Source organism: Amphiprion ocellaris, chromosome 23, assembly GCF_022539595.1.
Source record: "Amphiprion ocellaris isolate individual 3 ecotype Okinawa chromosome 23, ASM2253959v1, whole genome shotgun sequence".
NCBI classification, from domain to species: Eukaryota; Metazoa; Chordata; class Actinopteri; family Pomacentridae; genus Amphiprion; species Amphiprion ocellaris.
Genome location: NC_072788.1, coordinates 17,261,339 through 17,499,587, shown reverse-complemented (window position 1 = coordinate 17,499,587; position 238,249 = coordinate 17,261,339). Strand labels below are relative to the sequence as shown.

The 238,249-nt window shown below is 39.4% G+C and overlaps 14 protein-coding genes across 22 annotated transcripts; 9 read left to right on the top strand and 5 right to left on the bottom strand.

The window, feature by feature from the left end:
• Window positions 1-664: 664 nt before the first annotated feature.
• bcl6b (BCL6B transcription repressor) lies at window positions 665-6,420 on the bottom strand. 2 transcript variants are annotated; one of them, XM_023274987.3, is made up of 12 exons: window positions 6,268-6,420; window positions 5,841-5,918; window positions 5,127-5,341; window positions 4,658-4,906; window positions 4,403-4,537; window positions 4,022-4,208; window positions 3,714-3,925; window positions 3,515-3,621; window positions 3,312-3,410; window positions 3,086-3,216; window positions 1,862-1,999; window positions 665-1,752 (listed from the first exon to the last, which is right to left on the bottom strand). In XM_023274987.3, the coding sequence occupies exons 3-12, from the start codon at window positions 5,333-5,335 to the stop codon at window positions 1,612-1,614; spliced, it is 1,608 nt and encodes a 535-aa protein (XP_023130755.2). In that variant the 5' UTR covers window positions 5,336-5,341; window positions 5,841-5,918; window positions 6,268-6,420; the 3' UTR covers window positions 665-1,611. The 2 variants fall into 2 exon arrangements, with proteins under 2 accessions (XP_023130755.2, XP_023130756.2); XM_023274988.3 differs by having other exon boundaries at window positions 3,312-3,407.
• Window positions 6,421-11,119: 4,699 nt separating this feature from the next.
• Window positions 11,120-20,789, top strand: trip6 (thyroid hormone receptor interactor 6). Its single transcript, XM_023275000.3, has 11 exons — window positions 11,120-11,232; window positions 11,704-11,750; window positions 14,230-14,440; window positions 15,594-15,697; window positions 15,841-15,954; window positions 16,066-16,656; window positions 16,799-16,895; window positions 16,996-17,165; window positions 18,019-18,197; window positions 18,310-18,430; window positions 18,919-20,789. Exons 3-11 carry the CDS (start codon window positions 14,239-14,241, stop codon window positions 19,048-19,050), a joined length of 1,710 nt encoding a protein of 569 aa, XP_023130768.1. The 5' UTR covers window positions 11,120-11,232; window positions 11,704-11,750; window positions 14,230-14,238; the 3' UTR covers window positions 19,051-20,789.
• An 850-nt stretch (window positions 20,790-21,639) lies between these two features.
• Window positions 21,640-23,412, bottom strand: sst5 (somatostatin 5). The gene is made up of 2 exons (XM_023274999.3): window positions 23,171-23,412; window positions 21,640-22,023 (listed from the first exon to the last, which is right to left on the bottom strand). The coding sequence occupies exons 1-2, from the start codon at window positions 23,297-23,299 to the stop codon at window positions 21,832-21,834; spliced, it is 321 nt and encodes a 106-aa protein (XP_023130767.3). The 5' UTR covers window positions 23,300-23,412; the 3' UTR covers window positions 21,640-21,831.
• Window positions 23,413-27,596: 4,184 nt separating this feature from the next.
• On the top strand, window positions 27,597-39,421 carry LOC111571701 (uncharacterized). Of its 2 annotated transcripts, XM_023274994.3 has the most exons (19): window positions 27,599-27,846; window positions 27,935-27,987; window positions 29,877-29,966; window positions 30,079-30,200; window positions 30,291-30,434; window positions 31,510-31,557; window positions 31,666-31,839; window positions 32,822-32,912; window positions 33,021-33,238; window positions 33,663-33,816; window positions 34,995-35,221; window positions 35,299-35,416; window positions 37,042-37,256; window positions 37,570-37,687; window positions 38,120-38,289; window positions 38,370-38,467; window positions 38,537-38,652; window positions 38,749-38,799; window positions 38,981-39,421. In XM_023274994.3, the coding sequence occupies exons 1-18, from the start codon at window positions 27,797-27,799 to the stop codon at window positions 38,781-38,783; spliced, it is 2,241 nt and encodes a 746-aa protein (XP_023130762.2). In that variant the 5' UTR covers window positions 27,599-27,796; the 3' UTR covers window positions 38,784-38,799; window positions 38,981-39,421. The 2 variants fall into 2 exon arrangements, with proteins under 2 accessions (XP_023130764.2, XP_023130762.2); XM_023274996.3 differs by lacking the exons at window positions 35,299-35,416; window positions 37,042-37,256 and having other exon boundaries at window positions 27,597-27,846.
• Window positions 39,422-39,555: 134 nt separating this feature from the next.
• On the top strand, window positions 39,556-43,662 carry LOC111571698 (uncharacterized). 2 transcript variants are annotated; one of them, XM_023274989.3, is made up of 19 exons: window positions 39,556-39,718; window positions 39,799-39,854; window positions 39,934-40,020; window positions 40,119-40,246; window positions 40,325-40,465; window positions 40,539-40,610; window positions 40,707-40,877; window positions 41,027-41,123; window positions 41,225-41,430; window positions 41,561-41,711; window positions 41,779-41,972; window positions 42,058-42,175; window positions 42,248-42,453; window positions 42,555-42,672; window positions 42,752-42,924; window positions 42,996-43,093; window positions 43,180-43,298; window positions 43,372-43,512; window positions 43,593-43,662. In XM_023274989.3, exons 1-19 carry the CDS (start codon window positions 39,696-39,698, stop codon window positions 43,607-43,609), a joined length of 2,316 nt encoding a protein of 771 aa, XP_023130757.1. In that variant the 5' UTR covers window positions 39,556-39,695; the 3' UTR covers window positions 43,610-43,662. The 2 variants fall into 2 exon arrangements, with proteins under 2 accessions (XP_023130757.1, XP_023130760.1); XM_023274992.2 differs by lacking the exons at window positions 39,556-39,718; window positions 40,119-40,246 and having other exon boundaries at window positions 39,802-39,854.
• A 2,552-nt stretch (window positions 43,663-46,214) lies between these two features.
• On the top strand, window positions 46,215-52,982 carry LOC111571696 (uncharacterized). 2 transcript variants are annotated; one of them, XM_023274986.2, is made up of 18 exons: window positions 46,215-46,395; window positions 46,477-46,532; window positions 46,607-46,696; window positions 47,639-47,766; window positions 47,871-48,011; window positions 48,089-48,163; window positions 48,242-48,412; window positions 48,487-48,583; window positions 48,671-48,879; window positions 50,783-51,142; window positions 51,232-51,352; window positions 51,432-51,637; window positions 51,739-51,853; window positions 51,935-52,107; window positions 52,222-52,295; window positions 52,395-52,513; window positions 52,598-52,759; window positions 52,840-52,982. In XM_023274986.2, exons 1-18 carry the CDS (start codon window positions 46,379-46,381, stop codon window positions 52,890-52,892), a joined length of 2,367 nt encoding a protein of 788 aa, XP_023130754.1. In that variant the 5' UTR covers window positions 46,215-46,378; the 3' UTR covers window positions 52,893-52,982. The 2 variants fall into 2 exon arrangements, with proteins under 2 accessions (XP_023130754.1, XP_054863876.1); XM_055007901.1 differs by lacking the exon at window positions 46,215-46,395 and having other exon boundaries at window positions 46,481-46,532; window positions 47,861-48,011.
• A 2,670-nt stretch (window positions 52,983-55,652) lies between these two features.
• On the top strand, window positions 55,653-60,262 carry LOC118470637 (transmembrane protein 272-like). 2 transcript variants are annotated; one of them, XM_055007480.1, is made up of 6 exons: window positions 55,653-55,792; window positions 55,878-55,979; window positions 57,570-57,650; window positions 57,757-57,807; window positions 57,968-58,174; window positions 59,271-60,262. In XM_055007480.1, the coding sequence occupies exons 3-6, from the start codon at window positions 57,587-57,589 to the stop codon at window positions 59,474-59,476; spliced, it is 528 nt and encodes a 175-aa protein (XP_054863455.1). In that variant the 5' UTR covers window positions 55,653-55,792; window positions 55,878-55,979; window positions 57,570-57,586; the 3' UTR covers window positions 59,477-60,262. The 2 variants fall into 2 exon arrangements, with proteins under 2 accessions (XP_054863455.1, XP_035806250.2); XM_035950357.2 differs by lacking the exon at window positions 55,878-55,979 and having other exon boundaries at window positions 55,668-55,792; window positions 57,565-57,650.
• A 5,567-nt stretch (window positions 60,263-65,829) lies between these two features.
• On the top strand, window positions 65,830-72,040 carry LOC118470562 (transmembrane protein 272-like). Its single transcript, XM_055007431.1, has 5 exons — window positions 65,830-65,947; window positions 68,103-68,189; window positions 68,306-68,356; window positions 68,515-68,721; window positions 71,425-72,040. Exons 2-5 carry the CDS (start codon window positions 68,126-68,128, stop codon window positions 71,631-71,633), a joined length of 531 nt encoding a protein of 176 aa, XP_054863406.1. The 5' UTR covers window positions 65,830-65,947; window positions 68,103-68,125; the 3' UTR covers window positions 71,634-72,040.
• Window positions 72,041-74,232: 2,192 nt separating this feature from the next.
• On the top strand, window positions 74,233-79,374 carry LOC118470561 (transmembrane protein 272-like). Its single transcript, XM_035949939.2, has 5 exons — window positions 74,233-74,519; window positions 77,064-77,142; window positions 77,247-77,297; window positions 77,466-77,672; window positions 78,962-79,374. The coding sequence occupies exons 2-5, from the start codon at window positions 77,079-77,081 to the stop codon at window positions 79,174-79,176; spliced, it is 537 nt and encodes a 178-aa protein (XP_035805832.2). The 5' UTR covers window positions 74,233-74,519; window positions 77,064-77,078; the 3' UTR covers window positions 79,177-79,374.
• Window positions 79,375-82,545: 3,171 nt separating this feature from the next.
• LOC118470563 (transmembrane protein 272-like) lies at window positions 82,546-87,904 on the top strand. 2 transcript variants are annotated; one of them, XM_055007523.1, is made up of 6 exons: window positions 82,548-83,103; window positions 83,706-83,916; window positions 84,782-84,867; window positions 84,969-85,019; window positions 85,124-85,306; window positions 86,657-87,904. In XM_055007523.1, the coding sequence occupies exons 3-6, from the start codon at window positions 84,804-84,806 to the stop codon at window positions 86,875-86,877; spliced, it is 519 nt and encodes a 172-aa protein (XP_054863498.1). In that variant the 5' UTR covers window positions 82,548-83,103; window positions 83,706-83,916; window positions 84,782-84,803; the 3' UTR covers window positions 86,878-87,904. The 2 variants fall into 2 exon arrangements, with proteins under 2 accessions (XP_035805839.2, XP_054863498.1); XM_035949946.2 differs by lacking the exon at window positions 83,706-83,916 and having other exon boundaries at window positions 82,546-83,103.
• Window positions 87,905-94,090: 6,186 nt separating this feature from the next.
• pcolceb (procollagen C-endopeptidase enhancer b) lies at window positions 94,091-106,790 on the bottom strand. The gene is made up of 9 exons (XM_023274165.3): window positions 106,632-106,790; window positions 104,989-105,097; window positions 101,757-102,015; window positions 101,420-101,544; window positions 97,795-97,931; window positions 96,963-97,633; window positions 96,770-96,850; window positions 96,426-96,596; window positions 94,091-94,466 (listed from the first exon to the last, which is right to left on the bottom strand). The coding sequence occupies exons 1-9, from the start codon at window positions 106,715-106,717 to the stop codon at window positions 94,336-94,338; spliced, it is 1,770 nt and encodes a 589-aa protein (XP_023129933.2). The 5' UTR covers window positions 106,718-106,790; the 3' UTR covers window positions 94,091-94,335.
• A 2,743-nt stretch (window positions 106,791-109,533) lies between these two features.
• per1b (period circadian clock 1b) lies at window positions 109,534-133,089 on the bottom strand. Of its 2 annotated transcripts, none has more exons than XM_023274159.3 (20): window positions 132,929-133,089; window positions 123,434-124,326; window positions 121,901-122,154; window positions 121,549-121,670; window positions 120,564-120,765; window positions 120,264-120,458; window positions 119,518-119,596; window positions 119,068-119,174; window positions 118,750-118,903; window positions 117,988-118,252; window positions 117,168-117,276; window positions 116,695-116,854; window positions 116,501-116,619; window positions 116,059-116,205; window positions 114,619-115,020; window positions 112,695-113,497; window positions 112,414-112,600; window positions 111,861-112,074; window positions 111,288-111,438; window positions 109,534-111,200 (listed from the first exon to the last, which is right to left on the bottom strand). In XM_023274159.3, exons 2-20 carry the CDS (start codon window positions 123,826-123,828, stop codon window positions 110,913-110,915), a joined length of 4,353 nt encoding a protein of 1,450 aa, XP_023129927.1. In that variant the 5' UTR covers window positions 123,829-124,326; window positions 132,929-133,089; the 3' UTR covers window positions 109,534-110,912. The 2 variants fall into 2 exon arrangements, with proteins under 2 accessions (XP_023129927.1, XP_023129928.1); XM_023274160.3 differs by lacking the exon at window positions 132,929-133,089 and adding an exon at window positions 128,368-128,517.
• Window positions 133,090-145,060: 11,971 nt separating this feature from the next.
• Window positions 145,061-189,882, top strand: rell1 (RELT like 1). 2 transcript variants are annotated; one of them, XM_023274162.3, is made up of 8 exons: window positions 145,064-145,253; window positions 155,044-155,262; window positions 160,332-160,403; window positions 166,768-166,822; window positions 174,109-174,357; window positions 180,880-181,012; window positions 185,603-185,640; window positions 185,726-189,882. In XM_023274162.3, the coding sequence occupies exons 1-7, from the start codon at window positions 145,229-145,231 to the stop codon at window positions 185,618-185,620; spliced, it is 771 nt and encodes a 256-aa protein (XP_023129930.1). In that variant the 5' UTR covers window positions 145,064-145,228; the 3' UTR covers window positions 185,621-185,640; window positions 185,726-189,882. The 2 variants fall into 2 exon arrangements, 1 of the variants encoding a protein (XP_023129930.1); XR_008600648.1 differs by lacking the exon at window positions 185,726-189,882 and having other exon boundaries at window positions 145,061-145,253; window positions 174,109-174,365; window positions 185,603-185,619.
• A 16,391-nt stretch (window positions 189,883-206,273) lies between these two features.
• zgc:194930 (uncharacterized protein LOC557813 homolog) lies at window positions 206,274-231,718 on the bottom strand. The gene is made up of 3 exons (XM_023274163.3): window positions 231,455-231,718; window positions 216,355-216,407; window positions 206,274-208,949 (listed from the first exon to the last, which is right to left on the bottom strand). Exons 2-3 carry the CDS (start codon window positions 216,384-216,386, stop codon window positions 208,172-208,174), a joined length of 810 nt encoding a protein of 269 aa, XP_023129931.1. The 5' UTR covers window positions 216,387-216,407; window positions 231,455-231,718; the 3' UTR covers window positions 206,274-208,171.
• Between the last annotated feature and the right edge of the window lie 6,531 nt (window positions 231,719-238,249).

Below are 238,249 nucleotides of genomic sequence, written 5' to 3'. Positions count from 1 at the left end.
GAAACAGGTGCCAACGGCTTTATTGTTTTCACACCCGTACCAAGAAAAAAAAACACAGAATCCAGAGAAGGACAGCACAGATGTGACTTAACAGAAGATGTGATTCATGGGCAGAAAGAGTTTGCTAATGAGAGAAAGGAAGTCCTGAGAGGAGAAAGGCTAAAAGGGGTATTGACAACTTTTCAACTTTTCCAGCTTGTTTTTTTTTTGTTTTATATTCACTTGTTTTCCATCTTATATAGCAATACATACATTGCCGTTCAAAGGTTTGGGGTCACACAGACAATTTCATGTTTTCCATGAAAACTCACACTTTTATTCATGTGCTAACATAATGCCACAAGGGTTTTCTAATCATCAGTTAGCCTTTCAACACCATTAGCTAACACAATGTAGCATTAGAACACAGGAGTGATGGTTGCTGGAAATGTTCCTCTGTAGCCCTATGGAGATATTCCATTAAAAATCAGCCGTTTCCAGCTAGAATAGTCATTTATTAGCAATGCCTAGACTGTATTTCTGATTCATTTAATGGCATCTTCATTGAAAAAACTGCTTTTATTTCGAAAACAAGGACATTTCTAAGCGACCCCAAACTTTTGAACAGTAGTATGTGTTATATTATTACATAAAGTAATAAGTAAACAAAACACCAAAGACGAAATTGATTTAAAAATGATTTAATTTAAATTGTACAAAACCATCTTTGTCCAGCAAATTAACTCATACACATACAAATTTAATATCACCCTTTCAATTGATTTCAGTTGTCTTCTTTAAATGTCTTTGTTATAAACACTATTCGACTTCTACACTTTATATTTAGTACAAGACATCTAAGTCCTTTTCCTGCTTGGACTGTTAAAGCAGATATTACTGCATACTTGTTTCTTTAAAACAACACACAGGCACCGGGCCATAAAGTTAAGAAAATACTGAGTTAAATACACATTTAAGAAGAAAATTCCCAAAACTTAACACTAATGAAGTGCTTTGCCAGAGTTAAAATCCATTTTCATTTTATTCACCTCAAACTTTACCACCTCTCCTTCATAAAACTTGCCTTTTCTTTCTTTCCGACTGTTCACACGCTCACATTACCTCAACATTTAGTGTACACAAAGATATTTAACCTTATTTTTCCATGTCCTGTCGCTTTCTTTATGTCCCTTCACAAACCTTCAAAAATACGTTCTTTAATCAACTTTTATCTCCATCTCTGAAAATCCACAGAAGATTTCTAATTGACCTATAAAATTCATTCGAATAATGCAGTCTTTTGGTATCTTAGCACCAAGCTCCAAATCTCATCCAACAATACACGAAGAATTACATGAAAACGTCTTTCTTTCTCCAAATGTAATCCTTTTTAACTTTTGGTGTAATATAAAATTCTGTCCCTCTAATCAGTGTGTTCAAAAGTCATAAATTACCACCCTCATTTACAAACCAAGTGCTAATAATTTAAAACTGCTTCACCTCACACAAGCAGAACTGTATTGCAAATTAATTAATTCACAAAAATTCACATTTTCTGACAGATTTAGGTAATATTCAGACAACACACTGAGCAGTGGGCCAGGTGTGATTACTGTTCAAAGCTCTTGTTCTTCAGCAGGCCTGCAGGATAGGCTGGTAGGGCTCAGTCAGCACCTTGTAGCAGATTTTGGTGTTGGTGACAGCTCCGTGTTTCTGGCGCAGGTGCAGACGCAGCTGGCTCTTGTGTCGGAAATGCAGGTCGCACTTCTCACACTGCAAAACAAGCAGTCGGATTAGACGTCATGTCAGGCAACACGACAACGAAAAGGGTGGTCTGTGGTGTTCTTTGCGGCTGTGCTCAAACACACAGCGTCTGACTTACAGTGTAAGGCTTCTCTCCGGTGTGGATGCGCAAATGGCTCTTCAGGGTCTGCAGGTGGCGGAACCGGGTTCCACAGGTGTGGCAGGGGTAAGGCTTTTCCCCTGTATGGATCAAAACGTGGGCCCTCAGGTGGGCAACCTAACACCGGGACAAAGCACACGAACAGGTTGAAGGGTGTAACAGAAAGCACCTAAAACTAGATAAGGCAAGAAGCAAGCAGATACAGGAGTTTTAGCTGTTGACACGTTCACTCCACAGTTTCAAAACTGTTATCATCCGCCAGAACTAATGCTAATGAAACATTGAACAAGTTATGAGCAAAATATGAGAAGAAGCAGATCACTTGTATTTTACACTGCTGTTCAAAAGTTTTGGGTCAGAAATGTTCTTTTTTTTAAGATAAAATCTTTATTTTTTCAATGAAGATACCATTAAATGAATCAGAAATACAGTCTAGACATTGTTAATGTGGTAAATGACTATTCTAACTGTAAACAGCTGATTTTTAATGTAATATCTACATAGGAGTACAGAGGAACATTTCCAGCAACCATCACTCCTGTGTTCTAATGCTACATTGTGTTAGCTAATGGTGTTGAAAGGCTAACTGATGAATTGAAAACCCTTGTGCAGTTATGTTAGCACATGAATAAAAGAGTGAGTTTTCATGGAAAACATGAAATTGTCTGCGTGACCCCAAACTTTGGAACATTAGTGTATGTGTGTTGATTCAGACAAAAAATGTTAAATGATAAAAAGTTAAAGGAAAATAGAAATGTGAAAGCAACACAGAATTCCTGGGAGCCTTACTGGTACCAGAATTTTGTGTTACCAATACAGACATTTCTGCCAGAAACTGACACAGAAAAAAAACGCAAACTGGTAAATAATTGACCCTCAAAATTTCCTGGAGTGTCCTATTTTAACTCTAGTGGACTAATTCCAAATTCAAGCTTCCTTTGAAACATCCACACATGCTTGCAAACATATTTTTTGGCATGAAATTTCACTTTTCCATATGATACAGACAGAATCACTTTTTAATTTTAAGGTAATTATTGGCTATGAGACGCACCAAAATGAACAGCAACATTTTGGATTAGTTACATCCAGTGTCAGTCAGCACTAATCACTTAGTTTGCTGTGTGTTACCAATTACATAAAACTATGTAGCTTAGCACTAACATCCACTTTTGTAGTCATGCACACCCTTACAGCCCTCACCTGAACAAATCGCGCGCCACAGGTGTCACAGCGGTAAGGTTTCTCTCCAGAGTGAATGCGGGAGTGAGTCTTCAGGTTGGCCGGTCGGTTGAACTGAGCTCCACACACGTTACAGCGGTACGGTTTGTCACCTGCTGGGGTAAAAAGGCCACTGGTTGTACATATTTGTTCTGAACATCTGAAACAAAGAAAGTGAATTGAACAGAGGTTTTTTTTATGGCTTCACCTGAGCAGACAGACTTGGTTCCTTGCAGGTTTCCAGAATAACAGTAGGGCACATAGTAGTTCTCACGCTTGATTGGATGTTGGTTGTGGTTAGCAGCTTCTGGACCAAAAGGGTGCAATTTTAGTTATACACACCAATGCACTGTTTTTGATAGATTTGTGCGCTGTTTTTGCTATGTAATAGGGGTTTTGGCTTTTGCCTACCTGGCCCTTCCTTGTAGGAGGGAGGCACTGTTTGGTGGTCCACAGAGGGAGGTGGCCCGAGGGGAGGGGCTCGGCCAGAACCCTCGTAGCAGGAGGCCTGCCCCTGTCTGAAGAAAAGAGGTTCAAAAACTTTCACACACATCTATAAATTTTGGGTTTTAGTCTCTGTGATCTCATTATTCTCATTGTTCCAGTTTACCTATCAATCTGACCAGGCACTTCTCCAGACCACGCCTCTGTTGGTGCTTTTGGTACTGAGCTCATGCTGTCTGCAGTGGGTGATGCTTGACTTTGGGGTTCCTCCCCTTCCTCTACTTTCACCGTAGTGGCAGCACAGAGAGGATTGAGAACAATGTACTTGTATTTCTTCCAGTTGCAGGCCTTTGGGTCTGGTGTGGTTTTGGTATCATTCTGGACAAATGAAGAAAACACAACTTTACCTTTAATTTAACTGCAAATTCAAACCGTCATAAAAATCAAGCATATTTTCATTTTCTTGAGCCGTACCACAAGGTTTTTGTTGCAAGTGTTGGACTCAGCGGGAGAGTTCGGTTGGCAGCTCGAGCGGGCGGGGCTGTTTGGAGATGAAGTGCCCATGGTGGGTGACTCAGGCTCTCCTTTTAGCTCTTTTGACCTGGGCTGGCAGGTCAGGAAAGCCCCTGGCTTGAAAGAGTCCCCAGCCATCGCAGGGATCCTGCAGGAAAAACAAAGGAAGTGCTGTAATGAGCTAAACCTGTCAACAGACAAAGACGCATAAACTACAGCAGCAGCACTTCTTACAATGTATAAACAAAAAGTCAAAGCAATAAACATGTTACAAATCAGAGTCGCACAAATAGAGCAGTTTTGGCAACTTAATAATTTTAGTGACAAATTTAATTCTCTTACCTGGTCGTCCCAGCTGTTGGGAGTGATCTTTGGGGTCCTGGATTATATAGGTCCCCTTCTTTGGGGGCTACAGAAGCTACAGACACCCTGGAGTCCAGCTCCAATTGAGGGTGTCTAGCACTCACATTATTCGTGCTGAAAACGAAAGAAAAATGGATTTTGAGTTCATGTACAAGCTTTGTGCATCACATCATTTCCTACATTTTTCATCCACAAGACGTGATCAGACAACAGATGTTCCTTCCAGGCCCTCACCTGTGCAGCCACATGAAATCCCGGCAGGTATCGGCCACGTGGTCCATCTGCAAGTAGGTGGCAACAGCCAGCACTCCGGAGACAATGCTCGGTGTCAGAGGGAGGCGGGAGGTGTACATGAAGTCAAGCAGCAGGGAGACACTGGATGGATCCAAGGTACTGGGGAGAGACACGGTCATGAGCTGCTCCCTGCAGCCACCACGCCCCTGAAGCATCACACGGTGGGAGTAGAGCGAGTAGAAGAACCCACTGAGGGAAGAGAGGAGGACAGAAATATGTAAGATAATAATATGTAGGTGAGCAGTATCAGGCAGCTTAGGTAACTGGGGACAGATAAAACTAGAAGGAAAAAAACAACTATATGTACACTTCACTTCATTCAAGTTCTCCCTTAAAAAACAGTCTCGCTCCCGCTTGCCGTAGAAGACAGAGAAACTGTATTGTGTGTTGCTTTGATCCCTGCACCAACCTGCAGGCCACGAGCACGGCACAGTGCGCCTGCAGATGCACGTTGCCGATAACCAGGGTGGTGTCGGTCAGGATGCTTCGATGCCGGAGTTCATTCAGGTTCAGCAGCACATCGTTGGAGTGGCGTGTGAACTCCTTCACGTATCCATCAGCTGGGGCCCTCATCGCCTGCCCTCTGTCCACTCTGTGCCCTTCCAACACTTCCATCATTTGGATCTGTAGAAAAGATATTATAAATAAGGAAAATGACATATGAAGCAGTGGACATACACTGCCGTTCAAAAGTTTGGGGTCATCCAGACAATTTCATGTTTTCCATGAAAACTCACTCTTTTATTCATGTGCTAACATAACTGTACAAGGGTTTTCTAATCATCAATTAGCCTTTCAACACCATTAACTAACACAATGTAGCATTAGAACACAGGAGTGATGGTTGCTGGAAATGTTCCTCTGTACCTCTATGGAGATATTCCATTAAAAATCAGCTGTTTCCAGCTAGAATAGTCATTTACCACATTAACAATGTCTAGACTGTATTTCTAATTCATTTAATGTTATCTTCATTGAAAGAAAAGTTTTCATTTTTTTTTTTCAAAGGGACATTTCTAAGTGATCCCAAACTTTTGTACGGTACTGTATTTTATATTCACAACATGTGAGCTGAAATTTTGATTATTTGCATGATTTAGAATGATTCATAACAGTAACTTACCTGTATGTAACTGATAGAATAAATATATTGGAGTGTCCCAGACACATCTGTTAGGTGAGACCAGCTCCCTACTCGTACCTGCGTGTAGAAAATAAGAAATAACCACATGATCCTGTATATATTTTTCAGTTGTATAGTGCTAGACAGTTTTCAAAAGTGAATGCACTTGAAACAAAATTTTAAAGAAGAGTATAATAAATCTCACATTTACCACATATTGACACTGACCTTGCATTTTTATCAAACAAAATCAAACAATTTATCATTACTCTCTTCAGAAATATACCGTCAACGTTACATTAGAAGATTAACAAAAGAAGGATAGGATTTTGAACATCTCCACATAAAAACAAAAAGTCAATCCTAGCTAACAAGGATTAGACACATTAGACAAAATATTTAAATGTAGTGAAAAGTTAAAACTCACCCCGACCAGCAGGGACGAGAACTAACGTGTGCTGCACTGACGTCAACCCACTGGGCTCAGCGTTCGGTCTACGGTCAGAGACGTGGAGTAGGGATCACCCACAGCCTCCACTGGCTCTGGGCAGCACTGTGAGGGAGGCTGCAGGGAGGGAGCGCTTTATAATGTTGCGCAGGAAGCCCCCTTACAACCAGAGCTGCTCGTTTCCTCTTTCCTCAATGGCCCACGCGTACACTGGAAGCAACGCAGGAAAAGCCCTGGCCTAGGCTCCGGGCTCTAAGTATTTTTAGTGGGCTATTAGTTTTTCTAAACCCCCATAGCTCCAAGCAAACTAATGGCAGGAAAGCAAAGTGTGTTTTTGTGCCACGTTAAAAAAATATATATGTGGACCCTTGGGGAGATGCGGTACGTGTCTAGCTGTCCAGGGCTAAGCCACAGAACATCCCCCACCAACGCTTTCCTTCACCAGGACAGAGGAAACGGTTTGAAAGGAAGTTGGAACACTAACTTGTATTTGGATAAACAAGCCATGCCCTCATCAATTACATTTAATTATGTGAGTTTTCATACAAATTTCACCTGTATTTCGCTGTACAATTTCTCAGAATCTCCCCTGATATTACTTGCATACAATAAGCCATGGCATTCAAAGGGAAACTGTCATTGCTAAATTGACTAATTCAGTCTGAGGGGCATTATTGACAAGTGCTCCACAGCATTGTCCGGAACCTTCTGAGCAGAAGCGACGTGTTATGAGGACCAAGAGGAAGGAAGCAAGAAAAAATTGATCATTCTAGATAGAAGACACCTATCCCTGGTGCTGAAAAACAACCTTTACCCCGCCCTGACTGAGAGAAATGCAGTCGACAGATGTGCAGGAACTTCCATCCACACACACGAATGCATCCTGCTAAGCTGCTCAGAGACATGAATGAAAACGCCTGCGCAGGACATCCGTCAATAATAAAGCAAGCAGGAGACAAGGGAGGAGAGACGGCCAATTGGGGGGTAACGGAGTGAGGGGACGAGGGCTCAGAGGTCATGAAGAACTGAAAAATAAGCGGAAAGTGACCTCATCCTCAGTGCAGCCTTGGCTTTGCAGACAATTAGACACAGGACAGTTAATTGAGGCACTGCAAAAAGTGAACTGTGAACTGTGTTTCCTCCACATGAAAGTATTTCACAGAAGGAGACCTTGAAGAAAGAAGAGAAATCTTCAAGGTTTACTCGGGGAAGATGAGTGATGCTTGCACAAAAAGCTGGGTTTGCAAGACGCAAGATGCTAGGGGTAGTTTGATTGATAAAGAGAAGACGATTTTTATTTTCAGTGACATGATTGGATGGAATTCATTACACTGCCAAGGAATGCGGCAAAGTTATGTGACGATCGGTGTTGGTTTATCTGTCTGTCTGTCCATCTGTTAGCAACATTACTCAAAAATGGACTAACAGATTTGGATGAAATTTTCAGGGAAGGTCAGAAATGACACAAGGACCAAGTGATTAGATTTTGGCAGTGATGCGGCTTATAGTCTGGATCCACAGATTTGTTAAAGATTTCTGTATCATTGTGGGATAGCGGCACGTCACTGTAACTATGACAACAAGTGAACACTACGTCAACTGCCTACTGATAATTACATGATTGCGATTCTACTACAAGTCCACTGCTGCAGACTTATCCATCAGAAATGATACAAGGAACAACTGATTAAATTGTGGGGGTGTTTCCAAGTCCCATTAATTCCTGCTGCCTGCTACATATTTAGGTCACGCGATTCGGTATTCGTACATAATCTACACATGCATAACACACGCCTGTGCTCAGCGCCATTTTGTTTGTGGGTACACAACAAGTGAACACTACATCAGCTGCCTGCTGACGATCACATGATTGTGATCCTACTACACATCGACCGCTGCAGACCACAAATTTTTAAAAAAGATTTCATCCGTCGGAAATGATGTAACAACTGAGCAGCCTTGGCGGAGTACTGCACTCTCTCAGTGCTTTTCTTGTCTAAAATGCAAAAGAAAAATTGTGGAATTGCTTAATTTTTTACCTACAATTTCAACATTTTTCTCTAATATATAACAGTGTGTGCACTAAATTGTTTTGCTTTATATGCATTAAGGGATTGCTGGAAACAGTAGGCACAGACAGACACATCAATACTCATGAGTCGGTTGCACAACAACTTATTTTAGCAGGTATAATTGCTTCCAGGTAATTTTGAGCTGCATCTTGAGTAGTAAGTCTTTTTGAAAAGGCAAACTCCATTTTGAATCAAACACGTTTTAAAAATCTAACACCCATGTTTGGATATAAATCCTTTGAAAATGCGAATCGGAAGTCAAAATGTTTGCCTGGGATGTGGAGTGCTTGTGCGTGTCCTTGTGCTTCTATTTGTTTGGATAGAGGTCGGATCAATTGTGTGCTTTATGAAAGAAAAAGCAAGGAAAAACCATAAAGGAAAACAACGATTAAGAAAACAGAGAGGGAGATGTGGGTCTCGGCGACTTCCAGGCATTGTGAGAAGAACGGATGAGGGGGGCGGTTGAGGAAAAGTGAGAACATTACTAAACAGGTTTACCAATGGCCGGAAGCCATTGAGTCTGCCCCGTTGGTGAGGCTGGGCAACGCTCACTGTGACTTCCTGCATCTTAACCCATCTGTCAATGCCCATCAGCGACACACTGGCCCTGTTTGTGAAAAAATGCAGAGCTGTTACTATTTATCATCAGATGAACCCCTCTGCATTCTCAGATGAAGGGCTCCACCTTGTTTTGTGGTTTCTTTATCGCCTGAATAAAATTATATTGCTTATCTGATTTTGCATGGATTGAAGCCATGCTTTGACTTCAAACCCTCGAGTTGGTGCCAATGTGTTGATGGCCCCTGCAACAATCACACAGATCTGCTTAAACTACCTCTTCCTGCGATTGCAGAGCTCTCTGGACATATAAGGGCAAACAGCACAGAGCTACTGGGAGGAGGAGTGTAAGGAGGAAGTGGGGAGATCCCAGAAAGCAGCTCTGGTTGTTTGTCCACTTATTGGCTGAGATAGACCGGGAAATAAAAAAATAAATGACAAGCTTATGAAACTCTTCCTTTGAAGAAGTGCCTTGGGGAATGAAGTGGGCCTCCAACATTGTACTGGGAGAAGTGGGAGGAAGGGGAAGAAAAAACAGGGTGGGAGGGAAATGGGAGAGGGACAGTTGACCCACATCTAATGAACTGTAAAATAATGAAGCAAGCATTTGACCTCCATATTAACCGCTGCATGTGGAATGGAAAACAACTGGGTTTTTTATGGAAAACACATAAATTAACAAGCGATGTAAGCTCAATTGAAAGCTATGACAATTTACAATTCAAACCCAGAATAAAAGAACCCTAATGGTAATATAATAAAGATTAATCAAATCTTGATCACAGTTAGCAGATATTAACAAACAATTATAATTTCAGTAATCTTCATGCTCTGAGATAAACATCAGTTGTCTTTCAATGATTTCTTTAAATATTTTTATCTTATTTTAGGGTATAGGATAATTAAAGTTCTACTTATCATTTGTCTAAATAGCTATTCACTATCACACAGGTGCCCTCTGAACAATACAGATTTAAACAAACGTCAAGACTCCTTGTTAACATTATTTTAAAGTTAAAATAAAAATTAACTGGCTTTTTTTAATGAGTGTCGTGTTTTTAAAAAAATATTTATTTATCATAGTTTTTCTCTTTATTTTAAACTGGAGTTAATTATTGCTCTGGAGTTGGATACCTATTGTAGCATTTTACTGTAGGATGAACCAGCATAAGATGCCAACATTGTTCTTTTAAAATACATATACTTTGAATATCATGATAATATGTACATAATAGGGATGGTTAACTGAACAAATTCAGAGAGAAATGAAGTAACCTATAAATACATTAATATAAAACTGAATGTAAAATCTTACAAAGGTGTATCTTCGCCCATGCAGGGAAGATACACTCCTTTCTGAGGAACCTCACCACATGAGTCATTTGGATCAATACAAACTTGATACCTATGCATACGATTAACTGTCATTTTAATTTTTGATGTTGCTCTTACTTTGATTCATTGAATATTATTTGCATTGAAAAAAATGCTTTTCTTTCAAAAATAAGGACATTTCTAAGTGACCCCAAACTTTTGAACGATAGCATATGTTTTTAAACGGTCAAGTAATTGTGAAATCAATTTAGAATTGATGATTTTTGACAAAACTTTACTCTAACTTTGTGCTCAATGATATTCAAATTAGTGACATGAATATATTAAGCTTTCCTCGAAAGTCCTACAGTTACACCTTCACATATTACAAAAAAAAACTTGGTATTTTCTGTTTAAAGTCATGGATGATCTTTTATGTGAATCTGTAAACAATAAAGGTTAAGTTTATCTCTATAATAAGACCCTACAGAAGTCTAATTTGTGCTGTTAAAATGGTATGTCATCATACTTCAGAACTGAAGAAGCCTCTTGGATGAGAGGTGAAACGTTTTCGACTCACACGAGGTTAGTCCAGTTGCCATAATTTATGCTTGCTTGAGACATACTTCAGAACGTTATCATCCAAGAAAAAACCTGAAATTAAAACTGGCTACGTCTATAATGGTCAAAAGGGTAATTATGGGACAGGGAGGTTCTAACCCCCTTTACTCTGTATATGGAATGACGATTTTTTTTTCGCTCCGAAGTATTAGATTTCCATAGTTATGTGCATATAGAATTTTCCTATGATGTGTAATAAAGTAACATTTAAGATATTTACTGGACGAGTTTTCTATTTTTATTTGGTTTAATTTACAAGAAGAGATGTTTTTCCTCCGTGTGCACGCGGACGCGCACGCGCCCCGCAACTACGTCACACATGGGGAATGCAGTGCGGAGCTGCTGCTGTTGCTAAAGGCCTCTCGGTATCCGTGACAAAGTAGGTTAACGACGCCGAAGCGAAAAGAAAGTTTTTTCGGGATAACTTTCACTGACCTTTGAACGGTTAGACTGAGGTGCAGGTCGTGTTTGTGTGGCTCCGTTCAGGCGGTAGCTGTTGGCTCTTTCATTGTTTCCGTCTCGGTTGTGCTGAAGTTAGCCTGAAGGCAAGGCACGAGCTTTGCTCGAGTTCAAAACAGGCTAGCAAACAAGTCAACAAGCCTGTTATTAAAGTTAATTCTTGCTAATTATCCCTCATTTTGGGCGATTGTATCACTTAAGTGGTATGTTTTTCTGTTATGTGACGCACAGAGGACAGATTCGGACGAACAGCTGGACAGTTTGTCATTCATATGAGATAATGTTGCTGTCCGGGACGTTGCTGTTAAAGCGAGAAAATGTTGCTGATGTGGCTTTGATGTGTTTTTTTTCTTTTCCCTTTCACTGATTTCATGTTGTTCTGGATTCGTAGATGAGACCGAAGGAAAGAAGAGAATCACTGTAACGGTGCTGTAAAAGGTAGGAAACGCCAATATGTTGCTAATGTCACTTAATTGTACACTCGCATTTACGGATGTAGTTTTAAACCCGTTTCCTGACATGTTTTCACTCGAATCGCGCTGTTTATCTCTTATTTTAGTTAAATTTTCTACCAGAAATCGCTACATTAAGCTGCAGTGTGTCAAACATGTTAAGCTAACCATAGCCCCATGGCTTCAAAATAACAGCTGAAAATGCTCCAGAATAGCAAGAGCAGTGTGATAAAGTGAAGATAGGAATAAATGGTGATAACCTCGATGCAGTTTATATTCGGTGCCCTTAAATTGTGTGGGTTTTTTGTTCATTTGCATCAAATTTGTGTGTTGCAGAAACGCTTACAGTGGAGTTATTTAGATTTTCGAATATACCGGATCTAGTCTTTGTGTTTTCCCGGCAGCATGACTCTTGTCACTGTCATCAATTGACATTTGAGGAGTCGATACGCCTCTTTGACCCTCAGTTAGAAGCCCAGCCGCGATAATACACAAATCCGCGAGCTTTGTTTTAAATCACAGAAAAACACAACAATTGGCTTTAAAACTCAGAGTGATAAAGCTGTTGAGATTAATTTCCTGGCCCAGCCATCCTCGGATTTGAGTGTGTCCTCATCCGTATTCAGACAGGGGATTAAATCAGGTCGACAGTGGAGGAGGTGGTGGTGGTCACTCTTTCCTCCACGTGGTCAGTGTGTAATGTCACTTAAGTCCATGCTGACACTGCTTGGTCTAATGGTAACTACAACAACCCCCTGAATAGCAAAACTTAAAATAGCTGAAGTGAAAAAAATAAACGAGGTGTTTTCTGTATGTCTGCATCATCCTCTCATACATCATTATAATCCTCTTACCATCACAGACTTATGAAGGCCACATGACCCACATACAATCAGCCTGAGTGGGCTATTCATTTCTCCATCCTGACAATACTTGAATTTAATTTGCTGTGGTTTATGTGAGTGCTTTCAATCTATTTGGGCTTTGTGTCTGTGTCACAGTGGCTTTCCTAGAAAGTTAAAGCAATAGTGCATGCACTTGTTTACTTTGTGCATTTAATATTAATCACAATAAATCAACTATCATGTGTAATTCGTCATTTATATATTCTAAAGTGATGTATGAACTGACAGAGCTAGACCACGGAGCCATTGTTTAAAAAGGATTAGTTTAAAAAATGTGGTCTGGCTAAATTCAAAGTACATGGTAATGTTATGCAGCTCCTAGCATTTATAGAGCTGTCAAGAACAATGTTTGTTAGGTTCTCCTCAAGGAAAATGTTTAAAATGGCAAATTCAGTATCAAAAATAGGTTAGTTCTCTGACATTGCAGCATTAAAAGACTCTTTGAGTAGTTTCTGACACTTCTATAAGTTGCGATTAACTTGATATTTTATTTATATTTATATATATATATATATATATATATATATATATATATATATATATATATATATATATATATAAAAATCTTGCTTGAGCTTAATATTCGCTTTGTAATAGAGTTAAAACATTTAATGGAGTGTTGCCACATGTGGACTGTCACACAAGGAGGACACCCTTAATTTACAAACAGCCGAAACACTGGGTCAGATGTGTTACATAATGTTTATCCGAAATTACAGCCTTTGCGTTTTTACTAATTGCATTGTTTTAAATTGTTCAGCCCTGCTTTGAAATATTATGATGTTTTTAAATTGAAGTTCTAATACAAGACCTGAAGACCCTCAGGTGCAAGTCAGCACTTTGACAGCTCAGCTGTGAGTGCCTGTGTTGTTATTTATCCCACTGAGAATACATAATATATTGTTATGAGCCAGGTGTTCATGTGTATACAGATACATATCGTTACACAACATTTCCTGCCCTGTTTTTGTTTCAACTTCATTTGGAAATAAATGATACTGGTGTGTAAACATCCAAGGACAATAACTATTGTGGTCGATAACGGGCTAGGGGTAGCCACAGATTTGCACCTGTTTGTGTGTCTGTATGGGATCGTGTGTATATGTGCGTTGGAGATGTTTTTGCATGACTGTTTGTGTCTCGAAGTACACAGAAACACACTCAAACAAGTTTCAGGGCATGTGCTAGCCAGATGGAAATCCCCGAGCCTTTTAGAATAGCTTCTCTCTTCCTGCTCTTCAACTGCGAGTCTATTGTTCAGTGTGTGTGTCCCGTTGCCATAGGAAACTAAATCTGAAGCATCCTTTAGTTTCCATTGGTTACCTGCAATATAAACACACACAACAGTCACAGTAGTATTTAATAGGCAAATTATGGCTAGATGCAGAAAACATGCACATTCACTAAACCATTATCAGGCGAAGCAGATCACTGTGATTTGCCTTAAAAGATTCTTTCGTATTATTACCAATTATAACGTACACTTCAGTTATATTACAACATAAAATTTAACAACAAAACAACATGACACAAATGCTTTCCTTTGTCATTTGATCTCAGAAGCCTGCCATGTCTGGTCCCACTTGGCTGCCACCGAGGACTCTGGATAGCCCAGAGCGAGCCGTCCCCCAGATGTCCCACTCTGCTGGGGCAGCAATCTATCGAGCCCCCAACAAGAAGGGCACGTCTGACTTTAGACCAAAATATGGTCCCTATGACCAGAACGGCGGAGAAGGAATGACCAACAGGTACATGGCGACTGAACACACAGGTAAGAAAACCACTAGTCACAAACTGTAGCAAATGATTTGGGGTCATTTCTATGAAACATTTATGTGCAGGAATGTCCCCCTGGCACCAACATCAATAACTAACTCTGCCCATTGATCTTTTGATAGCGACAGTAAAGAGGAACCATGCACAAAGGCATACAGTTAGACTTAAACAGGAAGACATTGTTACTCTAAGGGAACAGTAAAATAATGATGTTCTGTAAATATTTTTGATAAATAATAATTCCTCCTAGTCATGACAAGATTCTTTTCTGAATCAGTTTCGTTGTGGACAATGGAGGACACGAGACTTCAGCAGTTTGAGCTGGACAAATCATGTTTGCGTCTTACAAAGTCTTTTATTTGCATGAATTCACCACTTTGCATTTTCACAGACAGAGATTTCTTGTTTAGCTATAATGAAAGGACAATGTTACAAAGACGACATTATTAATGTCAAAAAACACCCATGGGATCTGACTGTCTTGCATTGTTGAATTTTCACACTACCTCAGGCTGATCAGCAGCCTCCTTTTTTTTTTTTTTTGCTAAGAATCAGAACCATGGATTTTGTCCTCATTACTTACACTACTGTTCAAAAATTTGGGGTCACCCAGACATTTTCATGTTTTCCATGAAAACTCACAATTTTCATTCATTCTAACATAATTGCACAATGTAGCTAAGACAATATAGCATTAGAACACAGAAGTGATGGTTTCTGAAAATCTTCCTCTGTTCCCCTATGTAGATATTCCATTAAAAATCAGCCGTTTCCAGCTAGAATAGTCATTTACCCCATTAACAATGTCTAGACTGTATTTCTGATTCATTTAATGTTATATTCATTGAAAAAACTGCTTTTCTTTCAAAAATAAGGACATTTCTAAGTGATCCTAAACTTTTGAGCAGTAGTGGGCGTTAGAAGCACGCCATGCATACATCTCTTAACAAATAGTATTAATAGGAGGAATGACCAGTAATACAATATAGTCATGATGCCAGATTGTGAACCTCTCATTTAACAGAGGATATGCCCTCTGCTTTCTGTTGTTTTGTACTTTTCAAAAAATAATAATGTGTTTGTCTAAGGATAACTTTCTTGAAGAGCCTTGGACAAATGTTTCCAATGTCTCTTCTCCAAAACAATAGGTGGCCCTATTCATCACTCCTCTGGCGATCACTATTACTCTCCCCCCCATGGTCCCAAAGAAGACCGCAACTGGAGCCCTCACATGGACAGCTATGAACTGATGGTGGGTGAATTTTCTGTTTTGAGTTTTGCGCTGTTCTAAATACTTAAATATGGAATTCCAAGCAATTGGGAGAAATTGGGGAAGTGCCGAAAAAGAGTTCACGATGTTCTGATGTGTTTCCAATGCTTGTTCTTTTACGTTAGCATCGTGGCCCTGAAAAGCCAGCAAGCTATCACTCCAAAATTGATGCCGATATTGACTCCCTCACCAGTATGCTTGCTGATCTGGACAGCCACCCACAGGACTCCAGCACGCAAGTATGAAAATACACTTCAGAATAACTGAAAAATAAATGATGAGTGAAGTTTGGCTCCATCATCATTGGGCTAATTGTGTGTTTAATTAGCTAATATTCTGCCTCCTCACAGCTCTACGACAATGTGCCTTACAACAAATACCTCTCAGGGGATCACTATAAGCCTGCACACCAGAGCGCAGCCCCTCCCCAGAGTCGGCCATCCATGGGCTACAACCTTCATCCCCAGAGCCAGTACCACCCAGCGCCTCTTTACCCCAGCGAGCACCAGACACCTCAGTACTCCACTTCCCACCAGCAGGACTACTACTCCTCTTCAAGCCCTAAACCCTACCCTCAGCCCGTTCCAGCGTCCTACACCACTGCCTCAACTCCCACTGGGCCCAGGTTCAGCGTCCAGGTCAAGACAGCACAGCCAGTCACCTACTCTCAGACAGGGAGGCAGGCTGAACAGGCCTACACCCCGCCCCCTCCTCGCCAACATGTGTCACGACCTCCACCCCAGACTCAGACGGGTCCGCAAGGGTGGTACCCACCACATCCCAGCTCGCAAGTTCAGGAGATGCACTCTGATGGGGGGTACAAGGGGAGCGGCTCAGGATCTGGAGGAAGAGTTAACCAGGTTCCAGTGTCCAAGAGAGGGATGGAAAATAATCGGACAGGGTCTGGATCTGCACAGAGTCCTGCTTATCAGTCCAGCAAGGTAGGGACACAATTTCTGATATCTGCTGTGGGTGCATTTCAGTCTTGGCATGTTATGAAAGTGACAATAACCGTACAATTAATAGCTTTGACTTTTTACGTTTTTGGTTACATACGCGATTCATGTATCTACTTTTCTCTAGCAGGGGATGACCGCTTCAAGGCCTGAGGAAGAGCTGGATCGACTCACCAAGAAGCTGGTGTATGATATGAACCACCCCCCTGCAGAGGACTATTTTGGTACTTTTAATGGCACCTCTAAACAAGCACTGTGACATTGCAGAAGACAAAAGAAGTGCAGCTGTGTAACACTTTTCCTGTGAATTTCTGTGCCGACCAGGCCGCTGTGCCCGCTGTGGCGACAACGTGGTCGGTGATGGCAGCGGCTGTATTGCCATGGAGCAAGTGTTCCACGTGGAGTGTTTCACATGCATCACCTGCCACGCACGTCTCCGAGGGCAACCCTTCTACGCTCTTGACAAAAAGAGTTACTGTGAGAGCTGTTACATTGTAAGTATATGAACCATGGTACAAGAAAATAGTCAGGTTTATCTTATTATCACTTTTTGTGGTTATGTTTTGGGTGGTATGGTGGCACAGTGTGATCTCTAATTGTGTTGAAAATGCATAATTTTTGCGGCAGAGTTATGTGACAATCTGTGTTGGTTTGTCTGTCTGTCTGTCTGCAACATTACTCAAAATTAGACCAACAGATTCGTATGAAAATTTTAGGGAAGTTCAGAAATGTCTCAAGGACCACCTAATTAGATTTTGGCACCGATGCAGCTTATAGTTAGGATCCACGGATTTGTTAATGATTTCTGTTTCATTGTGAGACGGCGTCACTGTAACTATGACAAGTGAACACTACGTCAGCTGCCTGCTGACGATCACATGATTGCAATCCTACTACAGATCGACCCCTGCATATCTGTCAGAAATGATACAAGGAACAATTGATTAAATTGTGAGGGTGTTTCAGAGTCCCATCAATTCCCGCAGCCCGCTACATATTTAGGTCACATGATTCAGTATCCGTACATAACGTACACATGCATAACACACCCCTGTGCTCAGCGCAAGGTCATTTTGTTTGTGGGTACATCTATATTAAATGACCACATTCTATGTTGCCGTGATTTCTGATCGTCGATAACTAATAAACAAATGCTGCATTTCTGACAATGCCATATGGGAAAATGAACAACCATGGTGGAGTACCTTTATAGTTTATATTGTAATAATTGTTATCTATTGTATATTCCTTATAAACAGGGACATATGTTGCATTTTGTCTTACAGTAGTACTCTGTCATTTCTACTCTGAGATGCAGTCTGTTGTTTCCATCTTTGTTTTTTGTAGAGCACACTAGAGCGTTGTTCAAAGTGCTCTAAACCCATTCTGGATCGCATCTTGCGGGCCATGGGAAAAGCCTACCATCCTCGCTGTTTCACCTGCATAGTGTGTAACTGCTGCTTGGACGGGGTGCCCTTTACAGTGGACGCCACGTCTCAGATACATTGCATAGAGGACTTTCACAGGTGTGCACCGATTCACACACCATACCAACATTTTGACACGAGTAACTCAAGCTTACACAGAATAGTCGGTAATTTCCTATAATTTAGTTTTGATGCTTGTTGTCCGTGACAGGAAGTATGCGCCTCGCTGCTCAGTGTGTGGTGAGCCCATCATGCCTGAACCAGGGCAGGAGGAGACTGTCAGGATTGTAGCTCTGGACCGCAGCTTTCATGTCAACTGTTACGTTTGTGAGGTGAGTTAACTTTTTTTTTCAAACCCTTGGTACAGTTATATATGTTTTTAAATAGAATTGAATGAACAGAATCTTCAACATGTGTTGATTTCAGCATTTTAGAGAAGAAACATGTAGTTTCTTATTGCTGTAGTTTTAGGTAGAACAAGACCATCAGTCGGCATTAATCAATCACGGTGACCTCAGAAGTCTAATTTTCTGACTCCCCTTATTGATATGTGGGCAATTATAGTTTCAGTTGTGGCCCAGGTAAATACATAATAATCCCTTGCACTTCACTAGTTCTTCACTTTATCACTACTAACAACCTTTCAGCTTTATTTTACACCTGCTGACCTCACCAGATTCAGTTTTAGATTTACGGATTAACATAATGGAAAAAGATTTCTCACAAAAAAATGCAAGATTTCCTTGTAAATTTAGGAATAAATGACCAGTTTGAGTCCATGTGAGACTGTTAAGTTGAAGTGACTGTGTGTGTTCATCAGGAATGCGGCCTCCTGCTGTCGTCTGAAGGCGAGGGTCGAGGCTGCTACCCGCTGGATGGCCACATCTTGTGTAAGAGCTGCAGCGCTCGCCGCATCCAGGACCTCTCAGCCAAAATTTCCACTGACTGCTAACAAGGTGTCCTGAATTTGCTCTCCCGTTACAGCCTTTTCACCGTCACAAATCCACGCTCAGTCGACACATTAGGACAGGAAATGCCCCTGCTTTGTTCAGACTCGTGAGCTACTTTTTCCCCCCCATTGCTGCTCTGATCACAAATCAACTGACGTTACTGTAGTTCCCTCTGTTGGTCTGCAGCTGCAATTTTCTTTATTAATGTTACTGATTCAGATATTAGAGTTGTATTGGTGTAACTGCATCACTAGTGTATTTTCATTAGAATATCCTACTTAACTTTTTTGGTACATTATTTCTCATGTTTAGCTCAGTTTTAGTATAACAGTGGCCTGACCTGCAGGCAGCTTGGGCTCCACTTAACATGAATCCACAGCGGTACTGCTCACATATTAGCTTGCATATTATTAACACTTGGACTATCACTGTCACAGACAATGAAAGTATTGAAGGATACAACAGATTAAAGACTGAAGATGAGACTTTTTGCAGATGATAAATAGGATGATAGAAAATCCCATCTAAAGATTGGGACATCAACGTGCTAAACTGCTTCACAAAAGCATATTTAAAGCACACAATACAGCTACAACTGTGACTGTAGATAACAGGATGGTTTGGCGGGAAATTTTGGAACGCATGTAGCCTTTAGTGCAGTGAAACTTGCAGTGAAGTAGCCTAATAGAACAAGAAATGTAGACGAAAGGAATGTGTAGTTAACTCGACAACCAAGATGTTTTTTTTCTTTAGCTTTTATTAAATGCTAGAACCATACTTGCTAGCTTAGATCATCTCAACACTATGGCATCACATTTAGTTTTTTTTTTTTTTTTTTTTTTTTAAAGTAATAACAGGATTTTTGCCATTTTTGAATGTCTACAAAACACAGTCTTGCTTTTGGTTTTGTTTAATATCCGTTGTTTTGGTCGATACTTGACTGTTACATTGAAGAAGATGGTGCAATGAAGTCAAACGTTATCTCCTGCCTAATGGAAAACAGGGTGTCAGTCATTTATGGAGCATCCTATTGTGTAAAGCTTGAGCCTCGTGAAGAGTTTGTATGTTTGCCATTTGGGGAAATAGTAATACTTGCTTCTATAAATCCATTTCTAGTTTAAAAGGGTAAATAAATGACTCATGACTTTATGTTTGGGATAATGAATGTTGAATTTAACCTGAGAGCATAATTTCCCCCTAAAATGGATCTTTGCTATATCTTACAACTCTTCACTTGTGAAGTTAATTTTGTTCATCTTTGCACTCATGTGTGACACTCTGAGACATTTGGAGCTACAGTATTTGTTGCGATTGTGTTTAACCTCTGTCTTTCCGTCCGCATTTTGTACATGTTTAACTTAAAGGGCTAGAAATTTGAAAGCCTTACCTCAAGGATGTCATTCAGTTTCATAACGATCCTTTTGAAACTGTGTTTTTTGTCTGTGAATTCTGCTTATTTTGTGACCGACATTGATCATGCTAAAACATCTCTTGTTAATTTATCTCGTGATGTATATACTATGTCAGCGTTATCCTGCTTTTTTTTTTTATCACCGAGCATTTCATTATTACTCAGATGTCAATTTAATATCCTGAGTCATGCCAACACTTGTGTCATACTCCTTGAATCACGTAGCTTTGTTTCTGTTGCAGTCATTCATTACCATCCTTATTGTGTGTCTTTTTAAAATGCTGTGAATTGGAGCTTCAGGATTAAAGTCGTCCACAATACTGCAGCAAACTTCACTTCTGAAGCCATTTTGTACTGAAAAAATTGTGTTCAGTAGCGCCCAGATAGCTCTACTGGTTGAGCAGGTGACCCATGAACAGGGGTTATAGTGCCTGATGCAGCAGCCTGGGTTTGATTCCAGCTCACGGCCCTTTACTGCATGTCTTTCCTCCATTCTCCTCCCTAGTTTCCTGTCTGCCTCTCAAATATACCTTTCTAATAAGGCCGAAAAAATAACTAAAAAAAAAATAATCATCCGTTTCCAGCTAGAATAGTCATTTACTACATTATCAGTGTCTAGACTGTATTTCTGATTAATTGAATGTTTTCTTCATTGAAAAAAAAACAACTTTTCTTTCAAAAATAAGGACATTTCTGTGTATAACTTTTGAACAGTAGTGTGTACTTACTGCTTTATGGCGACAAGACACCCAGTTCCCACATCCAGATCCTACAAAACACATCTAATTTAGCCACATACATGAGGTTCTGCTACTCTTTGTCAAACTTTTGCTTGAATTCTTCAAAGTGCAGCAAAGTCCTAAAACCTGAATATAAGCTTGTAATTTTCAGCTCCACAGAACCTACACTGCACCTGACTGCAGATGACAATCCTTATCACGTCCATTGATTCCAGTCTGAAGACTCATTTTGCCTGAGCAGGAATCGTCTTCAAACCCATATTGTTTAGTGTACGGTATTGTAGGTAATAAAGAATCTAGATCTTGGATGCTTTTTCCAAACAAAAAGAGGATCTCTACTGCTTTTGCATTTCTTCTTCATATGTATAAATTCTAAAAAGCTGGGATTCAGCTTCACAGAAGAGAAAGTATGATACAGTCTGACAACCATAACATTTGACATCAGAACATTTTATTTTTGACACCATGTACATCCCAACTCGTCTTCAAACCTTGCTACTTGTTGCAAATTTCAAGAGATCTGCATATTTTATCTTGCAGTAAATGACGCAGTTACTACAAAGTGAGCAAACGTGGGCAAATGTATCGTTTAAAAACCGACACACTCTGACTTGAGCAGCCCTCTTCTTGTGCTAACACGAGGTGAAAGTCTTCCAGAAGAAGTTGCGGCAGCCCGCCTTGCGCTCTCTTTGGGAGAGGGGAATGTGTCGCCTCATCACCTCATCTCTGCCTCCCACCTCTGCCTCCAGCTCACGCAGCATCTCGTCTCCTCTGGCTGCCACCAGTTCAGACATGAGCTTCAGCAGGAGCATGCGAGTCAGATCCTAGAGGAGGACCCAAAAGGAAAAACAAGAGGATAAAGTTGTCCATGAAAGGAAAAAGAAGAATGTCAACAACACTAAACCAGCTGTTGCAAGAATACATCAGTTTTATTTCTTTTTATTAAATGTGTGTGTATATATATATATATATGTATGTATGTATGTATGTATGTATGTATGTATGTATGTATGTATGTATGTATGTATGTATGTATGTATGTATGTATGTATGTATGTATGTATGTATGTATGTATATATGTGTATATATATGTATATATATATATATATATATATATATATATATATATATATATATATATATATATATATATATACACACATATATATGTATATATACACATATATATGTATATATGTATATATATATATATATATATATATATATATATGCAGATTTTTTTCTATATTTGGGTTTTATAGCGTTATGTCGATTATATGTAAATAAATTGTTTTTACTCATATTTTGACATAATTTAAAAAGAACTGTGCAAATGTGACGTATTAAGGACTTCATTTTTCAGCGCTTTTGGACCTGAGATACGTCAGATTTGCACATTTCTTTTTAAATTACGCAGAAATATTCGCAGAAACAATCTTTTATGTATAATCAACTGAAAACCTTTTTTTTGTTTTTATTTTCGTTTAAGGATTTAATTTTTCAATGTTTTTGGGCCTGAGATACATCACATTTGCCCATTTTTTAAAAAATTATGGAGTAATATTAGTAGAAACAACCTATTTTTTAACATATGTTCAGCTTAAAAAGTTGTTTTTGTTTTTATTTTTCAGTGTTCTTTGTCTCAAATCGTTCAGATCCAGTGTTCAGGCATGAGATACGTCACATTTGCAAATTTCTTGTTAAAGTACGTAGAAATATTAGTAGAAACAACCTATTTATTTATGTATAATCGACATAACCCTATAAACTCAAAAATAGAAAAAACTGCATATATATATATATATATATATATATATATATATATATATATATATATATATATATATATATATATATATAAAATACAAAATAATAATTGAAAAAATAAAAACTGATGTATTTTTGCAGCAGTGGGTTTTACAGGGTTCATCTAAGCTATTTAAACCTTATTTAGTATATCAGTGACTCACCTTGTCATTTGTGACTTCTGCTCTTAGTGTTTCTGTCAGCATGTCCCAGTGTGGAGCACCGTTGACCCGCACCAGCACCACAGATGAACATAAAGCCACCAGAAGAACCTGCACCTGAGGGCGAAGCATCTCCACCTTAAACCACAACCTGACAGATCCCACTCTTTCCCGATTGTTGTTTTTAGCACTGGCGGTTTGGCTGCAAATATCCAAAAACGTCCAAGGATGTAGGTGGTGGAAGCGCTGAATGATATCACTGTCAAGGTAAGATGTACTGAGCTGATAAATAGGCCTCTTCATCTTCCAATCCTCCTCATCCTCAGGCTAACAAAAGGATGTGATTGGTGGAGGAGGCTGGCTGCGAGGAAATGAGGAGGTGTGTGGTGGATGTCGTGAACAGAAGTGTCACTGGACAGGATAAGGTCCTAATTAGCCGTGACAGCATGGACAGACCAAATCCCAAAACACCCCCAACAAAACGACAAAGAACTCACTTTTTGATTGTTAATGTTTCAATGAAGACAATGACTATGCATTTATATTTAACGGTAAACATGACTTACTGTCTGTCAGTCATAATTAACCACACCAGCCTTGTAGGGGTCCAAAGCACAACATGAGGTCTGCTAGTTGTACAGCGCTGTTAATGACACTAATGTGACTCAAATGTTAATGAGGCTGCCTGGACACTGCTAACTAGTCCAACACCCACCCACCCTTTGTGCCATCACTTTGAGTCAGTGAAAAATCAACGAGAAATAACATCCAAATGTCACACTGAAAACAAAACACTTGTGGTAAGTGTTTTGCTCTTTGCATAAATGACAACAAAACGGCTTTGTTCAAAAGGAGAAAATCGTGTTCCGCTTGTAACTATTGTCACTTCTAGTTTTGAACATGAATTTATGCTGTAAGCCTCAAAACACGATTCAAAAAGAGTGGAAAGTGATAGCGGGGGCGATTAAGACACATACACTACCGTTCAAAAGTTTGGGGTCACCCAGACATTTTCATGTTTTCATGAAAACTCACACTTTTATTCATGTGCTAACATAATTGAACAAGGGTTTTCTAATCATCAATTAGCCTTTCAACACCATTAGCTAACACGATGTAGCATTAGAACACAGGAGTGATGGTTGCTGGAAATGTTCCTCTGTACCCCTATGGAGATATTCCATTAAAAATCAGCTGTTTCCAGCTACAATAGTTATTTACCACATTAACAATGTCTCGACCAGGGGGGTCAAACATGCGGCCCGTGGGCCAAAACTGGCCCTCCAGAGGGTCCAATCCGGCCCACAGGATGACTTTGTAAGGTGTAAAAATTACACAGAAGACATTCACTGCAATTTGTAAATTTGTAAAACTATAAATTTCAAATAATTTCTAGACTATGACAAGTTGTTTGATCATAAAGTAAAATACTGCATTGCTCTTTTGTCATTTTGTGTCTCATTTTTGTAATATTTTGTCTTGTTTTTGTTGTGTTTTTCTGTCTGACTTTTATAGTTTGTCTCACGTTTTTTTCGTTTTGTGTTCCTTTTTGTCCAGCTTGTGTTTCTTGTCTTGTTTTGTCATTTTGTGTTTTGCTTTATTCATTGCTTTGTGTATCATTTTTGTTGTTTTGTTTCTCGCTTCTGTCATTTTTTGTCTCGTTTTGTACCTTTTTTGTCTAATTTTTGGTCTCTTTTTTTTATTGTTTCGTGTCCTTTGTCTCATTTTTTTGGCATTTTGTTTCTCGCTTTTGACATTATGTGTCTCATTTTTGTAATATTTTGTCTTGTATTTTGTCTTTTTTTAAGTAAAATACTATATTGTTCAGTTCCAGATACCTGTGACTAAATGTTTTGTTCCTTTGTAGGTACTCTGTGATCTGGAAGTTGTAATGTGTAAATGATAAACTGAGGCATAATACTGTTGAAATTGAATTATGTTTCTTAACATATTTTAGTTTGTTCAAAATGTTTTGTAAAAAAGATAATTCCTTAAATGTGAAAATTTTCAGAATGTACTTTTTTGCACTAAAACAAAGGGAAAAATTTGGAGTTGTCATTATTTATTGGTTATTATGCTGTGATTTTACTGGTCGGACCCACGTGAGATGAAATGGGGCTGAATGTGGCCCCTGAACTAAAAAGAGTTTGACACCCCTGCTCTAGACTGTATTTCTGATTATTTTAATGTTATCTTCATTGAAAAAAAAAACTGTTTTTATTTCAAAAAATAAGCACATTTCTGAGTGACCCCAAACTTTTGAAAATCAGCCGGAGAAACCGCTGGCTGATTAACTGTAGATGAAAAAGCTCATTAATCGTGACTAACGGCTGACACATGACACCATTTTCATAAAGTAGCAGCAGCTGTGGAGGCAGCGGAGCTGTGTTTTTGTTGTCGTCGCAGCGCTGGGTCCCTCTCCTTTGCCAGAGCAGCACAGCTGGAATCCTGTGTGTCACCACATCTTCAACTACTTGGAAAATGTTACTTTGAGTCAAGTCGTGTTGTGATATAAGGCTGAGTAATAGAACTTATTAGTGAGAGTCCTGTGGAGTGGATAGAGGAGAACACAGTCATAGCAAAGGTCACTTTCTATTTAAAGCATGCAATGTGAAACTGATGATTTGTTCACTGTTTGACGCAGGGTTTCATCACTGTTAATGACATTGTTGCTTGGTTACTTCAGGGTGAGAATCAAGAAATTAAAAGCGTAATGCTTTTTTTCATGTGTAACATTTCAAATAGCTAGATTTGCATTTTCATATTTAGATAAATAAAACAAGTTCAGGGGGTTTCTTGTTCATTTTATTGATTTCTGGATTCTTAACACAAAGATGGATTTATTTCTTTAAGGCCTCACTGATTGCTGTGGAGCTGGTTTCGGCCAACATAATTCACATACAGCTCAATTTGATCTCAAGTGGGCCGGACCATTAAAATCATAACAAAATACCCTTTAAATAATGACAACTCCAAATTTTCCCCTTTGTTTTACTGCAAAAAAGTGCATTCTGAGAATATTCTTATTAATGAACTACCGTTTTCTCAAAACATTATGAACAAATTGAAATTTCTTAAGAAAAATAAGTGAAATTTCAACACATTATGCCTCAGTTTATCATTTACACATTACAACTTACAGATCACAGTGTATCTACAAAGGCACTAAACATTTAGTCCCAGGTATCTGGAATTGAATGATATAGTATTTTACAACTTGTCGAGATATAGAAATCATTTTAAATTTGCATTCATTTCATTAGTGTAGGTGCCGATAGAATCACCACTGATGCTGTAGGTGTTGGCATTTTCCTTGTTCATTGCGACTTCAAAGGAGACAAAAAACCCTGAAGTAATCTATCATTTCATGGCAAATGTTCTTTTTGTTTCTTCTTTTTAATTTAAATACTGTATTATAATAATAATAATGATATTTTCTTGATCATTCATTCTCACAGCTTCCCATTTGCAGCCTTTTGGAGTTTACGCCTTATTTTGTTGTTGGTGCATTGTCTGCAGAGTTTGTCTAGATCTACTAACAGATGTTTAGTGTTCAGCTGTGAAGGCCAAAAGCTTTAGCTTGTGCTTATATAAAATCCATTTTTTTTCTTCCAGAAGTAAGATTAATAATAAAACACCTCTTTGTGCATTAAAGTCCTCGAAAATAACACGACATAGTTGAGCAAAAACAATAGGACATTCATTTTCTGTTTATTAAACTATGATCTAATTACTAAAGTCCAAATATTTGTCTGTCATGTTGAGTGTTTTGTTACAGAGAGCTATAAATCATAATAAACTAGAAAAGCATTCAGAGGGGCTGCTCAGTAGTTGTATCATTTACGACGGATGAAATCTTTAAAAAAAAAAATCGTGGATCCAGACTATAAACCGCATCAAAATCTAATGAATTGGTCCTTGTGTCATTTCTGACCTTCCCTGAAAATTTCATCCAAATCCGTTTATCTCTTTTTGAGTACCGATAATGTTGCTAACAGACAGACAAACAGACAAACTTACATAGATCATCACATAACTCCGCCATACTCCTTGGTGGAGTAATAAAGCCAAGGCACTCACTGTGATATCAATGCAGAATCTGGGTAAAGCATTAAAAGCAAAGCATGAAGGTATTAATTTGTCTAAAGCCCACTCAGGTTTTTAATTTCTTTTACTATAAAATGATTCGAAAATTATGCAGTAATCAGGTTAGTATCTAATGACTGCTGAAGTGAGTTAAGCCAACAATGTGTCGGATCCTAACAACACATCTGCTCTGTTTAGTCAGGGGCAAGTCACACTCTGACCACTAGGTGTCACTGTAGGATCAAGTTGTCATTCTGCGCCTCAGTTATTTAAGTTTTCATGTCAAACAGCGATTTACACAAATGCCCAAAGACAAACGTTTGTGTTGTTTTAAAAAAATACTTCGAGGGTAATTGTGATATCTGTCACCCTTGTTTATGAAGAAGACAGTCAAGAAAACGGAGCTACAGGATGCAAGCTGCCGTAAAAGCCCAGAAGAAGAAGAAGCGGCGCAGAGCTAGCGTGCTAATTAGCTTTTCAATTAGCCGGTGACCAAATGTCGTCACCCAGCGGGAAATAATACTGACAGCCAACTACTTCTAAATGTGCTGTAAGAATGACAGTAATATGTCTATTTTCAGTGCTTTTTGCGGGTAAGTGTCAGAGTGGACAGCCGGAGATAGCGTCGGTTCAGCGTCGGTTCATTGTCGCACTTTTACTGAAGACGTGTATTTGTTTCAGTGTGGTGTTGCTCCTGGTTTTACCTCCCTGTGTTCCCAGTCCAGTGGCAGAAGGTAAGAAACATGTAACTGGGTGCTAGAGAGCCAAAATGTCTGTTTCATGAAATTACACAATAATAGTACCAGTGAACTCCAGGGTTCCTTCAGGAGGCTGAGCTGTGGATGTTACTGAAGCCATGTCAACAAATTATCCTCTAATCCAGGGGTGTCAAACATGCAGCCCGTGGGCCAAAAGCGGCCCACCTTAGGGTCCAGTCCGGCCCAGGATGACTTTGTAAATTGTAAAAATTACAGAGAAGACATTCACTGCAATTTGTAAATTTGTAAAACTATAAATTTAAAATAATTCGTAGACCATGAGTTGTTTTGATCATAAAGTAAAATACTATATTGCTCTTTTGCCATTTTGTGTCTTATTTTTGTAATATTTTGTCATGGTTTGTTGTTTTTTGTCGTTTTCTGTTTGACTTTTATCGTTTGTCTCATGTTTTTGTGTTTCTTTTTGTCTGCTTGTGTTATTTATCTCATTTTTTCATTTTGCGTTTTGCTTTATTCATCATTTTGGGTGTCGCTTTTGTCTTTTGTTTCATGCTTTTGTCATTTTTTGTCTAGTTTTTGCCCATTTTTTGTCGCTTTGTAACTTTTTTTGTCTATTTTTTTTTCTTTTTTTTATTGTTGCATGTTGTTTGTCAATTTTTTTTTGTCATTTTGTTTCTTGCTTTTGTTGTTAGGTGTTTTTGTAATTTTTGTCTTTCTTTTGTTGATTTTTGTCTTTTTTACAGTAAAATACTGTATAGTTCAGTTCCAGATAGCTGTGACTAAATGTTTTGTTCCTTTGTAGACACTCAGTGATCTGGAAGTTGTAATGTGTAAATGATAAACTGAGGCATAATGTTGTTGATATTGAAGTTATTTTTCTTAACAAATTTCAGTTTCTTTCCTTATTTCCTTAAATGTGAAAATTTTCAGAATGTACTTTATTGCACTAAAACAAAGGAAAAATTTGGAGTTGTCGTTATTTATAGGTAATTATGCAGTGATTTTACTGGTCCAGCCCACTTAAGATCAGATTGGGCTGAATGTGGCCCCTGAACTAAAATGAGTTTGACACCCCTATCATAATCCTTTCTCATTTAGTCCGGAAGTCCTTCTCCTTTGTCACATATACAGGACAAGATGCTCAGTAATACAATGACATGTTCAGTGTAGACAGGATAATATGATTTAAACTAGTATAACTTTGATTATTACCAGCTTGAAAGCAACGTCTCTACTGATGTGTTTACACACTAATATGTCTATATGACAATTAGAGACAATCATAAGTAAAATAATCACGTTCATGGTTTGCATTTTATATGTTATTGTGAAAAAATGTCCTTTCGTAGTTAACATATTGCCAAAATCTGAACTTTGATTTTTTTTTTAGATTGAATTTGGAGTTGTAAATTTGAAGAACTGTGTAAATGTACAGAATAGAATAAAAGTAATGATATATTTAGTCTTTGGTGCTGTTGTAGAAACAGACTTAGATTTTCAAAAAGAAGTATATAGTGGCAATTTGTATCGAGATAAAAGAACGCTTTTTTGTAATTTTAGCAGTAATGTTTGATCCAATAGAAAATATACATACATATATATATATATAAAACTTACACTTCTATTCATGTGCTAACATACGGCAGTTGCACAAGTATTTTCTCTGGGTGACCCCAAACATTTGAATGGTAGTGTTTAGATAGATAGATAGATAGATAGATAGATAGATAGATAGATAGATAGATAGATAGATAGATAGATAGATAGATAGATAGATAGATGGATGCTAAAGGCTGAAACGTGTGAATTATATATAATTTCAATTTGATGCATTTTCAGTTTCAGTGACATTATCTTATATGTCACATACATTTGAGTATTTATGCCACTCTTCGTATTTTCAGGAGTATTTCAAACCAAATGTCTCGAGCGTCACTTCTGGCTTTCTGTCAAATCTAGCTTCCTTACCCCGATGATTCGATTTTACTTTGAAGGTACAGTATGTGTCTCAACCCTCATGTAAAGTTACTAGGAAAAACAATTTTTGCTGGTAAACAAGATATAAATGTTGATAATCATTTGACTATAAATGTCTGACGTCACCAGACCAGTCTGGATCGCACTTCCTGTCTTATCAGGAGGTCAGACTGTGTGGCTACTCCATCCTAATCAATGATGTTGGAGACCTTGTGTTTCGTGCCTCATTCCTGGCTTGTCATGTCAGGCAGGTAAATGCAGCTCAGTTTGATGCATTGATGTGGTGCAGGATTATTAATGACCTTCATTTGAAGCTCCTATTTTGTGTCTCTCCTCTGCAGGCAGGAACAGACTATCATCTACGTCTCTGGTTTGTAAATTTGCAGGCGGACGGCAAAATGACAGCGTTCCCCTTTCAGCTTCACTGCTCACTGCAGGGCCAGTGGAGCACTAGAGAGATAGTCTGTGAGGAAAACTACATGGAGGTGAATTACTAGCCTGTATTATTATCCTGTCACATTTATACTTGCGCATCCTCTGACTCTTGGTTCAGGTTATATTTTTATTTTTGTTTCTATGCGCAAGGTCAGAACAGTGAGAACTTTAATGCAAGTTTATTCAAAATTTAAACCAGATATAGGTGAATCGGGAACTTGACTTCCTTTGGTAATTGTGAAAACAGTACGACATTTATTCAAAAGATGTAGTATACTATTTAACTCTTAGATGCACTAATTGGGTCAAAAATTACCCGGTGAGGTCATTTTCTTGCAATATCTTTTTAATGAAAAGTTTTTTTTATCATTTCATATTCCAGCTGTTCCTCAAAAAATATGTTTATGGTATCATTCCATTTCAATTTTTAAATTACCTTTTATAATTTTAAAGAAACTGTAATATTTGTATTACTCCCCCAAGCTCTTTATCACTGATAATATCATACAAGAGGTGATGCACAAACTTGGAGGGACGGAGAGCAGCAGCAGTTAGAGGAAAAGAGTGGAAAAATGTCAACAAAGTGGATGTTGATATTCTTCTATTGCTGGTTTATGTAATATTCTTCTTTTTCAATTATCAAAACATTCAAAAGCTGTAACAAAGTGAAAAATAAACACATTTCAATCATAAAATCATTCTTGGGTGGTCCAAAATAGAATGCAAATGATTATTTTTAACCAAAATGACAAAAATGCTAGAAAAACACATGAATTCGCATCGTTTTTTTTACCCATTTATGGAAGAGTGTAAGGTCTAATCACTCGTACATCTAAGGGTTAAGCAATCTCCCTGTGTGCATGGTGTTTTTTGTAAGATTTAATACTTATTTTTGTTTTCTAAGAGTCCAAACCTTTTAAAAATTTCCATCTGTGAGCAGCTTCTCCATTTCCTATGTGACACTTTGCTTAAAATTGGTGTGTAATACTGATCTGGCAATGGCTTAGCTTTCTGGAGAAGAGCTGTTACAGCATGTATTTTAATTTGAAAGTGCATGTCTCATATGGTGCTGTCCTTGTTGTGGAATGTGTGAGGGTGTATCAGGCCTTGTGGTTCTCCTTCTAGGTCTCCATCCAGCAACCTATACTACCTGTTACATCCAAACATAAGGATGTAAGTAGATCACACTTGGCCAGACATTTATTTGTCTCCCGTACGAAGGGCGAGTGGCTTCTTAAATTGCATCTATTCACTGATTAGACATCTCTTTTTACTAAACAGGGACATGATGAGGCAGATGTGGCTGTTACGTTCCGCACAGGTGAAGCTGGGTCAGAGGAAGCCATGTTGTTGTCTCTAAGAGAGGCTTCTGCTCTCGGCTACTACATCTCCCTGCACAGTTCACGTCTAATCCTCCGCTGTCCCTATTCCTCCCCGCTGTCATACTTTGTCAAGGTACCGTATGATTTACTGGGGATTAGGCCGCATGGTTTACTTACTCTAAACCAGGGGTGTCAAACGTACGGCCCACGGGCCAAAACCGGCCCTCCGGAGGGTGAAATCCGGCCCGCAGGATGACTTTGTAAAGTGTAAAAATCCCAGAGAAGACATTAACTGCAGTTTGTAAATTTGTCGAACTATAAATATTAAATAATTTCTAGATGATGACAAGTTGTTTTGATCATAAAGAAAAATACAATATTGCTCTTTTGTCATTTTGTGTCTCATTTTTGGAATATTTTGTCTTGTTTTGTTGTTTTTTGTCTTTTTCTGTCTGACTATTATCATTTGTCTCACGTTTTTGTCATTTTGTGTTTCCTTTTCCTTTTTTTGTTTTTTGTCTCAGTCATTTTTTTTGTTTCACGCTTTTGTCATTTTTTTGTCTCATTTGTGTTGTTTGCCCATCTTTTTGTCTTTTTTTATTGTTTCATGTCATTTGTCTCACTTATTTGTCATTTTGTTTCTCGCTTTTGTCATGTGTCTCATTTTTGTCTTGTTTTTGTTCATTTTTTTGTCTTTTTTAAAGTAAAATACTGTATCGTTCAGTTCCAGATACCTGTGACTAAATGTTTTGTGTCTTTGTAGACACACTGTGATCTCTAAATGATAAACTGAGGCATAATGTTGTTGAAACTGAATTTCTCTTTCTCAACAAATTTCAGTTTCTTCATAATATTTTGTAAAAATACTTCCTTAAATGTGAGCATTTTCAGAATGTGCTTTTTTGCACTAAAACAAAAGATAATTTTGGAGTTGTCGTTATGTATTGGATGTTATGCTGTGATTTTACTGGTCTGGCATACTTGAGATTAATTGGGCTGAATGTGGCCCCTGCACTAAAATGAGTTTGACACCCCTGCTCTAAACCTTTGCTTCTAGTGTCAGTTTCTGAATCTTCTGGATGCTTGTGTGTTTTGTTTTGGATTATGTTCCCCAGGAAAAAGGGGTGGATTTAGAGGTCGTCAGTTCATTCATCTTGTACAGAGCTGCCTTCCTGGCTGTTGACATCTCTATTGCCTGTGCTCTGAGTTTGTACAGTTCACTAATATCACATTATTCATGCAATGCAATTCAGCAGACTGAAAAATGCAGTCTCTGACATATAACCCCCTCTCCTCTCTCTTGTTTACCATCAGGTGAGGCCACGGCAGATGGCTCTGACCTGCTGTGGACCGTCCCCTATGTTATTTCTCCTCTTGTTCATGGGCAGTTCAGGGACAGAGGCATAAGGATTGGTGTGAACGGCCATTCTCTGAGTGAATCTGACATCGTAGAGAGGGGCTACAAGGTCGTCTTGCAGGAGGAGCGAATCGAGGTCAGGATTCCAGCAGGAGCCCAGGGTGTACATATTCAGGTATGTAAATAGGAAAGTGGTGGCTAACCTGGTGTCCTAAGATAAATCTTTTGTCTAATTTAGATTTTTTTGGGGCTAATCTTTCATATGGGAATATAAAAATATACACTGAATGGATTTTAAAAACAGCTAGTGCATTTATGTTGGGTATGCACAGATGCAGTTGCTCTTGAAGATGCTCAGTGTACAGTTTGTTGTATATTTCTGCCCCTTCGACGTAGAGAGAGAAACAGTATTTCTTTCTGCATACTTGCACTGGGATGCGCTACTTAGTGAGTAAAATACGTTGGTTGATACCAGCCTACTTGTTGATAATACAACTAAAATATATAAAGAAAGAAATGGAAATCATTCATAGTTTGCAAAATAATTATGAGACTGAAATGGGTTTGATCTTTCATTATGTGTGCTGCAATATTTCCAGAGTGGTGCTGTGAGGGGACAGTACAGTCAGTCCATGTCAGTGGATCTGCTGTTCATGAGTCAGTGGGAGGACCAGCGCTTTCCTCTCACTCAACATCGCTCTTTTAGGCTCCTTAAGACTCCTCTCATCCCACAAACCCTGGTCTTGACCAAAGGTAAGGTTTTCTTGGTCCATTTTATGTATATTTAATTGATGTAAACATTCAGTGGTGGTGTATCACAATTATAGAATCACATTAGGTCAGGGGCATCAAACATGCGGCCCGCGGGCCAAAACAGACCCACCAGAGGGTCCAATCCGGCCCGCAGGATGACTTTGTAAGGTGTAAAAATTACAGAAAAGACATTAACTGCAATTTGTACATCTTTAAAACTATAATTTTAAAATAATTTCTAGACCATGACGAATTGTTTTGATCGTAAAATAAAATACTAGATCGCTCTTTTGTCATTTTCTGTGTCATGTTTGTAACATTTTGTCTTGTTTTTGTTGTTTTTTTGTCATTTTCTGTCTGACTTTTATCGTTTGTCTTGTGTTTTTGTCATTTTGTGTTTCCTTTTTGTCCAGCTGGTGTTTTTTTGTCTCATTTTTGTCATATTGTGTTTTGCTGTATTCATTGTTTTGGGTATCGTTTCTGCCGTTTTGTTTCTCGCTTTTGTCGTTTTTGTCTCATTTGTGTTCATTTTTTTGTCGCTTTGTCACTTTTTTGTCAGATTTTTTGTCATTTTGTTTCTCGCTTTTGTCATGATGTGTCTCATTTTTGTAATATTTTGTCTTGTTTTTGTTGTTTTTGTCTTTTTAAAAATAAAATACTGTTGTTCAGTTCCAGATATCTTTGACTAAATGTTTTGTTCTTTTGTAGACACTGTGATCTGGAAGTTGTAATGTGTAAATGATAAACTGAGGCATAATGTTGTTGAAATCATTTTTTTTTTTTTTTTGCTTAACAAAATTCTGTTTGTTCATAATGTTTTGTAAAAAGATAATTCATTAATATGAATATTTTTAGAATGTACATTTTTGCACTAAAACAAAGGGAAAAATTTGGAGCTCTGTGATTTTCCTGGTGCGGCCCACTTGAGATCAGATTGGTCTATATGTGGCCCCTGAACTCAAATGAGTTTGACACCCCTGCATTAGGTAATTGTGATTTGAGCTGGTAAAGGTTTTATTTTGGACAGTTGAAAAGTTGTATGTGGAGATCTTAAAAGGGGAGCATATCTGAATAGAACTAGAATTTTGTTTAAATACACACAAAAATCATTCAGTAGGAGGAATGTCTACAGGGCTTGGAGAGTGTGCCACATTATGAAACTATTTTTTCTTTTACAGATAAAGTCTCACCCAGGGGATTGCTTTCAGTCACTTTAGGCCACTTCCCACCTCACGTGCACCTCAAGAGAGTGACTGTAGACGGTGGCGGTAACCTTTTAACCTGGTCCAAAAACCCTCAACGACAGAGTGACAAAGACTTCGTGGTGTCCAGGCTCACCCACTCCAACAGGAGCTACTCATACCAGCTTCGCCTCCCGTTGTCACATCCAAAAATTATCCCAAAGGTGAGATGGACTCACTAACTGGTTGAAACATTTACATAATATCAATGTGTCTGAAACCAGCTGCTGTCTGATCCCAGCATATAGGTGGTGGGTATAAGGTGTTCAGCCTCACTTTCATCTTTACTCTTTCCATCTCACCCACTGAAGAGGTCTTTTACCACCAAGCCACTGTAGAGCATAGTGTTGAATATGAAGGTGAGTGCAGTTTGCTGCCAGCCATTTTGAAATGCCGTATATGTTTTTGGGTTCATTTCTCATCTTCCAGGCAGCCTCGGATTACTAGCCAGGGTGTGCTAAGTTCCTATATTGTAGATTTAGACCCAACAGTTTATTAGTTATTTAACCAGTATTTAAGAAAGATTCTGTGCTTTTTGAACTGTATTCCTAGTTTTTAATTTCCACATAAAATATGTTCACAGTTTGTGTTAAAGTTTTGTGACTGTGTTGTGATTTTTGCTGATTTCTCAAAAATGGAGGGCTTTTGTCTAGAGCAGGGGTGTCAAACTCATTTTAGTTCAGGGGCCACATTCAGCCCAATTTCATTTCAAGTGGACCGGACCAGTAAAATAACAGCATAACAACCAATAAATAATGACAACTCTAAATTTTTCCCTTTGTTTTAGTGCAAAAAAAGTGCATTCTGAAAATTTTCACATTTAAGGAATTATCTTTTACAAAACATCATGAACAAAGTAAAATTTGTTAAGAACAATAAATTAAATTTTAACAACATTATGCCTCAGTTTATCATTCATCACATTACAACTTCCAGATCACAGCGTGTCTACAAAGGAACAAAACATTTAGTCATAAGTATCTGGAACTGAACAATATAGTATTTCATTTTTTAAAAAAGACAAAAAAACAAAAACAAGACAAAATATCGCAAAAATGAGACGTAACGACAAAAATGAGAAACAAAATAACAAAAAATGAGACAAATGACATGAAACAATAAAAAAAGAGAAAAAAAATTAGACAAAAAAATGACAAAAAAATGAACACAAACGAGACAAAAAATGACAAAAGCGAGAAAAAAAACGACAAAAACGATACCCAAAACAATGAATAAAGCAAAACACAAAATGACAAAAATAAGACAAAAAAACACAAGCGACACAAAAGTCAGTCAGCTTTATTGTCAATTCTTCAATATGTACATGACATACCAAGAATTGAAATTTCGTTACTCTCTCTTCGTGCAACAGTAGACATTAAATAAAGACTTAAAAAATAAGATATTAAAAGGCAAAAAGAACAAAGGAAGCAAAGGAATGCAAAATGATAAAAATGTGAGAGACGATAAAAGTCAGACAGAAAACGACAAAAAACAACAAAAACAAGACAAAATATTACAAAACTGAGACACAAAATGACAAAAGAGCAATATAGTATTTTACTATATGATCAAGACAACTTGTCATGATCTAGAAATTATTTTAAATGTATAGTTTTACAAGTTGACAATCTGCCATTAAAGTCTTTTCTGTAATTATTACACTTTACAAGGTCATCCTCTGGGCTGGATTGGACCCTCAGGTGGGCCACTTTTGGCCTGCGGGCCACATGTTTGACACCCCTGATCTAGAGGTTTCTTTATAAGAAGCGCAATGGTTAGAGCAGCCAACCTGTTTCAGTGGACTGTTGACTTTGCCTCCTTGTAGGTCATGACATATTTGTGACAAAGATGTACGTATTTCAATCTTTCCATTGTAGAAAATGAAGAGTTGTAGGAGTTACTGGAAAACGAAGACTGCCATGATATACATGGTCTTTACAAGCGTATGTAAACTTTTGTTCACAACTGTATCTTGGTGTAGATCCAGGTTCACCCTGGCTGGAGGGGAAGTGCACAGAGAGCAGCCTGCTGGTGCTACTGCACTATGGAGCTCTGGACGAGCTGCAGTGGGAGCTCTTTGTCGGAACCCACAGGCTGGATTGGGACCTGGTGGAGATGGGTGGATTTATAGTGGAGGCAGAAAAGGACTACTTGACTGTGAAGATCCCCTTCTACAGCCCTGTGATGAACTATGAAGTAATCAGAACTAGTTTTTTTTAACTTGATCTCTACTATTTCTGCTTGCTTTATTTAGTTTTGCTTTATTATTCCTTTACGTTGTTGGCATTTTGGGGTCAAGGACTAGGAACACTTGTGAGGCTTGTTTTCTCATACCCATCCCAGTGTAGAGAGAGTTTTTTTTAACACCTAATGGATCCTTGAAATCAAGTCTATGGAAGACCTCATGTTTGCGCCTATTTACACTCTGATTCAACCACATTTACATTGCCGCTATATCCCATTTTTTGCAGTGATAATGAACATGTCTTCTCTCTCTTCTTGCATCTAGAAGCTGACATTGCAGGGTCTTGTTGCTGGAGTCAAAGTATCTGTTGTGGAAGCAGAAACTCTGAAAGAACACGATAGCCTTGTCCATAAATGTAGCTTTCCTGTTCGAGAACTTCTAGGTAGAGTAACATTTCTCAACTTATCACTGTTTATATACACTACAGTTTGGGGTCACTTAGAAATGTCCTTATTTTTGAAGGAGAAGCATTTTTTTTCAATGAAAATAACATTATATGAATCAGAAGTACAGTGTAGACATTCTTAATGTGGTAAATGACTATTCTAGCTAGAAATGGTTGATTTTTAATGGAATATCTCCATAGGGGTACAGAGGAACATTTCCAGCAACCATCACTCCTGTGTTCTAATGCTACATTGTGTTAGCTTATGGTGTTGAAAGGCTGATTGATCATTAGAAAACCCTTGTGCAGTTATGTTAGGACATGAATAAAAGTGTGAGTTTTTGTGGAAGACATGAAATAGCCTGGGTGACCCCAAACTTTTAAACGGTAGTGTATTTCACCTTGACACTCACACTGTGTCTCTGACAGTGTGTTTGCCTGAAGGGAGGATGGTGGCTATAGTTGACACCACCCACACCATCCCACCCACCCAGCCCAACCAGACCACACTATTAGATCCCAGCTGTGTTCCACTGGAGACGGACAGTGCTAGAGCTCTGTTTAGCTTCAGCCTCAACTCCTGCGGGACAACTGTGACTGTGAGAGCCTTTACTTATATAAAATTCACAGAGAAAATGTGCCTTTCGCCCCCTGATCTTGCTTCTTCGTATCTCTTTAGACTGAGGGAAACTATCTGGTTTATGAAAACCAGATCAGTTACTCTAAAGGTGTTCTGTCTTTTGTTGATCCGGTCATACGCAGAGATTCTCCATACAGGTGAGAAATGTACACTGAACTAATTCTGCTTTTAGAAAATCAAACTGGTATTAAAGAAGTCTGTTTTAGGCTGACGATCCAGTGCCGCTACCCAGCGAACGATACGACTACTTTTGCTATCCATCCTCATTTGAATTCATCTCTGGAGCAGTCATTCGTCACACATAGGGAAACTGCCAACACAGGTGTGTGTGTGTTAAAAGTGTGACTTACAGTGTTCCAATAATTCTGATCTGCTCTTTCATTTGTAATATTTATGTATTAAAATTTACTGCATTCAGGTCAAGGACAATGGAGGGTGAATTTAGGACATTAACGTTTACTTCATTAAGGTAGTGCTACTCTGAAACTTTATTTAAACTGTATTCAAATCAACAACTCTGTGCTAAATGTGCAGTTAATTGTACCGAAACATTTTTTAACATTTGTAGTATCAAATATGTGAAAGGCAATTATTATATCTGTGTTTATGAAGATATTTAATGCCCTCCTCTTTTCTATTATTTCCTGTAGATGATATGGATTCTTATTTTCATGCTGCTACTGGACCTGTAAATAACTCAACGTTCTTTTATCATTTGATGTATTTGTGTGAAATTCTTTATGTATCTTTTTTGTTTGTCCAAGAATGTATGTGATAATCAGCGAAAGGTTCATACAGTTTTTTGTAAAGAGGCATTTCAGGTATTAATTAAAGACTGCTGGTAAACCTTGTCTACTTATGCTTTACATGTGCACTCATGGTTTATGAGCAGTGTTAATGTTATTACTACTACTGATATAGAAAGTAAAAAAGAAAGTGGAATTGATTTCTGACATACCGAGGCATCAAGGCACAAGAATATAAGTGGATTTAATAACCTTATGAATGTTTACTTTGCATTTTTGTGTCTAAATTTTAAGCTTTTATATTGAACATGCTGATTCAGTGGGGCGCCATTAATAATGTTTTTATCAACACTTGTGCTGTCACAAGTCAGAATGTGCTCTAAAGAAGATCCACTGATTGAAAGATGCTTGATTCCTAACAGGCTACACATGTGGGTGTAGCAGCTGGTTGATTGGTGAGGACCTAGACGAATTAAAGCTGCTGCAGGAGGTATTTCCACATGATGCCAGTGTGGTCAGGATATACAAAGCAAGTGATTCAGCTTGGCTTGTGTTGGTTAGCAGATGTAGTTTGCTAGCAGCCAGGCTAGCTTTAGACACTGCTAACGCGTCAGTGGCTATGGGTTTTGGTTTTTACCTTGGGTAAGGTATTTGCACAGCAATTTAGGAAATGTTTGTTTGCATTGATGCATTTGATACATTCATATCCCTTTATCTTTCAGTGTGACCTTACTCCTGTCTGTGTGGGCAACTTCAAAATGTGATCGTGTTCCCAGTGGTAAGCTTTAAATGTTTGCTTTTATTCAGAACAATTGACAAAGTAGTTCACAATTTCAAATTTTTATGTGTTCATGCAGGAGTTCATATGGAATGTCGTGATCGTCACTTCATGATAGCTATTGATCTCTCCTTTGCTGGAAGTGAACCTCACTTTGAGGCTGTTGGTGAGTGCTGCATAGCTTTATTCACAAACTGAACTCCATGTTAGATGCCATGTTGCAGAGGCAGGTTAAAATACATAAATACTATGATTGTTCTTCAGACAGAACAGGTGCGTACACCATTACTGAACAGTATGCAGCAGAGTGTGGCTACAGTCTCATGGTTCTGCCTCTGCTGGGTCATGTGGAGCTCAGAGCCTCTTACTTCAGCTGTCACACTGACAACAAAGTATGTAGAAACTCAGAAAGCAGCAGCTCCAGCTTTCTGCAGCCCTGACACCATTCAACATATTCTTCTGGCTTTCAGGCTGATGAGCTGTTCACATTCAACTTCAACTTGTTGGTAAACCATGAAGGAAAGCCTGTCACCCATGCTTTAAACAAGACCTGTTCTCCCTCTCTTCGCTGGTCTCCCAGAGAGGTTACCTGTGAGGTGAACTACATGGAAGTAAGCTTGGCTCTTGTATTAGTTTATTCAGGGAACATATTTTAGGTGTTTGCTAATCCTGGATTCTTTGTAGGTGTCTGTGCGGAGGGAAGTTGCTTGTGTATCTGAAACAAACAAGGATGTCTGGAATGCTGCTTTTAAACCTGTATGTTTCAACTTAAGTACTGTTATGGAGTTGGATTCTTGCCACATACTATATATATATATATACTTGAAGTAAACAAAGCTCTACTACTTCCAGGCGTATTCCTCATTCCCCTCACCGTGGCAGGTGATGTTCCAGAAAGATGGGGAATTGTTAACACCCATGAACCTCTCAGACGCTCGGAAGCAAGGCTATGTTATTAACCTTACAGATGGAAGGCTTGTGTTGCGTACAGCATATGGACAACCTGAGTCATTTAGTGTTGAGGTAAATATCTAAATTTGCAAGTACAGTAAAAATGAATTGCCTTACCAATGGTATTTATAGAATAGACTAGATAGCTATATTACTCAACACTCAGTTATGGTAACTGCATTTATTAGATTGTCCATTTTTGATCATGGGTCTCTCTCCAGGTGAATGGTGTTCCTGTAGAGCTTGTCCATGCAACTCTGCTCTCCCGACAAAGCTGGTTGGTCTTCATGGTTGACCTGGTGGTGGCTTGCTCCATGCGTCAGTGTTATGGCTTTGTTTGCTGTAGTTTTGCCTTTAAAAAAAAAAAAAAAAAAAAAATTTGACTATTCATATTGAAGCAAAAACTAATGTGCCCACAGATGAAGGACTGTTTGACCGTGGTTACATAATGTGGGAAACTCCAGAGGCGCTGTATCCGAGTCTCGACAGCACGCAGATCAGTGTTGGACTCAATGGGGAACTGATGATGCAATCAGTTGCTGAGGAGAGAGGCTACATTGTGGACAACCGCAACACCACAGTCCACATCAGCATCCCTTATAATGCTGACGGAGGATACAGGAAGGTGAAAAAGCATGACATGAAACTAGGATGGAGGGCAGGCAGTCAAACTGTCTGATTATTTGCACGTTAAAGGAATTTGCGGTTTTTACTTGAAAAAGTATTCTCACATCTAACATGCTTATCTCTGACAGAGCCTTGTGTCTGGAGAACTCTATGAATACTACATCTTGCATCTCTATGTGGAGCAAACCTCACAGAAAAAGGACAATATTGACACTAGACTTCGTTTTCATGGGACACTTGTCACGCCCCTCCTGCTGCACCCAGTTTTTACTGAAAATAGTAAGTCTACTGAAGACCTATTTTATTAAGTTAATTCATCCATAAACTTACTTTCTTTTTGTTTCAGGAACAGTTCTTGAGGATCATACATTCACGGTGTACCTCGGAGATGTCCCTGAAGACGTCAAGTTGGCTGCTGTTCATGTGAATGGACACCTGACAAACGCGAGTGTCCACACCATTGTGAAAGTTGTTCAACCCAACAACACCCATGGCTACACTCTGAAGGTGCCTTTTGATGATCCTGTTGTGATACAGCAGGTAAAAGACTTTTTTCACCATCAGCAAATCCAGATATCTGACTGGTTATACATCTTGTATATTAAATTTGTTTTCTATCTCCTAGTTCAGCAAAGAAAATGCAACATTGCTGTACAGGCTGGATATCGACTATACATTGACTGTTGAGCCTGAAAATAACACTTTTTACCATGTAGCATCAGTTACGGCATTAACGGATATCTGTAAGTCTTAAACCTATGTTTGGTCAGTTCTCACATTTTGAGCAGAGTTATTCACAGTGCTTAATTTTACAGCTCCTCCAGCCTTTTATGGCCTGTGTTATGAGTCCGGGATCGGCTTCAAACTGGACCACCGGCCTTTTGACTACCTGTGGGAGATTAGTGTTGGAACAGACCTGCTGACATCGGAGCTGGCAGCCCAACATGGCTACATCTTGAGCAATGATAGCCAGAGTTTGCTGCTCAATGTGCCACTCTTCACTCATGGATATCAATACAGTGTAAGATGTGGAAATTAATTACTGAACATTGACTCTTGTTATTCAAGGTTTAATGTGTCAAGTCATCTTGAATATACCATGATTAGGGTGTGTGTTTGTAGAATGTTACTTTGAAGGGTTTCTTTGCCACTTTTGAGATCCTTGTGAGGGATCGTGAAACATCAGCAGTCCAGAGCTCCACTGTCAAGACGTGTCCGTTCCCTACTACTGAACTCATTAGTAAGAACTTCCTGTTTAACTTGTGGAGGTAGAGTTGTGCATGTAGTTGAGACATATTCTCAAATACATTTCTCTGTAGTGTGTTCGACTGATGGTAGGATGACGGCGGTGGTTGACTTGTCTCTGGCCATCCTAAGTGGAGGTAGCCCAGGAAGAACCAGCCTTATAGACAATAAGTGTGGGCCCAAAGAGGCTGATGGCACCAGAGCTCTCTTCTCTTTTCCTGTCAGTAGCTGTGGATCTATCATCAAGGTAGTGCAAATGAGTGGTTATGTTCTCCATTCTGTGCGAGCACCTAACTTTTAAATGTTTCGTTTCTGTAGCTGGCCAAGGAGTATGTGACATATGAAAATGAAATTTTCTTCAGCCAGAAGCTGCCCTTTAAGAAAAATCCAGTAGACTCAAACCATGATGAGGATGGGTATAAATCTTCAACTTGAAATATTTAGGTTTTTTTACCCCTTCTGTAACTACCATGACAGCAAACGTGGTCCTCTTGTCCTTCAGGATTAAATTGCAGTGTACATATCCCCTGGCTGGGCTTCACCGTCTCTTCTCGGTGTATAAATTTGAGTCTGACACAATTGGCATTGGCCGTATTGTGCATCCTGAGCACTTCACTGAAGGTAGGTGTGTAATTCAACAGCTTAAACCACATCCCTTCATATCGCTTACTGAAGATCTCATCCTATACTCCAGGTTCACAGAGTACCACAACTGAACTCACGACGATGCCCACTACTAGACGCATCACAAGACCTGTCTCATTACGACTTGCTTACCACCCTCCTGCTCAGTATTTTAAAGTATCCCGTTTTCTGAAGAAACTGTCAAAGAAAGGTTGGTTGCTTTATTTTCATGTTTGGGGAAAAAACAACCTTACAATATCATATTTGACAACTTTGTTGAACTCTTCACAGGACCAGTGCCATCATAATACGGACTGTGACTGCATATATTTTAAATTCAATAAATTTGTCTTAAAAGCTCTTGACTTGTCATTGGCAACTGAAACCAACTTTGAATATCGGTTCATTTTTTTTTAGGTGATTTTCTTTCTTCATTCACTGCAGTGCAAGTTCATATTTGTTCTACAGTACTTAAACTGTTTTTTAAAATTCATTTTTACATCTAAATATGGAAGGATTATTGTTGAACTGCCAGGTTTAACCAAGTTCTACGCCTAATGTCCTTGAATACTGCATATTTAGCAACAGCCTCCATTTCGACAGGGTCTACACAGTAACTGAGATCAATTTGATTACTGGATAAGGGACTCAGAAGGTCCCTTTAAACTGAAGTATGTGAAATAATTGCATAATAGCAACCAGTACAACTAAACAAATAAGCTTTCCGAGACAAATTGCAATTTATACAAAATCAAATCAACATTCCACCATTTGCTCCAACTTTGAGGCCATCTAGGATGGTAAGGAATGGATCTTACATGGTCAGAAAAATCTCAAAATTTGACCAAAATGAGTTTCTTCTATAGGAATGATGTTGTTGCTCCTTAATGTTGAAATAAACCAGTTGTGGTGGCTCGGGTATCCAAGAAAGAGTTCTCCTTGACCCCTTTGTCTTGAGGTTTTCTGTCACATCTGACTAGAAGAACCAGGAGGGACTTAGAACTCGCCGTAGGGATTACATATCTCTCTTGGCCTCTTTTGAATGCTCTGCTGAGCCTGCTGCTACTGCCACATCCCTCCAGATAAGACAAAACAATGGATGGACAGATGAACCTCCAGTTATGTAATTACAATTGTTTTAGTTGTATCCTAAACAATATGGGTTTGAAGATGATTCCTGCTCAGGCAAAATTAGTCTTTAATCAATGGAAGTAATAGGGATTGTTGTCTGCAATGTACGTTCTGTGGAGCTGAAAATTATACCAGCTTAGATTCAGGCTTCAGGACTTTGCTGCACTTTGAAAAATTCAGGCAAAAGTTTGACAAAGTAGCAGAACTTCATGTGTGTGACTAAATTAGATGCCTCTTGTGGGAACTGGGTGTTTTATCGCCATGAAGCAGTAAGTGTGTATATATAAGTTAGATGTAATGCCCTTTTAGTGTCAGTGTAGTTACTTTGCGAAATGTGGCTATATCCGTGAAAGCTAAACTTGAGTCATTGATTTCCACTATAGTGTATGGACTATATGTAAAATCATTCTGCAATTTAAGTTTCACCAAGACATGCACAGTTCATAAAACCATGACAACTGACAATCATATTTACTCTATTTAACTTGACTAAGTGCAAAAAAAATGCTGTTTTATGTTCTTAAATGGCTGATGGATGAGTTCCAAATCCTATGGCATTAGTATGTAGATATCCTTGTTTGTTTGTTTTTTTACCCCTTTAACCAGTACAATACAAAAACATACAAATTTAGGTTGACTAAGAAACTTACAGACCCTCTAAATGTTCTCTTCCACCATTATTCTTCAAGAGTAACTATATTCCAGTGGAATGGGTACAAATCAAGTGTAGGAATTGTTATACAGGGTGGGCCATAAGTTTCCATACATAGGGAATTGTATAATGTATATTTGTGTTTCAGATACCCTAGAAGATGTGTTTGATGCTATTTTTGAGGGCACTTGAAGGCCATGGTGTATCAGGTGAAGATACGAGACATGAATCATCTCAAGGAACGTATCACCAACGCCATTACAAGCATAACTTCAACTGTGCTAATGCAAGTTCATCAACAGTGGAAAACACATATGTTTTCGAAACAATGATAATCATATAGAGCACATTATATAAATAAAAACGGTTGTCCAACATAAAATGTTTCTTTTTCCTATGTATGGAAATTTATGGCCCACCCTGTAGATTTTGTGAAGATGCTGTCAACTTTGGGATTGCTTGATGCAGTGCTCCCTACTTAATCTTCAAACAGGCCTAAAATGGGCATATATCCCCCATAAAAGCTATTCTGCAATAACTATTGAAGCAACCAGCAGGGAAACACATTTTCAGATTTACCGCCTCCTTTGAAAGTCATACTGCTTGTGTGGTGGTGCAGGTCAGCTGATTACCCAAATATCTACCCCATTGCAGATGGTAAAATACTGGCATTCAGCCATGACCACTTGTGCATCTGTCTTTTACAAATTTTGAAGGATTGTAGTCTATCTTTGCCACTTATAAATGTATATCCAGTGAACTTTTCACTCATCAACTATTGACTTTTAAACAGGAAAGTTGTTCCAGTTGGTATACTAGCTTATATCCACCCAACAAAGATGTGGCATCATGTTGATATGTTTACTGACTTGGCAGCTCAGTGCTCAAATGTTTCATAAAGCCTACAATGATGAATCTGGCTAAATAAGAAAATATTTATAAAGAATTATTTAATCACATGTAGTCAGAGTCCTTTGATAAATTTGCCTCGATCTGTTGGGGTGAAGAGAGAAAAGAAGAGAAACAACCAACTAGATGCGCACAGGAATTGCATTCACAGGTGTTACCTATTAGCAATCAGGTCATTGAACCACTTGCAGCTGAGTTGTTCTGATTCAACAACTCATCACTCAAAAAAAAATGGACTAATAACAGCTGGTGTTGGAGGCCATGTATTACTGCCAGTTCAGCCAAGATACAACAAACAAGTGCTTCTCTTTAGCTTGTGTTGGTCAGCAGGGGTAGTTTGCTAGCAGCCCTGCTGGCTTTAGACACTGCCGACACATCGCTGGCTATGGCTTTTGAGTTTTGGTAAGTGTTTTCAGTGGCAACTTGCAACATGTAAAGACTAATTTTTACTCAAATCCTTTGTCACATGCCTTTACGTTCCAGTATGGCCTTGTTCTTGTCTGTGTGGTCAATGGCAAGAAGTGATCAAGTTCCAGAAGGTAAACAAATGTCAGTTTATACACCTATGATAATTTACAAGTGATTTGTGTTTAGAACTTGTTTGTTTAAGCAGGGGTTCTTCATATGGAGTGTCGTGATCGTTACCTCATGATAGCTGTTGATCTGTCCTTCGCTGGAATGGAGCCTAGCTTTGATGCTATTGGTGAGTCCTTCAGAAAAACTTAATCCTGAACTGTGTACAGGCATTTTTTCCCCTCTTGTCACATTTTTGCTCACAGTGGGCATCTTTTTCAATGCAATATAAAGTTCTGCACCTCTATAGAAACACTACAACCATGACTGGAAGTACAGACAACTCAAATATCCTCTGTGCAGTATAATCCCATAAACATATATTTATATCCCTACCCCAGCAACTGCACCAATGAACTGTATATATGTAGAAGAAAAAACACAAGTAAAATTTCTCTGATTATATTTTTCACAAATTTATTGAATCTGTATTCAATATTTTTTTTCTAGCATCCATATCTTCCCAACAGTGAGGGGGAAAAAGACTTTCATACTGTAGCTCTTTTGTTAACATTTTGAAATTGTTTTCATACTTGTTTCCTCTCTGATCTCTGTAAACATAGCCTGTAGTTCTGCCAAAATCACTGTCATGGCTTCTCAATTGTGCTGGGGAGCACAGACTTCGTTTCATATAGAAAGCTGCTTACTGGAAACGGTTTACTTTTGAAGTAATTCTGGTGAAAGATCACAATTTTAAGTTTAGATTGAGTACATTTTTAGGACTGAAAGCTGTAAATCCGGATTTCTTCCTCTGCTCTTCTGGCTCTGATAAATGGTGCCCTTTTTCAAAACAGCACATGCCGGTGTATTTAGTTTTCAGAGGGTTAATTACCACCATCTGCCACAATGGACTTGGTTATTGGCATTGCTCAGTAAAGCATTCTTCACATTATAACACTGACTCTAATATAGTGAATGATATAGTCAGCTGAATCACTTAAAATGGTAAAAATGAGGTGCTACACTTGAAATAGTGAGCTTTACTACAAGGTTGACACTAGTTTTTTTTTTTTGTGGAAATAGATTGAGAGTAATATTACGCTTCCTACTGATTGTATGTATTCTTTTTCAGACCAGACAGGCGTGTATCCCATCACTGAGCAGTATGCAGCAAAGTGTGGCTACAGTGTTACTGTTCACCCTCTCCTGGGTCTTGTGGAGCTCAGAGCATCTTACTTCAGCTGCCACACTGACAACAAAGTACGTACAAATACGAAGCAGCAGCTTTCTGCAACCAAATGAGAATAAAGTTTTGACAGTCCTTCTCATTTTTATCCAATGCCATTTTCTTGAGGGTCTTTCAGGATGATGACGTGTTTACGTTCCATTTCAATCTGAGTGCATACCATGAAGGCAAAAAGGTCACCTACGCGTTGACCAAGACCTGTTCTCCCTCTCTCCCCTGGTCTCCCAGAGAGGTTACCTGTGAGATTAACTACATGGAAGTAAGCTTGGTTTTGTTGTTGAATTTTACTCGCATAATGGCGTCATGTGTTACCATCATTGTGATTTTTCTCTGTAGGTGTCCGTGAGGAGTAAAATTACCTGTCACTCTGGAACAAAGAAAGATGACTGGAATGCTCTCAAACCTGTGCTAGTATGTGGCAAATCCCAAAAAAATACTTTCACTTCATTGAAGTAAAAATGTTTCTAAGATTTAACATTTTTAAACCAGGCACACAGCTCCACCACCTCAGACTGGCAGGTGATGTTTCAAAGAGCAGGGGAGCAAATGGCGCCTATGAAACTGTCTCAAGCTCGGACGCAGGGCTATGGTTTCGACCTGACAAATGGAAGGCTTGTGTTTCGTGCACCATATGGGCAACCGGAGTCATTTAGCACTGAGGTAAACCACTGATGTAGGATGTGTGCTTGTAAAGAATGAGTCTAAGTCAGAGTTTAAGCAGAGTCTCTCTCCAGGTGAATGGGGTTCCAGTAGAGATGGTGCATGCTACCGTGTTCTCCAGACAACGCTGGACGGTCGTCATGGTTGACCTGGTGGCTGCTTGTTCCATGCGTGAGCATTAGTTACTTTTGCTGGAACTAATTTTTCACTTATGAAGACCATAAAGCCAATGTATAATCTTGGTTTTCTTCTGTGCAGATGAAGGATCACATGACAACAGAGGCTTTGTAATGTGGAAGACTCCAGAGTTGCTTTACCCCAGCGTCAACAGCACACAGATTATTGTTGGACTCAATGGCGAACGTAATGAGTGGCCAGTTGCAGAGGAGAAAGGCTACATTGTGGAAAGAGAAAACGACACAGTCCACATCAGCATCCCTTATAATGCTGAAGGAGGATACAGGAAGGTGGGAACACACACAAGATGTCCATATCTTCAATGTACAGTGGTGGGGGAAAAAATGTTTTTGGACACCCTTAAGAAAAAAAAAAAATCTCAAATATTGTCATGAAGTATTTGTGGAATAATCTTTTTTGGGTTTCAAAAGGTGTGGCTGCATTAGACACACAAACAAATACAATTTTTTTTTTTTGTTTATTGTTTACAAGGAAAATGAACAAAACTAAATTCTTGACTGTTTCAATATAGAAGTTCTCAACATTGTTGGTGTCAAAGTCAACAAATAACAGAATGTGTTCAAAACTGAACAAAAAATAAATAAATCATCACATCATCAAATTAATATTTAGTAGTCCTGCCATTAGCTGCAGTAGAGCTCTAATCCTGGCTGGCATGTTCCCCACGAGCCTTTCACACTGATGAGGGGTATTCTGGTCCCATTCTTCTCGAATTACTGCTTTTAATTGTTCGATTTGTGCTTTGAAACAGACCTTTTGATAATCCACCACAGATTTTCAATGGGGCTCAGGTCACTCTAAGACCTGGATACTGAGCTCCTGCAGTCATGTTCTACTGGCCCTGAATGTGTTTAAGGGGCAATATCTGGTTGAAACATCCAGTTTGGACCTTGACGGAACAGGGCGCATACAGAAGGGAGCATGTGGGTTTGGAGAATGGCACAGTACTTGGCAGAGTTCAATGTGCCATCATAGACAGTGAGATGACCAACATCAGCAGCACTCATGCATCTCCAAACCATAATACTGCCTCCACCATGCTTGACAGCAGGTACTATACATGCTGGAGATAATGCTTCGCCTGGCCTTCTGCATACCCTCACATTAGCAGGAGGAAGATAAAGCTGGAAACTGGACTCATCTGACCACAGAATCTTTTTCCAATTCCAGTTCTTGTGTGCTTGGGCCCAACAACGCCAGGCTAACCTCTCTCTCATTGATCAGGAGCTTCTTGACAGCCTTATAGGACCTTAAGCCATGATCTAAAAGTTGACCACATGCAGTGCAGGTGGAACACTGGACACCAGTTTGGTTTGACCACTTTCTGCTGAAGCTCCTGTGATGTCATTCGGTGGTTTTCCCTGCACATGCGGATCAGGATGTGGTGGTTTCTTGCTGAAGAAACCCTTCGGTGCCCAGATCTTCATTTGTCTTCCAAGCTGTTGGTTCGTCTGTATTTCTGCAGAGTGTATCAAACTGCTGAAGGACTGCATCTGGACTTCCTGGCTACCTGACAGCAGCTGTACCCTTCCTGGCTGAGAATCTGTATCTTCAGGCGTGTTTCCTGTGTTAGGTTCCTTGTTTTAGGCATTTTTGTCTCTGAAGAACATTTAAAAGTGCTGACTTTTAAATAGACACAAAGCACGGCAACAAAAATTGTCTTTTAATAAAAAGTACAACATTCATTAGTGGATCACTGGTACCAAAATGACCCAATGCTCCAAATTTCTCATGTTTTTATGGAACCAATCAATTTGAAGTTTTTAATGGCCTTTTTAGGATTTGTTTTGTATTTTGGCTGTAATTGTACTAAAAGTAAATTGCACTTGAAGACCGAGGAGTGATTCCTAATGAAATATTTCACAAATGCTTGGGGTGCCCGAAAACTTTTTTCCACCACTGTAGTTTTGCTTTAAAGTCTAAAGCAAACTCTTGTCTAAAAAATTGAGGCTCCACAAATTGATCTGCTAAAAGTTTCCCACACAATGTCCGCCTAGAAGGTCAAAATTTTAGATTTTTCCCCAAATCTATGCTGTAGATGCGATATAGTTCATCAATTTGATGAAGCAGGATATATTTTTAAGCCTGACCTTTTTATGAGAGACGAAACACATCGATACTTTAATCAGACCAGCAGAATATCTGATTGTATGTACAACCTGTCTGTTTCAGAGCTTTGTCACAGGAGGTCTCTATGAGTTTTACATCTTCCACCTGTACTTTGAGCAAATCTTCGTGGATGATGATCATGTAGAGACAGCACTCCGAATTCACAGGACTCTAGTCACTCCACTGCTGCCCTGGCTGCTCTTCACTGACAACCAAACTGTTCTTGAAGACCGAGTTTTCACCGTCTACCTTGGAAATGTCCCTGAAGACATTGCGCTGGCTTCCGTCCAGCTGAATGGACAAGACTTCATGGTGCCATTTCTAAATACAAGCAGCTACACTATTATACAAGCTGTTCAACCAAACAACACCCATAGCTATACTCTGAAGGTGCCTTTTGATGATCCCATTGTCATACAGCAGGTAAAAGACTTTGAATTATGTGTCTGAGTGGCAACATGGCAGCTTCATCCTGCTTGACTTGAGCAGAATTTGTATTTCCCATCTCCTAGGTTTCCAAAGAAGACGCCGTCATTCATTACAGGCTGGACATCAACTACACACTGAATGTCGAGTTTTTAAATGAACCTTATTACCACTTGGCATCCATTGTGGCCTGGTCCCCAGATGTCTGTAAGTCATTAATTTTTGATATCGGCACAGCATTTGCGTGAACTTTGAGCAGAGTTTTTCACAATGCTGTACTTGACAGCTTCTCCAGCCTTCGATGCAGCCTGTTCTGAGTCTGGGATCAGTTTCAAGCTGGACCACCGGCCTTTTGACTACCTGTGGGAGATCAGCGTTGGGGCAGACCTGCTGACATCGGAGCTGGCAGCCCAACATGGCTACATCTTGAGCAATGATAGCCAGAGTCTGCTGCTTGATGTGCCACTCTTCACTCATGGATATCAATACAATGTGAGATGTGGAAATTATTAATCGACATCAACTCTTATTCTGTAAGGTTTAATGTTCCGTAACAATGTTTCAAACATTAATTGACTAATATGTGTTTGTAGAATGTTACTTTGAAGGGATTCGTTGCTTTTTTTGAAATCCTTGTGAGGAATCATGAAACATCAGAGGTCCAGACTGCTGTGAAGACGTGTCCATTCATCTCTAATGAACTCATTAGTAAGAACTTCCATTTTAGCTGTAAGATTAGGTGCGGTCCTTGTTTATAGTTGACACGTGGTAGAAATAATCCCTCTGTAGTGTGTTCGACTGATGGTCAGATGACGGTGGTGGTTGACTTGTCTCTGGCCATCCCAAGTGGAGGTAGCCCAGGAAGAACCAGCCTTAAAGACAACAAGTGTGGGCCCAAAGAGGCAGATGGCACCAGAGCTCTCTTCTCTTTTCCTGTTAACAGCTGTGGATCAACCATCAAGGTACTGCTGGTAAAAGTTCAAAATGTTCATACTCAACTTGTTCTTGGACTATATGTTGCCATTTTTAATGACTGAAGACAAATAACTTGTCACTATTTGCACTTTTCCCCTCAGCTTGGGAAGGACAACGTGACCTATCAAAATGCAATTCTCTACAACGAGCCAGTTTCTGGTGATGCTACTGAGATGTATGTATCTCTACCCTCTTTTCTCTCAACTACCAGTCTAAGTTCTGTTAAGTGTTTCTTCAGCAGATCAACAATAATAAAGCTGTCATTGTCTTGCAGCATGGTCGCGCGGTGTACATATCCTTTGGCTAGTCTCCATCGCCTCTTCTTACTGTACAAATTTGAGTCCGACACAGCCGGTGTTGGCAGCATCATCCACACCGCACAGTCCACAACAGGTACAGCTGGTTCTTTGCCTACTACATATAACCAGTTATCCCTCATCATAATGAATTTTGAGCAGAAAAGTCTTTGTTCTCTAGGTGTGCAAAGTCCCATCATCAAGCCTAAGGCAGCACTTCAAACCATACCTGCTACTGAAGGTCCAGCCAGAAAGTTTATCCCATCCAAGCCTGCCGTCCACCCGCCTGCTCGTTACATCAAAGTTTCCAGGATTCATAGTTTTCCCAGGGGCTTTGGAGAAGGTGAGGGTTTAAGCATTCAAAGTTCATATTTCAGATGTAAGGTCTCACTTTTTACATTTTTTTTTCACATCTCTTCACAGGCCCTGAAAGATTCTCCCAAACTAAAATGAACAGAGTCCAAAAACATTTTTAAATTGGGTAAAAAATGGAATTTAATAAAGCTGCTTCTTAAAATTGTTGTATTTGTGTCGCACAAACTTATCAAAAGTACTACACAAACAAATGGTATTGTGGACGCGAATGTACACAGAGGTAACCTATTTTTATTCCACTGCACTATCTGGCAGCTAAATACAAATTCCGTTGCAGGATAAGAGTTTGTTTAAAATAAACCGAACAAAACTGTCAAAATTGGCCCCACCTTTACCATTTGACAGCTGAAGTTCAAGCTTTGATCATGATAGTCTAGAGTACAGCTAAAGGTGAACATTCCCTACAACCAAGGATACATGAAATTTAAAGAGAAGGGGGAAGTGTTTGTACTCTGGGCAAGAGTCTTTGGATATTTCTATAATGCTGGGTTTTATTTCTAGCATTTGTAGTTCACTGTCTTTATTGGAAGTCTTCATTGACACCCAGAGACAGCACAGAGCCGTTGAACAAGACATTTTAAGGATTCTGGTTAAGAATTTCTGTCTTGGCTGCAACTGGCTCTCATCTCTCCTGGCAGATGCAGTTCTCTGGCAAAGAAGCATTTCAGTAATTGTAAAAAAAAATTTCAATTGAGTATTTGGGAACGTTAATTAAAGAGCAACTAACTGCTAATGTGGATGAAATGTTCACAATCTGAAAAAAACAATCGTCTGGCACAAGAAAGACCCATCATTAGCGCAGCCTACAGGATATCACCTGCATCTCAGATGTTTTGGATTAAAGAGTCTACAGAATAAAATTGCAGAAAATTACACAACACCTGTCCAGTGTTGACATGCACAGGGCGCTAACTAATAAAGCTAACACTCCCTGAACTGTTGCAATGGCGGGAAAGCTGCCATTACCACATCCTTCACATTTACTCATTCTCCACATCCTGGATGACTGACTTCCCGGCTAAGCTCCAGTCCTGTGCTCCAACCGTTGCCCCTCTCCCTGCTGCATTTGTGACTGATTGGACTTCTGCCCAGTCCATTGTTCCAATAAAATGCGTAGTGAAGTAGATCATAGAACTGTGCAATAACTTGTTAGTCTGGGCAGATGCACACTTGAACTTCTTTTATGGCACTTAACTGGGTTGTTTTCTTTTATTCTTTGAACCTTTGATTTGATTTAACTGAGGCACTTTTTCTGCTGCCTGGAAGCTGAGCCAGGCCCAGAGAATTTCTCACAAATGCACAGTAGCTGAGCTGGGACATAACAGGTCTGAACATAAAGGGTATTCAACACCTTGGAGCTTTTTTTTTAAAAGCCAAAGCTTCATGAGAGACGGGCAAGAAAATAACATTTTCTGCTCACCAGAAGGTATGTGGAGACTCTGAAGTCAGTCAGGGAAAAGTTTGTTGGTCTGATCAGTCCAAAAATGGGTGTTTTTTATTAAGACTTGACACTACGCATGGCTAACACCAAACACACATCCCCACTATGAAGCATGGCGGTGGCAGCATCATGATGTGGGGATGCTTTATAGGAGCAGGCAGTGGAAGGCTTGTAAAGGTAGAGGATAAAATAAATGCAGTTAAAAGTCCTTTTTTTCATTTTAAAAATATAGTCAACAAATTTAAATTATATTGCCCAATAATTCAATAGTAAAAAGAAATAAAAAGAGAAAACTTCAAAGTTAAGCGTATACTTTTATTAGGCATTGTGTCTCTCACTCACTTCAGCTGACTTCAGATCCAGCTGAAGTGATTAAGGAAGAGGAAGTGAATCAAACCTACTAAAACATGAAAAACTTTTGCAGGTTTGAGTACAGGTGGTGAAGCAAAATCTGGATTACATCCGAACAATACACTATCTGTAACTTTTACAAAATATTTAGCATTTTTTAAAAAGTACCCTTGTAAGTCACGACAGCTCATCTATGGCCACATCTCAGCTTCTGTTCGGTCAAAGGTGGGAGCTTGTTCAACCCTTTTATTGTCCTATTCTGATAGCATTTGTTTATCAGGAGTCTGACCTTATTACATGTCCACACATCTTCAGTAGCCTTCACTTTACATTTGATTTTATTATTTTCATACAAGGCCCTTAATGGTTTTTAATCTTATTTTACTTTCATCTGCTCTTGTTTTAGTTAATTTACCTTTTTTGTTTTAATTTTAAACACTCTACTTAATGTTTTTCTTATTTTTCTGACATTTTCTTTGAATGTTTCTTCTGATTGTTTTTATCTACTCTTCTTATTTGTGTGCTTGCATCTTGAATAAATTTGAAGTGGAAAACACCATCTAACCGAGTGTTTAACCACTGTGCGTATGATAATATGAACTTATTTTGTCACCTTTTGTACATTGTTATTCCTCATTTTATGTTTTTCATCAGTTTAAATGAGTTAATGCTATATTTTAGATACTTATATTAATGTAACTTCTGTTTCCTTATTTACAAATCTGTTTTCTTTTTTCAGCTGGAACGCTGTCAGAATTGACATTTTAAAAAATTGATCTTTCAAAACCCTTCCTGCTTTTTTGCTATTTTTTCTCATTCACGTTAATTTTACATCAAGTAATTCCATCATAGTTTATAACATTCACTTGAAATCGAAAAATGTTTTTCTGAAAAAAACTATTACTATGTAAAACTCTGTCCAAATCATATTTTAGAGTATTGTAATTTCAGCAAATGCTAACTTTGTGGATTCAATTTCCATTCTTTTTTTGGCCTATAAATGTGCCTTGGGTTAATATATGGTAGCTTTAAAGTGAAAATAGGGGGTTTATCATTAACAGGGGAGTGATAGATTGCATTTTTATGGCTGATACGTAAAAGACTGACACCAGTAAGAGGCGTGATGTGAAGGTTTGACATCCAAAGAGGTGCAACTGCCAGAGACACAGCAGCAGACAGAAAGGAGGTGAACTCTGATTCAAACAGAAGGTAAGTATCAGAGATTATAAACAGAAATAGAGAGCGTTTACACGGTACCCTCTCTGACAGCACAATTTGTCTGTTGTATTTGGAGATAAAGTCTGTTATCAGGCTGCACTATTGACTTTCTGCTGGCCTGTTGTCGGGGTGGGCAGAGTGCTTCCCTACCTTTAGCGAACTTGAAAAGAAAGGTGAGGTCACAGTTTAACATTAATTGTTTTGTTTTGTTGTATTTGTTAAGCATGTGAGTTTTTTTTAAGTGAAGGACTTAGTTTCTCCTGTTGTGCTTGATAAACTCCAAAAATGTTATTACAAATCTGATTATCTAAAATCAGAATTAACTACTTTAGCTTCATGTCAGCTAGTTACTGGAATTCTATTCATGCCTGTGGTCTGTTTTTAACACTGTTTTGCTCATAGGTATCTTTCATTTTCCATGACACCATAAACCTTTGTACATTTCCTGGTTACACCTTACAAAGAAACCTCATAAAAGTCTTAATAGCAGCCATTTACTACTCAGTCAAGTTTCATGCACACCACCGTTCAAAAGTTTGGGGTCACCCAATTTCGTGCTTTCCATGAAAAATCACACATTTGTTTATATGTTAGCAAAACTGAACAAGGGTTTTCTAATCATCAATCAGCCTTTCATCACCATTAGCTAACACAATGTAGCATTAGAACACAGGAGTGATGGTTGCTGGAAATGTTCCTCTGTACCCCTATGGAGATATTCCATTAAAAATCAGCTGTTTCCAGCTAGAATAGTCATTTACCACATTAACAATGTCTAGACTGTATTTCTGATTCATTTATTGTTATCTTCACTGAAAAAAGCTGCTTTTCTTTCAAAAAATAGAGATATTTCTAAATAATCCTAAACTTTTGAATGGTAGTGTATGCTCCTCACTTGCATCCCTAAAATATTTTTGCTGGTCTGAGGTCATTAAGCGTCGCAGAAGTCTAAATGGAGGACATGGAAAGGAGAATTCAGAAAGGACTCGTTCACTGTTTACAAATGGGGGAAGCTATATGAGACTAGTTCCTTAACGAGGACACGCCTTTGCTGGTTGAAGTAGCGCTGAAAGCGAATTTGAAACAATTAACATTTAGCATTTTTTAAATTTTTAGGTTTTGGATTTTTGGTTGGACAAAATCAGCAATTTAATTTCAGTTGCTGCAATGTTGTATTGGGTATTTTTCATCATTTGTGGACATTTGAATAAATAATTCATCATTTAATCGGTAGTTTACAGTGTGGATTGACTGAATTGCTGTCCTTGCTAATATGTGCTGCTCACTGTACCACCTAAATGGCAGAATGTCCAGGGTGGTTGAAAATTCATGTAAATTCATGTCCATGTATATGTATATAAACCTACAGGAAAGCTTTGTTTTTTGTTTTTTGTTTTTGTCTGACAGCTGCAAGTAATGGTGATCTTCACACTCTCTAAAAATGTCAGAAAATCCTTAAAAATGCCACATTATTATTTAAAAAGATGCAATGGTATCATAGATTGTTTCTTTTATCTACTTACATATTTGGTCTTATATATACTGAAGTATTTAGTTTACCATCCCATTGTCAGGATCAATCGATCGATTAGTCATTCACTTCAGGTTTCCTGTAAAAATGTCACTACTGTAAGTCAGAAATGTTGCTGTTGAAGAGCAAAGAAATGAAAAGACATCTTATGTTGACATATTCAGAATTTTTTTTTTCCACTTTTTTTCTGCTTGTTTATGCTTCTGTCACTGTTCTTTGTCTTCCTCTGTAGGTGAGAGTCCATATAACTGAAAATGTCAAACAGGGAATCTTTTCAGCTAATCCGCAACACTCCTGAGCCCTCACTAACAAGTCTAGGTGAGGTCAAGTGACATCACAGTCATGCACACTTGCATCATAGTTCAGTGTTGCACATGCATGCACAGAAACAAGCCTGTAAATGTGCTATTATGTCATCCTGCAGTAATCTCAAAGTTGCTATCTTGTGCCATCCCCATTGCTCAGATTGCAGTTGGTGAGTCCATTTACTATTATGACTGTTCACGTATGTTTTTCAAGAACTTCAGTAAGGCAGTTGTTTCACTCAGTAATTCTTTTGAAATAGTAGAAAGCCTGCATTTTTCTGAATCTGTGGGTAAAAAGTAATATCATGTCATCACCCCTGTGTTCATCAGGGGCAGTATACCTGGACGACTGCCCACTGCAGCCCTACATCCCCATCTATTTGATAGTGTGTGGAACCTTCACCTTGATGCTGGGGTTGCTGTCCTGTCTGCCCTGTGCCAAGAAGCCAGAAGATGGCACCACCAACCCACTTTACTCAGTCTGCTCAATATGGAACTTACTGGTGTCTTTATTCCTCTTCGCCTGGTTTATCGCTGGTGAGTTTAAACAGCAGTGGGCTGATGAATGATGCTCCTGAAAAGACAGATAGTATGACAAATTCAAGCCAAATTCTCGGTTAGTTTCTGGTTGGCTGGTGTTTGTTAAAATAGTATAAACACAGCTGTGGCCACTGACTAAATTTACACCGATCATGATTCAACATTAACACCTGTTAGTATCATGCAATATGATTCAATACACCATGAATGGCTGCCTTTAAAATGCCGTTATAGTTGAATGAGCGCTTCTCTGAGACATTTACAGTCATGGGAACCATGATTGAACAGCACTATGCAAGTTGATCCACAAATTCCAAATTGGTTTGCAGTCTGGTGCCACCAGATTGTGTCTCTTTGTGGTTGTTTTGTGTCTGTTTGTGGTAGTTTTGTGTTTCTTTGTGGTCATTATGTGTCTCTTTGTTGTCATTTTGTGTCTCTTTGTGGCTGTTTTGTGTTTCTTTGTGGCTGTTTTGTGTTTCTGTTGGATCGGACCACACGGGCCACCCTTCACTCCCCACCTTCACTGACCCTGTTGCTGGTTCACCACTGTTCCTTCCTTGGACCATTTTTGATAGATACTGACCACTACAGACCATGAACACCCCACAAGAGCTGCAGTTTTGGAGATGCTCTGACCCCGTTGTCCAGCTGCACAATTTGGCCCTTGTCATACTCACTCAAATCCTTACACTTGCCCTTTTTTCCTGTTCTAACACATCAACTTTGAAGACAAAACGTTCACTTGCTGTCTAATATATCCAACCCACTAACAGGTACCATGATGAAGAGATGTTATTCACTTCACCTGTCAGTGGTCATAAAGTTATGCCTGATCTGTATATGTATACATACATATGTTGGCCAACATATTCCTTGCATTCCTGTGCCACATTAAATAAATGATGTTGCTGTGGACCCTGGTAACCTTAAATTTTGAAATAATTTACTTACACGAGGCCAGGCAGGAGACATGTGTGCAAAAAATGACAAAGGCTTTTTTAAGCATTTGACTGAATCATACAATGTACTATGAAGTTGAGTGAATCATGTCTGTTAATCATCTTTCTCCTTTTATTGTGTGTTTTTTCTCTAGGTAATGTGTGGATCTACTCTATTTACGAGCCCAACTACAACAAGAACAGCACCAGTGTGGCTCCTTACTGTGACAAGACGCTCTACTTGTTTGCCTTCTGGACAACCACAGTGGGCTACATCATAATAGGTTCATTTCTGTTCCTGTGTTGCTGCTGTCTCCTGTGTTGCAGAGCCTGCTTGCCAACTGAAACTGCAAATGTGTAGGGACAAGGTCCAAAACACACAGCTGTTGCTGCACGAGTGACATTTGGAAACATGCTCTTAAAGAAATGGGGAAAAACAGCTGCTGCATAGCCTTCTGTAGATAAATGCTTAACTGTGGAATGTTGTAAATTAGATTTCTGTCTTATCTATGACTTATCTGTGAGCATTTTGCACCTTTTTGTTTGTAGGTCTTCTGAGGGATCCAACAATTTTTCAGTTGCCTTTTTAGTGTCCAGTGTGTAACATTTGATCACAAAGATAAACTGTAAGAATTTCTTTTCTTTGAGATATAGAAATATTTAGACTACACCTTATGTCTCCTGAATCTGGAGACTTAAAATAGAAGAGCTGTTGTATTATGTAATAAGTACATGTAATAAAAAGGGACAGAACTGATCTGGGGTTGTTCAGGTTCAGCAACGTTATGTTCCCAAAGAAGGTCAGCTGACTACCTGAATATACTGAATGACCTCATGTTCTCAAAGCTAAAGGCAATCCAGCAAAATATTAGTGTGCAACTTTTTTTTTTTTTTTTTTTTTGGATGGGCAGCGTATATAAACAGTCTTAACAAACACTCTCTCCTGAAACTTCCACAAACACAGAATGAGAGTGGATCTCTGCAGAGCAACAGAGCATAGTGGCCTCTGATTGGCTAGTAGCTTAACTGTCTACTAAGCCTTCCTGGTTCCTGTCCTCCTTCATCACACAATCAGTTTGATGTGCTTTCTGTCTTTAAAAAATGCAACGTATCGCTACATGTCAGACTAATTAAATGTTTTCAGTTAGTTTTTTTGTTTTGTTATCATTTGTGTCATGTGACTTGTTTGTTATCCTTTTTCTGGCACTATTGATGCACACCATGTGACTGAAACTGATCAGCTGATGAAGCAAGTACTTTAATTGTTGTCACAGTCATTTGTGGTGTTTCAGTGCCCTCTGTTGGTTCTTCAACTTAACAGTAGCAAGGTCTATGTGGAGAAACCAAAACACATTAGGTGTAATCACACCTGCGATTTCCCAGCAATGATGCATTAGTTTCTCTCTCTGGTCTGTCGAGGCGTCGTACAACAAATAGAACAGAAAATGCAAAACCAACCATCCCTCTAATAAGCTGGTAAAAGCACTTTCCTCGAAACGAATCTTGCAGACAAAGATAGTAACCACAACATGAAATAAATGTTTCGATCAATATTATCAGGGAGCTAAAACTGCAAAAATGAAGAAATAGCAATACTAATGTATATAGTGTCATCAATGAGGAAAATGGGTTGAGAACATGTGAGAGTTCTTAGAGGAAAAACATCTTGAAGAGACAAAAAACAATTTTTATAGCTACAAGTGCAATGACTATAAGGAAGGTGAAAGGTTGAGATCAGGGTAATTGATGGCTTTCAGGATATAAATCCAATATGCTTCTCTTATTTTGAGGTATTTGAGTTGATTCCCAACCCTGGAATCAAAGTGAATAATGTCACATATTGAAGTCCATTAGCTTCAGTTCCATGTCTTTCTGCTTTAATAGGAATACTACTAACATAGACCCTAAACCAGAACTTTACACACATTACACCACCTAAATAAATGCTTTTATGTATTAAATATTGCAATTAGTATCTAACCAATTAAACAGAACATTCATTTTAAAAAAAGACATTATAACTACGGGAAATTCAAAGTTGACTTTCCTATACTCCCTTTTTTATACTTAACATAGTTGCTATTCTATTTTGCCTTTGATTTGTTACCTCAGAAAACTTTTGGTTTTAGTCTGAAAAGTAATTTTCAAGTCTTCTTTTGTGCAGCATGATACCCTTTTGTAAACTATGGTACAATTTGCAGTAAAACTGATGATAAAGCTGGATATGCTTTAGTGTGGGGCCACCTTTGTGACTGACGGGTTGCTACTATATTGCCATGTGTGCATCCAGAGGACCAAGGCGGCGATGCCGAATGCCAGTCTCGGGGCTGTAAAGCAGCAGCCCCCAAACATACTGGGGGAAATCAATATGTATTTGAATTGTTTTTCTATTAACAATTTTGAGAAAACCTTGAGGCGACTCCACCAAGTAAATTAAAGCTGATGGAGTGAAAACGCCACCAGTCTGGTTGATTCCCTCATCCATCTGCCTGTGTGATGCTACATATTGCTTGGTTAGTGACCATCGGTTGTGCATTACCTCTCATGGTGCATTGATATATTGAGAGCACTATACAGGGTGTAAGAACTGTAACCTAACAGTTGGACAGCACTACAAAATGACAAACACACTTTATAGTGCATGTAGTGACTGATTTTAGACACAGCTTAGGACTTATATGCAACCTGATCATGCTCTTCCTGAGACTTCTTACATGTATTGTAAGTTAACCCTCCTGTTGTCTTCACTTATGGGCACCCAAAAAAATATTGTTTCCTTGTTTGAAAAAATTCCCCAAACTTCTGAAAATTTGCAAAACCTTCAGGAAGAAAATTCCAATAATTCCTTAAAAGTTTCCCCCAAGTTTGGCAAGAAAATTCTTGTAAATATTTTCAAAAAATAAGTAAAAATCAACCAAAAAAAAATAAATCATAAAATCATCTAAAGTGATTACATATACATCAGTAAAACTTCTAATATTTTCTTTAAGAACATTCACCAAAAAATCAACCAAAATCCAGTGAAATTCGCAGAATTTTGGTTGATTTTTTTGGTGAATGTCCTTAAGAAACATTTTTAACATTTCTTTTTTTCCACCAAAAAATGTTCAAAGATTTCTCAAAAATGTTGAAAATGTGGACATCAGAAGTTTCACTGTGAAAATCCCCCCCCCCCCGACATTTTCAAACTTTAAAACGGGTCAATTTTGACCTGCAGGACGACGCGATGGTTAAGTGTGTTATAGAGCACTGCCTCGAAAATCGCTCTGTTGTCTGAATCTTGTAAATGACGCTTCACATGGTTCTTTTCCTCACATCTTGTTGTTGTTTAACATTGCTGCGGTTAACAAGTTTTGTTAATATTGAATGTAAAAATTATCTTTAGTGATTAACCTCTCTTGCTTCTGGTGTTGATGCGAGTGACGGCATCTTCAGTAGTCTTTAATTTCCCTCAGGATTAATAAAGTATCTATCTATCTATCTATCTATCTATCTATCTATCTATCTATCTATCTATCTATCTATCTATCTATCTATCTATCTATCTATCTATCTATCTATCTATCTATCTATCTATCTATCTATCTATCTATCTATCTATCTATCTATCTATCTATCTATCTATCTATCTATCTTAACCTGTACACACTTATGATCCATTTCTGCTGTTAACTTCGGCTCTACTGACTGTTTCAGAAGTTTTCAGCTCGCTGTTTTGGTTTTACAACATGCATCATTATTTTTTGGCTTCACTCCCATGGCTCTCATCAGTCTGATATTTAGATATTAAAACATGCTGATAGTCACATTTTGCACTACCTGCCCAGCATCATGTACCAGAGAGACAAAGTTAGTGACTAGCTGAAGACATTGGTGTGTTTTACAGAGTCCATTATTTTCACCAGGACATAAAAACGAACCTGAGGCCTACTGAAAAGCCAGTTCAGCTAGTTATTGGTTAAAAACCGCTTACTTGCTCACATAAAGTTCAATCTTATTAATGTATCCATTAAAGACCACTAAAAAGATGCAACTGGTGTATTAGCGTAACAAAAATGAAGAAATAGGGACACCTGCTGGAAATGTGAGGAAGAAGCTTGTACTTGTCCACACGTATTTCTGTGGAAAAAGAGTCAGAATGAGATGATATTATTACTCTCCTAAATAAACTGTTTCAGCTACATTTGACTAAATCTCCAACATTATGCATTCTGGCTTTCTTTCTCCATGATACCATTGTCTGTCTAGGTACAACTATAGAACGGAGAGTAAAACTGAGACTGAAAATCTCCCTCTGTTATATTCCATTTGGCAGTACTATGTTGTCTGTGTTTTCCATTTAAGAGGTGAAGGCAATGAACTGATTTGTTATTCTGTGCAAAAATATCCATCAAAATGAGGAGCACTTTCATTTTTGTTTTTTCAATTGTTTTGGTCCCTGCTGGCCTTGCGACTTCCTTCCTTGTGGTGAACCGTTTCTGACCTTGTTCATGACTGTAAGGCTGTGTCCAAATGTAAAGTCATGGTTAAATGTAATGCTTCATACAACCAGGACTTCATCATAATAATGTGCTTTAAACTGTGACCATAGTGAGCTGTCATCTGTCTGTGCATGTTCGGCAGCGCAAGCTTGATTATACAACATGATAAGGAATTTTAAAAATGCGCAGCCTGTTGATGGCTTTTCTAGATGCTAGAGTCTGCATGAATTTTGTAATCAGATAACGTCTGGAGGCTGCACAGTGGCTTGGTGGTTAGCACTGTCGCCTTGCAGCTAGAAGCTAGAAGATCCCCGGTTCGCGTCCTGGCCTTCCTGGGATCTTTCCGCATGGAGTTTGCATGTTCTCCCTATGCATGTGTGGGTTTTTCCAAGGTAATCCGGCTTCCTCTCACGGTCCAAAAACATGCTGAGGTTAATCGGTAACTCTAACCTGTCCGTAGGTGTGAATGTGAGTGTGATTGTAGACTCCAGCCCCACCGTGACCCTAATGAGGATTTAACGGTGTGTAGATAATAGATGGATGGATAATGTCTGGAGACTCTTCTACCCCTACTCCTCTCACCACACTCCTACTCACTCCTCTCATCACATTTTGTCATTGCTAGACACTACAAATCTTCCTACTTCTTACTGCTACAGCGCAAATTCACAACATATCATCTCACAGCGCCTAAAAGGTACAAACCGTACATATTTTAAACAAAGAGCAGAGAACCCAACAATCCAAACTTGCCTTTGGATTCCCTATAAGCGATAATGGAAAGAAAAAACCCACCGAAAACAGGGAGGGGGTGAAAAAACCTCAGACAGAACCAGGCTGAGGGAAGGCGGCCATCTGCCTTGACTGGTTGGGGTGAGAGTGGGGATGGATAGCAGATGGAGAACAGACACATAATACAGAACAATGAACATTTTAGAGGTTGATGAGGCCAGAAACTGAAGATCAGACAATTGCAGGGAGAACAAACACAATACAAACAAACCTTTGTACTTCACTTTGGTTATGGAGTTTAGCTGTTTCCTGTCAGCAGGTTGGAGCACTGTTAGCTATATTTAGATTTTACACCCCTTCTCTTTCTAGCAGTTTAGTTTGCCTCCTTTGTTTGTTAATTATGCTCCTCAGAAATAAATAACTTCTCTGTACCTGAGCCGAGGTGCAGTGCAACATGTTTGCATTCTTTCAAATCTGATTGGAGAGGAGGAAGAGACTCAAACATACAAAAATATTTTTGTGTCTAGAAAAATGTACACCACTGAAGTATACTGAAGGTTTGAGCACATATAGGCAAACTTTGTATCACCCCCTTAAAATAAAAAGAGGAGTGAAAGCAACATGAACGTATTTCTGATATGTCTTTCATTTTAAAGTCAGTACAATGCTGTAGCTATACTGAGGCAGGGACACTGTTTCAGTTCGATAAAAGATGAGGGCTCAATCTATCCCTAGCTCTCCTCATTTGACAGCATTTGTTTATCAGGAGCCTGAGCCTGGTTTACATCAGTACAGTTTTTATAGGCCAATAATCTCATACTGCAGTAACCAGCTGACACTGGGCCTTATTTGTTTTTAAAGCCCCTTACATTACAGTGAACTTGAAAAATTCAGTTTTGCTGAATGTGCACCAATCTAAAGCTGGATTGTTTCTTTATTTCATTTCCTTTCTGTTTATTTTCCCAGCCCCTTTTTTTATTTTGTTGATTGTTTTTTTTTCAAAATGCTCTACAGTTGTATTACTATAACTCCTTTTTTTAGGATTACTTGAGTTCCTGCATCTTTTATATCTCTACTCTGCTATAATGTTAAAGATGCCTCAATACCTTGACGTATTTCAAATGACTGAATGAGTAAATGAAAATTCTGTAAAGGCCTCTTTATTTTATATATACTTACTTTGAGACATTTCCTATGCTGCGATGTTATATTTTATTCTGTCCAGCAGTTTTTAATGCATTTTATGATACTTTTAGATACATTTGTTGTCTTTCATTAATGATGCCATCAGAATGTACTAAAAATGCATGTGTGTATTTATCCATTCATCCATCTCTCTCTCTCTCTCTCTTTCATTTCTAACTTTTTATTTCCCGACAAATGCGACTATAAGTGCAAATGGTACTAATGCAATGCCATTATGCGATTCATCATGACCAGGGGGTGGAGAAATGCACATTTTAGGGCTGATGTTTAGGAGTTTGGCACCACAATCAGCTGACTGCGTGAACGCGCCCCTTCCTGTTTATGCGCGCTTCCGTGAGGCGGAGGTTTGGCATCCGACGAGGTGCGGCTGTCAGGACGACAGGAGAGGAGGAGAGCTGTGATTCAGACACAAGGTAAATATCGGAGATTAAAAGCAGAAACAGAGAGTATTTGCACAGTGAATGAATTCTGTTTACTCGTAGCAGGAATTTATTCGGATACGAGGTCAGCTGTCAGGCTCCAGAAACGGACTAACTTCTTATCGGGGAGCCTCGTTACCTGTCTGTCTTCTTCCAAACTTAAAAATAAAGGCGAGGCCGCAGTCCAACGTTATCTGTTCTGGTTTGACTGGATTTGTTCAGCATGTGACGCAGCCTTTACTAAAGCCGACTTTTGTTTTTGACAGTTTGCCTGATTTGGTGGGGGAAATGGAATAGTTTTTACACGTTGTAGTTGATAAGACTCTAAAGATCTCATGAAAAACTTTTGATACAAACTGGGAACAAACAGCTTGTTCTTCACATGATCTATTTCCTATAAGTCTTCTCATGTCTGCTGTCTGTTTTTATGCTTAGTAAACGAGATGATTTCTGAACTATTGCTTTTCCAGTAATACTGGTCAAACGGCTTTGTATGAAATGTAGTCCATCCTCTGTGCTTTCATTTAGAGGAGCCTGTCTTTACCCAGAAATACTGTCTGTGGTCTCTACAATCAGATTTTCTGTCTGGGACACATGATTGATGAAATTTACTTGAAGTTAACTAAAGACTAAAACTAGAGAAAAAACTCTCTGTGTCTTATGTTTAACACAAAAGTAGTTCCATAGGTACAAAGAAAGGCTTTGCTGGCTTTACAAATTAGGTTTACTTTGCTTTCTGTTTTGCTTTGTCATGAACTGACCTTTATTGATAACCTACAGCCATCTGACCGCATGACCTGATGATGCCATGGTGATGTCAACAGAGTTATTTTTACTTGTACTGGAGACATAATTTTCAAAGAAAACTTGCAGTGCAGGCAGCCAGTGTGTGGACTTTGAAAGACGTTGGAATTCAGCTGGTTTTGTGGGGCGTAATGAGAACTTGTGGTGACTAAAATTCTGGATACCCCAGCTTCCCACCAGCTTTATGGAGGCCACCTCCTAAAATTGGGGATGGATGATTGTTATAACTGCACTTAAATGATGTCACCAGATTATGTTTGCAAAAATCCAGAAGGAACTCATCGACTGTCAACAGTTTGCTGAAACTAAATGGAACTAATTGAAACAGTGAAGCTATTAGTGAAGTTTTTTTGACTTTTGGTTGAACAAAATCAGCAATATAAAGACATCAGTTTGGTTGCTACAATATTACAATGAATATTTTTCATTATTTGAAAACATTTCTCGACTGAGTGATTAATTGTTTATTCGGTTATAAAAGTAAAAATTTGTTGCAACTGTGATCTTGCAAAGCACTTAGGCTGAATATTTATTGTACAGTGTGCCGCTTACAGTACCTGGCAGAATGTCAAGGGAAAGTGAAATTACACACTTTGGTGGTCTTGGATTAGAGCTACAAGTAATTATTTTTGTTAGAAAATCCTTTAAAAATACCACAGTATCATTTTTGAAAACCCCAAAGTTAAACTATCACATACTGCAAAGAAGGGAAGTGGTTAATGACATTTTAGAGACCAGCGTTTGTTGCTTGAAAAAAGACAAATAGTCATCAGAATACATCATAAGAGTTTTCATCAGGTGACCAATCGATCATTTGACTGTTCCCCTTCCTGCTGTAAGTCAGAGATGCTGCTGTCAAAGAACAAGAAAGTGAAGGAATAATAGGAGAAAAAAAAAGATCTTTTATGTTGACATATCTAAAACCGTTGTTGCTCCGCCAAGAAATGTGGTGGAGTTATGTGACAATCGGCATTGGTTTGTCTGTTTGTCTGTCTGTTACCAACTTTACTCAAAAACAGATGAACGGATTTGGATGAAATTTCTGTATCATTGTGAGACAGCGGTACTGCGTCACTGTAACTATGACAACAAGTGAATGCTACACCAACTGCCTGCTGACAATCACATGATTGTGATCCTACTGCAAATCGACCGCTGTGGAGCACAAATTTTTTTAAAGGTTTCATCCGTCGGAAATCATACAATGACTGAGCAGCCTTGGAGTATTGCGCTCTCTGAGTCCTTTTCTTGTTTGCACTGCATTTGCATTGTATCTTTTACTTTTTCAAACAATGTCAACAACAGTAGTCTTGCTTCTGTCACTGTTCTTTATCTTCCTCTGCAGGTGAGAGACCTCATTACTTGATAATGTCAAACACCGGCCTTATTCAACGCATTCGCAACACTAATAAGCCCTCACCACCAGTACTAGGTGAGATCTGGTGATGTCACAGTCATGAATACTTTATGTCATAGTTTAATTTTGCACATATCATGTAAAGGAAAGTACATTATATAAGCCTGTAAAAGTTTTCTTTCTTTTTGCAGCATGTTCAAAGTTGCTTCTTTGCATCATGCCCATTGCTCAGATTACAATTGGTGAGTCCACTCGCTAGAATGAATTCCGATAGATTTCCATTCAAGTTCCGCAATAATGCAGTGGTTTTACTCAGTTGTGAAATGATAGGATACCTGCATTTTTCTGAATCTGTGGATTAAATAAACTTGCATCATTTTATCACCCATGTGTCCACCAGGGGCAGTACACTTGGAAGACTGTCCTCGGCAGCCCTACATCCCCATCTATTTGATAGTGGTGGGAGTCTTTGGCCTGGCGCTGTCATTGCTCTCCTGCCTGCCCTGTGCCAAGAAGCCAGAAGACGGCACCACCAACCCACTGAGTCAAATCTGCACAGCCTGGAACTCACTGACCTCTTGCTTCCTCTTTTGCTGGTTTATCACTGGTGAGTTTAAACAGCAGTGGGCTGGTGGACGACTCCCACAGAAAGGGCACAGTACGACAGAATCAAGCCTACTTTAGATTGTGTCATAGCCAAGAGAAAAACTTGTTTCTGGTTGGCTGGCATCTGTTAAAACTGTGAAACACAGTTGTTGTTACAGGCAAACTACCGTTCTAAATTTACACCAGTCGGATTAAATATTAACATCTCAGTCAAATGCAGTACAGTTGAACAGCACCACAAACTGCTGTCTCCAAAATTCTGTCACTGTTGTGTCAATGCATCTCTAAAACAGATACAGTGTCAATAAAAATGTTTAAACCAGGTTGAAATTTTCCCCAATAACTGCATTTGAGCATTAATGATCTATATGATTTAGCATTTTTGACATGAATTTAGGGGCTGTACAGTCGTTTGGTGGTCAGCACTTTCACCTAGAAGATCCCTTGTTCGCATCCCCGCCTTTCCGGGATCTTTCTGCATGGAGGTTGCATGTTCTCCCTGTTCATGCATGGGTTTTCTCCAGGTTCTCCAGCTTCCTCCCACAGTCCAAAACCATGCTGAGGTTAATTGGTGATTTTAAATTGTCCATAGGTGTGAATGTGAGTGTTACTGTTTGTTTCTATATGTAGTCCTGTGATGGACTGGTGACCTGTCCAGGATGTTCCTTGTCTTCACCCTAAGTCAGATGGGATGGACTCCAGCCCCCCGTGACCCAAATGAGGATTAAGCGGTTTATAGATAATGGATGGATGGAAATGAATTTACCAAAAAGATATATTTCATGTACGAATGAAACTGGGTTTCTAGAAAATGATGTCAGTTATAAAATATAACCCATACAATAAGTGACTGCATAAGAATTCACCCCCTTTGGTCAGTATTTAGTAGATGTACTTTGACTGCAGTTACAGCATTGAGGCTGTATGGATAGGTTTCAGTCAGCCTTGCACATCTGGACTCTCCAATTTTACCACACTGCTTTTTGCGAAACTGCTCCAACTCTGTCAGGTTGCATGGAACTCATGAATGAACAGCCACCAATTTGAAGTTGGATTAGGTCTGGACGCTGACTTAGCCATTCTACAACATTCACCTTGTTGTCTTTAAACCATGTGGGTAGCTTTGGCTGTTTGCTTCAGGAAATTGTCCTGCTGGACAACAAATCTACTCCCAAGTTCCCATTCTCTTGCAGAATGCACCAGGTTGTCCTCCAAGATGTCCCGATACTGTTCTGTATTAATTTTCCCTTCCACCTGTACGATCCTTCCTGGTTGTGCTGTAAAGATGCATCCCCACATCATGATACTGCCACCACCATGCTTCACGGTGGGAATGGTGTGTTTTTGCAGTGTTTGGTATCAAACAAACATAGTATCTAGTCTGATGGTCAAAAAGCTCAATTTTGGTCTCATCAGACCAAAGAACCTTCTTCCAGTTGACTTCAGAGTCTTTTACGTACCTTCTGTTGAGACATAGTCAAGATTTAATAGGAGACTTTTTTCAACAGCAGCTTGCCACTGACCCACAGTCTCTCCCATCTCAGCTGCTTGTGCTAGATTTCTTGTATTTCTTATTGATGAACTGCAATGAGCATCACTTGGAGCTCAGTGTCAGATTTGTTGCTGTTGCATTAGACTGCATTTGAGATATGTGATGAATAAACAGGCAACTATGCATATTCCTCTAACCGGAACAGAACTTGGTTAGTCAGGTCATGTGGTGACGTGGTCCGTCTTACTGTTAGGGTTGAGCTAACTTTGTGAACTATGCACTACAAAGTGTCTTGAAGAATGGAAGTGGAGGATATGCTGCTCTTCCTCCACATAGTAATCTCTTGCATAATACCCTGTGGAATTGTTAACCTCTACTTGTGAATTGGAGCTGATATACTAAGTGTGCTGTTGCGCATACACGCTAGCATGCACGTGAACATTTTGAGTCTTTACTTGTTTTAACTGAAACCCCCCCAGAATCAATCACAGAGGGCCACATTCAAATAATATGAGATGCACCTGTGCTATAATGAGCACTAAATCTTCTACACTGAGAAAAAAATGTCTTGAATCCATCTCTGTAATTTATTAAATTGATTGCTCAACACAAAATTCCCAAGGAGCTGCCAGAAGCTTGTTAGAGACTAAACCTCCTGTCTACAGCAAGTCATTACAGCAAAAGGGTGCTGCAGGAAGTACTAAAGATACAGCCTCATAGGGGGTTGAATCATTTTGCAACCTGCTTTTTGTAAAAAAGTTGAAATTTTAGATGGATTATGGATTACATCTTGATTTTTGCTTTGTTGTTATATTTCAATAAACTAGCTGATCGTCTTTTATATGATTTACTAATCACCTGCAGTTGTAATGTTGCTCATTTGGCCAGAATGTCAAAAATATCAGGGGGGTTGAATCATTTTGCATGCAACTGTACAATGAATTATAATGATGGTTTCGGCTCCTTGATGGTTCCGGTGCTGCTGTGCTAAAACCACAGAGGAAGCACATGACTGTCAGCTGTCCTCTAAACTTCACAGCTTAGTTCAGTGAGGTTTATTATACACTTGATGATACAGAATTTGGGGAAAATATCCCTCATACATTTGCCAAACATTAAATAAATGACACTACTTGTGAACGCACAATGTGCTATGAAGTTAGATTGTCAACTGACTCATGTCTAACTACTAATTTTGTTCATTTTTTCAAGGTAATGTGTGGATCTACTCTATTTATCAGCCCAACTACAACAAGAACACCACACATGTAGAGCCCTACTGTGACAGGACGCTGTACCTCTTTGCCTTCTGGACCACCACACTGGTTTACATCCTCCTGTGTTTGTTCCTGTTAGGTGGCTGCTGTGTTTTTCTCTGCTTCTTCTTATGTGGCCGTGCCGATCCCGACGACGATGTCTAGAGACATTGTTGTTTCAGGATTGAAAACACAGATCTGTTGTTGCAGAAGTGGAACTTTCCCACTTGATTGTAGCATTTGGAAACATGCTCTTAAAGAAATGAGGAACAGTTGCACAGCCTTCTGTAGATACATGCTTAACTTTAGAATAATGTAAATAACGTTTCCGAGTGTTTTTTCATCGGTGAATATTTTCTGCCTCTGCAGAAGTTGTGTGCATTCTGTTTGTATTCTCTAAGGGATCCAGCGTTTTCTTTGATTGCCTTTTTAGCCTCCTAATCACAAATGCTGAACTGTTTATATACCAAATACTAAGATTGCATATTTTGTACCATGATTCATGATTCTTACAATGAAAGATATGCTATATTTTGTCATCTAAATAAATAAATAAAATGAAGACAAATAAATGAGTGGAAATATGGTGTATAAAAATAGCAATAATAGCAATTAGAATGAAAAAAATCATTGGACTAATATAACATTAGTCAGTGTAGTCTATATACACAAAGCTGTACATTCCAGAGATACAAACACAGAACTGTACCAAAAGAATCACATGGTTTTAAATAAGGCAAAAAAGGTTGCCAGGTTCTATCAAAGACTTCTGACTAGAGAGAAACAGTATATCTGATCTTTTCCATACTTAAGAAGTTGGTGATCTCTGATAACCAAGTCTTAAATGAGGGTCATCTTCGTTTTTCCAGAGGGACAAAATGTGAGTGAAAAGCCGTTCATGGGTAGGTTTTTAATCCTGCTTTAAAAGTTTCCAGGCTCTGTGCTGCCCTCAGCTGGATGAGGGGACAGTTTGTTTGTTGTCTTGAGTGTACGAGCAGAGGACTGGGGAGCGATTGGTTCTGGAGATAAAGAGGTCTGTGATGAGACATGGAACCAGTGTAGAGGATGGAGAATGGAAGTTATGTGGACATATTTATCCCATCAGGATCCTGGCAGCACAGTTCTGGATGAACAGAAGCCACAGGATGTTTTTGCCAGGATTTCCAAAGAAGAGCCCGTTGCAGGCGTCCAACCATGAGGAGATAAAGACATGGACAAGTTTCTCTGCGTCTGAGAGATTTGGGGTTGGATGGAATTTGGAGATGTTTCTCAAATGATGGAATGAGGTCTTGCACAGTTGGGTTATGAGATTTGTGAAGGTTAGGTGAGGGTCAAACCTGACCCCCAGACTAGTGGCTGAAGACGACAAGGGGATGGTCTGGCTGTCTAAGCTGAGCTGCAATATGGGAGCTGACTGAACCTGGTTGGGGATGTCAACAATCTCTACAATGCAGCAGCACGTCTGGTTTTCAATCAGCCTAAAACAGCATGTCACCCCGCTGTTCAGATCACTTCACTGGCTTCCAGTTGCTACCTGCATAAAATTCAAAACTTGCATTCAAAACCCCATTTAAACAGCTCCGTCTGGCCTGAACTCTCTCATTCAGGTCTACACTCCTTCCGGCTCATACACTCGACCAACAAAAGATACAACCACCACAATAGGGCCGGTCGTTAGCTGGACTCTTCTCCTCTGAGGTTCCCCGGTGGTGGAACGAGCTATTAAACTCTGCAGAGTCCATCTCAGTCTTTAAGAAGAGACTAAAAACCACCCAGCTCTTCACTGAACACCTTTATACTTGACAGACTGCAAAAAAATTTCAATAAAAAATCCAGCACACTAAGGTCCTATTGTCACAATTAGAAGCGTTTTTATATAGTATAGTTTTGTATGGCAACGTTTTATACTAACCTTTAATGTTAATGTACCATCCTGCCTTTTTGTTATTTTTTGTTGTTGTATGTAAGCTGTTGAACACTTCTATCTATCTATCTATCTGTCTGTCTGTCTGTCTGTCTGTCTGTCTGTCTGTCTGTCTGTCTGTCTGTCTATCTATCTAGTTTTATGGCTTTTATCCAGGTTGTTTTCTCCTGGCTAGATGTTGTATCTACCCTCAGATGTACATTGGAAAAAGCATTTGCCAAATGAAATTGTGGAGTTGTAAATAACTTTTCCATACCAAAACCAACCGGTTTACGTTGCTTCTCTGTACCCGAGCAGAGCTGGGATGTTACACAGTGCAACCTTCCTGCACGTATCTTCTCACTTTTGCTGACTTCGGATTCCTCATGTATGAAGATGTTTAGGAAGAGGAAGACCGTCAAACCTGCAAAAACATTAAAGACTTTTGTGTCCAAACAAAAGAGCAGTATTGAAGTGTACTGCACATTTGAAAGTTTAAGCCCAGATGGTGGGCTGTCATTTAGTTATACCACGATGACTTGAGACACTTGTCCACTTCTGTGAATTCTAGCACCAACTGGCTGCACTTGTGCTGAGTTCAGTAAACATATTTAAGGGATAAATACTTATGCAGTTACTTATTTACATTTTATCTGTGTAATTAAAGTACTTTGAAAAAAAAATTGAACATAATGCACAGTTGAAATGCAATGAAAAGGAGAAACCTTCAGAGGGGAGCGAAAACTTTTTATCAGCTTTATTTTATAGCTACTCTGTGTCCACACCTTTGTTTTGATTTGATAAAAGTTGAGATACTAATTCTACCCCTATCAGTCCTCATCTGACAACATTTGTTAATCAGGAACCTGCACCTGTTTAAAGATGTGTTTCTTATTTGTGTTGCTCCGCTTTTTATTTTCAGTCTCGGATTTGCATACAGATGGTACCCATGCAATGTCATGAACAGGAAATGGAGAAATATTTGGGGTTGATGTTTGGGAGCCTTTAAACAATCAGCTAACTGTGTGAACGTGAATCTGACTGCTCGTGTTCACTTCCTAGAGGTGGAGGTTTTGTGTTCGACAAGGTGCGGCTGTCAGAGACGCAGAAGAATACGGAGAGAAGGTGAATTCTGAGTCACGTAGAAGGTAAGTATGGGAGATTAAACGCAGTTTTTACACAATAAATTGCTTCTCTTCACTCTCACCAGAGATTTTGTGCTGTTGTATTTGGAGATTAAGGATATTATCATGCAGAAGTGGATGTTATGTCAGTGCATTTTAAAAATGTTTTTACCTGTTTTTTTAAACAATAAATGGGTATTTTGCAATTTTTGTGAAATTACAGGTAGCTGGTAAAATCATAGAAAAAAGGGTGTCAATTTCTATAGTAACCGTAAACAAAACAACGGCTTTACAACCATAAAGTTACACTAATATTACTCTATTTAAATCTACTGAAAAATATTGTTATTTTACTGATATCTGGTGTTATGTGAAAGAAAAATGTTGATGATGATGGATTGAAAATTTTTGAATAACAATCATTCTACAGATTTTCCACATCAAAAATGTGTATTTTTACAAATACTAATTTGTTCTTTGACAGTGCATGACTCTAAAATTACACAGTTATGATGTACGTAACTAAACTAAAAAATATAATTTTTTAAAAAAGTTTTAAAACAGTTTTTGAACAATACAGTATTCTGTCATTTTTAAAAAAATTTAATTTTACTTCTGGCAGATTTTTACCTTTTTTTTTTTTTTTAATCTAAGGGCATATCATTTTTGTGGTTTTTTTTTCCATGAGGTATTTTTGCAAGCTCCAAAATTAAGGCAAAGCTGCTATTTAATGTTGTCAGTTCTGGTTTTACTGCATTTGTTTAGCATGTGATGCAGCTCTTGCAAAAGTTAAATCTTGTTTTCTTTTACAGTGAAAGAGTAAGTTGAATCTGAATTGCTTTGGCTTCAAATTACCTCTTTCCTCTAATGCTATTCAATCTGTACTTACTCTGCTTAGTACACAGGAGATTGTTGCTGCTGTTACTGTCAGATAAGTTTATGCTCTTTTGACAAGAATTAACAAAGTAAACTCATGTAAAAGTGAAAACAGATTTCAGTGAAGTTGCAGTTAATTAATTAAAAAAAAACTTTAGTAAGTTTTTTTACTTGCAAGTATTCAGCATCTTTAAAATGACTCACCTATTAGTCAAATGGAGATCAAGGCACCTGTATCTGGAAGGTTATTCCAAAGCATCAGTCAGGGAATAAATACCAGAAAATTCCCAATCAATGAATATCCCTTGCATTACAGCTAAATCCAAGAAAATGGAAGGAAAGTGGCACATGTGTAAATCTGCCTCAAGCATACCGTCCTAAAAAAGCTGAAAGACAAGAAAGAAACCAGTAAGGGAGGCCACCAAGACACATATGACTACTCTGAAGGAGTTCCAAGCTAGAGATTGCAGTTCACCAGAAAGTCTGTAGGAGACTCTGTAGTAAACTGCAAGAAGATTCTCTGGTTTATTGAGACCCAAATTGAACTTTTTTGGCCATCAGACCAGATGTTATATTTGACAGACACCAAACACTGCTCATTATCCCAAACACGCCATCCCCACTGTGAAGCATGGTGGTGGCAGTATCATGATGTGGGAATGCTTCTCTGCAGCAGCCTTGTAAAGGTAGAGGATGAAATGAGTGCAGCAAAGTACAGGGAAGTGCTTGACAACCTGCTAGAGTCTGCAAGAGAACTAGTTTTTGTATTTTTTATCAGTTGACTTTGTAGAAATCTGTTTTCACTTTGATGTTAAATAGTCTTGTTTTGCAAATACTGGCAAAAAGTCAAATTGTATTGACTCCAATTCAATGTCAAAAGGCATTAAACGTGGAAACCTTCAGCTAGGGGGGTTAATACTTTTTCTTTTTATTGACATTGTATTATATCTACTATGTGGCCACACCTCTGTTTCAATTTGGTTAAAGGTGAGGACTCATTCAACCCTGATCTGTCCTGATTTGACAGCGTTTGTTTTTCAGGCGCCTGAGTCTACTATAGGTCGGTAGAGCTTTTGAAAGATGTTATTCCACATCACCATTTGACTTCGGGCCTTATTATTTTTACTTCTTTACTTTTGACAGCACTGAAGTTGGGAAATGCTTGACAAATAAACTGAATTTAGGCTGATGAGATAATTTGTGCATCATTAAATTTAACACGTCGAACACAAAGTTCTGAAAAAATCAGACTTCCACAAGTTTGATGTTTATATGTGCAAAGATTTATTTGGATTAAAGCTGCAAGAATAGATTATTTTCATTATTATTCAGTTATAGTGACACAGATTGGTTGCTTTGCCCAACAGTTCTTGAGTTTATCATCACATAAGACAAATAAAAACAGCAGAAAATGACATTTTGGAGGCAAATGTTTGCTTTAAAAAAAGAAAAAATAATCATAATACGTCAAAATGGTCTTCATCAATTGACTGATTAATCAATGGTTCAAGCATTACTGCTGTAAATCTGAGATGTTATTGTACAAAATCAAGGAAATAAATGAAGGGATATGTTACAATGACATGTCTAAAAACGTGTTTGTACTTTTAAATGTCTTTTGTCTTCGGAACAATGTAAACAACATTAATCTGTGCTTCCGTCACAATTTTATTTTTTTGTCATCTTCTGCAGTCCTCATTACTGATAATGTCAAGCATTCTGCTTATTCGACGCCTCCGCCGCACTCGTCAACCCTCAACACCAACGCTAGGTGAGATCTAGTGACGTCAAAATCATGTACACTCATTTCATAGTTTAACTTTTTACATTATATGTAAAGAAAAGGACCTGCAAGAATTTTGTTTCTTTCTGCAGCTGGTTCAAAGGTGCTTCTTTGCGTCATGCCCATTGTTCAGATTGCAATTGGTGAGTCCACTCACTATAATGACTATAGATTTCTACTTAAGTTGTTCAATGAAGCAGTGGTTTGAAATGACAACACAGTCTGCATTTTTACACTCTTGTGCCTAATATCTAAAATTTCTGAAAACGTAGAACAAATAATGTTCCATCATTGCCTCTTTGGTCCATCAGGGGCAGTGTACCTACATGACTGTCCACGGCAGCACTATATCCCCATCTATTTGATAGTGTTGGGAGTCTTTAGCCTGGTCCTAGCGCTGCTCTCCTGCCTGCCCTGTGCCCAGGATCCCAACGATGGCACCTCCAGCCCACTGAGTTACGTCTTCACAGCCTGGAACTCGCTGGTGTCTTTATTCCTCTTGTGCTGGTTTATCACTGGTGAGTTTAAACAGAAATGGACTGATGGATGACACCACTGCAAAGACACATAGTAAGACACAATCAAAACTACTTTGTATTGCATCAAAGCTACAGGAAAAACTTGTTTCTGGTTGGTTGGCATCTGTTAAAATTGTGGAAGCACAGTTGTGGTCACAGACAAACCATTATTCTATCAGTCAGATAAAACATTAACATCTATCAGTATCATGCAATGTCGTTTAATAGCATCACAAACTGCTGCCATGTTACAGTGAAATAAATTTCAATAAAATGAAAACTGATAGAAACAATGGCTGAGAACACAATAACAACAATAACAACGATAAAACTGATAAAAACAATATCTAAGAAGACACAGTTGAGAAAAAGTGGGTCTTTAGCTTTGCTTTGAACACCTCTACTCAGCAAGCTTGCTGAATGTCAGATGGCAAAGCTTTCCATAAAGACGGTGCATGGAAATTAAAAGCTCCACGGTTCGCATCCATGCCTTCCTGGGATTTTTCTGCATTTTGCATGTTCTCCCTGCGCATTTGTGGTTTATCTCCAGGTTCTCCGGCTTCCTCCCACAGTCCAGAAACATACTGAGGTTAACTCTAAATTGTGAGTGTGGTTGTTTGTCTGTACATATAATCCTGCAACAGACTGGTGAAAACTATTTTTTTTAAATGAAAAAATGAGTCTTGTCTTGTCTGATGACCAAAAGATCTATTTTGGTCATCAGACTGAAGAACCTTCTTCCACTTGACTTCAGAGTCTCCCAAAAGTCTTCTTGGGAACTGTAGTTCAGATTTAATATGAGCTTTTTCAACAGATGGCGTTCTATTTGTTCATCGTCTATAAATCTTTGAATGGTGAAGAACCTGGGTGGCAGACATGTGTACTTAGTGTCTCCCATCTCAGCTGCTGAAACTGGTAACTCCTTTAGAGGAACCATAGGAGTCTTGGTGGCCTCGCTCACTAGTCACTTGGTTTTTGGGGCAGAAGGAGATTGTCAAGAATACACTCAACATAACTTTAGCGTATTTCTACAGTTGCACCAGCTGGAGAAGCAGCACACTGTAATATGAGTCACTAGATGTCCATCTATCTCTTTTAATAAATTGATTGCTGCCCACAGAGCACTTTGCTGTGCATGTATAGTGAATGATAGAGAAGGCTCTTGGTTCAGTGAGGCTTCCGGACTATTTTAAGCATTTAAATGAATCACACAATGTACTAGGAAGTTAGATTGTAGACTGAATCATGTCTGTTCACCATATTACTACCTTTGTTTTTTTTTTTTCTAGGTAGTGTATGGATCTACTCTATTTATCAGCCCAACTATGACGAGGCCATCACAGAAGTGGATCCTTACTGCAACAGGAGGCTCTACCTGTTCGCTTTCTGGACAACCACTGTGGCCTACATCCTTCTAGCTTTGTCGTTGGTAGTCGGCTGCTTCGTCTTAATGTGTGGAAAGTCCAACTCTGACGACGATGACGTTGTTGTACCAGGGCCCTAATCACACAGTTACGCATGAGCGGCATTTTTCCTCTGCACTGTAATGTTCGGTAACATGCTGTAAAAGAAATGGAAAAAACGTAGTTGCAGTATCTTCACTCCTCTAAGATATACACAAAATATTAATCTTAAGATTTGCAATGAAATAAATGTTCTATTTTGTCATTTAAAGAAGTAAATGAAATTAAAAGTGAAAGAATTGAGTAGAAATCTGTTATTTGGGGATTGTGTCGTGACAGGAAGTCTCTTTCTGTGTAAGCTTAGGGCGGTGTCAAAAACAGTCACAACACATGTTTCATCTCACATAGAAAAGTAGTCACATGCTGAGATAAATAAGAAGCGCAGTCCTTACAACACCTGTTCTCTTGCAGATCTCACCCACTAACATGTACATCAGGGTTGCATGACATGATGAAAACCTGTGATATATGGTAACGTACAATATTGCAATGACAATACGCCTTGCAATACTGGAGCGTTAAATAGGGAGGAAATAATACAAAAAGAAAAACAAAACGCCTTCCTCAGGATGTGGAGACCCAAAAGAACACAGTAATCATAAATTCAATCATCACAGGTGTTCAACACTGAGTGCCTGCACCATTTTCTCTCTCTGGCATCCAGAGGCATAACACAACAAATATAACGTGATAAATTCTAAAGTAAGGCCCTCTCATGGGCTTTTTGAAACACATTAATATAAGACAAGCATCACTCAAGAAAACACAAAGGGCAGTTTTTCAATGATCATTTCATTTGCTGAAGGAAAAATGCTGTTCAGCCCATCTTACCCTATGTGAAAAAGTAATTGCCCCCTTAGCTACCAATCTATCAAATGACCAAATTCATTTGACAAACAGGTTCAATCTCACCAGCAACACCCGCATATGATTTCTGCCAGGCTTGTTGAATCTAAACATCACTAAATAGAACCAGTCTGTTATTGTGAAGCAGCTAAAAGATCTCAAAAAGCAGCACGTGATGCCATGTTCTAAAGAGATTCAAGAACAAATGAGAAGCAAAGTCACTGACATTTATCAGTCTGAGGGTTATAAAGTCATTGCTAAGGCTCTGGGACTCCAGAGAACCACAGTGAGAAACATTATCCACAAATGGAGAAAACGTGGAACAGTGGGCCCAACTACCAACATTTCTCCAAGAGCATGTTGATATTTAATCCAGGATTAGATACACAAAAGAAACTGGATGAACATCAAAAGATCTGCAGACCTCACTGGCCTCAGTTAAGTTCCATCTACATGATTCCACAATAAGGAAGACTCTGGGAGAAAATGTCACCCATGAGAGAGTTGAAAGGTGAAAACTGTTAGGGAATTCTGCGATGTTGAAAGAGGAATCAGGAGGCAAACTCAGAGACACTGCAGGCTCAGATGGCTTATGTTGAGAATAAAGTTTACTGATAGAGAAATGATACAGCGAGCAACACAGTGATGTGAGCACTGGCAGCATCAGTTCTGAAGAGTCTCTCTGGCTTTGGGCATATATACCGTTTGGGAGGCGTGCCATGTTTAAGGCTACACTCCAAATATGGTAGCAGGACTGTTAGTTCAGGATCCATCTGGACAGGAATACAACAATATAACCATGTCATTCTTAAGTTGTCAGCCGGACAGTTGCCTTTCATTCCTATGTTATCTTTTCCAAGCGTCTGTCTGTTTCAGGGTCATATTAAGGACTGAGTGAGCATAAACAGGTTTGCAGAATTTGGGATGACTTGGCACCTACACTTGATTTTATGGTGACTGCAGTTTGCAGACACACCGGCATTTAAGATGTCCTAAACCAACAGCTGAGGGGACACCTCAGTCGTGAGAAAGTGAGGAATTTTTCCTTCACAAAAACCACTACTGACCAAAAAGAAAATAAAGGTTCTTCTCATGTTTGAAAAAAAAAAAAACAAAAACAGAAAACTAGATGAGCTCCAAGACTTTTGGGATATCATTCTGTGAACTGATGAGTCAAAGGTGGAACTTTCTGGAAGACATGGGTCCATTACATCTGGGGTAAAGCTAATACTGCATTCCACAAGAACATCATCATACCAACAGAAACATGGTGGTGGTAGTGTGATGGTTTGAGGACCTGGACGACTTGTCATAACTTTTTTCAGTTGGCCTTTTCTTTGCCACTCACCCATATAGCTTTGACAAGTGAAGGCCCCAGTCAACAGTTATTGGATTTACTTGTACTCAAAGGAAGATTCAGTAACTTGGATTTTTTTTTTTTATATCCATCCTCTGACTGATGCCTTTCACCAACTTTTTCACAGAATTGCTTGAAGTGTTCTTTTGTCTTCATGGTGTCGTTACAGCAAGAAGCACTGATTCACAAGTGACTGGACCTTCCACATACAGGTGTCTTTATATTACAACCAAGACACATGCACTACCATCAGCAGATCTCCATTTCACAATTGTGTGACTTCTAGCACCCTTTAGCTGTACGTGTGTGAAATTGCAAGAGTCCATATAAGAGTCCTATTTTGTAAATTCTTATCAAAGAACCAAATCACATTGACCATGATTCAATATTGAAGAGCAATACTAAGACAAACTTCTAAGTAGGAAGAATCCTTACTGACTTCATGAATGTAGGATTCATTACAGGACTATTGTATTAGACTGCATTAGTTTGACACAGGTAACTATGCATATTATTGAAGCTAACAAAACTTGGATGTCAGGAGATGTAAGTCTCACTGCTGAGGTTAATCCAACTTGGAAAACAATAGCACAATAAGATACATAAGATATCCTGATGAAGAAAGTCAAGGACAGGTTTTTATTCCTGAACTTGTTTGGCTTACTAATACACAAGGATGCACATGTATGTGGATGATACATGATATGCTGCCCTACCAGCGGTGCCACACTGTTCCACAAATGCATGCACAAGCAGTGATCAAAAAGTTCCAAGACCATTCAGATAAAAATCTAAAACCACACCTGATTTAAATGTGGCTGTCATCCCAGTCGAAGCAGTCACATTGTAAAGCCAGTTAAAGAAGCAACACGCTGTAATAACATGTATGAGCCACTAGATGTCCACCTGTGTCTTATATTATATTGATAGGTGCACACAAAGCACTTAGATCTTCATGTAAAATGAAGTATAAAAATGGTCTCGGCTCAGTGAAATCAAACCCAGGAAACACATGCGCAGCCTTTTAGCTGTCCTCTAAACTTTACAGCTCATTTCCAGTCTAGTGAGGTTCATTATATATTAGATAATACATATTTTGGGCAAAATATAGAGAGTGTAACATGTCTGTTGATCATATTACTATTTCTCTTGTGTTTCTTCTCTAGGTGATGTGTGGATCTACTCTATTTACAAGCCCAACTGCAATAAGAACAGCACAAATGTGGATCCTTGCTGCTACAGGATGCTCTACTTGTTTGCCTTCTGGACAACCACAGTGACCTACATCCTACTAGCTTTGTCGCTGTTTGGCAGCTGCATGTTCTTTTTATGTGGTCACGTCGACCCTGACAATGACGTCTAGCAACCTTGTTGCATCAAGGTCGAACGCACACAGCTGTTGTTCAACAAGTGATATTTTTCCACTGAACTTTAAACATGATCTTAAAGAATATGGGACAACAGCAGTTGTGTGGCCTTGTGTAGATACATGCTTAAGTGTGGGGTGATGTGAGTAGGATCACTGTGTTTTCTCATCAGTGAACATTTACCACCTCTGCAGAAGCTGTGTGCTTTCTGTTTGTATGTCCTCTGAGGAACCCAGATTTTTTTTTGATTGCCTTTTGAGTCTTCTGTGTGAAGCATTTAAGCAGGCAGATGTTAGTTCATGGTGTTAGAAACAGCCACAACAAATGTTTCACCTCACATGGAAACCTTTAGTCATGCTCTGATGGACAGATGTGGACTCTTCCAGGAAGAAGTATGGGTATGTACACTTATGACATAATGAATTTACTCTGATCAGCCACAACATTATGACCACTGACAGGTGAAGTGAATAACCTCGATCATCTTGTTACAGTGCAACGTTCTGCTGGGAAACCTTTAGTCCTTTAGGCCTATTTGGTGGTGATAAATGATCATCTAGTTTTCTGACGCTATGAGTAAAGAGTGCACTAACTTGCTAATCAGCAAATTTGATAAATATTGTTAACAGTGTGTTAAAACTACATTTAAAACAGATTTCCAGCAGGACATTGTATTTGTTTTCCAGTAATGAGAACATTTCTAGTATTTCTCAACCTTTAAATACAGAAATTCACTGCAGTATAGTCGCCTCTACCAAGAAGATTCTGTTTTCATTACCGTTTCAAGGCATTGTTACACATAAACTACCAGGCTGATGTTCATGAAACTTGGTTGAGAGGTGAAGTACAGGCAAAGAACATTTTAAAGTTTGACCAGGTTGAGGATGTGAAATCACAAATCATAGAAGGGTCTTTGCTCTCCGTGAGCCTGTCTAGTAGTAGAAGTGAAAGCATCATTCATGTGGATGTTTGACATGTACCACCCACTTAAATGTTGCAGGTCAAGCAACCCCGCAACACCCCATGCCAACATCAGTCCTTGATGCCAGTTGCCACCCTTAGCAGGGCAATCCACTCCGACACACCACAAAAACTGCTCAGGAGTGGCCCGGGGAACACGACAGAGCTAAGGTGCTCACCCGGGTTCCTCACTTCCCAGATCCAAATCTTATTGATCATTTGTGGGATGTTCCAGGATAAGCCTGATCTAGGTAGGTCCCACCCTGCAACCCACAGGACCCACAGAATTCACTGCCACCATCCCAGTGCCACAGGACATCCTCAGAGGTCCTGTAAATCATGTAAATCCATGTAACCATGTAAATCGCCATGGTAACTTATGATGAATACCTAACCAGAAAAGAAGAATAAAGCTAAAAGTCTTACACAGCATAAGAATATTACCTTGAATGAGAGATTACTGAATCCACCCTGCACTTCACCATGGAAATAGTTTTGTTTTCATTACTTTCTTATTTATTCTGTACATGATCTGTCTTATTTGTTAGTAACATAATAGGACTGCACTCTTTATTACCACAAAACAGAGGAAAGGGAGGTAAAAGCCACTGACCTCAGAAGTTGAGAGACCCATGTATGGAAACATTTTTTTTTACATTGCACGCCAGCAGTGAAGTTTCGCTAACCTGCAGATGCTCAAAAGCTCTTTTACTTTTCTTTCAAGCCTTCATGAAGGAGATACGCTGAAGAGGCACTCTGAGAAGTATAACACAACCTTTACAATCTGTCACACAGATGCTGTTTATACAGTATTTTTAACTAAATTGGGATATTAGTCAGCCATTTTTCTGTTTTCAGCTTGTTTGCTTGTTAGATTTACAGTTTCTATTCTTGATGATACTATTTTGTCTGCTCAAACATGAAACTGAACTAATTTAAAGGGAAGTAGGCTCAAGCTTGTGTGTTGGTGAACTTCTTCCACCACAATATACTAAAAAAAAGAGCACTTGTTGCGAAAAATCATTTGCCTGATAGTTTTCAGCATGCAGACTTCTCCTTATTGTACGTGACATTAAGAGCAGAGAGCTCATGCATCTGTCTCTGCTCTTTTTTCAGGTTAGGTTCATCATTAGAGACTATGTCAGAGAGTGAGAGACCTCAGCACATCTGCAGACTTCCTACGCATCTAACAGCAACACTTGGTGAGAGACAGCGATACAATAAAAGTGCTCACAGTTGGATTAACTTCACCAAATGCATAGATGCTGCTGTGGACTTTAATGTGTGTTCTGCCTTATCTCAGTCTGTTTTCAGGTGATTTTGTGCTCCATGTCCATCGCTCAGATAGTAATAGGTAAGTGGCAAGAATACTTAGTCATAATGTTTTAGAAATGTTGTTTGAATTCATTTTCTGTGGCAGCACCTTTATATCAGTTGATTGCAACATTTATCCTGCAGGAGCGTTATGCCAATATGCCTGCCCTCAGCAGCCCTATATCTCCATCTATCTGTTGGTAATGGGAGTCCTCTCTCTGCTGCTGGCTTTCCTCACCATCATGCACTGCACCGGAGGATTTGGTAATCACAGCACAACCTGGATTTGTCTTGTCTCATTCTTCTTCTTCTGCTTTTTCACCGCCGGTAAGCTGAAAGATTTGTGTGGTTGATTAAAGGGTTGGCAAACAAACAGTCAAAACAAACCATTTCCAGCAGCAGACAGCATGCCAATGCTATTTCCTGCCACAGCGACCGCCACCACCTCAAACTAACCCCTATGTGTTGAAGTTTTGTATTGCTGAATGAACTGTAATTTAATTATATATATTAGGACGGTGATTGGTTCACGAAAAATAATCCAGAGCCTTAACATGACTACTTTTCTGTTAGTTGTGCAAAGACAACTGTGTGCTAACTTGTTGTGGAGGTTGGTATGTTTTATAAAGCTACATTTTCACTATGACATCGAAACAGAGCTGAGGCCTGTACTACAAAGCTAATTCACTATATCCAGGATATGTTTTCATTATCTGGTTTCACTAAGCCTAACAACTACACTCTTTCTAAATGGACACTTTAGGATGTACACTACGTTGAAAAGTTTGGGGTCACTTAGAAATGTCCTTATTTTGGAAAGAAAATTGTTATTATTATTATTTTCAATGAAGATAATATTAAATGAATCAGAAATACAGTCTAGACATTGTTAATGTGGTAAATGACTATTCAAGCTGGAAACGGCAGATTTTTAATGGAATATCTCCATAGGGGTAGAGAGGAACATTTCCAGCAACCATCACTCCTGTGTTCTAATGCTACATTGTGTTAGCTAATGGTGTTGAAAGGCTAATTGATGATTAGAAAACCCTTGTGCAATTATGTTAGCACATGAATAAAAGTGTGAGTTTTCATGGAAAACATGAAATTGACTGGGTGACCTCAAACTGTTGAACGGTAGTGTATTATAGTTTTTATTAATGACTAAATATTGATGTTATAGTTTGCCCTTCTCGTCAGAAATATGCAGATCTGTCCATGTTTGGACTGGACATCTAGTGCCAACACAACCCTCTTTATGTGAGAGTGCTAATAGTTTTGTGTTACCATAGTTGTTAGGTTTTGTAAAGGCGGCTCATGAAAACATATCCTGGATGTGTTGAACTTGCTTTGTGGTAGAGGCCCAATGGGAATCCAAATGTTGCTCAATATCAGCCACATGTGTCAATGAAGAGTGTTTAGTCACCATAAACACATTATAAGGCTATTAAGTGCTAGCAGTTTTGCCTGGTTAAAGTGGCTAAAACTAAATTATACTAACACAGGTTACAAGAAAACTACTACTAACAAAGTTTTCTTTAGCAGATGTGTTTTAAAGATCGTACCTGACAATATTACCACACAGGGATTAAGCTTCTCTAAACAGACAACGGTAATCAGCCAGAACTTTATTCAATGAGAAGCATTTATTTCATTGCTGTCTGTTTATTTCTATAGGTATCACTTGGATCTACTCCATCGATGTACCCAACTTCAATAAAACAATGAACAGCAAGGATACCTTCTGCAACAAGACGCTGTACCAGTTTGCCTTGTGGTCTACCAACCTCAGCTACTTAGTGTTACTCTACATCCTTCTCTGTAGCTGTTGTACATGCCTACTGTTTGGTGAGGATGAAAGCACAACCCAAGAAAACCTAAGGGTGGTAGTGGATTAAATGTCAGTAAACATGGCAATGATTTTCAGTGTTTCTATATATCATTTAATGTATGTACTATCTAAACTGTGGAGGATATTTGGATAGCCCTGGTATCACAGGCTTTATGTTTTTTTTTTAATAACTGAAATAGAATTTGGATTAAAATACAAAATGCAATACATTTTTAATTTGTTTATGAAATTTCTTTTATCAGAATGTTCTTCTGACATGTAAGTCATACACAATTTCACATAAATAGCATTAAGCTAAACAATAAAACAAATACTACAACTTATATTACATCAGACGTTACAATTAAGTGTCCACACAATACAGTGAGGCCAAGTCAGAACGAGATAAAAGTAGCTATTGTTTATTGTAGCAAGTTCATTAACAGAGGGAGAAAATTAAGATACCAACACGAGTGAGACAAAGAAGTCGGACACAGGTGCACTGGCATTAGGCGTTAGCGGCTAGCGGCTAGCAGCTAGCAGCTAACATGGTGTGCTAATAAGTGGATTGTACTGTCAATTCCCTCACCCATAATGAAATGAAATAGCTTTGGGCTTCATATTTATCACATGTAAAGACACTCTGAAGCAGAAACCTGTTTGTAATGTTGAAGTTCAATATCTGCAGTCTTCATGATTTTTATGGCCTTAAAAAGCCTTTTGGAGGCAAAATATGTACAAGAGAGAAATATTACTATCCACACTTTCCACAGTTTTTCTTTCTTATGTGTACAAATCCTCATTTGTTGTACTTTCAAGCATATTTATCATAACATCTTTTTGACAAAGCCATGTGAAATGTATTTAGCAGTCGAATGGAAATGTACAAAGTAAATAAAGTATCAACATTAACAGCAGTCTTCAGAAATGTGGGTAACATTTGGTAACAAGGAAAAGTATCTCGTGACCACGAATGTGAAATGTCTCACGCAGTGACCAGAGTTCATACTGAGGGTGAGAAAAATGAGGCTAAATGAACTCTGACTACACCACAAACTCTCCCCGATATGTTGTCTCTTTTATACCCCAGACAAAGGATACTATACAAAACAGTTAGATATTAACTATACTTTATCCCATTCTAGACAATAAAATGTAAGACAATTTAGAGTACAGGGATTTATGTTGTTTTTTTTTTTAATGTATTTTGACAAAAAACAACAAAAAAAAGACAATTTCCATAAATAAAGTGTCTTTGATTCTATGGCGCACACTTTATATCCACACTGCGAATATGAATAACTTTAGGAACGCGTCTACCCACCTCTGGGAACGACCACGCTTTAACTGTAAGTGACTCTGACTCAACAATTATTATTGTATGACATATTTCCTTGCAAACAGGTCACAAATATTTGAGACTTCTGCTTTATTGAAGTCATCTTCTTTGGCAACATTGGGCTGGAGTACTAACTGAGGTTAAATATCAAGAAGCAAGTCATTAGACTAGGAAGTTTAGACTAACCCCAGCACACATTTGAACAATGCACAGCATTGCTCTGTGATCTTTAAAATATATACACTACCTTTCAAAAGTTTGGGGTCACCCAGGCAATTTCATGTTTTCCATGAAAACACTTTTATTCATGTGCTAGTTGCTAATTGCAACAAGGGTTTTCTAATCATCAGTTAGCCTTTCAACATCATTAGCTAACACAATGTAGCATTAGAACACAGGAGTGATGGTTGCTGGAAATGTTCCTCTGTACCCCTATGTAGATATTCCATTAAAAATCAGCCATTTCCAGCTTGATTAGTCATTTGGGGGCGGCGTGGCTCAGTAGGTAGTGTGGCTGTCTTCTAACTGGAGGGTTGCCAGTTCGATCCTTGGCCTAGAGAACTCATGGCAAGGTGTCCCTGAGCAAGACACTGAATCCCTAACTGCTCCTGATGGGTCATGGTTAGCACCTTGCATGGCAGCTTCTGCAATCAGTGTGTGAATGGGTGAATGTGATGTTGGGTATCGTTACAGGTATAGTAAAGCTCTATATAAATACAGACCATTTACCACATTAACAATGTCTAGACTGTGTTTCTCATTCATTTAATGTTATCTTCATTGAAAAAAAAAAAAGCTTTTCTTTCCAAAATAAGACATTTCAAAGTGACCCCAAACTTCTGAATTGTAGTGTATATGTGACACGCAGAAAAGTATAATATATTAGACTCTTTATTGAGCTTGTTTCTCAGAGTCTAACTTAAAAAAAAGGCTACATAATTAAGCTGCAGCATGGGTGATGAGTTAAACTTGCAGTTTACAGCTTGTATAATTGTCAGTTAAAGTTTCTGTTCCTCCCTCTGTAGTCTACATGTACCAGCACTGATAATGTCAGTTATCATTTTAAGAATCATGCACACCTGTGTCCACAATGAATGCATGTAATGTAGGTATCAGTGGTGACTAAACGTTCTGTCTTTCAACAGTATGTAAGACAATAATCGGCAGCCTGCCCCTTTTTATGATAACATTTGGTGAGTGACTATAGACCTTCTAATTCTATGAAATTGTGTTGAGATTCTATGTATAGCATTTAACACTTTAAAGGTCCCATCTGGTTGCGGTGGTCTGTTCTTACTGCATTTTGTGGTTGTTACAAGTTCAGAGGTGTAAAATTAAAGCTGCTACGATATGAAAACGTTTATTTTTGTGACTTCTCAAGCCCTCCCCAAAACTATTTAGCCTCCCAGCTTTACAAACCCGTGAGAATTTTACTGAGCTGCTAGTTTTCAACTAAGAAATCAATAGTTGTCTGCTAAAACACTACACAGACCTTCCCTCTCACTGCCTGCAAGGTGAACTATTCAGACTGAGCACCTGCTTGTCAGGTTTATTTACTTTTGAAGCTGCTTGACCAAATGTTCTGCTGTTTTCTGCAAGAGTGAACACAAGAGTCTTGTTGCACTCCCACCATCTGAAGCACTGAAGATCCAGGGATTTTCATTTACTACTGATGGAAATGTTACCATCATCTTTGATCGTAGGGCTAAGTAGAAAAATGTAATTCTGAGGGACCTTTAGAGATGATGATAAACAAAGACTCAGGGGTTTTACTAGATTTTCGTGTTTCCTGTTGGGCAGAAGTGCAACCCAAGCTGTTTGCTTCTCTGGTGCTCTCTGCAGTTGATACCGTATTTTAATACAGCTGAAATCCCAATAGAGCTGTTTAACATGTTTTTTAGTTTTAAGTATGAAATAGAGACTGAATCCCAGTCAAGTAAGTCTGCATGCTAACCAGCAGTCACCTCAGAAACATTAGAGCCAAACTGTGACTCTGTGGCGCTAAAGTACTGATTTAATCACTGCAGCATGGTCTAACAAACTCACAGGAGTTAAAAATGACTGTGCTGTAAACATGGCAATATTTCCCCAAATTGATCACTCAGAGATAAAGATAGAAAGTCCTAGTTTCACACACTTTTTATTCTGCTAAGGAACACAATATGTGACAATCGGCATGTGTTTGTCCGTCCGTCTGTCTGTCTGCCCTTCTGTTTGTCTGTTAACATCATTACTCAAAAACGGACTAAAGGATCAGATGAAATTTCCAGGGAAGGTCAGAAATGACACAAGGACCAAGTAGTTAGGTTTTGGCAGTGATGCGGCTTATAGTCTGGATCCACGGATTTGTTAAAGATTTCTGCATCATTGCGAGATAGTGGTATGGCGTCACTATAACTATGACAACAAGTGAACACTACATTGTGATCCTACTGCAAATCCACTGTTGCCGACTTATCAGGACTTATCCGTCGACAATGATACAAGGAACAGTTGATTAAATTGTGGGGGTGTTTCCGAGTCCCATCAATTCCCGCCACCTGCTACATATTTAGGTCACGCGATCCGGTTTTCGTACATATAACGTACACATGCATAACACACGCCTGTGCTCAGCGCAAGGTCATTTTGTTTGTGGGTACATCTATATTAAATGGCCACATTCTATGTTGCCATGATTTCTAATCATCAATAACTAATAAACAAATGCTGCATTTCTGACAATGCCATATGGGGGAATGAACAACCTTGGCAGAGTACTGTGCTCTCTGAGTGCTTTTCTTGTTTACATGTGTGTCAACTGTTTTGCTTCATGCTGTCCGTCACAGATACAGAGTCTTTTCCCTGAAGAGGGTGGGAACAGGGCTTAAAACGCCATTTAAACAGTCATGGTTAAATTAACCATCTTTGCAGTTCTTGAGCAGAAAATTTTAAAAACACAATTTCTTGACAAGAAGAAAAGTAAAGGCTTTTGCAGACTTATTTTCTGATTTCATTTGCAAAAAGCAGCTTCAGGATTGTAAAAATATCATCTTATTTTAAACTGATCAGTGATCTCTGTCCATTTATTTAACAGGGATCTTGCACCACAAGCAAAAAGCTGCACTTGCATCCCCATCTACTTGGAGGAAATGGAAACTGACCTGCTGTTTAGTAAGCATTCCAACCTCAAGTCCTCAAACATATAATACTCAGCACTAATATTTTCAAGCCACTAGATGTCTCCCCAGTGCTTCCACATTATGTCCTCCTAACAAGACTTTGCAGAGATAAACAGATTTACAGTTATACAGTATGTCCACTTGCAACCTGCAGTCACGGCTCAAATAGTATGTCTATGTGCAGTAAGTCTACATCTACAATCAGACCTTCCTTCTTGACTATTTTTCTAATGGTACAGGTAAGAAATCACAGTATTGAGCCATTCACAAGACTTCAGAAATAAAAACAATAACAATGATTTTTGTTTATCAAAATCACAGAAATGAAACTGGCACAATTTGGTGACATTTCTCTGTGGGTTCATCACTACAAGAGACAATTCATCAGTCATTGGAGTCATTTTTTTCATAAAACAATATTGATTGAGCTGCTTTAAATCCAAGCGAGAGATGTTTATGAGAAATGAACATTTGTGTTTGGTAAAAACATATTTGACCTTCACATCCATCCATCATCTATTCACCGATCTATACAGATTTAATAAATAAAGAATTATTTGTGATATTGAAGCTTTTTCTCAGGTTTGCTGCAGTTGGAGAGTGAATTTGCTTAAAGCTGAAATCTGAAGTCAAGTTGAAGTTCTGCTACTATGGCACGATTCTTTAATTGTTATGTAATGTCAATCTGCTTAATCTTCTGTATGAACCCAACTATGAAAATGGATGTCTGCTGCAACAAGACACTACTGTTTGCATTTTGGACCACCAAATTTCATTGTTAGAATGCAACTAAGCAAAATTACTAAAGTGCTGTACAATTTTGAGATACTTGAGTACTTTTGGTTATGTTACATTCTACTTCCCCTCCACTACATTTCAGAGACAAATATTGAACTTTCTACTCCGCTACATTAATGACAGCTTTAGTTACTTTTTAGATGACAGTTTTACACTAGGGTTTATATAACAAGCTTTTAGAATAAAGCACACTGTTAGAGATTAAATCAGTGGTTTTTAACCTCTTTGGCCTCTTCCATAAAGCAGTGTGAATTCAGATTTATACGAGTCAGTAAAAGCTCCCCCAATGATTTTTCTTTTTCAACTTCTGGCATTTTAATTTCAAAAAATGTTCACAAGATCCATATCTCACTAGATGTCAGGATTAGGGAATAAATCTAACAACTAAAAACAGATTTGGGTATTGCAACTTTTTCTTTGTTTTTCCCCATTGCTGTAATCATTTCACAGCTCCTCAGATTTATCTGCTATCAGTGTATAAAATTGTATATAAAGTGCTTCAAACTGGCTTTGCTGCAACAGTAACATGCTGTTAACACACTGGTGCCTCACTATTAATGAAACAGTTCTTTTACTTTAATAGTTAACTTCATTTTGCTCCTACTTTTACTTAAATAGGACTTTTCATGCAAGAAGTTTACTTGTAAAGGAGTTTTTTTTTTTACCCTGCTGTATTGTTGAAGTTAAGGATCCAAACTGTTCTTCCATCATTGCCAACTTGACCCACATAGGGGTAAACAGTGCTGCGAACATTAATGAAGTTGAAGCAGATTGAATTAAAAAGATGGTGGATGTAATGAGTGTTTTTATGTGTGTCTTGTGTACAAAAAGGCAAGGCAATGCAGCTTTTTGAGCTGGTATTACTGCTCAACACATGTCAAAGGCTAGATAGGTATACTGCCCATAGCTAATACACTAATACAACCATTTCTAACTTTGTGTAATATATTTATAACTCTAATATATATTCTTTAAGACAAATAGTTAATGATTGTGAAGAACAAACTGCTCTCTATTCCTGAAATTACATGCATCTTAGAATTGGTGGACTAAGTCAGTTGTGATGAAGTGAATACCAATGATCATACTGGTACTATGTGGTCCTCTGCTGGAAAGCCTTTGAGTTTGGCATCCATGTTGATGAGACTTAGACACCCAAAAAAACATTATCCCAGAGCAAGCACACTCCCTCATACAAATGGCAATCCCAAATGTCACTGGAAAATGTACCCCACCACATCACAAAAACATCAAACAATCAGGAACATCTTGAGGAACATGACAATCACCCAAGATGTTGATTTGACCTCCAAACTCCCAAGACCTCATTCTGATCAGGTATCAACAGGATGCAGTGGAACAAGTTTAATTAACAGAGGCCCCACTGCACAACCCAGAATACTCAAAGAATCACCTGCCAACATCCTGGTGTCAAATCCTATAGGACACCCTGAGAGGTCCTCTGGTCCAGACCCAATGGTTCAGAGCATTTTTGAATATTGGGCTGGTGGTTCAACCCTCTGAAATGATGTCCAGTGATTTGTTTATTAGATTTTCTATTTATTCTAACAGGCTTGGAATTAAGGTCACGAGCAGATTTTTTGAGGTGTTGGAAAGAAAACCAAGCCAGTTAGAGCTTTGTAGATGGGATTAGGACCCGAGGCATCATATTCCTGTCATAGAGCTAGAAAAATAATGATAACTTACAAAAATAGTCACTCTTAAACAGTAATTTCTTTTGATAGAAATCATCACCACACCCACAGGGAAAAACACTGATGATACTGATATGCTAATCCCTACTGATGGTTAAGAGCAAACGAACATTTCTTTTTGTTTTGTAGCGTAGATATGCTCCATCTATCAATCCAACTTGGTGCTCTTCTGTTGCTACTGTCCCCTTAAGAGGGTTCTGTTTTATGTACAAACATGAAATCATCTCATGGTTTACAATAGAAAATAATAGATAAGAGATACTAACATGAATCCAACCACTGTGTTTATTAAGCATCTTTTAACACAGAAATATTATATCATTAATATATAATTTACACACAAAATACAAAAAGTAATAATTCATGTTTAAAATGTTACTGATTTTCACAACAATATTTTATCATGTAAAAAACCTTGCTGGTTATTGCTGATAATATTTTCAACTTCTATGTAAAGTGAACTTATTGTAGAGTCATGGCTCTGAATATGATTGGTGGATTAGGCTGTGATGTCAGCACGATTTGTGAGCGAGGACGGCCAGTGCTTTGGCATGAATGGGCTTGTAGAGGAGGGTGAAACTGGAGGGGGTGAGGTGGCCGTTGCCCTGTTCATCCACTTTTCCCATCAACACATAGTTCAGGCCTGGACAAGAAACAGATAAAGAAATAACATTAGAATATGTCAAATATCAAGTCATTCTCATCCATACTAAGGCATCAAACTGATGATATGCTACCAAAAGCAACATTTCTTTCTGTACTGCCATTTATTCACAATAACTTCCAAAAGGGACCAAACAAAGTCACAATCACATCCTTTTAGAAAGAAAAGCACACAGAGAGCACAGTACTTTGTCAAGGCTGCTCAGTCATTGTATCATTTTTGACAGATGAAATCTTTAAAAAAAATTAGTACGTTATGTACGGATATCGAATCGCGTGACCTAATGTAGCAGGCGGCGGGAACTGATGGGACTCGGAAACACCCCCACAATTTAATCTATTGTTCCTTGTATCATTTCTAACAGGCAAGTCCCGAGAGGTCTGCAGCAGTCAGTTTGTAGTAGGATCACGATTATGTGATCGTCAGCAGGCAGCACGTAGTGTTCACTTGTAGTCATAGTTACAGTGACACCATGCCGCTATCTCCCAGTGATACAGGAATCTTTAACAGATCCGTGGATCCAGACTATCAGCTGCATCACTGCCAAAATCTAATCACTTGGTCCTTGTGTCATTTCTGACCTTCCCTGAACATTTCATCCAAATCCGTCTGTTTTTGAGTAATGTTGCTAACAGACAGACAGACAGACAGACAGACAGACAGAAAGACATACGCCGATCATCACATAACTCCGCTGCGTTACTTGGCTGAGTAATAATTACTCAATTTGTAATCATTTTTCCATATTTTTATTACCTTCATTTCTGCTTTGGGGATTAGTTAAAGAATCACATCATCTGCATACACTGAAAGTTATTTTATCGAATTTGACTTTAAGACATGGAAAAGGTGGAGAGACTCTGTTAAAGTTCTTTTTTAGGTCAAAGAGTTAACCACCTGTATTTGATAAAGAAAGGTGACTCATCTGAATGTATAGTCCTAGAGTGACAGTTTTGTGTGTATTTTCAAAATAAGTAATGGACGAAAAGCCTGTTTTTCAAATGAGACATTTCAGACAGGTGTAGAGCAGTGTTTTCTGTGGGAGAGAATAACTCTCTTTGGCGTGGACTTTGGGCTTATTCGTCTGTCTTTTCAGAACCACATACAACTCCCATATACAGTAAAACATGTTTCAAAACATGTTCCTCAACTGTAAAGTCCAACATCCCTAGTTAAGTTCTTGATAGACACCCTATAGAAGGCCAGTTCCCAATTAACCAGGTTTCAGCAGTTTCTAAAAGCTTTGTGCATGTATAGACCTTTTGTATGCACCAAAAAAAGCTATATAATTCCAGAAAAGAACAAGGAAAACCCAAAAAGCATAATTTTTAATGTGAGATGACTTGGGTTGTGTATCGGTGCTTGATAAATAAAACTGAGTTGAATTTAATAATGTAGGCTCTATAAATTATTGACTGATGTGAAACACAGTCTGTTGATTCATTACTATATTTATAAATGAGAGTGCTAAACTGGCAATTTACCGACTGACTATGTCACACAGACAACACTGTTTGGATCTTTGGGAAGTGAGGTACTGCCACATGTGCCGCCACAGCGAACAAAACGGAGAGTATGCCGCTCTAACTGCAGAACCCAAGTTGCATTTCATCATGTTATCTAAAGCTGACGAAAAACAACTGAACAAGCCAAATATCAACACATCCAAGTTGATTGCCGTCTGGACACAAGACGATATTAAAGAAAAGATTCCCATTTTATGGACTTTGATCGGGAAATACGAAGATCGACTGCGCAAAGAAAATGTTAATACACAGATAAAAATCTGAAAGCATTCAAAGCCTAACTTCAGTCACTGAGATTGTTCAGTATCTCAGGAAGCACAGGAGTTTGAAACCCAGTGCTAGCAGCAGTATGCTGTATCGAAACAGCGAAGAAAAAAGACAAAGATTGCAAATACAGAGCACTGGAACATACCTTTGGTTAGCCCAGGACATCTCTTGCAGGTGGAGGTCATTGTGACCGACATGACGGGTCCTGATTTGGTGATGTTGAGGCGTCCTGTCTTATAGGCCTTGATCAGGGACACCTCGACTGTTGCAGAACCCCCTGGGCCCGGGGCCAAAAGTGTAACCTTACCTGTAATTACTGAAAGAGAAAGAGACCAAAATGTATGAGAGAAAATTGAAATTTCTGAGATAAAAAGGCAGAAGGGAAGGCAAAATCTGTCTCATAGAGAAAAGAATGGGAACAATATGGTAAATAAAACTAATGATGTTTTTAAAAGGTAGACATGTGAGGCAGCTCATGTTGCGTCTCACCAAAGTCATGAGGGCAGAAGTTGGACTGGAGAGTTCCTGTCCTCTTACAGGCTTGTGTACACAGTGGGTTCAGCGGTATAGCTGCAGGAAACACATGAGCAAACAATAAGGACTTCTACTACAGGTATGCACAGCTAGACAAATGGAGGAAAAGAGCAGATTCTGCATTTTAAAATCATTTGCTTTCACTCACGTTTCTTGCTCACTGCAGGCTTCCTCGTCACAGTCTTGCTTAGTCCTGGTTTAGGTGATGGTTTCGGCTTCATCTTAGGTTTAGTTGTCGGTTTAACTCTACTCTTAGGGGTTGGCTTCACTGGTTTGACACTGGGTTTTACAGTGGGCTTCAGGGCAGGTTTACGTGTGGGTTTAGCTTTAATGGTTGGCTTAACGATCTTAGGTTTCGGTGTAGGCCTAGCTCCAGGTTTAGTTGTAGGCTTTTTAACAGGTAGCTTTGGTGTGGGTTTAGCTGGTTTGGGTTTAGGTGTTGGCTTGACTGCAGGCTTGGCAGTAGGTTTGCGGAGTGGAGGTTTTTTAACCAGGGATGTCCTCCCTGCTGGTTTTTTGCTTGGTTTTGGGGTGGATTTAACCACGAGACCAGGCCTCGGTTTCGGAGTTGGTTTCAGAGTTGGTCTCAGAGTTGGTTTGGGATTTGGCTTAGGTGTTGGTTTGGTAGGCTTGTTTGGCCTCATGGTTGGCTTTTGTGGCAGGGAGGTGGTCTGAGGTCTGAAGATGAAATCCCCTCCAGCAGAGGGTCTTCGGGACCCACGGGGCACACTGGAATAGTGGGCCATGAATCCATCTGAGGTCACGCTGAGGTCAGACACAAACTGGACAAGCAGCTCGTTACCATTTGTCACTATAGCCCTGTGTAAGGAATGGGGAAATTAGAGGCGAAGAATGGAAAGAAGAACAGGTGGAAGAAATGTACAGGGGAAGTAGAGAAATGTTGTCCAATTTAGGTCATGTGTCACAGCTATGAAAAGCAAATTATTTCTTAAAATGCATGTTTTAACAGTGAATCTCACCCTGGTACTCTGTCACCGCAGAACTTCCCGATCCTCCTTGAGTCGTCGGTCTCTCCCCCGTTAAACAATGCCACGTAGTCATAACGGCAGTACGTATCAGCCTCCAAATCCAACTTCTCAAACTTCACCTCGATCACCTGGAAAAGAGGCGGGACACAAACTATAACATTTTTGACAGCAAATCAAGCCATGTTTGTCTCCGACTAATTTTCATAAACTTAGTACAGTGCAGACATGGAGAGGTACCGGTGCTGGAGTTTTTGAAATACAGAAGGGCATTTACTCCCTCTCTCGCCCTTGCTTCCTTCCCTCCTTTTCCTTCAGTTCAATCTCTTCGCATACATGAACACGCCTGCTTGCACTCAATGAGGTCTTTCATTTGAACTTCATCACAACACTGGGAACCTGAGGTGGAGCATTTCCTCGTGATGGCCCCCTTCACGACTAGTTTCATTCCTCTTCCTGCTCCAGCGACAGCTCAAGTTATTTAACAAGTTATTTAACACACCCTGCTGCACATAAAGTCCAATTCAAATTAGATTTCTTATAATATTTAGATAGATGTTGCAGCTGCTGGGCATATTTTTCTATCTTTCACAAAATCTTAGATTGTTTTACAAACTATTATGAGAGAAATCTATCAGCAAGCCCACATGGCGTGTTGGTGGCTGCTGTGCATTACATTATTTGAGTCGGCACATTTTCACATCCAATGACATCATCACAAAAAGTATGAAAATAATGAATCTGAATAGTTGAAAGGGGGTAAGTAAGTAAAGAAATTTAACATTCTCTACATCTAACTGCTGTTTTTACACCTCCAGAATTCAACAGTATGCCCATCTCTGGTTTTGTGGAACTTATTTCACTGCTATTCTGAATCAATACTGAATTCTGAAGCTCTTATTAATTTACAAATGTGTTGAACTTTTCATGCTGTGAGCTGATCTTAGTTACTGATAATGTACAGAACAGTTTGCTCCACAGTTAGCATTAATTTTACATGACTTCCACAGCTATTGCTTCAAACTCCTCTTGTTCAGCCAAAAGGAACCAAACACCTTAAACAGAAAAGGTGTGTTGGAGTCAATCAGACATAAATATCTATACAAACATACAAAGAAGCACCTTTGACTTTTCCATTTTATTATAAGACTTTTTCAACAAGTTTTTACAGAAACTGTCTCATTAATTGTTTTTCTGTGTCATAAATTGATGTAATTGCTGATTGGATACATGTCACTATTAATACCAACACTGAGGGACAAATCTTGAAATGTTCTCTTTTAATTACATATATTAATTTAAGGGCTGCACAGTGGCGTAGTGGTTAGCACTTTCGCCTTGCAGCGAGAAGGTCCCTGGTTCGCGTCCCGGCTTTCCCGGGATCTTTCTGCATGGAGTTTGCATGTTCTCCCTGTGCATGCGTGGGTTTTCTCCGGGTACTCCGGCTTCCTCCCACAGTCCAAAAATATGCTAAGGTTAATTGATTACTCTAAATTGCCCGTAGGTGTGAATGTGAGAGTGTTTGTTTGTCTATATATGTAGCCCTGCGACAGACTGGCGACCTGTCCAGGGTGTCCCCTGCCTTCGCCCGAGTCAGCTGGGATAGGCTCCAGCCCCCCCCCGCGACCCTAGTGAGGAATAAGCGGTGTATAGATAATGGATGGATGGATATTAATTTAACATAAAATGTAATTAACAAAAGTAAGTTTTGCTTTGGAGTTTATGTCATTCTAGATTTTGGCACATGCATTTTCATTTATACTGCTAAAGCCATCCAGCCATCATGAGTAGAACATCCCAAGATGAATGGGCAGCATTCTGCTGTTTTGCTAATAATCATAGGCGAATTCAGTAGCTGCACCTTTACAGTATTTCAACACTGGGACTAATTATTAGGTTTCCAAGCTGATAATTGATTCTTACTGGATGTTATTATTACTCCACCAAGGAATGCAGCAGAGTTATGTGAAGATCGTCTGTCTGTGCGCAACATTACTCAAAAACGGACTAAGGAATTTGGATGAAGTTTTCAGGGAAGGTCAGAAATGACACAAGGACCAAGTGATTAGATTTTGGCAGTGATGCGGTTTATAGTCAGGATCCACGGATTTGTTAAAGATTTCTACATTGCGAGATAGCGGCACAGCGTTACTATAACTATGACAACAAATGAACACTACGTCAACTGCCTGCTGACGATCACTTGATTGCGATCCTACTACAAATCAACTGCTGTGGACTTAACCATTGGAAATGATACAAGGAAAAACTGATTAAATTGTGGGGGTGCTTCTGAGTCCCATCAATTCCCGCCGCCCGCTACATATTAAGGATATGCGACTCGGTATTCGTATATAACATACATATGCATAACACACACCTGTGCTCAGTGCAAGGTAATTTTTTATGAAAGATTTCATCCGTTGGAAATGATACAACAGCTGAGCAGCCTTGGTGGAGTACTACACTCTCTAAGTCCTTTTCTTGTTTACTTATGTTGCCATGGCCCTGCCCAGTAGGCCAGTGTGGGCACATAGGGAGTCTCTCATATTCTCTGGTCTGATGTCAGTCATTGATGTGCCAGGAACTGAGTGGGCCGTATGCTCTGGTCTATAAAAGGCTCAATCCTCAATGTGGTCTCTCTCTCTTAATGTCAGACACGTTTTGCAGCCATTGGCTTGGTTGCTGCACCTTACCGCACCTTTCACCACACTAATGACCATAGATCCCACAGTTACACCACTGATACTGCTGATTAACACTCTCTATGCACTTCATCGCTTGAGTTAATAAATATTCTTTTGCTGGTATTTTACGTGTCCTTTCCCATTTTTGTCAAGGCCTATTGGACAGATTATAACAATGTCATTTCAACAGCTGCTGACATGTCAGCATTTCATCCACACTCAACCAGTGTCCCAATTAAGGGGCTGCAACCTTCAAAGGCTGCATTTGAAGACTGATTGAATTACCTGAAATGAAAAAGGTTGTCCCATTTCAAAATCACCTTCAAATGTGCACTAGAAATGCATCCTTCGATATTTTTGGGGTCCAGTGTGTCTCAAGTTCATTGGGTGACGATTGGGGTTCTGAGAATATGTTGAACTCTGCAAGGGGAATCTTGGCATCTAAAAATAACACTTCTAAATCTACGTAGTGGATCATTTTTCCAACATCGAAATAAATCACATCAAAACATCCACGTAACTAAAGTCTTGGCTCTACTGTCAGCTTGGCTGTCGGGGCAATAGAAATGGTGCTCTGAAACGCAAGGGTAGGAGCAGTAACACCTGTGTGATCTTTGTAGGATTCAGGCCCATTCGACGTGGCTTCAGCATTGACAGCATTAAGTGTGTGTTTCATGGGTCAAGTTCTGGCAACAGGAAACAGGCTGGACTATCAGAAGTAACAGCAAGGAGTAATCTGTAACCTCAGCAGTTTGAAGGTTACCACATGATTTGACACAAATAGTGGTCAAATCACTGATGACATTCAGCAGCAGCACACCAAGCTGGTCAACTGGCATCAGAGTTATATAAACCATTTTTAAGATTGGTCAGCAGGGATCATACAGAAAATCTGATGCGTTTAACAGGGAAGTGCAATATGATCAGCTTACATTGCTCGGCTCTACGGAGATGTGCCAGGAGCAGCTGATACCTGCTGGGTAATTAGAGTTGGGCCAGTTGGGCGTCTTGACCGAGCCCTGCGCTTTTGTCAGCCGTCCTCCACAAAACTGATTCTCTATGGGAGTAAGAAAAAGAAGACGGGGTCAAAAAGAGGACACTGCAATTGAAGCTTAAGGAAATCTACTGAGCAAAAACAAGACTAAGAGTCTGAATTATTTCATTACTAAGAAAAAAAATCTGATGAAACCCCAATGCCGTGGTGTATCTCTTGGAAAAAGACAAAACTGTGTAGCCGAAGCATCAGTTTCCACGATTACACGTCCGCACCTTCCATATGTGGCTTCCCTGCATTGAAGGAAGCCAGGAAGCCTCTTCCCCCGGTGGCATCGTCCGACACCATCTCCAGCATCATGGTGTTGGAGGTGGAGATGAGGGCACCGGGCCTGAACGTCCCACAGAAACGGCCCAGCTTCTGCACCAAGCGGGAGTGACCGTTGTAGACGTCCAGGTAGTCATAGCGACAAGTGGGGTCGGCCTCCATGTCGAAGAGGCGGAAAGACAGCATGACCACGTGACCCTCAGGGACCTGGAGGGGACAGCAGGTGAAGTTTTGAAGAAAGAGAGAAGCTATGGGAGTAAATGTAGAGTGGTCTTGGTCAATATTACCTGCACAGAGGAACAACCAAATACCTACTTTGATCCACCCCCATCTCCACCTCTATCTCCACCCCTCCACGACTTACTGCAGCTCACCCATTACCCTTCTCAAACCCTGTGAAGCTCTATGAAAATTCAGCCATACACATTTGAACCAGAAGCCATTTTCAAAGAAGAATAATATGTAAAGTCCCATCCGGCAAGGTGACAAACTTGGATCCTTTGGTTTGTTATATATGAAACCTTGGAAGTCTGAATCTTTGTTTTGGCCATCATTACACTGCGATTTCAAGGTGGAAATGCTTAGATAAAGTATTGACTGCTTATTTTGCTCATGCTTTAAGCATTTAAAAAAAAAAACATACGGACATTTTAACAAGGTAAAGAAAAGTTTTTCACCATTCAGTGCAACTAAGTGCATCAAACTGACAAGAAAAAAGTCATTGCATGCATTTGGTCTATGCAAATCTGAATATTCTAGTGAGAATCTGGAGGAAATTGAATAGATTTGGTGAATTCCAATATCTATAGGTAAAACTGTAATTTTCTGCACTGGTAGACAAAATGCAATTTAATGTTTTGGTCTATATTCTAATTTTGCACTGTTTGAAAGCTTTAAAACACTCTATCTCACCCTGTTACCTGTAAAGACGACACATTGCAGTTCAGGCTGAGAAGATAAGAAGCTGGTTGGTAGCAGGAGAGTCAGTGGCAGCTTGCTGTGAGGATGTAGCATTTGTTTGCTGTTGCTGGTTTTCCTTCCTGTTCTCTCAGCTTTGAGTAGTTTTTATACCTCCCAGGGTTAACTTTACCTCTGCATCAGAATATTTTTTTTTTTGCTTTTTTTCCTCAATCTCATTCCCTTCCCATGCCACGGAACAGTCACTGAACTTTGAGCCGTCAGTCATTTAGCTTCACTGTGTCAGCTGGAAGAAGCTCCCACCGAAATCAAATAGGATTATTTCTGTCATCCTTAAAGCAACGTAAGGGGAAGAGTGTAGGTTGAGGAAAATAGATCTCAATATTAATGAACTTTGGGCTATCAATGTTTCTGAATGGTCAAAAAGAAACCCTAAGAATTAAATCTTAACCAAATCCAGCCCACAAAGGTTTTATAAGCCACTTTTCACAAGATAGCAATGGAACAGTGAACATGTCAATGCAGTTTAAGCCACTGAAAATGAACAATTTTGGTGGACATGACCAATATATTGCTGGTGCTAACCTTTTTCTATATTTACACATCCACCATCGTTCAAAAGTTTCGGGTCACCCAGACAATTTCATGTTTTCCATGAAAATTCACACTTTCATTCATTTGCTAACATAATTGCACAAGGGTTTTCTAATCATCAATGAGCCTTTCAACACCATTAGCTAACACAATGTACCATTAGAACACAGGAGTGATGGTTGCTGGAAATGTTCCTCTGTACCTCTATGTAGATATTCCATTAAAAGTCATTTATCACATTAACAATGTCTAGACTGTATTTCTGATTCATTTAATGTTATCTTTATTGAAAAAAAAAATGCTTTTCTTTCAAAAATAAGGACATTTCTAAATGACCCCAAACTTTGTAACTGTGCAGTTACTCGGGCTGCACAGTGGCTTGGTGGTTAACACGTTTGCCTTGCAGCTAGAAGATCTATGGTTCACGTCCCGGTCTTCCTGGGATCTTTCTACATGGAGTTTGCATTATCTCCCTGTGCATGCACATGTTTTCTCCAGGTTCTCCAGCTTCCTGATTGTAAATTGTCTGTAGGTGTGAATGTGAGTATGACTGTTTGTCTCTATGTGTAGCCCTGTGATAGACTGATGACCTGTCCAGGTGTATCCCCTGCCTTCACCCTAAGTCAGCTGGCACAGACTCCAGCCCCCCACGACCCTAATGAGGATTAAGCGGTGTATAGATAATGGATGGATGGATGAATGTACAATTACTCTGGCACTATATTGAGTAACAGATGATCCACCCTCTTCCATTTAATGGTAATAGCCTTTTTCTGGCTTCTAATTGGCCAGCATGGGTTGAGGGTTGGGATTCCGCATGCTTTTGACAGCGACTCCATTTTGTTTTTGTGTGTTAATGTGGACTGGGATTTCCTTTTTTAGCATGAAGGGAACCTCTCTTGTCATTAATTTAAAAAAGTCATCTCTGTGTATCACAGTTACATATTTAGAAGTTTATTTCCATTAAATTAACTCTTTCCTGCCTTAAAGGGCTCAGATTTAAATTACACGATTACTTCTCTTAGAATGTGTAGACATGAAGAAGAAGAATGATACTAAAAGCCCCAATCTGCAAGAGGAGAGTATTAGTTTCATAGGTTTGTTACGAACAAAACACTAGAGGCCAGAAGATGGAGAAAAAGACCCATGTTTATGTAGGTAAAGCCTTCTTGATCTTGTAGGACCCCTGGTTAATCTTTGTTGGACAAATAAATTACTGAATAAATGGATTGAGTTTGATTCTTTTCTTGTTGTGCAACTACATTTTAGCCTTTTAATGTTGCTTGTAATAGTCTCTTTCAGCTACAGCAGTCACTGAGCAGCAAAAACACATGGGGTTGCTTAGAGACATTACTATAAAAAAAACTTCCACTCCGAAAAGATGCATTGTCATTCATTCTGGCTGACAAGTTGCTAGTGGGGCGATGAGTTGAGTTTACCAGACTACTCAGATAGGTTGCAACAAATTAGAGCTTAGCAAGTAAAAGAAGGGGCAGGGAGGCATCAAAAACAGTTCGTCCATGCCTACACAGTCTTAACGAGGTCTCAGGCATCATAATTAAACTTCTTGTGTAGGTTGTATCACTGCTGAGCAAGGCGTTACTGCACTGTAAGGTTCTGCCATTTTCAGAAAGGCTTTTCAACATCACAGCTGATTGTAGGACTCACAGTGATGTACCAGGTGCATTTACTGTTGGGTTTGTAGAAACTGGGGAAACCTTCGCTGGCCACGATGCCCGAGTCTGTGACCAGGTGGCCTCCACAGGCGAAGACTGGCCTGGAAGAAAGAGGGAAAGAGAGAGAGAGAGGGAGGAAGAGAGGGGAAAAAAAACCTGTAGCTGACTTGCTAAGAAAATGCCACTTGCCTATGTAGCTATACTGAAGAGTATTGAGGCGAAACCCTGTGCAGACACACGTTTACATACACGCTGCAGACCACAGCTGCACAGTCTGCCTCTGTTCTCCAAGGCCAGGGAGGTTCCCAGTGAACCCTCATGCTGTGCTGTTTTTTCATCTGACTTGGTCACACCAAGCCAGAAAGACTGCCGGTATATGGTGTGTGTGTTTGTGTGTGTGTTTGTGACTGTACCACAAGAAAGTTGTCAGCAGACACATTTTACTGTAGGAGACAGGCACTTTTTCAAACACACATGGGGTTTGGTGACACACACCCACTCCTTCACACTGAGATAAACACACATCAAAGCTAGGGCCGGCTTCAGCTTTTAATTTCGCTGCGCTCGCTGGGCCCACACTCGTTAATTTAGATGTTTGCTGTGTCTGCAAAAGCCATAAGGGGAAAAAAATGATAAAGATTGTATTCAACATTACAAAAGTAACTTTGTGCAAAAGATCCAATGTAAAAATGCATCTTAAAAGAGCATTTCTTATTTCAGAGACAGAAGTATTGCACAAATATTGAGCAAATTGTCAAAATGAATAGGTTATTCCTCACGTTGTGGTTTCATTGACACCCCAGATTCGTCCTCGTCTGACCCCCAGAAAACCAACCCAGGAATTAGTCTGATTCCGTCCACCCCATTTTCATTCCAATTCTGGACCATATACAGCACCGAACCTTATAATGCAGAGTGCAAGAACACAAAAATATAGAAAGGCACATTCAAAAACTTCAGTTTTGATGATCTGAAACCTGAAGAGGATTTTTATCTTTAAACTATGGTAGCCAGTGGGGCAAAAATAAAACATCTGTGATCATCATTACAATGAAGCTTGTTCTTCAGGCATGTGTCGTGTGTCTACTGCGGTACTGTAAGGCCACATGTGGCCAAAATATTCCAGTGGTGGAGTCCCTCCCTTCTGACCCTCTGGGGCTGAGCAGCCCACAGGCATTTGTTTGTCTCCCGTGTTCAATTTACACTCTGTGAATGAAAGTCCACTCACACCAAAGATTTAGTTAGAACCAAAAATAATGCACTTCTCTGCTGTCCAAAATATGGCATTAAGTGTAAAACTACATGACTGTATTATAATTTTTTTTCTCACGAAAAAAAGACAAGCTACAGTGCATTTGCCCACTTTAATCAGCACGCTGTCATTTTGTGTCCGCCTGCCTGTCTGTGTGTTTATGCCATGCCAACCACATCTTACTAACACTGCAACCTTCTCTGTCAGTAATCATAATACCGCAACCGGGAGAGGAAACACACACGCACACACACTTGTTAATCTAGACAGATGTGGGCTTGAAAATAACTTGCCACATGTGCACATGCAAGATGCAGAAAAGAAAACAGACTCATGAGAGAAACACATACATGTAAGATAACTCTCTTTCGCACACACCTTACCTTAAGTTTGTGGTGTTACTCTGAGCATCGGTCCATCCCAATGTCAAACTGACAAGGAGGCACACAGTCCACACCCTGCCCTCCATCCTGCTGTCCTCCAGATTAGGAAAGACGAGAGAGGAGAAGGAGAAGCAGGAGGGAAGGAGGGAGAGGCAGTGCAGAGGCGTGGAGAGATGTAATGTTTGGAAGGGGAGGGGAGAAAGAAAGAGCAGGGTAGTGTAAGTGATGGAAGTTGGTGTGTTATGGAGGGATGGAGAAGAAAGGAAAAGGTGGATGGATGAAAAACAGAGGCTTGTTTGACACAGGTGAGGAGGGAAAACAGCATAACTGACTCACGGCCAAATATAACGCACTGTATGTACAGTTCAGAGTAGAGTGAGTCTGTACAGGGAGGTTGTTATAGTCCAACTCTGGGATGTCGATTAACAGGTAAAGAAATGGATTGGACTGTACGTGTTTCTGCAGGTGTGTACTGACGGACAGAGTGCCTGTGTTGCATGTGTGTATAATGGTCACTGTGTTAGCAGCGAGGCATCTGTGTTTGGTAATGTAGGTCCCGCTGCTCAGTTTTCCACTTGAAAGATCTCACCAAATACTGGATTTATTGTACATGAAACTTGGTTTGGGTATTCTTGGTGTCAAGAGGATGACTTTTGTGCAGCCTCACTACATATTTGGGTTGACATGTCTGTCCAGGGGCTGCACAGTGGCTCGGTGGTTAGCACTGTTGCCTTGCAGCTAGAAACTAGAAGATCCCCGGTTCGCGTCCCGGCCTGGGCCTGGGATCTTTGTGCATGGAGTTTGCATGTTCTCCCTGTGCATGCTGAGGTTAATTGATGATTCTAAATTGTCCATAGGTGTGAATGTGAGTGTGATTGTTAGTCTCTATATGTAGCTCTGTGACAGACTGGTGACTTGTCCAGAGTCCCCTTGCATTCGCCCTAAGTCAGCTGGGATAGACTCCCGTGACCCGAATGAGGATTGAGCGATGTATAGATAATGGATGGATGTCTGTCCAGCAGCCTTCACCATTATCTGATCCAACTCACCACCAGTCTACTCCTCACTTCATCTGATTGTGCGAGACATACTGCAGGTCTCACAATATGACCACAAAGTCAATTGTCAACCTTTACCTGTGGCGCTGTGGAACCAAATGATGAGGAAATGTGTTTAAATATATAGTGTTTGTTTTGCTGTTCCATGCCTGGCAGTCTCATACTAATTAGGCAGCCCATTTGTCTCAGTCACCTTCCTCCAGGTTTCTCTGTCATTGTTAACAGCAGTAGGCATCAACCATGTCTGCCAGCAGAACTATGGAGTCCCTAGGCAGAACCTTTACCAGGATGCCACCCAGTAACTCATCCTCCCACATTGGCACCTATTCCTTCCACCAGAGGTAAGCATGTCTAGGTACCCACCGTTGTCTTGCAAGGCACCACATCCCTACACTAACCTCCGCAGGTGCTGGGCCCAGTGGACCCACAACTTGAAGACAACAAGACTTTCACTGAAGGGCTTGTCTGACTCCAGAAGGGATGGCTTGTCAAATTTTAGGTATTAGTGAGTGCACACTGATCAGGCATAACATTATGACCACCTGCCTAATACTGTATTGATCTCCTTCATGCTGCTAAAACTCCTCTGACCCAGTGGGACATGGACACAGGATTTCTGAGGATGTCCTGTGGCAGTGAATTCTGTGGGTCCTGTGGGTTTCAGGGTGGGACCTACCTAGATCAGGCTTATCCTGGCACATCCCACAGATGCTCAATAAGATCTGGATCTTTGGAGTGTGGAACCCCTCAGCTCTGTCCTGTTCCCTGGGCCACTCCTGAGCAGTTTTTGTGGTGTGTCGGGGTACATTGTCCTGCTGGGGGTGGCGACTGGCATCAAGGACTGCTGTTGCCATGCGGGGTTGGGGGGTTGCTTGACCTGCAATGTTTAGGTGGGTGGTACATGTCAAACATCCACATGAATGTCAGGATTCAAAGTTTCCCAGCAGAACGTTGCATTATAACAAGATGATCGATGTTATTCACTTCACCCATCAGTGGTCATAATGATGTGGCTGATCAGTGTATATGTCTATTTTTTCCTAGTTTCTTTTATCAGCATGGATTTAGGAGTTCCTGCTCATTAACAAATTTGCAGTGTTTTGTGTATATTTTGAGCTGTTCCACTACTTTGATTCAAACTCCAAAGGCATTCCAATTGTTCTCAACTGTACTATGCTTAATACAAACAACTACTAGTCATCTCCACTGTCACAGTGAAAATGTTAGCATTTAGCACAAAGCATGTCCTGCCTGGACACACAAGCACAATTTAAGTGGTGGTTAATTACCAAGATTAAATTCCTTCACACAGAACTCAGTGGTAGAAGGTAGCTGATGAAATGTTTCAGTGCAGGAAAGAATGAAAAATACAGTCGCCGAAATAAACCTGAAATATGCTGCACTGTGCAGCTAAATATTCTGTCTGTTGGCACAGAAAGAGACATTTCCGCTCCATATGATGCGACTTTAAATTAGCTTTTTATATAGTTAGTCTATTAACATTAGCTGTCTCACATAAATTATAATCATTGCTGCCATTGTTATAATCAGAATGTTCAATGAAGTCAACTTTGCCGTTTTGTGTTTGTCTAAACGGGGACATGCCTTTGTCTTTTTTAAGCTGCGGTGACCACTTTGGGTTGAAACCACAGTTGAATAGAAGGAGACTGCGGTTGGGTAGAAAAGCAACTTCCACGATTCGCTCCCTGCTTCCAGTTCATTCTGGACACTTCTGTGTATCCAGGCCAACTGTTGCAAAACACCCACCAACAAAAATAGCACGCAAAGAGATGTAATCATACAACTAACTGCGAGAAGGGGAAAAAAACAAATCAGACTTCACATTTAAAGGTCTTTCGAGTCATTTTATTGTCTTTATTTGTACAAAGAATTTCACAAAAATATTAAGAAACTGTCACCACTGACGCCATAAAGCATAGGATATCACATGACCAGAACAGTGCCACAGAGAGGAAGAGATAGAGAGAAAGGGACAGAGCGGAAAAGAGAAGATAGTAAACACTCTCCGAACTCTCAGGAGTTTTTTTGTATTTTTTTTTTTACAGTTACGTCCACTTCTTTCAAAATCTATTCACCACCATGAGCAAGCACTGGCAACACGAGGCTTTACAGCTCCTTACGAGTGCTGACAAATCGGGAAATACTGTGTGACATTTGTGAGAGAATCCGAGCGGCATTGTGCAGCGACATGAATGCACAAACTAATGCCCGGCCAAAGAGCGACCTCAAAAGTTCTGGTCGTTCTCCTGGCGATTGCAACGCTGCCCAACAACTTACTGTACATCAATAAAGCAGTTCGACCGCTGTGCCACTAACACTGTCTCCATTTCAGAAACTGTCATCTGATTGCTTCTTTTTCTGCAGCGAATTCATAGTAAGATCTAAATTCTGGATTTTCACATATACTTTTTACAGTACAGATACTCTACTGGGTGTTTCTCCTTTATCTGCTGTGCTGTTAAGTATAAAAATATACACAATGGTACAAAATAAGGTGGCTCTTACTGTACATTTTCTCTACTGGGTGAAAGTGGCTTTTGTTAATTTTAGGCAAAATCCCATCTCCATCCTCCTCCCACCCCAACAACGCATAAAAGCATGACTCAGGATCGAGGTGGGAGCAAGATCCCACAAACATTCAGCAAGAAGAGAAGTCACACATGAACTCCTATCTTTCCTCGCGATCTGAACCCTGAATAGGAGAGATTAAAAAGGGAGGACACTGTGGTGAAGCACATCCATCTTTACGTAAAGGCGCCATTTTTGTAACACATTCCCCTAAGTCCTCTCTGATTACTTTACAACTTTAATAAATATGCAATAAACTACAAGAACATCTGAAGGAGAAAAGAAAAAAAACGCACTAATTCACTCTCTAAAACTGAGTGTGCAAGTCTGGTGGTTTCCAAGGCATCCGATATGCAGTCATAGAACATGCCTGGTGTGCTGTCGTCAAAGCCAAACTTGAAGAACGAACACGGCCAAGAGTCCTGCCTGGCCTGTCGAGAAAAATGAATGGCAGCTGTCCGATCAATATACACCTTAGTGTCCCAGCAGAGCTCCTCTTTCTTACACCTTGTGTAAAGAGCGCAGAAAGTCCTGGAAGGTGCATATTTTCTGTGTGTCTGCATGGAAAGATTGTGATAAAACACGAGTGTTTTTCATATTTGGCCGCTTAGTGAATCATGTCAGACTCAGACAGCTAAGTGTCTGCCTTTTCCTCCACGGCCTCCGACGGCGACGTCTGCTCGTCTGTTGTCATTTCCTGGTTGCTGTCTTGCGTTTTGGTTCCTTTCTCTTCCACCTCTTCCTCCTCGTCTTCATCTTCGGGTTGACCGTCATCCATAGCTGTCTCCGCGAGATCTTTCTTGGTTGTACTGGTGCTCTCCTCCTGAGCCTTCAGCATGCTGCACAGCTCCATCTCGTGGATCTCCACATCAAAAGGGGTGGCGGGAGGCATGGAAGTGGGTGACTTGCAGCCCGTACATCCCTGAAAATGCAGCGAAACAAACCATTTCAACTACAATGACTCATACTATGAACATTTTTCTAGCACGGGCTGACCTGCAGGACTTACAGAGATGTTGATAGCTCGGGGCAGTCGTCCTGTGCGGATCCAGGGGTGAACCTGACTAAGCTCCCTCTTCTGGTCCTCGGTGAAGCGAGGCTGGTGTTTCTGCATGCTCCTCAAAGCCTCACGATCCTCTCGCAGCACTGTCTCCATGTCCCTGTTAATCAGAGACAGGGAAGGTGTGCCAGTGTTAAAGTGCCATCTTTCTTGGCCATTAGCTAGTTTTTCAGAATATGGCTGAGTGGCAGCTCAGCAGCATATGTATGATTATTGAGAAACAACACAAGAAAACTGTATATTGTATAATTGCACACCATATAGACATTGGCTATCACTTATTTTATGTACACTAGGGAACTGATGTAACATTTAGCGCAACACTGGTACAGTTTCTTCTTCTTTTTTTTAGAACTCATTCTCTACCTCTTCAGAAAGTATTTTTTTTTAAAAAAAGCTCTTCATCTTATAGAAGACTCCTCAAATAAATGCTCCAGTATCAAAGCACAGCAGTCACTCCAGCTGTCAGCTCAAAGCATGAGTCTCTTCTATTGTTTAATCACATTATGCCCGGTGCTATACCTGACAGGCAGCTGATAGGTCATCATGATCTTGTCGTCTGTGTTGGCCATCAGCAGCCAAATGGGGTCCTGCAGGACACATTTAATAAACTGCTCCTCGCCACCATCTCCTCCGGCGCTGCTGCTGCCCCCTGCTGGCTGTTTGCGGGAGTGGTCGTTCTCTGATGAGTCGATGCTGCCGAAGTACTTGCTGGTGTGGCTGCCCTGGCTGCTGCCTGAACGGGCAAGGAAGTTAAGATTTATTTGTAGGTAAACATGTTAGATGATTGTTTTTGCAATCTCTACTCCAATACTAATCAGTCCTAAATTTAGGTGGGAGTGTTGTACAGTTGACTACAAATCCGACGTCAACAGTTTGCAGACTTTTCTCTTTTGCTTTTTAACAGGTTACACTGGGAGCAACACTGTTAACTAAAACTACTGTCAAGGTGACTCTGAACTCTTCCTCAATGGAAATCTAGAAACATGTCTCACAGCACTTGCTGGTAAGAACAAAAGGTCAAAATGTCTTTTTGAAGAAAATCTTTCATTAAAAGATAAATGGATGTGCTTACTGGTGCCGCTGGTGCCAGAGGAGCTGCAGCCATTGGAGCCGGAGCCTGAACCTGAGGATCTTGTTCCAGAGGACCCTGAACCAGAGGCAGCAGAACCGGTGCCGGAGCGGGAATCTTCCTGCAGCAACATGTCCAGCAGGTCGCTGGAGGTGGACATGGCATCATGGTTGGACTCGTTGGCTTCACCCTAGTGGGGAAAAACAAAAAGGAGACCATGAAATAAAAACTCATTTTAAATGACGTAAGGCTGGGCATCCTATCTTGAACGTCTGTTTGCTTACATTCTCATTCTCCTTGGAGGCATCATCAGCGCTGCTCTGATTGGCTGAGCTCTGTCCACCAGCTGCACCGCCCTGCGCAGAAGGTGTGGCTTGCTGTGACACTGCTAATGCCGTGGCAACTTCTAACCGGTTACTCGGCGACTCCTCCAGCTGCAGCAAGTTGAGAGGAGAGGAGCAGCGGGACTGGAAGAGGGGAGACTCTGCACCCTCACGGTCAGCAGGCGTCTGACTGTAGGACTGTGGGGTGCTGCTACGAGACGGGGCGCCGGTGCCTGGAATGGGTACGGGGTTGGAAATAATAGGGGGCACAGGGGCAGGGGCGGGGGCAGGGGCAGTGGCGGCCCCGGGGTAGCTGAAGTTGGGATTGTAGAAGTGTCCAGGGGTGGCACCTGGCTGAGAGATGGGTGCTCCCATTGGGGGGAACATGTAGTTGGGCAGAACGAGGGCCATCATGGGAGGTACCATCTGTGTAGGGGGGAAACGCGACGGATCTGGGACTGGTAAGGGCTGTGTGAGCGGCGGGTATACGGGGTAGATCGGAAGCATACCGGGGGCAAAGGGGGCAGAGGGAATGCTCGCCTGGGAGCACACAGAAGGCCAGGAGGAGGAGGTTGTAGGGGGAGCAAGGGGCATGTTGAAGGACATGGGAGCTGTGCTGGTTCTGGGGTCCAGACGACTCCCACTCAGGCCCAGAGGGCTGTGTTGGTCAGATGACTCCTGGTGCTTGAGTCTCTTGCCACCACGACCACGTCTGTGACCGGTGCTGCCTCCTGCAGCTGGGTAGTCACGAGAACAACGTACTCCTAAAAAAAGAAAAGGAGACACTTCATTAATCTTGGCACTTTCCATCAATCATGGTCATGTAGACAGGGCTTAGTGCAGGGAGGGCAATGGTTTCATTTTGCCATTTAGAACTGTGTAAAAGAGATAGTATTTAATTGGTAAATGTGTAATCATTTCTTTAAAATAAGTTGTTTATGTGTAAAAATGTGTATCTGGGTCTATGTATATATAATATGATGCAGCTTTGGTGAGAGCATAGAGAGGTGGGCCAGCAAACAAGAGTTTGCTCAAGGCCTCCAAAAAGCTATAAACTGTCCTATTAATGAACTGAAATGGCTTAATGGTATGCATCAAGAGAGGATGGTTGCCATTTATCCCTCATTTATTTTCCCTTGTCCTATTTGCATTAATTGAAAGGCAACATGCTTTTCCACACAAGTGACCACTTTGACTTATTTTTGTTTACTGTTTTTACGACTGTCACCAGTTTACTTTAATCAAAAACACAGATTGTGCTGAGTTTATGAGACGTGCAATTGCATTTTCTTCAAAAGTCTTTTAATTTGGAAGGATTTATTTTAACTAGATACAAAATTCAGTTAGTTTTAACTCAAAAATGTCTGCTTTAGATGGTTAAGTTACAAAAACGCAGAACAAAATATGAATGGACTTCGGTTTTGAATCTTTAATGGGACACAAACACTACTGCCATTTTGTTCAAAAAACACCAGAAAACCTTCTTCTTTTTGGGGTTTTATGAGCTTTTTCTGAGTATAAAACTGAAAAAAAAGGAAGGGACTCTGGAGCAGCTAGTGATCATTCTGGTTCTAGATTTATGAAGCATTAGAAAACTGTGAAAAAAAAATCCATCACAGCATTCCAGAAAAAGGCAAAATACTGAAGAGTTTGAGCCGAAATTTTCGTCATTTTGTTTGACAAATCATTAATTACAGGATTTTTCTGTAGATCATCAGCTCCTAAGATACACACTTTCTTTTGGGTCATAATTTAGTAAATAAAGCTTGATTTTGAATACTGTCAGGTATGATAATGATAAGCCACTAAATCCCTGTGTGCAGAGAAGTATAAATATTATAGTGTGTTTATGTGCGTGTTGGACTGATAGGAGTTGTGCCTCTACCTCGTGACAGGGGGTTGGCAGCTGGGGTGTGGCAGTGCACGGTCGAAGACGCCGTCTGATCGAAAACACGCAGCTTGCTGAGGTCCTTGAAGCGGTCGAGGAACGCCTGCTCCTCCTGCTGGGTGTGGGCGGATAGCACCTCCTTGGTCAGACCCAGCCGGCCGCCTCCACCTCCCGCTCCTCCGCCTCCTACACTTCCACTTCTCCAGCTGTCCTTCTCCGGCTGGCTGGCCGGAGGGAGAGGAGGCGGGGGCGGAGGAGGAGGGCGGATGATGGCTGTGTTCGCCGGAGGTGTCGAACCGCTTGCGGGAGGAGTCGGAGTGGTGGGGGGAGGAGTTGACGGAGTGGAAGTGGTAGGAGGAGTGAGTGTAGGAGTCGTAGGAGCCTCCTCCATGATGATGTCTGTGAGAAGAAGGGGGTAGAATCGAAGGGCGTTACAAATGACACGAAAGACGCATGCTGTTAAATACCAAGATTTTAAAATTGTATAACTCTGAACTCTCTGAAGCCCAAAATCCAACAGTGGGTTCACAAAAGGATGTTGTCTTTACACAAATATGCAAATTACAGCATTTATCAGAGCCAGAAACTGTAAAAACAGAAATAATAATTAGGTTTTCAAGTTTCCAGTGGTCCTTTAAGTAGTCATCTATGTCATACTTTGGACAGAAAACTTTAGCAAATCAGGTAGCTTAAATGAACTTAAAGCTTAAAATCAAAATCACCATTAGTGACTCGGTACCATCTGACTGTCACATGACAAAAAAGTCTTGGACTTTTCTGCTGAACTGGGCTAAGCAGCAGACACTGCACAGATAGGAGAACATATGGAAACCAATTACAAATGTAAGTAGCATCATATAAAAAGTGAAGCTCCTATTGTTTTCAAGTGTTAGTAATACTTGTGGACAACTTGAGAAATGTTTGAGGTTTTTTCACATTTTTTTTTTTAATAAATGAAGAAATGTGAGGTTAATTTTTTGTTCCATTTGTGATTTAAGGCGTCACAGCATTGTTATACTGCACAAAAGACACTTTTAATTGCTCTCAAATTCAATACACACAACAATTCTGTAATTTAGTGTTTTACTTGTAACATTTTAGCATTAAATATTATCAAGGAAAAATGACATGATTCAAAAAGACGTTAAAATAATAGTAGAAAACATTGGTAGAGCAAAAGAGTGAAACACTTCAAAGATGGAAGCAACAAGTAACCAGGGAATTATGTAAGACAATTCTGAAGACTTTTAAAGTGATAAACATGCTTTCTTGTCAATTCAATTGAAAAATAAGCAGAGAAAGAGACAGTATGAGGTCATCATGAACAATAGTGGTCATTAAGTCTAACTCCAACCTTTGGCCAAAGCAAAAGGAACTCAATGTCCAGGAAGACCCTGAAGAACAACAAACTGGAGAGAGTGTGTTGACGATGCCCACCTGACTCGGGAGGTTTCTTGTCTCCTACATGGACGATGGTGCTGCTGAAGCTACACTGAGATGTTACTGAGGCTACACTCTCTGCCTTTGTGGCCATGGTCAGGGGAGGCAGAGGAGGTGGTTCACCTACAAGGCTAACTGAACCACCTGCAGAGAAAACATCATGACATTTCAGTTCCAAAGTAACATGAACAACCAGGTTTGTCAGCAATCTTGGAGAACTGCATAAGCTTTTGAAAGAAACAACAATAAAGCTTTTCTGTCTATCACTCTTTTTTTTGATAAATTCACAGAGACAAAAACTAAACTTCGGAACATGTGGGTTAAAATTAATCACATTATTGGACTGTACATATAGAGGAACAGGATACACCAGCCACCTAATCATCTACATTATCACCTGCATAACACCTCAAACTGGTTTAACGTCATATTTAAGTACCTTTGTTGTTGCCGCTGGCCTCCTGCTGCTTGTCATCGTCAGATGTTGAGGAAGCAGTGCAGGAAGAGGAGCCACACTTCCTCTTAATAGTATTAGGAATGTTACAGCTCTCCAAGTACCTGCGTAGAAAAGCATTAGGTGAGCGGAATTATAGAAAAAGAAAGACAGAAATGGCTTCAGGCCTGTGTGCAAACCTTATGATGCTGTCTAGACAGTTGATCTGCTGGTAGGAGTAGCCAGTGGTCGGCTCCTTCTGTACAAGTGGTGCTGGGACCAACGCTTTGGTTGGTTTCGTCATGTCCGCTATCAGACCTCTGATTGGGTCGCTATTGATCGCTCTGATGCTTGCTGCGCCTGGATAATGAATAGAGGGTAACAGGAAATGAAAGTTGAGCCAACTGGTTCTCACAGTTCTCTGTAAAGTTGGCACATTAAGAATGCAATTTCTCCTGGAGATCTTTTTTTTTCCTTGGCACATCATCTGCCAATAGCAACAAGCCTAACATTTTCATTTGTGCATCAATATTTACTATTTACAGTTACTTTTTTGTAATTCTTTCTCCTATGACAGGCAGATTTTGCCCATTCCATCATTGTTAACAAGCACCTTTAACTTATAAATCTAAAATATTCCCGAGGACATCAGTCAACTGTCTTTTTATGTTACCTGCGCTGGTGTTTTTCCTGGGCGGTGGACGGTTGCGAGACTCAATGAAAACTTGCTGACCATTAGTCTTGACCATGTGGACGTCTTTGCAGATCTGCTGAAACGTCATCTAGAAAAATCATAGCACCAGACTTACTTCACTACACATGGAATGACATAAATGACAATCTTTTGCTAATTGCTCGTGAAAAATGGCATAAATAAATACATACACACACACTACCATTCAAAAGTTTGGGATCACCCAGGCAATTTCATATTTTCCATGAAAACTCAAACTTTTATTCATGTGCTAATGTAATTGCACAAGGGTTTTCTAATCATCAGTTACACCATGAGCTAACACAATGTAGCATTAGAACACAGGAGTGATGGTTTCTGGAAATGTTCCATTAAAAATCAGCTGTTTCCAGCTAGAATAGTCATTTACCACATTAACAATGTCTCGACTGCATTTCTGATTCATTTAATGTTATCTTCATTGAAAAAACTGCTTTTCTTTCAAAAATAAGGACATTTCTAAGTGACCTCAAACTTTTGAACGGTAGTGTGTATAAAACATTTAATGCAATTGCTAAAGATGGATAAAAATCCAATTTTTTTTCAATATATATTGTAAGAAAGAGGAAAATAGCTGTTTTAGTCAACTAAACTAATGAGTTTACTTGACTGGCCAGCACATAGAGGAATGAACTTTCATGAGGTGAAAAGAATCTCTCTAATCTGCACAGCTGCTGAAGTTTAACTGGGCTGTGCATGAATCTCAACCAATCTTGGCTCCAGAATTCATTGCCTCTGTTGGTTTCTTGCGCAGACTCACAGGCTTATGTAAAGCAACCGCGGCAGCAGCTTCGTCCATGGCAGGGCCGTTGCTGTCGCTGGACGAGGCAGCTGAGGCACTGTGGTGCTGTTGGTGGGAGCCCCGTGAGCCACTGGACCCGAGTGAGCTGTAGCCCTGAGAGCTGCCGCTGTGCACCGGCTGCACCAGGAGCCGGTGGATCTGCTCGCTCAGCTGGACGATGTCGGGCGTGACTCGACTGTCGCAGCCTTGCGGTGTGGTGAACACGTCTTCGTTCAGAGGGCTCCTGGAGGGAGGGAGAGAGGTGAGAGGGCCACTTAGCACAAGAGAGCAGTGAAATCTCAAGTTCAGATTGGGCTGAGAATTAACTTTTTACAAATGCTGGATTTCCATTATAATATTCTACATATGGTATATAATGGAAACAAACTCCCTGTCTGCCATTTTACGCCTAAGTATGAGGCTGTCACTTTTACAGATGGTCATAAACACAGCCTTCTTCTAACTCTTTAGGCTCTGAGTTTTGGTAGCATGTGCCTGCACATGTGCAAAGTGCTTGTCAAGGGCAGTTTTGCTCCACTGATGACTAATGCACTAAGTTTCCTTCCTCCCACTAGTGCATTTGTGTCATTTCAAACTCTCCTCAACAAAAATGTGAAAAGAATAAAATAAAAAAACAACAACACTTAAGTCTATTCATGTTATGCTAATGTGCTTCTGAGTAAGTGTTACAATCACCGCTGAGAGGGAAACAGAAAAATATTAAGCTAATGAAAAGCTTACGTTCTGACTTTGTGCCGCCCTACGATGAACGCCACCTTTCTGCTCCAGGGGTTGACGAAGGAAGACCAGCTGGTGTCGATGGTCAGGTATTCCCCGCTGCGAGCGCACATCCGCAGGGGCGAATAGTCAAACGGCTGCCCTGCAAACTGAAAGACTGAAGAAAGATGACAGAACAGACACTGTATGAGCATGTTGAGATAGAAACAAGAAGTAGATACGGAAGATATTAAATACTTAATAGAATACTAGGAGCATTTAAATAAACCCCCTATAACTGGAAGAATGTGATCGTGTATGTAACAGTATAAATAGACTCACTCTTCTCATGTATAGCTACCAGCATGGGCCTGTCCTCAGGGTGGATGCAGAGCAGGATGGGGGTTCCCACCAAGTCCTGAGGCAGGTAGCCTAAGAGCGGCACAGCCCTGCAAACACGTCACATTTCTACCCCGTTACCATTTTAATCATGCATTTCTTATACGTAATTTAACTCAATATTCAAGTAAGTAAAGTCATGAACAAAACATTTGTGTTTTGACGAATCTAATTATTATGGGAGTAAATAATAGCTATACAAACGTAACTCAATCTTCATCAGTGAAACCTAAATATACTGGAAAGAGCTTTTTGCTGCATACATTAGCAATGTTTTAAAACAGCTAAATAAATTGTGGCTGGAATTTTACTTATGGTTTCATATCATCACTTTACACTATAGTCAGCAAGCAAAACAGCAGGAACAATTCTATCAGTAGTCTAGTAACTGACCTTTCATCAACTTCCTGGAAGAGGCAGCTGGGAGTGTGACTGGTGGTGAAGATCCTCTTGTCTGGAGGGATACGAGGAGCTGCACAGAGGACACAGATAGAATAGATGATAAGGATAGGTGGACTGAATAGATGAAACGCTCCGTTTAAGAAAAGATTTATTTGCAATTCTGAAAAGGTGTCCGGCCATTTGGTGTCTATATTATCCATATTCAGAGGAATACGGTACTCCAGACCAAATCTGAGAGATACAGTCTCGTCTTTTTCATCTCCCTGTCCTCCAGGGCAACAGTAGAGACTAAATGGAAGTAAATACCATTTAGCCCCTTCTCAAATTCTGAAAACGCAGCCCTCCTTTTACTATTTACACAGATCCCAAGTTTGAGTATTCTGAAACTAGTCTCCCTCCCTCAGATTGTTCTGCTATTCCGGGATCATTTGTTTTATTTTTCACTGTGATGTTGTATCATTACTGCTATATCCTAATAATGTTAAGCATTGATTTATGTGCTACCCTATTGAACCACACAATTGGTGTCTGTCTGCATGAGTGGTTACATTAAATTTAAATGAATTCAAACAACTGTTAAGCCGATACATGCTTGAGTTAATCGGACAAAATCTTATCGATGCTGCATAGTTATAACAAAAACACGGGAAACATAGTTACACACACACCACCATGGAATGAGAAGATTACACACATCTCTCTATCTCCATACATACAGTGTGGTATAATATCAATACCTTCGTAGCCTGAGTGGACCCTCTCTGCGATGAGCAGGCAGCAGGGCTGTGGCTCAGCAGCATCCGAGTCTCTGATAGTGAGCTGGTAGGGCGTGAGGCGAAAGGGGTAGTAGCGCATCTCACTCCCGTGCGTCCGGTCAGCGCTGATCCGACAGAACATGGACTTCTCCTGAGTGCAGTCGACCGGAGGAGAGGCTGAGGGAGACAGTCAGTAAGTAATCAGCAAAGAAAATAGTACGAATACATTCGACAAAGACCACATCTGAACTCTTTTCCCAGTTTCTGTCAGGATCAGCTTACCAGACCCGATGCAGGAGGCCCATTGGGGCAGGCGGCAGGGCGCTGTGCTGCTGTAGAAGGTGCTGACGTCTTGCGGGGCCAAAAGTTCGGAAAACATCATCCCCTGGAGACACTCGGGTTTGCAGCGCAACAGGGACGAGCCCTGGGGCGATACGTAAACGACCTTCCCTGACAAAAATGACACTGCCATGGAGAATGTGTCCTGGAAAAAAAGAGAAGCAGACGTTAGAAATATGATAAGACTTGATTTGAACTCTCCAACAGCCAATCAGTCAGATCTTTCTTGTTTGGCATCTTTGTAGTATCAATTTCTGCCACCAAATTAAAAAAGTGTGAAGAAGGATGCGCCTGAACACATGCCAAGCAGAACTCCCTTGCGAAAATACGTTTTTTTAAAAGCAAATAATAATCCTTGTGTTTTAATGTATTATCTTTTTGCACCAGATACTTTTCCTGTAATTAAAAAAAACAAAAGGTGGTACATCTCTATTTGCATAATTTACCCATATTATAATATTCCCAAGCCATCTCATTTATTCACTAATAAATGGAAAACGAGAACAAATCAAGGCAAGAAATGTCCAAAATGCATCTAAGCCTAAGTACAAGAACCCAATCTCAATGGCTTTAATGAGCACTAGGCAAGTAATGGTAGATCTGATAGGTAAAATATGAGTTGATCAGTTTGCTCAAAACTTTACCTGCAGCAAAACAAATACACAGCAGATTAAACAGGACCAATTTGTTATGCGTTTCTCAACCATGTTAGAGGCACCATTTGATTGAACCAATCTTCCTGTCTTTTTAGTTTCATGTTATACTTTGGGGTAGAAAAAGTAATAAAATTATTACACCCATGGCTCCCTCATTTCAGCAATAAGATACTTGAAGAAAAAGTTTCCTGAAAGAACATAACTAAGAACGTGGGGTACTTTTAGGAGTAGTTTTATGAAGCAGGAATAAGTGAATGACGGTATATACTTACAGTGTTTTTGAGGGTGTATTCTGAGGTGATGTTGTCAAGCTCCTCAATTGTGAAGGTAGATAAGTCCAGACTGCAGCCGTGACACTCCTCCACATTCCACTGATGATAGTACTCCTTGTTGGCTGGAAATATTCAAACTTTCTTAGTCTGGCTACAGAAAGCACAACATATCCAAGTGGAAACTATTCATGCAAAAATAACAAACATGGCATCTGAAGAGTTATCCAGAAAAGTGAAAATTCATCACAGGTTAGCGATCAGGTTTGTCTGTCACATATTGCATAGTCACGTTCTCCATGTATGTCTCTCTTGTAAAAACAAAATTAAGGCAGAAACAAAATCAGCCCCTCACCTTTGACTTGTCTGACACACTGAAGAGCATATTTGAGTGCATTTAGAGTGCTGGAGTGACCCTTGGATTTGCGCTCAGCAGGCAGGCGGAGCTTCAGCTCCTTGATGGCCTTCATTAGCTCCTTCTGTGTCTGGACCCTCGCTGACTGGTCGCTGCTGCATCCGGAGGTGGAGGGGGGGTCACGCTCTGAACTCGTTGACAGCAGGCTATAGGCCAGGGAGCCGCTGGGAGGTGAGAGACTCTGAGAGTTGGAGCTGTGGAAGGAGGAAAAGTTAAGACGACAGTGAGTGATCCTTTTAAAGACACATGAAAGAATGTGTATGTCCAAAAGTGTTGCTGATACATGTAAGCATGTGCTAGAGTGAGCACAACAAAATACTAACACAATGTTGTTGCTCTCTGTGTAAGTTCTTTGTCCCCGTACATGTGCCTATGCATGTGAAAAATGTTATTACATCAGAGGAATTCAACACAGTGAGCATAAATAAGCAGCAGGAGGAGTTACTGATGTCCATACTGGCAACGAGACAATCCTTTTTAGTTAAACTCTCTGCACCTTTCAACTTTTAGCTGTGTTTCTTCTTTAGGTAGTGTTTAAGAGAATGTCTGAATCCATTGCATAACTTAAATAAATATACCAATAATTCTTTAGTAACCTTAAGCAGCTTTGCATGAAGTTTGCACTATATTTTACTATCACTTTATATGTGTGTAATGATATTAAATATTATATTTGAAAACATTTACATTGAAATTGGAAGAATTAAAAGTTGATAAGGAAAACTGTGCACATCCTAAGTGTATGCCACATAAACTTTTTCCTGACTGGCCACCAAGCAATCTCTGCCTTGGAAATAGAGCAGTGTTTCTTCATACTAACAACTTTCTGTTGTCTCATTAACTATATTTTTTTTGCCTTCACTGATTAAATATGGCTTTGTCGAAAGATTACATTTATCTACTATCTTTCGATATGTCCATCCTTCATGACCACTGAGAAGTACCAGTTCAACTATTTCTTCTTTCAACAAAGCCATATTTAATCTGTGGAGGCAAAGAAATGATAATGAGATTCCCTACGTGTCCAAACTTTAGGGACAACTTGTATAATGAAAGCAGCACGGTATAATTTACATCTTTATCTAATGTCTGAAGTATTTTCTGTTACAGCTTTTGCTTGAAGACATCAAGCCATATATATTAAAAAAAATGCTCTGTAGAAACATTATAGTAAACATATACTACCAGTCAAAAGTTTGGAAACACCTTCTCATTCAATGGTTTTTGTTTAATTGTTTTCTACATTGTAGATTAATACTGAAGACAACAAAACTATAAAAGAATACATATGGAATTATGTTGTAAACAAAAAAGTGTTAATCTTCAGTATTAATTTACAATGTAGAAAATAATACAAACAAAGGAAAAGCATTGAATGAGAAGGTGTGTCCAAACCTTTAGTGGTAGTGTATACTGAATTTAGCCTGTACACGATGAATTTAATGATGGTTTAGTTTGTTCTCCTTCTCTTACCTCTTGTTGCTCTCTGTGGTTTCCAGGATCATGCCAGAGTCCTTGCCATTTGATGAACTGTGACTGTGGGAGCTGCGTGTGGACTGATGTCCACGAGACCTGTTCTCCCTCTCCATCCCACCCTCGCTTTCCCTCTCTCCAGAGTCGTTCCCGCTGGAAAGTCCGTCCATATCATCCGAGTTAGGGCCCCTTCCATCTCCAGGGAAGCCTCCGGAGCCAGATCCTCCGGCTCCACTTCCCTGCTCCTGAGTGGTGACACTGGCACTGGGCTGACCACTGCTGGTTATCTGTGCATTTAACCCCTGCGAATCGGCTTCCTGGTCCTTCTCATCAGCCCCTGCCACTCGTCCCCGAGTGCTGCTGCTGGGCGTTGATTTAGAGTTGTCATAACTCATACTAGAGTAGGATGAGGCTGGTACAGCTTGATTCTGGGGTCAGCCGGGGTGAAAAATTGAGCAACTGTAATTTAAGTGGGACTACTATGTACATACAAGTGAATCATAGTTGTTGGCTGCTAGTTTAAAAAAAACTAAGGAGAGAAATTCATTGTTCCTCCTGCAAAAAAAAGCTGTTCAAAGAGGTTGGGGCTGCAAACCCCTCCACGAGGATGTTGAAAAAAAAATGTAGACCAAAAATCAAAGAATGTCTCTCCAAAAGACTAAACAGTATCTTCAATTACCTTGAGAAAAAAGTGTCACTCAAAGTGCTGCACACAAGACATGAATTTCTTGTTATGAAACAGCCTTGGCATAAGTGATCCAACAGATGGGATGAGAGATGGAGAGCGAGAGTGAGAAAAACAGCTCTTGGTGAGAGCAAAAAACATTCCTTTCACTCTGTATCTGGTCTTCTCGCCTCTTCAGAGATGTGTTGCTCTAGGTGCTAAAGGCCACCTGGAAAAAAATGAGAAATGCACAGAGGAAGAAAAGCAACAATATTACGATTATGAAGTACTTGTCATGGTCTCACCAGTATCTCCCAAGGCAAAAGAGGAACACTTATCGTCAGTTTATCATGTTGGCCTCCAAGGAAGACTCAAATATGGCCATGAAATGTTTTCACAGCGGCGCGGCCCAGACTGCATGTTTGCCACAATGTAAGAAGGTGTGGTTGCTCAGGGCCCGCCTTTTACTTAGATTATCAAGAATAAAACATTTACCTCATGGTGAGCACAGAATGACAATAATCTCCTACTACTATTTGCATGCTGCAAGTGCGTATGTATGCACCTGGATATAGAACAGGTGAACATGTGCTAATGCCAAAATTACATTTGTTGGTCGTCACAGCTCAGTCCACTTTTACTTTAAGGACAGTCAAAACAAACAGTACGCAGGAGAAGGGAGAGGGAGAGCTCATATAAATTAAGGTTTGCTTGTGAATAGTATCTCAGAGTTTATATATGGCCACCACCTACGCAAGTGAAAGTCTAGTGCTATTTATTCCTTGGGCAAGGGTGACCATTTGTAATCCTTTAAGACCTGCAGACGCAATCAGTAGATGACACAGGCTAGTACTCAGTCGTCAGTCCTCTCAATTTTAGGCACCTGGCTGCCCCACAACCCTCTTTACCTGCTTCTGACAGGTGTGGAGTGATGCCTTGATTCAGAATTTGTCCAGGACAGGTTTAAATATGTTCCTTCACTAGCAGCTGAGACATACATCAGCTTCCTGTACTGACGCAACAACCCAGTATGGCTGAGTGGACAAGTTCAGAGCAGCCACCAGCTGGAGTCTGCACATTACATCTGACAGGAAGATAACAGGTGTGGACAGCTAATGACGAGTGTAGCTTATCACTCTTAAATAACCTAAATTGTGAATGGAAAGAGGTGATCAGCTGCAGGTATTTGAGTTCAACAGACTCATATGATACTGTGCAGCACAACAGAGCTGCCTCCCCGCTTGCCATAAAATGCTAATCAGCATTATGTTTTGTCAGATGGATGATGCACAGTTGCACATGACAAACTGTGTGTGCTATGGGCCGGACCAGGCGGGGGAAGGAGCAATTAAGATCTGGAAATATGCAAGCAAGGCGTGAGTGGGTGTTGAGGCAGGCTGGCATCCATGCATACTTCCACGGGTGATGGCAAAGACACATGAAGGTGGTGGTGGTGAACTGTGCTCAGGCTACTAGAATACCTGGATGCGCCATCCCAGTCCACCCACCTGCTTGCTAAGCCAGCTGTACTGACCCTTTGCTTGAAGGGTACATCAGTAAATTCAGTCTGCTTGCTGTAATGCAGCTGAAGCCAATCAGAGGGGGTTAAAGCATAGATACAACAATATTAACGCTCAAATCTCCCCTCCGGCCATTTAGACATTCAGGATCAACTCGCACGCATATATTTGGACTGTGGGAGGAAACCGTATCACCAACCCACGCGGCCGCAACGAGAACATGCAAACTCCACACTATAAAGCGTCAGCCAGCCGGGTCAGGTCTGAACTCATGACTGTGAGGTAACACTGCAAACCACTGAGCCACTATGCCACCCGCCCTCTCCAATTATTCACAGGAAATGCACTCTTGAAGACCATTCTCTGATTATGCAAGATAGTGTCTATCTTGGTGTGGGAAATAATATGTAACAAAGCACGTTGGCTATGAGATGGATCATGCTGTTGTCCTCTGGCCAGCACAACACTTTTAGATTTACACTTCAGCATGTCTGAAATTTCATCTCAACATCTCCATCTGACTTGCGTTGCTCTTGACTGCCACTTGTTGTAAAGCAAATTTAAAAGAATAAATCCTTTTCTATGAGAAATGCACATTGAGTTTGTTTTGGTGACAGAGGGAAAACACTCCACAAAGACCTGGGTTTCTGAATCATCCATAACGTGGTTGGGGTGTCATATAAGTTGGGCTGAGATACATCTGATTAAATTTCTGTCCTGCAAATATTCGCTCAGTTTCCCATTTGCTTCATTTGAAGCTTATGGTTACATTTCCTGTTTTGATGTGATCTCCTGGCCGCATCAGGTGGACTAGCAGGTCAGATTTCATTTTAGTTCAACTTTATCCAGTCAACTTATATGATTTTCTGTTTTAGGAATGGAGAAGTCATTATTCCTGCAGTGCCACCATTGTATTTTGCACAGTATTACACAACCAGACTACAAACTGCAGCATCACTCTTAAATGCTGTTTTCAGATTGTGACTGCTGTGAACATACAGTATAACCATACATATGCTCAATTGATTTAAGTGAGAAAAATGTCAAACATTTCTGACTTCCGATTTTTCAAATGCTCTTGTCTGTTCTAAACTTTTGCATATTGACTATCTGCATTTTGAAATGTGTTAGTCGGACAACATACATTTAAGATGTCACCTTGGGATTTTGATGGACAGTATGGTACTATACAAAATCTTTCAGCCCACAGTGGGTGTTGGCAGCAACAAACACTACAATATACGTGGTGAAACTGAAGTCGTTCATTGTCAGTCCTCAAAGAACTATCGCTGCAGGGGCTAAATAAACTCCGAATTCACTTCAACAGCAAAACTAAATCAACAAAAACATCACCATTGTGGTAAACAACACGCAGGAGACATCAATGAACTGAGCAAAGCCATACAGCATTACTGCCAGCTAAACAGCACTTCTCTACTTGACATTGGCTGGGCTCCTCTCCAACAGTTGGCCACAAATCTGCTCACTATCATGGTAACGAAACAAGTGTTTATCTGATACAAACACTGTATCTGTAAAGCTGCAATCAGACAAGGAGGCGATTTATTTATCAGTACAGTGACTGTAGTTACAGTGCGCTAATCAGTGATAATTCAATTGATGATTATACCAAAATATGTGCATAACCCATCTACAGTATAATGGTACCTCAAAATATCACACTTGAGGTTGTGGAAGCCAACAATTCACAACACCATGCTGCTTTTAGAACAGTCAAGCCTTGCTAAGGAAAACTATACACACTGTGGCCACTAAAACAACCAAATATAAACAACTGTTATCTTTTAGCTTTGAGGCCAAAGACAACCAACTGTTTGGTTGATGCCATGCAATGAAAGAACCTTGGAAGTTGCAGATAGAGCTGAGACAATTACAGAAGAGTACAATTAGTAATTTTTAAGAAAAGGCGTACACAGCTCAAGGCTTACGCCTCCTCAAATGTTGATTTTGCTGGTTTTGGTGGATTTTATGATTATAAACTGAATATTTGGGTGTTCTGGATGGCAAAACAAGCAATTCTAAGATTTTTGGACAATATGTAATCACCATTTTTCTGACAGACACTGGGATTTTATTTGCAACATTACAGCATCAGAGTGCTGCCACATGAGACACTACCAAAATGTTGTCTGCCACACAAGAAGGACAGTATGAATTTTGTGAAATCCCTTAATTTCAATTTAAAGCCTGGGTCAAACATGCTGCCTAACATGTCCTAAACTGCAGCCTTTACGATTTACTAATTGCATTGTTTCAAACAGCAATCAATTGATTCAGCCCTACTCTGCACATACTGAAACAGAGCATATCTTACTGGAAAACAGGCCACAAACCCATGCACTGTCTATATAAGTACCACAAATTGTAAATAAAGTAAGTTCTCCTTTCATTAAAAGAGCATTGATGCATTGATTACTACTACATTGTCATAATCTGCACTACACAGGCTAAGTGTATAGCTATAGTACTACATGCACAATCACTGTCACACTACAAGCTATAAACCAGTGCAACATCAGAAGAAACACAAAAGAACTGCACTGCAAACTCGGTGTAACGGGAGACGTGGCCGCTGCACTGTACTGATGGAGGCTGCAGGAAGGTGTGGCGTCGCTGCGTGCGTGAACATGTGTGAACTTCTCCGCTGGGCTCGACACAAACGGCTCCATCACCAGCACACGGCATCACGACACGCTTCTCTCTTATTCAATCGCGATATAAAGCAGTACCGTTTCGTTTCCCTCGCTGCTCTGCGTATCCGCCGCGAAACTGCTCAACTTGTCATCGTCCAGCGGCGCTTGCACAGCAGTTCTGCCCCGCTTTGCTTTCTTGTGTACATACGGCACGTGTCCGCGGCGGTGTCTTCCGCAAGCCTCGCCGGCTGCTGATTGGTCGACGCGCCGGACCAATGGCAGAGCGCGTCCCACAGAGGCTGGTCCGCCGCGACGGGGCGCACAGACCGGCTGCCAGACACTGGTCTCAGCCCCGCCTGCAGGTTTGTCTCCGATATACGCAGCGCAACGAGCTGATCCACGATCAGTTTGCTGGCGAAAGACACGGTACCGTACACAATGTACGACTATGAGACAAAGAAACACGCGCTTTGCATGAGGTCAGATAATGAAAAATGTCCACCTCTTCACACCACATGACTTAATACATTATGTTTAATTAAATAAATACGCATTTAAGCACACTACAGAATATAAGATAAGATATTAGATGAACATGTATGAAGACTTGTGGTACCAGCAGTGGTGCAAAATCAAGTGACAGCTTAGAAGGGAATTTATAATCTGAGTTGTGGAAAGCTACGTTTCAATACTGTAGTTGGAAGATCATGAATGCACAATAAAGTGATTAACAATGGACCAAAGGGGGAATAAATGGGTAATGAATGATTAGTGCCCTTTCTGGATTGCTTATCGTCATTTCCTTATTGGCATTACATCCACAACATCTGGCAACTTTCTCTGTATCACTGTATCTTGCTTTAACTGTACCTCAAATTAGTCTGTCATCCTCTAAGATATTTAATATATTTAATGAGCCAAACGTTCATCGTTTTCTGGTGAGACAATCCACGCACAAAAAGTTCAGTTGCCATGTATTCTAACAGTTTGTGTTATATCTACACTGTCTGCATGTTATCTATTTCTGGTAATTCTATGCTGAAAATGTTGAACAGATTTCACCTTTCCTTCACCAAAAGTCGATACTTATAATTAGATACAGATCAGTATAATAGTCGGCAGATAATACTGGCTGAGATCGGTCTGTCAGATATATCTGTATAGGCATGTACCTGCTGATACAAAAAGTTTTTTTTACAGAACATAACCCAGAATAAGGTGCTTGCCGTGATTTGCAAATGGTGCCATTGTAAAGCTTGTCCAGCAGAGCAGCACTAACTGCAGCAGAGTACGCAGCACAGCTGAGCAGGCAGTGGTGCAGAGTGAAGCCTTATCTTGATGGTAAGTTGCTGTCTAGATTGTAAAATGTATTGATGGCAAGACAACTTAAAATGACCCTCTAATCACTTATTACACACATACATACACATCAGTCAACATACTGATATTGGAATTCCTTACTCCCTATTGGCACGTTTCATTCAGTGATTGCATTATGCTCCACTTGTTGGCATACGTAACACATCTAAGCTGATATGACAGCTCTGCTGTGATTGAGCCAAAATTATATCAGTACACTATACTTATATAAATGTAGTAATTTCAGTGCCCTTCCATTCCTGAAAGAAGAAGAAAATCTTCAAAAATATTCTCAAAAGGACGAAGCAAATGCCAAGTTAGCCAAATGCTTTTTCTGTGCCTTTTATCCAGAAAAATTTGTGCTTTCTTTAACCAATCCATAAATATTTTTTAAGTTTTTGAGTAATTCTTTCCTGTTAGGTCCTGCACCGCTGTCCTCTTTTAAAAGTAAATGCATTAAGCTACAGTTGTAGTTTTTTTCAGTGCCTACAACTGTGCTGTAACTCAAAGAGTAAGCTTTAATTCCCAATCCAGACGTCCTCAACATCACTATCACTGGTCTACATTGAGGAATGCATTCTGTTTAGCCTGCAAGCAAAACTCAGCCCTAATAGACTACAAAATGATGCCCTGAAATGTGAAGCTCACAATAATAACAGTATAATGAAGCCTACACACATGGAGTTGCTCACATATCTTTCTAGAACTATCAATGTAACAAGTACAGAGTTAAATATTGACAACAAATGTGTAATAAAAACAAAAATGAGAAACAGTCTACCAGTCACAGGCAGATGAGACTGTGGCAGCTGTAAGTGTGAAATTACAAGACAGCCCTCATTAAAACCGAAACCGTCCTGACATCTAAAGACCAAAGTTCCGCAGTCTTGATTGTTTTATCGTCTGAGAACAAGGAAAGAAGAAACACTCCCTCTATAAACTATTGTCAAGTGATTTAAGATTCAAGAGTTTTCATTTGTCACATGCTCCAACAGTATGATATGCAAAGTTACTATTCCACAACATTGTGCAATAAAAACAAGACAACAAAAATTAGTCAAAAATTCAAAAGGAGAAAAGCAATTGTAAAAGTACAGTTAAATTCCTCTCACTCTGTCTTTCAGGGCTTTTGTCACAATTTTAAATTCAACAACAGAAGCCGTGAAATGGAGGCTCACAACGAACTGAGTGACTTTTGTTGTCAGTAAATGCACAACCCAAGAGTGTGTAGTCAAAATAGGAGGAGCTCTATGGTGCTGCTCTTCTACTTCACGCTGAAAAGCCCAAACTGCTGCTGAGTCATTTCTTATCATTCAAGACTGTTTACTTGTTTGTATCTCATATTGAGTCACATCCATGTGATCTGACAGTTTAAATGTGGAGCACACAACCTTTGCCACTGCCTGCAATCTTACCCCCTCTGTCACCAAGGCAAATTTAGTGTTGCTTGCTGGTGTCAGAACAAGAAAAGAGTTTAAATTGCTTATGCATAATAGCTGAAAGAGTCATCTATAAAGGTGCACACCCACAGTCTTCTCTGAGATTTACTGAAGGATCACTCATTGGGTGAAGGAAGGAGATGCTGACTTTTCTTTTTTTAATATGTGTACAGTTTCCCCGGAAAGCTTTTGGAACATTTATGTGTAACTGTTTTGCATTCAGCCACTCATTAAAGTGAGATATCTGCAAGAACCTGCAGGGTTGCATCTGTACAGATTCATTTCCATCTCTCAAACTTTCATGGCCTGTTTTTGATGAGTTAAGTGTGTCATACTCTTTATAAAACATGAACTGTAAAACTGAAATCAAGCTATGCCCTTCAGGTGGTTTATAATACTGAAAGAGGGCTGTTTGGACACACTGCGTAGATCCTTTTGAACGTTGCTAGATTTTATTCCTCACAGAGGATGATGGTATAGATGCTAGCTTGCCACTCCATGTTCACCGCTCACTAAGTGTGGCAATATACACTAATGTTCAAAAGTTTGGGGTCATGCAAACAATTTCATGTTTTCCTTTTATTCATGTGCTAACATAATTGCACAAGGGTTTTCTAATCATCAATTAGCTTTTCAACACCATTAGCTAACACAATGTAGCATTAGAACACAGGAGTGATGGTTGCTGGAAATGGGCCTCTGTGCTCCTATGTAGATATTCCATGAAAAATCCAGCTAGAAAAGTCATTTACCACATTACCAATGTCTAGTCTCTATTTCTGATTAATTTACTGTTGTATTCACTGAAAAAATGCTTTTCTTTGTATGAATTTGCTAAATTGATTGACTGAAACCCCACTACGAAAAGCAAGCATTTATTTTTTGCATTGGGAGGCCCAGTGTGTGGTGAAATGCCAGATTTATAAGATGCAGTGTTTGCAGGTGATTGCAGAAATTGCAATCCACATGCATGAGCGGATTGTAACAGCTGTCAATCACAGATCACCACTTGATAGACCACAGGCTTACAATCTCTAAAGTAAATGCACAAGTAAAGTAGTCCTACGGCCACTTCTAAATATATTATACTGTGGATAATATAGTGAGCACACTAAGCCAGTGAATTCACAAAAAAGGTGCTGGTTCATTATGTGTACATTAGGAGATGGGAGCCTCTAGTGGATCAAAACTATAAGTCCCTTTAAGTTAGATAAGGTCTAATTAAATCACAAAAAGCAACTATTTACTGTCCCTTTAACAGCATCGTCAAAGTTGTGAATAAGAAAAATCTAACAAATTAAAACAAATGCTCAACATCAACAGTGGAATTGCTATATCAGTGCTGCTAGCAAACACACACATGATTCCTCTGTGAAGTATTGAAAAGCTGAGTATAATTTGTAATTAGTGTGAAAGAAGAAACTGTCTCTCATTGTAACACATGAAAAGACAAGACCACTGACATGCTACACACCCAAGACGGGCTTTCCGCTGTTAGTAAAACAATGGTGGACATAATGATCAGTCACAACAGCCTATAAAACTGATCATGATTTATTGTTGGCAGGTAGGACGTAAATACTGTACGGACCTATCACGGGGACATTTTACTGCCCCGTTACCACATTGTGCAACGTTCACATGCACGTACACACCACAAACACTAAAAATGGCAGAGTCCACCGATAAATTGTCAGCATTAAATGTCGTATTACGCCTTATAGTGCTATAATGTGAGGCAGTTAAAGAAAGCTACAGAACGTCTACAGTTTGGTACGTGGTGGACTGATAGCTCGAAGTGACATAGCATCCTAGCATCAAAACAAACACGACTAAAACACAAACACGATAAAACTTACCTATCGCACGCTTCAAAAATACAGCAAGAGAGTCGATATTCCACGATAAGGTGCTCAAAAATGTGTCAAAAAAACAGCATAAACTCTGGCAGCAACGACCGTGTGTGCCTATCAGTGTGTATTGGTTCTCCTGACATTTTTGTTCTTCCCCCAACACTAGTTTACACGCAGGGACACACGTGCCTGTACATGGTCTGGCAAGTAATGTTGAACCAGCCGTTGTGATTGGACGAGAGGAGGTAGAGTCCCCGCCCCAAGCCCGCCCCAGCGCTTTTTGATTGGCTGCGAGGGGCGGGGCTAGCCGCACGGGGCTCGGTGGTCACGTTGCAAAGTGACTGGTCCTGAGTTCATTTCCAAACATACTGGAACATTGGAGGGCGTAGCCGGCGCCCACACTGGACGGATCCGAACGGAGCTCACCGTAACGCACATAATAGCATCGCAGTGACAATTAGCGCCAGTTGAACAGTTTGTTCAGAGTAGCTGTTCCAGTTTCAGTGGTGCTACTTTGCATACACCAAATCATAAAACACTCAAGCCTGTGTATTCATTCTGTAAACAAATCCTTAAAATATTACATGAAAAGCCAAGAGATCATCATCACAGCAATATCCAAAAATGTGTATTATACTCTGATCATGTTTAAAAATAATCAGAGACTCACATCTTCTTCTCCTTAAGGATGTCTGGCCTATCCAGGTTTTGGCAGTGCTAGGAAGACTAAAGCATCTACCTAATGGGTATATCAGTTCAGGAAATCAACCTTTGGTCAGTCTACTTCCATGGATAAAGCAGTTGGGAAGTGGAATTCCATGTCAACAAACAACAGGGACTCAGGAAATTTTGAAATGGTTAAAAGCAGCATCAAGCTTTGGCTTAAATTAACAAAAAGTGACACTGTTAATGACTGTATTTGTCTCACTGATTCTATTTATTCTTTGACACTGCACTTTTCAATGTTGGACTGCATGTTTAAGGAGTGTAATTGTTTTAAATTTGCAGCTGGCTGATTAACCCTGATTTTTAATTGTCCCTGTAACAGTAAGTAATAAAGAAACGGAATAATTAACTGAAGTATCATCATGTCTTTGGTTGTTTGAGTTAAAATGTTTTAGTTATTAAAGACACTACTCCTATTAATGATAATACTTATATTCATCCTCATCAGTGTGAATAATAGCAGTTATTTTATCCTGTCATTTAAAAAGTTAATTAGTTTGATACAGAAAAAAATTCTGAAATCAAGGTCCTCTTACTAATACACATATTCTAGATACACTGCCCGTCCAAAAAACTCGCACACTCTAGTATTTTGTTGGACTGCCTTTTGCTTTGAGTACGTCACACATTTAGTGTGGCATTGTTTCCATGAGCTTCTGCTTATACTGATGATGGGAGAGTCGGACCACTGCGCAAAGTCTTCTCCAGCACATCCCAAAGATTCTCAGTGGGGCTGAGGTCTGGACTCTGTGGAGGACGATCCATGTGTGAAAATGATGTCTCATGCCTCCTGATCCACTCATTCACAATGTGAGCCCCATGAATCCTGGCATCGTCATGTCAGAATATGCCTGTGTCATTAGGAAAGAAAAACTCCATTGATGGAAAGACCTGCTCATTCAGGATATTCAGGCAGTCAGCTGACTTCATTCTTTGGGAACATAACGTTGCTGAACCTGACCAAACCCAGATCATAACCCTAACCCCGACAGGCTTGTAGGCACTAGCCATGATGAGTGCATCACTTCATCTGCCTCTCTTCTTACCCTGAATGGCCCATCACTTTGGAACAGGGTAAATCTGGACCCATCACACCATGTGACCTTCTGCCATTGCTCTAGACTCCAATCTTTATGCCTCCGAGCAAACTGATTTCTTTTCTTTCTGATTAGCCTCACTGATCAGTGATTTTCTTACAGCTACACAGCCGTTTAGTCCCAATCTCTTGAGTTTCCTTTGCGTTGTGCATTTGGAAATGCTCTTAATTTCACTATTACACATAGCCGCGAGTTCAACTGTTGATTTCTTATATGATTTCACCAAACGTTTAAGTGATCTCTGATCACGATCATCCAAGAGTTTGTTCCAATCACATTTGTTCCTCGAAGATGATGGTTCACCACTATCCTACCAGGTTCTTAACCCGATTTTAGTAGTTTCATAAATCTCCTTTGTTGTTTTCTTTGCTTGATGCAGGCCAATAATTTGACCCTTCTGAGACAGATTAGCATCCTGTCCACGACCACAGGATATGTCTTCCAATATGGTTGTTTAAGAAATGAGAAGCTCCTCATTGCGTCAGCTAGTTGTTGCTGCAGTAATTATCCAATGGAAGGCTCTTACCTGTTTGCTTAGTTTAATCCAATCCAATCCAATTTTTGTTGGACAGGCAGTGTATTAACTGTTGTATTCATCCTCATCTATGTGAGTTACAGTAATTTTATAATAATATTAATAAGGTTCATTCTTGACTTTAGAAGTTGTTCCTCTTACTGTGTTTTTTTTTCTTATTAGGCTCAATTCTTCTTCTTCTACCAGCTAAACAGGTTATGCTAACAGGGTTGCTGTGGGATACATGTTCCATGCACAATAATTATTATTTAAAATATTACGTTGACTAAAGTAATGCTCTCACAATTACAAGAGACGTCAATGAAAAAAATAAGACCAAAAAAGGAGATTTCAATTTAATTTTAACGGTTTTATTTGAGATGCAATTTGGTCATCAGGGGGTGGGGTAAGAAAAAAACAGCATTTTAGGGGAAACTCCAGATTTATTTGGTATTTTAAAAATATTTTCAAACATTATTTTCTCCTATTTTTTTAGATTTTGGTCTCAGGACAAGTGAATTTTCACAACAGCTGCATGTTTTAGTATTTTGTACATGGGTTATTTGAAATTTGATGGGTGCGACACAAAATGTATATGAAACCAATGAGAGTCTGCATCCTATTGAGTACCTCGGTTCCAATAATACACTACATCTGCCCTGTGTCTGTTTACCAGCGCTGAAAGCAGCACAGGGCTGTTTGTGTTGCGCGTTTGCGTCGTATTTACGGCAACCGCGAGGCCCGACATGCACAATTCAACGTGCTCGCAGGACGGTGACGTCACCGCCTATGCTTGCCCTCTGCGAAGGCACGAGGCAGCGGAGTGGTTGTTGAGTAGCTGTAAACAGAGCAGATGTAGGGCACATGCCAGTGTATTAATAACCATTAATACAATGATGCACCCTATATCTTGAACAGGAGTGGATTTATTTAACAGAATGTGCACAACAACAACAAAGCAACCATAAGAAATCTAATAAATCAAATGTAAAATATCATTATGAATATAATAACACACTACTGTAGTTGACAACACTGGTAAACATTTAGTCATAACTACAAAACAATAAATATAAAGTACATTTATTGTAGTATTTATTTGCTAGATTGACTGAAACCGGTCAGCTCATTCAAGATCTCCTCAGACACCCTCACATGTCTAAATGCTCCACTTTATCTTCACCAGTCACTGGTTTACTTGGCGTCTCTGCCATTTTGTGGATATAAACTTGCAGTTGGCTGGTCTGAGCTTTTGCTGAAAATGGCTGTGGAGCTGTGAGCCTCGGTGCGTCTGTGCAGCTGCACAGAGCTGCAGCATTGTGTGTTATTCACTGTGTTATTATATATGCATGATGTATGAAATGCTATTAAAGTGCATTATCTAATGTTTTTTGTACATGAATGTGGCATTAAATTACTCTCGAGAGGAGACGGCGAAACAAAAGCACAAGGTTTTAATGGTTTTACATTAAATTTGACAGACTGTGATGGACAATTGTTTGTACTGTACAGCTGCTATAAAATTGGTTTCAATCTGACTGGGTAAGTATTAGGTTGGATTTATGACATGCTGGTTTTGCTGTATCGCTGAAAGTCTGCATAAATACAGTGGCTTGAGTCCACTTTGAGTTCAAGACAGTGAGGCACATCTACTGTAATGCTATTTTGAAACACTATACTTTCTTGTACACTACCAGTCAAAAGTTTGGACACACCTTCTCATTCAATGCTTTTCATTTATTTGTATTATTTTCTACATTGCAGATTGATACTGAAGATGAACACGTTTTGTTGACAACATAATTCCATATGTATTCTTTTATAGTTTTGATGTCTTCAGTATTATCTACAATGTATAAAATAATGAAATAAAAACCATTGAATGAGAAGGTGTGTCCAAACTTTTGACTGGTTGTGTATACATATGTATACAGTACTGGTCAAAAGTTTTAGAACGACCCAGTTTTTCCAGTTTTTTATTAAAATTCAAGCAATTCAAGTCCAATGAATAGCTTGATATGGTACAAAGGTAAGTGGTGAACTGCCAGAAGTTAAAAAAAGGTAAGGTTATCCAAAACTGAAAAATAATGTGCATTTCTGAATGTACAAAAAGACCTTTTTCAGGGAAGAAGAAATGGATTTACAACTTAAAGCTGTTCTGCAGCAGTGGAGATTGATTAAGCATTGAAAGTTGGTGCTACCAAATCCTACAGGTGTCCCAACTTTTCTAGATTACTTACAACCCCCTCTGTCTGCATAAAAGTAGTGTTGGAACACACCATGGCATCATATTATCTAGAGCATTATTTGAATAGTATTGTGGAAAGTAGTGTGTTGCTATAAAAATGGTGAGGAAAAGGCAATTAACAACAGAAGAGAGACAGACCATCATAGCTACTTTGATGAGTCACAAGTTTAGAATACATTTTGGTTTCTAAATTGATTTTTTATTTTTTTTAAAATTTCATTTGTTTATTTGTTCTATGCTTATATATAAGCGTAGAATTTATATATGCTTGTATATGAATATATATATAAAGAAGCTAGGCAGAGTCTTTCAGTTGAGACAAAAAGAAAGACTAAGACATGTATCACTGAGTGCATGCCATGTTGAAATTGCATTGCCGTGTAATTGTTCTTAACATCAGAAATGCACATTTCATGACAGAAATCAAACTGGTAAGCAAAGAGAGGTTTGTTTTGTACTGGAAAATGTGTTTGTACAGGAAATCGAATAAACAACATCTGCCAAAAGTACCATGAATCAGTCACAGGAAGACATGGATGTTCAAATGACAGCAGCATAAACGTGTCCTATAGAGGGTAGCATTGCAAAGGTTTGATGCCTTGGTAGGGAGAACACGACATGCAGAATTGAACCAATGCATGTAACTAAAGCTGAATTTTCAGTTGGAGTGACTATTTTAATCAAGATCTAATTAGTTGTCTTGATTAATTCAGCTGATAAAACAAAAATAGCTTTCTTTTCACTAAGTTTTGTTATGTATTATTGTGGCATGCAACTACACTTGTTTCAGAAAATATCACTAATTGACTTCTGCAATATAAATTTTGTATTTTTTTGTTATTTTTGTAAATATGATGGGGCATTTTAATGCTTTAGCTCATTATCAGAAATTAATTGATTCATTTGTTTAATATTACAAGTCTTGATTCAATGGCACACGAGAAATAATAGTGCAAATTTCAGGCTTTAATCTTTAATAGGTCCTAAAATATTGTTGTTCAAACATGGACTGAAGTTTTCATGTGCAAAAACTCAAAATATTTTACAATTTGGAAAAAAAAGTTTGATATATTCAGGGCAAACCCTGAATATATGATATATCAAGCCAAAATTTCACAAGCGTGTTTCTAAATATCCATATTTCATGCTATAAAATTTGAGGCAAATCAGACAGAGTCAAGCAGAAATTGTTCCAAAATTCTGATGATCTGAGATGGATTGACCCTTGATACAACCTTGACTTACAAACTGTTTAAATTTATAACTTAAAATAGCAACAAAAAGATATATTGGAACAATTCTGCTGCTTCCAGAGTGACTCGTGCTGGTTCATCTGCTTGCTGTGCCGGTCCATGACTGATCCAAACAACAGAGGCCTGTTAAGCAGGATTTGAGGTTAGCGAGGTATCTTCACATTTTTTTCAAGGTTGCAACAGTGGTTGACTTCTTACCAGGGTACGTCACCATGGTAATTCATGCTGCAAACAACGAGTTATATTCCAGCAATCAGTTCTCTTGGCAGCACCATTCCCAGAAGATCCTGTGGAGTTCAGTGTGCAGATAATGAGAAGGGAAGGTAAGAGGGTTTTTTTTTTTTTGTTGTTGTGTTTTGTTTTTCATAGCTGGAAGGGTTTTCAAAGCCATTTCATTATCCTGTATCCCTTTGTATGGTAATATAATCCAAAAACAGAAACCGATTACAGCACTAGAACCTTGTACTTGTTGACCTTTTAAGATCTGCAGTATCAGTCTGAACGGTGTTTTCATATTTGCTCTGTACTTGCTTCAAAAATTGTTGAATGCTGCCAGGGTTGCAGATAGAAGAATAGGGCTAAAATGACCTCACATGCCGTAAAAATGAGACTGAACATGCAATTACTGTTTTCATTCTCCACATAGTTTTATTTATAACTGGATTATTTATTCTTCAAGCAATTAATCTTTTTTGTGAATAGCATAAAGGGACAAGTCTGTAATTTAGTTATGCGATCTTATGTTGTGTATGGATAAATAAACAGATTCTTTAAGAAGATATTTACATGTAAGCAAATCATGGTCATTATGGTAAGATCTACTTGTGCATTAACAGAGCAATGATACTGATAACAATATTAAATTACACATTCACACAGTCTGCTTTTTTGCCAGCTTTTTCTCTACTTTGTCTACAGCAACAGTGTAGCTTTTATCCTGTATTAAATACTCCCCTCCAAAAGTATTGTAACAATCAGGCCAGTTCCTTTATTTTTGCTGTAGACTGAAAACATTTGGGTTTGACATCAAAAGATGATTATGAGACAAAAGATCAACATTTCAGCTTTTATTTCCAGGTATTTACTTCTGGATCTGATACACAACTTAGAAGATAGCACCTTTTGTTTGAACCCACCCATATTTCATGTGAGCAAAAGTATTGGAACATGTGACTGACAGGTGTGTTTTCTTGCCCTGGTGTGTTCAATTACATTGATTATTCAAACAATAAATAGCGCTCAGTGTCTACGTTCAGTTTCAGATTTGGGTTTTGTCTGTACAGACTGCATCTATAGTTAGAGGTGTAAACGACATGAAAAACAGAACTGTCTATGGGTGAAAAACAAGCAATTGTGAAGTTAACAGAAGATGAAAAATCAGACTCATTGCAGAAACATTGGCCATAGCCAGTACAACCATCTGGAATGTCCTGAAGAAGAAAGAACTACTGGTGTACTAAGTAACAGACGTGTAACGGATAGACTAAGGAAAACAGCAGCAGTTGACAACAGAAACATTGTGAGAGCTGTAAAGAAAGACCCTAAAACAACTGTTATTGATCAGCAACAACCTCCAGAGGACAGGAGTAAAGATATCACAATCTACTGTTTGCAGAAGACTTCATGAACAAACATACAAAGACTACACCAGAAGATGCAAACCACTCATTAGCAAGAAGAATAGGAAGGCGAGGCTGGAATTTGCCAAAAAGTACAGAGATGAGCCTCAAAAATTCTAGGACAAAGTTTTATGGACTGATGAGACAAAGATGAACCTTCATCAAAGTGATGGAAAGGCTAAAGTTTGGAGAAAGAAAAGATCTGCTCATGATCCCAAACATACAAGCTCATCTGTGAAACACAGTGGAGGTAATGTCATGGCTTAGGCTTGAATGGCTTCTTCTGGGACGAGCTCTTTAAGCTCTTTAATCTTCACTGATGATGGAACACATGATAGCAACAGTAAAATTAACTCAGAAGTCTACAGAAACTTTTTGTCTGCCAATTTAAAGAAAGATGCAACCAAACTGATTGTAGATCCTTCATCGTGCAGCAAGATAATGACCCAGAACACACTGCCAAAACAACAAAGGAGGTCATCAGAGGCAAGAAGTGGAAGGTTTTAGACTGGCCAAGTCAATCTCTGGACTTAAACCCTATATAGCTGCATTTTACCTGCTAAAGAGGAAACTGAAGGGAGTAACACCCCAAAACAACCAACGACTGAAAGAGGCTGTGGTAAAAACCTGGAAAAGCATCACAAAAGAAGAATGTTTGGTGATGTCAGTGGGTCACAGACTTGATGCAGTTATTGCAACTAAATATTAAGTCTTATTCACTTTAATCTATTTTAAGTCTATCTGTTCCAATAATTTTTCTCACCTAAAGATTGAAATTGATCCAATTGATCAATTAATCAAGCTGAAATGTTGGTCTCTTGTCTCATATTCATTTTTTTATGTCAAACCCAAATGTTTTCAGTCTACAGCAAAAATAAAGGAACTGGCTTCACAGTTCCAATACTTTTGGAGGGGAGTGTATATTGAAACTACTCGTACTGGTTTAAGATTATAGCTATACGCGGCTCTAAACATGTTTATGTGCCACTGGTCATCTGGTGACAACAGGAACTAGGTTCAGGAAGTGTAACTTAAGTAAAGTAAAACCAGAAAACAAAATGATCCTGGGTATGTTGAACTTGCTTTGTAGTACACAGTTAGCTGGTGTAAGTCTTAAACTAGACACGATTGTATTTCAGCTGTTTTTGTATGTCACTGACACAGATAGAGGGGAAACCAGTCAAATTCCATGGGTGTATTAACACATCTTGATCTGAGCTTTTAAGAAGTTTATTAAAAATACAAAAAATGGCAATGCATTAAATATGAATAAGGAATAATGCAGGAACTGCTTCCTGCTAATTTGCGTCCAAAATGTGAGACTCCTATGGTGCAGAAAAGAGAACGCAAATGAGGTTAGTGCTAACATTTTAAATCACATTCTCCCCTAACATTTCCAAGTGTTGTTACTATTGATGCAACTGTGTCTGTATTGTTTTATAATGTGTGTAAAGCTGTTGTCCATAAAACAGCAGGTAAGCCACTCTGCCGCAGGTAACATGCTGTTTTGCTAATGTACTTGTCATTGTACATGAGCAAACACGCTGACTGTTATATGGTTTCAGGTTTGGATAATTACAGATGTAATGGCCTGATATCAGAGGAACATACTATCAGTCCATCTGATAACATGGTGGATTATGAAAGCTTCAAATCCGACTTCAATAAATGTGGCTTCAAAACACAACCAAACACTTACCACAGCGAGCTGTGCGGCCCAAATGGCTGAACTCTGTTGACAGGAGGGATACAGAGGAGGAAGAGACAGAGCGGAGAGGGTTACAGCTCAAAACGATGGAGCAAATCATGTGGAAGAAACTGCTTATCTTGACACCAGACTGCTCTGTGCGGATTTTAGACCATCTGTCATGGGTCAAGAATGACCACTGCTCTGATGACTCTCCAGCATCAAAACTCCAACTGGCCTCCTGCAGCAAGGAACAGGAGCAAAAACAGTGTTTAGGTTTCAATCTTACATAGATTATATCAGATTTATACTGAAATATATATTTGTGGAAATTCACAGATGTTGGTTGTAAAATTGAGTCTATTGATCAACTGAGTGTTTCCACATGATATCAACCAAACTGGAAAAAATGTTCCCACCTAACCCACCAGAATCTGCAGGGTTTTTTTGTACAATAACTTTATTATATTCTATGAAGTCATGCAAAATTGTACGCTCATACTATGAATATTTACCAAGATTCAGACCCTTGAAGTACTTAGGGGTTGGTCGACATTTTATGTTTTCTAATTCATGTTACTTTTTCCAGCATTCCAGCATTATTGAGGGTGCAATACTTAATACATAAAGAAGATAGCATCATTAATTATGTCATAGTTTGAATAGCAAAAATGTGCCCCTTTAAAATCTATGATATAGAGTAATGGAAACAAGCCTTAGTACCCTGGATATGTTATCTGTTTTCTGATACTTCACTGGAGAAACTTGTTTGATGTATGTCATTTCTCCAAACTATAGGGTGTCCCTAAAATCTAGATACATAGGAAATCTCATTAAAACCATTTTTTTTCCTTTTGCCTCCACAGATTAAATATGGCTTTGTCAAAAGAAGAAAGAGTTGAACTGGTACTTCTCAGTGGACATGAAAGATGGATATATCGAAAGATAGGGTTAGGGAAGTGATTTTTTGGGGCCAACTTGAATTTTAGCCATGACCGATTATTTAGTTTCGGCTGATACATTTGGTTGTCCAGAGCAGTGTTTCTTCGTGACACTGCCTGTTTCTTTAAACTTTTTAACCACCTTCACCACCGTGGAAAAGCCAAATGGAATCCTTCTTGGATGACGTGTGTTAAATTTCTGTGCTATCTTTGGACTTGCCGAAAAGTGGCTGCATCAATTACATTGCGACTGAAATGTTAATTGCATCAAAATGACTTGATTTCATTCACAAGAGTCATATTTTAGAGATATAACCTATAGGGCAATTGCAAAAGAGTTGATTCTTTGTTCTATATAAAACAAATCCATTAATCATGGTAATTATAGTCTAAACTAGACACATCAAACATATATAGCCTAAACATCAGAAACAACATTATAGTACTGACTGTAATCTGGGACTATTTTAATGATCAGTTCTTCTTTCAATTATTTTCTGGATTAATTAGTTAGTTCTTTTGGTTTGTAAAATCTCTCTCAAATGGTGATAGACGTTAATGAGTTTCTGAAAACCTAATACGGCGTCCTCATTGTCCACAACCCAAAGATAATTCAGTTTACTATCAGAAAGAATTAGGAAAACTATAAAATTTTTAAATTTAAAGCTGGATTTTCACATTTTTCTTATTAAAAATGACTCAAACCAATATAACTGATCAATTAATTGTTGCAGCTCTTGTATAATCTTAAACCTATGGTCTGATTTTGCTGTGAACTGAAAACTTTGGTCACAATTATTCAGTTACAAGAAATGTAAAAGTTTCATAAAGTAATATCATCAAGTTGTGTAATTTTTTAAAAAAGTTTTTCCATTTTTTTTCTTGCACATAGTCTAAATAGACTCCAAAACAATCAGGTATTGATGAGGCTTGGATGCACTGGAGCTGCAGACATGCCTGTGCCCCATTATATTTATATAGCTGGTAACAGAAGATCCTCTGCTGTTGTATCTTCTTTGCAATCAGGACAGCTTCTTTGAAACAAATACTACGGTACTGTCTTGGATTGCCCTGAGTGTGGGGGGAATTGTAAGCCACAGATGGACAGAGTCTGTCATCCTATTGGTATTCAGTGCTGAGCTGAAAGCCACAAATTCTCTTCATAATGTAGACAAACCACAGATATAAAGTCATTTGCATCCTGGGACTGATTGACTCAGACAACAGCAGGTATAGATGTATACACCAATCAGGCATAACATTATGACCACCTGCCTAATATTGTGTTGGTCCCCTTTATGCTGCTAAAACTCCTCTTGACTCAGTGGGGCATGGACACAGGACCTCTGGGGATGTCTTGTGGCACCGGGATGGTGGCAGTGAATCCTGGGGTCCTGTGGGTTGCAGGGTGGGACCTACCTAGATCAGGCTTATCCTGGCACATCCTGCAGATGCTCAATAAGATTTGGATCTGGGAAGTGAGGAACCCGGTTGACCACCTTGGCTCTGTCCTGTTCCCTGGGCCACTCCTGAGCAGTTTTTGCGGTGTGTCGGGGTGCATTATCCTGCTAAGGGTGGCAACTGGTATCAAGGACTGATGTTGCCATGGGGGGTCGGGGGTTGCTTCACCTGCAATGTTTAGGTGGGTGGTACATGTCAAGCATCCACATGAATGTCAGAACTCAAAGTTTCCCAGCAGAACGTTGTATTAGAACAAGATGATCGATGTCATTCACTTCACCTGCCAGTGGTCATAATGTTGTGGCTGATCAGTGTATAAACTGAGTGGGTATCAGTTTTTGGCTCAACATCCGGTAAGACTTTAACGGAAAAGCCACCAGGGACACGCAGCTGTCAGATCAACAGAACAGAGTGCGTATGTGAAAGAGGATTTAGACTGAGCAAATTACATGAAACTTTTAATATCTAAAACCAGCCATTAAAAAAAAAAAAGAAAGAAAACAAATAGCAACGAAACCGGAAGTACCAGGGACTGTATCCTCTCGCAGCACCTCCTGTGCGCTGCTCTCTGTTGGAGGCAGTGCAGCTTTCAGCACAGGGCGTATCCGCGCTTTGGGAATCAGGAAACACGTTCATGCGTGTGAGAAATCCCTCCTTCAGTTCAGTTTGACCAGTGTTGGTGGCGACCAGACGTCCGACGGCCGTTTGGCAAAAACATCCTCCCCTCCAGACCGCTGGCTAGCTGCGGTCCCGTCCATCCATGGCCAATTCAACCGCCGTTACTGGTAAGTTTCTCAGTTTTTTCCACTCGTTTCAGAGCAAGACCATGTAGCACCGTTACAGACATTATTGTGCTACTTTTCCTAACGTCGGTTTTCTTTTAGAAGAGTCTCGTATGTCATTGTACTGATGTGGAAAATGAAGTTGTTCAGCTAGCTTGTTGGTAAACTTTTAGGAGGAAACTGCACGAGAGGGGACCATGCAACCAACGAAGAAGAAAGATACAAAGTAGTTTATATCTGACAGCTACTTGAAAATGTTAGTGTTTTTAACATAAAATACATGTTTCCTTAATTATGAAGATGTTTAATGGCTTACCTTATCCTATTAACACGAAAACTCAGTCGGTTTAAGCTTGCCTTTAGTGAGTCTTCTACATTTTCAACACTGTTCTGTTTCAGCAGGACAGACCATCCAAGTTAACTTGTTATTGGTAAGTGTAGCCTCGAGGTTTTACTACACATATGACATGTTATTATTTAACTCACTACAATTCTCACGGTTTTATTGTTGCCAAGAAGTCTGTGCTGTTGACTTTATTTCACCAGTGTGTAGACATACTTTTTCTTCATTGAAAGCTGCTATTTATCAATTTTTGACACCTTAAATCTAACGAGAACTGTGACACAAATTTTCTTTAAGGCTAAATGGACTAAATTGAAGCTTCTTTTTTTTCTTTTCCCCCCCATCAAACGTGTTTTATACAAGGTGTTTTAACAATTAATCAGTTAATTGATGGGTTCTGTTTTAGTTATTCATCAATGAATAAACTGTCAAACATTTACCACTTACAGCATCTCATTTGAAAACCACCTGATTATCTTCAGGCCCTGAATGGTTGATGATGCTGTGTTTAAGGAAATTCTAATTTGTTTTCACACTGTATAGACTGAAAGAATAATCAGTTGAACAAGAAAAGAAAATAATCATCATTAGTTGCAGCCCTCCATGCATGTTAGTGTCTCTAAAATTATATATATTATGTAAGTTCAATGATTCAGTGAAGCAGAAGCAAGATTTAACTGCCAGATGTGTCAGAAATAGGTTTAGTAACTATGTAAATATGTTATATGTCTAAAATTTTATCTTTAAAAAGTTGTTTTGAGTACAAGAATAAGCAGGGGGGGGGGGGGCTGGAGTCTATCCCAGCTGACTCAGGTGAAGGCAGGGGACACCCTAGACAGATCGCCAGTCTGTCGCAGGGCCACATACAAAGACAAACAAGCACTCTCACATTCACACCTACGGGCAATTTAGAATAATCAATTAACCTCAGCATATTTTTGGACTGTGGGAGGAAGCCGGAGTACCCGGAGAAAACCCACGCATGCACAGGGAGAACATGCAAACTCCATGCAGAAAGATCCCGGGAAAGCCGGGACGCGAACCAGGGACCTTCTCGCTGCAAGGCGAAAGTGCTAACCACTACGCCACTGTGCAGCCCTTCTTAGCAAACATGGTACCCATTATTTTTGTCAGTTCATTATCCATAATTTTGGATGTATTTTAACATGACATTTACTCTGTTAGTAATCAGTCTTATTTATTAGCACTAGTAGGATTTACAGGCATCAGTGTCTCATGGGTATTGCTTCAAAGCACGGTGAAACTTGGATTGGAGGACTGTAGGTGTCTCTGAATATACAAATCTTTGCCCCACTGTTCTCTTTAGTTCCAGCCACTGCTCTTCATAACCTTTATAGCTGGGCTTGTTTCCATTTTCCACGAGTCCACAGGAGTCTATGGCTTGAAAAAGGCCAACGCTGAATTAACATGAAAATTCAATTAGACCCAGTCATGCAGTGCATTGGATTGGAAATAGGAAAACAGTCATGTCATGTGTGGTTGTGTGTATGCAGTGTAAGGGTATGTCTTGGGATAGATTCAGCTGTCCTCGTGACTTCATCTAATCCTGTAGCAGGCAGAGTGTGAACACATTCACATCTGAGCTGTGATGCCAGTTGCAGGCTGAGATACTTATTGCTGTGTGAGTCAGTGGTTCCCAACTTGGAGGTTTAGTTCCCTCGAGAGGTTCCAAGATAAATTTGAGGGGACACGAAATGATTAAAGGGATAAGACAGGAAATATCGGTTTATTTTCACCTCTTCTTTTAGGAAAACTCTAATGTCGGCATACTAAGACCTGTGCTGAGGAGGATCACAAACCAAAACGGTTGGTAACAACTCATCTAGATGGGATTATAGGCAGTATATAAAGCAGGTAGAGACTCAAATATTATTTTACACCTCCAACATGATGCAAAGTGAACCTTTAGCACCATTTGTGTAATCACAAGTAAGATTCATGTGTCAGGAAATGAGTAATGTCATTAGCGTGTGTGGTTTTGTACCTTTTTTTTCCTTGAACATAGTCTTAATAGACTCCAAACCAATCAGGTATTGATGAGGCTTGGATGCACTGGAGCTACAGCCATGCCCATGTCCAGCTGCATTTTTAACTTAGTAATGTTAGACAATCCTCTGCTGCTGTGTCTTCCTTGCAATCAGGATGGCTTTTTTTTTTTTTTGCACCAAATGCTGCTGTCTTGCATTGTCCTGAGTGTAAGGGGGGATTGTAAGGTACAGCTGGACAGAGTGTGTCATCCCATTAGTATTCAGTGCTGAGCTGAAATTCTCTTCTTAATGTATTATTATATGCAGATATAAACATAAAACATGTTCATTACTCAACAGCTATGAAAATATAGTCATGATTGACAGCTGTGTGGTGCATTTTTACGCCAATTCTGCAAGCGTTAATGAGCTCCTATTCCATGTCTTGGGGCTATTTTGACAAGGAAACAAAGATTAAGATATGCCCTCTGGCCTCATATTCTGCCACTTGTAAGGTAAAGAGGCTGCTCTTTGAATACCCTACAGGGGTAGAGTCCCTGAGATGGTCATGTGCCAAACAGACATTGTAAAATGGGAAGGAGAGGATATTCACCAGCCAAACTGGTCAGTGAGAAAATGCTTCCATTCCCATTCTCCCTAGCACGACTGAATAGAGGAGAGTAATGGAGTTACATCTAGTTAAAGATCAGATTACTTACTGAATGCAGCTGAATGTTTAAAGTCCTGCAGCCATCTCTGCCTTGAAACATATTTTACAAGAAGAGATTGACAAAGTTGGGAATGATTTGAAAACTAAAATGAAACTGAAAATTCCACTTATTTTAAGCATGTAAAAGAGCACAACCTGCTGCTTAGAGACATGCTTTCCGGTGGCATGAGGTTTTCTGCTGATATCAGCGAGGATGAGCAGAAACATCCTCTTTTCCGAGATCAGGCCTCCAGACTTAAGTTTTTTTTTACATTGTTGGCCCTAGTGTACCTAAATGCTTGAGCGCAAAGTTAAGCTGCACGTAATTGAAGTGGTCTCCATTTATTGTGATGGTAACAAATGATAAAGAAAAAACACTCTGTAATAATGTGTATGGATAAAGGGTGTGGACTAGGGACTAGTGCTGGGTTTATTACTGTTTGGTCAACAGTGCATTCATAGTTACTGGTTGATACATGGTTTTGTTTGGACGAGATATCAATCACTGGCATGTAAAATTAGATGGGATAATACTGTGTGGGATCAGAACATGTAAATTTGCAAATAATATTACCTGAATGTAGTAACACCATTAGAGTACATTAACATAGGGGTGTCAAACATACGGCCTGTGGGCCAAAACCGGCCTGCCAGAGGGTCCAATCTGGCCTGGGGGATGATTTTTTAAAGTGTAAAAATTACAGAGAACACATTAACAGCAAATTGTAAATTTGTAAAATTTGACAAGTTGTTTTGATCATAAAGCAAAATTCTATATTTTTGAGTTCCAGATCCTAGGAGGCTAAATGTTTTGTGCCTTTGTAGATACTCTGTGATCTGTAAGTTGTAATGTGTAAGTGATAAACTGAGGCAGAATATTGTTGAAGTTAAATAGATTTTTCTTAAGAAATTTCAGTTTGTTCATAATGTTTTGTAAAAAGATAGTTCCTTAAATGTGAACATTTTCAGAATGTACTTTTTTTGCACTGAAAAACACGTTATTTCTAGGTTTTACGCTGTGATTTTACTGGTCCGGCCAACTTGAGATCAGACTGGGCTGTATGTGACCCAAAATAAGTTTGACGCCCCTGCATTAACATAATCCAAAAGACACTATGTACACTATGTCACTACTGTCTTTAATGAGGCAAATAGTAAAAAAAAGCAAAAAAAAGGAGTCAGCTAAACCAGCATGAAGAAATGTCATTAATATATGCAGTACTCAGCTCATTCACAAAATCTCATGAACCAAAGATAAACCTGTGAGTCAAAGCACTGGGCATAGTAGTTTAACGGCAGCCAGTAGAAGTTCACAGTGCCCAGACCAACAAAGACGAGCAGAGGAGGCAATCACCAGAGAGACAGACTTGCTAAATGTCAGGTACACCAGTGTGACTAATGAGAATGCACTTGACAGATTTTCGGTTGCACAAGTGCATGATTTCCATGTGCTAATCTGTGCTCCACTAGTGGATGAAGTTTTCACAGAACGAAATGTATAAGGGGTTAGAAAAGCCCGAATTTTTCTTGGTTATCTCACCAGGTTTTTCCAAACACAAATCGCCCTGAGTAAAAACTCAGAATCTTACCAAGTCTGTCTTATTTTTAGTCAAAACGTCTCATCCCACTTGATTTAAGATAAATTCACTTAACAAGTGACATTTCAGCAAGCTAGAGGGACTTGTTTTAAGACAGTGCATCTTAAATATCTTAAGTCAAACAATCTTGAAAGGATCTTGTTTTGAGTTGTATTTTACAAGAAAACTCAAAATAAGTTTAACACATCTCAAATTAGGAGGCTACAGGAAAGCGAAAATCTTTTTGAGTGAAAAACTGCTATTTTTTTTAGCATGTGTGTCTTATTTTAAGACACCTAAGCCTGACAATCCTGGTAAAATACAGCTTAAAATAAGTTTTCCCAGCTAATTTTAACCTCAAGATTCTAAATATCATATCTTATTTCAAGAAATCTTACCAAGCCACTTTTCACTTGTTCTATTGGCAGATTTTTATGCTTATTTCAAAGTAAAGGTTCCTTGAAATAAGTTTTTTTTTCTTGTTTTGAGACGGGCATTTTTTCCAGTGCTTACTCTTGAATTTTTGCAGAGACTGATTTCTTATTAGCTTCATGAAAGAGGCTTTCGAGGCACCTTCAGGCAGACAGAACTTCTCACTGGCTAAATCTTTTTTACAAAACTGCAGGAAATGAAACTGGCTGAGGTGTAGCACACCCTGTTGAGCCTGCATTCAGCTTCAAAGGGTGGTTCGATTTCGAGGGTTTGATGCTGTGGACAGAAATCACAACTCATCTCTTATCAGAGTAAAGGTTATTGACTGTTTTGGTGACTTCAGTAGGTAATGGCTCTTCTTTTACAAGTCCTGTTCTGCGTGGAAATGGTTCAAGTGGTCAATCGAATTTGATATGTACCTGCTGCAATCCAGCACTTTGACCCAGTGAATGTTTGCTTAACTCTCCCTCAAATCTTAAAATCCAGAGATCTGTTTGACTGCGACTGCAATGTTTTCGTATGCCAAGAATAAATCTTCTTTTATATTCAGGCTACACTCAAAATAAACACAAGTGCTTTTCTTTGCCAGTTAATTTTTAATGGAGCTTTCCATGTAGAGCTATGTGAGCAATACTGCTTTTGTCTGTTCTTGTACATTGTTGTTACTTGAATATCTCTGGATGTTCTGGACACTGATACAGATCATTAGCAATCAATGAGATCAATAACCGATATTTGAAACTGTCGCACACGTTTTAACTAAAAACATGGTCTTCAAATTTAGCATAATTCCAACACAAAATTTATTCACATGCTTTTTCATTCCACCACAGATTGCAGCAGAGTTATGTAATGATCGGTGTACCTTTGTCTGTCTGTCTGTCTGTTAGCAGCATTACTCAAAAACGGATCAATGGGTTTGGATGAAATTTTCAGTGAAAGTCAGAAATGACACAAGGACCAAGTGATTAGATTTTGGCAGTGATGCAGCTTATAGCCTGGATTCATGGATTTGCTAAAGATTTCTGTATCATTGAGAGATAGCGGCACAGCGTCACTGTAACTATGACAACAAGTGAACACTACGTCAGCTGTCTACTGACGATCACATGATTGCGATCCTATTACAAATCGACAACTGTGGACTTATCGGGACTTATCTGTTGGAAATGACACAAGGAACAATTGATTAAATTGTGGGGGTGTTTCTGAGTCCCATCAATAACCGCTGCTTATTTAGGTCAGGCGATTCGGTATCCGTACATAATGTACACATGCATAACACACGCCTGTGCTCAGTGCGAGGTCATTTTTTTATTAAAGATTTCATCCGTCAGAAATGATACGACTGAGCAGCCTTGGCAGAGTACTGCGCTTTCTGAGTGCTTTTCTTGTTTACATATGTTCACTGGAATTTGTGACTTTTACCTGTAATACCAATGGGGACATCTTCATTCCTGAATTCCCCTCGGGATTAATAGAGTGTCTGTCTGTCTGTCTGTCTGTCTGTCTGTCTGTCTATCTATCTATCTATCTATCTATCTATCTATCTAATTTGTAAATTTGTAGTCTGCTTGCATCAATGTCACTCTTTGTTCCAAACTGTAGAGAAGAAAATGAGTAAGCAAATTTCTGACATAGCAAACTAATTCTTTAAAAGACACCGCCCCTTCACTTTTACACAGGAATCAAAAGTCTGTCAATCAAAGTTGTGAAACAAAGCAAATTTTCACAGTATTGTAACCGATTTCAGTAGTCTGTTGTAGGAAGTTGTGTTATTTAGCTTTTAGAACTTCCTTGTTTTTTTCTCATGAAAGACAAGTGAAAGAGCAGCCGACTGACGTGCAGCAACTAGTCCCCGTCCAGGATTTGAACCAGGCATCCACTGCTCAGGCCGTACAGTACATGCCCAAACTACGAGCCATTGGGTCACGCCAATAGCAAACAGTAAAATAGTTGGCAGATTAATTAGCAATGAACTTAACATCACTTTATCTGGATCTTCTCATTCAATTATTTAATTTTCATTTTCTTTATCTTTAAATTCATACAGCATTACTTTATAAATTCACATACTTATTGTGTGAATCCACACCTGTGATGTATGTGTCTTAGATAGCTCTAGTTTTTGTCTCTCTCTCATAGGACTTCCACATTGGCACCAGCTGTGGTTGCAGGAGATTTCTGGTTCAGCTCTAAAACCTCCTCAAAGACTCTATCCAGCACATTTGCCAGTCTCTAGTTTTTTGTTTTTTTTTTTTTTAAAGAAAAACAACTTTTACTAAAATTCTGTTGTAAGTTAGTTAGAAGGGCGTGAAACTGTTCCAGGATAGTCAGCATGTCTCAATATGAGCACATGGACACACAACATTTGGTCACAGGGTGGTCAGTGAGCAGACAATGATCCGTGTGTTCAGTCTGATGCACCAGGGAGCTGGGACAATGGAAGAGCACAAATGTTTGTATGCATCAGGGGGCACATGGTTTGGTATTCAGATACGTGTCTGTACACGCAGGCTTGTGGCATGAAGATTTACTTAGAGATTTTTTGCTTTTGACTCTGCTGAAACTGTGTTGCTCTGTCTGTCGTTTTCTCTTTCAACCTCTGTCTGACTTTCTCTGTGTGCACACACTGATGTGAACAGGACATCGGACAAAAGCCCTGTTGTGTGTTGTGCTGGAATGCCTCACGTGGTGCTTTAACTGCAGTAGCCACGGGAGCGTTCGCCTGTAGATACCCTTTGATCTTTGACCTGATGAAGATGTTACAACGTAAAATGAGAGCATTTAGTCATCAGCGTAGACGTTTATGACAGAATTATGTATTAATATCTGTATTCTGTTTTTCTCTCCCTTGTATAATTTTCCGCTGTTTATAGCTGCAATGCTTGGTCAGTTAGTTAATTTGTAAATCAAGCAAAGAAATTTTCTAATCAACGCAGTGCTTTAACCATTATTCACAGCACTTATTTTCCTGGTTAGTTTCTCAAATGTGAGGATATGAGGATTTTCTTTGTCATAGATGATATTACCTGTACACTATTGTTCAAAAATTTGGAGTCACTCAGACAATTTCATGTTTTCAATGGAAACTCAAACTTCTATTCATGTGCTAACATAATTGCACAAGGATTTTCTAATCCTCAGTTAGCCTTTCAACACCATTAGCTAACACAATGTAACATTAGAACACAGGAGTGATGGTTACTGGAAATGTTCCTCTGTAGATATTCCATTAAAAATCAGCCATTTCCAGCTAGAATAGTCATTTAGCACATTAGCAATGTGTAGACTATATTTCTGATTCATTTAATGTTAACCTCATTGAAAAAAATGTTTTTCTTTCAAAAACAAGGACATTTCTAAGTGACCCCAAACTTTTGAACGGTAATGTATGTCTTTGGGTTTTGGATTCCTTTGGATTATCTGGCCAGAGAAAATAAGACGTGGTTTAGTCTCTGGTGAACAGAATTAGTGGCACCGGCTATTTATCTTAATGAACTCACTCTTTATCTTACAGTCGTGGATGATTACGCCAGTTAAAATTAATGCTATTATTGCGTGGAAACCAGAATCATATTATAAAAGACAATCAGAGCGGATCAAATAATGGTATAAGTAACTATTTACAAGTAGAGCTGCAGCGATTAATCTATTATTTGCCAACTAAACAGCTAAACAGTTCTCAACAATTCTCAGATTCCAGCTTCTTATGTTTGAATGTTGAAGATTTGCAGTTTTTTTACTCTTCTAGTCCTGTAAACTAAATATCTTTGGGTTGTGGACAAAACAAGACATTTGAGGAAGTCATCCTGGGCTTTGCAGAAACACAGATCAAACTTAATTGCCGTTTCCTGACGTTTTATAGACCACAGAACTATTAGATTCATTGGGGAAGTAATCATCATTGCAAAGTTATGTGTCGTAAGTTGTTTAAAGTTGAAAGTACAATAAATGGAGTTCATGAGTTGCTCCTAGCACAATTTCCAAGAGTCTTGTGGAACCTACACGGTGGACTTTAGACCCCTGGGTGGGCAGATGGGAGTGGGAACAGAGTAGTAAACATTTATGATCATTGTGTTCTTTATTCTGCAGTCAGTAACATAAAAAGACTAAATATGTAACCAATCCTGCTACAATCAGTCTTAGCGTATTTGCTTAAGCACACTCAAATGCATGTTCATAATGAAAGAGAAATAACTGTTTGGCTGCTGTCACTGTTATCAACGGTTTATAGGACGCCAGTGAGGTTGATTCAGCAGCCTAACTGGAGTTGTCAGTCTCCTCTGTGTGCTCTAATTAAGCCTGGATGAAAGAAAATCGGAGTTGAAAACCGATCAAGTGAAAGCTTTAGAAACACTCCCATTGTCCTTCACACAATGTGTAATTTTTGGTTTGTCTCTGCCACTTACAACAATTGGGTCCTCGGAGCTGTGAAAGGGGGACATCTTGCATCAGATCGAGCAGGTAAAGGCCAGAGCGAACAGCAGACTGGACTGATCCAGGAAAAGGAACATGAAAGCTTCATCATGCTGCAGCTGATAGCGTTTAAATCCCCTCAGCTGCTCAGCCCTGGGCTCATGTGTACCCTCAGACTGACTGTGGATATCAAGTTGCCATCGAGGGCACTGCACAGACAATCCGTTGTTGTGTTTTCTGTGTTCTGGTGCAACACTAATTGAATTAATTATTGCTTTTTTTGTTCTTCATGTGTCCTCCCCTCTGTCCTGTTCTTATCCTCCAGTGGGTCAGACTACAATTACTGAAAAAGGTGAAGGTGGAGCAACCGGGCCGAACCCAGACTATACCGCCTTTGTGCTGGTGCCGGTTTTCTTCCTTCTGGGCCTGCTGGGGGTTGTGATCTGCCATGTGTTGAAGAGGAAGGGCTACCGATGCACCACTGCCCAGGATGACGAGGAGGAGTGCGTGGAAGAAGAAGACAAGGATCCTGAGCTGGGAGGCGGTGAGCAGATCAGTGTAAAAGAATGAGACCAAGTGTTAAAATACAATGCAATATCGCACGCTCCCAAAAATTTGTCACTGTCTGGAACAAAGTGTGTGACAATGATATCAGTAGATTTATCGGCTCATTGCATCTGTGTGCCTCAGTCATCCGTCGTCTATATACAGCACACACCCAACTTTATTGCTCAGACAGGCTCATATTAATCCAAGAGGGCATAAGGGAGGAAAACTGTCTGACAGAGAGGAATTTTGTAGAATTCAAAATGATAAGATTCTATCGAGCAGCATATTGATGTGAGGGAGATGATGTACCTTTTAAAGAACATAATGGATAAATGAATATTAATCACTCGTACAAAATGTGACCTACCCTGTAAGACCCAAATATAGAAAAAAAATGAGGAAAAAAAAATGATTAGACCACTCTTGCTTTCTTCAATTTCTTGTTCATTTTAATGCCTGGTACAACTAAAGGTACATTTGTTTGGACAAATATAAGGATAACAACAAAAATAGCTCATAAGAGTTTCATTTAAGAGCTGATATCTAGACATTTTCCATGGTTTTCTTGATAATAACCAAAACCACTTAAGTTCTTACATCAATAGCTATTCTTTGTACTCCCAAAAACAGTGATTTTAGGCATTCCATGTTTTCTTTTCTGTCTGTTTTAGTCACATGATACATACAGGAGTTAGTATTTGATTGCATAACCATTGTTTCTGATGACTGCAGCCATGTGTCTTGGCATGCTCTCCACCAGCTTCTGACATCGTTCTGCTGTCACAGCAGGCCATTTCTGTTGCACAAATTCAAACAAATCTGCTTTATTTTTGGGCTTGTGGTTCTCCATTGTGTGTTTGATGATTTTCCATAGGTTTTCAATTGGCTTTAGAGCTGGTGATTGAGCAGGCCAAGGCATGGTTCCAATGTTCTGGTTCTCCATCAAGGATTTTGCTGACCTTTCCGTGTGGCAAGGGGCTTTGTCTTGTTGGAAAATCCAGTCATTGGAGGCAGAAAAGAGTTTTCCAGCTGATGGAAGAAGACTGTTTTCAAGATTAGCCCTGTACATGACCTGGTTCATTTGTCCTTCACACAACTGCATTTGCCCTGTTCCACCTATACTGAAACAACCCCAGATCATCACTGATCCACCCCCATGTTTTACTGTAGGGGCAGACAGTCTGGTTTGTAGCTTCTCCAGGCTTCCTCCTAACCAGTAAGTTGGCTGGAGTGGGCATCAACTGAAAATTGGATTCATCACTGAAGAGAACCTTAGCCCAATCATCAACAGTCCAATCCTTGTGATCCCCAGCAAAGAGTAACCGGCGTTCCTCTGCCTTTCATTGATGAAGGGCTTCTCCTGTGCCCTGTGTGACTTCAGACCAGCTTCAAGAAGTCGGTTTCCAACTGTCTTTGCCGAACAAGTCACATTTCTCCAGAGTGCCCACTCATTTTTCAGGTCCCTGGAGGTCTGATGACGATTCCTGAGACAGGAACAGATGAGTGCACGGTCATCTGATGGGGTAGAAAGACATTTCCAGCCGCGACCAGTTAGTAATTTGGTAGTACCACGTTGGGCTTGTTTTTTCTTGGCGTAATGAACGGCTGTCTTGGAGATCTTCAGTTTTTTCACGACCTGTCTCTCACTCATGCCAATTTCCTGCAGTGCCTAGATGGCTGCCTTTGTGGCTTCATGTTATTCTTTTGTTTTAGGCATTATGTGAGAGCTGACAACTTCTGAGTTGTGCTTCGGCTTGAATGTCAGCAGGAAACCACTCTAGGCCTTTGCGTGCGCAGTGCTGCTGATGACATGAAATGACCTCTTATATACCCTGGGAATACAGTTAAGCTTAAGCATGTCAAATAGGACATAAAGTATTATGGAATCAGCTGCACTTTTTGTCGTGCTCATTGTATTCTTCAGGTAATGTATCTTTAGTGGTATCAGGCATCTAATATCTTAAAATCTTTTAAGGAAAACTTACAATTGCAATCCTTCAGATTTCAGTCCTGATTGATGTGGTGGCCTCAGTGGTTGTTCTTTCTTGTTTATTACTCACTGTAATATTCTGAAAAAAACAAAGATTATGGCCTGTGCTAACTGCTGGAGCAAATATCCTGTGGCTTCTTCACAATAAAAGCCACACCATGCATGTTTTGCCATTTTAATTGTGTAGTAGCAGTAGTAGGACAGCGAACTTTAAACAGTGCAGCAGTGCGTTAAAATTACAAACTGTAATGCTGGATTAAACACTAATAAGCCACAAATTTAAAGCCACCTCCCTAATATTGTATACATCCCTCTCACATTCACATGAACCTTGTAACAGGATGATCACTATGGCTGTACGTGTTGGAAATTAATGTGAATATAAATTAAATCAATATGAATGGCTACTGCTGCTATCGTTCATAAATACGAAGAATTGGATTAGTTCCCATGAAGATCTTTAAAATGAACCTGTTTTGCTTATATTGATATTTATAGCATTACAAGCTTCTCACATTCTCTCCTTCTTTGCTTTACTGCAGCACATTAATTGAAAAATTCCAATGTAGTCAAACATTAACTGATTTCTATGTGATGCTGTTGCATTTCAGTCACTGAAAAACTGAGCACATAAGAGGTGACTTTTTTTTTTTTTTTTAAAGAATGAAAGAAAGATTGTTATTTTTGCATTCGTTTCCAAATTAGTCATTGGTCTGGATTAGGTTCTTCATTTTCTTGCCATGTAGTTGTGAGATTCAAAGTCAGGAATCATGCAATACAATCACTAGATGCTCTCACCTGACCTCTACTACTTGCAAACTTACGCTACATTCCTGAATCTAATGAGCTGGTGTGTCAAGTACTTTAAGTGCAGACGATAATAAGAATAGACTGATGTGATATAAGTGGCACTTAAAACGGGTCACACATGTTTCTTACTGTTTCTACATTACATAAGCTGAATTAAAACAAATTTAAACCTTTATGAGGCAGATCTTATTTATAGAATAGTTTGTTGTTTCAAAAGCGTTTGCACTCATGAAATAATCCTCAGAAAACCCCTCTGTCTTTTTAAGGTGTGGAGACCAATAGAAACCGGAAAGACATTTGGCAAACACGCATCACTCATGCCCTGACTTTACTAGGGGTGTGTTCAGAAAGCAGGAAAAAGTTTCCGCACAAGGCCAGGTTAACTTTACATGACTTGTAATGATAGCTGCAGATAGAATGCTATAGAATGCTATGAAATGTGACCTAGTTTGCTCCTTGGTTTTCCCCAACCCTGCATGTATTGAGCCACATTTGAAACAGAACAAGTGTTGGCTCTTCACTCTCCTTCTAGTAATTATTGTGTACAGATGTGAAACCTCTGGCAGCACTGGTTGGCCATGTGGTACGTCACAGACATGAGAAATGTACTGGAAAGAATGAAGTGTTTACACTACGCTGCTGAAGGAGGTGAGAGTTTGTGCTTTCTGCCTTCCTCTCTTATCTGTTATCATACAACAGACCCCTCGACGGTTTTCCACCAACACGTCTTCACTGTCTCTCATGTTGACCAAAGCCGTGAATCCCCCTAGTGAATCATGCTTGTTATTACTCCATCGGTTAAAAGTGGAGTACAGGTATTGGAAACGGATATTTCGTAAAGCTGGTTTCTGTCATTGAGCAAATGGAAGCTCAGTGCCAGCAGAACAATAGTCACCGGACCATGAGGGTTTTTCCCTGCCATCTCTGTCTTTCTGTTTGCACGTCTTTCCTCACACAGCCCTACCCTATCTTTGTAATATGCCGAAACAAAAACAAATCGTTGCTTTTGTGTTTTGTTGTGTTGTATTGTGACGTCGCTCATTCAGTAGATCCAGTCTTGTCTTGTTACACAATGATCAGGTTTCCGCTGTGATATTTTAGTCTCTTTTAACTTTCACACAGTTGAAGCAGCACACTTTACAAACATATTTATGTAGGTATATAACGACCCTTACAGTGCCAGAGAATTCTTATGTATTATTATGTTTGTCAGAAATGAGGAAATACAGAGGAAGCAATCAGTAGGAAACTCCGGGAAGTGCCTCACAGGGGTGTGTGCTGAGTGGAAGTGTTGGTCAACAGTGGTGAAAGACTACAATCAGTGATTGCATATGTCAATGCATTGTGCACGTAGCTGATCACATGATAATTCGCAATAATGTCACATTTTGCTGTAAAAAAGAATTCTTCATGGAGATATTTGCACAAAATATAGATCTAGCAGTATGTTCGCATGTGTGTATTTATTGTTTAAGCCACATGTTGGATCACTCTTGCAGCTTTAATAGTCTTTAAAGCTGCACTAATCATTAGTTTTGTGTTAACAGAGGATTAAACTGTGTTCGCTGGAAAGTGTTGTTCTAAGTGACAACCCAAGAATAGAAGTTATCACCCAACTTTGCTCTTCTTTCAGCTGCACAAAGTGTTTTTTGCTTCAGCCAGTTGTTGGATTTCTAACCCACAACTTTGCTTTTTTGATTTGCTGTCAAAGCTTCTATTAGGATAGTTGGAGCAATCAGCTGTTTCTTACTGTCTCACCAAACCACAGAAAGACAAAGAAAACTACCAGTCGGTGACCCTAGCAGAGCAAAAAAGCAAATTAAGAGCCTGATATACCAATCGGGCATAACATTACGACCACCTGCCTGATAAAGTGTTGGTCCCTCTTATGTGGTCAAAAATGCTCTGAACCATTGGACCTGGGACCAGAGGACTTCTTAGGGTGCCACATAAACAGTCAAACCTAAGGGTTTAATGTCATTAGGTTGGAATATTAACAAATGCTCTTAAATTGTTAATAGGGAGGTGTTCCTCTCAAAACACATTTGCACTTAAGCTGTTGAAGGCATTAGTAGCAGTTTACCACTGCTTTGCTGTGCTGACAGTATATGTTTTGTCATTTTTAATAACTGCCTTACCCTGCTGTGGGTTAAACTGTAGTCTGTGCTATATAATGGTGACTTTCTTTCTTTACTGGCTGATTCTTCAAAGCTATCCTGGCACATTGTGATGTTGAATTTGTGTGTTTCTGCTTGTTTTTCCAGAGATGAATGACACCATCAGTGACAACAATGACACAGTTGGACAGATTGTCAGATACATCATGAAAAATGAAGGTATGTCTCCACATTAACAGTGTACAAATTATGCAGTTTTGTCCTAAATTGAACTACCCAACAATTTGTTTTGAGCACTTGTGACACTAGTTTTACAATTGTTACAAACACAATTTTCAATCAATTGACACAATAATCAGCAGATTAATCTGTGATGAAAATGTTCATGAGTTGCAGTCGATAGTTCAAATGAGCTCCACTGTTAACAATTGAAACAGTAAAATCCTGCTTTTTTTCACACGATTGCAAGAGTAATAATAACATAATGACATTTCTGCCTTAAGTACTTTTAATTTTAATACTTTAAAGTACAGTTTCCTGGTTATGCCTAGATATTTTTAACTTTAGTAACATTTTAAATGTAAGGCTTTTACTGGTAATTTTGCAATGTTGCATAACTTGTTTTTATATTATGGGGGTTGTCTTCATCCTCACTAGCCTGTCTTGCCTTGTCTATACACTACTGTTCAAAAGTTTGGGTTCACTTAGAAATGTCCTTATTTTTGAAAGAAAAATTTTTTTTCAGTGAAGATAACATTAAATGAATCAGAAATACAGTCTTCAGACATTTTAATGTGGTAAATGACTATTCTAGCTGGAAACGCTGATTTTTAATGGAATATCTCATAGGGATACAGAGGAACATTTCCAGCAACCATCACTCCTGTGTTCTGATGCTACATTGTGTTAGCTAATGGTGATGAAAGGCTAACTGATGATTAGAAAACCTTTGTGTAATCATGTTGGCACATGAATAAAAGTGTGAGTTTTAATGGAAAACATGAAATTGTCTTGGTGACCTCAAACTTTTGAACGGTAGTGTATATCGCCTTACCCATGGCCCACTGTGCTATTCCTTAATGCCCAACATACAAGCAGCATCCCACTCATAGAGTACAACTTCTTCTTTTCTTTGAAAATGAAGGCTATGTAAATCTTGTAGTCAAACTGATCAGCCAAAGAATCCCTTTTCTCCTGAAGTTGAGCTCAAAGTCGATTTCTTGTTTGATTTCTTCATGAAGTTGGGTCTCCAGCGGTTAGATTTTGATGGTAGTGTCTTCTCCTCTTGTACAGTATATCTGGCTACACTCTCTACTTACGTATTTATGCGCTGGATAAAGGATGTAAAAGGATGTTTCTCTCCTGTCATTTATGCGAACATTTCTCACCCACTACGAAGTAATGCTAAAATTTTTGACTTCAAGGGGGATTGGTGTGTTCGACCTCTGTTTGCCCTCTTTGTCCTGAATTCATTAGAGCATTATTGTTTGCAGGTATATTATCACACACTATTCAGGAAGGAAGTCAGTGCTGGATGGAGTTGTGTTGTGTGTGTGTGTGTAGTTCTTCTCAGGAATGAGGGTTTCAGGGAAAGTTCATCTACAGGACAACTGCAGTGGAATTTAAGCAGACAATTTGTGATGACAGTGGTTTATACAACCATTACATGACTGTTTCCCACTGGAAGCACACGGATGTTTCGGCTGTTAGTTGATTGTCTTATTCATTAAATTGAATAGCTGCACTACTAACAAATAATATGTGTGTGCCGGAGGTTAAATTCCAAGTAAATCACATCCCGCTCCTTGTATTTCCTTGTTGAGTTGTTTTCATAAGGGGCCACAGCAGAGATAAGGATCAATGCTTGCATTGTTTCAAATTCAATCAACTTGTTTCATATAAATGCGTCAGATGTCCTTTCTGGTGGTGGGGAGTATTTTCCTCATTATTAACAAGCCTTCCACATCATTGCAATGATTTTGGAATCAATTTAACAACTGTGAGTAACTTTGCTTTGAAGGTAGGAATTTTGTTTGGATATTTTAGTGAAATAGAAGACCTCCTGTTTCAATTGAATAATGTTAGCTTACTTTTTTAAAGAGTTGCTTATAAAAGTGGGGCTTATTCCTGATGCTTTGGTATCATGGAGATTCTCTCTCGAGTTCCCTTTGAGGTCATTTAAAGATTTTTTGTGGAAGTGTTTGGATCTCCTTTTCAAGTCAAAGTACTACGACCCCAATATAGGTACATTCTTGGAAATAAAAGTAATAAGTTCAAATTTCTACTTCAGTAAAAGTGCAGAAGTTCATCAAAATAACCTTTAAGTATCAAAAATAAAAGTACTCATTATACAGAGCGGTATTTTTTTTTCAGAATAAAGTCATTGTTGGATTGTAATTATTGATGTGTTTGTATTTCCCCGTGGGATCTATGAATTTTAATCTATGATATTGCATCATAAGTTGTTTATATATTAGATTTGTACTATTAAACTAAACCTACTCAGTAACTAGTAACTACAGTTTTCACATAAATATGGTGGGCATAAACTACAATATTTGCCTCTGAGTATTAGCAGAGAATTTTGCAGAGAATTACAAAATTTAAGTAACTCGTAATTGTATTTACAATATTTAGGTGAATGTGCTCAGGAGACGTCCATAGCAGCTGTTTAGCTTCATCTTCTTTATATATTTAGTCTCATGATGCAAACAGAGGAGCACTTCAGTCTATTGTTTGGATGTTCTGTATTTGGTGTTTGACACACTACAGGCAAGGACTGTCAAATGTGGCAGAGGAGGAAGAAAAAGGAATATGTTCTTGAAATGTTTAGGTTGTAATCCTTGAACTTACTATGGGACATACAGTGTGCCTGCATACATATGAACAGATGGTCTTTTAAAGTTAATTACACAATCATAATGAGACGAGGAAAGGAAATGGGGAGCGAAATTATAGAATAATTTATAATGCACGCTGTGTCTATTTTTTTTTTTTTTAGAATGCAATGCCTCATGCAACAGCCTGAAAATGTAGCTCTGCATCTCAGTTTTTAGCGGAATAACATCAGACAGTCGTGACTCGGAGGTCTTGGTTTCTGGCTGCGTTGGTCAAAGTTTCCATCCACAGTAGTGACTCACAAAACTTTAAAAAGTGTATTTATAAGCAGTATGTAAATATTTAAATGATTTATAACAGACTTGAACACTAGGTTCAGTGTTATATTATAGAAAACACTTTAAAATGGCTTTATATGTGAAGAAAGAGACACAAAAAACACATAAATCTCAACAAGATTTACAATTTATCATTTTATTTGCCTAATTTCCATGGAAAGTTCTTAATCGCAGTCTGTTTTCTTAGAAATTCACTCATGTACAAATTGTATTGATACCTAGAGAGTTTTCCAAAGGTATTTTTGTGCAACTTTGATGTTCACACATGCATCTTATCTGTCAGTATTGATTCCTAAAGCTGAAATCAGCAGTGCACTTTAAACCACACAGATGACTAACATTTGAGACATGAGGCAGTATTGTCCTGCCTGGGTGACTGGTCAATCATTGTCCTGAGCTGTACACGGATTTTTGTTTTTTTTGCCGTTCCTCAAGGGACAAGTTGTGATCTGAATCATCACTGCTTTCGTAGTGACTCATCCTCACAATGTCACTCTGCTGACATGTCATGTTTCAGGACTCCTGTAATGGAAAAAAATTCATATATTTGCTGTATTCTAAGAAGATGCCACATTTTCATATAAATACAGTAAATGTCTGTTTTGCTGCTGCATAAACATTGGTTCCTCAACCCTCAGCGTAAACGACTGATGAAAATTGGCTATGGTTAATGACACGGGTGTTGTTGTTTTTTTTGTTTTTAAAAAGGAAAATAATGATTTTTCATATAAAATAATTAACTGGAACATAGGAAGTGATTATTACCATGTGATTTATTTCCCAGTCCCAGAAATTTGGGTTAAGAAAACAGAGGAAGAACAGGGTTCAGGGTCAGTATGTAGTGGTCTGTATTGTAATAGAAAGGAAACACTGCCCTCTACAGGTGATTCCATAATAAAGACGTCATAGCGCTGAGAGAGTGAGGAGTGTTTGCAGCTGTTTAGTGCTGTCATATTTGAACGGAGTCAGACGATATAATCAGATGTTAAAATGTTGGAACATTAAGTCCTCCACTTTTACTACTTTTGAACTGTGGTATTAAGAAAGATAGTTTTGAAAGATCCGCATTGGATCCACACTGAAAATTAGATCGATTAGATTAGAGTTGCAACGAGCAATTGACTAGTTGTTCATCCATCCATTATCTATTCACCACTTAATCCTCATTAGGGTCGCGGGGGGCTGGAGTCTATCCCAGCTGACTAAGGGTGAAGACAAGGGACACCCTGGACAGGTCACCAGTCTATAACAGAACTACATGTAAAGACAAACATTCATACTCACATTCACACCTACGGGTAATTTAGAATCACCATTAACTTCAGCATGTTTTTGGAACCAGAGTACCTGGAGAAAACCCACGCATGCACAGGGAGAACATGCAAACTCCATGCAGAAGGATCCACGCTGAAAATGCTATATATTAAAGTTGCAATGACAACTGATTAGTTGTCAAGTACTGAGTTAATCATCAACTATTTTGATAATGGATGAATTGGTTTCACTAGTTCTATAAGAAAAATTCTTAATTCTCTTATTTCAGCTTTTTAATTTATATATTTTTGGTTTTCTTCAACTTTAAACTTAGACTTAGATTTTTTTTAATGCCCAGAGGGAAATTCTGTTGTTACAACAGCTGGTTATTTAAACAAGGGGGCAGACAACGACAAGACCACACAGAATATTAGGTCTGGTATAAAGAGAAGGTAACATAAAATAAAATAAAATAGAAAAAAAAAAAAACAATATAAAGAAGAATATACAGAGTGATATAGAAATGTGCAAATGGACATAATGTGCAAATGAGGATGTGTTTTTAATGTGCAATGATATAAATAAGTGTAGATAGTTTACAGATGTAATGGCTTTATGACAGTTTGGGTTGTGGATGACAGAAAATATTTGAAGATGTCATCTTGGGCATTAGGAAACACTAACATTGTCCACAATTTTCAGACTTTATATAGTTAAAAAACCTGATTTATTCATTGACAAATTCATCAATGACAATAATTCTGATCCCTGCTGTTTATTGTGCTTTTTTACCACATAAAATCTAAAGTTTAGATTTAAAACTGATGAAACATTTTCCTGCAGTCAAGTGCTTTTTGCTGCAATGCTATGCGATGTCCGACACTGTGATTGTCACATTTTTTAATCATAAAATATAAGACAACTAACATTAGCAGTAAAAGTGGTGAGTGTGCTGTTACGTGATGCACAAACTAACCGTCAGCCAAAAACACCAAATGGAAAACACCAGCGACACAGGGTCCGTGAGTTGCCATGGCCCCTCCTCCAGAAGCTGCACAGAAAACAGCCACACAAACCAAATAACAAACAGATGGGTTGGAGAGAGGTAAAGTTTTGAAAGGTCTTATAAGAGTTTAGGACAAAAAATTCTGATCTGTGTCAGTGTAGTTGGTCGGACTACAACCAAGCAACTTTCATTTTACCTTTTGGATCAAATGTTAAGTCCTAATTGATGCACAGTTTCATACATCTTGGTGTTTTTGCATCTGTCTTGTTGAGAGAAGCAAGGACATATAAATGGAAGATTTGTAATTCAAAATAATCTAACTCTTGAATAAGAAATGTAATTATATGAGAAAATCCATTTTCTGGATGACAAATTCAGACCCTTCTAAAATCTTCTTTGGCTACGAGTCTTACTTTCATTCAGTCAAGGGTGCAAATGTACAAACTAATGCAAAAGGATGTTCTTGTGAAACACGCTGTGGTTCTTTTGTGACATTAGGTTGATATGGGGTGATAAGAAGGATGGCGGTTTGAGTCAGACATCTGGGTTGTTTATGTGAAATCATTCTGTGACACTCCTACATTCACCTACATGAATCATCTCTAAACAGCTCTGCATTGACAGACGTATGCACATATTTCTTTATCTGTCCACACAGTGTACTCATGGTGAAGTCAGGGAATATATCAGGGCTTGGCCTTAAGGAGATGTGTGTTAGGGAGCAAATTATGTAAATCTGTATCTGGGCTTTTGGCTCTGTGTTGTCTGCAAGCAGAAGTTGGTCGTTATTGTTCATATGCAGTGTGAGAAATTCAAAACTTTATCTCCCAGGGACAAATCCCTAATCACTATGCACAACTTTTCAGAGTCTGGAGCCAGTTTGCTTCAACAAAAGTTTTTTTCCATGGCCTCTCACATTCCCCTGAGGTTGTGATATAGAGTTATTATGTCTTTGGTGATTGCATGTGATGCGCTGTTTAATTGTGTTAAAGTGTTAATCTGTTGTAGCCATCTTTCAATAAGCGCTCTGCTTTTGAAGTCACTGGAGCGTTCCCCTCTCTAATTCCCAACGCTACTTCTATCTCCCTCTCTCTCTTCCTTTCTTCTGCCTGTGTGACAGTTTAACTTTTTCTCTCTCCCTCTCCAGCAAACTCAGACGCCCTTAAAGCCATGATTCATGAAAACAGCATCGATTCCGATGGGTAAGTGTCCTCTCATTTTGCTGTGAACAACAGATTTAAATGTTATTTAAATGTTCTTTTTCTCTTTGTCCGGTTCATTTTAAATTCTCAGAGCACAGGCCACTTGTACTAACTGTCTCGTCCACAAGGTGGCACCATAAGTCTCCTCTAAAGTCTATGTGTGTCTCCAGTAAAATGACTGAACTGAGATCAGTCAGAGCGGGACAGAAACAGTGAATAAGGCCACATTTACTTTCTGATCCATTTCCAGATTGGCAAGGTTTGATTAAGGGCAAGCAGCCGGAGGTTTTTCCTGAAGCACCACTGTGTCCTATATATCACCATATTGTGTGATTATTAAAACTTATTGAGCACAATTATTTCCTTTTTCAGAGAGAATGCACTGTGTGAGCGTGATTATACATTAAAAGGAAAAATTAGATTTTAGAGGCTTTAGAACTACAGTGTCCTCCAATATTACGGAAATAATGAACTGATTAACCAATTAATTTATTGTTAGAAGAATAATCTGCAGCTGTTTATATATTTAATTAATTTTTTTAAGTTTTTATATCTCAAAAATACCAAATATTTGTTTCTCAGATGTCAAGTTTTTCTGCTTTTCTTTGTTCACTGCAAGTTTAGAACTTCTGTTAAGACAAATGGAGGTCTTCTTATTCCCTATTTTGTGGCAGTTTATTGACTAAAACAGGGGTGTCAAACTCATTTTAGTCCACATACAGCCCAGTTTGATCTTAAGTGGGCCGGACCAGTAAAATCACAATAAAATAACCTATAAATAATGACTACACCAAATTTTTCCCTTTGTTTTAGTACAAAAAGGGTACATCCTGAAAAGGTTCACATTTTAATGAATTGTCTTTTGCAAAACATTATGAACAAGCTGAAATTTCTTAAGAAAAGCAAGTTAAATTTCAACAATATGAAGCCTCAATTTATCATTTACACATTACAACTTACAGCTCACAGAGTACCTACAAAGGCACAAAACATTCAGTCACAGGTATCTGGAACTGAACAATATAGTATTTTACATTGTAATCAAAACAACTTGTCAAGATCTAGAAATGATTTTAAATTTACATTCATTTCTACATCTGTGTAGTAATCCTGAACACCTGAACTGGTACACAATACAAACTAAAGTGGGAACTATTAAGGAAGAAGGTTAAGTTATCCCCCTGCATTGTAAATGTAGAACATTTTTACAGAGAATATCCATAAAAGTTGTGGCACTGCAGTGGACAAATTAAAATTATCATTGACTTTTATTGAAAGATTGCCGTTAATGTCGTCGCTGTAATTTCTACACTTTGCAGAGTCATCCATCGGGCTGGACTGGACCCTCTAGCGGGCTGGTTTTGGCCCGCGGGCAGTATGTTTGATACCCCTGGACTAAAAGAATAATTTATTGATCAAAAGAAAAAAAACTAATTAATGAATTAAGAAAATATATAAATAACTGATGCTTTCTAAATCCTTCACCTCAACAGTGTTTGTCTAGTCATAGCTGGATCTGTGAAGAACTGTGAATCTGGGGTTTTTAGGGTGTGGCTTTAGTACCAGTGTACTTTAGGCCTTTAAAAGCATTAAGTGTGTATAGGAGTTAAGAAACAGAACCTGCAATCATGCAGCATGTTGATTAGCTTATTAACTACAGTCGTAACTAAGTTGTTCTTTCAAGGGAGCATTTGATGTGGGGTTGCATGTTATGTTAAGAAAAGTTGTTCTTCATATTACTTTTATCAGACTTGAGGCTGCTTGCATAGTTTTCATTTCAATTGACAGAGTCAGACCAGAGACTCTAAGTATATTAAAGACAGACGGGGCCTGAAAATTCAAGTATCTTAAACCTGCATTCTCTCCAGTGGCCAGCAGGGGATGACTTTTCTTTCTTGAAAATAATGTCAGTGTATAAAAATCTATGAGAAAGTGTTGCCTCAGTTAACACTTCTCTAATGAGTCACTAGTTTTAAAGACTTTTTGAATACAGCATGATGTTCATTTAGTAAATCATAGTCACACTGTAGCTAAAATAGACAATAACACAGGGTAGATTTTACTTTGTACTTTTAGTAGTGGCAGGTTGTTAGTGTATCAGCAAGCACTGTGTACTTGAGTTCTTAGTTCCACCCCTCACTTGCTATGTCTAGTTTCAGAAGACCAAGATACATACGGAAAAATTCCAGACTCAAGCTTTCAAAATATAAGTCCATAAACCAGTGCATCATTTTAAGATGACTATGTCCATATAATCAATTGGTCAGATAGAAAAGCTAAAAAATAACGAGGATTGACTGTTTGAAAAACTATCAAGAATCATGATAATGAATCTGCAACTGTCCAGATTAATTACATTCCAATATATGCCATGCAACATTCTGGGACTTACTTGTATGCATTGTGCTAACGCAGGACAGTGGACCTGCCTGACATTAGCTGGTGCACAATTGTCATAGCGATTTGATGGGAAACATAACTTGACTTTCTGGTGCCTGCTCTGCTGCTTGGATGGTTGAACTTTTCTCAACTTTATAATATATGCAAAGCAAAGCCATAATTTGGTTTGGCAGTGCTTGACATCAGCCCCTTCAAAGTGAATGAAAAGCGTACAACACGTATGGATGAGTCCTGCCCATCTAAAACTGTCAGTTGTTTGCTGCAGTTTTATTTTGCAGCTGATCAGGAACCTTTAATATCATTTAATCTACAGGCCCTTAGTCCTTGGACTCCAAGGGGTCATTTGCATTTCGACATCAGTGTTTCAAATCAAAGCCTGCCTGGCTGCTTGTCACTTTAAAATGACCCTGTATCATAAAAACAGGAGCTGGTGGAACAAGCTGACTCAGTTTAGACGTCTTCATTCGTCATCCTACCGTTCGTTTGTACAGAGCAGAGTAAATGAGCAAGTGTAGTGCTGCTTTGCCGCTGAGATAAGGGGAGAGGGAGTTGGGCAGATAGACAGATCAGAGGAGGAGATGCTTGTGGCTGTAGAGGAGTCTAAGTAAATCGAGTTAGTGCAGAATGTTTTCCCCCTCTCTCTCCTGCTGTCATCTTTCTTTTCTCGCCACATATTGTTCTGGGAGGAAAGGAGATAAAGAGAGGAAAGATGTTCTCCTTTTGTTGGGAGGAAGCCGTGTGGACAAATGGCAGGAGCGTTGCCTCTCCCAAGGATTAGGTATTGAGGTATTGTGCTCGGTCACATTGGGTGTCCTGGGGGAAAAAAATCAGTAGAAATCTGCAATCGCACACATTTCCTGAGCATCTCTTTCATGTGTCTCTCTCCAAGTCGCTTTTCTCCACATACTTCCACCCCTTGTTGTCCTTCCACATTTTTCATTTTGTTCAATTTGCTTTCTATAGTTCTCCCTCTTTCTCTTCCATATCTTTGTTTGTCTCTCTCTCTCAGTCGGGATGGGCAGCCTGCCAATGGATCACTTAGAGATGGTGGAACGGGGGAGAGGGGTATTGGTGGGGTAATTTATGGGATACTTAGGGGGGAGAGAGACAGACAGACAGGCAGAAAGAGAGGGAGGAAGGAGGAGAAAGGGATGGAGAGGGAGGCTACAAGGCGGAGAGTGACTGTTGTGTGGCCAGGGCTAGCTATCAGCCTCTCCAGATTTGGTACTTAACTTCCCCTCTCCTCAGCGCTGCTCTCCCCATCAGTACTCCAGCCTCCACTATCCCTCAGTCTCCTCTCATCTTTCCATAGCAAGCATCTCTTTATCTTGTGTACATCTTGTCTTTTGTTCCTCCTGTGGACTAAACTCATGTTTCACACCTCTGCTTATGTTACGATCATGACTGTACACCAACAAAAAACATATTTTTCATTCAAAGAAGGAAGGAGTTTTGCCTTACACATGCTTCGACACATTTTATCACATTAGTGACTAGTGACTCCCTACAACAAGCCCCTCCTCATTAGTTACATGTATTATCATTTTTGAAAGACCTAAAATTGCGCAGCAATCTCAATATAGACACCTCGATCCTCAGACAGCATACCACTGGTACAACCAAATATTGTAATTAAAAAAGGCCTGTCAAATAAAGAACAAGAAAAGCACTCAGAGAGCGCAGTACTCCGCCAAGGCTGCTCAATCGCTGTATGATTTCCAACGGCTAAGTCCTGATAAGTCCGGAGCGGCCGATTTGTAATAGGATCGCAATCATGTGATCGTCAGCAGGCAGCCTACGTAGTGTTCACTTGTTGTCATAGTTACAGTGAGGCCATGCCGCTGCCTCGCAATGATACAGAAATCTTCAACAAATCCGTGGATCCAGATTATAAGCCGCATCACTGCCAAAATCGAATCACTTGGGCCTTGTGTCATTTCTGACCTTCGCTGAAAATTTCATCCAAATCTGTTTGTCTGTTTTTGAGTAATGTTGCGAACAGACAGACAGACAGACAAGTGTATGCCGATCGTCACATAACTTCGCCATTCCTTGGTGGAGTAATAAACTGGAAATATTGAAATATAATGCAGTAAGGCTACCAAGTATTTAACTCATGTCAATCACTTTTCTCATTTAATATTACCCCTCTTGAGTCAACACACATATAGGCGTGATTTCGTCTTCTGTCAATTTTTGCGTTTTTTTTTTTTTAGTTGTAGTAGACAAACAGACAGACAAGCGTACGCCGATCATCACATAACTCAGCTGCGTTCCTTAGCGAAGTAAAAACATACAATGATTGTGCTAATGTAACAGAAAGCTTGGGAAAGAAGAGTAGACTGGCTAATTGAAAATTAGAATAGTAGTACAGCTCTTGAAGGAGGGCCTTTAAGTCATGTGTCAATGTTTGGCCTCTTTGACTGGAAAATGAATCCTCAAAATATGTGCAGAATTTTTCTTTTTTTTTGCTGATCAACTGAAAAGTTAGACAACACCTGTACATAATTGTGGATCTACAACAATAATTGTTGCACAACAGGGGCAAAGTTGACATAGCATCGATCCTAAGGGACTCAAGATTTTAATGCTACGACATACAATTAGGACAGAAACTAAGTAATCGTTTGCTTTGCTGATTTAAAAAAAATAACATTGTTATATTCTTTCTGAGAATCTGAAATGTTAGAAAGTTAGTATTCTGCACTAAATCCATCACTTTATCTCATGGTCATGTTTACATTTCACTCAGTTCTGCTTTTCTTAGTTCTTAGTTGTTGCTCGGCTCTAATTTTGCTGCCTTTGTTCTTTTTTGCCCTTTAATATCTTATTTTCTAAGTCTTTATTTAATGTCTAATGTTGCACGAAGAGAGAGTAACGAAATTTCGATTCTTGGTATGTCATGTACATATTGAAGAATTGACAATAAAGCTGACTTTGACTTTGACTTTGAAATGTATGTCCTAGTTTGCAGTGTCTTAAAATGTGTACTTATGTCGGACAGCCTGGAAAAGTCAATATTCATTTAACAAACTACCGTTGAAAAGTTTGGGGTCACTTAGAAATATCCTTATTTTTGAAAGAAAAGTTTTTTTTTTAAATGAAGATAACATTAAATTAATCAGAAATCCAGTCTAGACATTGTTAATGTGGTAAATGACTATTCTAACTGGAAACAGCTGATTTTTAATGGAATATCTCCATAGGGGTACAGAGGAACATTTCCAGCAACCATCACTCCTGTGTTCTAATGCTACATTGTGTTAGCTAATGGTGTTGAAAGGCTAATTGATGATTAGAAAACCCTTGTGCAATTCTGTTAGCGCATGAATAAAAGTGTGAGTTTTCGTGGAAAACATGAAATTATCTGGGTGACCCCAAAATTTTGAACGATAGCGTAAACTGAGACCGCTGAATACTCATATTCAAGAAGCTGTAATCAGAAAATGTTTGGTTTTAGATACAGTTTTTAGAAAATATTGGGCAACACCTTACTGCCTTGTGTCTGACTTCACTAATATGCCTCTGGAGATCCTCACCGATATCACAGGGGTTTAATATTCAAACTGTCTACATACTTTTGACCATGTAGTAGGGGTAGGGATGTCCCAGTCAAGATTTTTATTAGCATTTATTAATTTTTTGCTCCTGATTTGATCTGAGCCATCTAATATTAAGTATCTGCTAATACCCAATATTGTTTTTCTAGATAATACACACTTCAAATGTTGTAGATTAGCTGTAGTACATGGTTGTGCAGCTTGGTGAAACCTTGTACTGTTTCATACTATTGTGTTGTGGGAGTTTAGCTAGTTAGGGAGCACCATGACAAAGTCTTTTCTGAAGCTTAATGACCTCTGGCCAACTCAGACAATAAATTATGGTGGGACTAATTAGATTATTGTGCTTGTATTGTATTGGCACTTGAAACAACTGTTTAGTCTCAGCCTGTTTTACGTACATGCATAATCTTGGCTGCAAACATAAAATTAGGCTTATATTTCCACAATTAGCCCAACCTTGATGTTAGACTCAGGCCGCCATGTAGTGTGCTCCAGTGTCTTCCCCCAACTGTCTATTTCTGTGATGCTGGGTAAGAAAAATGCACTCAATATTATACTGCCTGTCCCCCGACGTGTTCAGACACATATATATATAGTATGTTTATGTGAGCGTGTAGGAGCACTGTTTATTCTGCCTTTGTGTGTAAACAATATGAGGAACAGCTCTCCAGAGTCATAAAATATGCAACACACGCTTCCTCTCGAAGCAGAGTGCAAAAAGACAAGTGAGCTGGCCTCAATTAGTGTCTCTTAACGAACTTCTGAAGTAAATACTGTATGAAATCTGCTTTTATATATTTACCGCCAGCTCTGATTGTCTGCTCTGATGTCTGAAGCCTCACCTGATGTTCGCCCCGTACAGGAAATTGATTGCATTTTTAAAGGAAATCATTTAGAGGGATGAGTGGTTGTCAGTAATTGTTTTGAAGTGTGAAATATCAGCGTGTCATTTCTGCAGGGGTAGATTGTGATAAATGAAGCACTACACAATTCAATGAGATTGTATTTTGTCATTAAAATCCACTGAATGTAAGTCAGTGGTTATTTTTCTTTTTTTTTAATGTTTGGACGGAACAGAGTGCTGTAACATTTGATGACCTACAAAAGATTTATTGGTTTATTTTTTGTCATTTTGGATAATTATCACTCAGGAGCTGATTTACATTATTTTGCTTGTGATCAGTCTGTAATAATAGGCCTCAAGCAGTCATATTAATAGAATTAAGTCATGCTAATTGGGTCATTACTAAAGCATAATTATTTAAACATCTTAAATACACAAAAATCTTTAAAAATTGCTAATTTTCTTTCCTCTGTCTTCAGTCCTCCGCTCACCCCCACCTCCCCCAGCACCCCAACCCCTCCAATGACTCCCGTATCGCCGGGGGCACCTCCAGGAGCCGCCAAGCACACCTGCAACCACCTGCACACCATCGGGGGCCCGGGCGGCCACAAGAACATCTGCACCCGCTGCAGCCAGAAGAAATGGCCGCTAATGAGGAAGCCGTCGGCCCGGAAGGCAGAGTACCGGCGCAGTCACCATGGAGAGGTCACGGTGCTGGCAGTGGGCAGGTGGGCAGGTGTGTGTGTGTGAGTGTGTGTTTGAGTCGTGAAGAAAACAAATGGGAGAGTTGGTTTGCTGTAGAGCTGCAGCTATCGATTATTTTAGTAATTGAGTGTCGATTATTCTGCCAATTAAGCGAGTAATCTGATTCCCCGGTGTATTGTACATATATAGCATAGTACAGGGGTGTTGTACACATATAGTGTAGTACAGGTGTATTCAACTAAAACTCAAGGCCATGGGAACATACATGTATTTAGTTATGATGCAGAAATCACATAAATATGTTTTTATGTTTGGTCCATTTAAACTGCTGCTACTGCAGCTGATAGAACACAAATAAGAAAACTGATCAGTTTATTAGTATTTATTACAGAGAATATTCAGTCGGTAACATTAGTTTCACTTTGATTTAGCCACAAATTAATGTGATTTCCTTCATTATGAGACAGTGTCAGACCTACTTGCACTTCAATACAAAATCATGTTTGAATATATGAAGTTTGATAATTTGATTGTCTGTTAGAAATAATCAGCTGCATTGATCAGTAAAATACATACATTACACACGTTTAACAGTTTGTTTTTTTTTTTACCAGCATTCCTGTTTTACATAATTTCCAGTCCCAGCTTTTTACCATAATAAATTTTTATATTCGTCATTATTCTCCATTAAAACAACCTGTTGGCGATCGGTTGATTTTGTGCGGAAAATGAGTCAAATGAAGTGTTAAACGCTCCTGTTTGTATGGACGAGTTTGAAGCAGAAAGTGTGAGTTCACAAAGAAAGTTGAAAACCACCTTCACACCTGTTAATTCTGACTGAGGTTTTAGTTTTTGTCAACTCACACAAAGAAAGCTTGATTGCGTTGAACTGTCTTCATAGTTCAGTCCTCTGATTTGCTAAATGCCATAAACACTAGAAAAGCTGTGCCGGTTGAAATTGAAGTGTCCCAGCATATTTAAAATCCCTTATAATTTATTGATTATAGGTCCTGGTCCATATAGGATGAAGACTGGGTCCGGACTTGGACCACGGTCTGCCAGTTAGTGACCTGGGGTCTAGTATGTGGTGGATTAAACGAAGCCTCGATTCAGAGAATTTTGTCTCGAGGAATTTTAGCAATCAAATTACTCAAATAACTCAAGGAATTATTTCAGCCCTTTGCTGCTTCGTGAATATTTGCCGACCGTCAAAATTTCCCAGATTGATACCTCGCGGTGCTTTAATGTAAAACATACACAGTGTCCTCCAGAGCAGTGGTTCCCCACCTGTTTGGCTTGGAGTCCCCCTATAAGCTGCAGCCCTTTGTCTACCTTACAACAATGGGAAAGAGGCATAGTTTTTGTTTTGACAATGTATATCTAATGAGTCATTGACGCCAGAAGTCTGTATCTGTGAATATCTTTCCGACTTTACCCAACTGTGTTTTGTTTCCTGATGTCGCCGTAATTTGCTGGCTTCATGCTGTCATTTGCGAGCATTTCACCACAAATAACACAATTCTCTCTTGTCCTTCAGTAAAACCAAATTTAAAGTAATTTTCGGGGTATAGCCGGAGTTTTTTTTAGGTGCTGATGAATTTTCACCAGTTTTGAGTTTTTCAGAAATCGTTCCAGTCAGTAATTTTCTAACTGCACACAAAAATAATGAATCGGGATGAGCTAGCGAGCCAACCTGAAGAAAGCATGGACAGGAGTTGAGAGATCAAGGAAGTGTTGCCATCGAAGCAGCGTAGGATTTTTGAGGAAAGAGCAAATAACTGTGTTTTAAAAATGTTTTATAGGTAGACTTGTGATGACACAGTAAGTCTGTTACTCGGCGCCGACCCAGGTTGGGAACCACTGCCCCAGAGGCTGTCAGGCATTAGTGCATATAGAACGTTAACAATCAAACATTTACTCTAAATAATTGTCAATGAAAAATCTGCACTTAATTACTCAGACTAAGTTTGCAGTCCACTCACCAGACTAGTGACCTGGAAAATACAAAGGTGGACGGTCAGGGTGAAGCTTCCGTGGTTAGCCTGCTCTGTGGCAAGGACTCCTGTTAAAGGCACACTGAATAGGAAAGGTTCTCACGGAACTGAGACAGCAGTGGAGAGACTTGTAACATAACAACAGATTTCTGCCTTTCTCAGGATAGCATCAGGATCTTCATATTGAGTACTTACTGCCAACCTACCTCTTTTTTTCTAGTACAACTTTATTTATCCAATCATCTAATCATGGGCAATTGTATGCAGTGGTTATTTTCAATAAAAACATCTTAAAATCTGTAGCTGAATAAACAAATGAGTCAATACAAGCAACCAATAATATCTTGCTTTGATAATAAGATTGCAGGTTTTCAGGTTTCAAAGCAATTTCTTAAAGAGTTCAGTTGCCTGCTTTCTCTTCTTCACCACAGCTAAAGTTATTTTAAAGGTCTCTGTTCCCCTTCTACAATAGTTTATTTGAGCGTCAGACAAATACCAAATAGGTCTGAAATTATAATGTGTAGTTCGTGCTAAGTTAAGCCTCCCTGTGGCTGTTTATACACAGATTGCGTCATAATCTAGTTGTTTTTTGAAATCAAACCATAACGCTCACCTCCACGGCACGTGTGTGTCCACACCGCTAGCAACGCTGCTACTGCCAGGCCTGTGTTTCTACTTGCATTTGATAATGGCATTCAGTCATAGAATGTTTGATTTCACTTCATTATGAAATCAACTTTAGATGCCATTCTGCTACAGTGAGCCACACTTCCTCCATCCTGTAGGTCTGGCTAATGGAAATTTGGTCTTTTATTGAAGAACAAAAAGTTCAGAACTGCAGCTATGGCCGCATGTTTGATTGAGAAACCACAATAACATGAAAATTAAATTGTAATATTGTTAATTTATTTTGATATATGAACAATATTACTGTAGTACACAATACTAACACTACTGGAGTACACAGCACTAACACTGCTGGAATACACAGCACTAATACTACTGGAATACACAGTACTAATACTACTGGAATACACAGCACTAATACTACTGGAATACACAGTACTAATACTACTGGAATACACAGCACTGATACTACTGGAGTACACTTCTAATACTACTGCAGTACACAGCACACTGGAGTAAACTGACTGTTAAATTATCAGAATATTAACAGGGAATATTTCAAAATATTTCTGAGACTAACAACAACAACAACAACAATAATAATATCTAAATATGTTTGGGACATTCTATTTACACATAATAATAATAATAATAATAATAATAATAATAATCGTTATAATATTGTTAACATATATTACAATAATATTGAAGTAATAAGAGTAAATTGAACCTGGCGAAGTTCTGAGGACAAAAACCTTGTTTAGAAAGTGATTACCACTGCACTGAATGTTTTGGTCCTTTCTTAATACTTTTCGTGCTTCTAAAAAACTACTTGTGTAAAAGCAAACAACATTTTACTCGTGGAAATATTTTATACATGAGGGATGTCAAGACTTTGAAGGTTTCAGTAGTCAGAAGGTCTCTCCCAAGGTAGGAAAGCATCGTTGTTTCTCAGGTAAAAAGCAATGACAGAGAACAAAAGAAGCACCTGGAGACCTCTTCTCTACTTTCCAGCGTTTGAAAGTGGTTTAAGACTAAAACAACACACAGGGAACTAAACCCTGACAGTGTGCTATCGTTATAAAATTAGTCCAGGTGTGTCCCACATAGAGTTTAAAGCAAAGAGACCATTTCTCTGTCCATCAGTCAACCCAGGAAGTGTGTATCCTCATCCCCGACACGTAGCGATTGCACTCCTCATCCTTAATGCCCTGCTGAGAGCTGATTGGGATGCAGAGAGGTTTCTTTTCATTTGCACACCCAGATGAATGGTCATGTACGCAGAGGGTCAGCATGACCTGGATACGAATATTCATTTGCTGATTTAATTAAAGCTTTGGAGCGTGTGTGTGTGTGTGTGTGTGTGTGTGTGTGTGTGTGTGTGTGTGTGTGTGTGTGTGTGTGTGTGTGTGTGTGTGTGTGTGTGTGTGTGTGTGTGTGTGTGTGTGTGTGTGTGTGTGTGTGTGTGTGTGTGTGTGTGTGTGTGTGTGTGTGTGTGTGTGTGTGTGTGTGTGTGTGTGTGTGTGTGTGTGTGTGTGTGTGTGTGTGTGTGTGTGTGTGCGCGCGCATGTGTGGCTTACAGTGGGTGGTTGAATTAGACGTCATGTTTAGGATGAGATGAATGAGAGTCGTGAGGAGTGTGTGTGTTTGTTGTTGTATGTTCAGCATCATTCATTAAAGGGCCATTTTCTGTGGTTTATTTATACGGCTCTAAACATACGGCTATAAATAGACTTTTTGCGAAGGGAAAAACCAGCAGCAAAGTCGGTCAGCTAACTGTTGTTTTATTTTCCATCCATCCATTATCTATACATCACTTAATCCTCATTAGTTTCGCAGGGGGGCTGGGGTCTATCCCAGCTGTCTTAGGGTGAAGGTAGGGGACTGTTACAGCTTGGCTCAAAGGCTGCAACAAAACAGGGACATAAACACAGTGTGGTGACTAAAATGATTTTATTGTAACCAAACAATCCAAAATGTGCACAACAAACCACAAACAGAAAGCCCAAAAGCATGCGGCTGAAGCTCCCGCAGGCAGCAGCTCCTGTCAGCCAGCTGCAGTAGGAGTGAGCAAAGGTTAGATAGAGTCGAGCCACTTGATCCCAGGTGTGGCTCATCAGCTGACGACCCTCAGCTCCAGAAAGACAGGAACACCTGTCCAGGTGGAGGGTCGTCACAGGGACACCCTGGACAGGTCATCAGTCTATCATACGATATGGGATGGGAACCTCCTAACTTCAGACATAAATGCCAAATGCTTCACCTTTGGAATAGAATTGTGGAGATGTCCAATCAGAGAATCACAACAAATATATTTCATTGGGGTATCTCCAATTGTCATTAACTCATCATTTGCTTTTCTTAATAGGTCATTCTGTGATGTTCAGGAAATGAGGAGTAATATGTTTCTTAGGTTTAGAGAAATATGGTCTGTTGATATTTGGTATAAACCCAAATTACAAACTTATTGTCTTATAAAGGACAGATACAGTGTGGAACCTTATGTGAAGTATAATGTAAGCAGAACGCAGAGATCCCTGTTAGCACAGTTATGCTCAGGAACATTACCATTAGCTTCAAGATTCAAGACCTTTATTTATCACAAACACAATTGTACATAGTATAATGCGCAGTGATGTATTATGCACCTGTTCCAGACCGAAACAATAAGAATAGAAATAAAAAGTGTCTTAGAGACTGGGAGGTTTAATGTTACTCCAGAGAAGGACAGACTATGTTTGCTGTGTAATTTAGATGAAGTTGAGAATGAGGTTTATTTTATGTTTTACTGTCGTGTATATGAAGATATCAGGGAGGTACTTTTCAATAAGATGTCCTGTGTTTATTTTAATTTCTTTTGGTTGGATGACCATGGGGCTGCACAGTGGTGTAGTGGTTAGCACTTTCGCCTTGCAGCAAGAAGATCCCTGGTTCGCGTCCCGGCTTTCCCGGGATCTTTCTGCATGGAGTTTGCATGTTCTCCCTGTGCATGCGTGGGTTTTCTCCGGGTTCTCCGGCTTCCTCCCACAGTCCAAAAATATGCTGAGGTTAATTGGTTACTCTAAATTGCCCGTAGGTGTGAATGTGAGAGTGCTTGTTTGTCTATATATGTAGCCCTGCGACAGACTGGCGACCTGTCTAGGGTGTCCCCTGCCTTCGCCCGAGTCAGCTGGGATAGGCTCCAGCCCCCCCGCGACCCTAATGAGGATTAAGCGGTGTATAGATAATGGATGGATGGATGGATGGATGACCATGATAAACTTCAGTTATGTTTTAGAAGGGGAACCTTTTTCATGGCAGAATTTCTTTGCCAGGCCTGGGATAAAAGGCAGCAAATTATGTTTGAGAACTGAGCAGCAGAATAATGTGTGTTTTGGATGTATTGCTGCAATGCTAGTATATTGGTGTCTTTTAAACCCATGAGGGTTGGGCACACTTGTGTGCATGACATGAAAATAAAGAAATCAATCAATCTATCACAGGGCTACACATAGAGACAAACAATCACACTCACACCTACGGACAATTTAGAATCACCAGTTAACCTCAGCATGTTTTTGGACTGTGGGAGGAAGCTGGAGAACCTGGAGAAAATCCACACATGCACAGAGAGAACATGCAAACTCCATGCAGAAAAATCCCAGGCCCAGACCGGGATGCAAATCGGGAAACTTCCAGCTGCCAGGCAATGGTGCTAACCACCAAATCACTGACTCACCCAGAAAAGTAATTTGTTACAGTCTCCAAACTTTTTTTTGAGTTGAACAATATACACTGTGCTGTTTGTATTTTTCTTCCAGCTAGTAGTGAGAGAATAAACTCTCTCACATAAGAGAGTTTATTTTTAATAATCCAACTCCTCGGTGTAAGAGACTACAGGCCTGCAAAAACATTCTGAACCTTTGCCTTGTGTGTTTTTCTCAGGTTCCGGGTGACAAAGTGTGAAAAATTAGCGAGAGATCGGCGGACTCTGCTAATAACGGACTCCAACGGGAGCGTCCCAACATCACCCACAGAGACGGAGCCCAAGAGCCGAACGACATCAGAGTCCCAACAGGTCAGTGTGCCAGAGACTTTATTTGTTTCTATCTTTGTCTTTTGCTCTCACTCGACATTGTTAATGTGGTAAATGACTATTCCAGCTGGAAACGGCTGATTTTTCATATAAATATCTACACAGGGGTACAGAGGAACATTTCCAGCAACCATCACTCCTGTGTTCTAATGCTACATTGTGTTAGCTAATGGTTTTGAAAGGCTAATTGATGATTAGAAAACCCTTGTGCAATTATGTTAGCACATGAATAAAAGTGTGAGTTTTCATGGAAAACATGAAATTGTCTGGGTGACACCAAACTTTTGAACGGAAGTGTATGAAAAGTGTGGACTTGGAACATGCACAAACACAGGAATTCACCATCATGAAAAACTGTAATATGGAAGGTAATTAGTGAAAAAGACCAACTTTTTTGCAAGTTGCGATAGCTCTGTCTCCAAAAGTGTTAAAGTGTGACTAAATGGTCACAGTCTGAAGCCCTGGTATTAGTTAAAGCTCATGTCATCGCAGTGAAATAAGTAAGGGGAGTGTTTTAAAAATTCATGATAAAGGACTTTAGAAAAACTCCGCTGTAGCTTCCAGCTCCGCAGGAACTCCGCTTTATGAAAGTGCAACGCTTTAGGTGATCATGAACAGCATCTTCTTGCCTCTCCTCAGTGTAATTCACTGCTTACAAGAGTGTGCAGAGAAATTGCATCCTCCTGTTGATGCTATCGGACGACACAGGAATTTCCTTCTAGTTAACATCTTTTCAGATTCTTCTTTTTAAAAAAACTGGCAGCATCACAGCAGACGGCAAAAACATTTATAGAAAACATTTATAGAAGGCTAAATATTAGTCATCTGAGGGGCATGCTGGCTAATCGCATTTAATGTTCATGTGTACACAGTCAAGCTCTTGTTCTGTGACGGTTATTTTCTGTGCAGATTTCAGTGTTGTTATGTAGCAAGATGGTTTCAAAGGATGCTTGCATGCACTTTACATTTAAGTATCCATCGTTTGGAGCTGGGGATTGGATGGGAAATGTCAAACCTTTAAATTCTTGCACCAATCTGTTCCTTTTCTGAACCAGTTCATGGTGGAAATATCTCTATTTATGTTAAGGAAAACACAATTCAAGGCAAGAAAGGCACTCAGAGAGCACAGTACTTTGCCATGGTTGCTCAGTCGTATCATTTCCGACAGCTGAAATCTTGAAAAAATTCATGGCAGAAATCACGGCAACATCAAATGTGGTCATTTAATATAGATTTACCCACAAACAAAATGACCTTGTGCTGAGTACAGGTGTGCGTTATGTACGGATACTGAATCACGTGACCTAAATGTGTAGCGGGCGGTGGGAATTGATGGGACTAGGAAACACCCCCATAATTTAATCAATTGTTCCTTGTATCATTTCCGACGGATAATTCACGATTAGTCCGCAATGGTCGATTTGAAGTAGGCTCGCAATCCTGTGATCGTCAGCAGGCAGCTGACTTGTCATAGTTACAGTGACGCCGTGCCGCCATCTCGCAATGATACTTTAACAAATCCGTGGATCCAGTCTATAATCTGCTTCACTGCCAAAATCTAATCACTTGGTCCTTGTGTCATTTCTGACCTTCCCTGAAAATTTCATCCAAATCCGTTGTTCCATTTTTGAGCAATGTTGCTAACAGACAGACAGACAAGTGTACGCCGATCGTCGCATAACTTCGCCATTCCTTGGTGGAGTAATAAACTGGAAATATTGAAATATAATGCAGTAAGGCTACCAAGTATTTAACTCATGTCAATCACTTTTCTCATTTAATATTACCCCTCTTGAGTCAACACACATATAGGCGTGATTTCGTCTTCTGTCAATTTTTGTGTTTTTTTTTTAGTTTGGGGAAGTAACTTTTTAAAATGTCCAGTGATGAATGAATTCAGATGAATTAATTTATAACACTGTGTTTGAGTGTCTGTCTCAGATTCCCTACGTTTATGTAACTCACACCCTGGAATACAGTAGTACTTTTGATAACAGAGTTATCACCCTTTGCCCTGAGCCTAATGTCAGAAAATGGGCACCATGTGAACATGATAAATAAGACCCACTTCTTCCTCGAGCAACAAAACCATAGTTGAAAACTAAGCCGTGTTTGTTGAAAACCGTCATACCAGGCGGTTTATTTTAGCTTTTTTTTTTTTTTTTTTTACCAGGAAAATAGTCATTTTTGACCTCCTATGCACGTCTTAGCAGAAGACACCAGCAGCCACAGACAGAGCAGTCTGTGTTGGAGAATTTATCAGAGGAGAGATGATTTGAAGCAGTTGTGGTTTGAGTTTTTTTTATGTAATTTGTTGACAATAGGCGACTTTTCTCTGCAGAAAGTAGCAAGTTTACAGAAATAACTCCCTAACTGGCCCTTTTAACATTTCTGTTTCTATTGCTGTGTAGGTTTCACCATGATGGTAACTCTGATTTCTGCCAAAACTGGATGGAACTCCAGTTTTTATGTTAGTCTATGTGGATTAGGCACTTTATCACCCCTGATAAAGATCGTGAATGATGCTTTGCTGGGGTACTCTTACGGTTCAGGGATTTGCCTGCCCTAAAAAGGCCTGCAAGCTCCTGAGGTTGTAAACACTTTAATAGAGCACCAATGACCCTAAATTATAAGAATACAGTTTGCAGCAGTTGAAAAGTTCCTTAGCACCTTGGTGTGCTGCCACACCAAGCCGCTGTTTCGAAGTGCAAGCCTTGAAATGAATATGTTTCAACATGCACTGGTACTATTGTTCCATCCTGTGTGGAAGCCACTTTGCATTGTTTTTTAAATTTACTTTAGAAATCCAGCTTTCGTGTTACAGAATGATCTACCAGGAAAAGTCAATTGCACATATTTAATTGGGGGTTGCAAGGTGGCGCGGTGGTTTGCACCTTTGCCTTGCAGCTAGAAGATCCCCGGTTCACGTCCCGGTTAGAGCACCTGGGATCTTTCTGCATGTTCTCCTTGCGCAGCGTGGGTTCTCTCCGGGGTCTCCAGCTTCCTCCCACAGTCCAAAAACATGCTGAGGTTAACTGGTGATTCTAAATTGTCTGTAAGTGTGACCGTGAGGATGCTTGGTTGTTTCACTCTAAGTGTAGCCCTATGATAGACTGATGACCTGTCCAGGGTGTCCTCTGCCGTCACCCTAAGTCAGCTGGGATAGACTCCAGCTCCCCGCAACCCTCGTGAGGATTAAGCGGTGTATAGATGATGGATGGATGGACGGACATATTTAATTGCTGGAGGAAATGGTGTTGTAATCAGACAAAAGCTGGGCTAGGTTCAACTGGAAGACCTTATATTTTTTGGGGGTGGTGCCATAGATTCACCATGCAGTGTACAAAAAAATATTGCTAGCCTCATTCCTTACAGTAAATTACTACTCCGCCAAGGAACGCGGTGGAGTTATGTGACAATTGGCGTTGGTTTGTCTGTCTGTATGTCTGTCTGTCTGTCTGTTAGCAACATTCCTCAAAAACGTACCAATGGATTTGCATGAAATTTTCAGGGAAGATCAGAAATGACACAAGGACCAAGTGATTCAATTTTGACAGTGATGCAGCTTATAGTCTGGATCCACAGATTTATTAAAAATTTCCATATCATTGCCAGATAGCGGCACAGCGTCACTGTAACTATGATAACAAGTGAACACTACGTCAGCTTCCTGCTGATGATCACATGATTGTGATCGTGCTACAAATCAACCGCTGCGGACTTATCGGGACTTATTAGTCAGAAATGATACAAGGAGCAATTGATTAAATTGTGGGAGTGTTTCTGAGTTCCATCAATTCCCGCCACCTGCTACATATTTAGGTCATGCAATTTGGCATCCATACATGTGCATAACACACGCCTGTGCTCAGCGCAAGGTGATTTTGTTTGTGGGTATATCTATATTAAATGGCTACATTCTATGTTGCCGTGATTACTGATCATCAATAATTAATAAACAAATGCTCGATTTTTGACAATGCCATATGTGGGAATGAACAGCCTTGGCGGAGTACTGCGCTCTCTGAGTGCTTTTCTAGTCTTAATCGTGTAATCACATAATCTGTTAGCAGGTGACTTTAATGAAACTTTCAAGCGGACTGAACTCATCCCGGCTTCTGTTACACTTTGTGCTCGCAGTTATGCTAAAAATCCTGAGCAGATCCTGAAATTCAGAGTTGGTAATATGAGAGATTAGAGTCTTTGCTTCAGACTTTAGTTACAACCCTATTTAGATTCACCAACCTTGACTGAATCAACGCCCTCAGCAAATTTGTTTTAGGGCGGAGAGACATCACACTCATGTTTCAGAGATGATACAAACGCAGAAGAATCTATTTACGCCTTTCGAATACGTTAAGATCCGTGTTTGTTTCACTTCTTGATGTTAGTGCTCGTGTTGACTTTTGGCTTTCTCATGCTGCCTGAGGAGAAAAAAATGTCCCGAGACAATAACAAGCATTGCAGCGTGGAAGGGTGATTGCTTCTAATCTGACTGAAGACTTAAGCGTATTGACTGTTGATCAATGATCATTTTCTGTATTAAAATGTGATTATTTTTCTTCCTACCAGGAGCAGACGGAGAAATGATAGAAATGACAGAAGTCCAGGTAACGTCATGTTTTCATCAGCCACATGCCTCCGTTTTATAGATCTGTTTGTGTCTAACAACATGTTTTTGTCCAAATTTTGCAGCTTTCCAATGAGAGAAGAGAAGCAACATGTGGACACTTTTAAGCCCAAAATGAGAACAACAAACAGCAGCGCAGCAGGAATGTATAGATCCAGGAGTCGTTGCTTCACTCGGAGAGAAACTTCTGATGACGATGGTGGTTATTTTACAAGTAGAAGGGGGTAAGGTGTGTTTGTTGGGAATACACACCATTATCCACCCCTGGAATGGATTTACAGCAGTGCCTTGCTCGGTGGCATTAAAGCAGGGCACCTTCTTGATACCATGATGGGAGCAAGAACCAGTGCCTCCCCTAATGGTCCTATTACTCAACATGTCGATGTGGTCCATGATGTATGTACATATGTTTTTATCCATGGTAGTACGAAAGAGTTTTTGCATGTTATCAGTTGGTTAATTTATAAAACTACACCCAAGGATGAGGTACAGCCAGTCTGAGATGAAGGTGGAGGTCGTCATTTCCAAACAGAAAGGAGGAACAACCTGATATAGCAGTCGTACTGCCAGGAAAGTAGACTGGAACATTAGCAGATGTGATTAAAAACTAAAGGTGTCACATCCTGTAATGGCGTTATCATGATGTGAAAATGTGCCACATGTTGTCAGGGTGATTAATCATCCTCACGCTGCATGTTTTTCTGCTATTTTTCCAATCTGATAATCTTGTTTCTTCGTGTTCTTTCAGTCTGATCTCTAATAAAGAAGTCGCAGTGTTCTGGGTCGAGCAACAAATCAGCTCCAAAATTCAAACACAGGCTGCTCTCTAAATGTTTTAAGTTAAGTTGAAAGGAATTGTAATCGTTTTGAGTGAGCACAGCAAGCTCTGAACACCATACTGACATATTGTTGTGAGCAGAAAATGTCATTTTTTACACATTCTGCTGAAAAAGTTAAGCATTAACTTTCATGTGTCCAGCATTTACTCTCCTTTTAGCTCTGCTTTGGTCTCCACCAACTTCTGAAGGAAGTGCTCGGCTCTTTACCTGATAAATATTTCGTATAGCACTTTTAAAGAAAAAAGCTGCCTGCTGTGTCCAAAATGAGACTCTGAGAACGAAAAGAGTGAATCAAAATGAAAACATTAAAGTTCCAGAGCTGAGAAGAAGCAGAAAGTTGGCTGGAATAACAGGTATTTTGTACCAGGGGAGGGATAGTATTGTATTAGTAGTGCCACTAAATCACATTTAGAAACATTAAGGGAAACATTCTGACCTCATAAACCTCTTTTTTTTTTTTTTTGCTCATTATCTGAGGCTCTTTGTGTTCATCCACTAAAGCCACATGAAGCTGCCTATTTTAATTAATCATGGATTTATCATATTTTAGCATGAGCTGCCTTTATATTCATCATCATTGTGCAAAGTCGTCAGGAGCAGATACTGTACAAATGATTTAATCCATTATGGATTATGTTATCTATCATTTGATCCACCAGGATGTAAAGCCTTATTATTTTCTAATGAGATGTGTGTTTCTGAGTGGCCAGATGGTAGGCACTGTCATTTGCAAAGTGTTTACAGCATAAAGAATCATTCGTTGTGGCATGCAAGGCACTGAGTGGATCAAAAATAAGGGTTTTGGTCTGTATGTTACCTCCAGGAATATGTGTGTGTGTGCGTGTGTGTGCCGACATTAAAATATTTCTGTATTTCCACCATTAAGGGACGCTAAACTCCAGTATTTTTTTGGCCATGCTAGCTTAAAATTCAGGAAATGGGCCAAAAGCCTGTATTGGTTTGACATGAATCATCAGTTTAAGCTTTTCTTTGAGTCTGACCAAAATTAAAACTGTAATAGATGAATTGCAAGTAAGCTGTTATTTGTTTTGCTGAATTTATTCATTTATTTTTTTCAACAGAGGAGGCGATTGTAAAGTTAGTGAAGCCCAAAGGCACCATCACAACAATTATAAGAAGATACAGGTTGAAAAGCACCGTCATTTTCACCAGATGTGATGTCTTTTCGGCACTGTTCAAAAGTTTGGGGTCCCCCAGACTATTTCATGTTTTTCATGAAAACTCACACTTTTATCCATGTGCTAACATAACAGCACAAGGGTTTTCTAATCATCAATTAGCCTTTCAACACCATTAGCTAACACAATGTAGCATTAGAACACAGGAGTGATGGTTGCTGGAAATGTTCCTCTGTACCCCTATGTAGATATTCCATTAAAAATTTCCAGCTAGAATAGTCGTTTACCACATTAAAAATGTCTAGACTGTATTTCTGATTCATTTAGTGTTATCTTCATTGAAAAAAAAAGTTTTTCTTTCAATTGTAAGGGCATTTCTAAGTGACCCCAAACCTTTGAGCAGTAGTGTGTATACTGTTCCCACCCTGAATACACAAAAGTGCTGCAAGATGATTAGTTAAACCACTGAAGGTTAGCAAAAACAAGAATTTCAGGTTTTAATCTGCTACTTTTTAAGCCCTATCCACACAGGACTAGCATCACCTGGGGGCCTCTAGTAATAATGGAGTTTGTCTGTGATCTTAATCCAGCACTAATCTGCCGTGTCCCCAATATGTAAAGCATATTTTGCACAGCGCAGAGGTCATGTGATAATATTAGTCCTGTGCAAGCAAATTGGCATCTTTTTTTTTTCTTCTCCACACCTGTCTTCTGCTTCTTTCCTGCTCAGTAATTATAGAGTCTGCGTTGGCATTTATTAGGAACATTTGGACATCATTTTAGGTGCAGATTCAGGAGGCTCGTCACATCACAGCATGGGGACTTATTCACAGAAAGCTCAAATCCATCAGGACGGGCCCAGTTGGTATTATGTGGCAGCCTGTTATCATATCCTCGGATAATGTTAGTAAATTTGAGTAAAACACAGACTTCACTGTGCGAGTGTGCTGCATGAAACCCAGATGTGGGTGGGTAGTTTTTAAAATGCATGAGTTCCTAAGATAATACTAGTCCCATGTGAATAGGGCTATGAGTTCATTCTTGTTTTAAAAGTTTGTGTGCAAAACAGTAAAAACAAGAAAAGCACTCAGAGAGCGCAGTACTCCTCCAAGGCTGCTCAGGTGTATGATTTTGGATGAATGGATGAAATCTTGAAAAAAAATTGTGGTAGAAATCACAGCACCATAGAATGTGGCCATTTAATATAGATGGCCCCTCAAACAAAATGACCTTGCACAGAACACAGGCTTGTGTTAAGCATGTGTACGTTATGTACGGATACCGAATCACGTGACCTAAATATGTAGTGGGAGGCAGGAATTGCTGTGACTCGGAAACACCCCCACAATTTAATCAGCTGTTCCTTGTATCATTTCCGACGGATAAGTCCCGATAAGTCAGCAGCGGTCGTTTTGTAGTAGGATCGCAATCGTGATCGTCAGCAGGCAGCTGAGTTACAGTGGCGCCGTGTCGCTATCTGGCAATGATACAGAAACTTTTAACAAATCCGTGGATCCAGACTATAAGCCGCATCACTGCCAAAATTTATTAAGTTGGTCCTTGTGTCATTTCTGACCTTCCCTGAAAATTTCATCCAGAGCCGTTAATCTGTTTCTGAGTAACGTTGATCACGGACGGACAGACAGACAAACCAATGCCCATCGTCACATAACGACAGTAATGACGAATAAGTTTAAGCTTCAGCACCGACTTTTTCTACAGCCCTCAAGTCATTTTTTAAAATGCTAATTCACACCAAAAATTAATGAATCAATCAATTTAGCCCAAATTTAGCAATACTTGCACAAAAGGAAGACAGAACGAGGGACACCAAAGCAAGTTTAACCTCCTTTTTAAATGAAGGGGAACTCTACTAATCTTAATAGTCTGACTAATAGTCATGATTCAACCTAAATACTATATGTGTGTCTGAGGAAAATAACCCTCATTGTGAGGAGCCCGTTTTAGGAGCTTGAAACATACTTAAAGCTAAAAGTGTCACTTTGATGCTAAACTACCAGAGTAGCCCTTTAAAGACCCTTGAGAGGTAAGACTTCAATCAGACGTCTTTATTTTTTGCCTTTTTTGGATATTTTGGGGTTTTCTTTTCACCTTTGTATCTGTGAATGTCTTTCCATTGTGCATAATTTAAAGAAAAAAACTGCACACTTTTTAAAAATTTCGTATTGTATGACTGCATTTTTATTGTATAGTGGAAATAAATAAAATGACTAACACACGGTTCATTTTGTTGTATAGCAGTTACATTATGATGATAAAAGCCGGTGTCTGCTGACCTGCAGGCTAACTTCTCCCTCTCCTCCCTGACTCAACCATCCGTCTTCATATTCCATTCTTTCTCATTTCCTTCTTTCCTCGACGCTGCTTCCCTCTCTTTTCTAATGAAAAGATGATTTGTCTTATTCATCTCGAGTAGGTAGTCCAACGACCCCCGGCTCTCTATCATATCATTTCCAGATAATAGAGATGAGATGGAGACGGAGAGGTGTTTGGAGCCCGAGAATGAGGATTAACAGTCCGTGACTCTTCTTGTCGCCTTGTCGCCTCTTGACCTTCTGAGTCTTATCGGGTTCACTTATGCAAAGACGCTTGCTGAAGAATATGCAATTTCTGTGACCTTAAAGAGACCACAGGAGGCCAGAAGAGAAGATAAAAATCTGTTCATTGAGGTTATTACTTCACTCTGCTGTTAACAGATGCCTAACCGTTCCAAACAACAGCCGGAATGTGATTAAACGAGGCTTCTGAGTGACATATCATCACCACCGGTGTCGCTTGACGTGCGCTGGAGGGAGGATTGACTTTCAAGGTGTTGACAGGGATGGGGGACATTTACATGCAGTGGAAAAGGAACTACCCCTCCCATGGCTGCAGGCCTCAAAGCACACCTGCCTTTTATAAACACACAAAGATGGCTTTGGGGAGTTAAGCCTGTCAGAGAGATGGTGGCTGACGGTGCAGGACATGAGTCGGGTGCAAATGTTGGCTCCTGTTGCATGTATGTGTGTTAACATTAGTTCTTAAAAAATAAAAAAAAAGGGGTAGATGTTACAACCCAGCAACAACCCAAAATCTGTTGTTGTTGGGTTAGATAAAGCCATTTGTTGCACAGTGACAAATTTAATATAAAAATGGTCAAACAAAGAAAAACAAGACTGGTGGATGTTGCTAAATGAAAGAAGAAAACAAGAAGAGCGCTCAGAGAGCACAGTACTCCTCTGGAAAGTGATTTCTCAGACACAGATAAAAATAGTTATTTTCCATATAAAATTTGATATATTGCCAAAAAAGAAATATCTGTCATGATTATCTCAATTTAACAAAAAGAACACAATCAAATCTATTGTTGAATACACTCATTTACTGTTGTTTAGCTCATTAGAAGGTGGTTCTTATTAATTCGGACGGTTATTTAATTGATATTTTAGTGATATCCAGTCATTTTTTACTAATAAGTGACTGTTTCCATAATAAATAATTATGGGATTTGTAAAGACATGATCACAATGAACATAAAAACATTAGTGTTTTTTTTTTAAACTTTTAATAAAAATGTATGCAAGATATATCCCATGGACTTCAAAAGAATGGCAGATGTTCAGCTCCAGACTCATTAGCTGGGATGACTGGCAGCTGGGGTTCTGGAGAGGCTCTCAAACCAGCCACAGATGGGCCTACACAAGCCATCTCCCCATACAAAGGCCCAAAAAGACCCCAGAAACAAGACGGCAAACAATCACCAGAGGCTGTAACAGCAGACGTCACCGGAACTGTGCAAAGTTTCTCGTACCACATTAAAGATTCCACAAATTAGGTCTGCACATAGAACAGGGTCCTGATAATAATACAGCTCCGATCTGTCTCTTTTGCGTGACTTCATAAGCAATAAATTTATCTTAGGCACTGAATTATTCAGGCCTCCAGGCAACAGGGTTCCCACGCCGATGCCAGGCTAAGTGCCCTACATCTTATCTCTGTCTCTGGCTATCAGCCAAGAGGACGGAGCTCTGGCTCAGGGGCAGAAGCTGGGTTTTTTTTCTATTTTTTTTTTTTTTTGGGGGAAACATTTGGGACCACAGAGAGGAAGTCTAGGTATTGTTTAACACCTTTGACTTTATGAGATTACTCACTGCCCATCTTTCCTTAACTCCAGGGCTGTGGCTCCACTGTCCTAAAAGCTTGTCAAACATGGACAGTGAGGAGGCAGAAATGAGCATCTGTACCAGCAATCTATCCTCTGAAAATAGAAATAGAATAAACTTTTACAACCATGAGTACTGAGACAAAGTACTGTTTGGGTCAAATTAACCCTTAGAACTGGAAGTACCTGGACAGAATGTACTATTTTGGGTCGAATAAATCTTTGAAACCACACAGGTTGGTAGGTGGCACAGCGATGGAAAATGCCATCCAGAAACTGCAGCCTCCTCTACTGCAGAAACACAACAATGAATTAAATTGGCCTGGTGTGATCAGTAGCCTTTTAAAATCCAGTGCTTAACATCTGAAATTAAATTTTTGTGATTTTGAGCTGCCTTATGGATTTCATGAATAATGTGCTTCTGTGCTGCTGTATTATTTAAGCATTTAGCAACATTTGATGAAAAAACCCAGAAGAAATGCAGTTTCTAATAAAAAAAAAAATCTAGTTCAGTGAAAGTGAAAACAAATATTAACATAGAATATTTTTATGGCATTTCTTGACATTTTTATTCTCTAAGGTTGTAAGGTAAGTTGTTGCTAATGATCAACATATCTCAGGCTGTGATAATAATAATAATAATAATAATAATAATAATAATATCCATCCATCTATCCATCATCTATACACCGCTTAATCCTCACTAGGGTCGTGGGGGGTGCTGGAGTCTATCCCAGCTGACTCAGGTGAAGGCAGGGGACACCCTAGACAGGTCGCCAGTCTGTCGCAGGGCTACATATACAGACAAACAATCACTCTCACATTCACACCTACGGGCAATTTAGAATAATCAATTAACCTCAGCATATTTTTGGACTGTGGGAGGAAGCCGGAGTACCCGGAGAGAACCCACGCATGCACAGGGAGAACATGCAAACTCCATGCAGAAAGATCCCGGGAAAGCCGGGACGCGAACCAGGGATCTTCTCGCTGCAAGGCGAAAGTGCTAACCACTACGCCACTGTGCAGCCATAATAATAATAATAATAATAATAATAATAATAAACTACTAAACTTAATATTTGTAAATATTTTATGTAAATATTACACTAATAAATAATATTTTATCATTGTATTATTATTATTATTATTATCAATAATAATAATGATAATTATTATTTTTTTTACTATTTACTTTTTAGTAATTATATAATATAATTATATCATATGTTAATAATAATTATTATATAATTCTAAGTATATTGAATAATAATAATAATAATAATAATAATAATAATAGTTTAAAATGAAATAATAATAATTAACTTTGTTAAATGTAAAACATTAATACATAATATTTGTATTTTTTTGTATAAATATTACATTAATACATTATATTTTAGCATTGTATTATTTTTTTACTGATATTATATAACAATAATAACAACACCAACAATAATGATGATAATAACAATTACTATTATTATTATTTTTATTGTTGTTATTATTCAATTAAAGAATTAAAATCCTGAAAATCTACCATTTATTTTCCTTAGCATAATAATAATAATAATAATAATAATAATAATAATAATAATAATAATAATAATAATAATAATAATAATTTAGTATTATAATTATATAATGTAATTATGAAATATATAGGTATATAATAATAATTACTATTATTAATATATTGTTTGCTAATAATAATAATAATAATAATAATAATAATAATAATAATAATAATAATAATAATAACACCAACAATGATAATGATAATAATAGCAATTATTATTATTATTTGTAGTAGTGGTAGTAATAGTAGTAACAGTAGTATAAAATTAAAGAGTTAAAATCCTGACAATCTATCTTTCATTTTCCTTAGTTCTGCCTTCTTTTAACAAATTGGTTAAGAACATTTATTTGCCTGATAGTGGTGTAGCACCAAAATGTCACAAATAAGTGTGCAGGAGTGAGTTTAAAATTATAAAGCCTTAAAACAAACATTGCATGGAGTCACTTTAAGAAAATGTCCCATTTTAGTTTCCAGGTTAAACTTTTATTATTTACCCCAAGTGAAACATTAACATGAATCCAATGATGTGGGATGAATTCCAACAAAGGGACTATTTTGAGCTGTTTTCTCAGACATTTAAAAGGTAACAGATTACATCTGATGCTGACTTTGATTTGTGGGTAATTTAATGGGTTTTCAGGACAGTGAGAAGTTAAATCAACAAGAAGGCTGACCATTAAAAACACAGCCTTAACAAAGAGAGACCAGGAAATACATTCAGAGAAAATACCTTGACAAAGCCACAGCTCCAGATAAATGGAAATTTCACCAACAGTGTCATATTCATTCTTTTGAAAATCTTATCTTAACTCATACAAACATGGAATGATATGATTGAAAAGCAGCCTTGAACCTAAAAGTAATTCTAAGCTAAGATAGTAGTTACAACCGTCTTCTTCTATTTTCAGTACAAAATAGCAATAAATGTACCAGCTTTTTAAACCCTCTTCTAGGCGGCTATTGTCTCTTTAAATATACATTCTTACCTTTTCCTCTGAGATGAGGAGGTGTGTTTGTGTGCCACAATTAAGGGTGACATCATTAACTCCAACAAAGCCTTGAGAAAAACAAACATGTTAAGCGAGCGCTCACACCTCGGGGACTCTACAGCCGGCTGCCTAATGGACCTAATGAAAACAACATGAAGGAATCTGACACACAAGTGCTCTTTATTTGCCCGCGTACACTCCATTTATGCTCAACACACAGCAGGTCGTGGCACAAATTGGCTTGTTGCAAAACTACTTTTGTGGCGTTATCTTGAGGTGGGGTGAGATGACTGGAAGGAAAAAACAGTGAAGGATGGAAAACTGTAGATTTCCATGTCTAAATGCATTAAACATCATAGCTACATATGTGTAGTTTCAGTTTAAGAAAAGGCTCGGTAATTTGTTAAAAACTGCTGGATACTATAGATTACAGAGAATGTTTTTCAGTAGGAGATCGCATTCCATTTGATGGGCATAGCTGTAGATCATTGACTATATTTAAAAATGGACAAAGAGGTGTGTGAGGGTGAGTGGTGCTGAGGTGGGCCATGCAAATGTCTCTTTAAACCTTAACACAATGTATACAAGGAAGCTATATAAAAATTCATCGTGTTATAGTTGTCATGTATGGGGAAAGTAGCTGTCTTCTGCTGTGAAGTTTTAACATGGAGGTTTATGGGGATTAACTTTGAGCCAATATCAATTGGCCATTCAGGGAAGGGCAATTTTTGAGACTTCCATGTTGTTATTTTTTGATGTAGACGTCCCAGTGCATGTCTTAAGACTATCTATTATGTTTTTTCTTACTTTTTTTGTCATATATACACTCACCAGCCACTTTATTAGGTACACATGTTCAATTGCTTGTTAACACAAATAGCTAATCAGCCAATCACATGGCTGCAACTCAATGCATTTAGGCATGTAGACGTGGTCAAAATAACTTGCTGGATTTCAACTCGAGCATCAGAATAGGGATTTAAGTGACTTTGCACATGGCACGGTTGTTGGTGCCAGATGGGCTGGTCTAAGTATTTCACAAACTGCTGATCTACTGGGATTTTCACACACAACCATCTCTAGGGTTTGCAGAACAGAGGAGAATGGGCAGACTGGTTGGAGATGATAGAAAAGCAGCAGTAACTCAACCACTGGATACAACCAAGGAATACAGAACATCATCTCTGAACACACATGTCCAACCTTGAAGGAGATGGGCTACAGTAGCAGAAGATCACAGCGGGTGCCACTCCTGTCAGTGAAGAACAGGATGCTGAGGCAACAATTACCAAAGGCTTATCAAAATTGGACAACAGAAGATTGGAAAAATGTTGCCTGGTCTGACAAGTCTGTATTTCAACTTTGATGTTCAGATAGTCAGAATTTGGCATAAACAACATGAAAGCATGAATCCATCCTGGCCTGTATCAACGCTTCAGGATGATGGTGATGTAATGGTGTAGGAGATTTTTTCTTGGCACACTTTGGGCCCCTTAGTACCAACTGAGCATCATTTAAACTCCACAGCCTACCTGAGTATTGTTACTAACCATGTCCACCCTGTTATGACCACAGTGGACCATCTTCTGATGGCTACTTCCAGCAGGATAATGCACCATGACACAAAACTGGTTTCCTGAACATGACAGTGAGTTCACTGTACTCCAACGGCCTCCACAGTCACCAGATCTCAATCCAATAGAACCTTTGGGATGTGGTGGAACGGGAGGTTTACGTCATGGATGTGCAGCCTACAAATCTGCAGCAACTGTGTGATGCTATTATGATAATATGAACCAAAATCTCTGAGGAATGTTTCCAACACCTTGTTGAAAGTATGTCATGAAGAATTAAGGCAGTTCTGAAGGTAAAAGGGAGTCCAACCTTTTACTAGCAAGATGTACCTGATAAAGTGGCCAGTAAGTGTACGCAGATATTTCCCAATGTTCACATTAAATGTGGTCAAACTTTTAAATTAAAGAAGCACTCTGATTGGCCAGCTTCTGGAAGCCTGCTGAGGGCAGCATCCAGTGTTCATGAGGTACCGCTTGTATTTAGTGGGTCTGTTGTGGTTGGAGCAGGTTACATGCTGACGTTATTACTCTGCCAAGGAACAGGGCAGAGGTATGTGATGACTGGCGTTGGTTTGTCTGTCTGTCTGTCTGTCTGTTGGCAACATTACTCAAAAATAGCCTCACGGATTTGGATGACATTTTCAGGGAAGGTCAGAAATGACACAAAGACCAAGTGATTAGATTTTGGCAGTGATGCGGCTTATAGTCTGGATCCATGGATTTGTTAAAGATTTCTGTGTCACTGCGAGATAGTGGCACGGCGTCACTGTAACTATGACAACAAGTGAATGCTACGTCAGCTGCCTGCTGATGATCACATGATTGAATGAATCATACAAAGTGTCTTTAGTTTAAAGTATTATAAAAATATAGAGCTAGAAATTAGCATAATGTATCCTCTTGTGTGTATGAGTGTGTGTTAAAGATTCCTAATAAACCACGAAGGAATTAAGAAATATTCATTAATGTGTTTTCAACAGCTTTGGGGTATTTTTGAGAGGATTACTACATTTATATTTGGTCAAATGTTTGTTGGCTCGCTGGAAAAAAAGCGTATGGCTCTCACCTGATATGATTTTTAAAAAATATCAGCTTAACAATGTTTTCATGATATTGAAGAGGGACAGTTACAGCAATCAAGTTAAGTCAGTAAACTAATATGATGGCTGCTCCACATGAGAACTGTAACCTTTCGCATTTTCTTGTAAAGCATTTGGGCCATTTAGAGGTTGTGAATCACAGACGTCATATTAAATCACTTATGTTGTAAGTATTATTAAATATGATCTTTTTGCTGTTAAAAACTGCCCATCTCTTCCCTCTGGTCTCATCTGGTTTCCAGGTGAAGTGCAAATCTCCATCTCATCATCTCAATTTAGCCTAATGACATCAAACAAGACACACCTGTGCTTTTCTGTGAACACACGCTTGGGAAATGTAATTCACAGTCATCGCTGCCATAATTCAAACGCATAAGAAGCTCCACAGACATATCATATAAAAGCCAAAATTGCTTCCTTGACATACTATTTCCCCTCGCTGCTTTAAACATTCATTTTCTCTCAGCCGTAGTGAAGTCAAATATGTGTTTAGTGTTTGGGAACTTTGTTTCCCATGTGTACTTGCATGAAAAGTCACACGTGTGCTGTGTCTTGTGTCATTATAAGCTCTGAGGTTTCATTTCACAGTTGAGGGCCTGAAGACTAAAAGCTTCATTTATGTATTGATTCTTTAGTCAAATTGCTTCAAGCCGACATCTGCATTCTTTTATGTTGGCTTTAAGTTGAGAGCGACGTTTTCAGGAGCTGCTGAACAAAATGTTCCTCTACTTACAAGAATGTAGTCTCGGTAGTTTATCTTGGCTCGGTGCTAAATTAGAATCGTGTAGCTGTAAATACACACAAGAGCACAAAATGTTTAAGTAATATTTGCTAAAATACTGCAGTATATTGGTAATATCTTGAAAGATTAATGCCTTCAGTTTCAAAGAGTATTTACTGTGTTATAGATAGTGTAGGGAAGGCAGGAGGTTTGAAAATTCACCTAGCTGCAAGGCAAAAGTGCAAACTACCATGCCACTGTGCAGCCATGAACAACAATATACTTTTTTCAGTTCAGTTTCAATTCAATTCTATGTGTATAGCACCAATTACAATTCAGATTGTTACCTAAATCTGCCCTCACTGTAAGCTTTGTCAAAAAGGAAGGTTTTAAGCCTGGTCTTAAAAATAGAGAGGGTGTCCGCCTCCTGAACCCAAACTGGGAGCTGGTTCCACAGGAGAGGCGCCTGATAACTGAAGGCTCTGCCTCCCATTCTACTTTTAGAGATTCTGAGAACCACAAGTCAGCCTGCAGTCTGAGAGCGAAGAGTTCTGCTAGGATGATTTGGTGCTATATGGTCTTTAAGATACGATGGAGATCGGTCGTTGAGAGCTTTATATATCAGGAGAAGGATTTTAAATTCTATTCTAGATTTCACAGGAAGTCAATGAAGCGAAACCAGTATAGGAGAGATGTGATCTCTCTTGCTAACTCCTGTCAGTACTCTGCAGCGTTTTGGATCAACTTTCGGCTTATCAGAGAGCTATTGGGACATTCTGATAGTAAGGAATTGCAATAGTCAAGCCTGAAAGTAACAAATGCATGGACTAGTTTTTCTGCATCACTCTGAGACAGGATGTTCCTGATTTTTACAATATTTCTCAGGTGGAAGAAGGAAGTCCTACAGACTCGTTTTATGTGCGAGTTAAAGGACATGTCCTGGTCAAAGATAACTCTGAGGTTCCTCACAGTAGTAATGGAGGCCAATGTAATGCTATCCAGAGTAACTATATGCTTTGAAAGCAAGTTTCTGAGATGTTCAGGGCTAAATACAAGTGTAAGTGTAAAATACTTGACTTGTGTTTAGAGGTAACTTACTACAAGGGACTTCAATTTTGAAGAGGTGGCAGACCAACAAAAAAAGAGTTTAATGGCACACAAACATGTCAGCTTATATGGAATATCTGTAAATGATATGTTTTTTTGTTTAAATTGTTTATGGATGTATATATATAAAAATATAAAATTGTCATCAGTATATGTGTGGTAGAAGTTTAGTCCAATGAGTTGTGCAGCCATCCACAGATTGTGATGTGCAATAAAGTTGCAAAGCACAACTTCGTTTGATTTTGGACACAAAAACATCACTGGTGGTGGATTCCTCCTCTGATGTACACTACTGTTCAAAAGCTTGGGGTCACCCAGACAATTTCATGTTTTCCATGAAAACTCACACTTTTATTCATGTGCTAACATAATTGCACAAGGGTTTTCTAATCATCAATTAGCCTTTCAACACCATTAGCTAACATAATGTAGCATTAGAACACAGGAGTGATGGTTGCTGGAAATGTTCCTCGGTACCCCTATGGAGATATTCCATTAAAAATCAGCCGTTTCCAGCTAGAATAGTCATTTACCACATTAACAATGTCTAGACTGTATTTCTGACTCATTTAATGTTATCTTCATTGAAAAAAACTGCTTTTCTTTCAAGAATAAGGACATTTCTAAGTGACCCCAAACTTTTGAAGAGTAGTGGTTATTTCTTTTGCACAGTTTGCTTCTTAAACACCAGATGCTGTCACCTTGATGTCTCACATAGAGGCTGTTCAAGAGGCCTGTCCTTTACTTTTTGACTAATACAATGATGCAGTTGAACTTCACTTTTTTGTGATTTTCTTTCAATAAAGTGTTAACATCTAATGCATTTTTCTGTCACTGATATATTCTATGAATTTTCAATGGATTTTAGTTTTTTTTTTCTCCATTGGGTAACGTATTTGGATCAAGGATGTACACAGAGCTGGTCTATTGGTGCCCAAGCATCAGCCCATTAGCCCTCTTTGGCTGAGCTGCTGCTTCAGAAAAAAAAAAACAACTCACATTGTTACTGTTGTGGCCGCATAAGCAGTATCATCCAAACTTTTATTACTTTTTGGACTGGTGTGGCCAAAAGCCGTAAAAAATGATTACAGACAAATATAACCAGTCATTCCCTCCGAATACAAATTTCCACATGTCCTGATATTATGCTTTGTACTCAATATTTTCTTTCTCAACTCTCTTTCTGCAAACATTAAGCTGCAGCTGTTATTTATCTGCCTGTACACAGGTATAATCTACCTTTCTGTGAATCCTCGAACTGATTGAAAGGATCAAAGTAATCTGGTGACGCACCAGCTGAGCTCGGCTCTGTTGTTGTGCTGCGAAACGATGCACTGATGAAAAGATGAGTCACTGGTTTGATGAAGCAGATCCTGTTGTCATCACACTGCATGGATATATGGAAATAGTCTCTTATTTTGTGAAACAATCACTCGCACACTATTAACATCGACTGCAAATACAGGATGTGCATTCAGAACTTCAAAAGTACTCACTGTGAAGACTTTTTGGTTCCTAAAAAACATCCCAACAGCAGATTTTTAAAAAATACAATCGCAATAAGATGCATTAATCAGCCTTATAGTTGATCAGTTATTTAACTTGTTTTCATTGTGAGTTGCCTCTTTGCGTGTTTGTGCCTCAGTTTGTGATTTCACCACAATGCAAGCTGCTGACTAAACAGCCACCCACTGTATCCACAAGTTGTCTATCAGGAGGGAGAATAAAAACACAACAGCACCTTTAGGGGGGACTCATACTTGGTTGTTCACGTGCTCCGAGGTATTTCGAATGAAAGCCTTGGTTAAACTGTGGATGCTTTAAGACACGAGACTCAGTGTAAACTCAAGGCTGCTGGTCTTTCCCACTGTGTGACAGTATGTGACACGAAACTGGTTTCTCTGGTTTCATGTGGTTTTCCTGTGATGTTTGAAACTCGACGCCGAGGCAGACGAGCAAAAGGAATTTGTGAAATGTCAAGACAGAATTTTTTTTTTCAAACCCACTAGAGATTCTTGTAAGCATGTAAAAACAATCAATACACATCCAGTAGATAAGTAAAGCTAGAGATACTATGCAAAATGGGCTGCACAGTGACTTGGTGGTTAGCACTGTTGCCTCGCAGCTAGAAGATCCCCGGTTTACGTCTCGGCCTGGGATCTTTCTGCATGGAGTTTGCATGTTCTCCCTGTGCATACGTGGGTTTTGCTTCATCCCACAGTCCAAAAACATGCTGAGGTTAATTGGTAACTCTAAATTGTCCGTACGTGTGAAAATGAGTGTGGTTGTTTGTCTCTATATGTAGTCCTGTGATAGACTGGTGACCTGTCCAGAGTGTCCCCTGCCTTCACCTTAAGTCAACTGGGATAGACTCCTGCCCCCTGCGACCCTAATGAGGATTAACCGGTGTATAGAAAATGTATGGATGGATGGATATTGTGCAAAACAAATACCAAGAAAGCAACGTCCAACTGCAGACAGAACCAAATATCAGGCCTAAAACGAGGGATCCACAAAAAGCAATCACAATCCAAGAGCAAGAGGAATGAAGATAGAAAGGGGTGGGAGAGATGAATAGACAAACAGCCAAAGAAAAGGCTATTTTGGTATCATCGGGGCTCAGTTCCACCTCCTGCGCTGAGAGAGACACAAGCACAGACAGCCTCAGTCAGTCAGATGATCAGGATATCTTTTAGCCACGGCTGAATTTTCCACCATTTCCACATGCTGCATTTGAGTTAAGAAAAAAACCCAGAGGTGTTCATTAACCAAGACCCCAGGGGATCCTGGATGCCGCCTGCCGAGGCTCTAACTGCTGCGATGGTGAGGTTTAAACACCCAAATCCCACTGTGATCGCACTTATTTATAAAGACGGAAAGAGGCAGCGCTTGTAAACAAGCTTTTGAAGTGCTGTAGGAGGGAATTTTTAAGATTTACTACAGTATATATGAGAGATTGTCTAATTCATAAGAAAATGCAGAGTGTACAGCTAACAAGTTGCGAAAAGGAACCTATGTTAAACGGAAAAAGCAAACAAGTGAACTTCAAACCATTTAAAAAGGGTGATATTTTGCATTGAATTGCCATAATTAGAGTTTAACTTTGGTGCACTGTGGCTACCAAATATGTGTTGTATGCTAATAGCTAGCCACCACAGAGCTAGGGGCTGTACTTCAAAGCAAGATTAATGGGTTAGCAAAGTGTGTTGGGCCTTAAGCCAGAGTTTTCCATTTCTTTTAATCGAGCTCGATCACTATGGCACATGGCACATGTGCTAGCATAATCTCTCAAGGGTTTTCCAATCACCATTTATCCTTTCAACACCATTAGCTAACACAATGTAGCACTAGAACACAGGAGTAATGGTTGCTGGAAATGGGCCTCTGTACCCCTATGTAGATATTCCATTAAAAATTTCCAGCTAGACTAATCATTTAACACATTATCAATTCATTTAATGTTATCTTCATTGAAAAAAAAACTGCTTTTCTTTCAATAATAAGGACATTTCTTAGTGAGCCCAAACTTTTAAACGGTAGTGTAGGTTCCAAAATTGGGATTTAAATTGGCTGTAAGAAGCCCTACTTCATTTCCTAATTTGTTTCCTATCCTGAGAATGCATTATATTTGGTCTTTTAATCCTAAATCACAATGTATCCTTTCATTTTTATGCAGATGACACACAGATATACCTTCCGCTTAGACCTGCTGATCCAGGAGGACTGTCTCAATGACATTAACCGTTGGATGGCTCAGAGACCCTCTTCAGTTAAACAAATCTGAATCTGACTTTTTAACCCTCCTAACCTACATTATCCCATTATCCACCTACATAAAGTTCATTACCAGAAGCTTGGGCGTTTTATTTGACCCAGACCTCAGTTTTGCTCCCCATGCCAAAAAACATCATCCAATCTTGATTCCTCCAAATCACAACAATCTCCAAGATTAAGCCGATGCTCTCACACCACACCTGGAAAAGCTTCTAAGTGCACTCATCTTCTCCTGACTGGTTATTGTAACTCCCTCCATTCTGGCATTCCTGTCAAGCTCCTCTGTCTCCTCCAACTTGTCCTAAACGCAGCAGCTAGGCTTCTTCCCGGTTTCAACAGACGGCATCACATCACACCTATCCTTGCTTCCCTCCACTGGCTTCCTGTTTGTTTTAGAATTGATTTTAAGATTTTACTGACCACTTTTAAAGCTTGCCAGGGTCTCCCTCCAAGCTACATTTGTGATCTGTTGACCCCTTATGAGCCTTAGATCCTCAGGTGGATCCCTTCTGGTCGTTCCGAAGTCAAGGCTTAAATCTAAGGGTGACCGAGCTGTCTCCATCAGGACCCTTCGACTTTGGAACGACCTGCCTGAGGAGATAAGGTTTGCAGAGTCAGTAACTTCTTTTAAATCACTTCTGAAAACCCACTTTTATAGACTTGCTTTAATGTGAAATTTAATTTTAGCTTTAATTAGTTTCAGCATTTTATTCTGTATTATGTCCTGTTTATTACTCGGCCAAGAAATGCGGCAGAGTTATGTGACTATTGGCATACGTGTGTTCATCTGTCTGTCTGTCTGTTTGCAACATTACTCAGAAATGAACTTACAGATTTGGATGAAATTTTCAGGGAAGGTCAGAAATAACTCAAGGAGATTTTAGATTTTGTCAGTGTTGCAGCTTATAGTCTGGATCCATGGATTTGTTAAAGATTTCTGTATTGCGAGATAGCGGCATGACGTCCCTGTAACTATGACAACAAGTGAACACTACATCAGCTGTCTGCTGACGACCACGATTGTGATCCTACTACAAATCAACCGCTGCGGACTTATCAGGACTTATCCACCAGAAATGATACAAGGAACAACTGATTAAGTTGTGGGGGTGTTTCTGAGATCCATCAATTCCCGCCACCCGCTACATATTAAGGTGACACAATTCGGTATCCGTACATAACGTGCACATGCATAACACACGCCTGTGTTTACCGCAAGGTCATTTTTTATTAAAGATTTCATCTGTCGGAAATGATACGACCCAGCAGCCTTGGCAAAGTACTGCGCTCTCTGAGTGCTTCTCTTTTTTTACATGTTCTCTCTTTATTTTAATTTTAGCTAGCTGGTCCTTTCATGTGATGTTGCTAGTTTTTTAAATTCTCAAATTTTTGGATTTTTAGTTTCTAACTTTTAATCTTCAATGTTATTCTTTAATTGTTAAACTGCCTAGTTCCTTTGTTTGATATGCATGCCAATCTAGCTCATTATTCATTTAACTTATCATTTTTACTATTGTTTTGTGGTCTGTGAATGAAAAGACAGTTTATTTCATTGAGTCTACAGTCCCGTGGGAAAATTCAGTGGAGGCAGCTTATGAGAGGAAGAAGGCTACATATGCAGGCTTAAAGACAGAAGGTGAGCAGAGGGGATGGAGAAACAGAGTTTGCCCAGTTGAAATGGGGTGTAGGGGTTCCGTTGCAGGGTCAGCTGTTTCACTTTTGAGGAAGCCGGGAGTGCAGGGGCAGAGTCTGAGGAAGACGGTGAGGGACATGGCAGATGTGGCTGCTAGATCTAGTCAGTGGATATGGATTAGGAGTAATAATAATTGTTGGGGGTAAAATAGTGGCGGTGAGGGAGTAGAGGGAGGCAGAGTAGAAGGCCTCTCCTTCACTTTGCTTGCCCCGCCTTCTTTTCCCTCTCCAATGGGCAGAGATCCAGGAAGAGGAAGTGTAGATAAGGTGGGGGCGTGGCCTGCTAGAGTCACTTTGGGACCATGTGGCCATCTCAGGTAAGTTTGCGTTGTAAGGTCGTGGCTGTTTCTTTGTTTCTTTCTTTTTAGACAGCATTAGCAATTAGCAGTTAGCAATTGGTACTTGCGTCCTACATGAAGTTTGCTTGTATAGTCTCTGTCTGTGGTGAGCTTGGCTGAAGTAATGAAGTGTCTTAGCAATAAGGGGGTTAGCATTAGCATGTAGCACTAGCAAGTTTGGTGAGCTGGCTTGTATAGTTTCTTTGTCAGTGGTAAGTTTGCTTTGGACATGGTAGTAGTCTTGTAGCTAGCATTAGCATTTAGAGGGATTTGGAGAGTCTGTATGTATAATTTCTTTGTCATTTTTTAGCAGTTGGCGCTAGGTATTCAGCATCTTGCACTAGCTAATTGGTAGCATCGGCACTGGTCACTACCTGGAGCATCTCCTAAACAGGCCTGGGTCAGTTGAACGTGGCAGTGCTGTTTGGATTGTGTAGGAGCAGTGTGAACTGGCACTAGGGGGGGTGAATCTGGGATGCCAGTGTTCACCGCCTAGCCTCCTGGAGGTGTTGTGTTACTAAATACTGTTGAAGGGAGGTTTCTACCTGATGACCCCAGAGATGTGTTAGGAATCACTGCTCACTGGTGTGTATAGTGAAGGGCTAGGGATCCTAGGTCCTTCATTGAGTGCACATCTTTCTTGTTTGGAGCACAAGTGTCTCATGTTTAAATTAACTGCTCTGCCTTGTCTCCTTATGTCTTGCTTGATTGTCTGTGTTTGCATGTTTTGACTGCCAAAGCACCTTGTGAATGCTGTCCTTCAGGGTGCTATATAATTAAAGTTATTACTATTTGCAGACCTGTTGAGCTGCATGTTAGTAACACTGCTGGAAAAAGCCATCAAGTTACAGTAGCACAAACTGTGTCCATCACAAACTTACAGTAAATGCATTCAGTTGGTAATGTAGAGAACACACAAACATGTTTAATGCTTGGTCCTGATTTACTGCCAAACTTGTTTTCCACTGGTGGTTCTGCAGCTAATAGAACACACATTAGAAGATTGTTTATTCGTATTTATCACAGTGAATATTCAGTCAATATATTATTCATTTTACTTGATTTGGCCCAAACAAAAAGGGACTTCCGTGTATGTCATTTTGTGAAAGTGTCAGACTAAAAGGCACTTCTTGAGTATTCATTTTAAGTCTATGAACTCTAAAGTTTTAAGAACTAAAATATGCAAGTTGCTGCATTGAGCATGCACTGGGTAGCAAAATAAATATATTAACTGAAGCAATTAAATCCTACCAGCATTTCTTTCTTGCTCTTCAAGCTCTTTTTACATTAATACAGTTTTATACCCCTGCATGACAACCACCTGTTCCATTTGACTGAAGTAGACAGCACATGATTGGTCCATTTTGTGCAAGAAGAAAGTGACATAGCTTGATGATACAGAACTCCTGAGGACCAATTTTCCTTTTGCCCCTGACAGCATAGCTCCTGGGGGTCACAGTGACAAATAAACCCCACCACTGCGATCAAGTAGCAATTCTTTGGTATCTCCGGATCTTTTCTAAAGTGATGAGAAATGGGGTGCAGACTTTTACTATAGACACAACATATATAAAAGCATATACACAATAAGGTATTACATTTAACTTTAAAGTACCTTTTTTATTTTGCAATACAAATATAAGTAGAAATGATTTGGCAGGCAAACAATGGCTGAAAATTGAGTTCCACTGAAACAAATTCAAAACTTATAGTACGTTATATTTGAACCGGGTAGGTTTCGCTTCATGTAGTCAGATTTCAGAATCAGAAAGTTGGAGAAAGACGGCTGGTCAGTCTCAGTCTCACATACTGTACTGTCCAGCTTCTATTTATTGACATGGTGCTACGGTGCTTGTATGTGCATACACTACCGTTCAAAAGTTTGGGGTCACCCAAACAATTTAATGTTTTCCATGAAAATTCACACTTTTATTCACCTGCTAACATAACTGCACAAGGGATTTCTAATCATCAATTAAACTTTCAACACCATTAGCTAACACAATGTAGCATTAGAACACAGGAGTGATGGTTGCTGGAAATGTTCCTCTGTATCCCTATGGAGATATTCCATTAAAAATCAGCTGTTTCCAGCTAGAAACAGTATTTACCACAATATCAATGTCTAGATTGTATTTCTGATTCATTTAATGTAATCTTCATTTCTTTTCTTTCAATAAAGCCCAAATTTTTGAATGGTAGTGTATGCTATCAACTGGTGTCACTAACCTGAAAACAAGAGCTTTCCTAGAGGCAACTTTATTTTTCGACTTGTTTTACTGGAACTCGTTCAACTCAGGTGTGATACTATTCCAATCTCCAACTTCCGAGGTAAATTAAACACAGCGTTAACTGAGCAAACAGCTTATTTATAGCAAGCCATATTTGTGTTTAGCATGTCTAGCCTCAATTAGCTCATTTTTAGGCACATGAGCTGAACTAATGTCACAGGCCTAACCAGAAACACAAAGCCTGACCTATAAAACAGAAAACAAACTGATTGTCGGGTGAAATGATGGCCCCTCTGTGGTTTAGTCAGCAGTGGTTTGACATTAGCTGGTCTTGTTAATCCATAGCTGGAAAAGATCAGAATCTAAATAAGTGCAGCTGGGTCTGATGTGTTTCACCGATACGTCACGAAATGAGGAATAGTCTTATTTCTAAAAGATTTTCAGAGCAATGGTGTTTGTAACTGTCAATAAAATTAGAGTATGTGTCTGAAGTAAGTTATTTTTTGATAATTATTTCAAATAAAACATAAAATATTCATTCTGCTTTACACTGAGCTCAGTGATGACATACAAGTGGAAAGAGATATGTAAAAGAAATGCTTCCTCGTCCTTGTGCTCTCATACTCGTCTTTTGCAACGTCCTGTTTTTCTCACAATAAATCAAAAAAAAGTGTGAATATTTCATAAATAACAAGAGCACACAAAATAGGAACAAAAACAAGAGTAGCGTATAAAAAATAATGTGATGACCTTTCCTCTTTCACCTGCTCAATGAAACAGGGATGAGATTCCTGAAGAAGTCGGAAGTTGTGGGGATCGTGCTGAAAATATTGACTCTATGCTAACATTTAGCGACACTATGCTCCTAATTCAATAAAATTAACATGTGGTGTGCAGTATGGACATGGCAAAGCAGTGAGTGAGCACATTATTAGGAGTGTGGAGTGTTAAATACACTAGAACATGGATGCAGGTAATAATCAGTCTGCACACTGATGTCTCTTCAGTTGCGGTTTTCTGCAAAACCTCGCAGCGTCGAAAATGTCGCCTTCCTCCCAAGGCAGGCGTTATCTTCCGTCATCGTGACCACAATAAAAAAATACCCAAGAGTTCAAAAATTAATCTTTTTGTAAACAGAGTTTTCCTTCATTCATTCATGTTCTTACATAAAAACATTATTTGTCAGAGCCGTGGCAAAGATTCATTGTGGTTTGGAAGTCTGTTGAGTTCCACCGTGGTCAGTGAGAGAAAGCAGTCACAGATCAGTCACTCGAAATCCTCCCCTGCAGTGGCGGCCTCCAAAGCAGCGAGAGCCTCTGCCACCATCGAGTCCGTGACGCTCTGTACTTCCTCCTCCCTCACGTCCTCCTCCTCGTCCTCGCTCTTCGTCACAGAGATTCCACTCTCCTCGGTGGAAGCGTCTGGAGTCTTTGGCAGCGTGAGCTCGTCCCTCGTGTCGGCTGAGGACAAGCTGGTGGTGCTGGTGTGGATGTCCACTGACAAGACGCTACTTTCGTCCCCCGTGTCGCAGGGGTACTCAGGCGTCGCGACCACGCCCTCGTCTATCTCGTCTGTTGACTGGCTTTTGCTGCTGATTTCGGTGATGGAGCCGTCAAACCCGTCTCCTGTCGTTCGGTGTCCCTGTTTGCCATAGTTCCTCTGGTTCTCATACTCCTGTATGTTGGGGTAAACGGGCACCTGGCTCGGCCCGTTATCATGTATGACCCATCGCGGTCCCACGGTTTCCGGTTGGATGATGTACAGCTCGCCCTCTGCAGGCGGCGTGCTGCTCTGACGGTGCAGCTCGTTCGCAGGTGAAGGTCGGTGCAGTCGGTGGTTGACCTGGTTGTTGTCGGCCTCCAGCTTCAGCGTGCTGTCGTTGGACTTGTTGTAGCCCAGGTTGTGGAAGCCCTGCTTCTGCTTGTTGTGGCTGCTGAGCTGGTCGCTCCTGGCCGCCCCGCCTGGATAGTGGTGGGGCTGGTAGAGCGAGCTGTCTGCAGAGTCGGCCTTCACATCCACCGCTACCGACGGGTCGTAGATGTAGCTGTGGGAGAGACATGGACAGGTCACCGCTAAAGCTAAAACCATTACTGTGTCCTTTAAATTCCCATGGAAAAGGAAGGTAGAGGTCAACACAAACAAATAGGCCAAGTAAAAACGGAGAACTGATATTATCAGCAGTCATATTATACCCACCAGCATGTTTTCATACTCTAATTAATTCCAGTCATTTCTCCTTTGTCGTACACACTGATGTTACAAAACATCAACAAAACTGCAATGACCTGGTTTTGATATCCACCAGCATAAGAGAGTTTATAGTAAATATATTTTAAAGTGTGGTAATATATCTGAAAGATCTCAAAAATGACTGAGTGGATGAAATTTGATGCATACTGTCACGCCACCCTCACAATGCAATGAATGCGTCAAGCACTTTGGTCTATGTCTAAATACATTCTGAGCAAGTTAGCATGTTCCTGTTAGCATTTACATCAAAACACTGCAGCGCCAAAACTCAGACCTGCTGCTGCAACTGCAGACTTGATCATATTTTGTTATATTTAACTTTTTTATGCAGGACTGGAACAAATTTTTTATTTTATGATGGATTTATCTGCTGATCATTTTCTCAATTACAGATGATTTGTTTTGCAAACATTTAGAAAAAGCTGTCCAGAACCCAACATGAAAAGTTCACAACAACTGTCTGTTCCAACTAATTACACTGTTTCTGTACATAAAAAATAACTTTGAAAAAAATATAGTTTCCATGTGACTTAAGCTATGAGAAAGTACAATATTTATCTGTGATATGAAGTGGAGTAGAACTATCAAATAGAAATTTGTACTAAAGTGCAATATTTTATGATATAGTTAGGTTTTTAATTGTTGATGACTGAATTTAAAGAAGTTGCTTTGGGGGAAACTGAAAATATGCACATTTTAAAATTTTTTTTTCAGTTTTCTGATGCTTCAAAAACTTAATTTAATGTAAACTTGCAGCACATGCAGCCTAACACATTTAAAATACATAATTCTACCTACTTTGCTGATCACCAATTGGCTACAGAGACGAACAGAAAGAATGAAAGATGAATTTCCTACATCTTTCTAGCTTCCAGAAGAGTGACTCCATTTTGTTTTGTGGATCATTGTGGTGACAGACGGAGACTATTTCTGTCTGTCTGACCTGTGTCCAGGAGTCAAATGTTCCAACAACCGCATACTGCATACTGACAGCAACAAGGATATTTCACGGTGCAGCCGATGCACCTTTCTAAATGCCATTGTGATGTCTGAGGCATGCATTTGATGTTGACACAGACTGCATCAGGCCTCAGCGGTGGTGAAGTTTGCATTGCTCATATAGTATGAATGTCAGATATATTATACAGACTGTTGCAGAATGGAAGTGTGCACAGGCCTGACTGCACTCCCTGGTTTTTCTCTGGTTCAGACTGTGAAATATTGACTTTTTGCTTCCAGATGTTGTTGTTTGTGCTTCTTAGTTTCAGACAGGAGAGATAACAACAAGAAAAAAAGGTGACAGAAACAAATACAGATGTTTGAAGTAATGTACACGACCATTCAAAAAGGTTGGGATCACTTAGAAATGTCCTTATTTTGGAAAGAAAAGCAGCATTTTTCAATGAAGATAACATTAAATTTATCAGAAATACAGTCTAGACATTGTTAATGTGGTAAATGACTATTCTAGCTGGAAACAGATGATTTTAATGGAATATCTCCATAGGGGTACAGAGGAACATTTCCAGCAACCATCACTCCGGTGTTCTAATGCTACATTGTGTTAGCTAATGGTGTTGAAAGGCTAATTGATGATTAGAAAACCCTTGTGCAATTATGTTCACACATGAATAAAAGTGTGAGTTTTCATGGACCCCAATATTTTTGAATGGTAGTGTATACCATATATATGTAAGAGACTGGTTTCCTTCTGATTCCAGCCATTATGCTAAGCTAGGTTAGCAGTCTCTAAATGTAATATTGGATTAATTTGCTTACATAGCTAACAGTGAGGGAACACCCATGGACACCACAAAACCCATCTGCGAAAGATGTTGTACTATCATGCAGACCGAGGTAGCCTATGCATCCCTTAATTGTACCCTGATATTTACGTAGGCATCATATTGACGCCAGAATTTGGTTATCATGACACACAGGGATATTCCAAGGCAATTTTTTTTGACCGGTATCAGCACCAATCCGACAGCATTAGTTGGCATCCACTGCCACATAAATTACAGAGAGGAAGAACTCAAATTGAAACTGGAGGCTTTGCATAAAACACATTAGTTCTAAGCAGAAGATAGCAAGCATTATAGAAGTCTGTCATAGTGTCGTTGCTAGCTAAACTCCCACAGTGCTCACTGGTTGCCAACATGGAACTGTCTTTAACCTGAGGGACAGCCTCCTCAGGTCGCTACAGTAATAAGCAGTACCTGATGGCTTAACTAATGGCATTAGCTAATGTATATTACAGGTTTCTGCTGTCTTTTGGAGCTACCCTACCCTATTGACACTACATTTTAAATACTGCCCTACCAGATCTTTATAACAAGGTTTATAACCACCTACATAACAATAAAGAACTGCTTGAATACACAAGTGCACATTTTTTCCCCCAATGTACTGTAGAGCTGCTGAGTTATCAAACATATAAAACTGATTCATTTTAATAACTTTAATGTATTAGAAGTGTGTATTATGTGGGAAAATGGTACTGGATTGGGACTTTCAATAAGCAGACACTGAATATTAAATAGCTCAGATTAGATCTGAGGCAAAACACTTGATTGGAACATCCATAGTGATAACTCTCCATTCCATCTCTCTTGCTATGTCCCCAAATGTTATTTTTTTATTGCACTGTTAACAGTAAATATGGTCCATTTTTTGACATGAAGAGCTTATTCCAGTCAATTTTATTCAGTAAAAAACAAATAAATACACAAACTACATGCCAAAAAGTCACATTTTGTTATTTAAAGAAACACCAGAACTAACAGTAAGCCTTGATTATGCCAGAGTCCCTTAATCAGCTTTGTAAGATGACTGATGCTGAATACAACTGGGACATTTTCACCTACACAAGGCTTGTTAAGATTCAATCAGAAACAGCAAATACAAATCACACCAACACATTATTTGGCACCGCTGTTGTGCATTTCAATGCCTCATTTGATGTGTTCGTTGAATCTCTGTTCTCACCAACTTCCGTATCTCTGGCGTGAAACAAAATTTATTGTGTAATCATAACGCAGCCCTACACTCTGCCAGACATTAGGTGATGTCCTGACTCCTTGTTCAATGGTTGAGCTTAATAAAGACTAATTAATGTCCATTTAAGTTCCACACCTTCTGTAACCCCTTCAGGCTGCAATGACTGTCTGACACCCCCACTTTGAATCATCTTCTTACAAGGGCACACAGACAGGTATTACAGGTGTTGGCAGGGGGGCTTTACTTTGTGGAAAGACTAACAGACTGGCAGACATTACCTGCTGTGAGTGCCTCATGTTTTTCACGCCCATCTTTTCTTCATTACATTTGTTCCCTCCTCCACTCTGCCAGCCTCGTAACCCCAGCAGAGCTTCCCTCCATCTCACACCTCTCCAGGTGCTCCCTCTCCAAAACAACCTCCTCTTTGTGTCTCCTTCAGTGTCACTGTAATGGAGCTGCAGCCCACTAATCTACTAAAACTTTGCACTTGACTTCTCCTTGATTTGAGACTCTTCCCTCAAGCTTTTTCCATCTCCCGCCTCCCCCATCCCTTCTCAAGTTGTCCTGTTCACTTGTCTTTTTTATCTCATCCCTTTTTGACTTTACTTCCCACTATTCCGTATTCATGAACTGAAGAACACAAGCCCTGAGAATTAAGAATATAACTTTCGAATGTATCGACTGATTAAATAACAGTTTTCTGTCTCCCCTTCCAGCAAGCACAGAAATGTCACCTGCCCACGCAGTTGTAGTCACACTCATTCACATGCTCACCCTCTGACTTAAGCACCTTTTTCTCACCCTGCATCCTTTCCTTCTGTCTCTCTTCACAGTGGAAAGCTAAGAAAATGAATGTTTTCCATTTCTTTCGCTCCCGGGCAGCGCTGCTGCTGTGTCCCGGCTGCCAAGGTGAAATTGGAGGCTCGCTTTTAGAAAAGTGAGAGACACACAAGGTGTTTTACTCAGGAAAAAAAAAGACCAATAATTCATAAAGCTGGACTAAAGCTTTGTAGGGAATTTAAAGCATTTTCAGCAGAGACCCATTCTGTCCTCGAGTTATTTTAGACTACTTGTTGCTCCAATTTTGCCTTTTGTTGTTGGACAAACAGAAACATTACCTCAACATAATGAGCTGAAAGCTGCCTTTGCGCACAACAGCTTGGCTGGTGCTCCACTGATTTTAAAGCAAGTGTAAAGAGTGACTTCCAGGATGGCGACGCACCCCACCAACTTTAGTCTGATGCTCATTTACATAAAGAAAATTCCTCCATCATTTTCGAGCCAATTCAGTGATGTGACCATGATACCAATTCACCTGTAGTACAAAAGCGATTTAAGCTGATTACATCGCTTCTAAAATACAATAGGTGGAGAGTTACGTATGGATTTTATGCCACGAAACCCATTAAACTGCTGATGAACATCCTAATATTTGTTTTCCATTTAGGGAACATTGTCCTCTTAAGTTAATAAAAATATCCACCTTGCAACAGGAACAAAAAGAAAAAACAGTCAAGCTGCAAACTGAAGAGAAGGTAGGAGGGATTCCATTAACTCCGGATCTACAGGGTGTCTCTAAAGTCTGACCATAAACTATAATTTTTTTGCCTCCACAGATTAAATATGGCTTTGTTGAAGAACAAAGAGTTGAACTGGTACTTCTCAGCAGACATGAAGGATGGACATATCGAAATATAGGGTTAGGTTTAGGGTTAAAGAAGTGATTTTTTGGGGCTAGCATGAATTTTAGCCATGACCAATTCTTTATTTTGATACATTTAGTCGCCCAGAACGGGGTTTGTCCATGACACCGCCCGTTTCTTTACACTTTTAAACCACCTTCACCACCATGGAAAAGCCAAGTGGAATCCTCCTTGGATGATGTACGTTAAATTCATCTGCTATCTTTTGATATGTCCATCCTTTACGTCCACTGAGAAGTACCAGTTCAACTCTTTCTTCTTTCGACAAAGCCATATTTAATCTGTGGAGACAAAACAATATATGTAGTTAATGAGATTTCCTGTGTGTCTGGACCTTAGGGACACCTTGTACAATGAGACATGAGACGTGCAGTATTGTTCTTGAATAAGCAACACCTGGCGTGACAAGTTTTCTCCGAGGTTGTTGGGAATGTGCGAGTGTCAGCCTGGTGATTGTGAGGCTGCACTGTTGACCCAGTAACCTAAAGGCCCACCATGCAAAACCCCAAACACTGCTAATCCCAGAAATGTGACACTCCAGACAATTAGGGAGGTATGTGTGCGTGTCACAAGCATTCACATGTGTGTCTTTGACATGGGAAAGAAAAAAAAGCAGCATGAACGGGGATTACGACTCTGGTATGCGAATCACAGCGTGCCCTTTCATTATTCCGCAATCAAAATCTCGTTTCCAGGCCCTGTTCTGCGTCCTCGTTTTCCTCAAAAAGCACAGAGGTGTCGAGCCCTGACAACGATGCCTTGTAGTCTTTTAATGAATAGACAGTCCTGCAAAGAAATACAGTAACCAAGGGTGATGGCTATTGGCATATTGACTCATGGCTTGTACTAAGAGCCCACGTGAGGCTCACAGTGCCGACATGTTATAAATGGACCTCTCACTATCTGCATGAAACAAGACAAGAAATCATTATGTGGCCAAGGAGACATTTGAATTGGCACTGTGGAGTTGCAGATAAGGAAATAAACAGTGAAGGGTTGTTATTGAGGAGGTGGACAGTCTTCAGAGGTTTAAGGTATTTGATAAGCCAAACATTGTGATGCATTGGAAATTCATACAAGCACACTGAGACAAATCCACCACACAGTTAGACTCCGTTCAGACATATATCTTGTGCTCCTACTCATTTATCTTGTGGTCCTAGCCAGCTACTCCAAGGCTGTACTGAGCCACAGCAGCTTAGAGCAGCCCAAGCTGATGCTAATGTTGTTAGTTTTTGCAGGTTTTCTTCTGTGCTTTATGGAGGAAGTGTTCCACCTCCAAACACATCATCAAAAATTAACACACCGTACCAAATAAAATATTAACCTTGAAGAGAAGTGTAGAGGAGTTCCTTCACAGTGTAGATACCACATACTTAATGACTGTGGTTCTTAATAAGGTCATTGTAAATAAATGTATCACAAACTGAGAAATATGAGATTTTATTTTTTTTTTATTATTAGAACTGAGATTTAGATTTTTATCATGACTTGATTTGACTTTGTTTCTTGCTTTTCTGGCATTTTACGCATTAAACAATTAACTAAGAAAAAATAAAGAAGAAAAATAATCATTAGTCGTGGCTCTATAGTGAACATAATGAGCATTAAGACAAATAAAAGTATTTACGTATGGATTCCTGCTATTTCCCACAGCACTGACTGAGGTTACCTACAAGTTCTAATAATGCCTTAAAAAAAGATGTTTTAATCTACTGTTCAATACCCATTTTAGACATATTTATTGTTTCAAATAATGTTCCTTTGAGGTAAATGTTAAGACATTACGTTTTTAACTGCAACATTCAGAGAATGTTTTGCAGATGTTGTCAGAGCCACAGATTATATTACATGAGAACAAAGAAAGAACAGTCTCAAACCAACATTCTAAAAATGTTTTCAAGGTGTTATTGACCGTAAGATGACAAAACATTTTGTTCATGTTGTTGGCATAATACGTGAAAGGCTGTTGTATAAAACATTACCTTAGTTTTACACAATGTTACTTTATAACAAAGGAGGACACATTTCCAGAACAATAAACATTTCTAGAATGTCTTTGGAGAACATTGTGGGGCTTTTATGAACAGCATCCTGGGAACTAAAAAAAAGCTGCTGAAAATTGTCTAAATATTTTCACAACAAAAAAAATTACTATTGCTGAGCTATATTGTGAAACATGAAGCTTTAACTGGCAATAATACTTTTAAATAAAAGTGTTTTTGATTATACTAATGTTTCAACCCTTTGAGTCAACAGAAACAAGTGATTGTATTATTGTAAGCTGCTTGATAATGATCTTATTCTTCATGGTAAACTTAATAAGAGGGAATTTTTTCTTATCACTGTCGGGTGTTACTGTGCAGAAAATAAACTGACTTGACAAGAATGTTGTGACTACACAAAAGCTAGATTGCAAATACAGAGAAGAACAGAGTGGCACAAGACAAACAAACCAGGAGAGGAAATGACTACAGAGTCAGACACACTTCTCACCTTTTTATCATCCTGCAGCATCGGCACCCCATTTGGCCAGCTGTGTCGAGGAGCTGTGGAGGGACATTAACAAAGCGATTACACTTTAATCACACCTTTCGACTAAATGCTGCAGACAAAATCTAACGCGACAAAGCATGCACGTATCGTTTTCAACGAGCCACGTTTTCACTCATGGAGGAAAGGCTACGGTTAGCTCCACAGGCTCCGTACGACGACACACACCGACTATTGATCGGACCGTTCACCACCTCTGACATGCCAATGGTTTTTAAATGAAGGCTTTTTCAGGGCTCTCTCGAACATTTCACCTCATCAGTCAAGTTTTTGCTTTGCCCTTGGTCTCGACGGTGTTTGGACACAAGGATGAAAACTCTGTCTGCCTGAAGCGCCGATAAAGATGTTATTGCCATCCATCACTGTTCAGTGTGTGTGTGTGTGTGTGTGTGTGTGTGTGTGTGTGAGAGAGAGCGTGTCTATGTGCAGGATGGGAGTGACCTTTTCTCTCCTGGTGGTGTGTTTCTCTCGGCTTTGGCATTTCATTGCCTGGGTAAATAATTAATCACTGAGTCTTGAATAGGTTTGTCTGAAAGCGAAGGAGAAAGAGAGATCGACAGAGGTAGAGGACACAGTGTCTCTTTGTGAAACAGAAAGGAAGTTTCTCATCGTAACCTTAGCCACGTCTGACTTGTAGGACTTCATTCTAGCTCTAGTTGAATCTTTGAACAGAAAGGAATAAGCGCTTAAGAAGTGCAGGCGAAAATGATGCAGAGTAACAGTGGTGCAGATCCACATTCTCAACAGAGGATTAATTACAGTCCAGACTGGGAGCAGAGTGTAGTTTTATTCATTAGCAACAAGCAAAGATGCAGCTGCACTTAACTCTGAATCCTGTGTTAAAAAAAAAAAAAAGGCTCGACTAGACTTCATTAAAATGATCGCTCTGGTGTTGCTCACGTTCTTGTTGTCAACAAACCTCTGTAACATGAGACAAACGGAGTGCTAGTCCCTGAAATTAGTTATACCCGAGTCCATTTGTTCCTATTTGGGATGCAAACTTTTACCAAGTCAAACAAGGAAAAAATTTCCATGATCAAGGGACTAGCTAATTAAAACATTTTGCTATATGGAGGAAATCATTTGATTCAGGCTGCAACGAACCATTATTTTCATTATCTGTTGATCTGTCATTTACTTTCTCAATTAGTTATTTGGTTTATAAAATGGCAGAAAATGGTTGAAAAAGTGGATCATTGTTTCTCAAGCCCCAACACAATGTCCTACTGTTATAGAGGAGTATAGAAACCAAAAATATTCAAGTTTAAGAAGCAAATTTGGATGTTTTTCGTAATTACTCAAACCGATTAAATGATTGGCAATGCTGGTGTAACAATATAGCCTTGGGATGTATCTGAATGATGGAGAACTATGGTACAGTGGGGTCAGTTTACTGTTAGTGTTGCGTCATTTCATGAGATTTGTTGACTGTAGAAAAATACTGTTAAACCCCTTATTACGTATGGAATGTAAGAATGTGCCTCAGCTCTGACGATGCCTTCTATCCATTACTCTTGTTTATTTTCAAGCTGCAGCACGATGATGTAAGAGGTTTTAGTTGTCGTGGGACTCCATACATCTTTGTGCAAAGTCCTGGAGGGAACCAGCTAAGAGGCCTATGTGGGCTCTGCTTGGGGGATTGCTTCGTAAAATGCAATGATAGATAGATGGATCTAAAGAGGGTCTGCTGATCTCTATAATAGTACAAAGTGCCGCACAAATGAGTCTATCAGTCCAAGTCCAAGTTCATGGCCGGGTCACCTTTTTTTTTTTTTGCATGAAAGGGTGTATTTGTGGAAAAGCAACAAAGCATGACTTAACTCTCCCAAGACATCTAATTATCCTCCTACAGGTCTGGTGCTGTGTGCAAAGACATAAAAAGAGTTCAGTGCCAGAGGTGGGTGTAGTCACTGAGGATGCAGAAAAAAAAAATCAGCTTATACACAGAACTAATCTCAGAGTACCATCCTCTTGTTTCTGAGTGCCCTCTACCCGCTTCATAGAGCTGGTCTCTTGTGATTTGAGGTGGACTTGACTGCAAACCGGACAAAACAATCCCCACAACACATTCATCTACATTTTTACAGGGACCTCTGACACGTTCACAGCTACTTCTGAAAAAGCCAAGAGGTCGCACCACACCAAGCACAATTCAGAGAAGCCTGCTAGTTGGACAGGCTGTGCTTTAAATAGAGGAGCCTGTTTCATACACTGTTGCTCTGGCAGAACCCTCCCAGCTGAAATGTCCCTTATCTTCCAGGAGGGGAGCAAGAGAGGAGGTAATTTCCCAGTGGGCTACGGGGGACTATCACATAAATGGAGCGTTGTATTAGTCTGGGCAGAGCGCTGAAGTCACTATCAGGCCACTTTTACAATTACTAGTCACATTCAGGCAGGTCAATAATCATCTGACAATCTCCAACTCTCAATTCTCTGATCGCTCTTACTGCTGGATATACTGATTTCCCCCTCCATCGCCACCAACTTCCTCTTCCTCCTCCTCCTTTCTTGTTGTGCGGTGGCATTTCTTTCCTTGTGCATTATGTATATTCCACATTTCAGTGATATGTGCTTGCTGCTTTCTACTCTGTTCACCCTTGGGGGTGTTTTAATGTGGTTGCCTCGGAGTCTTGAAGGCTGCTTGAGATCATTTGGGGAGCATCCTCAAACTCAGACCTTCCTCTGCCAAATACAACTGCATATCTGCTTGTTGCAATAAATGGTCCTAAACTTTTTGACATAATTGACTCTGACTGAATTGGTATGAATTAATTATGAGTGTGAATAAGTTTAGTTCCTTCCTGGCACCATGTCCTCACTTCAGATAAAAACACCTGTGCATGGATTATCAAGTTCTGCAACAGCAGAGTAATTAATGAATAACTTACTTCAAGTTAACTCACTCTACTGTCTTTGTGTTTTTCAAAATAAAACAAAGTCAAACATGATAATAGAAAAGTTGTAGACATGTTTTAATTGAAATTATACTAATGGGAATTTCCAGTCAAACTAAAAGTGACAATGGACAGCATGAAGAAGCAGCAAGAAATTCCGTTTGGAAAAATTGACCTAAGTGGCAAATGTGTTGGTAGGATATGGTAAAACTAAAAAAAACTGTAGCACTAATGCAAACAATCCCACACAGTAATCACTTCCTGAAAAAGACAAATCTTGATGACATTTATATTTTCTAATACATACTTTAGCTGCAACCAACAATGTTTTTTGTAACATTTAATCTGAAAATACATTTTAAAATGTATTTCTTCTTGTTAAATACTCAATATATAAAACATTAGCTGCAGAAATTTTCCCATAGCACTCACGACAGCTATAGAAGATGGTAAAGGATATTTAGGACTGAGGTGAGTCTCATGACTTTCCCTCTCATGGGACTCCTCTCATTTTTAGTTGGAAAACAAGCCTGTGTACTAAAAAGCTGTGTAAATATTAGATAATGATGATGCAAGTTAAACAAAACTGGTGGTCATCATTCATTCTTACCTTCATATTGGTAAGTCATTTTGCAACATTAATCTTAATGTTATATAAGAAAGCACTTTGGAGCAATGTCTGTCATTATGAATGTGTTATATAAACAACAGGTGACTTGATTTGACCTGTGTTATTATGAAAACCTTACAGAGCCAGTGTACTAAGTTTTTGTAAAGTTTTTGTTCACTGCAGCATGTTTATTCAGCTCTTGACCGCTGAGAGTTTCATAACTAGCCACACAAAACTTTTATAAATGTCAGTAAAGCAAATATTAAAGTTTCAAATCGATAATTATTGCAAAAAATCTAGTAAAGAAATGCAACTAAATAAAACGGGTTTAATTCAATGCTTAAAACAACACATATTAAAGATTCTTTTCTATCTTGCTAGCAAAAACACTTCATATATAGTCTGACATAAGATGCATACATTTTGGTGTGTTTTGGTCGACGCTGAACATCCAGTGAGGACAAACTGTCAGACAAACAGACAGACTAATGGCTGGCTGACTGGGTCGGAAAAAGCCGGTCCGCATCGGAATGGAGTTAGGTTGCAAATTTGCAAGGCAAAAACTGCCTCTGGGTTTGTGTGAGTGCTGACTGTGTGATTGCAGTGTTACCTGCCTCGGACTAACCACTCTGCTGCTGGTCAGCAGAAACAGTCCGAGGTGGAAACTAGTCCTGCAGGCATGAGATGACACGGTAACATCTTAGCCCAGGCAGCTAACAATGCTCCTTCAAGCAGCAGAGGCCAATGACTACATCGTTACATGACTGCTCTGATAACTAAGTGACATTAGCATTAAAAGGCAAAGACAACACCCAACAACTCTGCTTCAAGAAAATGACAAGACAAACACGACTAACAAGGCAGGCTGATGTATGTTCTGGCTCCAGTGTGTCTGCGTGCAGCTGTCATCTTGCCTTCTGTGTTTGCAGAGTAAATATCCATAGATACACATGGAGAAGTGGAAAAACAAAGGACCTGCATACTAGTGCAGTGAACACCCATAGATTCCCATCTCAACTGTGTGTTCTAAGATTAATATTTGCTAAAATGCATCAATACCAGGGTACTCCAAAAAAGTTTTTGGCTTCACCTGGAAACGAGGGGCATAACTGTATACTATAAATCCTGAAATCACTGTCCACAAAACCGTAATGTTTAGCTTCCTCCTGTGACATTTTCTAGTAAGGTCAAGAACTTTTTGAAGTGTCCTCGTATGTAGTTTTCACTTCTGCATGATTCATAAAGGAGACTCAAGCCTGGCCTGTACATCAGACCGGACTGAACCAGACTGGTAGTCCTAAATTTGAGACAAAAACAAGTGACCTGACTCACTGCTGCACTCATTCAACACACATGGATGCAGATAATGAGGCCAGTCCGAGAGAGAAAGAAAAGAATTACTTGATGACTCGAAATAACCGAAGCTGCTATAATCAATATTTATACTTTAACGGTGAATCTGCAAATGAAATGACTACGTGTAATGTGAAAGGAGTCACTTGTAATAATGAATGCACAGAGAATTATGACCAACCTCTTCTACTCAGCTCTAAGAAGCTTATGTAACATCTTTGAGCTAACTTTGTGGGTTTTGTTTCACTCCGACTACTCTTATCTGCAATTTTCCATGAAAAGCTCATATGAATCTGCCTTCCGTCAAACAAGAGACAAAGTGTTTGGAACACAGTGATCCATTTATCAGCTAAAGAGCCCCGTATTTCCTGGAATAAAGACCAAAAACAAGCTAAAAGGTGAGAAGATGTTGCAGTGTTTTTTCCACAAACATGGCAGAAGGAAGGCTAATAGTTGCTGGAATGCCAATGAAAGTAGGAAACAGGTTGCTGAAATGCTTGCTGTAACAACAATCTTATGCGATTTTATAAAATATTTGTATTATATAATTGCTTAGCTTAATTACAATTTTGACAATTGACATTCTGTGGGTAATACTTGTGTCCTTCTATGCAAAATTCTGTCATAACTTATCTGTAGGTAATGCAGGCAAGAAGCTCTCAGAGGATTTATGACAAAGTGTGAGCTGAGATGCAAACCTGTCAGTAATAAGCATTTCCTAACAGCCTCTAAAACCTCCCACAGGCTTTACAGTAACCAACAGCAGCTGACTGAGACTCACATCAGAACATCCAAATGACCAATCAGGTTGTTCCCCTGGAGACTTTCCAAACTCATAATGAGATCAAGGATTCAATCTGTGCATCAAATGACTACCATTCATTCAGATATTGGCCATTGTTGGCTGGTAATAATAGTCCCTTATCTGCTCCCTGTGCCATTCAATATATTATATATTGCTTGTGTTTTTTACGATAGGAAAGACCGTAGGACGATTACTGAAGGGGAGAGATATTTCAGCGCTGGCAGCTTGGCCAGGTTCCCATTTTTTCGCTTTCTGAGTTTTCTTCAGAGGAAATTGAAACATTTCATCTTGGAGAAACAGGTGCAATAAAAGTGAGATTGTGGTAGAGTGTCCCCTAAATGTGGAATGGATTGAAATCCAAGGGAAACCCACAGAACTGGCAGTCAGGGCCATTCGTGAATGATTGCTGCAGGTGGAAAATTTCATCCGATAAGATAAGGCTTAAACCAATTCTTCCTTTGGAGAAGTCCAGTTGAAGTGATTTCACCTGTTAAGAGTTTTGTTTGGAAACAGTACTTATTGTGTGTGCGTGGAGTGTTAAATGAAGGGTTTCATTAGCAGAGTGGAAGATACCACAATTGAAAAAGTTACTCCTAATCTGAAATGAGAACAATAATGGAGAAGAAACCTGTGCACCTAAGCTAGTCTTGGGAATGCAGTTAATACATTCTGAAAGACTGGGTCACTTCTATTTCTAGTGAAATGGCATAATGGTTTCCTTAAATACACACAATGCAATTTAAATCAGGAATTAGCTTTTTTTTTTTTTTTTAATCTAATCGGAATCCTTTCCAAACCCATTCAAATCTTTGTTTAACAATAAACATTTGCAAGGAACTTAAGTTATAAATAACTAAGACTTCAGAGATCCTGGAAGTTAGTAGTTAATGCGATAAGCATTCACCCCACCTTAATGTAGTTAATGTATGACTGCTAATTAAATATGTGGCTGTAAGCAGACCATGCTCTCTGTGATCAGTTTTTGTTTTTTAGTAATTAATAATTAATATTCACATCCTTTACATTTTGATAAGCTGCATAGAAGCTTGGTTAAAGTTAAATTTATTTGACAAACTGAAGCAACAAGTCTAACCTACCAATATTTACACTTTATTATTCTCACGCTACCTTAACTAAACACTGAATTCTCCACTGATTAAACATTTCTCTGCAGAACTACTTTTTGTGTTGATAATAGGGTCTTCCCATAAAAAAATTTAAATAAAATAGATTGCTGTTAGTTTCCCATTTTAAACTTACAGTAAATATTACTGCTGACCATGTTTTGTTATCATCTCTGCCATTGCAGCTTTGACAACAAAGCATTGCTGAATGATTAATTGACTTCATATCAAAATAAGAATTTGAAAAAAATGTCATAAGCATAATGCAGTTTCTAGTAATCCAACAATTTCTTCAACAAATCTGAGTGTTTTTGGAAACAGCTCCTAGTTCAAATTGTTTAAATAGTTCACATTTGTACGGTCATCTACTAATGTGTACGAAGCAATATGGAATTAGCTATTTGACCCCACTGCTTAATTTCACATCACAATCAAAATCTTAGTATTATAAAGATACAAACTTCACTGGAAATGCATTTTTAAAAACAGGTGTTTGAACTGTGATAGTGACCGTAGTGATTCAATCTCTTGACCCTAACACCACCTCACAACAACAAAAAAAACACTCCTCCACCTCCTTAAGAAGGTCTTCCCTCACTCTTGCATATCTGACACCATTTGTTTTTGTTGTGCCCTTGGAAAACTGAAATCTATCCACAACCATTTCTGTGCGACTGTGGGTTTGAGTTGCTGGTCCAAATATTACACATATCAACACGATGAAACTAAATACAGGTAGATGATGTTTAGAGACAAAAACGAGGAGCTTGAAAAATATTACAGGCTTTCTAACAGATCACTGAAATCCCTGTTCCCTTGTCTACTGACAATACTAGTAATTAAATGAACATTGGAGGAGTTGTTGCCTGAGGTGTAGATGTGAATATTTCCACGAAATGTCTCTAGTGAACCTTTCAGAAACAGAAACAAAGAGTCTTTTACAGATAAAGTTTTGCTGTTCCTCCATATTTCAGTCACCTGATGGATCTCTTTGGCTTATGTAAGCAGCGTGTCGCACTATAAAGTCATAGTTTTTGTCTGTACATCTACTCAAGGAGGGTCAGAGTGTGTGTGAGAAGGGAGATCATGTTCATGTGGGTGACATGGGAAGGGTGTGGTGATGGAAAAGTGGGCTAACTGGTCTGACACCCGGCTCACTGTCTGTTGTTTCAGTTTCTTGTTTTTCATCCTTTTCTCCGTCTACAGTGGATTTCGTCAAGTCTGCTTTTCGTTTGTACGGAAAGAACAACGTAGACAGAAATATAGAGTGAATTTCCACCACTATGATGAATATCTGGTATGTTAAAAGGAAGACCAAGGGAAATGTTTGACCCAGATCTTAGTTATTTCCACATTTCATTCATTTTAAAATTCACAAATCAAATCATAAAACACAGAACACATTCTTTTATCTTATACTTCTACGTATCACTCTTAATTTCCATGATGTTGCCTACATTTTCAAAATATAGAACTAGACTCAAATGACTACAGTATTATGATGCTGTAAGAAGCAAAACTGCAAAACGAGCCCTCGTTCCAGCTCCTTCAACAGGAGAGCTTTTCCTCTTCTGTTTTTTTTATAATTTTGCAATGTATATCTTTATGTTTTGGTTGGACGAAACATCTACTTGGGCTCTGGTGAACAGTAACAGGCATTTTTTAACTATATTACATAAAAAAAAAAGAAAATGAACAGGCTGTTGGTGGGCAAAATATATTAGTTGAAGCTCAAGACCAATTCATTACTACAGTCAGCAATTCATCTTTTTATGCATTTTTTTGGAAATAGCATAGTTTTATATCTACATGGGAGGCATTTCAGCTTCGGTTTGTGCGTCACTCTTCTTAAACTTGTTTGACTAAACAGTTCCACTCTAGTTCTATACAATGCAGCTTCCAATTTGCTTTACACGTGCAGCTTTGACCCAGTACATACACTAAAGTTCAAAGGTTTGGGGTCACCCCGGCAATTTCATGTTTTCTATGAAAACTCACACTTTTATTCATGTGCTAACATAATTGCACAAGGGTTTTCTAATCATCAATTAGCCTTTCAACACCATTAGCTAACACAATGTAGCATTAGAACACAGGAGTGATGGTTGATGGAAATGTTCCTCTGTACCCCTATGGAGATATTCCATTAAAAAACCAGCCGTTTCCAGCTAGAATAGTCATTTACCACATTAACAATGTCTAGACTGTATTTCTGATTCATTTAATGGTATCTTTATTGAAAAATTGCTTTTCTTTCAAAAATAAGGACATTTCTAAGTGACCCCAAACTTTTGACCGGCAGTGTATTTTTATTCTCTGTTTTATGCTCAAGTGTTTGTGTGATGAGTGCCATCAAAATGTGTATTACCTACACTCAGTACTACGCCTAAATGCATCCTGTGTAGACCCAGATGGATCGCTGAAGCTGCTGCTCTGTTAACATGCTGCTTTCACAGACTGTGTAGACACTGTGTCCCAACCAAAACATGAGCAGCCATTTCTTTTCGGCACAGACTCTCATCCCAAACACAAACGCATTAGATCTCAGTGGGATTAAAGACGCGAGGAGTGTGGTGCTGCCTTGCTGTCACAAGACTGGACTGGTAGTGACAACTGTGACTGCAGTGTCATCAGCAGTTCGGCAGTTTCGGCAGGTGTGTGCGAGCAAGATAAAAATGGTCATTTTATCACGGGAACTTTCAAGCTTTAACTTTTATGAAACCCGCACAGAGAAAGATCACTCTGGAACTCTAACATAGCATCTAAAATAAAACCATTTTTGCAGCGTAGAGCAGAAACGCTTTTTTGTTTATTGATAATCGTCTTAAAATATCTCTTTGAAAATACATGTTGATCTTTAATAATAGAGTTAATATCTTTGGGTTGTGGTCTGTCGCTATAAGAACATGCAGCTTGATTGTCTTCAAAAACGATCAACTGACTAACTGATAGTGAAAACTAAAATTCTCAGCTCAGTTAAATTCTCTTCAAACCTGTCTAGTTACATTTGATTTTTGTTGCCTGTCCTGACTTGGCCTTTGTCCTTTTGAATCTAAAATATATTAAACCACTAATTAAACCATTTTTTCAATTTGTTTTATTGGAAGTTGGAAGTGCTAGATATGCAATCGTGACTTGACTTATCCTATTAGACATTTTTGTGAAATGTTGTCATAATTAGCTCATGAATTCTTGGCCAAAAATGAATGGACAACCTAAACACATAATTACGTCAGCCTTGGTTGTTGTCCACCATAAAATAATGCTAGCTATATAAAGATTTAGCTAAGAGGACACATTTTGCATGTGAGTGAGTCCAGCTATGAAAACCTTCATGTGACCTGTCTGTGAAGGTGTTTGAAAATGGGAACCAAGTAGCAATCAATATCTGATCAGCCAATTGATACCAGCCCTTAAATGTACCAGGAACAATCTTGTTTATCTTCCACTGTGCACCAGTCCTTCCAGATCTACCCAATTTTTGCTTCCAATACAACAAGCACTAAACATAACCTTAACCTTTAACTGTTCTTGACCTGAGTTACCACCGGTTGCATTTTGTCAAGCCGTGGCTGGATTTTATCTTGCATATGTGTGATCATTAAAATGAATGCAGTCCCACAGTAATGCTGAGAACAAAGCAATTATTGATGGGAGTTCCTGTTAGTCACCGGCGACCGATGTGACTCTCTGCTGAAAGAGAACTGCAGCATTCGATAAGGTGTTCAATTTAGACCTCTTATCAGCTCTTAGGCTTTTAAAATCCTGCTGAAATGTCAATACGCTATTTTAAAGTCGGTATAGTGTCAAAAAAAGAAGAAGAAAAAAAAGATGGCGCCTCACCCACAGCCTTGTACTACTTTTCATAACTTGCATATACAGAAGACGAGATAACCCCGCGCACCTAATAATGCTTCCCATAAAAGAGCCGGAGCTATTCATCTGATTGATGTTATTGTGCGCGTTTTTCAATTACAGCTCGCACAAAGAGTCCTGAGAAACTGTTAAATGTGTGTCGCTGGATGAAAAGAAGGGGCTCCCTCCAAATACACAACTTTTGATTTGAGCGTCTGACACATGGCGCTTGACAAGCCGACCTTGAGGTCGGCTGATTTGAATGAGCCAGGTGCGATTAGGCAAGGGTAGCCATGGTGAGTTGTCACGGCAACCAATTTATATGAAGTCAGACCTCGTTAGCAGGCAATCTACAGCACTTTTAGTTGTTTTATACACACCGTTGTTGTTCAGATTCCTGCTGTTTGAACAAGCTGCCGTACAATTAATTAAATGCTACCAATCATACGGTCCTATTAAAAAATATCAAATATCTCATTTCAGAAGCTCAGTGTTCCCATCTGCCTCTGTGTGTGTGTGATATGATGTGCTCCGTCCAAACATCCTTTTTCAGATGGCCTTGGGCAGCAGTCAGATGAAAACAAGTCCCATCTCCTCTCTATTACCCAGCAGCCCACACTTATCGATAGCTCTCCCCTCCTCTAGTGCACACTACAAACAGACCTGCTGCTGTTTTCCTCTGTGGATCCTCCTGACCCAGGAGCCCCGAGTTGTACTTTAGAAAGTAAACAAGCCTATGTGGAGCCTGAAAGAAGAGAGCCGGTTTAAATGATGTAGAGGCGGCAGTGCAGAGGGAAAAAGAGAGAAGTGTGAACGACATTTTTAGGTGCTGCTTCGTAAAGAATGTATGCATGTGTACAGGCAGACCTTGGGCTGCAACTAACTGTTATTTTCAGTTAATCTAACATTATCATACATGTATTTTTTCCCACAGCACATAGATTTCCAACTCGAACACATAAAGATTTTTCATTTACATCAATGTAAAGCACAGAAACAGCCAATATCTTTTCATCTTTCCTTGATTAAACCGCTGAAATTATCAATCTACTGTCAAAATTATTAGAGTATTGCATTAAAGGACCAATCATTTGTCTGCCTCTTCTGTCTGTACTATGACTAAAGATCCAAAAAAGGCAGATAAATTTCTCCTTTAGAGTATAACAGGTGAAAAAGACATGGAAAATGATCACATTTACCAGAGTCTGCCGTGACACACTGTCAGTGAAACACAGCAAATAACTGAATAAAACTGAAAAAAAAAGCTGAAACCCTCACATTTAAAAGGCTGACAAACGTGACATTTTTGCTTGAAAATTCGTCTCAACAACTGACAAAGAATTCCAGCTTTATGAAATCTTAACATGTTTTTGAAAGACTTCCAGTTGCTGGTTTTGTTTGTCCAAAAGTTTCTAATTATGTAAAGCAGAATAAGCAGCAAATCCTCCCATCTGAGAATCTGAATCCCAATCTGGCATTTTTGCTTTATAAATGACAGTAACAACTACTATACTGAATTGTTTGCTGAGCACTTTTTTCAAGTTGATGTTGTTTTTCAACTGACCATATTGTTGAGTTATAGTCCAAAATAATGAGCCCAGTGTTTTGTCTTAAAACTAATGAGTGGCGCTACAGCCAAAAAAATGCATTTTTAGAATCACATGAAAGGCAGACACACGAGCAACCCTTTATTTTTTTGTAGAAATTAATAATACTGCTTTTATTTAACTCCTTATTTTAATCAGAGCTAACTGTGACATACATTTTTATTTTGGTTAAATTTCCAAGTCATTTTACAACTACATTCCTCTGTTCTGTTGAAACTATGATTTCTAATGGGGATCTGTTTCCCTGCTGTTACGCAACAACACGTCCTCTAAAGTTAAAAGAACAACAGTTATCTGCACAATGTATTTTCTAGACCAGGGGTGTCAAACTCATTTTAGTTCAGGGGCCACATTCAGCCCAATCTGATCTCTACTGGGCCGAAGCAGGAAAATTATAGCATAATAACCTATAAGTAACCACAACTGCAAAATTTTGTTTTAGTGCAAAAAAAGTACATTCTGAAAAGGTTGACATTTGTTTTACAAAAAAATTACAACCAAAAATTGCTTAAAAAAATAAGTGACATTTTAACAATGTTGTGCCTCAGTTTATCATTTACACATTATAACTTACAGATCACAGAGTGTCTACAAAGACACAAAACATTCAGTCACAGGTATCTGGAACTGAACAATCCAGTATTTCACAGCTTGTCAAGATCTAGAAACCATTTTAAATTTACATTTATTTCCATATCTGTGTTGTAATCCTGACCACTTGAGCTGACACAAACTAAAGTGGGAACTATTAAGGAAGAAGGTTAAGTTATCCTTCTGCCTTGAAAATGTAGAAAATGTATCGGTAAAAATACATCAAAGTTGTGGCACTGCATCAACAACAGGGTTCCACCAAACTCTTTTGTACTGAAGCTACACATTATATTGCAAAATGTTCAATATTATCACAGTAAGTATTCATTTTCATCGACACTTTGCAAAGTCATCCGGCGGCCCAGTTGTGGACCTCGGGCCGTATGTTTGACACCCCTGTTCTCGACCACAATGTAAACAGCAGCACAGAGCTCTGTTCTCATGCGTGGATCCTGTTTCAGGTGTAGTCCTCCAGCAGCAGCAGCCCTGCTACAAAACCAACTAGACCTTGGGCAAATAGTATTTGCATGCACTTTTAATGGCTTGTTTTGTCAAATGAGCTGCCAGTGGGTGGAGTCTGCCACTAAAAACAAGAAAATGGGTTCAGCAAACCGCAGCTTAGCATGGTGTGTAAACCAGCCATCAATGATGTAGTAAATCTCACCTGCCTGGAGCTAAAAAAGCAGGTTTGAGAGACACAGTGAGGGATAACAGTCTATTAACTTCATGTATTGAGAGAGTCGCACGGCATGACGGGTTCGGGCCCGCTGACCGAGAGTTCAACAAGGAAGGCTACATGTTAGGCGTGCAAACACAGCTCAAGGCCGCGTACATGAGGTCTGGAGACCCCTCCTCCGCCCGCCCACTCCATCCCACCAAAAAACAAAACAGCCCTCCGTTCACTCATTAACTCCACCTGCATGCGATCATGCGTTCAAGGTGTTTGAGGTGGGCTCCCATTCACCGAAATACTACGGGGCTCAGTTTTCAGGTGCATTAAGGGGTATTCAAAGTATTATTTTACTAAATAAATTTAAACTTCACAACTTTTACTAAGACGATCCAAGGGCCACAATGATGACTCGATCAGTTGTGAACTATTTAATTACTCACTATATATACACTACCATTCAATTTCATGTTTTCCATGAAAACTCACACTTTTATTCATGTGCTAACATAACTGCACAAGGGTTTTCTAATCATCAATTAGCCTTTCAACACCATGAGCTAACACAATGTAGCATTAGAACACAGGAGTGATGGTTGCTGGAAATGTTCCTCTGTACCTCTATGGAGATATTCCATTAAAAATCAGCCGTTTCCAGCTAGAATAGTCATTTACCACATTAACAATGTCTAGACAATATTTTTGACTCATTTAGTGTTATCTTCATTTTAAAAAAATGCTTTTCTTTCAAAAATAAGGACACTTCTAAGTGACTCCAAACTTTTGAACAGTAGTATATGCATATATATAGAATTTTATTTTTTTCAGGAATACACAAAATCCTCTCATTTCAGCTTCGAAAATTTGAATATGTTCTTGTTTTTTCCTCTTTGTCAGTAAATTGAATATCTGTGGGTTGTTGACAACACAAGACAGGAAACAAGACTTTCTGCCATTTTGTTGACATTTTATAGACAACTAAACAACTAATCTAATAATCAACAAAATAAAAGCTCCAGCCTTATTTTATTTATTTATTTATGAATTTTTTCTTAGTGTTACGGCTAATAGATATGCTGGAGGAAAGTTTCTAAAAACTAAAGTAACAGTAGCTCATATACCTTCAGTACATTTGCACTTTTTGTATCTGCAGTGCGTTTTAATAGCATCTGCCATTTATGCAACAGGTGTTCTTCAGCGGAAAATTACCTTAAATTTTGGCAAAGCTGCTCAAAAATATCCGCTTCCAACTGTCTTGTCTTACTTAAATTGTGTTTTATTTACTGTAGCACAGTTTTACCACACATAATTAACAATTTTTATCGTATTTCTTTGTTTTCTAAGGAGGGCTCTCTCCATATGTCTGACTACTCATCGTCCACCTGTTGCTGCTAATGACCGTCGAAGCAATAAAGTTTATCACTTTTCACTCTTTGCAAACTTATTTTAGACGAGAGGTTTTAATGGAAGCCGCCAACAATGATAACAAAACGCAATAACCTTTAAAAAAAACAAAAACCGTGTTGCAGCCTACCTGTCGTGCTAAGCGAAGGTGTGGCACTTTAGCCGCAGGTGTCAAAAATGCGCGGATGTCATTAAAGTTGTTTCCCTTCCGGTGCTTGTATTGAGTAAAAAATGAGAAACGCAGGTGGGAAAAGTAGAGGCTCCAGTCAACATGTTCGGCTAGAGAAGACTTCCTTCCTCTGGGTTGAGTTGTTGTGGTGAGTCGCTGAGAAGAGTTGCCCCCCCTCGGTGACTCCACGGTCCCATGTCTCCTGTGAGCAGCGGTCTGCTGATGGGAAACCGGTGGACCGCGGTCAAGCTGCACGCCGCGACGCACAGCTGCTTCCGGTTTACACCCTTCACTGTAAAACTAAAGCTAGCGCAGCAACGTTGCATTCACTTTTACTGACACGTCCAATTAGCTTTAAAAACAGTAACAATGATAATATTAACAGCTATAAAAGTTTGAATAAAAAAACCCCCTAATATTCACATAAGTTTGGTATATTAATAGAATATATGATATTTTAGGGGGTTAATATTTAAAATTGTTAAGTGCATTTCTAAAGTTAACCTTGTTTTTTTTAAATCAGAATGCACTGAAGCTTAATGTCTGTTGTTTACTCCACCAACAAACGCAGTGGAGTTATGTGATGATCAGCGTTGGTTTGGTCTGTCTGTCTTTCTGTTAGCAACATTACTCAAAAACAGACTAACGGATTTGGGTGACATTTTCAGGGAAGGTCAGAAATGACACAAGGACCGACTGATTAGATTTTGGCAGTGTTGTGGCTTATAGTCTGGATCCATGGATTTGTTAAAGATTTCTGTATCATTGCCAGATGCCATTACAGTGTCACTGTAACTATGACTACTAGTGACCACTACATCAGCTGCCTGCGGGGGATCACATGATTGCGATGCTACTACAAATCCACCATTGTGGACTTTTCGGGACTTATCCATCAAAAATGATATAAGGAACAATTGATTAAATTGTGGGGGTATTTTCGATTCCCATCAATTCCCGCCGCCCACTACATATTTAGGTCATGCGATTCAGTATCCGTATATAACATACACATGCATAACACACACCTGTGCTCAGCGCATCTTCATTTTGTCTGTGCGTACATCTATATTAAATGGTCACATTCTATGTTGCCGTGATTTTGGAACAAATGCTGCATTTCTTTAAAAAAAAAAAAAAAAAAAAAATGCTGCAATTTCTGACAATGCCATATGCGTGAATGACTGATTGGTGTAAATAGCGTTGACATGACTTAGAGATTTAAATATTCAGTGTAGCAGACTATGATTGAACATAAGAAAAAGTAAACCTATTTCTTGAGAAAAATGTTATTTTCACATTCAGTTGACCTATTTGTTGTAATAAATGGTTTAATTTCCCAGAATCCAGTGTCAATATTTATTTTTTGTTTTTCTAACCAAAATCCAGGTTTACTCTTTTCATATCGAATATGTATATTTACTTGCTTCCCACAGCATTTTTATAAACTGCAAAACACTTGAAAAGTGCCATAAGAAGATTTTTTTTACTTACAAAAAAAGCAGTCAGTCTTAATCATCATTAATTTTAATCATTAAAAATTCTAAAACACCTGAGTGATGCAGTTTTAACAATGTTATAACCTCATTATATAACTATACACCACTATTTACATATAAAGTGTCATGTGCTGCAGATCTGTGCATCTGAGAATAATTTCATTTATTCTCACTGATGAGTTTTCTAGCTGTGCTAATATACAGGGTTTTTTTGTTATTTATTGCCTTGCTTGCCTTTTTAATGCTGAAACACTGAATATTGTTCCTCAACTACACTTTTTTGTTCTGTTTATATTTTATAGAACCATAACCTGATAAGAGAGACCGATTTGTATAAGAACATCACAAACCAAATAGGTTGTTAACTGCTCGTAGCCATGCTACAATATCGTATTAATGGAGTAGTTAAGAGTATGTTTTCTTTAAAGTGGCATACTATAGCTGATTTGAATTTAGACTGGCGGATGTCTGCTTAGACTTAATCCCTACCTGGGGGCCATAACATACCCACTAAACCAGTATCTTTCAGTGTACACGAGGCTTTAAAATAAGTGACTTCCTGTCTTGACCCCCTAACCTGTCCAGCTTGACACAGTTTAACCTGACCTGCCTCTTCACCGTCACCATGGTTGATCATATGACTTAGATGAGATTAGAGTGAAATAACCCCTGAACACTTGCTCTCCACTTAACAAAACCTGGCATCATTCCAGAGAAGCAAGAAAAATGAAGACTTACTTTAAGTTTTTGGGCTAAGTTTGACCTGAAACCTACATGAATCATGCATAAGAGGTGAAAATTCTTTTAAAAACATGTTTTTGTTCGTCTTTATTGTACACAAGCAGCTTCATCCCATCTAAGTGACACTCTGCAAAGGATATGACATTAATAAGTGTATTATTCTTCAGAGTGTGAAGAGGGGACTGATTACTGTCACTTGATAGACAAATTACCTCCCTGAGGCTGACGCACAACTGAAAAACCGGTTCAGTGTTTACAGATACACAAGTGCATTTTAGTAGGGGTCGAAAGCAGAGATAAAGAGCAGCATTTGAAATGTATTTCGAGCTGTAACACAAAGAAAACATTCATGTAAATGCAGAAGGTTCAAAGAACAAATAGACCATTTGTTGTTTCAAACTGTAAAATAATAATTTCTCATGCAGCCTTCTACTTAAAATGATACGCATTTTTCAGCACATGCATACGTGTAAGGTTGTTTTTATCCATATGAGCATGAAGGTGTAGGTGTTTCCAGTTTTTCCATGGGCTTTGGGAAATAAAAATGCTTAGAATGCCATTGAAACCAGATTAGAGATGTTTTGTCAAGCTTGACAGGATGGCATCTAATATCCTGGCTAAGACACAAAACTTGACAACAATGTGACACATCAGATGCAAAATAGAACCCTGCCAGACATATTCAAAGACATGGCCAGTAGTGTCACATAAATACTTTCCATCACTTTTCACTCCACTGTTTCCTCATTTTTTTCTGGGTTTTGTTGGAAACACTAACAAAAAACACAAGCAACGAGAGTTACTAAAAGTCATAAATAATGCTTTAAAATATGATAGATACACAAAAATAAATTCATATTTAACTTTTTCTAGAGAGAATATTGTTTATCTATCTATCCATCTATCCATCTATCTTGTCACTATTCTGAATTTTCTGACAAGAATTTACCAAAAAAAAGCCTCTTTCATGTCAACATGTAAATGGATTTCTACAGGATAATGTAAATTAATTAGAAAAATAAAACCCCTTTAAAGTGACTCACCAAATTCAACTCAGGTGCAGCCAGTTTGTGCTAAAAGTCCCACAATTAGTCAAATTAAGATGATCTTAGTCTAGTGAATGTGTCTCAGAGATTGTAGTATCGACACACCTGTATTTGGAAGAATCATTTCTCCGTCGTATAGCTACACTGTGAAAACAGTAGAACTTCACAAAACACTTTATGGAAAGGTTATTGACAAGCTTAATTCAGAGGATTGATACAAGAAAATGTCTTTTAGAAGGAAACAACAATCAACTTATTTCGGTGTGAACGTTTCCAAAGAAGTTGCCATGTTGGTTTGAAATCCCGCATGATACAACCTGTTTTCGGACACATTTTCAGCCATTTGTCAATCTTTGGCCAATCTTTGACACCTTTTTGGACAGATTTTTAGCTATTTTGAAAATTTTTTAGTCATTTCAGGCAACTTTTTTGGACAGGTTTTTGAGTCACATGTCTTAGGTTCCTTGGGTAAAGTATCATGTAATTTGGACACATTTTGAATCATTAAGCCTAAAACCAATCAAAAAATGCCCCCTGTGGACACAAACCATTACTGCTGGAATTTATTCATGGAGAAACTTTAAATAAGACATGTAGAAACACGGGCTGCACGGTGGCTTGGTGGTTGGCACTGTCACCTGGCAGCTATAAAATCCCCAGTTGGTGTCCCAACTTTCCTGGGATCTTTCTGCTTCCTCCCACAGTCCAAAAACATGCTGAGGTTCATTGGTGGTTCTAAATTGTATGTAGGTGTGAATGTGAGTGTGATTGTTTGTCTTTATGTGTAGCCCTGTGATAGACTGGTGACTTGTCCAGGATGTCCACTGACTTCACCATAAGTCAGCTGGGATGGACTCTAGCTGATAAAGCAGTGTATAAATAATGAATGGATGGATATAGAAAATATTGATTTTCATCATGAAACTGCACCTCAAACACAATATATAATAGTTCTATGTTTTTTTTTTAACCTGAGTGCTTTTTCAAAGTTTGTAATTCATACATCAGATGGTAAAATGTACACTACTATTCAAAAATTTGAGGTCACCCAGACAATTTCATGTTTGCCATGAAAACTCACACTTTCATTCATGTGCTAACATAATTGCACAAGGGTTTTCTAATCATCAATTAGCCTTTCAACACCATTAGCTAACACAATGTAGCATTAGAACACAGGAGTGATGGTTGCTGGAAATGTTCCTCTGTACCCCTATGGAGATATTCCATTAAAAATCAGCTGTTTCCAGCTAGAATAGTCATTTACCACATTAACAATGTCTAGACTGTATTTATGACTCATTTAATGTTATCTTCATTGAAAAAAAAATGTTTTTCTTTCAAAAATAAGGACATTTCTAAGTTATCCCAAACTTTTGAATGTCCAATGTTGACCCAATCAGAGTTAATGTCCTCCTTTTTTAGATACAAACCAATCAGCTACAAAATCAAAAACACTGACAGATGAAGTGAGTAACACTGATCTTGCTACAGTGCAATATTCTGCTATGAAACCTTGGGTCCTGACACTCATGTCGACATTGCTACAACGCACCTAAACATTTTTGCACCGCTTCATGACAGTGGCCCCACCCAACAGGACAGTGTGCCCCACCACGCCTCAATAAAACCCAAGGCGTTGACCTGACCTCCACACTTCCCAGATGCCAATGTGATCGAACATCCATGGTGATCCAGCTCGATCCACTACCTCACCTCACACAGCACCCAAAGGATCCACCGCTAACCTTTTGGTTCCAGACCTCACAGGACACCCCCAGGGGTTCCCAATGGTTGAAAGCTGTGTGGTGGACCTACACAGTATTAGACAGGTGGTTTTAATATTGTAGCTAATTGTTGTAAATGAGAGTAAAATAGACGCAACACACTGCAGCTGCTGTTTGATCCAGTTTGAAAGTAAAACAGACACTGGGGAAGCAATTTACGAGCTGCTCAGTAACACTACTAAATGGAGCTTGTGGTTAGATTGTTTCCAAGGTCTAGAATTAGCTGTGGAGACAATGACTTTGTGGTTTTGACCTTTTCTCCTGCTGAGAAAGCAGAACTTAAACCCTATTGTCAGTCACTTTTTGTAGTTTCAGAAAGCCTTTCATACCAAAAGTAAGACCTTTGATCTGATGTCAGACATTGCTGAATGTCCTCATTGTTGGGCTTCAATGGTGACGCATCAGTCGACAGAAATGCTCATGGACTCCGGTGTGAGCTGAGCCATGGCTGCACCAGTATTTCCCCTTTAAAATGAGGTTAATGTACATGAAAACAGAAGGCATCCCCCACTAAAAGGATTCGATTCTTTGTCGTCAAACTTAAAGATTCTGCACCGGAGCTTTTGTTTTGTGTATTGTCCATTAGCTGTCACTGTGTTTCATTCCCTCCTCCGCCTCCAGTTCAGCTGAAACCCCCCACAAAAGCAGCAGTACGGGGCGACCGCTCTAATCTCTTTAACCTATCACAAGCAAACAGCTCTTCTAACATTTCCCATTTCCTACTGTTCACCTGAAATCAAAATAGAGCAACGGACTCGTAGCGGAGAGCCTTCACACGACAGCGCCTCTCCTCCCAGCATGCTTCAGAGGAATTAGGTCAGGGCTTGTTGGTAGTTATCTTTTCCTAACTGAGGTCTAGCGTTGATGCGTTGGGAAAATGTGGGGAAAGAATAATAGGGGTGTCGATTGAAGGGATTCATTGTAACTCACCTCACAGACAAAATGTACCCAAATTGGTGGGATTTCTTTGTGCAAACACACCATATTTGGAGAAGGGCTTTTAGTTAGTCAAACACAAGCTACTCAAACAACCAGAGGATGTTTTCAAAGCTGATACCGAGCTGGGTTTAATTTCAGCTGCCAGTAAGGTTAAAGTGTTTAGCGGTGGTTGGTTTATCTGGCCTGCCAGAGAGAGGAGAGAGGGGGGGGGAGTGACTCATAGGCTTCCCCATCGCGGAAAATACAGGTTACAGTCAGAGGAAAAAAAAAAAGTACAAGAATGACAAAAGGAGGGCTCTGGCTTATAGAGCAAACGCCGCTGACAAAGAAGGTGGCTATTTTAGGGCTGGGTAAATAAGAGGCAATGTCATAGCGCACCTACAGTAGGACACACACAGAAACACACCGCGTGACCTGTGGAGACCTCCTGTTTGGCAAACAAGCGGTGTAATTATATGCCTGTGCGGCGCTGCAGGTGGAATGTGCTAGCGATAGTCAAGCCCTTGTTGTCCTAAGGACTGGAAGCAGCCCCAACAGCCAACAGACATGAGCTCACCATCATTACAATGAGAGGCGTGGCCAAGCCTGTGACTGCTGCCGGCCTGATGTTGCCGTGGAGACAGGACACGCGCACACACACACACACACACACACACACACACACACACACACACACACACACACACACACACACACACACACTGACAGATTGACTTAGAGTGACACCACTGGGAAATTAAAATG

Coding starts and splice junctions, on each gene's coding strand:
- LOC118470563 (XM_035949946.2), top strand. CDS start 84,804: ATGTCAGAGAGTGAGAGACCTCAGCACATCTGCAGACTTCCTACGCAT. Junction 85,020..85,123: donor CATCGCTCAGATAGTAATAG/GTAAGTGGCAAG, acceptor TTTATCCTGCAG/GAGCGTTATGCCAATATGCC. Junction 85,307..86,656: donor CTTCTGCTTTTTCACCGCCG/GTAAGCTGAAAG, acceptor TTATTTCTATAG/GTATCACTTGGATCTACTCC.
- LOC111571698 (XM_023274989.3), top strand. CDS start 39,696: ATGGGTTTTGGTTTTTACCTTGG. Junction 40,611..40,706: donor GGAATGCTGCTTTTAAACCT/GTATGTTTCAAC, acceptor TACTACTTCCAG/GCGTATTCCTCATTCCCCTC. Junction 42,673..42,751: donor CCCTACTACTGAACTCATTA/GTAAGAACTTCC, acceptor ATTTCTCTGTAG/TGTGTTCGACTGATGGTAGG.
- sst5 (XM_023274999.3), bottom strand. CDS start 23,299: ATGCTTCGCCCTCAGGTGCAGGTTCTTCTGGTGGCTTTATGTTCATCT. Junction 22,024..23,170: donor CAGAAGTCACAAATGACAAG/GTGAGTCACTGA, acceptor GTCCTCCTCTAG/GATCTGACTCGCATGCTCCT.
- bcl6b (XM_023274987.3), bottom strand. CDS start 5,335: ATGATGGAAGTGTTGGAAGGGCACAGAGTGGACAGAGGGCAGGCGATG. Junction 3,622..3,713: donor GTGCCTGGTCAGATTGATAG/GTAAACTGGAAC, acceptor TCTTTTCTTCAG/ACAGGGGCAGGCCTCCTGCT. Junction 1,753..1,861: donor CCGGAGAGAAGCCTTACACT/GTAAGTCAGACG, acceptor CTTGTTTTGCAG/TGTGAGAAGTGCGACCTGCA.
- LOC111571701 (XM_023274994.3), top strand. CDS start 27,797: ATGTGCTGTAAGAATGACAGTAATATGTCTATTTTCAGTGCTTTTTGC. Junction 27,847..27,934: donor ATTTTCAGTGCTTTTTGCGG/GTAAGTGTCAGA, acceptor TATTTGTTTCAG/TGTGGTGTTGCTCCTGGTTT. Junction 33,817..34,994: donor AACCCTGGTCTTGACCAAAG/GTAAGGTTTTCT, acceptor TTTCTTTTACAG/ATAAAGTCTCACCCAGGGGA.
- trip6 (XM_023275000.3), top strand. CDS start 14,239: ATGTCTGGTCCCACTTGGCTGCCACCGAGGACTCTGGATAGCCCAGAG. Junction 14,441..15,593: donor CATGGCGACTGAACACACAG/GTAAGAAAACCA, acceptor CCAAAACAATAG/GTGGCCCTATTCATCACTCC. Junction 16,896..16,995: donor CCCTGCAGAGGACTATTTTG/GTACTTTTAATG, acceptor TGTGCCGACCAG/GCCGCTGTGCCCGCTGTGGC.
- LOC118470637 (XM_055007480.1), top strand. CDS start 57,587: ATGTCAAACAGGGAATCTTTTCAGCTAATCCGCAACACTCCTGAGCCC. Junction 57,651..57,756: donor GCCCTCACTAACAAGTCTAG/GTGAGGTCAAGT, acceptor GTCATCCTGCAG/TAATCTCAAAGTTGCTATCT. Junction 58,175..59,270: donor CTTCGCCTGGTTTATCGCTG/GTGAGTTTAAAC, acceptor TTTTTTCTCTAG/GTAATGTGTGGATCTACTCT.
- zgc:194930 (XM_023274163.3), bottom strand. CDS start 216,386: ATGGGGTGCCGATGCTGCAGGATGATAAAAAG. Junction 208,950..216,354: donor TGCTGCAGGATGATAAAAAG/GTGAGAAGTGTG, acceptor TCTCTCCCACAG/CTACATCTACGACCCGTCGG.
- pcolceb (XM_023274165.3), bottom strand. CDS start 106,717: ATGGAGGGCAGGGTGTGGACTGTGTGCCTCCTTGTCAGTTTGACATTG. Junction 105,098..106,631: donor AGTAACACCACAAACTTAAG/GTAAGGTGTGTG, acceptor TCTTTCTTCCAG/GCCAGTCTTCGCCTGTGGAG. Junction 101,545..101,756: donor AGGGAAGCCACATATGGAAG/GTGCGGACGTGT, acceptor TTACTCCCATAG/AGAATCAGTTTTGTGGAGGA.
- LOC118470562 (XM_055007431.1), top strand. CDS start 68,126: ATGTCAAACACCGGCCTTATTCAACGCATTCGCAACACTAATAAGCCC. Junction 68,190..68,305: donor GCCCTCACCACCAGTACTAG/GTGAGATCTGGT, acceptor TTCTTTTTGCAG/CATGTTCAAAGTTGCTTCTT. Junction 68,722..71,424: donor CTTTTGCTGGTTTATCACTG/GTGAGTTTAAAC, acceptor CATTTTTTCAAG/GTAATGTGTGGATCTACTCT.
- per1b (XM_023274159.3), bottom strand. CDS start 123,828: ATGAGTTATGACAACTCTAAATCAACGCCCAGCAGCAGCACTCGGGGA. Junction 119,175..119,517: donor TTCCAGGAAGTTGATGAAAG/GTCAGTTACTAG, acceptor ACGTGTTTGCAG/GGCTGTGCCGCTCTTAGGCT. Junction 116,620..116,694: donor TGTCTAGACAGCATCATAAG/GTTTGCACACAG, acceptor TTTTCTACGCAG/GTACTTGGAGAGCTGTAACA.
- rell1 (XM_023274162.3), top strand. CDS start 145,229: ATGGCCAATTCAACCGCCGTTACTG. Junction 166,823..174,108: donor AACAGCATCGATTCCGATGG/GTAAGTGTCCTC, acceptor CTCTGTCTTCAG/TCCTCCGCTCACCCCCACCT. Junction 174,358..180,879: donor ACGGTGCTGGCAGTGGGCAG/GTGGGCAGGTGT, acceptor TGTTTTTCTCAG/GTTCCGGGTGACAAAGTGTG.
- LOC111571696 (XM_023274986.2), top strand. Junction 47,767..47,870: donor GCTGCCACACTGACAACAAA/GTACGTACAAAT, acceptor AGGGTCTTTCAG/GATGATGACGTGTTTACGTT. Junction 51,638..51,738: donor CTCATGGATATCAATACAAT/GTGAGATGTGGA, acceptor ATGTGTTTGTAG/AATGTTACTTTGAAGGGATT.
- LOC118470561 (XM_035949939.2), top strand. CDS start 77,079: ATGTCAAGCATTCTGCTTATTCGACGCCTCCGCCGCACTCGTCAACCC. Junction 77,298..77,465: donor CATTGTTCAGATTGCAATTG/GTGAGTCCACTC, acceptor TTGGTCCATCAG/GGGCAGTGTACCTACATGAC. Junction 77,673..78,961: donor CTTGTGCTGGTTTATCACTG/GTGAGTTTAAAC, acceptor TTTTTTTTCTAG/GTAGTGTATGGATCTACTCT.